At 43.9% G+C, this 230,000-nt stretch overlaps 6 protein-coding genes and 2 long non-coding RNA genes across 21 annotated transcripts; 6 read left to right on the top strand and 2 right to left on the bottom strand.

Annotated features, from left to right (window-relative positions):
* The first annotated feature begins 1,467 nt into the window (after nucleotides 1–1,467).
* Nucleotides 1,468–26,164, top strand: ssh2a (slingshot protein phosphatase 2a). Of its 4 annotated transcripts, XM_079271190.1 has the most exons (15): nucleotides 1,468–1,640; nucleotides 4,117–4,160; nucleotides 16,551–16,663; nucleotides 17,208–17,272; nucleotides 17,595–17,716; nucleotides 17,837–17,899; nucleotides 18,123–18,188; nucleotides 18,860–19,054; nucleotides 21,003–21,096; nucleotides 21,228–21,356; nucleotides 21,512–21,558; nucleotides 21,783–21,929; nucleotides 22,024–22,224; nucleotides 22,318–23,245; nucleotides 23,951–26,164. In XM_079271190.1, the coding sequence occupies exons 1-15, from the start codon at nucleotides 1,578–1,580 to the stop codon at nucleotides 25,604–25,606; spliced, it is 3,933 nt and encodes a 1,310-aa protein (XP_079127316.1). In that variant the 5' UTR covers nucleotides 1,468–1,577; the 3' UTR covers nucleotides 25,607–26,164. The 4 variants fall into 4 exon arrangements, with proteins under 4 accessions (XP_079127316.1, XP_079127315.1, XP_079127317.1 ...); XM_079271189.1 differs by lacking the exons at nucleotides 1,468–1,640; nucleotides 4,117–4,160 and adding an exon at nucleotides 9,837–10,287; XM_079271191.1 differs by lacking the exons at nucleotides 1,468–1,640; nucleotides 4,117–4,160 and adding an exon at nucleotides 10,275–10,355.
* A 2,129-nt stretch (nucleotides 26,165–28,293) lies between these two features.
* Nucleotides 28,294–55,385, bottom strand: ankrd13b (ankyrin repeat domain 13B; the record flags this gene model as incomplete). 2 transcript variants are annotated; one of them, XM_079271258.1, is made up of 15 exons in its annotated part: nucleotides 28,294–29,118; nucleotides 30,588–30,664; nucleotides 32,308–32,471; nucleotides 32,986–33,174; nucleotides 33,482–33,639; nucleotides 34,061–34,232; nucleotides 35,498–35,566; nucleotides 36,535–36,616; nucleotides 37,846–37,912; nucleotides 40,377–40,617; nucleotides 41,374–41,517; nucleotides 41,944–41,989; nucleotides 43,166–43,290; nucleotides 45,575–45,710; nucleotides 55,278–55,385. In XM_079271258.1, 15 exons carry the CDS (start codon nucleotides 55,383–55,385, stop codon nucleotides 28,917–28,919), a joined length of 1,980 nt encoding a protein of 659 aa, XP_079127384.1. In that variant the 3' UTR covers nucleotides 28,294–28,916. The 2 variants fall into 2 exon arrangements, with proteins under 2 accessions (XP_079127384.1, XP_079127385.1); XM_079271259.1 differs by having other exon boundaries at nucleotides 34,061–34,197; nucleotides 35,502–35,566.
* A 1,538-nt stretch (nucleotides 55,386–56,923) lies between these two features.
* Nucleotides 56,924–73,310, top strand: git1 (G protein-coupled receptor kinase interacting ArfGAP 1). 3 transcript variants are annotated; one of them, XM_079272484.1, is made up of 21 exons: nucleotides 56,924–57,152; nucleotides 60,093–60,226; nucleotides 60,565–60,677; nucleotides 61,682–61,787; nucleotides 62,127–62,213; nucleotides 62,333–62,463; nucleotides 62,605–62,699; nucleotides 62,834–62,876; nucleotides 63,589–63,615; nucleotides 64,394–64,442; nucleotides 65,245–65,317; nucleotides 65,940–66,037; nucleotides 66,959–67,070; nucleotides 67,581–67,705; nucleotides 68,843–68,995; nucleotides 70,155–70,511; nucleotides 71,734–71,805; nucleotides 72,081–72,157; nucleotides 72,315–72,488; nucleotides 72,860–72,923; nucleotides 73,052–73,310. In XM_079272484.1, the coding sequence occupies exons 1-21, from the start codon at nucleotides 57,101–57,103 to the stop codon at nucleotides 73,265–73,267; spliced, it is 2,358 nt and encodes a 785-aa protein (XP_079128610.1). In that variant the 5' UTR covers nucleotides 56,924–57,100; the 3' UTR covers nucleotides 73,268–73,310. The 3 variants fall into 3 exon arrangements, with proteins under 3 accessions (XP_079128610.1, XP_079128611.1, XP_079128612.1); XM_079272485.1 differs by lacking the exon at nucleotides 63,589–63,615; XM_079272486.1 differs by lacking the exon at nucleotides 70,155–70,511.
* A 3,959-nt stretch (nucleotides 73,311–77,269) lies between these two features.
* Nucleotides 77,270–83,081, bottom strand: tp53i13 (tumor protein p53 inducible protein 13). The gene is made up of 9 exons (XM_079272487.1): nucleotides 82,746–83,081; nucleotides 81,451–81,528; nucleotides 81,139–81,174; nucleotides 80,780–80,838; nucleotides 80,498–80,576; nucleotides 80,065–80,193; nucleotides 79,710–79,904; nucleotides 78,552–79,593; nucleotides 77,270–78,422 (listed from the first exon to the last, which is right to left on the bottom strand). Exons 1-9 carry the CDS (start codon nucleotides 82,839–82,841, stop codon nucleotides 78,316–78,318), a joined length of 1,821 nt encoding a protein of 606 aa, XP_079128613.1. The 5' UTR covers nucleotides 82,842–83,081; the 3' UTR covers nucleotides 77,270–78,315.
* Nucleotides 83,082–85,790: 2,709 nt separating this feature from the next.
* LOC306780206 (uncharacterized protein) lies at nucleotides 85,791–96,365 on the top strand. Of its 7 annotated transcripts, none has more exons than XM_079272478.1 (28): nucleotides 85,791–85,897; nucleotides 86,398–86,543; nucleotides 86,990–87,109; nucleotides 87,436–87,498; nucleotides 89,027–89,105; nucleotides 90,127–90,179; nucleotides 90,274–90,363; nucleotides 90,698–90,793; nucleotides 90,912–91,025; nucleotides 91,194–91,295; nucleotides 91,668–91,716; nucleotides 91,808–91,869; nucleotides 91,954–91,999; nucleotides 92,105–92,223; nucleotides 92,402–92,473; nucleotides 92,697–92,789; nucleotides 92,881–92,976; nucleotides 93,071–93,139; nucleotides 93,257–93,325; nucleotides 93,417–93,509; nucleotides 93,595–93,687; nucleotides 93,815–93,880; nucleotides 94,014–94,064; nucleotides 94,345–94,446; nucleotides 94,581–94,640; nucleotides 94,737–94,826; nucleotides 94,912–94,956; nucleotides 95,111–96,365. In XM_079272478.1, exons 1-28 carry the CDS (start codon nucleotides 85,876–85,878, stop codon nucleotides 96,026–96,028), a joined length of 3,078 nt encoding a protein of 1,025 aa, XP_079128604.1. In that variant the 5' UTR covers nucleotides 85,791–85,875; the 3' UTR covers nucleotides 96,029–96,365. The 7 variants fall into 7 exon arrangements, with proteins under 7 accessions (XP_079128604.1, XP_079128606.1, XP_079128603.1 ...); XM_079272480.1 differs by having other exon boundaries at nucleotides 92,102–92,223; nucleotides 94,017–94,064; XM_079272477.1 differs by having other exon boundaries at nucleotides 92,102–92,223.
* A 1,170-nt stretch (nucleotides 96,366–97,535) lies between these two features.
* LOC306780212 lies at nucleotides 97,536–99,793 on the top strand. Of its 2 annotated transcripts, XR_013772142.1 has the most exons (4): nucleotides 97,536–97,575; nucleotides 97,734–97,887; nucleotides 98,049–98,318; nucleotides 99,693–99,793. It is a non-coding gene; the product is annotated as an uncharacterized lncRNA (long non-coding RNA). The 2 variants fall into 2 exon arrangements; XR_013772143.1 differs by having other exon boundaries at nucleotides 97,734–98,318.
* Nucleotides 99,794–101,505: 1,712 nt separating this feature from the next.
* LOC306780211 lies at nucleotides 101,506–102,828 on the top strand. Its single transcript, XR_013772141.1, has 4 exons — nucleotides 101,506–101,557; nucleotides 101,834–101,850; nucleotides 102,058–102,213; nucleotides 102,648–102,828. It is a non-coding gene; the product is annotated as an uncharacterized lncRNA (long non-coding RNA).
* A 4,556-nt stretch (nucleotides 102,829–107,384) lies between these two features.
* Nucleotides 107,385–183,098, top strand: igsf11 (immunoglobulin superfamily member 11). Its single transcript, XM_079272488.1, has 8 exons — nucleotides 107,385–107,534; nucleotides 126,954–126,983; nucleotides 170,554–170,717; nucleotides 178,250–178,457; nucleotides 178,716–178,922; nucleotides 180,163–180,285; nucleotides 180,885–181,032; nucleotides 181,993–183,098. The coding sequence occupies exons 1-8, from the start codon at nucleotides 107,474–107,476 to the stop codon at nucleotides 182,549–182,551; spliced, it is 1,500 nt and encodes a 499-aa protein (XP_079128614.1). The 5' UTR covers nucleotides 107,385–107,473; the 3' UTR covers nucleotides 182,552–183,098.
* Nucleotides 183,099–230,000: the final 46,902 nt, after the last annotated feature.

Below are 230,000 nucleotides of genomic sequence, written 5' to 3'. Positions count from 1 at the left end.
GCAGGAGGCAGCACAACTCCACAGACCTCCTTCATTCTTTCCTCTCTCCTTTCCTCTCTCCTTCCCTCTCTCCTCTCTCCTCTCTCATCTCCTCCCTCCTTCCCTCTCTCCTCTCCTTTCCTCTCTCCTCCTCTGTCCTTCTGACTGTTAATCACTTAAATTATATATGTATGACATGTACAGTTAACCGGTTTATTTGTTTACATTGTTTGTTTGTTTTACACCTTTCTGATTATTTTTATTCTTTATATTTAGTTTTATTTTGACTCTTTCCTACTTTGTGTTTGTAATAACTGCACAACAGTTATTCCTGATGATTAAAATGAATATGATGTTGATATTTGTCCATGTTTCTCACTGATTTCCAGTGATTCTTTTTCTGAATATATATTGTGCCAATTGAAAAGGAATATGTATGTAAGAAGAAGAACTCCAGGTGGTTGGAGTTGGAGTAGAGGGGCCTTTGGGAATAGTGCAGTCATCTTGCTTTTTTCCTCTGAAAGTAGACAAAAACATTAGTAATGACAATATTATTGTAGTGTGAAACAACTGTTTTTGAATTCAGTCAATGTCTCAAAAGAAAACTGAACAGCAGCGTCTTAAATATAAATGTCCATGCACTTGCCAAAACAGTCATAATAATTTTTTTAAAAAGACCAAAAAAATGAAATGCCAGTTTTCAGTTATATTAGCTCGTTACCTCAGTATGTTGTGTTGGGATGCAGCTTCTTCTGGAGTCCTCTCAAAAGCTGCCGTTTCTTGGGTTCTCACTGATGATGCTCTTGTCCCTCACTGGAATTGCTGCTGTCCTCATTGCTGTCACCCTGTATTCTTCTGGTTTGTAAAAGACACAGAATGGCATAATCAACTTCCATTTTTCAATTATATGTGATGACATATGATGAAGATCAGTGATGATGATGAAGCTTCATTCTGACTCTGTTTCTTCCTCCAGGGTTGAACCTGCTGGAGATCAGAGGCTGAAACCTGGTCAGAGGAAGTGTGAGTGTTCTTTGATTCATGAAGTCTCAAATAAACCCATCAGCTGTGTTTGATGATGAACTGATGCTGTGAACTCACAATCGACACAAACACACTGCACAGAGACATCAAACTGTCTTGACAACAACAGGAAGGTGACAATCAGTTTATCACTTTGGACATGCCTGTGTTACGCTAACTGGCAATGAGAGCTATGAGACGTATCTGTCAAAATAAAGGCGTAGAGTCGTCTGCTTTAAAAGACAACGTGGATTATTCACTACACGGGCCCCAAAAAACAATTTCTGATTAATAATTCGAATATCACGTAAATACTGTATCTTCAAATACATTGTTTAACAAAACATTGGTTTGGTTAATTCAACACCTCCGGAATACACACTTTTATTTTGAAAAGACCGGATATGTTCACTGATTATATTCAGCTTGACAACGAAGGGTCAACTGAGCAAACGGCCAGAGGAATTGCATCGGGAGCTCGGCGCACTGCACGTTAGTTCCTGCCCCAAAAAGATGTCTGGTGTCCGGATGCTTCACTCTCCGAGGTGACCGAGGTCTGAGCAGCAGCAGCCGGGATGGCGCTGGTCACCGTCCAGCGGTCGCCGACACCGAGCACGACCTCCAGCCCCAGCGTGTCTGTAAGTGTCCGTGAACTGGTTTGACATCTTTGGCTCAGTTCCGTTTCATTGGTCCGCCAAAGGGAAGACTTACACTACAGTTACCCCGGTTTTCACTGCTTTGGGGTGTGTGCATGCTTGCATGTGTACATGGGTGGCTAACTTAGCCATTAGCATCATACTGTAAACCTGAAAGTAGCCCCAAACAGTCCTGCAGAGGGAAGTTGGTCTTGCAAGCTTTGCGCAAAGTTAACTGCCTCACTTTTATACTAAATGTGTTTTTTTTGTTGCAAACATTAGTTACTCTCACTTAGCTAGATGATGTAACTGTTTGCTAACTCACTTCCTCCCCGGGAAACCCAAAGCAATTTCAAAGACAAACTAAACCGCAGCTCTAATTAGCAGGAAAAGTAATTGGTTTATTCTATATGATCATGCACCTGGACTATGCTGCTTTCTGTCATGTCAGCACCACATCTACACATTGACATATGATCTCGGGTTAGTGGAGTGACAGTGAATGGGGAGGAGCTGCCTTTGAAAGAGGGTTAGTGGGACAGGCCTGTCAGACCCTCAGACACTTTGAGGCTTCCCACGCTTGGCTTCAGGGGCTCTTGACCCAGACCAATGGAGTGCGGTGGTGTGGCTGCCACAGACGAGACCCAATGCCATCACCCAGGAATATGATGTGTCTGTCAGAGATTGAAGATCCTGGCCTCTGGTTAATGCTACGTGACAGGAGTTCAGCCACATACAGCCCAGTTCACCCTCAGTGTTCCAGGTTTCAAGGCCAGTTTGATGGAGTATCACATTGGACAGCCATGCACAACTACGCAGAATGTATTCGGAAAATCCCTAGCATATAAAAAATCCTTTGAGGCGTTACTCAAATGGCTGCAGCACTCGTCACCTGGTGGCATGAAGCATGAAGAGCATTTTTATTATGGCTTTTGGAGACATTTGGACTCATGTCCATTACAACCTTGACCAGTCCCCGGCAGATCAAAGAAATCCCACACATGATTTATGATTTAATTTCTCACTGTGTAGCTGTAGTGTGGCGGTGAAAGGATCCCGGGCTGAGGTTACCAGCTGCTTGTCATGAGACCCGTTCCATCCTGATGGGGAGCAGCCATGTGAGTGCTCTTGTGAGATGCCTGATGCTGAGAGGGGGGGGGGGGGGGGCGGGGGGTAAAGGGACTGCAGAGCAGATACTTGTGTGGAGGAAAGAGCTGTGGATGAGCTCCAACAAGAGAGATGAACATCCATGAGAGGCACAGCTGGAATGTCATTGTCACTTCAGGGCCTTTTTTCTTGTACGCTTCCTCCCCATCATTTTATCAGCGCTTTGGCAAATTATACTCCGGTTTCTATTGACCCATCAATTAATAAAGACATCGTTTTGCCTTCAGCACAGTGGGGAGCAGCCACCCTACAGCGGTGGTGGTGTAATCTGCCTAGCAACACACCAAACCCCCTGTTCTCATTGGCTGTAAGGCCACTCCCTACACATCTGTGCAGTGGCATGGTTACCATGGAGATCAGCCTGTGCATCATATCCCAGCCATGGCTTATTATGGTATGTTGTTTTCATCGCATATTAGAGCTATACAGCCCCCTAAATTCATCGTGTGTGTGTGTGTGTGTGTGTGTGTGTGTGTGTGTGTGTGTGCTACGCAGAGGCGTAATGGTCTACTGGTATCACATTGCCTTTTGAAATCTGCTGAGCTAGGCAGTTTTGCAGGTGCGTGTGTGTGCAGGAAGCATTGGAGTACATGCATAGACTCCTATTTCTCCCGTGTCACCATATTTTGCCTTGAAGGCAGGCTGTTAGGCTGCTGATGCAGAGAGCATCATTCAGGCCCAGTCACGTCCTCCATCCTTCCCTCTCAAGCTTCTGCACCTCCTGACCTCTCCACACAATCTTCCTCATCCATCGTCACGCACCCTCATCATTCACCAGCATTAGCAGTCTTCGTTATTGTTCGCTGTCCCATGTCTGTGCGTGACCATCCATAATGTATGTATCTGGGTTTTTTTAGGGGGGGTTGACCTGTTTAGTAGCCGGGATTGACAGATTGATGCCAAAAGAGAAAGTTCCCTGAGTTTTAGGAAGGGATTACCAAAAGTGTGTGTGTGTGTGTGGCGAACTGTGCTGGTTGCAGTGGTGGGGGAGGAGGAGGATGATTGCATTTTGGAGAAAGATAAACAGAGAGGGGAGGGCATGGCCACTCGGTGTGTGTCAGCCTCATCCCTGGTCCCTGCTCTGAGCCTCGTCACTGAAGTCACAGATGAAAGGCCGGACGTAGCGCCGCCAGCCAATCTAGCCCTCTTTTATTAATGCAAGGTGAAGTGAGTCTGACTCAGCGTGTGATGCATATCGCCTCCCACGTCTCTTTGATCAATATGAGACAGTGTGTCACCAGCTGCTGGTACAGGACTGATGTGAAGTGATGCAGGTATTGAATATATTTATATTTTCTAATTCTCTCTTTAGGAGTCGGGCAGTGGCGAGGATGACCGCCGCTCCCAGCCCAGGAGGTGAGACCACTTCCTGTTTTGTCATACTCTGTCTCCAGTTTCCTGGAACAACTCTGTTCTTTCTCACACACACACACACACACACGCACACGCACACTCTGCCATTCAATAGCGTCACTAGAAACTAAGTTAAGAGTCGGACCACGAGGGGGAGACTGTGCATCAGATTTACAGTGTTTCCTCAATGACTGACCCACATTTTCTGTTCCAGTCCCTTAAAACATCAATGCATTAAAGCACAACTTCTTCATTTGACCTGCAAACGGCCCAAACCAAGACTGTAACAAATGGAAGTTGTGTCTGCTTAAAATGTTTCCGCCATTAGTGAGTAGTATCTGTAGAAACTCCTGTCATGAATTCACATTTTGTTCCTGTCCTACTAGTTACCCTGTTCAATAAGCACCTTATTACAATAGTTACTGTGAATAATACAATGTGGAAGCTATCATTTTTGTTGGTAAAGACAAATATCTCTACATGTAATATAAGAACCAATTTATACCTTTTTGTGTATTACCCTTAAAATACAAAGTACATTTCACCCAGCAGACCGAGCGTACTGCATATCATTTGAGGAGTGTACCCTGTGGCACCAGCCATTGTGTTAACAATGTTTATTTGAAGCTTTCCTTAATAGTTCTTCAACAAATGTCTTTGTGTGTGCTGTTGTCAATATTTAGCGACTCCACTGATGTCGCAGGCTGTGGTTGATTTGCGTGACTGGACTTTGTGGTTGCGGTGCCGCCGATGACTTGCTTTTGATGTCCGTGTCTGTGTGAGGACGTCGCCGCTGTCATTGTGTTCGGATGACTCGGGTGGATTTGTCTGTGTGCTGTATCCTGAGCCCTCTACAGAAGAAAATGGACTTTACACAGGACAAACCTTTACACGTGTGTCTGAGTGTTCCACTTAGTTTTTGCTTCCAACCAAGCAGCTACTGAACACGGGGACTTTGTCTTCGCTGTGCTGACGGCATCACTTTATATGTAATCCCAACTTTACAGTGTGTCCGTGGGGACGGGAGCACACGGTCATCACACAGGGAGTGGAACATCAAAGTCTTTACAGCCTTTCTGTCTTCAGTGGACTTTGTAAGGGACATGTGTGGACCAATCAAAGCTTTAAGAGCAATGTAAACAGCCTGTTGGATTTTGAATGTATCGTTATCAGTAATAACTCCTATTTTTAAGTTAACACTCACTAATGCTGTCTGTAGCTGAGACTAAGACAGAGTGTTCATATCTTGGTCTGTGAGGCCAGTACAGGACTGTCCTGAGTGAAGTGTAGACGTCCTCTCAGGAGACTCTGGACACCACATACAGGATAGAACTGAATGCTTGGAACAAACGATATGATGTTCGTCCAAACCCTGACATAATGACAGATTTCAACTCCAGAATCTTGCGTGTCTGTACCAGTGTTGTCTCGGCTTTGAACGTCGTTGCGTCATTTTCTTTTTCTCCACCCGTGGGCTTTTGCTGCTGCCCAGGATCACACTCCCATTTCATTCATTCATGCGTGTCTCGGACCCTGTCGCACTACATGAGCCCAGCGAGACCTCGCCCGGTGAAATCAAATGCATCTGGAAAAAAAAGCTGCTCAGGCTCCCGCAGGTCTGGAGCCGTTAGGAGGGTCAAAGTCTCCAGGCCTGAGTCCTGAGCTCATTCACACAGCAGGGGAATGTGCACCGACTAAAGGCTCAATTTAATTCTCAATACATGTATTTGCTCACACAGCCATGTCGTTAATGAGGCGATTATTGACAGCATCTTGACTTTTGGGAGTGTCTTCTGTCTTACGTATGTCACCGTTTGTGGACCTTCTGGTGGAACAAAAACGTTTCGGGGGGGTGGTAGCGATGTGCTCATGCTGAATCTACGCTAATACATATTTAAGGGACAGAAAAGTAGTGAACGCACGGATGTTTTACATCCTGTAATATGAACGTCCTGCATCACACATGTATGGATTTGCACCAAAAACGAATCGCTTGTTCCTCTGGCCTATGGAATAACCTGCCAAAAGTAAATCTTCCTCACTAAATATGTACAAACTGGTCTGAAAGCATGACCTCATTGGCAGCGGTAATAACATTGAATCCCCACACACACCATATGATAATAATTTCAGTTTGTGATTGCAACTGGCCCTCGATAAGCCAGGGGCCTCTTGTGGAGCACCTCTAGTGCAGGACACCTGGAACACAGTGGAGTTTAACCCAAAGTGAAACGTACTATAACAGACTTTATGCAATGTCACACGTATATGAAAATTGAAACGTGGTGAAATCACTCCTGCAAGCCTTTAACACACCCCAATAGTGCCAAGAAGGACATGTGGCCCCAATTATCTGTTAGGTAATACAACAAAGCAGCAGCAGCTGGTGAAGTCATACCCACGGATGTGCATAGCACGAACCCTAATGCATGTTACATAAGAGCCGAGGGCCAATTCACTCCCCACCCTACATATGGATCCAAGTAGCAGCAGGGTCCAATATATTGTATAGGAGCCACTGAGGGGGCGCTTTGGCATTTGCAGCGCAGTGATATTTTCACTCTTTCTTGAGTCTTTGTCTCTTTTCTCTTTCAGCTATTCAGTTGACTACTCGCAGCCTGTACCTCTCTGACACACACACACACACACACACACACACACACACACACACACACACACACACACACACACACAGCTGTCTGTACCCCCTGCACCACACCAATGAAGAGTAACGTCACTGCAGTGCAATAGTGAACCTCTGGCACACAATGTTGCCTCAGGACTGACGCCGACTGTCAAGGACGGTGTCAGAGGAACTTCTTCTTTTTTTTCCATCCAGAGTTACGAAACTAACATCTGAGGTTTTTTTGTTCTGTTCTAAATCAATATTGAAACGGTTGGAACAATGGTGAAAGCTGCTGATTGTTGTGCAGTGGCGGCCTCCTATCCTTCTCGGGACTATATGCAGGGGTGTGATGTCACACAACTGTCACAAGCTGCAGCATCACAAGATTGAAACCGCAGACTGACCGAGCTATCGGTCCCGACACTGATCAGAATACTTTGTGGCGCAAGTCTCTTCTTGCACAGTTAAGTTTGCGGGTTATTGACTCGTGCGTCAGCGCTGACCCAGATGCACACAAGCAGAGCAGGTTCACCCGGCCAAGACTTTAATGAGTGCTCTATTAGAAGAACTAGAAGAGCAGGGTTCTGTAAGGAACTCCAAGCCGGAGAACACCACCCGTGTTCATTGGTAGAGCTCCATCTCCTCATGTGGAGACATGCCTCTTTAAGTTTATAGGTGGTTAATTACACTCAACAGTGGATAGCACACCTGCCGCATGTCTTCCTACAGCTAAACATGGACAGAACATTCTCCCTGTCTTAGTTAGTGATTCGTATTTTTCCCCAGCATTGCTTCTTGGCTGCTGTACATGTTTGGTTCCTGTACACAGGCTGCTTCTGCTCACAGGTCCGTCTTTGTTTGTGTTATCTTCAGAGTCCCGCCTGCTTCTCCAAGGTTAAGTGCTCCGATTGCAACAGGAGGGGGCCGACTAGTCTGCAAACATTTGAACGGAAGGCGTTGCAGTCCAGCTGTTCTTTGCTTTGCTTTCAATCTAGCAACCTGTGTTGTTGTCTGTTTGGTGTTTTTAGCCACAGCTGCAACGCCATCACACTTCTTAACCGTCGGTGTGATGGGCGTTTTTTAAGATGACAGAGCGCCGATTTATTAGGATATTTTTCAAGGCAGTGTAAATCATTCTGCATGTTGTATAGCTTATTCTAACAGTAGCCCATCTCCAGCTCAGCATATGGCAAACAGCTGGCTTCCTGCACTGACCAAGGAGGTCCCAGGATAATATACTGTAGGGCTCTCTATAGGAAACACACACACACACACACACACACTTTGAAATATATACAACTTAATAACCACAGAACCTTTGACCTGCATGTTTCTGCCAATTCCAGTAAAAGTGAAAGAAGACGACGTTGTGCAACTTGTCCAGGTCTCAACTAAACAACCACAACAGACTCACGTTACCAGCCCACTGTTTCACCATGACTCGAACCACATGACTAGAGCTGCTGTGTGTGTGTGGGGATGTTGTGGTCAAAGTTGCTGGCAACCTGCCTTGTGATGCAAGAGTTGTTGATGGGAAGGTGAGCCATTACTGTAGTGTGAGGGCAGGTGCTGGTGTGTTCATATTGGGATGTTATCAGTTCAGCTGAGCAGAAGTCACATGTAGAGTCGTTAGCAGATACTCGTACACGATCCCTCGCCATGTGTTTATCTACTTGAAAATGTCCAATAAAATAGTTCAACCCCACTGGGACTGTGAATTTAAATAAAAAACACGAATAGATCTGATGCTCTGTGTAAAGGAAACCCGGCGTTTTACAAACAGTCCACCTTTGGCTGCTATTAAAACACAGGATGTAGGCTGATCTCATGGATGCATGGTTTGTTGCAGGACTGAACAAAACGATACAATTGATTTATTTTAAAATGTTTTATAAGATGCATAAACATCAGAAAACACTGAGAAGAGGAGACATTTCAGACAAGTCCCACCCACTAGCAATAACCATACATCTGACCAAAATCTGTTTCCATTGGCCACAAATGGAGCCGGTTCCTTGTCGAAATATGAGGCTTGTGTGCTACGCCACATTGGATCCTGTGCATGTGAATCGGTTAAGATGCATTCGCTACAAATTCTAAATCTCCATCTAGTCCAGGCTTCACGTGCTGTGGTCTTCCGTAAACATTACTTCAGAGTCAGATGTACGGTATTCGTTTAGTTCTCGGGCTCTTGGCACACGCGGGTGTGAATATGATGAGGGTGCTGCAGTTTTACAGTGTTTTCCAAATTGTTGTCAGCTTACATCCTCGCATGTCGGCACGCCAGCAGCATATAAAACCTTTTAATAGGCTGTAAAATGAACCAAAACATCGCGTCCATCTCCCAGCGTGCAGCGTGTCCGTTCAGACCGCCTGGATGTGAGGAGGGTCGTTTCTGCCCCCACACTTCCTTCACCATCTCCACGTTACCGAGACACCGCTCAGCCTCAGTCCGGATAACTTCAGCCTGCTTCTCATCTGTTCCTGCTCCTTATGTAGCTCAACAACGCCTGCGTGTTGGGAGGAAAAGGGGCGGAGACAAGTGAAGGCTCCTCAATGAGCTCACCGCCAAACCAAAAAATCCCATGTGGGTTCAATTGACTCCATTGTATTAGTTTAATGAGAACATCATCTGTTGATCCTGTGGTACCAGGACACCCTATTGTAACAATATAATTAAGATTATTACAAAGTATTAACAACTGTATGATATAATCCTTCATGGGCTGCTATGTAGTACCAAGAGTATGCAGCTTTTAAACAAACACTACATGCAGTGCGTTTTCTCATCAGCCCTCAGAGAGGAGGAATAAACTGCTGGATTAAATACCTGTACTGCTGCCAGCGGTTTCTCTACAAGTGTCTGTGCAGAGGGGGCTGGCGGTTGTGGGCGGTCCTACATCCCCGCTGTCCTCATTGGCTCCCCACTCTTCCAAAAAAGAAAAAAAAAAAACCCCACCACATGTCTCCAACTCCTCCCTCCTATGACTTCTGCAGCGAGAGTTTGACCCAAGTCATATGTGTCTGCACTGTACGCGGTGGAGGATGTTGCTGAATAAATAATGAATGTTTGGAAAAGGGTACGGACACTTTGTTCATTATTTGCAAATCTCGTCGCGAGCTGGATCACAGCGTGTAGGCGCAAACAGTTACGCGTAACTTATTGCGCGATTTGGAAGCACGCGCCTTACTTACGCGGCATCAATTTGTAATTTTCTACTATATTACGACCATCGACAACGGAGGAAGTTGAGAGACGTTTCGACATGACCGAGCACGTGACTGTGGGAACAGAGTGAAAGTTTTTCTCTCGCTCTCTCGGACCAAGAAAACACCTGACAGCCGTCCTCCGTCTGCGCTGCGCCCCGTCGCCGGCATGACGCTCTGCGCGGTGTCCGGATCCGACGGCGCGTCGGCGGTCAGCTTCTGCTCCTGCTGCGGGGCCAAGATGGTGCCCTACTTCAGCGACGACTCGGTGGTGTCCAAAAATCAGATCAACCAGCTGTGAGTTAAAAAACAACAACAAACAAAGTGGCACGTTTTGGACATCAGGTCGTATAATGGAATATAATGTAGGTTGAGAAGGTTTTATACAGTAATAGACATGGACACATGCTGAGACCGGTCAGACAGCACCTGATTACATATGAGCACAACCTCACCTCTAAAATATATAAACTGCGAGGGTACTGTCTCTGTTTGTGGATAGTCTGCCTGCTCATAATACATGTAAGTGTGTCCTAATTCAGTCTGTGTTTGGACATGGTAGTAACAATGTTCCGTTTTTTAACATTGTAACACTGTGAGTAAGCAGAGCGTGGGTAAAAGTTTTGCAACATCTGTGTTTCACGCGTTTCCTGGTGACGTAGAAGGTTCTGACTCATCTCGCTGCTGCCTTTTTGACCGTACGAAGACACAATGGCTCCGCGTGCGGTGTGACTCATCCTACCTGTTCCACAGGTCCAGGCACCGGCAATGGAGGGAAACCACAACGATTCACCTGATTTTCACATCAGGTGTGTTTGTCCAAGGCTGGACCTTTGTGGGGTTGCACCTGTGAGTGGTCGGTGTTATGAACATAGTTGTTATTAAGGGTTAAGTAAACATTCTGAAAAATAACTTGAACAAGCCTGAAGAAGACAAAAAAAGACAGCAATGTTGTTTAGAATTTATATATTTCTGTATAAAATGTGCTGTATAACTATAAACCTGGCGCTGATCAGAGACTGAACTCACGATCATGTTTCTGGCGTCATTGATACTAAAGCAGCGGTTGTGAAGGAGTTAACACGAATCAATCCCACACTGATCTCATCTGTGATCTTCGGTGTCTGCGGACATCAAGGCAAAGTGAGGTGACGGCTCCTTTCGGTTGTGAGATTTAGGATTTATTTGACTGGTACGTGCGGCGAAGACAAGTTTGCCCTTCAAGTCCGGATCAAAGGCTGGTCTCTTCATGTGGAGCCGGCTCAGCAAATTTGGGGCGGAAATCAATGTCGGAAAATGACTGCAACTGGATTAAAAGATGACGAAATCAACATCACCCAATTCAATCTGTTTCGTTCCAGCGTTTCTGATGTTGTGTAACATTTCCGTGCAGTCAGTAATCGGTTGTGCCCTGCATGAGCACTGTTCTTCTGTGAGGTCCGCCTGCCTCTCGATTGCATCGTTTCCCAGCACGCTTACGCATGATTGTGCAGTGAGGCTATTAAGCAAACTGAACATTTAGTGGTTATTGGGGCGCACCTATGTCTTTAAGGAAGTAAAGTGAGTTTGCACAAAGAAGGTTTGTGGGAAGACGTTACTGCCAGACGCATACAGGCGAGTGTGTGTGTGTGGTAAATAGCAGCAGATGTGGGAATCTTCTGACTTCCTGGATTGGTTGGCCACGTTGCATGATTTAAAAAAATTTTTTTTTATCACCACTCCCTTGTATTGCTCAGGATGGCCTTCATCACAACGCGGGGGGGATTTTGGCATCCTTTCATCCGTAGCACCGACAGTGTGTCTGCGTGTTTAACGTGTGTGCACATAATGTCTGTTTGTTGGCAGTGTGGACGCCTGCACGCGGCGGCGTGTTTTAACCGGGGGTTTTGAATGAGTAATTACAAGCCTTGAGGCCGTCGGTGGAGTTAAGTGTTACCTGTGGCTGAACGGCGTCTAAACCCTCATTGTTTTCCCAGCAATTTTAGAAGTGCCAGTAAACCCCTCTCTTCCTCTGTGTTTGTGTTGCCTGTTTTCCAAAAGGAAACGTAAGAGATCGAAACTCTCAGCAGCTGGATGTAGGTCACTACTTTATGCTTGTGTGCGTGTGAAGGTTCTACAATTAAATGAAGTTAAGTTTGTATCCTGAGCTTCAGTAAACGGCTCGAGATCAGACCAGCTGCGTAGCTACCTGATCGTGTCTGTTTGTTAATGGATGACAAAAAGTACAATTACACTTTTTCTTTTCTTTTTTTATTACCACGAGCTGTTGAAGTGGGAATGGAAGCACTTATTGAGCCAATGTTACTACCGACCGAGCTACAGATGTCCTCATTCAGTTTTATTTCACCGAGCTTCTTCAGCATATACGCTTTTACTGCCTGCAGTTTGTTTTAACTGTAAGTTAAAATGTAATCTGAGTCCTTCTCAGAATAGCACGGCACGGCGGGGCGGGTTATGTTTAGTCCACTAAGGTGGCGCTTGGACCACGGCCGGCACACTGGATTATTAACGAAACCGTAGCAGTAGTGGAGCCAAACATGTGGGTGTCACTCGCACACACACAGAGGACAGCGGGCGGTCGGTCGTCTGTGCTACCCGATGAAGGTCTATGTTTAGTATTCCTCTTTATCGGCTCTGACCCTCTTCTGCTCTGGCTGCCGCCAAATCTGCCGCCTGTCTAATGCTTTGCCCAATAATCTGTCTTCAACAGATTCTTGAACTTATTTCTCTTATAACTGGACAGTAACGTTGGAGAGCGAGGTGACGTTTTGGCCTCTACTTTCATGACGCCCCATGAAGTTCTCATCCTTCGGTCACTATCTTCTGCTTGTGACACATTTTCCGTGGCCGAACTTCCAAGCAGCAGGACCTGACGTGCACCTGTGGACATGCAGACATGTCACACACACACACACACCAGCTAACTCCCTGTCTTTCTCATGGGCTGTATCCGTCTCTGGTGTAAACTCATAAGACCTTAGGGGGGCTTGCCCTCCATAGAACCAGGCCCTATATTTATCCCTCTCTCCTCCTGAGAGTGACGAATATGGGCACAGGCAGGAGGGGGGTCTCCCACTTATCTGCCCACTATGTGGAGTGGTCCTTACATAGTGATGATTGTGTCTGTGACTGTTGCCCTAACAAGTACCTACCGCTTCACTTCAGCCCAAAGCCCGGGATGGCCGAAGGCCAAGAGATGAACCGCTCCGCTCTCTCCACACTCCGACTAGGCCTCCTCCTCATTTGCATGCTCTGTGAAGTCAAATGTAGTTGAGCTCGTTGCCCTTTTCTTTACATTCCTCCACTAACTTCATCCTTCTGTGTGTTTTTGCCCTTCAATGAGTCTGATTGAAATTGGCACCTTTGCAGTTGTCCTTTGCTGTTGGAGGCGTAACAATGAGCTCAACATGCAAGTATCGTACTTCATCTGGCTACATGCCAACGGACTGACTCGTGTTGTTATCGGTGTCTGATGGTTCAGTTCAGCATTACTAACGCAGCCCATCGGTTTCAATCACTTCAGTCTACAAGCAGCTGTATAAGTTGACATCGCTAACGTCACAGCAGTCCTTGATGCGGAGAGATTTGCAGAATGGGTTCATTGTCAGTCAGATTATAGTGTGTATGTGGCATTGGCTATTTTGATTAATTAATTTATCATTTTGTTTATGAACTAACAGAAAATAGTTCATATAATTTCCCACAGCCCAATGAGACGTGTTCAGAGTCCTTGTTTTATGCAACCAACAGTTCATAATTCTAAATATACAGTTTACACGTGCGTGTGCATTTTGTCTCTGCGTAGCTAAACCCGTCTACATGTTTCTGTACAAGTAGCCTCAGAGCAGTCCTGTAACAGAGCACATGCAGTGTTGAACCTCTGCAGAAGGCAGTCGTGTCACAGAAAGGCTTTTATGTACAGTAAGTCTTCCGAATGCAGTCTATCAACAGCTGAGCCGTTTTACAGGACGACAGTATTTTTAGAAACTGTAGTTGAAAGTCGTTCACAGCCCCCCCCCCCCTCACACCTCTCCAACCATCAGGCTTAGATTCCACGTCCTCACGGTGTCTGTGTGCAGGTGTGCAGTCGCCTTCCACGCGTGGTTTTCAGGGAGAGTGCAAGTGTTGTGTTACACATGACATTGTGCAGCAGCACTGTATACACACGCCCACTGCCCAGCACAGTACGCGAGTCTGCGTGTGAGCACAGTGGGAGACGTGATACAGCAGGAACTGAGAATGACGGACATGAAACGTAGGACGACGTTGTGAGAAATTCGGAAAAGAGGAAGTGACAGAGAGGAGAGGAAACAGCTGGGTCAAGGGTGAGTGGATTATGGGAAATTAGCTCGGCACAAAGCTGCGGTTCTGTTTTTCCCCCGCTCTGTCTCCGTTGTGTCCGTCTGATCCTGTACATTCACTGTCTCAGCAAAACTCAGGAAGGACAGTAGGAGGCAGAGATGGAGTTACAGAGAAAAAGGGCACGACAGGAAGGCTAAATAGCAGACAGCAGACAGTGTGAAACTGAAGAACCGCAGAACCTGATGAACTGTACAAGTTGGCTTCACTGAGTGTAGACTTGCAGCCTGCTGCAGAGGGACACGCTAGATCATCCTGTGCAGCGGTTAGCTGTCACAATAAGCATATCAACCAATCTGTTACGCAATTTCTAAATATGTTTTGGGCTCTGACGTCATCACCTTGACGTTGTCAAAGCGCTCACGTTAAAGTTTAGCAGAACAGGTCGCCCAACTCCCCGGATCAGTTTGCTCTAGTAACGCGACAGTATTTGTTCCGTGTTGTTACGGACAACAGAACACGGTTAGCTCAAACTTGACATTGACATCGTTTGACCCGTTGCGTTCCCTGATTAAGGCCCAGGGGATGAGGGGAGTACGAGTATAAATAAACCCAGAGACGGAGAGTCACAGGCAACGGATGAGTAAACTAAAGAAGGACTTTATTAACAGTTAAATGAAAAGCTCACAATACAAACAACTTTCTAAAAGAAAAGCAGTACCGATGATCAAAAGTAGCAAAAGAAAGACCACAGAGGTCAAGACTTGTAATTGGTTGCACTACCAAACCCGGCACAGCCAACACACACAGCTTGAACTCGCCACTCGGCCCACTGGGGCTGTCTATCTGCCTCTACCGGCCTCCTAACCACCATGTCCTAATCAGTGATTGAGCCCACACACTGCAGCTGCTGGGCTCGGAAAAGGGAGGCACCTGCATATGAGAGAGAGAGAGAGAGAGAGAATGTGGAATCTGCTTGTCATATAGCAGATAAATTAAAATACTTTCAAATGTTTTTGTTTCACTTTGAGGCCCACATTTGGCTGGTTGACCTGCTTGTGGCTGCACATGGTGCTGTTCCTAGATGGACTAAGTTCCTGCCAACTGCCCTCGTGGTCTCAGTTTTGGCAAAACCAGCAGAGCCACGACGCCCGTTGTGTGAATAATCATTTCACACGCACAGTTTTATTCAGCATTATTGCCTTTTTATGTGCTCTCTGCATCCAGAGGTATAAATGCAGGAGCACCATTGCCCCGAGTGCTCTCTCTCTCTCTCTCTCTCTCTCTCTCTCTCTCTCTCTCTCTCTCTCTCTCTCTCTCTCTCTCTCTCTCTCTCCAAGTGGCAGAGCTCTTGCTCAGCATCCTTAAGGTTATGGTTTACTGGTCCCATGGCTGTCATCTGACATCAGCGGCTGCAGAAGTGGGTCTTCCAACCTGTTCCGTCGGTATCTAGTGTGACACTTAAAGAAAGGCCTAGTTATTCACAAATGCAAGCAGGTGCTCACACAAAACAAACGCACTCAAAGTTTGGTGTCCAGTTGAAACACTGACCTCAGTTTATTACGAGTCCGCAGACCTACCGTACGCGTTCGTCACGTTCACTTCTGAGACTCGGGAGGCGGGGATGGAGTAGACGGAGGCGGGTGTCCCTGCTCCATAATGATCATCGTGCACTCGCATGAATGCAATCACGTGACATTTTTAACTCACTCACTGACCAAAAACAACCATGATTGCATACATCCTGTCCTGTGTGCTGGCCAGCTCTTATCTCCGCTCGAACACTGTGGAGGAGTGGACTCGCGCTGTCTTCCCTCTCAGACCCCCGGTCTCCTCACAATCCCTCCCTACTGGCAGCTGCGTGAGTGTGTGAGTAAGTCTGTGCGTGTGTGTGTGTGTGTAATCCAGCTGTGTGGAGGAGAACATTGTGTTCCCAGTTCAAATTGGGTCTTGTTTAACTTGCACTGGCTGAGCCCGTAGACCAGAGGCCAGCTGAGTGGATCGTCGTGACAATGCTAGTCTGTCCCCTGCTCGTCTGTCCCCTGCTCGTCTGTCCCCTGCTCGTCTGTCCCCCGCTCGTCTGTCCCCTGCTCCCATCTTCTGCTCATTATGTGAAGCCGGCGTTCAGCATGTGCGAGAAAGAAAGTGACACCAAATTACATACGTTACACAAAAATGCCACGTGTGATTGGATAAGTTTGAAGGAGCCCGTGTGTTTGAGGCTTCTATTCATGCGTTGTTCTTTTCTCGTCCCTCCCCAGTATCAGTGAGAGTTTCCTCACCGTGAAAGGCGCGGCCCTGTTCCTCCCCCGGGGAAACAGCCCCACGCCTAACTCCGCACCGCTCGTCAGCCAAAGCAGGAACAAGCACACAGGTAAAGACATCGCACACACACACACACACACACACGCCGATGACCGCCGGAGGATGGTTCCTCCGCAGCATCATCGGTAACAGCTGGCGGTATCTTCACCGACGCTGTTTCACAGCAAGTCGGTTCAGTGGTGCGTGCGATGTGGTGGCCAGACTGAGGAATAAACCCACACTTAAATATCTTCACACGTTAGGACGATGAAAACAAAGTTTAAACATTTTGGAAAACGAGAGAAGTAGAATGTGCTGCTGTCTGTGGATGAAGACGGCCTTTGTTGTTGGACCTTCTCTGATGTGAAATGGGGCTGACGACTTTAAAAAAGCATCAAAAGCTCTGTTTCAGAAATATCAGGCTTTTTTTTTTTCCCTCAGATGTGGAGATCAGGTTGAATGTAGGCTGTAGTGAAAGAGATGCTGGAAACCTGCCACAGGGATAAATGATACATTATCTTAGGTGTTGTGTTAACCTGCGAAATGCCAAGAATGCAAGCGGTGTCCAAAAGGAGCTGAAACTAAATGAGGATGCTGAAATCCTTTCTATGCAGGTGACCTCCAGAAACATCTTCAGACCATGTTCACTGTGCTGCGGCCGGAGGACACCATCCGACTGGTCAGTAACGCGCTCTCACACACACACACACACACACACACACACACAGGAGCGGGGGGGCCATTGTGTTCCGGGAGATTAAACTCCAGACGGAGGGGCCGGTTTCAGTTCTTTGTTCGTAAACATAAAGACCTGAAACTGGTTATGAAAACAACTTTCGTTGTACAGTGAAAGTCTTTCCTCTGACGTCTGATAACAAACATACTCTTACATAACAACATACAGCACATACAGGACTAGTATGTTGTTTTTTTAAGTAACATCTTTGAAACAGAGGTATTCCAGCAATGTCTTGCAATCTCCTCTCTGTCTTCACCCGCAGGCTGTGCGTCTGGAGAGCGCCTACCCTCAGGTCACCCGCTACATGGTGGTGGTCTCCACCAATGGCAGACAGGACACGGAGGAGAGCATCGTGCTCGGCGTGGACTTCGTCTCCTGTGACAGGTCGGTGGCACAGCAGCAGCGCTACAGTCTTGATGTTGTCCTGCACACATCCCCTGTGTCACGTCAAAACCCGGAGTTTTCTTGTTTGCTTGTGTAACGTGTTGATCTTCCTCCCTGCAGCTGTACCGTGGGTCTGGTTCTACCTCTCTGGAGTGACACTCTGATCCACTTGGATGGAGACGGGTAAGACACCACACCTACCCGCTTCCTCTTACTGCTGCCCTACTCTGCTCTACTCTGAGGACTGTTGTTTAGTCATTTCTATTGTAGGAAGATGTGTTGTAAGATGTCTATAAACTATTAAAGGGCACCCCTAATCTCTCTCTCTCTCTCTCTCTCTCTCTCTCTCTGTCGCTGTCTCTGTCTCTGTCTGTCTCTGTCTCTGTCTCTGTCTCTCTCGTCACAGAGGTTTTAGTGTTTCGACGGTGAACAGGGTTCATGTTTTCAAGCCAGTTTCTGTCCAGGCCATGTGGTAAGCAGCCTTTGTGTTGTTTCCAGCAAATAACAGCTCTGTGAAGTTGCATCAAGGTTAAGTTTGCAGGCTTAGAAAGAATCCATTGTACTCCCCCTTTGACTTGGACCTCCAGCCTTTTATCTTTGTTGCTGTTACTTATCTTCTTTCTCCGCTTCCTTGTTTTTTTTTTCACTATCTCTCTTCCTTCCAGTCTCTTCATTATCTTTCCCTGTCTCGCATGCCAGTGCTGCCTCTTCATTTCCTTACGGGTCTTCATGTCCTTTGTCCCTTTGTTCCCTTCCTCTCCCCCCAACGTCTCCTGATACCTCCATCTATCTGCAGTCATATCTCTATTATGTCTCTTCATCGCTGCTCTTCTCACCTCGTTTCTCTCACTAATTATTCAACCCGCCTCCCTTATTATTATTATTATTATTATTATTATATTATTATATTTCTCATTTGCTGTTATTCATTCCTCACACAATTTATTTTGCATTACGCATAATACCTCCCCTCCTTAGCCCGTTGTTATAGCCTCCTCCTGGTTTCACTTATTTTACTGAAGAACACTGTCACGTTCAGTCCAAATTTCACTCTGCAGCAGTTTTTGGTTTTTTGTCTTCGTGGCCTCGAGACAACCTCTCAAGTGTGAACACCTCCTCCTCCTCCTCCTCACTGTGCCTCAGGTCGGCCCTCCAGGCGCTCCACAAAGCAAGCGAGGTGGCCCGCTGCCACAACCACTACCCGGGCAGCCTGTTCCTGACCTGGGTCAGCTACTACCAGAGCCGGGTCTCATCGAACCAGTTCTGCATGAACGAGTGGAACGCCATGCAGGACGTCGAGTCGCACCGTGCCAATTCACCCGTTCTCTTCACAGACCTGTGAGTAGAGACCACGTGAACACACACACACACACACACACATTACGCAAATCCACAGTTCATACCGATGATGTAATATCTGGAATATTATTTGTTCTGTGGGGCATTCCAGTCCTTTTCACAAGTTTTCATCTTGTATGCCGTGGAGGCAGAGCCCCCTTTGATGTGCAAAATTCCTATTGCGTGAGTGAATGTTCAAATCAAAGGGTGTGTTGACTGGATACTCGCAACAAACACTGCGTTTCACTCAGCAGGTTATAATCCATCAACTAAACAATGTATAATGCACGAACTAAAAAAAGAGTATTTAGCGACTGAAATGAATAAAATTCACAAAACAGTTTGAATGCTATGCAGAGTGGCAAATACTGAACTATGTGCAAATAGACACTGATGAACACATGCACTGAATCTTTGAGACAGAGATGTCAAGCGAGCCACAAGGGAACATAGAAAGCGCAGACACAGGCTGCTGGATTTATGTCTTTGCTAATACCAGAGAAATCCCCCTCTCTGCTGCTTAGTCACGTGCCCCGCGACTCACACACACACACACACACACACACACACACTTCAGAGATCCTTCAGGGTCCGAAATAGCTGAGGCTTCGGCTGAGACTTCGATTGGAAAAGTGGGACCCAGACAGACGAATAGGTAGACCGACAGAAGCAGGTGGTAGGCAGAGGATGGGGGTCTTAGGGGGGGATTAATAAAAATGCTTCTGGATGGACAGGAGAGAGAAGCGGGGACAGAAAGAGAAATCAGGGTCCACTTAAAGCGTGACTAAACAGAAACACCCATCTTTACTGCCTGCCTGGAAACAGAAATGCTTTACTCTATCTTCGGAGGAGGTGTGTTGACACTCGAGTGCACTTGTTGTTAAGATTGCCACCTGAGCTCCAACACACACACACACCCAAACACAACAAAGTCCCTGTTTGTTGTCCCGCACAGGGAGACTGCCAAAACCGCATGACCTGCCGGTGTTTGTTGACATGGCTGCTCATGGCCTTGGGTGTGAAGTTCAGATAGCAGGAAGTGGCGTAATCTTGGCACCGTTATCGCGGTCGTTGATGAATGGGGATTACCGAGAATTCCCGTTAGCTGCTCCTCTATCAGCCGTTCAAGGAAGTGACGTATATTTTCCATTCCTCGGTTACTCACTCGTGCCCTTCCTTGTGTCGTCACACATGTGTACTGTAGTTTTTCCTTTGGCCGCCCCTCCTCCAGCTCCAGGCTGTCTGCGGGCGAGTCGAGGCTTGTTGTGGGGTTAAAGTTGTAGTGGGTGACCGTAACTAACCCGTATTTGTTTCTCTTACCCCCGTGGACTCAATCTCTCGGGGTCAAGACGTTCAGCGTTGAGGTAAACAAGCCGACTGTTTCCGATTCTTCATCACAGACGGATGCTTTATAAGCCTGCGGTTACACACTTTGTGGCCGTCACACTTGACCCTCTTTGTAGCTGCTGACCCACACTGCTCTCTGCTAGTACTGTGAGGATCCCGCTAGAAGCAAAACAAGAGAAATTTAGACAATGAAAGACAGAGAGAGTCTCGGAGACGAGCTCCAGAGAGGTAATTGGGCCACTTGTTGGTATCATCAGTGTGACGTTCCAAAAGCTAAATGCGTCCCCAGCAGAGTGGTTAGAAACAGAGCCAGGCACAACAACAGGCACAAGGGGACTTTGTTGTGGACCGCTGACGGGCCACGCTCTCGGGTTTTCTGTTCCCTCTCCAGTTTCTGAGAATCAGACAAAGTGGCAATTCTCTCCCGGAACAAGTAATCTCTTTGAGAGTAAAGTGAAAAAAACACTCAAAGAACAGAAGGAAAGTGGCGTTGCTGTGACTGTGAAGGTGGTTAATTGTGTCAAAGTGGAGAGGTTTTTTTTTTTACGCTTGGAGAAAATGTGTTTTTTTCATGACGGCGTTTGTGTCTCCATGTGCACAGGCCCACAGAGAGGGAGCGCACAGAGAGGCTGATCAAGATGCGCCTCAGGGAGATCATGATGCAGAAGGACCTGGAGAACGTCACCTGTAAGGAGGTAAGAGGCGCGCGCATGAATGCCGTGACGTTAGCAGCTGGGTTGGGCATGCGTCTTGGGTTTGGAAATGCAGCTTTACTTGTTGAGATACCCGAGTGCCGACTTTTTCGTTTTTTCCCCCGTCGTGCCAGATCCGAACAGAGCTGGAGATGCAGATGGTTTGTAACCTGAGGGAGTTTAAGGAGTTCATAGACAACGAGATGATCCTCATCCTGGGACAGATGGACAGCCCCACCGAAATCTTTGAACACGTCTATCTGGTAAGAACCTATGAGTAAAAAGTGTGGATGTTTGGAGTGAACAATGTACAGGAACCACACTCAAAATCTCCCTCTTTTGTAAGTTCTGACTCATTCTTACCCGTTTGTCATGCGTTCATGCACGTTGACATTAACTGTGCTTGTGATGTCTCCAGGGCTCTGAGTGGAATGCCTCTAATCTGGACGAGCTGCAGAACAGCGGGTAAGACATCAGTCAGCAACCAACCCTACAACTCACACCTACTCCAGGCACACTCACGAATATCATTTCAATGAATGGAGAGACTACGCTTCGTGAATTAAACCTGTTTACAAATTGAAGTTCATTGAAATGAGAGAATTCATCACACTGAATAACTACATATGGATTAATGTTTTATTGACACTAAGAGGTCATAAACCCGCCTTTCCCTGTCTCTTATGTAGAGTTCTCTACATCCTGAACGTGACCAGGGAGATAGACAACTTCTTCCCGGGGATGTTTCAGTACCACAACATCCGCGTGTACGACGAAGAGGCCACCAACCTGCTGGAGTACTGGAACGAGACCTTCAAGTTCATCACCAAAGCCAAGTAGGCTTCAACGCACGCGAGCTTTGTCAGGTCCTACTTGGGTTCTCAGTCTTGTAATCCAACACCAATTCCTCTCTCGTCTGCCTCTCTTTAGGAAAGCTGGTGCGAAGTGTCTGGTTCACTGTAAAATGGGCGTGAGTCGCTCCGCCTCCACAGTGATCGCCTACGCCATGAAGGAGTACGGCTGGGACCTGGACACTGCCTTTGACTATGTCAAAGAGAAACGGGCCGTCACCAAACCGAACCCTTCCTTCATGAAACAGCTGGAGGAGTATCAGGGAATTCTGCTGGCCAGGTGTGCTTTCATGTACAAGCAGCTCTGCAATGTGCACGTTCTTCAGGGAGCAAGTTGGCGCTAACGAACTATTGTTTCTCTTCGCTTCCACAGCAAACAAAGGCATAATAAGCTATGGCGCTCGCACTCTGACAGTGAGCTATCGGATCGGCCAGAGTCCATGTGCAAAGCCTCGTCTCACTCGCTGGGCCGCTCCGACTCGCACAACAACAACACTTCCTCCCCCTCCTTGCATCACTTCCTGGGCGTGGCCGTGCTGCAAGTGCTCGGCGCCGAGTCCGGAGGCTCTGCCAAGACAAACGGCTCCGACTCCCACGCAGACTCCAACGGTGTGTGTGACTCACCGGGTCAGGAGGAGGAGGAGGAGGAGGTCGGATCCGATTGCGGAGAGCCCCCCCTGCTCCCTCTCCCCAGACCCCGGGCAGCCACCGTCGTCCCGGAGGAAAGACTGGACAATTCCACCAGCGTGGCCGTCACTGTGCCTGTTGCTTTGCCCCACCCTCCGCCATCGCTCCACATCTTACCCCCTACTCCCGAACTCCAACGTGCTCACCGGGGCCCCCCCACACATCTGTCTATTTCAGTGCCCAAACACAGACCGGTGCAACTGTCCCTCAACCTGCCCGAGGGAAGCAGCTCGGAAGAAATCTCTCCTCTCACTCTGGGATCCGCTGACTCGGACGTAATCGACCAATCGCTATCAGACGTTGCGAGTGACGAGCAGAGCCCCCTCAGCCCTGCGAACGTCACTCTTCTTCCGCTCGCTGCCAGCGACGACAACAACAACAACCCCAGCGAGCTGCAGATAGGCAGCGGGCGCGGCGAGGCCGACGGCTCGTCCAACCACAGCGCGGACAGCATCGACTTCTTCAGCGCCAGGGAGAAGTTTCTGGGCCTGGCCCAAGATGGCAGATCCCGGACGCTTTCTGAGCAGGCGCAGCAGAGGACACCTCTGTCGTTAGAGGAGAACGAAGAAACTGAGGTTCAGGAGGAAGAGGAGCAAGGCTGTGGGAGTAGTCAGGTACACTGTCATTCAGCGTTATCCCTCGGTTAACATTGTGTCTGCTCGTACAACATGCTTCCCGTGTTACATTTGCAATGCAAACGTCACCCCGGCCTGCCCAGCCTACTGTCACAGCAGCATCTCATTTTGTATTCATATTCTGGACCGCATGTTTAATTCAAGAGGCCCACAGCCATGCAAAAAGAGTTGAATGTGAGGGAACGGTTTTATTTTCACTGTGGTATTATTTCAGCCAAACTTTGTAAGACGCCTACGGAGAGATGAGCAGCATGCGTGTGACCAAAACACGATGTGTAACAAGATGTGTGTCGTGTAGTCACTCCAATTTTAGCTTCATGCACGAGATTAAACCCCACCATTTTGAAAGGCCTCGCATCCTGATTACTTGTTGAAATTGAATCCGTCGGACCGGGCACACAACCCTGCTCATCGTCGTAGCGCTTGTGAATGCAGCCAAAGGACTTGAAGGTAGCAAATGAACTGAGCCAATGGCAGAGATTCCACACGAAATCTTTACGAATCACAGCGACACCTCCTGGAAGATGAGAGAATAGTCCAGATGATATCGGAACACGTGTCACTCGTTTGTCTCCTCTTGCTTCCTATTGCGATGTCCGATCGTTGGTGTTTTATGTGTAACAAGACAATAACTCATATTTTATGCACACGTCTCACTTGCTTGCTCTTTCTTTTGTCTCTCAGGCGTCTCCACAGTCTGATGACAGCGTTGACAAAGCCAGCCCTGACCGAACTCCCCCTGACAACGGAGTGTCAGTCCGCCATATCGTCACAGAGATTGAAGCCATATGCCACCCTGCCTCCTGCCTTCCCGCCCCCTCCTCTGCGTCCCTCCCTCCACCCTCCCACAGCCCTCAGCCCATCCGATCGGACCATCAGACGGAGGCGGAGGCTGCCGAGGTCACGCACGGCTCTCTGACTCCGCCCTCCCACCCGCAGTCTCCCTCCATGCTGCCGTGCGACTGGCCGGCGGGATCGGTGCGGCGAGCCGCCGAGCAGCTGGAGCAGAAGCTGAAGCAGGAAATGGAGATGGCCGCGTCGCAGCGATCTCCGCTGCATTCCCCCAGCGCCGAACAACCTCTGGTCAGACTGTCCCTGTGTCCCCTGAGCGCTGAACAGGCGCCCGTTAGCTCGCCTCAGGACTCCACAGAACAAAGCCTCACTCAGGGAGAGGTCGCTGCTGTGTCTGCCAAGTCCAAAGATGAAGAAAAGCACACGGGGTCACAAACGGAGCTCAACTCCTCAAGCACAGACGACCTCCCCGACTCGGATATCAGCCGAGTCTCTGGTGCTACACCGGTCATTGTGCCCACTTCCATAGACGGCCACATGTTGACCTCATCACTGGCCTCTGCTAGCCAGTTAGAAGAATCATCTCGAGATACCTCAGCCCAGTCCCAAAGACAAAGCCAGCTCCACAGCCAGCAACATCAGTCCCAGGCCAGTTCACACCAAATGACTCCGGATGGGGCGACAGCGCAGGAGTCGGACACGGACGAGAGGCCGGAATCCGGTTCTGAGGGCGGGCGAGGGGGCTGTGGCCCCGGCTGTGACGCCGAGAGCAGGCTGGCCCGTGGCAGCCAGGAGCTGGAGAGGATTCAGCAGACGCTGAGGGAGCTGCAGGCGTTCCTCCACGAGGGCGTCAGCCGGGAGATGACGGACAGCCAAGACCAGGAACCGGGGCAGCCTCAGGGGCCGAGAGACGTTATGGACACGGAGCCAGAACCTTGTAAAGGGTCGAGTTCTGAACGGACCCTTCCAGACATGGAAGTAGGCCAGCGGCGGCGAGAGAGACGAGAGGGGAAGAGTTTCCTGGAGCCGATCGTGTGGCACAGAGCCATGGAGCTCGAGGCTCGTATCCGGCAGGCGGGCCTCACGCCCCCCTCTCTGATGAAGAGGTCGGCCTCCTTGGCGAAACTGGACTGTCTGGAGCTGTCGGCCAACGACCTCAGCGACTTGGACATGAGGACACACGCCAGGGCGACGTCATCACATTCCCAGGACTCTTTCTCCGTGTCCACGTCTCACCCCGACGACACCTGGAAGAAGCAGAAAGTGTTGGCTCGCAGCGCTCGCGTTGAAAAGACGGGTCTGTCCCACGGCGGCGGGGAATTTGCGGAGTCATCCTCGTCGCCCTCCCTCTGCATCGCCTCCTCCTCCTCCTCCTCCGCCCCTCACTGCTGTCCAAAAGACGACACGGGTGAGCGGGAGGAGCCGGACGGGAGCGGCGCGATGGCGCCGACGCGTCAGCAGGGCAGGGGACACTCGTCGAGACGATCTCGCAAAGGCTCCGCTGAGAAGAAGCAGCGAGCCGTCACTGTGCTATACAACACCATGTGACCTCAGCGCGACGGACTGGAACGGACGCGACTGGAGCCACGCACATGCGTGAGAGAGGCCGCATGATGCGTACGAATGTGTAGCAGGTAAACTGGAGACCTCGTGTGACCTCCGACGTACGTTTAGTGTGAGAACTGAATTAAAAAAAACATGTTTGCATGTAAACCACTGGATGTGTTGTTTCAACTGGAGTTCAGGTTTGTATGTACAGTAATGAAATATGAAGATTGAACCCGTGCATACTTTATGCACTCCATTGTGTCTCGCGCCCATATTTTTTTAAAGACGCGTTTGTTTTCAGCGTTTGACCCTCACTGCCTGTTTCTACAACTATGAGGGCTTTTTCTCCAAACATGCACTTTACTGTTTCACGAGGGGAGGATTCTTTTGCACTGACCTCGGTCGACTTGTCTTTGGAGCGTGTTTTTTTGTTGTTTGTTTTCAAAGTGCACAGAGGTGTCAGATTGAGATAATTGAACCAGGACAAAGCGGACACCTTGTTTTTTTGTTTTTTTAATTCAATGCTTTGGCATTAAATAAATATGGTGAGTTTGTTTAGACTGCTGTGATGGTGTGCATTTGTTTTGTGTTAAGATGTGCTTCATCGGAAACGAACATATATTTGAAGAAGAGGAAAAAATGAAGGAGATTATGAGCTACAGATGCTGAATTTACTCAACGAATTGGCAACTTTACTGCCACCTGCCGGCCAAGCGGAGAACTACAGTGTTTAACCTGTCCTGCAGCAGCGGAGGAGTGAAAGGAGGTAATATGTGAAGAACGTGGGTAGTTACAGCAGTCTCCAGCGGGGGGGGGGGGGGGGGGAGAGAGACCTCCGTCGGCGCAGGTTATTTCAGGCTGACATTCTACCCACCGTTTCATGAGGGTAATTAAGTAGTGGGATGGAGGCCCCCGGGGCCCCTGCTGTCGCCCTCTGTGAAACCACAGCGGGAGGATATTGCTGCAGTAAGAGACGGAACTATTAGTGAGATTGAGATAAAAGGTTAACCTTCTCTTAGCTGTAGCCGCAGCCATAAGCCTTCTGTGAGGTTCGCAGAGGCTCAACGAGGAGACATTTCTTTATGACTGAGATACTTTTTAGGTTTTTTATCGGATGAATACTTTTAACATACTATAGTGTGAGTTAGTACATGATATACTATTGTGACTTTTATACTATGACTCAACTATGATGTTTTTAATGTCTTTGTGAAATATTCTTTTTATACCATTACTTTGGTTTAACATACTGTACCATGATGGTGGAGGAGAAGAGAGAGGGAGTTAGGTGAGAGTACCGTCCTTCCTCTTTGCATATTGATGCTCCAGCTTCCCTGTCTCTCACACACACACACACACACACCTTGTTTTGTCTGTGGCTCTTTACAAATTCACTTCACACACGCCTGCAGCCCAGTGCTTCCACCGTCCTGATGTTCATGAAGCCGAGCTGAGTCAGGTTAGTGGAGAACCTGCTGATTCACTGGGGAAATTGCTTCATTCTCTCAAATTGCTTCATTCTCTCCAGCATTTCCAGGATTTGAAGGATGTGAAAGCTGTAATTTAAAAATGGATTTTTTTTAAATAACCCACTCATGCAATGCTGTTCAAAAAGATGTTTCTTTATTTGAATCATTATCTCAACTCATTCACCATTCAAACATCTTGCTGCATTTCTTTTCTGCAATATTTTTTAAAAAGTAAAAAAAATGAATGTTATATTCTTATCAATTAGGCAAGCGTAAATGTGAATTGGAGAGGAGTAAGAGGTGGTTCTCCTCAGTTTGTGCTGATACTGGAGTGTGAAAGTTGTACATTTCTTTTGAAGAAATAATAATAATTAAACAAAAGAATGAGAAAAAAAACAAGCTGTGCCCGTCTGCCCTCGTCCCTTGCAACAAAACTGCAAATGCTCCTCAGTGCTTGGCTCGCCTTGAGCCCTGCAACATGATGCGACTTATCATAATGAGTGCAAGACTGACCAATATCTCCAATCCAAGAACAAAATGCTCCACAGTTGTTTTTGGGGCAATTTTAGATTTGCTTTCAACATCTTGTGTTGTTGAACCAGCTTGCTTGTCGAGTAAAATCTCAAATTGCTGTCGATCGCCTCTACAGTGATGCTTTCACTCAGAGAGCGTGCTCTGATGTTGCAGGACTCCAGGCCAGACTCAAGTGGGACAAAATGAACCTCACACGTGTGCAGACCATGCTGAAATATTGCACACATTGTACCGTGACTTTGAGGAAATCCTCCGCTCACGTGAGGTGAGAGGATGCAAATGTACACAAACAAGATTTCTATTCCACAGTCCACTTACAAACCACTATCAAGTCCCTTTTTTTGTTTGCATTACACACAGGCCAGCCACAAACTCATTCAGTCACATAGAATACAGTTAGTACACCAAGAGGTCATCTGGCAGCCTCATCAAATCTGCTCCTGCAGTCTAATGTCAGGCTAAACCTTCAGCTTGTGCTCGTACTCGTCATCTACGTCCAGTGACAGTCATATACTGTACGTGATCTGCCCACAAGCTAAATACAGTACATCTGGATTTTGTGCAAATAAAAAAACTAAAAGCTGAACTTAGTCACAAAAAAAAGAAGTGTTTATCATTAAATATCATGTTTATCAACATTCAACTCGACTTGATCGAGAAGGTTACAGTATTCTCCAACACCACTGCTCCTGCTCTGCAAACACAACCGTTCTTAAAATATCAGTTAAGACTGAAAACCACACAACTCTGTGTGTGTGTGTGTGTGTGTGTGTGTGTGTGTGTGTGTGTGTGTGTGTGTGTGTGTGTGTGTGTGTGTGTGTGTGTGTGTGTGTGTGTGTGTGTGTGTGTGTGTGTGTGTGTGTGTGTGTGTGTGTGTGTGTGTGTGTGTGTGTGCAGCGAGTCGGGCCTAACACGGTATGTTTTCAGGACAGAAGGTGACCTGTTGACAACTGTGCTGAGAGCTGGTTTTGAAAGACACACACAGATATACATACACATACTTGCAAACGGACAGAAATCACTCATCCAAAGAGGCATTCCACTGAACTTGTTGTATTGGATGTATTGTTGGTTGTAAACTGGCACTGGTCGAGAAATGACTGTACCACGTGGCACCAGAAAGAGGAAACTGACGGCTCGAGAACCAGATCACTGTATGGCTTCATGGGAAAGGTCTGGCGAGGGAGATGGGAGAGAAAGGAGGAGGCCGATTGAGTGTGCTTAATAAGTAGCCTATACTGCCCTTTTCTCCCATGTGTCCTCGGTCCAGACCCCTCCCCTCAGACCCCGGCTGGGCCACTCAGCTCTCATTTCTCCATGAGTGACAGCCGGATGATGCGCTGCAGCTCTGCCTCTTCCCGCCGCCGCCGAAGCTCCGCCTCTTCCTGCTCTCGAGCCGAGATCTCCATGGCAATGCGCAGCTGCTCGTCGTAGCTGCAGGTGGTCGGCTGCTTCTTGGAGGGGGTGGAGCAGAGGCTGGAGGGGGCTCGGGGCTTGTGCTGGGGGGTCCTGGGGTGAGGAACAGTGACGGGGGTAGAGGATGGAAGAACACAGGTTGAAGGACCCACTCTAGGACTAAAAGTATGTCACATCCTACTTAAACCTGCAGTTCGGAACTGTGAAGCAGCAACACAACAGCTCAGGACCGCAGGCTGCTGAGGACGAGCAGCAACCTTGCTTCGGCCTTCCCTTGATAGAAAACACTGGGGATGTTCTGTGACCTGTTTCACCAACGCCAGGTTCTGTGACCTGTTTCCCACTGTACCTCTGGAAGAAGGCCAAGGACTATCAGCAACTTAGCTCCTTTAGCAACTGCAGACTGGATTGTTGATTTATCAATGTCAAATGTAGATTCATTTAAAACGTTTGCTGTCGGCTTATCAGGCCTTTTGACCTTTCGTAATGACTTTATCGACATGCTCAGCTTTAGAATTGATGGCTTATTAGAAAGTTCGACCCAAATGCAGCCATACAAGACATTATGGTAACACCAGGGACCCTGTATCAGAAAAAGACAAAATGTCTCGATTATAAACCGGTAATAACCCATTACTACCATGTTCTCCATTCTAGTTTTCATCTCAAGTGTAGTTTAGACTCCCTGGGATAATTTAATTATTGTCATGAAGAGGACATGTTGAAATTACTTTTTTAAAGTTCATAACAGTCAGAAGTCTCTATAACGCATGAAGAATAATTTGTTTCAAGGTGTCACGATGATAAGATGTTCGACATCATATTCAATCAAAACAGCCAAGATTGCATTCGCCTTTTTACCCCTTACAGTCCGTGAATTAAAGAACGCCACAACAATTGCTTTCAACCCGTTTCCTCTGACATTTTAACACTGATGTAAGTAAACACTGCAACAGAAAGATTGTGTCAAATAAGGGAAAGTCTGTTTCTTTCCTCTCCTCTACAAACAGGGGGGAGAGAACACACCATCTAAAGAGAACACGCTTAAGTCAACGGCAGTACTGCCGACTAGGAAAGCAGGAAACTCCCCCTTTTCACACGCACACACACACACGCACACACACACACACACACACTCACACTATAGGAGATGAGAGGAGAATAGCAGGATGGATAAGAGAATAGAGTTGGGGAGGACAGGATGTGAGTCAGGGATGGCGTGAGAGAGCTGCAGGATGGAAAAAAATACAATGGAAGACTGTAAGACGAAGAATGACAATATGTAACAGAAGTGAGAAGAAGTCAGAGACAATATCGGTGAAGGGACAGCAGGAAGTATCGCTTTTGTCCTGGCAGTCATGGAAATGTATGTGTTTTTTTTCGGTTTCCAGCTCTTTTGAAGATACTGATGCGTTCTTTCAACTTTATCTGCAGCTCCTGGTTGTGTCCTGATAATAGAGGGGTTGGACTATCGGGTAATTTAAAAGGACAGAGAGCAAGCCTGAGGATAAGAGAAAAGGAAAAGACAGATGCGGGGGATTAAAGAAAGAGAGACGTCTGACCTCTCCAGACGACTTGGGTCAGGGGGCAGAGTGTGTGTTCCTGGCTTGCTGTTGGTCAGCGCCTCCCAGATGGTCACCTAGACACAAAGAGGACAGGAAGTCAGAGAGCGAACACAGGAAGTGGGTAGTGGACAAATAAAGAGATGGTGGTGCACGTAAAACAACAGCATGCTCTCTGCAGGCCTTTTCCTGTTAACGCACCTCTCACACACAGCAACAGCAGGCTGGCTTTATTATGAATTATGAAGTGACTGAATGTGAACTCGATCGATGCTGGCCTCGGTTCTTTTGTACACTCGGCCAACATTAATATTGACAAGCAGCTGTTAAAAACACTTCACAATGAATACACCTTGTACCATTTGTTATAAACAACGACTTTAAGGATCGGATGTTTGGTCTGATTTCAAAACAAAGTGTGCATGTGATTCATTTCAACAGCATGGTTCCTGTGTTTTTACTCAACCTTGAGGCCCTGTCTCATAACCTAGTTCAAATACCTTTAACGTTACTTGTATTATGTAACATGTATCTGGGGCGCTCAGTTGAAGCCCTTTATATCAGCCTCGGTTCCCCCTGGCTGGTGATTCCCTCCCTGTTCCTTCTATCGGGTCCCGAATTCCAGCTCAGTACACTGTGAAAATCTAATTTGAGAAACTCACATGAATTCATATGAATCTTGGTTTCTTTGACAAAAGTTCTGTGCTTATGCGGCGCGAGCTCTTCACAGTTGAATGATCAGGCAAACATCTGTGTTTGCAGACTCTCCGATTCTTTGTGTACTGCTTTTGTCCTGCACCAAACTAGGGTTGCACATGCAAACTACCCACATTCTTCCACGACCTATGACAAAAACAAACATCTCCCTGGCTGCGACTTTGAACAGACTTTCATGACGCTGCAAGTCAAGATTCAGACTGCAGTCAATTTAAAGTAAAATGTAAAGGAAAGATGGGAAATTACAACCTAATCGTGTTTTAGAAGAAGACAACAGTTAATGCTTTGTGTGTTTTACATGAAATGTCAGCAGTATGGTCCTTTAAAACTTGTCCTGCTTCCAAATTAGAGTTGTAATGAAAAAAACGGCATATTTTCCATCAGCAGCAGTACAAAAGCTCCGGACAGGAGGCTGCCGAGGATGATTGTACAAACGATGCACAGATCCTCAGCAGCAACCTTGATGCTGCCTCCCCTCCTGTATCCAAGCTGAGAAAGCACTGAGGATGTTCTCTGACCTCGAGACGATTTATACTTCCCTCTCTGTACCGCTGGAAGAAGGCCAAGTCCTATCAGGACCAGGATCTCTGGGATTTCAAACCAGCACCTGTCCTGGGGCAGTGCTGAGAGTATAATGGGTCTGGGCTCCACACATCACGGGTAAATTATTCTGCTTATTGATTGTTTATGTTTTGAAAATGGATGCTTTCCCCCCCCCTGCTGCACGGCGTCTATTTCTCTGGTATTGCTTGACTTATTGGTGAATTTACTGCTGTAATTTGTATTCTTTTTTTGTATCTCAAAGGGGGAGTATTGGGCACCTCTGTTGATATGGCAACATGGCTTTGTGAACCTTGAGAGCGTTGTGTAAAACATTTGCAATCTGTGCTAATTTAATACTTCACAAGGAGACAGAAGAGGAATATACGTGCAAGTGCAAAAGCCAAACATCTGCAACACAATGTGTTATAATCGACTGTTCGATTGACTGTGATCAGCTCACCTGATCATATTCGGAGCCGGCCTCCAGCAGACTCTGCTGTATGGCGAACTGCAGCAGGTCCTCCTCCTCATCCCTCATGCTGTCTCTCTGTTTGCCCCCGAGCATGGAGTATCCAGGCGGGGGCTCAAACACACATGGGGGAATCTCTCCGGCTCGACACGACACTGCAACACACAGGGGGACGGCAAAGGGCAACGTTATGTCAATGACTTGCAGACCGCAGCTTCAGTTCACACATTTAACTTTATTGTGCACTTCCCATAACTTCATTACATCTTTTCACAACAACAACAACCATGAATAAAAAAAGAAACGGTGAATGACAGAACTTTGCCTTAAACTTGCATTCGCTCTGCTGGAATTCAGAGGGCGACTCCTCTGACTGCAAAAATAAGTCAGATTGTATAGAAGTCCATGAGAAAATGACTCTACTTCTCACTTGATTCACTACTATACTGCTCAGAAGGTATCACGCAGCTGGAGAGTCCTTTGTGGACTGAAGTGTGGCCCCGGCTCTGCAGTGAATGTTAGTGGAGATTTAACAGCTTGTTGAAAAGGAATCTGCTGAATATAAAGTTGAGCTGAGACTCATCTGCGATTTAATCAGCCGAAGAAGAAGATTTCCAAAAAGACGTCACTGTGATACAACAGGTAGAGCGTGTGGGAGTGTGTTCCTACTGGTGGAGCTGGAGCTGGAGACGCTGGAGGAGTCACTGCCTGGAGATGGGGTGTCGGTCCTCGGGGTGTCCCTCTGGCCGTCCCCCTCCACCCCCACTTCGTTGTCGGCCCGGACGCCGGTCCCTTCCTCGCAGCCGTTCAGGTTGCTGAAGGTGATCCTGGCATTGAGGATGTGGTAGAGAGGGATCTCTGCAGGGAGGGGAGAGAACATGAGCAGAAGGTGACATTTTTATTGTTATTATTAAGTTATCTGTTTGCGTCTCATCATCCAGTTAATCATGCATATCAATTATTTTATTTTATGTGAGCATACTTGCAATTTCTTCTGTCCTCTTTACTCACTTTATCTGTCTGTCTTCATTTCTTTCCATCCATCTTTGTATCTATTTGAATTTCCCATCGTCCCCCTTTATTAAACCGGCCATCATTTCAACCCCCCCCCCCTCCCTCCCCCCCCTCCCAACCCTTCCATCCGCCTCACTCTCCCAGCACTCACCGATCTTGACAGGGAAGCCAGGCGGCAAACGCAGAGTGATGAAGTCTCGCAGCTTTGCGAACAGGGCGTTGGAGATTGCCATGAGATCGATGATCGGCACCACTTGTTCTGCCAGGGACAGAGGATGTGACTCGCACAACCACAGCTTGGCTTTAAACCTGGAAACAACAACACAAACACAATCTGAGGACACGGATGACGTGACCAAATGCAGAAGAAATTTATGTCTTCGTTCAAGTGATGAGCTCTTTGACCAGACGTACAAATAAATAACACAACATTCATACTGAGAGAAGCTGCAGGGTTCTTTGAAATATGTTTTAGTTTTGTTTCCTCAAGAAAAGACGACTTGTCATGAGCAGATTGAATATGTTTCTGTTATTTGTTCGTGTTTCCCCTCAGGATCTCGGTGGGCAGCTGCCATGAACGGCTGATTTGGCTGATTTGCCTGCATGTCTGCGTGAGCCTGTCTAATCTCTGTCCATCAGCTTGTCAGCTCTGGCACTTGGCGGTGAGTTTGGGGGGGGGGCTTCACTGTAAGCATGGCTGCCTGTCTGTTTTCCCGTCTGTCTGTGTCACCTCTGGGTCTTGGTGGTGAGCTGGCACGGGTGGCCGATGTCCCTCTGAGTCGGTGACGAGCTGGGGTTGAAGTATTCCTCAGCTGTCAGCGCTGCGGGGTTGGTCGTCACAGGACACGTCATCTGGGTCACCAGGGCCTGCGGAAAGTAAGTTAGGAATTTAAAAAAAAACCCTGATGTGGCCACATTTTGCCTTTTTGAAGCAAAGTTTTCACTGATCCATACTGCAAATATGTCTGGCATTTCTGTCGTGGAGAATGCACTCGGCACCCTCTGGGATGTCGAGACTATCCTCTCACCTGCTGCCATTTTCAACAGCTCAGTGGAAAAACAACATCGGCTCAGAAGCCGAAACTCGAGAACAAATGACAAAGCAGTTTTCTAATTCCAGTATTTTCCATCGCTGCAGTAAATTCTGCGTCTGTTGGTTCACTGCTCTCATTAGTTGCTCACTGTTTACTCTTAAGTAAGACCTCAGTGAACCTGTCAAAGGCACGGCACCCGTTAACCCTAACCCTGGAGGAGGTAGAGCCTGCTGAAGACTGGAGGAAAAGAAGAGCACAATTCTTTCCATGTTGTTGCGTTTTCCCTTTCAGTTGCAGTCAATTCTTCACGACCAATTTACTGTTTCGTCAAATTGAAACATTACAGCTTTACAGTGACACAGAGTATCTGCAGAGCACACGCCCTAAGCCCCAAAAATAACCACAGAGTCGTGTGTCTTTGTTTATAGAGAGGACAGAGAGGCATACAGCTGAGAAGAGCAGAAGTGACAGTGAGGGGGAACAACGCAAAAAGAAGGAGGGCGGTATGAGTCATCGAAGCGCTCCAGCAGAAACTAAATAAAAAAATATAATCAATATTTGGGAGCAGGTTGGCTCTGCAGGCACGCTCTCCTGTTGACACAGAGGACCAGGATTCATACACTAGCCACATCCTATGACGGAGTTCAACGGTGATGATGCCACGATTAAAAACCCAGAACCCATTAATCACATTAATCACATTAATCACACTAATCACATAAATCACATTAATCACATAAATCACATAAATCACACTAATCACATAAATCACATTAATCACACTAATCACATTAATCACACTAATCACATTAATCACATTAATCACACTAATCACACTAATCACATAAATCACATAAATCACACTAATCACACTAATCACACAAATCACATAAATCACATAAATCACATAAATCACATAAATCACATAAATCACACTAATCACACTAATCACATTCATCACTTTCCTTGTTCCCGACTCAACTACTGTGCGTTTTGAATTCATTAGATTGGGTTTGAATTGATTTGCCGACATTTCCTCAACTCACAGAGCAAAACAATGCAATCCTTCATTGAAACATAACACGGGAAAATCCCTAAAATTGCAAATTGTAGCATCTAAATAAACTGTCCACTTACGACGTTGTTCGGTCCCATGTGTTGCTCAGCAATCCCAAGGAAGTTCTGCAGTGGAGTCTTCCCACCTGCTCACAGACAAACAGCAGTGACGAGTTAGATTCAACTCAAACTGTTAGTCTGAGTTTTATAAACACTACACGACACTACAGAGCACCCACAGCTCGTTGGTCAGGAGATGAGGACGAATGGGCTCATTCATCTCCACTGTGGTGTCATTCCGCTCCACAATGTTTTGCTCAAGACAACTTATCGCATTTCGTGTTGTGGTCTTGTCATCGACTACGGGCCAGTATTAAATAAACAGAGCCACTCTGGACTGAAGTGAATTTAACTGAAGTAAATTGTGCTTTTAAGCCGCGACATAACAGTCGAGTCAATCCAACATATGTTTCTGAATACCAGTGGACCTGAAACTAGCAGCAATATGAAGTTCATGAAAAATGACACCTGAAAGTGAAAATGTATATATAGATATATATATATATATATATCTTTATATATATATATAACACTCATAAGTTTTTTCTACCGTGTTGACAAAATGATGATGATAAGTAGCACAAGGGAAGAAGGGCAGATGCAGTGAGTCACCCATTCAGGGGTCAGTGTAGCGCTTTCAAGAACCCTCCCCTGCTGTATATCAGCAGAGTGCAGATGGGGATTGTGACCTGGGAGAGTGGAGCCCTCAGAGGGGCATGTGACGGTTGATCCTCGCTGACAGCCACAGTCTGGGGAGAGAAGCCTGCTAATCCTGTTTGATTTATGATCTGAACCAGAAAACCAGACGGAGACACCGATCTAACGTCACAGGCTGCTAGCCGGAGCCTCGCGGGGCGATCTCATCGAGCTCAGGTGAGAGGGATTACTCATCAGTGGCTCTTTTATCAGATGTAACACTTGGGCTGAGGGTTACAACAGAGCACGGAGGGGATGATGGAGAAATTCAGCTGCTGCAGCTGTGATGCACCCGCACGCAAGGAACACCTTCATGGTGTAAAGAGGTCGTCTAAGGCACTGAAATAAAGTGACATACCTTTTGTCTTGTTCTTGTTCTGATCTGACAGATGGTCAGTTCTGGTCCTGGTGATCAGCTCCACATTGGATGCTGCGTACACCTGAAAGAGGAGGAGACAATTCACTTTTCTGTTCCGTTGACACCGGCATAACTTTAAATATGATTAATTATTGTGATAATGATCATTGCAAAATCAACCAATTTATTCCTCATATGACCCAATATGTATAAAAATATTGAAGTGGTACCTCTGCCATGAAATGCAGAAATGGGCATACAGTATTGTTGTTACATTGGTTCCTATTGTTTACCAAAAGGTCCTTCCCAGACAAGGAGATGTGTGTTTGTTATTCTACATCGTGATGTAACTTTAGTTTTATTAGACCCCAGAGAAGTCTTGATTCACTGTCTAACCTCTGATCCCCATAAAGATGGACGGTAGCAAATGAGAGGCAAAGCTGAATCTGAAGTAAAAAAGCAAAAGAAAAGGCTGACTCAGCCTTTTGTTTTCTTCATCATTTATTCATGTAAATGTTAGTGTCCTCATTTTTACAGCATGAATGGACAGTGAGCCACTGTTTACTTTTGCGAGAATAAGAGAAAACTATTTTCATCTTTTGTTTTTTCCACTGTATCTAAAACTTACAAAACCTATAAATCCACTTGTATTCCCAGTCTGCTTCACCGTACGGCTTCTCCAAGCTGCAGTCCGAAGCAGAACACTGGAATTCTTCACCAGTGACCACAAAAAGGAAACACTGATTAAAAATTGAGCCGGCAGCTGATTCTGAGTTTACACTGGACGACGGACACGTGGAGGCGAGAGCTAAAACGACGTCCAGTGGGAGAGCAGCTCAACAGGAGTTGTCTGTTTACGTTTGTAACTCTGAATCAATGATGCAGAAAATAGAAGCTTTCCAAGCAGCAGTGTTTTACTGTAGAGCCTGTCTGACGTGCTTTTAACCCACTAGTGACAGATGGTCCTGGGTGTCTGACTCCCATCTATCCCTCCAGGGGTTCACGAAAACAAACGGGATGGGGGATGGATAGACTTCTTGTTTTGAACTACATGTGATCGGCCCGCTGGTCTTTTAAGGGCTGATGAATTTTCCTCACTTTAAGGTAAAGAATTCCAGTTTCATGATTTGAAACTGTAGAAGGTTGCGTCCTCCACAGGTTTTAAAATAGCTTTGGGAGTGATTCTTTCTTGAAACGACTCTCTTCAAGAGAAGTGGACTTTTGGGCAATATAAAAATTGAGCTCTGGCAGCAGTGGTTTCTCTGGACAGAGCGAGAGATCGGTGAGCTGTCCGAGCAGCCTGCGTTCTACCTTGGCTTCATATCCATTCACTGTCTCAGTCTTCTCGCTCCTCCAGCCCAGTATGCCCGTCTTGTTCCTGCAACAGAGATTCAACACATGCCACATCAATGTGGACTCGACTTCAAGTCAACAACACAGTTTCTGTGGATTCTGTCCGTCCCAAGCAATCTGCACATATGTACCGGAGACAAAATCATGAACGCAGATACATTTGCAAGTCACAGGTTGTGTTTTTTCTGGATAATATGCAGCCAGAACACATTTCGGCCAATGTCCGTGTTTGTCGTCTGTGCTTCAACAGTTCAGTGTGCAATTAGGTCGTCTGCCCAGACGTTCGTGAGGCATATCTCATCCTCGTGATCTATTCACACCACTGACTTCCTTCAGGACCCCACCACAGACAGTGAGTTCTCAGGGACGATATTCGCTCTTATATTTGAAAGGTCATAGTGTCTTTGCGATTGCAAAAATGTGTATAAACATTCATGTTCCCCTCAGGATGAATTGCAGTTACTTTGGTTGTTCTCTGACTATTAATTGAACACTATAATCGGGTAAAATTTCTACTTTGTCCAATACTTTGGTTTATTACCAAATACCATCCGAGAGGAAACTGCTTGGACGACCATCTAGTCTCCCTGGGCAATGCAACAGTACTTTCATGTTGCCCTTGCAACGCTGTATATCACACTGTGACAGCACTATGATGTTACGTCAGCTTTGCACCTCAATGCAATGGCACGACCAAATACTTGCCAAACTAATTGCATTCCCATCAATCTCAGCTGTCATTGTGCTTTGTGCTAATAAGCAAATGGTAGCATGCTAACACGCTAAAACTAAGATGGTAATCATGGTAAAAATGACTTGCTAAACATCTGAGTTACATCATAGCTCAATTACTGGATGTGCAGTAAACGTTGTACTGCTTAGTTCCACCGTAAAACAGCAAAACTGCAGCGCTGTAGACTCTGTGCATGGCTGCGTGAAGACGTATTCACTCCAGAGGTGCACGTCCTGTCTCTGGTGCAGACAAAGTTATTGGCACTAAATCATCATAAATGGATTATTGGCATGCAGACAGGAGTGCTGACCAGGGAAAATGCACAGAGGTGACACTGAGTTACAAGCCTGACAGGGAGATGATTACCACGACCCCCCCCCCCCCACCTCCCCCAAACACCACCTCCTCCTGCTCACTTCTCTCTGTCGCTCCCCTCTCCATCTTCTTGCTTTTTATCTGTTAACATTCATTCTGCGGCTCTTTCCATGATCCCCTATCTATCACTGTGTCTCCCCACAGTCCACTTTCATTCTTTCCCTCCGCCTGCCTCCAAAACCATCGACTCCCTGTTTTGTCCCCCATAGTTTTGTGTCCCATTCATCTCTCCCTCCCCGTTTCTCTCTGCATGTCTTCTCTCATTTCTCTCTGTCCCATCCCTTATTCTCTCCCTCATCCCTTGTCCTCTCCTCCTCCAATCATCCTTCTCTTTACAATGATCTCCCCTCTATCCCTCAATGTCCACAACTGTCCCTGTTCTGTCATCCCCCTCTCTTTCTCTCTGTCACATCAGTCAATCTCTCCTCTACGTCCTCCCCCTTTCTCCTCCTTCCACTGCTTTCAATATTTTTGTTGATGTTATGTGAAACTGAGCCGTTAAACTGTATCGTTAGCGTAATAAAAAAGCACACACACTCCCTGCTCATCTAATTTTCTCTTCTACACCTCCTCTCCCCTCCTCTCCTCGTGAGCTGATGTCTTGTTTGCCTCTTCCATTGCTTTCTGTTCTGCTATCTGCCTCTCCATCTTTGTGTTCACTGGTGCAACTTAGGTGCAATACAGTGTTGAGCTGTTTTGAAGTGACCTGAGGCTCATTCACAGCCAGAAGGTCATTTGTGCCTCACTACCTCTTGACACATTCATACATGACATTTTAGCCATTTTTTTAAATGTCTTTTCATGTCTCCACTTCCCCCTTCACTGCTGCATTTCTTTTAGTGGTTTTGCTTTATTTTTTAAAATGCATTTTGACAGCCAACAGAGAATGTGCCTGAACTTGTTGCACTCGGCTGTGGGTTGTAGCGTAGGAGACAGCATCCGTAGAAGAGTCGACAAACATTCAACAACAAAAGAGAGATTTTCTCCACTCAGGAAAAAGAGAAAGCCAGCGCTCAGAGCAGAAAAGGTCTGACGCTGAATTACAATGTTTTGTAGTGAGGCTATCATCGGTGGAGAAAATGGCTATTGTGCCTGTTCAGATTTCTTCCAGTATGATTGTGGTTACATGGTTACAAAATGGTGAGGCTGATGCCCTTGCTGTTGGATTCTGAGAGGAGTTATATGAAATCCTGATTTCCTGCTGGATTTTCTGTTACAGCTGCACCACAAAATTACAAAAATGCGATGCAGAGTACATTAAGAATAGCTGAGTATTCGATGTCAAAGCTGGAATGTCTCATTTGGCTCACAGTCATGACAGCAGCTTAACTCTCTGAATACTTTCTTCTACTCATATTCCGTGTGTGTCGGTGTTGCTGACCTCTCGAAGGCGATGTTGCGGGTGTCCAGCTGAGTAGTCACCACGGCGGCAGACAGCCTGGCTGCTACCTGCTCATCGCTGGGCTGCGTCGCCCCCAGACGGTCCAAACCGGCGGGGTCGCTGCTGCAGGCGCCGCCCTTCCCCCCGCCAGGTGAGAGCGTCGCGAGAGACGAGACGCACAAGGTCTCGCAGAACACCAGCTGCCTGTCATGGTCGACCTCCATCACCTCTGCGCTGGACTCTGAGAGGGTGCCGGACAGGAAGAGCCGCATGTTAGTGAGCACGAGAGAGGCAGACGTTGACGGTGGGAAAGGACGACAACACGAGCGTGCCAAATGAGGCTGCAAGAACATAAACACACACATGTGCATGGAAGCAAAAGTCAAGGGAGATGATGACTGATGTCAAGAGGCTGCAGATGCTGCAGCTGCACAGAAACAAGAATATCCAGGCAGGCAGGTGCAGGGAAAAGGTTCGAAGAAGAGGAATGGTGAGAGGAAGAAAGACGGAAATAAAAAGAAGAACGAGGTGAAATCTTGCAGAGAGGAGCTGGTACAGAGTTGAATGAGGCTACAAAGAGTGTTGTCTTGCTGCACTTTACTGTAACAAACAACTGGGATTTTAATCTTTCTGCTCAATTGTTCTTCAATACCTTCATCAGAACAATGATATCACATACGTCCGTTTTCAGTGCCGACAGGAGGATAGGGAGTAGGAAAGGAGCTCAAGAGAGCCAGCGAAAGACAGAATGACAAACACATGCTTACTTTTTATTTGCAAGCCGATGCACAGTTTGGCATCTTATCTTAAAAAATGTTAAATTTTTTTCGGAACGATGCATATCCACTTTCTTGCCAAGAGTTGTAGGAGAAGATGAATACCTTCTCGTGTCTGTCCTTCTGTCAGCTACTGCCAGCTGCTGGTTAGCTTAGCACAGCACAGAGACTGGACTCAGCACACATTCACACACAGTGAAGTCAAGGGTTTGACCTCTGACCTTGTCCCCTGAAAATGAAGCTCCGGTTTCCTCTCTGCCAAGTCATCTGCTCGAAGCCCATCAGGGTGGTGTCAACGCGAAGACACTGACCACTCTTCCACACTCTGTAGGTGTCGCTGGGGCAGATACGAGACACCAGGGGCACTGAGGACGACACGCGGACCGGCTTTAAATGACACTGTGATCGTTCTATTGCTTTCATTTGATTCATGCTGACAGTTCTTAAACTCTGATGAATCCATGTTAACAGAGAAAGTTCAGTGGTTGTGTCTTGTAACAACAATTCACGCACAAAAACATACAATTAGTCAAAGTCCGCTATCGAGACTAATACTGAAATTACATGCACTTGTGGTTTTGTAAAGCACTTAAGACAAAAAGCACAAGCTGTTTCACTCTAAATCCAGAGTCACATGCATTCTGCTGTGCATTAAGTGTGTGAGCATCAGTGTGCAGTACAACAGGAAGAGGCAGGCCTCTTCAGCCCAAGAGGGAGATGATAACATGATTATTTCTGACTGGTCGGTACTGGACTGCTTTCCTGGCTGGAATGAAAGACTCTGCACTCACCCCAGCTGGTAAACTCCCATTTCATCTCCACGTAGAAGTCCTGGGCCTGGACAGAAAGATGGAGAGAGAGGAGGAAGAAACGGGGGGAGAGACAATTAAGATAGCAACGGGCATTAATAAAGAGGAAAATATAGTGAGCGACTCGGGGAGATAGAGAGTGATGAAGTTAAAGATGGAGAGACAGAGAGAGCGGGCAACAGTAAAGTAGAGGAAAAGAATTGCAGTAATGCTGCTTTATTGCCTGTCCCAAAGACTGGGGGGGTACTGGCACAGAGAAGCGGTTGTGAGTGTGTATGTGTGTGTGTGTGTGGCTTAATAATAGAAGTGATGGATGGAGGGGTGGATGAGAATGATGTGGATGGGAGCAGCAGCAGAAGAAGAACAGTGTGCGATGTTTGCGTGTGTGCTGGAGTGCGAGTACTCGTTGTCAAAGTGTGAGGGGGTTGTGTCAACAATGTGAGAATGCTAGAGTGTGTGATTATGTGTGTGTGTGTGTGTGTGTGTGTGTATCGGGGAGCCAGCTGGAGCAGATACACAGGGAGACAGACTGTGTGAAGGCAGTTCTCTGCATCTGTTCTCTGCAGCAGCTTCAACAAGATCAGCTGCGCCTCAATGCTCTCATGACCGCCAACCTTCGGGCTCTCCGCTCTCAGCTTGTCCGTCGCTGCTATTGTGCCTTTAAGTGACGCACTCCATACCCCTTTAGGGGAAAGCGATGACTCAAATTACCCAGCGACAGCGTGTTTTGCAACATTGAGACATATCACTTGAGTGTATTTCCCTTGTTGGGTAGTACACAAAGTTATTAATACCTTCAAACTAAACCAAGAATATTTTATCCTAAAACGAAGATCAAGGCGTTCATATTAAAATGATTCATCTACATTTCAAAAGACTGCATCTCTGCTCAGAAACTCCCTTCATGTGCCTTTGTAGTTGTATGTTTTGTTTCATCTCTATCTTTTTAGTGTGTTTGTGCTTCCAGGCTTGTTTGTGTCGATGCAGGTGTGTGTGGTCATGGAGAGGAGTTTTTTTCCCATGTGTGCATCAATGCGTGTGTGTGTGTGTGTGTGTGTGTGTGTGTGTGTGTGTGTGTGTGTGTGTGTGTGTGTGTGTGTGTGTGTGTGTGTGTGTGTGTGTGTGTGTGTGTGTGTGTGTGTGTGTGTGTGTGTGTGTGTGTGTGTGTGTGTGTGTGTGTGTGTGTGTGTGTGTGAAATCCCACTTGGCGCAGTCGCTCCAGGAGGACGGGGATGCCAGCAAGTCTCTTGGCAGTCCTCTGGTAATCACGGTAGCGAAGCACGAGACGCACCAACTCCGGATCTCTTGTACTCACTGCCTCCTGAAGAACTGAAAGAGAGAGAGAGAGAGGCAGAGAGTAAAACACAGCCAATCACTCAGACCTCATCTGAATGAATGTACATGAGCAATTTAAGGGGGGGGGGGGGGGGGGGGGGGGCAGCAAGGATTGCCGAAACTGAAGTAGGCCAAAGTAAAAAGTACGACCAATTACTGCAGCTCGCCCATCATTCAGCAGAACGTCACTCTGCTGTTGATCTCACACGCTGTTCTCCACTTCAACAATTGGGGAAGAATTTTCTCAAGAGATTGAGACAAAGATCTGCAAACCTCATTAGTGCCAATGTAAAATAGAGCCAGTGGGAGATGTTGTTGTGCACCATTTGGTGTGTAATAAATGATACGTTATATGTTATCATCGTCCTCTTATTGTGACCAAGGGGGCTACAACCACAACATTACAAATAAATTGATTGGAATTCGTCTTACTGAGCTCACTTAAACAAAGACACACAAATAATAAAGCAATCTATTCGCTCATAAAGCACATAATACATTAATCAAGGTATAAAACAGGTCATACCCATATTAATTAGTGGTTAGTTTGTGATTTATTTCTTGGTTACTAATGAATTATATAGAGATGAATAAATGCCTAAAATGACTCTGGGCCAAATTGTGTGAAATCTCTTTCAGTGTGCAGGATGGCACCTATTAACGAGTGCAATTACAGCGAGCTTTCAGGTTTATTTGCAATGACAGATACTGAAAGGAGTTGAAATCCATAACATTCTTATCCTCTAAAGCAGCGGTGCCAAACTCAAATACACAGTGGGCCGAAATTAAAAAATTGCTACAAGTCAAGGGCCAGACGGGTTCAACGTTTATTGAAAACTTATTGAAAGAACCTGAGTGCACATGTTGAACCTGCACATAGGGCAAGTCACCATATTCTGTACTTAACTCCTCCAGAAAAGACTTGAACTGGCGGTGATTTAAACCTTTGGCTCTGATAAAGTTTACCGCTAATGTTATGATGCTCATTTTCAAGGCTTTGCCACACAACGACTCCTGGCGGATGATGCAGTGATAAGCTGTCAACTCACTTGTGACGTTTTCCTCCTCCATCTTTTCTCGGATCCTCCCCACCAATCCACTCTTCTGACCGCACATCGCAGGCGCTCCATCTGTTGTCAGTCCCACATGTTTATCCCACGGCAGCCCCATTTCATCCACACATCTGGACACCTCTTCAAAGAGATCTTTCCCTGTAGTTCTGCCATGCATTGGGTGTAATCCCAAAAACTCTTCTGTTACGCAATAGGCTTGAGTCCACTCCACGGATGAAAATTGACAGCTGGGCAGTATCAGAAGTGTCTGTGCTCTCATCCGCAGCCAGGGAGTATGCGATGAAATCTTTTCCCTTTCCCACAAGCTGTTGCTGGAGATTGGCAGCAAGGTGACGCACACGGTCAGCAGCGGTGTTTCGGCTTAGGCTCACATTTAAAAATGCTTGCCTTTTTTCTGAGCACACGGCGTCGCAAACTTTAATCATGCAGTTTTTGACAAATTCCCCCTCGGTGAAGGGCCGGGTTGATTTCGCAACCTCTGCTGCCACAATAGAACTGGCCTTAACAGCAGCCTCGCTTTGTGATTTGGCTTCAGTGAACACAGCCTGCTGTGACACCAGACTTCTTTTTAACTCCTCTACCTTCTGTAGCCTTTGTGTCGTGTCCAGATGCTTGTATCTGTCTTGGTGCTTCGTTTCATAGTGTCTTCTTATGTTGTATTCTTTCATGAACAGCCACACTGACTCCGCACAGAAGACACACAGCTTTGCCCTTTACATCCGCGAACATATACTGTGCCTCCCACCTGTCTAGAAAACTCCTGTTTTCAAATTCCACCTTTCGTTTAGCCATTTTTTGGGGCGACGGATAGTTGAAAGTTGACACAAGTGGTATGTAATACAGACTGTGAATAGATTTTATCATGCGGGCCAAAGATAATTCATTCACGGGCCGGATGTGGCCCGCGGGCCTTGAGTTTGACACATGTGCTCTAAAGGAAGCAATTGAAAAGATAAATATGCTGTGGATTTAAATTCCTTTCAGTTCAGTTGATTCCTTTCATGGGAAATGTGGTGATAAGTTTTCACCACCGGTGTAAAATGTAAAGCACCAACTGTCTCCACTACGATCATATCATTATACTGTCTTTGACAATGATATATAACTCACTCTAACCCCCAACACACCACCCAATAATGCATTACGTATGCTGCACATTGCATATGCTAACAGAAGCATACGTCTCCACACACACACTCACTCACCGGTCCATCCATTGCGGTTCTCCTTGCTAACATCAGCTCCGTGCTGCAGCAGGACCCTGGCACAGTCCAGGTGGCCCAGCGTGACAGCCAGGTGCAGAGGAGTCCGCCCACGAGGGTCCAGAGACTCTAAATCAGTCTGGATGGAAGGAGGAGGAGGAGGAGGTGAAATAAAAGAAAAGGAAGAAAAATGAGAGAAAGAGAGAAAGGGGAAAGTGTAAGGGAGGAGAGTTAGCATAAAGGTAAGAGGAGCAGACAGAGAAGAATGAAGTAGGAGGAGAGGAAATTAGGGTTAATTGTGTATCATTGTAGTTCTCTTCTATCCCAGACAGGGAGAAACAGAAATAAACACAATAGGGACACAAGTGTGAAGATGATGATAGAGGGAAGGAAAGAGACACAGTGTCAGGTGCTAATTCATCTGTCACCGCTCCAACATGATGTGTTACACTCTATACTCTGCACTCAACACACTACATGTATCCCACTTATTTTCTGGGCTGGATGGATTGATTCCAGTAGAACTATCTGCTCAACACCCGGAGCGTTTTGAGCAGCCTCCTGTCATCCTGCAAAAAGGTTCAGAGAAGGTTTTCAGTTTGAATCCCAGGCAGGGAAATGTAAACAGGTGAAGTAAATAAGGAGCACGGTTTTCCATCTGCCATGCCTTCTTCTTTCTTCCTCTGAACATATGTAACTGTCTGACAACGACATTGATTGAGCGTTGATCAACAACTGAGAATAAACCAAACAACTCAATATGAGGAAGCTGCCCTGACTGTTTACTGCTCTCGGTGTATAATATCCGAATAAAAATGACTGGCAGCTACTGTCCAACACAGGTTTACTGCTGCGCTCTGAGAAACGGGTGAGCGGAGCAGGAAAGACCCGGCAGTTACGTTATCACTCAGTTACTGCGGCTTTCTGTTGCTGGGATTTGCAAGGGAAATGAGGAGAACCGCACGGGACACACACAAACATCAAGGAGCGTATGAATTCAAATACAGACACAAAAATAGAATATGTAGATACACATGTTTGCATAAAGGAGGACACTGAGGCGGCCCTGACTGTTTCAGTGTGTTAATGGGTGCGCTATCTCTGTATGATCCCCAACTATCCACTCTTTGGTGAACCGTTCTCTGCTCTCCACAGCTCTCTCAAAAGCAACCCCGACGAGAAAGAGTACGAGTGAACGAGGCAGACAGAAATAATGTGGCTACAGAAACTTCTATTGAAAGAAACTGTCAGCAACGACTGCAACGTGCGAGACAGACGAAGGTGGAGAAAAGGAGACAAAAAGAAAAGATTGCCGTGGCAAGCGATGACTCCGGCAAACAAAGATAATGGCAAGGGGTGAGGGAAGAGAACAGATGGAGAAAGAGAGTTAGGGTGGAGGATGAAGGCAGAGAGGGCAGCCGAAGGAGACAACAACACCAGGGAGTCCCTCTGGAGCCGGGGAGACTGGGGAATAGAGGGTGGAAGCGTAGCAACGCAGGGGAAGAATGAGAGCAGGCCACTTTGCTTGCTGGATAACGAACATGGTGTAACATGCAAATACAGCCACATTCGGTGCTGTGTGTGTGGCAGGAATATGAAGAACTGTCAGTGTCACAGGAAAGCGAAGTGTCCATCATTTAAACAACACAAGAGACCCCATACTGAATATCAATATTGAGTCTTTGAAAACATTTACCGCCCAAGTGGAACCTTTTTTTTTTTCAAGAAAGAAACCCCTCACATATGGTTGTCAGCACATGAAAGGGAGAAAGAAGAGAGGAACAGAGAGACAAGAAGAAAGCTGACGGTAAAATAAATAGATGAGGGAAAAAGGAAAAGGACGTGGCTCCTTTTTGTCTCTTTATGCCACTTGTCCTGTCTCACAGCAGTCCTTTCATCCATTGCTCCCCCTTTAAGTGGCTGCGTGTAATGTTGGTGATTATCAGTTTAAGCTTATTTTTCAGCTGCGCTTGATTTCAATGACTCCGGGTGCAACAGCTGAGGGGGAACGGCTGAAATGCCGCACAGAAACACAAGGGGAGCCGGAGAGGAGGGAGGAGAGGAGAGGAGGGAGGAGAGGAGAGGAGGGAGGAGAGGAGAGGAGGGAGGAGAGGAGGGAGGAGAGGAGAGAAAGAGGGACGCGAATAAGGCCGAGGCCAAACAGAAACATGTGGAGACATGGAAGGGAGGTAAAGTCAAGAAAGGGTTGCAGTGAGGTGATTACAAGGGAGGATGTAGAGGGAGGCGGATCGGAGAGGGCCGTATGTGAACTATATAACATGGGGTGACAGGGAAACAGCAGCGTAATCCACTGAAGGGCAGCTCCTCTGCTCTCACCTCTGCTCAACTGCACCTGATGCAGCTCCTGTCTCGAATGGTTGCTAAGTAAGGTTGTCAAATTAAAGCTTATAATATTGCTGAGCACATGTCAGCTTGTTGATGCCTCACAAAAGGCCTTATTCCTATTGTTTGAAATTTATTCAAAGTAAGAACGTCTTGACTAGGGGTGTAACGGGTCCACAAAACTCACGGTTGGGTTCGGTACGGTACAGTGGAGCCACGGTTCGGTACGGTTCGGTACAGTAGAAACGTACAGTACCGAACCGTGAGCCTCGTACCGAACGGTTCAATGCGAATACGCGTACCGTTACACCCCGAGTCTTGACTGAGCGCATCATAAATCTGCATCCCCAATCTGGATCACGGTCTTAATCTAGCAAGCTGTCCATCGTCCTTTATCATTGCATGTGTTGTGGTGACACCTTCGAGCACAGTCTCTGTGGACTCAACGATTATCTGGGCTTCATTTGGTCTAATTTGAATCAAAGGTAGCAGGGGAAAGATAGAACAGCGGTGAGAGACGGAGATCAGAGTTAACAGAGCTACGATTTACACCGCGAGTTCAAAATGAAAGTTCAAGACAGGAAGCTACTGCAACCGCTATTGATAGCGACAGCGACATGCTAAGCTACTGTATCTATTGAGCATTGCAATGCACTGAACAGCAACACACTAACATAAGTGGCACACACACACAAACTCAGGCATGCATGTACACACACACACACACACACACAGGAGCACCACTTAAACAACTCAGAGGTAATGTCCTCCCACCACTAAACACTGACCTGCAGACACACTGACATAATTACTGATTCACATGTGAACAATGTTCGGTTGAAAAACACAACACACACACACACACACACACACATACATACATCACACACACTTGAAACTAAAGCATGATGAAGAACATCGAGTTCCCTTCCCCCATTAACAGAACAGGAGCTCTCTGGAGGAAATCGTTGGTAACTTGTTATGTTATCTGCTGATGACAGATAGTGAGGAAGTGTTTCCTACTCAGAGAGAGTAAATCGAGCACTTGATCACTGACATTATAATGATGCGATGCATTTCAAAGGCTCTTTTGACAGCAGCCATTTTAACTGGCCATAGTAGGAATGTTGTAAACATTTAAGATGTCTCTGTTCTATTCAAGCGCCCCGATAAGCTACGACAGTGTGTTAGTGAGCCAGCATGCACAAGACCCGGAACCCAAAACCGAATCAGCTAAATGGAATCCAGCCATCAGTCATTTTGCTATTTACACCTGTGCTTTTCCTACTGTGACAAGACGCATGTCTTCAGTTAAAAACAACAGGCCTGTTAAGACAAAAATAAAAGCTTTTGTTAAAAGACGAAACAAACCCTTTTCACAATAAAAGTGTTCTCATACCAAGCGATAACCAAATGCATCTAAGAAATGTGAAACGGTCATGTTGTGGTTTTACAGGTGGTTATGTGCCGGACTATTTCTTGGCAGAAAAACGGTGCCTTAATGGAGTATTTGCAGAAGAAGCTGTGAGAAGTCTTTTTTCACCGTGGCGGCTCTGCATGTGTTGGATACAACAGTATCTTTCTTGCCTCCATTTATCTGCTTTCTTTCGATAAATCTTCTTTCACGCCTCCACCCCATTTGAAAACCTTTTTCTTAGATCTGTATCTCTGTTCTTGCTCTATTTTGGTTTTCAAAGTCCCCCTCACAATGTATCTCTTTGCGCCATTCCCTCTTTATTTTGTCTCTATTTTTCCATTCCCCTTTGTCTTTTCTCTCTCCTTAACCCAATATCTACATCTCTTCTTCACTAATTGTCCTCTCCCTCTGCTTTCCTCTCTCAGTTTCATGCGTTCCCATCTTGCCCTCCCTCAATACTGAGCTCAGTGGAGGTTGCATTATTGATAGGCATCTCTATCTGTGGCATCTGCTCCTTCTCTCACTTCCCCTCCCTCCTTCTTTCTCTCCCCCCCCCCCCCCCTCCCTCCCTCAATGTGTGCCTGGCCTGATGTAGCTTGGCAGGTACTTGGGCCGACATCAATCTTTCATACAAACACCACACACACACAACAAAACTGTGCATATACTGTACAGAAGCGTTCCCAAAATGTTAGTGCACGGGGCGCAGAGGGGCAGGGGGGGTGGCGATGGGAGGGAGGAGTATAAAAATAACTTTTCCTCCCCCCTGCCTCCCTTCTGGCTCCTCTGTGATTCTACATGCAGCGGAGACTCTGACAAACACCACACCGCCACGAAACCCTGGTCCATTTTCTTCGTGGCACTGCTTGAGATACAAAAGGACGGGACAATGATGACGAGCTCACAGAGGAGCAACAGAACATCAAGTCTCACGCTCATCTTAACACAGCCATCAGTTCCACTTGTGCAGGTGCACTAAAGCACCGTGAAATCAAGCGGTAGGAATAAGAAACATGTACCAAATCATTCATGAAAACGCCGGAATGGCTGATGTCTGTCTAAAAACGGTGACACCTATTTGTTGCAGTGAGCTGACAGACCTCACCGAAGCGCGAGGAAAGACCTGCACGGCGAGAGTGAGGACTGGTTCTCACTCCTCACACCCACAGATGGAGAAAGCGAATCTTTTTGCTTGAGGCAGACAGCGCATACAAAGCACTATAAAAGAGCATAATCACGTAGTGCAGCGGCTGTAGCCCATTGGAGTGAAACACCACAGCTGTCACTTTCTTTCCTGTGTTTATGTGTGTTTGCATGGGAGCATGTGAATTATGTAGCAATTTCAGGTAAACCCAGTGGATTGGCAAGAGTTGCACTTAGCCGGGGCTGGTGATGCAATCAGAGGGTCATTTAACGGACATTTAACTGGCAAGAAATATGCTGGACAAAGTAAAGGTCTAAAATGTGTTCCTTTATTGGTACTTGGTACGTGTAACAACATAGCATTTCTCCCTGAAAACAAAAAGAAAAGTCTGCATCACCAAGTGCTTTCTTTATTTAAATTTGGACAACCAGCCCCATCAGACAATGATCCCAAAGTCCGTAAGGCTCAGGGGCTGCTCAAAGTTTTTGAAAATGTTCCCTGTTGATGTCAGGATAGTTGAGCCCATGCAGAGCACGTCCTGGGTGATGATGACCTCTTACGAGTTGAGTTTGTTGCGCTGCAGTTAGGACTTGGGTTTCATTACACTGATGAAAGTAAGACGGGTGAAGCCGGGGGTGATAGCTGGATGGTTTAAGTTAAGAGGGAGGTCACCAGGGCATAGACGCTATGAAAAAAAGTGTTTGGATGCGATTAGAGGAAGCAGGGAGACGCAGGCTGAGAAGAGAAGAGGAGCTTGGAGGGGATAGGTGAAAGTAGATAGCAGATGGTTGGCGGATAGATTCGGGCCGAGAGTGAACACAACGAACCCGTGAGACTTAATTTATGGCTCCGTTCCCTCGCGCCAGCAACCCAGCATACGATGTTATAATGCTGATTTAACATCAGCACCTTGCTGAGGGGCACCATGATCAAACCACGCACTGTGAAAAAGAGAGCAGGGGTCAGACACAGAGTCACAGCGAGGACGAGAAACAGCAATGAGCAGATCTCTTTGTTATTTCCTGCCTTCCTCTTGAGATAGAACATCCCCGTCTGCGTGGCTCTGTTCTTTTTCAATCACACTCGCCTTCTACGTCTGCTGCAACCCAGATGGACTCTGTTCATGGTCAGAGTCTGTCATTATTTCCCTCCCACCTCCTCCCTTCTTCTTTACTCTCTTACTCTCACTCCCTTCTTCACCTTGGTTGCACCTCCACCCCTTGGTTCAGTCAGTCAATGTTACCTCCTTGCTTTCACTATTTCACTTCTCTTTACTGGCTGTTATTTCACTTCCTTTACCCCCCCCACTGCTTGTTATTCTGCCTATTTTACTACTCCTCATCTCTGTCTTTCCCTTCGTACGTCTCTCTGTGGTCAGCTGTGTGCCCCTGGCATTTACTCAACCACTCCTCCTGTTACTATGGCCAGTTTCCTCTCTGGCTTTGCGTCGTAACATCAATATCCGATGTGCCAATTATTCCACTGTAGCCTGCTGTGGCAGCATTTCGCTCCCCTCACTCACAATCTGCTACATGCTGCTCATAGAAGATTGGGCAAGCATAGACGTCTCTACATATAGTCGTACAGTCTCGTACCGCAAGTATTGGGGAAAAGGCATTTTTAAAAACTTCATCAACCAGCCATTCATTGCATTGTTGTGCTGGAAGCAAATAAGAGTGTGATCAGAAACAGTGGCGGATATTTGATGCCTGCACAGGGAAAAAATGAAATGACCCTCATCATTTCACCAAAGGTTGGGCAGGCTTTAAAAAAGCTGACATGCAGCCGGCTGTAGATTACCTTTATTTTACTGTGGCATAAGAGGTCAGAAACATTACACAGTTATTCTACAGCTGAGTGGGTCCTGAATTCATCAGAGACCAACCATTATCATGCAATATCTGCATTGCCATTATGTGATATCATAGGATCTATCACAATGCACTGTATTATACGACATGCATTACACGCATATGTATTTCCAATATTCTTCTTTGTCTATATGCTCCCCCAGTCTTTTTCTGTCACGGCTGATGCTCACAATAGAAATCTCTCTCTACAAGTGGATCATGAGGTCAGTTCAGTGTGCCAGGTGTACATGTGTATATCTCAAGTGCATGCAAGATCTCTCTGTCAGCTATCCAAAAGTGATCCAAAGAGAATATGTTCAATAAAACCAGTCAACGCATGGGACACAATGTCATAGTTATGCATAGGGTCTGTCTGTCTGTCTCTCTGTGTGTGTGTGTGTGTGTGTGTGTGTGCCGTCCTAGTATAAGCATCACCATGCATATAGATGAGGGGCTCAGGTTACCATATGAAGTTAATTTGACATCCACTTATGACATAAAGTGGATGTCAAATGAGTTTCGGGATGTGAAGTTGACATCAGACTAAATGAGTTGAGGATGTAAAGATGTTTAACAAAGCACTGCGTTGTACGACGCATGCAAAACCATGATGCATACTTACATGTGCATGAACTCACGCACAAAGAGAACACTCGCAATAGCAGGAGAGCAAGAGATAGAGAGGTCGTTTGAATAGTTTCAGTTTTAGACCGAGCAGGAATCCATTCACAATGAGAGGGGAACAGGAGAAATAAGAAGTGAAGCTCTGCTGTTCAGTTGTTTACTACCTGCCTCCTCACAACTTGCTCTGATCGACCTCCAAACACAGATAGCTGATAACTGAGGGTTCGGGTCTTGGAGAGTGCCTCTGGAGCTGGCATGAAAAGAGCAATGAATAAATGGTTGTTGTGCAAAATGGAAAAGAGAAAGTCCTATTCACTGCCTTTCTCCCTCTTTTCTATTTCGTTTGTGATTATTTTGAAAGCATTGAAAAGATTTAAAGCCATAAAAACTGTAGAACCTATAGAAATCCAACATAGTCAAGAAGCCATTGAAACATATGGTGTGTGTGTGTGTGTGTGTGTGTAGACATATAGCTTTACATTTCACATAGATTTAAGGTCTTACAGTGTTCAAGTTACATCAAGTTCCTACTGTGGTGAACAACATGACATAATATATCGGCATTTGTTTGCCATGATAGATGGATCTACACGGACAATTACAACAATCACGAGTCGTTATCCTAAACAAGCACAAAGAGGAGGGTGACTAAGCAAGCTTTCCAAAGGATTAGCATCTAAGCTTATTTGATTCTGAACACTTTGTTCTGTGAGACGTTCAACGTATTTGTGTTTGTTCTCACACGAGAAGCATAACTACAAGGCAGGCTGTTGGCTAAGATCAGATACGAGGTCCTGGTCACTTTTGGATTCTGACCAGTTGGTGGTAGTAGATGAAAAGTCAGGGGATCGCCGAAGTCATTCGAATTAATTCTGCTCTCGTGTCAAATTGTTCTGTTTCAAATTTCCTGGCAATCCAGCCAACAATTTTGACTTGTCGAGACATTTTAAACGCTGCACCGACCGACCGACTGACCTGACGTGATCATCCTTCGGGTCACTAGCGTAGCTACTGGCTAAAGATAGATCCTTGTGCGTTGAACCTATACATTTAATAAGGACTTTTAAAACCAATGAAACCTCATCTGTTCATTCCAATACAGTGTTGAGCCAGCAGGGGATGCAAATGTGCATTCAACAACTGCAAAGCTGCATAAGTTTGAAAGGGTTTCGGTTCATTTCCAGCTCCCCTTTCAAGGAAATACGTGCAGGCGTTACCTCAGACATTGACTTGACGGATAGAGGTCCCTCTTCACTGTGAGGTGTATTCAGTGTGCCCATTTATCTCCCAGTGGTTATAATTATGGTCAAGGATTACATGGCAACAGTCACTTGCATGCTCCCTGACTGTGAATGGAGGGGTTGTGGTAAACCAATTGATAGCTGCCTTTGGGGCACTAGCTGGCCATTTTGGTGTAAAGGAAAAGCTCACAGGGTTATGATTTTGTAACCACGAGAAGGTAAGAGTATGCATGAGCAGGGAAGTGTGTGTGCAAGCGTGACGTCTCGATGCATGATGCATGCACTCGGACTTCTGTTTGGTTGCTAACCTGCAGAGCATCTCTTATGTAATGGCAAAGCGCTTCAGTGCATTTACAAAAGAAATAAATGAATTTGTATGCATGCTCCTGCACAGTTACTCTCTCTCTCACACACACACACACACACTCAATAATGTGATTCTTATCATATTATCGAGTCCCTTACCCTAAACTGAAGTACTCTTACCAGTGGGTGAAAATAATTTGCCATTCTTTTGATTACGACAAACATCTTCTCTGGAAAACCAAACCCAATACCTCAATGATTCAATTCTTGTTTGTACTGTGGTGGTGGCTGGCAACTGTTCGCGCTCAGTATCTGCATTGTCTTACCCACTCAAATATGGTTTAGGTGCCAGGGGGGGGGGGGGGGGGGGGCACCTAAACACACACACGCACTGCAACACCATCAGGGTCAGCAATTACAGACATTTGCAGTTGGATTTTTTTCCAGTTACAACTTCCCATGCCTGTTAAAATGACTGGGAAGGTGAATATTTTAAGCCCTGATGCAGGAAACAACACAGACATATAAAGTATGTTGTGTCACTCTGTGAGTTTAATATGAATGACTAAAATAAATATTATGTGTGAATGCAAGTGTGGGGATATCACGTGTCCCCCCCCTGATAACAATTGACTGCGCTATTCCCAGTTACTGAGCAGTTTCTTGAATGAAGTGGATGGCATCTCCATGGACCCACACGCCCATACAAACGCTTACCATGAAGACACAGGCCCCTATGTCTGGAAGGAGAGAGGCGCTTGATCGCTAATCGCCGTCTCACCTGCTCGTTCGCTGCCAGCTCCTTCTCCAGCTGTCGGTGTTTGTTGTGCCACACCAAATAGTGGATAGGATAGCGACTCTTCTCCGGAGTTTTGTTAGCAGAAATCATCCTCGGATCATAGTTTGCCTCCTCCTCTTTCTTCACTGTGGATTGTAAGGATACTTTGTTATCAATTCACGCTAGATAATCAAACGGATCATCCTTTATCGGCGGTGATGCCCAACGGCGTACAAGGGCAGCCTTACGCGTCAGAAACAGTGAATGACTCCCTTCATGCTCTGCTTAGAATAACCTGCAAAGCCCTGTGAGAAGCATTTAGAGATATAAACCCTTCGTTTGACTGCCTCCGTGTCGGCTACACCTTTATTTCTTAACTACCCGTTCCTCCACCTCTTACCTCCCTCTCTCTCTCTCTCTCTCTCTCCTCTAACACATCTATACTCCTCCTCTCCTCCCATCCGGCGGTGACTGAGAAAGATGCATTGACAGGCTGCAATGAAATGTGCGCACACTCAGCCAATCCGCTGTCAAGTATGTTGTGATAAAGACGTATCGTGAAAAAAAGAACCGCAGAAATTGTACACAAATGTTTAGAAGGAAACTATCTAGCATAACCCCCCTACAGGACTCTTGAAGTAGTGCTATACTGTAGGGGGGGGGGGGGGGGGCATATATGGATTGTATGCATACACGTTGACTGCAAGATATAGGCCTACCAAGTAAACCGATTCAGAAATAAATGCATTAATGCATGAATTGAAAGTCTAAATCAAGTCAAATCCTCTCCCTCGTCAGTGTTTTTGTTGTGTCATGCTTCAGTTGTATGCACAACACTTTGCTTTGTTACATGCAAGTTAGTTTAATTTGAATGAAATCTATGTTTTGTCTCTACGTCCCATGTATGGTGAGTCTTTTTTATTTTTGCGTGTTGTGTTTGAATTTGTGTGTTGTTAACTGTATGATATAATGGAATCAAAATGATTATTAAAAAACAGTAATAACAGCAGGATTAATAATACTAAAAATAATAATAATAGCAACAGAAAGATATTCCACATATTTGTTGAATGTATTTTATTCATCTGATTGCTACCAAATCTATGAATGAGCCGAAAGCGTTTAAAAAAAAATTAAAACACAAGTTTGTCAAAGGTATGCCCCTTATTTTGCCAATAATGACAAGTTTAAAAGTTCAATACCTGCAGTAAATAGGCTACCAATGAACCACTCCTCATATTGATGTTTTAAGGAGATAAAGTAAGTCTTGGTCAATATCTTACATTTAAATTATGTTCGTAAATATCCAGCAACATGTAAACAAAATATGTTGGTGAGTGGACTCTTCTATGTTTTAGTCGAGTTTGATCTGTCTATGAAACCCACCTTCCCTAAATAATGACAGCATGATTGTTGTTGCCCTCTCACCCCTCCCTGCCGCTCCGTAGGTAGGCTGCAGGGATGTTGGGTGTGTGTGTGTGTGTCTGCGGAAACTGACAGGTAGAGAGCTGCCGTCTCCCGGTGAGTTGCAGGCAATGCAGCGAACAGATTTAGTAAATATTCCGTTATGAGGTTCATACAAACAGCCGGATTAACCATGTTCGCATAGCACTGGCTCCAGGCTTGACTTCGGCAGTGGACGTGGGCGAAGAGACCGCAGGAACAAACGGGAAATCCAACTGTCAGCTGGCCCCGGGAAAACCGATCACACCACCCGGCTTCCGGGGATTCAAGGGCCGCATCGGGAGACAGCAGACGTCGGTCGGTAGCTCCGGGGGAGTAAGGGCGAACCACCACATCATCACCGCCATCCACCGACTTTCGAGATGTCAAGAAAGCTACAAAGGACAGAAGTCTGCGCCGACTGCAGTGCGCCAGGTAGGGAGGAGGAAAAATAAATCCTAAATAGACCACTTTACTTGGAACAATACGTCGGGGGGCGATACGGTGGGACAATAAGGGCCGAAGCAGCTGTCACTGTCAGCGGGTTCGCAGAGCAGGAAAACGGCCAGGGCTCCCAAGCTTCGCTTAGGCCCAAAATAAACAGTGAAAAATAGGCGTGTTACCACAACGGGAAAATATGTGGCTAATAGCTGCTCAACGTTAATTAAGCGGCTTGATGTGCACATTTATTTGACCATATGCGAGGATAACCACGTAATATTCTGCATTGTGGATCAGTGTCAGATTTATGTCGCCTTCCTTGTTGAAGAGACGTTTGTTTTGATTTTTCGTAACCGGGACAGACTTCTCATCGCGTTAGCTTAGCCTCGCTAACGAGCAGGCGATTGTAACTCACTGCGTTGCTAGCGATTGTTAAACATTTAGCTTACACACACAATATACCAGCGTCATACTTATATTTCCTATAGGCTGTGTTAATGTTAGCTCTTTCCAGCGGCGTTTTGAGGCTGTATAGCTGGCTAGCTTAGCTTCAATGTTAGCTACTCCAGCTAACTTTTGCTAAACGGCAAGTTATTGCTAATCGGGTTCGGCTAACGCGCCTTCAGTTAGTCCTTTTAAAGGAATCTGACATTAGTTATTGGCAGTTTCCGTAGATTGTTGGAAAACCACGAAAGAGCTTACCTTATTGAGTTAAGGTTTCTATAAAATACTCATTTATTTCACTGTATTTTTAGGCTTCTCCGTAGTTTAGAAATTACATTTTTACAAACGCTGAGGGAATTCATTTGAAAGCCACCCTAAAGTGGAACATTTAACCTGATTCACAATGAAGTCGCAACGAATAAATATGTTGTGACTTCACCAGAGAAAAGCAACATGTTGCCCATATTGTATGACCACCACGATGAGTATCCGTGTTTGTAGATTTGTTTACCTCGTTTACCCCCATCTGTGTTTGTCAGAAAGTGAGGTAGTGCCAAATCAACCTTTGTATCCCTTCTCATGCCTTGTAGCCTCCCATGCCCTCATGCCTAGTTTAAAGCACTTGTTCATTGGTGTGTGTGTGTGTTGCTTACATTGATTCGTCTGTACATGCATTTCTACAGCTGCTCCCCCTGATAGCAGTGTCTCTGTGTGTGCAAAACTGTTGTAAAGCTCTACTGCTCAGTGTTCAAAAGCATGCCGACTGCACCTTGCTTCTGCTTTCTGACCTGAACCACATTCCTGCTGCTATTATATTTACTAACCCTCCTGCTGTCTGTCCTCTTGCATAAACTGGCCAGCACTAAACAACCCCAGTTTCCGTGAACGCCATAGCAATTTACAGTATGGTCAGTGTGTGTGTGAGACAGAGAATGTTGCAAGGTAATTGTTTCTTTACTTGGGTTTTCTCAGATTAATACACAGTTTTTCATAATGTTGGTGTACCTGTTAGGAGCTGTATATTTCTTCTACTACCATCGGCTCCTTTCACACACGCAGTGCGCTCTGCAAAGTGCTGACCTAGCCACTGGTGACAAGCCACCTCCCTACTACCCCGGCTTTGTGTCATGGGGACAACTCGATGGCATGGCTACAAAGGACCACTGATACTCCCAGTCCAAGCCTCAGGAGGCTTTAATGTCATGCCGTGGCAATCTGCACAGTTTACAGCAACAATGAATCACGTTGTCATGATAGTAAACTCTTTATTGAGCACAGATGCAATTGTATGCAAGCGTTTAGAGCAGTTTTGACAGTGGCGTCGAATTCCTTCATCGTGCTGTGTTGTCAAATGATTCTGTTGACGCTGTGACCGGTGTTTGGTCGGGTTTAAAAAGCAAAACTTAGAGAAGATAAAGCAAGCGAGACCTATACATGTTACTCCTGGATATTGAATTAAAGCTAAGCTTTAGTGTAGAAACAAATGATGTAATTATGTGCAAGCAAAAGTTACAGTGTTTATTTCAGCACTATGAATACTTATTGTAATACATGTTTTTATGCAGGCTTAAAAAACACATGTCTATGTTTTATTAATATATTGGACTAACTTTAGGTTAAATTATGTCATGCTACAGATTTGGCCAATACCCGCTGCCAATAATTTCAGGTCTAATAGCTTAATGGTGTATCCTCATATTGATCCAGCGAGCCCAGCGGATAGCGTAGCCTGTGGGAGTTTTTATATTTATTACGAAGATTAAGGAATTAAATTGCTGCAGTCCAGCCCTCAAAGCCCACGGGCTACTGTCCTAAACTAGGCTATAGCTCTTATCAAAGCCATTTTGCGTCGCTGCTACTTTTTCTGCGGGGCGAAAACACTTGCAAGCGTGTCAGTTCATCTGATGATGGACTATTTTAGCTCCATTAATGCCCTAAGCCCAGACAGTTTTATCCCTGCCTGAGAGTGACTAATGCAGACAGTAGATGTGTGTGTGTGTTTGTGAATGCATCATGTGCATCTACGTCTGCATATTATTCTTTTGATATTGCAGACCATATGAGTTGTGAGCTTTTCATCACATCAGGCTCCTGGGGGCATAAATGGGACCCAGACTCTATGACGCTATGGCCCATTCTGAGCTCATTCACACTGAAAGAAGTGACGTTCCCCCCCCCCCCCCCCCCCCCCAGCATTATGCTCGCCACTGTAATATCACACTGACCAGACTAAAACAAAAACCAAATGCTGTTATGGAAACCTCTGTTCTTGTCGTAAACTAGTAGATCTGACGTTTGGCGCAGCCAGTGAGGCGCTGGTCTCCTACCAAGCTGCTTATGACTGAAAGGTTCTAATGTGCCTGGTCTGTATGTCCTCGTAGAAGCATGCACATTCGTGATATTGCCTTCAACATTTCCCCTTTTCACATGCGTATAACCCGTAATATATAATATGGTAATAGCATTCATCTCTTTCTGTTTCCCTGTCAGACCCGGGCTGGACCAGCATCAACCGCGGGGTCCTGATCTGTGATGAATGCTGTTCAGTCCACCGCAGCTTGGGCCGCCATATCTCCATAGTCAAGCACCTGAGGCACAGCGGATGGCCTCCCGCACTGCTGCAGGTAAGGCTGAGAAAGGAAGGGTGGAGGAAGCTGAAGCAAATGCACCACCTGAGGTCCAGAAGGTGACGACTCGTACAGAAATCTGACTCAGCACTGGGGAAGCAAATCCATTCCCACAGGTTTTCCATCTGTTTTTTGTTGTTGTTGTGTATTCTTTATTTATGTTCAAATATATTCATATTCATCTGTTTGTACATCTTCTCTTTTTTTTAGCTTTTTGGTGATGAAAGCGAACAAACAATATAGCATTTGGGCTTTAAGGGGACACCAGGTTCTTCTTATAATGTACTTGCATTGCGGTGAACCGTCACTGAGGCCCTGCTGCATGTGCGTTTCAGATGGTCCAGACCTTGGCCAGTAACGGGGCCAACTCCATATGGGAACACAGTCTCCTGGACCCTGCTCAGGTACAGAGCGGTCGTAGGAAACCCAACCCCCAGGACAAAGTCCAGTAAGTATACTCCCTACAGGCTCAAAATACACGGAACAAAACTATCAAGCTTTTGCTGTGGGAAATGATTGTCCCTGCTGCACAGGAATGCTATATAACCTTTAACTGCTGTTTGCAGTGGCGAAGAGCTATTGCAGCCGATTGTTCCTTAATGCCCTCCAAACAGTCGTCTCGTGGTCATGTAACGCTGACCTAATGAATATTGTTCTGTTCTCAGGGTTTTTGTGTATCTAAACACAGGATAGGGTTTGTCGCTGTAGGTTTGTCGTGCTTCATTTGGGTTGAAATGTGAATATGGGAGTGTCGTGAGATCAGGAGTTGGACCTGCACAGCATCTTTTGTTCCCTGAACTTAATGTGTCATGTCAATAATGTGTGGAAGCACATTCTGCCTAATCCCTTAACATTTACAGTATTGTATTTTGTGTAACTGCCTTTGTAAAACAAGCAGTAAACCACTAGAAACCCATCAGTTGTGGCTCATTCAGTCAGATGTGAAGGAACTCAGGCTTTGCTGAGAAACCGCAGTCTTGTTTAGGCGTGTAGCGGAGTTCTTAAGGCTTTAAGGAACAAAGGAGAAGGAGATAAAGGGAACTCAAAGCTTGAGCTGCTTTTCACTCCAAAATACATTCAGTAAAAAAACTTGAAACTTAAACACAGATGAATGCACTTTTTCTGAGGTTTGAATGTCGTGGGGCGGCAGTAGTTAGTAGTGGCCGGTTCAAGTTTAGAGCGGTAGCTGGAGAGGTGCCGGTTCCCCTGCTGGGTACTGCCGAGGTGCCCTTTAGCAACCCCTAACTGCTCAGAGTGCCTGAGTGTGGCATCACTTTGACATCTCTGTACAGAAAATAATGCCTCTCTATACATCCTGTGTATGCATGTGACTTTATTTTGGGCCTCTGTGTGTAACGGAAAAATAACAACGGAGTGGAAAAATGAAATTTCCCCAAAGAGGGATTAATTAAGTATTTATTGATAACCATCTGATCTTCTACTCTGGTCCAGTCCCACTAAGTCCGAGTTCATCAGAGCCAAATACCAGATGCTGGCCTTTGTGCACAAGCTGCCCTGCCGTGATGATGACGGCGTCACTACCAAGGACCTCAGCAAGGTGAGGGCTCAGTACTTCACAGCAGGGTTTCCACATAATCAGCCCGTTCAAATGTTGCTGAACTGCATGTATGCAATTCTGTTTTATTTAAAGATATCAGTGGGAGACCTCACATTCGTACATGTGCACCTCTACACACACACACACACTCATACACACACTCATGCACGCTAACTGCCTGGCAGGAAGTGGTCTGAATGACACAGCAGGATGTAATGATGATCTCTAATGCTGCGGCGCTCCATCGGGCTAATAAGAGGATTCTGTCTGTTTCTGTCTCTTCACGACGTTTAATATTTCCACCCCCGACACTCTGTGTTTCTCTGCTTTCTTAATTAGCAACTGCACTCGAGTGTGCGGACGGGGAGTTTGGAGACGTGTCTTCGGCTGCTGTCCCTCGGCGCTCAGGCCAACTTCTTCCACCCGGTCAGGACAAAATCTACTCGCTGACTCACTTCGTCTAGAAATGAGCCGTGCTGTTCAGTTACTCTCTTTATGCCAGGTCTATGCTCTTGTCCTGACTCTGTTTGCGTGTCCAACTCCAGGAGAAAGGCACTACCCCGCTCCATGTGGCGGCCAAGGCAGGGCAGATCCTGCAGGCCGAGCTGCTCGTGGTGTACGGTGCTGACCCCGGAGCACCGGACATCAACGGACGCACGCCTATGGACTACGCGAGGTACGAAACAGTGGAAACGCACTTCGCTAATAACACTGTTTGCGTTTAAATCAAATCTCGAATGGAATCTGCTTTTGGAGAACGGTGAGAGGAAAAGCAAAAACCCAACAAGAAGGTGGAATTGTTTGTGTTGTGTTCCAGGCAGGCGGGCCATATCGAGCTAGCAGAGCGGCTGGTAGAGTGCCAGTACGAACTGACGGACAGACTAGCTTTCTACCTTTGTGGACGGCGTCCAGGTAACCCACTGCACCCGTTGGTGTGCGCCTCACATGCCCTCGTACGTTGCAGTTAACCTCAGTGACATGCGGCAGCTGTTATCCACTTGTTCAGTCTCCTCTCCTCTTTCCTCCCCCCCTCTCCCTCTCCTCAGATCACAAGAATGGCCATTATATCATTCCTCAAATGGCAGACAGGTATGCACCATGACGCTGTTGTTTTAGTCATACATTGGTCATGCTTCCCTTGCGTTTGCATGCATGGTGTGGTTTGATTGCATGAAGTGTCTTTGTTGGTATACTTGGACTTTGTAGCTACCTGACTATACTTCCATTCCTCTTTTCACTGCGTCTCCCTGGCGTGGGTCAATTGGTACTGATGCAGTTTAGTGTTGTGACCAGAGGGTGGCACCACAGTATATGTAACCCCACCCAAAAAAAAGGAGGTAATTAAAGGAGGTCTCTGTGAAAGGCGGCTGTTTATGGTGAATGCCGATCAAAGCTATGACCGGTACCTGCAGTGATTTAGATATTTGAGGTGTGCTTGGTTTATAACTCCTAAACTGCAGGTTTTGATTTGAGAGGTGCAGAAGTGCACAGTCAGGTTATGATAAATCAACTTCAGTGCCACTTGGCACAGCTTCTTTCAAAATGTTTGATGGTTGCTGGGGTTTTCTCAGCTGAGTCAGAGAAGCAGCCTAAAAATACACTCGCATATGTAAGTAAGTGTTTTACTTCTGAGCTGCAGTCTGACTCCACTTGCATCTGTTCTGTTCTGGTAAATGGTTCCTCTTGATAATAACAATTGAAGCGTTTTTGATGTGGCCTCTCTACCCCTCTTTCTGTCTCTTTCTTCCTTTTTCTCACTCGTCTTCTGTTCTCTCCATTTCGCTGCGCTTGGTGGAGCCAGAGCTCGTCCTAAGTGCCCGACACAGAGGTATCTTTACTTTCCTTGTTCCTCCCCCCCCCCCCCCCCAGAATCTCTTCCTTCATTTCAGTCCCCTCTGTCTGCTCCCCCATCTTTTATAGATGTTTCTTGTACACCACAATCTTCTTCTTCAGCGGTTTCACAGTGGGGAGATTGTTAGGCCTTAATCTGTTATCACTGGAAAATACAGCTGCACAGCTAGTTATGGGGGGGAGAAAGTCTCGGTGACTAAAAGCTGAAAGGAAATAGAGACAGAGGGCCTCCTGCAGTAAGTCAGGTGTTGCTGTGCTCCGGAGAATCACACCAGTCATATCCATATGTCCACCTTGCACACTAGCATGTGGCCACATAAACAATAGTTTGCCCAGAAATAAGATGACAGGTAATTGATTTCTAGCTCTTATATCTGTGAATTAAACTTAATTACAGTCTAACGCATTTGAGTCTAGAGCAACATATCGTAGGAAAGTTGACTGACATAAATATGTGCAGCTGTTTTACAGTTTCTAGCGCTCTAGCTTGCAAAATCACAGATGCACTTTGTCCCTGTGTCTGTACAGCTGCTGTCAGCTTTAGACCGCTCTATGTCAGTCACCATTACACCCCAGGCATCCCACCCTAAATGTATCCTCCCCGTTCCCTTCTTCGAACCAAACTCCCTTCCCATCCCCTCACCTCTTGCTACTCTCTCCATATCCATATGTTCCTCCTGAACCTCTCCCTCCGTCTCTTTCTTCCACTGCATCTTTGTGGCGACTGTCTGACTGTTGTTCTCTGTGTTTTCTAGTCTGGACCTCTCAGAATTGGCCAAGGCCGCCAAGAAGAAGCTCCAAGCGGTGAGTTGGATTGACTTGTGAGGTTTAAATGATGACTTGTTGTTCATTTCCATTACAGAAAATGGTAAGAATTGTCAAGTTAGTTTTTAGTCAATAAATTGAGCGAGTTTTCTTGTGTGCTTGAAATGAATGTAAACGGAGAGCAATTAAGAAACATTGGTTCAAAAGGTTGGTTGGTGTATCAGCCAGATTTTCTGTTCCTTTCCAAAGTTCTGTTTGTCCGTTCCAGGGCCATCTGTTCAGCTCCACAGTTCGGTAATCCAAAAAAAACTGAGAGCTGATGGTCGGTTATCAACAGTTAAAGTACTTAAAGTACTCGCAAGTCATCACGCAGGAGTTTCAGCAGTAATAAGATGAGACAGAACTTTATTCATCCTGAAGGAAATTCTTGAGCCAGAGTCTGATCAAAGATTATGACGGAAGAATAATAAAGATATAAACATGTATGAACAATAGAATAACAATTATTAAGTGTCAAAGGAGTAACACTGACACCAGTGCAAAATAGAATGTAATAGCAATAAGAGTAAGGTAACTAAATACAGTAAAACTTTGACAAAAATAGAAATGGTAAAATTACAACAAAGATAAATATCATGATTTTGAGAGTGATATTGTCAAACTGTCTCAAAATGAGGCAGTAAATGTAAAATCTAGTCATGTAAAATCTAACTTCAGCTGTTTTCTTCTGCTCTCTCCTGGTTCTCACACTGGCGTCTGCAGCGCTGATGTGTGTGCATGTACCAATACACCTGTTGATATATATCTGGGCTCAATTTGCTTGTGTGTGTGTGTGTGACAGCTCAACAACCGGCTGTTTGAGGAGCTGGCGATGGACGTCTATGACGAGGTCGATCGCAGAGAAAACGATGCGGGTGAGCCTAATCTCCTCCCTCGCCGCATCCTTCTATGAAGCAGACTTATCTGTTGTGTGTGCTGACTCTGTCCTTATATGGAAACTAGATGTTTAAAGTAATACAAAACACCCCCAACATGACATCATTGACATGAAGTTTAAGAAGGAAAGAGGAAGAGAACAGAGAGTGAATTTGAAGGACAGAGTGAGAAGGAAAGGAAAGGGACTGTTGAAGGAGAGAGAGGGAGGAGGAGAGACGGAGCGAGGGAGGAGGAGAGACGGAGCGAGGAAGGGCCTCCGAAATACTTGAGTCTCTCCTCCTCCTCGGCTCTTTCTCGCTCTGTCTCCTTCTTTTTTTCCATTTCTTCTCTCTCTTTTCCTTCAGTAGTCAAATTGTGCTTTCTGACAGAAGCACCGCAGGTAAGTGGCAAGGATACAAAGACACACACACACACACACACACACACACACACACACACAGGGGGAGGGCTCAAATCACAACGGTGGATTATAGGGGCCGGAATTCAGTTTTAGGATCGACTGTATGTTTTTTTTGGTTTGTATGCATGTGTGGGTGGATGGACTGGGTGTTCCTTGTTAAACACACAGACTTATTTTTTGCTTGATATTTGTGTCTCCAGTGTGGCTTACGACCCAGAACCACAGCACTCTGGTAACAGAGCGCAGCGCGGTGCCCTTCCTTCCAGTCAATCCTGAATACTCTGCCACACGCAACCAGGTAAACACACACACACACACACACACAAGCCTATAGTGCAGACAATCACAGGTGGCATGCATGCACTCGTATATGTTGGTGTTGTAGATATTTCTTACCTGTGCACAATCATGAAACTGAGAAAAAGAAGAAACTATGGTGAAAGAACTTGCGAGCAAAAAGCAAAAAAAGATCAGAGGGATATGTCAGACAGTTGGACCGCGTATGTGTTTTGGGGGGAGGCCGAGAATGAGTGTGAAATTGACGAGGGATATTCTTCGCCTGTGAAAGAGGCGGAAACGATGTAATCCATCTGTGCCCCCCCCTTTCCCTCACGCTCTCTGTGAGTGTGTGTGAGAGAGAATTCCCATATGTCCTCTCACATAGTTTCTCCTCATCCGTGTGGCTCATGAGTGTAAACATCGACTTCTAACACACACCGTAAAAAACACACCTGCGTCGCTCATGTTTGCTCTTCCCCTGATTGGGCACTTCACTGTGGTCAGTAAGTGTTGTCTATTTATGGTGTTAAACACACTCGCACGCATTTAGAGTTGAACTTTTTACCTGCCTTTTGTCTTCCAAAGAAGTATGCTTTGAATAACACATCGCTTTGTGCAGTATTTCCAGATCAGCACATCATTTGAAAGGGACTTTTTATTCTCTTATATGGATGCCAGCATATTCGCGTAATTGTTTCTTTCCGTGTGTGTGTGTGTGTGTGTGTGTGAGCACACTTCTGATAGTGTGTGTGATGAGTGTTAAAGTATGACTGTATTTTTCCGCAGCACATGGTCGTTGACCACAGCAGTCCCACAGGCAGCGAACCACTGACTGTGGACTGGATTGTATCTGTATTCCACACAACTGATGAGACAGCTTCAGGACCTTTTTCATGCCAGTAACCCCCCCGTTCTAACTCCTGACTCGTTCCGCTCTCAGGGCCGTCAGAAGCTGGCTCGTTTCAACGCGCGGGAGTTTGCCACGCTCATCATCGACATCCTGAGTGACGCCAAGAGGAGACAGCAGGGGAAAGGACTCAGCAGCCCTACTGGTGAGACACTGGGAGGAAGGGACAGGCACATTAGGACGCAGGGCTGAAGGCAATTATTAAGCTTTTTAAAGAAAAGGAAACAAGGGCATATAACGTAACCTAGTTACAAATATAGATGGATCTGTCAGTTCACATGACTTTTTGCAACACCGCTCTGTACAGCAATGTTGAGCTTTGAAGCAAACGTGATTATTGTTCCAAGCAGCAACATGTTGAACGGGCTCCAGTCCAGCAACTTAGTGACGAAGGGAAGAAGGGTGATGTCTTTGGGATTCGTTGTTAAAGAGTTACGTTTACATGTATATCTTCCTCTGAATATAAATCTAACAACTGGTTCTTATGTGAAACCAACATGGAAACCCCCGGTGAAATAAGAAAAGAAGCTGGCCCAACATCAGTGAGCAGTCTTATCAGTCTGAGCATTCCTGAAGGCAGAGATGAAAAGAAAGAGGAGGGCTGCTACACTTTATATTGAGTAGTGTAATAGATGTACGTGTTTTGCTTTGTCAGACCCATTAGATCTGGGCATTGACGATGACCAGCATGACTACGACAGCGTAGCGTCGGATGAAGACACAGACAGCGAGCTGACCACCCAGAACAACAACAACACGCAACGCAGCAACCGTGCAAAGGTATCATACCAAAACACACACACACACACTCACCGTTTAGTTTTGATCGTACACAACTCTGCACAGGCCGAGTTTGAAAATGTTGCTCTGCAATTCAGTCACGTTCCTCTCGAATGGGATGTTGGAAAAGCAGTCGCATTAGCTAGCAAAGGTATTCCATGGTTTCCTCTTCATGACTGCTTGTCCCAGCATGCTTTGCGGGGAGTGGCCACAGTCAGCGCTGCCACATAGCTCCTGAGTGACATCATCAGCTATTCTGAGTGCTTGTCAGAGAGGCATTGTTTCATACACGGAGAGAGAGAGAGAGAGAGTGTACTGAGAGGGGAGAAATGGTGCACAGTGGGAGTGGGAGTGGTAGAAATGACAAAGTAAACAGCTAAACCAGTAACTATCTCCTTTTCCTGTGGACTTGTTCAGCTCATTGGGCAGAACTCTGATAAACCGCAAGTGTGAGGTTCCACTCCCATCTGCACTCTAAAAATATGTGCATTCATTTGTTGCGCTCGTATCAAATGTCAGTGTGTTCAGTTATGCATTGTGTTGTCTCTGGGACTAAGTGGAGGCGTCACAGTAAAATAGAAATGGATCGGGTCGGAGGTGGATGACTTGTAAACAAAGAGCTCTTAGGAATAGTCAATGAAAGATGTTTTATGCAGCCTTTTAGGGAGTGGTAAAGACATGTGTTTGAGCATGCTCCCGGGGTCACAGGAAGTGGGCCCAGATGTTGCCTTGGGAGCAAGAACTGAGGCACCACTGTCTATATGTGTGTGTGAGATCAGCTGTAGTGCTGACCCTCCAGGCTGCATGCCAGCCCACGTCCTCTCACACTCACACAGTTATGTGTTGTATCCAGTTTAAAAGGCATAAATTCATACTTCCTAACCCCGAATCCTTCCTTATAGCACCTCCGCAGAAAGACTGCGTACATTACACACTGTATATAAGATAGAATGGTGGGTTAACGGCAGATTCATAGAGATGTGAGGTGGTCCACATTGGGTTTTTACCCTGGAATAGCCTCCCAAGTCTCCCAATGTCAGTTTCCTCACTTTGTCTGTGCCTTTCTGTCCACCCGTCTGTGTGTCTGTCTGTCTGTCTGTCCATCTGTCTGCCTGCCTGTATGTCCTATCCATCCAGAGTATGGACTCATCAGACCTGTCGGACGGCCCCATCACCCTGCAGGAGTACCTGGAGGTGAAGAAGGCTCTGGCCTCCTCAGAAGCCAAGGTGCAGCAGCTGATGAAGGTCAACAACAACCTGAGCGAGGAGCTCCGGCGGCTCCAGAAGGAGGTAGGGAGGATGGAGGGCGAGGGCGGAGGAAAGGACCGGCAGAGACATGAGGCCAGGGGGTCAGCTTGTGCAGAACCTTCACCACAGCAGAATGTTGAGAAGCAAAGGAGAAAGCAGAAAGTGGGAGTTTAGCTCACTTCTTCCGTTATTTGATAAGAGTAGAGAACAAACGGGGGCAGGAAAGATGGCAGGAAGCGAGAAAGGTCCGCATCAATTGTTTCTTAAAAAGGTCGACACAAGAACCTGAAATATAGAAGTTATATATTGTTCAATCAGATAGAGGATGCAGCCCAGACAAAGAGGGAGAGTATTGAAGACGAGACAGGGTGGCAAAATGAGAAGGAAGTGTTGATTCAGACAGGAGGAGGGCAGGATGATGGAGAGACAAGTGAATATTTTAATCTCTTTGTAAGCTGATGTATTATTCCTGACAGTCTTGTCGGTTTCCTACAATGGTGTCCCTGGAAGACGTGTGTGGTTACAGCGTTTCAGTGTGATCCAGTAACTAAAGCAGACGTCATTTTAATGCGGAGCGAGGGCTGCGACAGATACTCATTTTCAGCTCAGGCAGCTTTCACTTAACAACGTTCCTGGGTGGTCGCTTCATTTGGTTTTTATGCGAGTCGTCATCATCATTAGTTCGTCGTATTCATTAGTGGCTGCTAGTGTCAGCTTATGTGACTCATGATTCATTCATGTGTTTATTTTCGTAATGTGACTTGAGGATTTAGTGACGCGTTGAACTTGTAAGCACTCTCTTGTGTGCACAAACACCGCAGATAACAAATAATGTGGTTAAAGTACCTCAGTGCAGGTGAGCCCTCATTCACCATTGAAAACAATATCATTTTATATCTATATACACACACACATACACATATCTATGCTTTTCTTCCATCCCATTCCCAAAAACTAATCCCTACTTCGACATGTAACCTATTTAAGTGTCTTTACTACATATCCCCTCCCTCCCCGGTGCTGATGTGAGTTAACATGTATGAGCTTGTGTGAGCCTTTTACTGTACCTGTGATTTTGGATGCTTGTCTTTGACCATTCAGTTGACGCCCCCTCCCTTCCCTTCAACCTCCCCATGTCCCTCCCTCCATCCCTCCCTCCATCCTCTCATTCCCTCCCTGCTCCCTTCCTCCTCTCCTGTAGATCACGCGGATGCAGACAGAGAACAGTGCGCTGCGGGGGGGCCAGCAGGCTGGGGGGCCAGCTGGCCATGGGGTAGGGGGACCTGGCGGAGGAGGAGGGGGGGGCGGAGGAGGCCACTGGCATGGGGGCGGGATGAGAGGAGGAATAGGCGGAGGGGGCTTGAGTGGGTTCGGGACAGGAGGGGACCCCCCGGGGCTGTCGGCTCCCTCCTCGGTCGCCCCCAACTCCCATCCCCACCGAAGGGACCGCCAGGCCTTCTCAATGTACGAGCCGGGGGCGGCCCCCGGCCCCACGGCCCATGGTCCCCCAGTCCTGGACTCCCTGGCAGCCCGCCTGCAGCCCCTCAACACAGCCAACGTAAGTTAGAACTCCCCCGGCCCCCTTCTTCTTCCCACCTTCCTTTCGGTGGCCGTGATTGGCTCTCTCCGCCTGATTGACGGGTGACCGTCCAATCCTGATCTCTCTATTTCCCTTCGACTTTACCCCTCCCTGCATCTCAGTTCCCGATCCTTCTCTTTAACAGGCCCAGTTGCGCTTGAACCCCATTTAAATGTGAAGTTTATCAAATAACAATAACACCTCGGCTCTGATTTGCAGCACCATGAAGGGTGAAGTGCATAACTGTGGCGTGAAGGAGAAAGATGGGAAATAGGGGTTATGCTCTCTGATTGGTTGCCTGCGGACGCCTCTGATTCCTGCGCTCTCCGGCCTGCTCGTTACCCTCTGATCTTCACCTTCTCAACCCTTTTTCACCTCCCAGTTAGACAGCTGCTTAATTTATTCAGGCTTTGCTTTGTTCACACACATGTGAGTGCACACACACACACACACACAAAGGGAAGGACATTTGACCAGTTCTAGCATTCGGCAGCATTTAACGAACAGAAAGCTACAGGATGCAGACACTCAACCACATCTGTCAGCCATTCTAGGGAGACCTCCATGGAGTCGTGTCCGAGTCTCCATCTCCGTACACCAAGATTTACCCGTTTGTCTGTTTCCCTTCTGTCTGTCTGTCTGTCTCTTCACCTGTCTGTCCCTCTGCTCACTGCAGTGCAGCCGTGCATCCTCTGGATGTAAGCATCCTCTCTGTCATTGCATTGTTTGCCATTTCATCGAATAGTATAATAGGATTCTCTCACATGCAACTGTGCCCCACTGCTGCTCATTATGCATCATCATAATGGAGATCAACGTTAGTGTGTAGTCCATTTTAGACGTGATGTGTGCAGTCCTTCTTCACCAGCTCGTTGACAGAGTTCTTTGCATTTCAGTGTTAGATAACTATAGAGGCATGCGGTCTTGAGGGGATGATGGGTGAGCTGCCGAGTTGATCTGCCGCTGCTCTCACTGGCTCATTCATCTTGTTTTTTCTGCTGTTTATAAAAGCATCTCTTCTCTCTGTCCCCTCACTCTTTATTTCCCCCCCCCCCCCGTTTGTTTCTTCATCCATCTGTCTGCTGATCTTTCATTCCCTTCTCCGTCTCTTCGTCCACACATCTCTCTTTCTCCTCTCATCTTTATCCCTCCACCTCTCTCTTCCTCTCCTCGTCCGTGTGTGTTCCCCTCCTTTTCACAGGCACGGAAGGGTGGTACAGCGCCGTATGGAGGCCATCATCTGTCTGGATCTACAGAGATGGGCCGATACATGGTCAGTTCTACCGGCTTGGTTTCTCGACTGATTTTCTGACCTCCATGATCCTGCACTCCATTTACGTGGGAGGTTGAGATCATGGATTTTTGCGTCAAAATCTGTCTCCTAAAGACACTGGATTTTTTATGACAGGAAACTTCCAAATTGGGCTTCAAATATCAAATACTAAAACAAATACAAATTTGTGGGAGGAGTTATTTGTTCAGGAGGTTTGGTGTGGTGGGTGATGATTGCCCTGATGGAGCGTGTTGTTGCTCCGTTTCTTTCCTCAGGTGATGAAATCAGAGAAGCACGGCAGCGGCACTGACAGCGACTACGACAACACACAGACATACGAGCTCTCGCTAAGGTCAGACACACACTGCGCGTCATCGATGAGTGTGTGTTATTCTGTGATTCTTTTTGGGAAATGGTGTAATAAATTGCTAATAACAGTCAAAGTTGGGAATGTCCTCCTGTGACGGCTTTATCACAAGGTGTTGATTAAGGCGTGTTTGTGTGGTCAGTATGGGCCGCAGCAGTGAGGAGGAAGGCCGTGGGGACTCTGAGGAGGGAGGAGGGGACGCCTGGGAGCCGGACCCCACCTTGCCCTGCACAGAGGACGTGATACTGAAGACTGAGCAGGTGACCAAGAACATCCAGGAGCTGCTCAGGGCTGCTCAGGAGTTCAAACACGACAGGTAAGACTACCCAGAGAGGGGGAAAAACATGTTGTCTGCCTCAGAATAAACAATACTCATTATACCATCGCTGACAAGTGAGCCTCTTGATTGGATAACACATTGAGAAGTCACAGGGACATCTAGAGCCAGAATCATCTTTTCAGAAATTCTCTTGTCCACACTTACTAACAGCTGCACCAGGTGAATGCAGGTGTTCGTATTGCGATAGCCACTGTTGAGGGAGTTGTGCACTCATGCTGTGGTTGTACTTTGGACGTATATAAAAATGTCTGGTACTAAATGATGCTTTGAACTGTTACAGACAACCTTGTTGCCTCTTTCAGCTCATCAGCTACTAAGCTAAATAAAGTCCATTCTCTCCTCTTTAGCTTTGTTCCGTGCTCTGAGAAGATCCACTCAGCTGTCACTGAGATGGCCTCCCTCTTCCCCAAAGTAAGTTCCCCGTGTTTCTGTTCTTGGTGTGTCTCTATCCTCTCGTTGTCTCGGTGTGTCTCTTCTCATCTGTCTTGATCTGTTTGCACTATGCGAGTTGAGTTTTGATTCCCTTCATTCCTCCGTAGCGCCCGGCGTTGGATGCAGTGCACTGCTCCCTCCGCTTGCTGGCGTCCAGTGCCTCGCGGTTGCAGGTGGAGTGCCGCAAGGCGGCGCCCTCGGAGCCCGGGGGCCCCGCCGTGGACTACCAACTCCTCACTCAGCAGGTCATCCAGTGCGCCTACGACATCGCCAAGGCTGCCAAGCAACTGGTCACCATCACCACTCGAGAGAAGAAACAGTGACCCAACAAATGCATGGATGGAGAGGGGAGAGGGAACGCATTAATGCATGGGTGGGCCAAGAGGGATGGGAGGGGCTTCTACAGCAGGAAGAGGGGAGACGGAGGGAAGACCTGATCACACTGTAGATGTTAGAAAGAGGGAGGGGGAGTGATCGGGGGGGCGATGGGCGCAATGAGGAAAGAAGAAGTTTGTAACGTGCATGGGAAAGGAATCGGATGAAAGCAAAGAGAATTGATTGTTTAGTAGAAACACTACAGAGGACCGGAGGAGGAGAAAATCCACAAGTGTGGAAGAGGAAGTAGGGAAGGACAAGTAGAAGGGTCCCACAGCCTGCTGCAAGCGAAATAACCTGTTGGAATCAGATGTGTATAATTAACCGCTAAAAACTGTGACAAGCATACGTGAAAAACACAACGACGGCGATGTACAGTGAACTGGATCCGGAGATGTTACCGCTTTATTTATTCTTACCCGTCACTCGTCCCCCCCCCCCCGTTTACCTGAGCTAGAGAGTGAGGGAGTGTATGCTGCGAGAGAGGGAAGTAGGTATCGTCCTACCGTGAGCTACGCCACATCATCTCCATCCCTCTGTCAGGTGGAGTCGGGACATTCTCTCCTCCCCCCCCCCCTCTCTCTCTCGCTCTCACTCCAACCTGACACGAGGCTCCTCCGTCTCCTACCCCGTCCCAGACAGGATGCGCTTGCGGTGCAGACAAAAGACCCCCCGGGACCCATCCGGCTCCACCCTACTCATCACCCCACCCAGGCTCTCAAGATGCTTCCTCGGGTTAGCTTTTTGCTGGGGGGGGGGGGCTCCAGCATTTCTCCGACCCAGTGCCCCCCACTGTCGGTGGTACACAGCATGATCTGGCATGTTTTCATTTCTTTCCTCTCTTCTTTTTTTCTTTAATGTTTTTTAAAACGCAGATTGGTTTGGTCTGCACCTCTGAGGACAAAGATTACTGACACAAACAAAACACTTACACTGGAATAATTTAGAGTTATTGTTGTCGTTTATCATGCCTATTGTTTTTTTTTTTTTTTTTTTTGTATTGATATCTTTACCGTCATCTTGATTTAACTGTGTATGTATGTTTATTTTATTGTTTCAAATATGATTCTCATTTAGTGGTGGGAGTATGTGCTCGACTGGGATTCAAGAATACACACACACACACACACACACACACACACATGAAATAACCTGTGAAATGGTCCTCAACACTTCCCGAGCACTGCTTTGCTGGGAGACAGTTGAGGGTGTTTCTTCATGCGTTGAGGTGTCCTGTGGCCAAGGGGTTGAACGGTTGCCAAAAGGGGAGAGGGTGTTGGGGGGAGATTTGTTTTTGTTTTTCTGTCAGACCGAAAGCCCCTTGGTGCGTTATGACAGCCCCCGGATCAAAATGCTCTCCTCATGTGTCCTCAGCTGTCGTCGGGGCCTGACCTATCGTATCATTTGCCTCATGTAACAGAGCCAGTGGAATCATCTCAGAATCAATCCCATATTCATTTTTGCTCTGCCAAGCTGGATGATATTTGCCCCCCCCCCCCCCCCCCCAAACGTCGCACATCCTGGTATGTTTGCAGTTTAAGTAGTCCTGTGGAAAGCACCAGATCCAGCACCCTGAAAAGTAAAAGTGATGATAGATACTCTCGTCACATCGTTTCATCTGAGAAAATTCGCTCATGTGAACTGGATTTCACCACCTCGTGAGTGCTTGATGTAGCTTGCCGTGTATTACGTTCAGTTCTCAGACTGTCTGGCAAGCACAATCACGCCGCTCTGTTCTCCGTCACGGCCTGCTGATCTGGGCCACAGAAGTTGTCCCTTCTAGCTCACCATCTCTGAACTCTGCCAATGGGAGACGGCATTGGGAACAAAGATGTTTTTAAAGTTATTTATTTTTTGTTGTTGTACTGTGTCCTGAACAAATGGTCACATCTGGAACAAAGTACGCAGACGGGATCTAAAGATCCTCTCCTCGCTGGCAGGAGGACCGTCCTCTTCTAGTTTAGCGTCACCACTGACTGTTTCTCAAAGTCTTTGTGGCTTTAATAGTTGGTTGTTCTCTCGTTGGTGTATTCTATAATCCGGCTTGGCGCTCAGAAGGCCTCTGCACATAACATTGACCTCATCCTCCAAACAGCTGTTACATCTCAGTCTTTTTCTCTCGTCCTGCTGCCTTTCAGCAAGAAGCAATTACACCTTAATTAGCCCCGAACACTTTGAGAGACGGACGCTCGACCACCGGCAGCACATCCCTGTCCGCTCTGTTCATGTCTAGTTTAGCCACTCCGCCCTCTTATCATCACTCGGGGTCTGTGAGTGTCCGTGTTCGTCAGCCTCTCACACAGTCGCACGTGTCTCTGTAGTGGAGGATGGATTGTTTTTCTTCTGTACCCTGTCAAAACAAATCATGTCCAGAAGACTTGTGAAATGGATCATCGTTTGATGTCGGATGCCTTTCAGTCATCATCAGCTCCTGGCTGAGTTACAGCGATGTTGCACTGACTGCTGAAACAACAGAAATACTTCCACACACACAGATGCACACAAGGGGGGCCAGCAGCAGAGCTCGTCCCTTCAATCATGATTGCCCAAGTTTTAGACGAGAGCCATATCTATGAACATATATTTACATGCTATATTTTACATTGAGCTATATGTTAGGTATGTCTGCGAGATACTTATGTCTTATTTGTTGGCCCAAGTGGGCTTCAGGCTACGGGAGCTGTCCAAATTCTTCCTTCAGCGCGTCAGTCTTGACACCAATGTACTCGTAGGTATTTAGAGTCTCGTGAATACGGTCATGCTGTGGTATTAGCCCCTTATGTAGTTATAGTGTACATAGTAGCGATCCTACCGAAGAGCGGGAACAACAGTTCTATTGTCAAACACCAGCGGGGTGAAGTAGGATCTACATTATGTACCCCCCCTCCCCCCCCCCCCCCCTCCCTCCAAAGGTCTTCGTTCAAGTACATTGGGTGCAGGACGCAGGGTTTGATTCGGGACGGGGCAATAGGAAAGGTCTGAAGCGCACTTCGGCTGAGCACTATACGGTCATCTCATAAATGTCGGGAGGAGGGTCAACAATGCACATGGCCCAGTCCTTTCCCCGAGTTAGTGGACACTACGTAGGGTGCCTCTCATGTCCAACACACGTTCTACACCGTCATCATGTCCAGGACTCAGCACATACTCGCCAACGTCACAAACACACACTCAACTTCTCAGTTGGACCAAGCCTTCTACAAAGTACAAACATTAAGTCTGCAGCCAGTGAATCACACACACACACACACACACACACACACACACACTGGTGACACGCAGCCATTGGCAGTGCACTGTGGCCTGTACTGTTGCTGTCCCCGTGTTTCTTCACAGCTCTACACTTTGGGAGATGGGCGACGGGAGAGTTATCTTTCAGCAGAAGATGTTAAAAACTGTATAAAGTAGATGAAACAATGACTTAAAGAGGTCAAACGTAATGGAAACTCATAAGCTGTACATTTGTAATAAAACAGTTAAACAAGTCAATTGTCCTGGATCTATTTACACGTTTTCTTCTTTCTGTATGTGTGCGCCGTCTCAAGTGTGTATTTACATCCGTAATGTGTGGACAGTTTGAGTCAAGATGAGACCCCAAACCTTTCAGTATTAAGGGGTGAGAATGAACTGTTTTTTGTAGTATTAATCAAATCAGTAATAGATCAAAACAAGCAATGCTTTTATAAACTGGAAGCTTTGTTTGCATCGCTTTACTTCCTGATGCCTTTATTACAGGTTCTTTATTCTGTGCCATTAACCTACATTGTTTTTATGTTTATTTTTCACATTTCTACCATTAAAGTTAATTTATTCTTTTATTTTGTTGAGCTGGTTCTACACTGAGCTCTCTGTTTCCTAATGAAGACAATCCAGCCACTGTTGGTTCCACAGATTTTATTTCCATTAACGAGCTCCAGAGAAAGCAGCTGAAACCTCTCGGGGGGGGGAAAAGTATGTTGTTACAATATGACCACCACAACCCACCACAGCATCTAGAAACCGTATTACATGTTGGTCTTCAAACTAACGATGTTGTTATTGTATATGCGGTCCTGATCAGTGCATATCTTCGTCACAACTCCTTAAAATGACATTTAAGACGACACAAACTGCTATCAGAAGGCCTCCTGACATCCAACACAGCTGTTTCAAAGAAGTGCACACTCAGCATTTCAGCCGAGGAATTTAACGTCTAAAGTCTATCCGAAAACCGTCTTCAAAACACAGCTGTTCATGTGGTCGTACCATTTAACGACAACACTGCGCACAGCGTTGCTTACAACAGCAACTTACATATTCACTTAATGAACCTTCACAGGTAAAAGCAACATATTATTATTTAACTATGAATAAAAAACTAAATTCTAGCAAAATGTAGCACAAAATAAATGATCCTCTGATAGAAAAACTGTCACCAGAGCTGGAGACTAAATATTGTAGCAATACACGGAGTGAGCAAAATAAGGAGTGTGTACTATGTGATGTACAAATACACATTTCAAATGACTAAATAAAACCTAAAGGCTTCTTTGATGTAATGTTTAGAGTCCTGAGGGGTCAAAGGACTGATCCACAACCACATGACTGATGACGGTTGTGTAAGCTTACGCAGATATACACTAGCCTCTTTTCTTAATTAAAAGCTGAAATGACCAAAATACATGATATTCTGCTATCCCTCACCCATCATCATGAATCCAAACTTAACGTATTCGGGTATTCTCCCACGTCAGTTTTAGCACAATTAGATATAAAAATAGCTAGTTTTATGAATTACCTTTTTTCCCCAATGTCATCTAACCATTTCCCAGTACCTTCGCAGCCCACTAGAGGACGCTCTGAGGCCCACCAGTGGTTAAGAATAGCAGCTGTGTGCTATATACTGTACAGACAGAGTATTGGCAATGCTGCCCTACTAATGAGTTTCAGTGTTTGTCATTGACAGGGAGGCTGTTGCAGATATCGTCCTCTCTTCATGCTGTGATCCTTCATTGTTCTATGGATGTTCATCTGAGCTGGAGGAGCTGGGCAGAAGAACACACTCCCGTCTTCTGCTCCTTTTGTGCCTTTTGTTTGCAATTCGTAACCTCCGGCGGATCACGTCTAGAGGACACACACACACACACAGAGAGAACACAAAAACGTAATTAATAACGGATTGGGTAACCTACCATGATCAAACTGGGATTGGTCAGAGGATTAAAACAGCTCTCTGGTTATTGGTCCACCTACCTGCCACACTGTCGTAGTCCCACTGCGGGTCCCGCCAGTACAGACTGGCCGTGGTCGTCCAGTGGCGGTACAGGCGTGTGTGAAGCACTGACAGGGTCAGGAGGATCAGCAGGAAGCCCAGCGCTGCTGCGGCCCACACCGCCTCGTCTGTCCTCGGGGTCCTCAGCGACCCGGTATCTACAGCGTCCGAGGCCCCCGAGTCTTTGTTGCATTCACAGTGTTCGCCCGCTTTGCAGCCGGCACAGTCGAGGCTGTTGGGCGGGCGACTGGCCGGCTGTGGCTTCTGGGGCTGAGGCTCTGATTGGGGTTTGGAAACAGAATCAAAGCCCATTTTTTCACCTTTGTGCTGAGAGTGTGTGTCACTGTGTGTTTGCTTACGTTCCAACTCTCTCTCTTTCACGTCTACTACTTCATTACCCTTCCTGGTGCCGTCTGCTGTGTTGTGTTTGTCGTAGATGTTTGCATTAGAGACATTACCTTTCAGGCTGTGTTTACCAAAGTCTTTGTCTCTCTGTTTGACTGAGTCTGTACCTTCATCTTTGGAGCTGAGTGCCGGGGCTTCAGGCCTGGCAGTCTGGTTTTGTTCCCTGTTCACGACACCTGCGAGAGGGTCTCTGAGGTCAGTGTGTTTCGGCTGCTCTGCTGCTGTTTGTAGTGACCCCAAAGGAGTGGTGGGCCTGGGTGGAAGGCCCTGATTTGTGTTTTGGATCTGAGACTGAGAGGGAGCTTCCATGGAACCTGGAGGATCTGGCAGAGTCCTGGTCCCTGGAGGAGAATCTGTCGATGGCCCAACCGTGAAGTTGTTGTTCTGGATGGCCCCTGTCCTGCTGATGGTGGTTCTGTTGCTCTGGTGTGTTATCGTGTCTTCCCTCTCCTTCCCATTCTCCCGTAGTTCTGTAATGGCGGCTCTTAACCGCCTGCGTTTGCCGCCCTCTTTAATTAGTTGCCAGCTTCGACTCTTTATGTCGGACTGTAGCACTTTCTCCATCGCTCCATTCAGCTGAGAGGAGATGGTCCGCTCAAAGCATCGCCTCAAAGACTCCTGGGGATTTACAACAACAGCCACTTAAGAGACCACTACAAGACTGCTGTTATTGGAGCACATTCAACATGAATGATCATCCACACCGTGTAAATAAACACGCAGAGTCTGCAAACCTGTTCCTCTGGATTTGCACGTTGCTGCCGGTGCTGCTCAGCTGACCGGGTTAGCAGCAGGTTGAACTTCCTGCTCGGGTTCACACCAACAAACTTCTTCCTCGTGGATGCTGTGGTCTCCAGCCAATCATAGACGTCTGAAGACCACGTGGTGGACAGCTCCAAGGTGTGACCCCACGACACGAGGGCTATGGGCTGAACACAAAGCAAACAGTGAGGATCCACTCACTCTCTTTAACTCAATGGCCTAACAAATGTTAACAGGGACGAAAAAGTCGCTTCTGTTTGCTGCTGCTCCTCAAACGGCGGCGTTTAAGTGTCTCTCACGCACCGGTAGTGAGTTCTATCTTCTCACCATGTGTTCTTTGAGCTGTGGATGTGCGCTAACGATGTAGTCTGACAGACAGGAGCGGGCCAGGACAGACAGAAGCAGGCGCTCGTGGAGAGGAACACAGGGATGGTAGAGCAGCACAGTCGCTCCATGCTGGTAAACACACACAAACACAAACGCACACATGTGACGGCCTTTTGTCACCAGCCTTCACGGTCACCACGGGGTTTCCCCCGATTTGCTTTTCACCAACATTTATTTCCCCCGATTTGGTTTTCACCAACATTTATGTCACAATTACGACACAGTAACTTCTGCTCACAATAATGTCAATATTGTATTCCCTCCTTGTCTGCTAATTACGGTTTTTCAGCTGACAAATATTCGTCCGGGTTAAATGTTTCTATGGGTTAAAGAGCGGAGACAGAACAACCAAGTGTTTGATGTTGAGACTTACGTGCAAGTTATTGAGCCACCGTTGAGGAGGACAGTACAAGTATTCTCCACTCTCTGCCCTCACCGGTCTGTACGCTCCACTATAACACACAAATACAGACTCACAACAGGGTCACGACAACAACAACTTTAGTAATACAAAGCACAGCAACCAAGGGTAGGAAAGGACATTAAAAACACTGTCATGAGTCTTTCTGTGAGTAAAGGTGTCCATATTAAGATGTGTGTGTGCATGTGTCAGTGTCTCTTAATTTGCATCATGTGTCTGTCTGAACAGCCTTACCTGCTGGGAATGGTTTGGTTGTAGGAAATAGATGTATCCATGCAGAGCTGCCTGGCTGGCTGCAGTGAAAAGAAATTAGTCAAATTAGAGTCTCGGGTTCACTATGAACACTCACACAGACGAACACTGAGTTAGCGGCCGTTCAGTTTGTGCACGTTTGCTGTTGACAACAATAACAAGTTTAAGTTCTCTCAGTGAACACATTTCAATAAATCACTTTCTATTAAGTTGAAAACAGCTTTTGGAATTTGGATGTGTCACAAAGTGCTGTCCCATTGTGCGTTGATGTTTTTAGGAAATGTTACGTCGTGTTTTAAGGCCAAGGGTGAAACAAAGTGCTTGGCTAAGTGTTTACTCACCACTGGATCATACCATGTGTGAATACTGGGAAGTCTCTGTAGATAAGAGAAGGAACGGGTTAAACCGCTGACGGAGCAAACATGAACAACTTAAGCAGGTTTACACGACCGGCTGAGTGCCAGAGTACAGGATCTACCACAACAATTACTTCTCTCATGATTGTTAAAACTTCCTGGTACACAGTACGCAGAAGCAAACCACACCCGTGAGACAGTGATCCTTTGGGAGATAATGCTACTAGCACAGATGATGATGATGATGATGATGATGATGATGATGATGATGAGGAGGAGGGTTGTATCCATAATTACCTGAATAGATTCTGGCCATATAGTCCCTGGACAGTCCCAATAAAGAGCATTCGGAGGCATGTCCCTCTCCAAAGACAGCTATCACACACACACACACACACACACACACACAATTGATAAAGTACATGTTTAATGCCTACAATGACTGATATTTTGAAACCAGTGGGTGACCATGGCTCAAACACCAATAAACTCGGAGTGGTCTCGTGTGACGTCACAGTTTAGCTGTCGGCCATGTTGGAGTACACACAAAGCCAGTGGCATGCACGGCTGAGTCGCATAACCTATTGGTGGTGAACTTTTGTGCTGTCTTTGGTTGTGGCAGCAGAGCTGATAGAGACAAGAAATCATTATTTGGTTTGCCAGCGGTCATTACACATCAAGGAAATGACACGAAGGAGCTATCCAAGCGACGTCGCGAGAAATGGCTGTCACGCATCTCTCGAGATATAAAGGAATGGAATTTGGCGTACACTCGAGTATGTGCGGATCACTTTATAAGTGGTAAGTGACTTTATTTACTAATTAGTTTGTGAACAGTATTTAATAAAGGAAATATAAATTAAACTTGGACATGAGAAGGTTACCGAAGCTTCATCGGCCCGTGACAGCAGTCGGTACCAGAGACGTGTCGAGCGTGTACAACAGGCGAAACACAGGCTTGATGTGAGTTTAACGTCGGATCATGCATATGACAGCCCACCAGCAGCAGAGGATGAGGACGAGGATAAGAATAACCAAGCCAACCAGACAGACCTCGGTGGGGCCACGATTGCAGCAATGCAAGCTGAGATGCAGCGCCTACTCTCGGAAAATCTGAATTTGAAAAAGGAACTTTCCGATGAACGATCCATGTTTGATTCAGAATTTTTCGAAAATAATTATGAAAAAGTGAGATATTATACTGGACTGCCGGACTTCTCAACCCTGCAAATTCTATACCATTTTATAGAACCACACATCCCATATTCTACTTGTGTAAGGACTGGGGGTGTTCACGAGATACGTGTAGATGTTGGCGTAGTTTACCGATGGAAGATAAGTAGGATCGGCACTGAAACGATCTGCACTCATCGTATAGGGATCCAAGTTACCAATAACCTTCAATTTGGCCAGGTAGCGAACCTTTGATGCACTATCCAGTGATTCAAAGTATGGTATTTTCGCCGCACTTCCTTGTTTACTCGCCGCCATGTAGGATCTGTATGTACTCCAACATGGCCGACCGACCTCGTAACTAAGGAGATCGTGACGTCGGTGAGACCACTCCATAGGTATTAAAATTTGTAAGTTACCTTTCCATTGTCACATCCGGGTCCCGGAGACCCGGAGGAGACACCGTACCGAACCAAACTGACCCACAATGCGGCCAGCACCGTCACCGTCGACATGGTTCATTCAGGTGTGACCAGACGCATGTTTAGATATCTGTTCTTTTGGCAAAGTCCCATAACAGAGGAGCCGAACGTTGGATAAAAGGGTAACCGTCCCGCAGAGTCGCGTGTCCGTTGTCTTCTTTAAGTTAAGCTGACGTTAGCTCGTTATTATACGTTGCGTTAGAAAGTATAACACAATAAGATAACGCTCGGTCAGTTAACGCGAAAAGGGTAATAAAAAGTGCTGTGTACTTCCACAACTAGTTCGCCACTCGCCAGCCGTATTATGCACCGATGTCAAGTTGTTCACATCGTTGAACGACAGCGTTTCCTTGTACATTTCAAAATAAAACGCTAATCGCTGTGTCGTCTTGTGTCGACTTCACGAGCCCATCTTTGTATTTTATATTCATCTGATTCTACATGTAGTGAGTAAGTGTTTCATATGATGTATAATAGCCACGTGCGAGCCAGTGCTTGTTCTTAAATATATTTTTTTATTTAATTGCAATATCCTTGCTTTTATTTCGAAAACAAAATCACATTTCCGGAATTGCGCTGACTCTATTGCTACTGGATAACTTTACTCAATTGTTATACGACGGAAGCTTAAAATAATGCGGTTTAACTCTGAATATCCTCTGAGGGGTGACCGTTCTCTATATAACTGTTACATCCCGTGGGGGCCACACATCAGTAACATAATATTTAAATTAAATCAGTGTTCAATTTAATCAGTGTTCACTCTAACTCTTGTCGGTACATGGTCACTACAGGCCAAAGCAACAACGTTCCTGTCTGTGACCCACTTCAAACAACAGCTGACATTTGCCCTGGGGCCCCAAACCATGTGGGGGCCCAAAGGCTCCAGGCTTACCTGGTTGTGATCATTCAATTCATTGCAAGTTTGTTAATACTCTCTGCAGTAATAAAGCATTAAGGCAACAAATCCTCTGCATTAGAGACCCCATCTCTCTAGGAAACAGCAGATGTCACTGTAAGAGCTTTCACAGTCCTCCCTGAGTGCTGTGTCATGTTCTCCGGGGACGGCAGCAGAGCTTTCCTCCTGATTGTCACGCCAGTTGGATATTTGCTATTAATAATAATAATAATAATAAAAAGTCTTGATATTTGCTATTGTACTGAGATTTCGGCTTTCACCTGCTCGAGATTGTACTGAAAAAAGTCTTGGTTCTGTTTCTGGTCTAAGTTTACCCAGGTAACAACACCACTATGCATCAAATCCCGGGTCAGGCCACTTCTTTCTCGATCTTCTTCCAAGATGCTTGAGCCCCTGAAGTCTACCAGGTTGTGAGACCCCCCCTGAACCCGGAAGTGCTGGAAATGCCATGATGCAACCGGTTCATCTGTGCCAAATTCACTTGCAACGGGTGTCCAGCCCTCTGTCCCGATGAGGTAGCATTTACCTGTGGACGTACTGTAAGTATTGCTGTCGTTGTTTTTTAGATCATGCTGTGGTCACAATGTTCGCTTGTGAGGTGCAGTCTGAAATGTATAACGACGGTGACACGATACTCTTCCTGTGATCCGTATGAGAATATAAAATGTATTAATGACAAATAGTTTTTACATTAACCCCATGTAAAGTAAATAAGACAGTTACAATAATGCCATTACAGCCACCCCAATATATTTACATCAAAACACGTGACATACCGCCAATAAATGAATAAAACAATGAACTGTTAAACACAATAAATAATAGTCAATCTCAACTCATTTGCACATCAATAGTTATAATTTTAATATTTATATAAGACACACATTCTTACTATTCCATTAAAGGAACAGTGTGTAACTTTTAGGGGGATTAATTGGCTGAAATGAAATATGATATTCATAACCATGTTTTTATTAGTGTGCAATGACCTGAAACTAAGAACTGTTTGTCGTGAGCTTCGATAAAGAAATTTATTCAAGGATCATTAATTGTCATTATGTAACACAGGGATGCACAACAAAATTCTGTTGTAGCCCATTTATCACAACAAACATGACAAACCATCCATAAACATTAGAACATTGATGTAGCGCATTTTCTGAATTTGCATCAACAAAAACAATTCATGAAGAAATTCCTGGGAGCTACCGGCCGCAGCATGTACATACGCCGCCGTTGCCATAGCTAAATATTATATTATATCCGTGTTATATCTACATAGGGAGCAGGTCCTCTTCCATGGAGTCTTCCAAAATCTTACACACTCTTCCTTTCAACATGGAAACTTTAGCCTAAAATGTGTCAACAAGGCAGGTAACTCCAGATGTCACACTTACTATTCCACAAATTTTTAGCAAATTTAACTTTTAAAAAACACATAATTCATGTAACTTAATACATATGTTGTTGCTCTATATGAATATTGTAAATTAGTTCATGTATTGACTCCTAATTAGCAAAAATCGCAGTTCTGTCTCTCTGTACTGATTTCTACCAATATATACGCATTCAAATTGCGCGCCATGTACTTCCTGGAACTATCTGAAGTCGATGTGAATCGCGTGGCGATCGAGCATTTTGAACTTCCGTTGACGCGACTCTCTTCATGCAGCTTGAGGGAAACCAACCACCGGGCCAACAAGTCAGAGAGAGTATTTGTTGTCAAAGTAACTACAGTAGTACCTGCCAGAAGTGTAAGAGCAAAGAAGGACATTGAGAACACCAAGCAGGACCTGGGTGTAAAACGTTGTTGCTTTCAAAATAAAACCAGCTGCATAAAAAATAGCCTATCAAAATAAAAGCGTACAGTGTCAGCAGTTATGTCTCAGAGAACTGGATACTGACATTTGAGCTGGCCCATTCGATATAGCCTATACGGGGCACATATATGGTAATGTTAAACCTTGTATTCCAATGTGGGTTTTATTTTGAAACTTGTGAAGGGAAGTCTCTTTGATTTTTGGACATCTTGACACGTCCCCGCCCATAAAACTCTCAAGCGTCATGTACACACCTGCCATAAAAGTGCACAGGTAGGTCCGACAGACGAGACGTGGGTCCCTTGACAGAGGAGAGGTCTGGACCTGAATGGAGTCCCCCCTGCTCAAAGGTGTGCTGTCTTTTTATTATTAGTTGTTTCTTAGCAATCTACTTAGTTTGCAAAGTGTGTATTTCATTTGATTGTGGCCAGTCGCTTTCTTTAATCACCCGATGACAATCGTTTCAGCAAGAAAGTTAATGATCCATTTGTTGCTTTTTTATGATGAAGGTGTTTCCATGACAGATAAAGTCTATTTACACAAAAAAAAGAAGACCTTGTCGTCTTTCCTTTTACTGTTAAGGTGTGGCGCTTTCTGGATTGTGGTACTAGTCAGCCAATTGGTTGGATTTATGGAAAAATGAACTAAAAAGTAACCAATCTACAAGCGCTATTTCTTTAATTCATCACCTTTATGATTGATTTTTCAAATCTGACTGTCCGTTTAAGTAAGTTGGACAATAAGGAAGTGCAGGTTGCTACAACAGCTGATCCTCCATTATGATACTGGTGGCTCATCAGCTGAGCTTTTAGGATTCTAAATGTAAACACTGCCACCCTGTACTGTGTAGCAGGCGCTGCATGTGTGCAGCAGCCGGCGGCCGGCCCTCCTGGTGGTTTGCAGCCCCTTGTTGAGGTGGTGGAGCCTGAAGACCTGGACAAGGTGGAGGGAAACAAGAGCCAACCTGGACCGCCTGCAGGAGGAAAAGATGGAAGGGTGAGCAGGAGCGGCATTTTAAAAGCACAGAACAATCATTTGAATAAAAGGGCGTTACTTTTTCCACCAGATATTCAAGACACTTTACTATTCATTACTTGTAAGGCAAGGCAAGTTTATTTGTATAGCACATTTCAACAACAAGGCAATTGAAAGTGCTTCACATAAAACCATCAAAAACATCAAAACATAAGCCAAAAGAAAAGGAGATTTAAAAACATTGATTGAAACATCAAAAACAGTCATTACAACAGTCGTTATAGTTATGATTTCATGACACAATATAAAGATACATATGAATTGCACTGGCAACTGCAAAATGATGAATTGCATGAAATTAAAGATTAGCAATTGTAACGTAATGTTAATGTGTAATTATGCCCACGAGGCTGAATTCTAAAGATTGTGTGAGGGACATGGTAGATCATTCTTTTGTCTGTCACCAGGAGCTGCACACATGTGACAGCTCTCTGTCCTCCTCGGACAGCGAGGATGAGGGTATCTGCAAGAAAGACGAGGAGAAGAAGAAGAAAAAGAAGAAGCTGAAGAAGAAGACGAAGAAGAAAGTAAGTTATTGAGTATTTTCTTGAAAACTCTCCGTCATGTTCCACCAATGAAAGTTAACCAGACTATGTTGGGACGGTGCTGCTGACCAACCAACAGTCTCCTCATATCTAATAAGATTAAATCATGTCGGTCCCACGGCTTCCTGAGGGTGTTGCCTTGATTGTCGGCCACAAGTGTGTGAAGAGCCTCTCCCTGCTGCTGCCAGCTGTGTTTGTAGTGACTCATTGGTTTAGTTTCTCATTTATCACTTTCACCCACAGAGGAACGTGTACAGAAACCTGTTCAATTGAGTTGATCAACAACTTCCCTGCTTCTTTCTTAACAGGATTCCAGCTCATCATCATCCTCCTCCTCCTCCTCCAGTAGCTCTTCAGAGAGTGACAGCGAGGTGAGTTGCGGTTATGGGATAGGTGCTGCTCAAGGATCACATAGGTATATAGAATGACATTGCATCCATGCCACTCCTGTCTTGCTCTAACACGTCACGCACACATTGCTGTCATAACGTGCATTTCAAGAGGCTCTGGAATGCTCTGCCTGCAACTCTGCGCCTCGCAGATACTGTGGATACTTTTAAAAGCCAGCTCAAAACCCACCTGTTTAGGCTGGCGTTTGTGTAAAAGTAAACCCATGTCCTAGACCTGCTCTTAAAATATGTTTTACATTTATATTTCATATTTTATTTTATTTTTTATTTTATTCTTTAATTTTTAAATTTTCTCTGCAGATCATTTATTGACCCTAGGGTCACATTGTGTTTTTTATGCTTTTAAATGTCTGCTCTGTTAAGCACTTTGTGATATTATGTCTGTGAAAAGCGCGATATAAATAAAATTCATTCATTCATTCATTCATTCTCTCAGTTGAAACCAACGTGTTTCCTTTGAAAACGAGCTCAAGAGACTGTCGGAGTGACGTTGATTTTACGATGCAGTTTTGTTGATGTAAATCCTTCACAAATCTTTCCTGTACCATTGCTAAATTTAGTCCTTGGCCACAAGCACAAGCAATTTCCCATCAGCTCACAGGGGATTGCTAGTCCCTTCTAACTATGTCACTGCCTCAGGTGAGGATAGCGTCAAAGCTAACAATACACTCTGTTATGAGAATATTTAGGCGGGAATGGCTTTCGAATTGACCGTATTTAGAAACCTAAAAAAGGAGCTTTTATTATGTCTTTTGGCAAGTTAAGGGGATCAGCAAATCAACCTTCCCCAGGCGTGAATTGTCAACAGTTTCAGCTTTTGAATTAGCTCAGGGCGTGGGTGGAAAATCAGGTGATTCAGGAAAAGCCAGCGACGAGCTTTTAACACAAGAGACGCCAACTGAGTTTGCATTCCACAAATGGGCCACCGCCCATCGGTGTACCTCTGATCAGACTTACCGCTTAGCAATATAAAAAAAAAAGCGTTTAAACAAAGAAATAAATCACAAGAGTAGAAAATGGGAAAAGTAGGTGTACATGACATTGGAATGCATTTCACCCTGGGCTGTGGGCGGAGGCTCCAGGATCTGATAGCAGGTGGTAACTGACAGGACAGGAACACACCCATTGCCAATGTGTTGAACAACTTCTATATCTACCACAGCATGTCACATCATTTCAATTGCACACACTGTACGCTTATGCATCCAGTATGTGTGTAATGATAGCCACTTGTACAATCTGTCCATATCGACACTCGCGTATTGTTTTTTGCTGCATTCCCGAAGGTGTGAATGTTTGTTATCTACCCGTAGTGAAGGCAGAGAATACTTAATGGGTAACTAGTAGGTGACACCCAATCCTGATTCTGATATATATTTGCAAGTGCAACACTCACTTTGCAAACAAGCTTCATACACGAGGAGACATACAGGAGAAGTTTTCAAATATCCAAACGTACTGTTGTGAAAGAATCAACATGTCCTTGCAGGATGACAAGAAGAAGAAGAAGAAGAGGAGGAAGATCGAAGAAGGAGAGAACATCTGGTACGACACCGTCATCATATCGAGTAAGTGCAACACAACGTTTCTCATTTATTATGTGAAACTGGTTGATTATGCTCTCAAGAGGATAATGTCTTTCCTGGTTCTGTGCATTCTCCTTCATAAATACAAATACTGCTCATCATATTCCCCACCGCATGTACGTTTGCATGTACGCTTGTATTCCAAAATCTTTAAAAAAGCATTTCTCAGGTTCTTTGCAAGAAGTTGATTTCAGTTCATCTCTCGTTGTATTAGAGTATTGTAGGTTAGAGGTCAGCCTGGTGGGCATGTATTGTAGGTGGAGTCTTGCTTGTCTTATAAGTGAGTTTAAACTTCCAGCTTGTTCAGAGCCTTCAGTCATAACACGGCCTCTCAAGACACCCACATTCGCTCATTATTTGGTCATAATGGTCTGGACCAGATTTTTAATTTTTTTAAATTTTTTTAATAATTAGACTTGATAATAAAAATATCCCCATAGTCGAAATTATGAGATAGAAAGTCGAAGTTATGAGATAGAAAGTCGAAGTTATGAGATAGAAAGTCATAACTATGATAGAAAGTCATAATTCTGAGATAGAAAGTCAAAATGAGATTGAAAGTCAAAAGTATGAAATAGAAAGTCAAAATTATGAGATTTAATGTCAAAATTATGAGATTGACAATCAAAATTATGAAATACAAAATCAAAATTATGAGATTGAAAGTCAAAATTATGAAATAGACAGTTTAAGTGTACAATGACACAGAAGAGACTAAGCCACCAGTCAGTCAAACTCTGACATGCACAGTCTGATATTTATTATCGGCCATGTGGTCCTGTCCTACAGTAGTAAAACAAAAGTCTACAAAGCTCTGTGTTTACACATTTTAATTTATTTCGTAAAGAAAAGTTAGATGGCTGTAATTACATTGAACAATATTCACAATTGTGTTGATTGTCTATAAATATCCTTTTTTATTCTGCCGACCATTTGATTAAAGAAATGTCTCTCAGCTGACAAAGCATGGAACTGTTATTTTCAACTTATTGAATGTTCTCAGGTCCTGGTGGCCAAATGGAGCAGCAGTGTGCAGACGGTATGAAGATAAGCAAGGTGAGAGGGATGAGTTAAACCTTCTTCCATTTGACAACATGCTGTTTGCTGGTAGAGTTGTCATCATGGAATGTTTGTCCTCGTCTTGCTTCAGGATTTCAACTCGTCAGATGACGAGGATGACAAGAAGAAAGAGAAAAAGAAGAAGAAGGACAAGAAGACAAAGAAGAAGAAAATGAAGAAGGTCTGTACACATTTTCAACAATACATCAGATGATACAATAATAACTGTTTATTTCTTAAGCTTAGTTTTGTATTGTTTTCATGGAAATGAGAGGACTGTACAGAACTGAAAAGGGGAGTTCAGGGAGTTTGCTGGTACAGGATGCTGGGTATATGTGCTGCATATTTGGATGTATTTGGGTATATGTGATGCAATTTGGAAGGGCAAAAGTAACTGTTTTGTTGGACAAGCTCACGTCATTAAATATATTATATGTAATGAAAACAATGAAACATTAAAATATGAATTACATTTATTATGTTGTTGAATATCTACCGTACTTCCTCTGTCCCAGGATTCGTCCTCATCTGACAGTTCATCCTCCGACAGTGAGGATGAAAAGAAGAAGAAGAAAAAGAAGAAGACAAAAAAGAAGAAGAAGAAGAAGAAGGTATGATTTGTTTGACTCTTTGCAGTTGCAATATTGTTGGGTTTCAGCTGTCTGTTCTACGTGTGTAAATACAAATGATCAAAACGGATTCTTTAATTGTTTTGTTCTTCTGTCGAAGGACTCCAGCTCCTCTTCCTCAGATAGCTCTTCGTCATCCTCCTCCGACAGCGAGGATGACAAGAAGAAAAAGAAGAAAAAGGACAAGAAGAAGAAAAAGAAAGACAAGAAAAAGGTAATGGAAACCTCTTGCTTCTAAATACATAAAGTGCTGCCGTTCCTTACTGTGTCAATTAAGATTGGAAGGATTGTGCAGAAAGTATACAGTAATACATATACAACTATGATGACTGATTCTTTATCCGTAGAGATTAACAGGTGTTGTTGTTTTTCCTTGACACAGGATTCCAGCTCGTCATCCTCATCCTCATCTTCTGACAGTGACAAAGATGAGAAGAAGAAGAAGAAGGACAAGAAAAAGAAGAAGAAGAAGGGCACGAAAAAGGTGAACAGCCCTTATTGTATTCTTTTTTTAAAAAGCCTGACGCTTCTCAATGATTCCGTATGTTTTCAGGTCAGGGGTGAGGCTGCTCCTCTCGTGGACCTCGCGGGGCATTCTACTTATTGTAGGAATGCTGAGTCAGGATACTTTTTTCTTTTTTTTCTTTTCTGCACACATGAGGCTTAGTTTTCATTGTGTTAAGAACGAATGTAAAGCAGCGTGTGTTCACTTTGTAATCAATAAACAAACCAGATTCTCCAACAGTGCACACACTGTTGGAGAATCTGGTTTGTTGCCCTCTGAGAAACCTTTATGTGTGTGGAAGTGCAGTTTAAGCAGTAAAGCTGAGCGTGATTGTGTTTGTCATTTCCACAGGATGAAGAGCAGAATGAGCTCTGCAGTGTTACTGCTCTTTCAGCTGCCGGTGAGTGTTTCACTTTTAAAGAATGATCAGAGCAACAAATAGACATCTCGATCATCGCGTTCGTGAGGTTGATTGCTGGACTTTTCTGCAGATGGTGAGGCTGCAGCACCATGTGCTGATGGCGAGAAGAAGAAAGATGAATGCGCTGACAAGGTGAAATACTCACACGTAATGCGTACGTGCCAAACATGTATGCGCAGATGCACTAAAAGTCATCGCTTTCTTTTGTCATGACAGGCCAAGAAAGCAACAGAAGAAGGCAAACTGTCCTCTGCAATGGCTGGTATGTGTGCTGCCGAGGCTCTTAAACACACCACACATAGCGTATGTTGGAGGCGTCGTTAAAGTGTTGTTGGTTTTGGTGGTAATGCTGCTTCCTGTCCAGCAGGGGGAGCAAAGGCATTCCCCGACGGTATTGAGGAAGGCAACCTGAGTGATGACGAGGGCGAAGGAGGGGAGGAGAAGGATAAGAAGAAGAAGAAGTTGAAGAAGAAGAAGAAGGAAAAGGTGATTATACTATGTACATGCTGCACCTTTCAAACAGAACGAGAGGCATTTTTAAGAGGCATTGCAGCTGTTATAGTACGTTGTCACCACCGTGTGCTGATGCAACATTTACGGCAACATATAGTTATGCTATAGGGTAATCAACATCACCAAAAAAAACTTTTCTGTTTTGTTACAGGATTCCGGCTCATCCTCAGACAGTGATGATGACAAAAAAGACAAGAAGAAGAAGAAGAAGAAGAAGGAAAAGGTATACAGAGCCGTGATGATGGAGTTTTTTTTAATTATATCACACAAATAAATAGGGATGTACATTGTATGTTGCCTTTTGTATCGTGTCACAGGGTACATTTAGTTTATTTGTATAAAACAGATCCATGAGTATTTCTGTGTGCAGGCTTGGTGAATTAAAAAAGCTAAATTGTCTGCTTGTGGAAATCAATGTGAATATTTGTATTTGATCTGATCCATAGGACTCCTCCAGCTCCTCCTCTTCTTCATCTGATAGCTCCTCCTCAGACAGCGAAGATGACAAGAAGAAAAAGAAGAAGAAGAAGGAGGATAAGGTTTGTATAATATGCACTTCTGTATATTATATTTATGTATGTGTATTGTTTATTGTTGTTGTATCATCCTTGGCTCTCTCTGTCTTTACAGGATTCCGGCTCCTGCTCTTCTTCATCCTCTGATAGTGAAGAGGACAAGAAGAAGAAGAAGAAGAAAAAGAAGAAGACCAAGAAGAAGAAGGATAAGGTTTGTGTCTACAACATGTCTCTATATTACATTTTTTGTAATTGTGCTGTTATTACAGTGTTATTATATCATCCTCGGCTCTCTCTCTGAACAGGACTCCTCTTCATCATCATCTGATAGTGAAGAGGACAAGAAGAAGAAGAAAAAGAAGAAGAAGGATAAGGTTTGTGTCTACAACATGTCTATATATTACATTGTTTTGTACTTGTGCTGTTATTATAGTGTTATTATAGTGTTATTATAGTGTTATTATATCATCCTTGGCTCTCTCTCTGAACAGGACTCCTCTTCGTCATCATCTGATAGTGAAGAGGACAAGAAGAAGAAGAAAAAGAAGAAGAAGGATAAGGTTTGTCTACAACATGTCTATATATTACATTTTTGTACTTGTGCTGTTATTATAGTGTTATTATATCATCCTTGGCTCTCTCGCTTAACAGGACTCCTCTTCTTCATCATCTGATAGTGAAGAGGACAAGAAGAAGAAGAAGAAGAAAAAGAAGACAAATAAGACAAAGAAGAAGAAGGATAAGGTTTGTGTTTCCAACACATTGGAACATTCCTTTTTTTTAGGTGTGTTGTTCAATGTTAATACGTATTCATCTGCTCTCTTTATAGGATTCCAGCTCTTCCTCCTCTGGTAGTGAAGATGACAAGAAGAAGAAGAAGAAGAAGAAGAAGAAGAAGAAGAAGAAGAAAAAGAAGAAGAAGGTAAAACCATGTGATTAATGTCACGCTCCTGATGCTCATAAACAGTCTAATGAATGAATGGATGAGTCTTCATGAACCAGGATGCACTTCTGTGGCTGACTGACTCACTGATATCCTCCTTTTCTAGAAGGCCAGCTCTTCTGACGATGGCTCCTCTTCTTCCTCCTCTTCCTCTGATAGTGACGATGACAAGGTAAGATGAAACACACACACACAGATATTACGGTCCCTTTAGTGAATTATTCATCTGTAACCAAGTTTACGAAGTTAACAGAGATAAACGGCAACACAATTCATCATGAGTACATGTCTTTTTTTTACGTTAGAAGAAGAAGAAGAAAAAGAAAGATAAGAAGAAGAAGAAGGATAAGAAGAAGGTGAGAACATCTCATCCTTTGTTTTTGGTTGATTATATGAGTTACATTTGTTCATTAACAACTTGTTTTATGTGACATTTCCTGTAAAAAGTACGATTGATGATCTTTGGTCAGTCAAACAGCTGAATGACCATGTGAGCGTGCATGAGGTGGTGTGATGACTAAACCAACACGTTTCTGCTTGTTCCAACTCACAACAGAAGGATACATCGCCGCTGTCTCATGAATACTGTGTGAATGAAATGCCATGTGTTGCATCACCGTTTCTCCTTCTGTCCAGGATTCTTCTTCTGAATCGTCCAGCGATTCTTCTAGTGATGACGATAAGAAGAAAAAGAAGAAGAAGGATAAGAAGAAGAAGAAAAAGAAAGACAAGAAGAAGGTAAAACAATGTGAATGTGTTGTATGTGTCCAATGCAGCCTCCTGCTTAATATATTTGTACGTTCCCTGTGTATATCAAGATGGGATGTCTTTAATGATACAGTAACACAGTTACCATATTCTCATCCATCAAGGACTCTGATTCTTCTAGCAGTGATGATGACAAGAAGAAAAAGAAGAAGGACAAGAAGAAGGTGAACTATTGTAAAGTACGGAGAAACACATGTATGCTATTTTTTTGTTTTACAAAACATAGTTGATGGAGTGCTCCGTGCTTTATATTTGAGCAGGACTCGAGCTCCGGTCCATCGGGTTCATGTGATGGTTGCAGTGGCAGTGACAAGGAGAATAAAAAGGACAAGGACAAGAAGAAGAAAAAGGTGAAATACTCATGAAATGGGATTATCATCAGATGATGTCTGTGTGAAGTTAAAATGACTTCATTTTTTCCTGTTTGGCCTTCAGAGTTCTGGCTCATCAGGAAGTGAAGCTGACAAGAAGAAAAAGAGTGTAAGTTTTCTCTTAATATAAATGATGTGAAAAATATTTCCTCCAGCTAAGAAAACCGACGGCGTGATCTTCTCCTCACTGTCGTATTCACCTTCCGTAACTCTATTTTCCGTTGGCACGATCCTTAATGTGGTGGTTATTGATTTCATTGCAGGCAAGCCCTGATGGCGAGCAAAGCGGCGAGCCAAAAACAGAAGTTTCAGGATCAGGTGGCGGCGGACTTTCAGCTCCCAGTGGCAGCTGCTCTAAGCCTGGTGCTGCTCCGGGCACTGCTACTGTCGTCTCCTACGTGCCACTCCCCTCCAAACCTGTTGTGAAGCTGGATCCTACCGGTACTTCAGCTTTCTCCAAGCCCTCTGTCCCTGGCTCCTATGGTCCTGGTTCCTCTTTTACTAGTTCCTCTGTCTCCAAGCCCTCTGTCCCTGGCTCCTATGGCCCTGGTTCCTCTTTTACTAGTTCCTCTGTCTCCAAGCCCTCTGTTCCTGGTTCCTCTGCTCCTGGTTCCTCTGTCCCTGGCTCCTATGGTCCTGGTTCCTCTTTCACTAGTTCCTCTGTCTCCAAGCCCTCTGTTCCTGGTTCCTCTGCTCCTGGTTCCTCTGTCCCTGGCTCCTATGTTGCTGGTTCCTCTTTCACTAGTTCCTCTGTCTCCAAGCCCTCTGTCCATGGCTCCTATGTCCCTGGGTCCTCTATCCATGGCTCCTCTGTCCATGGATCCTCTGTCCATGGATCCTATGTCCCTGGCTCCTCTGTCCATGGCTCCTCTGTCCCTGGCTCCTATGTCCCTGGCTCCTCTGTCCCTGGCTCCTCTGTCCATGGCTCCTATGTCTCTGGCTCCTCTGTCCCTGGCTCCTCTGTCCATGGCTCCTATGTCCCTGGCTCCTCTGTCTATGGCCCTGGCTCCTATGTCCCTGGCTCCACACTGAATTTTGGAGATAGGGCCCCAAATCGCAGACCTCCCAGCCCCATGGAATCACTGATGGGGAGCCCACGGCGGTACGGAGAGGGAGGGACCCGTTCCACCTCCCATCTCACCTCTGGTGACTTATTGAAAGGCCCCAAGCCTCAGCAATAATGAGATGTCATAGATCAAAGTACATGTACAGATATTTTTTAAAAGCACAGCTTATATGACACTGGATGATGTTGAATGTTATGATGAGATAACCTAACGATGCCCTGATTTCATGCAAGAAAAATACGATGACTCATCTGGTGGAAAACAGAGGTTACTGTGTAAAGACGCATTGTGACACGATGGAAATGTTCAAGTTGAGGAATATAATTATACCATAAAAAAAAAAAGATTGTATTTTTTATTCATAAAAAGCACATTTGTGGCATTTTTTCACAATCACATGAATAATACAATGAAAAATCCTCACTTTGCAGAATAAATCAATATGATTCTATTTGCTTTGTTTCTTGTCTGCTGTTTATGCTGCCTTCAGGTACTCCTGCATCTCAGGTTCTTCAGGAACAGAACAAGAACGCTCTGGATTTAGACATTTATTGTTGGGGCTTTTGAATGAAGAAGGAAATGAGAATAAAGCTTCTAATGGCTGTTTTACAAAAACGGTTGGTAATGCTTTAGATTAGTCTGTCAATGACAGTGAAAATATTGAAGGTGTAAATATTTAGGAGCCTACATGCCAGTGGAATACCAACTGAAAACACTGTACTTCCGGTGTGAACGAGGGTTGCTTTATTTTATAGTCTGCACATTATATTAGAGGTGGTTTCTCCCATATGTTCATGACTTTGTCTTGGTGTTAGTGTACTATCACTTTGAAATAACATCAGCTGGGAATTATATGTGCTACATTGCACCTTTCTCCCCAGACGAAGCCTTGAATCCACCGCGAGGTCATTTCTTTAAAAATGACATTTAAATGTTCATTTAAAATATTAAAGACTCTGATAAGGGTTGCTCTGCATAATGCTATTGAATGCATTTGTTGTTGTTTTTTTTTACTTTTGTTTAACTTTATATGCAGGGATTTTACTTGCAACGGAGTATTGATGCTCCTACTTAAATGAATACAAATGAAGCATCTAGATAGCCACCACTGACCACAGGTGTCTCAGGTGTCTCAGGTAATCTCTGGTGTTGGTGTGTTTTCAGGAAATACCGGTAATAGAGGTGTGCTGCAAGTTTTTGGTAATATTGTTTTCTGTTTTTATTTCACTGAGGTTAGTATTTTTTTATTTGCTTAATTGTTAGCTTTGTTTTGTTGGAGTTAAGTCAAGATCCATTTCGTCTCACATTGTAAATAAACCCAACCGTCACTATATTGGCTGCTGGGGATTTAGAGGTGGATAGGCTCTCTCTCCAGGTGTGCCTCTGCCCCAGAGGGGATTCAGCAACCTACACAGCTTTAAACATTTCGCAGCTCTGTATTCTCAGCCTGCATTGGAAAACTTCTCCGGTGAATGTGAAGGCCATGTGACATGCAGGTGAATGTTGAACCCAGCGGCAGCGGTGGTTGGGGGGCGTGGTTTGGGTCACGTGTTTCAGGTGCGGTCGGCCCCAGGTCTCCTGTGTTATGTGAGTGAGTCTCATTTGCTTGGTGAAGCGCGCAGCACGAAAAGGAGTCCCGATGTCTTTCGACCTGTGTTCAGGTAGGCTCAACTTTATGTTGATTGTTTTAGGAGGAAGACTTTGAATGTTAGTCTAATGTCATTCTCGGTTGACCTCATTTTTCAAATTCTGTTGTGTGAAGAGTTTGCTTTTGTCACTCGGATTTTGTTTACCAACTGTCTCTTTTGAACGTGTGCAGCTTTAGGTGGGGAGGAAGAAGAGGTGAAGAAGGCAGAAGCTCAGCAGGATGAGATGAGTTGGCCCTGGAACAAGAACAAGGATAAGTGGTTTTGTATGTGTACATAACAAAGATGCGTATGCAGGCCAGGTGATACGCATAAGAGCTTCTCCAGGTACTGAGGAGTAATACTTTGCAACTACTTGTGATTTCAGCTGTTTGTTATTTTTTGTTGACAGCAAGTGCTTCTGTTAAATCTGCTTCATGTCCCTTCAACCTTAAGACGAACCCAACGCAATCAATGGTTTATTCAAAGTCAGCTTTTGTCATTTTTAGGAGGGCGGCAAGGGCAAGTGTGACAAAGGCGACAAGTCCGACAAAAAGCACAAGTCTGACAAAAAGCACAAGTCTGACAAATGCGGCAAGTCTGACGAAGACAAGTCCGACAAAGAGCACAAGGGACACGGCCGAAAACACAAGAAGAACAAGGAGAAGAAGAGAGGTAAACATTGTGAAGGAAAGAAATCAGGATCAGGATCAGGATCCGGATCAGGATCAGGATCCTCATCCTCATCGTCCTCAGGTGGATCCTCCAGCAGTGATGAGGTAGGCCGAACTCTGCAGTTCATTTTAAGAGATTTCTTGCTCATTCAATTTTTAACACAGACTTTAATCACCTCCCAGTGTTCAGTTTGTACAAGTGTTCCCACGATACACTTCCGTGTTGTCTTGTTGACCTCAAGACCTTTCAATCGCTCAAAAGCAATAAAATGCAGCTCAACAGGTAACATTCCCGTCACACCTCACGCCAAAGGTCTGTGTGCGTTGAACAAGGTCTAAAACAAGACTGGTGGAACAGGTCTCACCCTCGGTACCAGTTTGTGTGACACACCTCACCGGTTTGTGTGTGCTGTGTCATTTATACCTCATGTTGTTCATGCAGCCAAACTTCTGTCTTTGTTGCAGCGTAATTCAGAGGAAACACAACAGAGCATGTCGGTCGTATTTGTATGAATAGTAGGTTTACCACGCAAATGACAGAAGCAAAAGAGTGAAGAACCGAGCCTCGGGGTGGAGGAAAGGGTCAGATAGTGGAGTCATAAAAGAGCTGTTGTTGACTCATCGTCTCCATGACGGTGAACTGCTGTTATGTTGAATCTGACGATTCATACATTGATGGTACAGAAGGTGCTGTGGCATTTACGATGCTTTTTAACATGGAACAAGATGGAACAAGATGTGAAGGGAGGGAAAAGGGAGGAAGCAATCTGGGAATTTAAAAATGATTTATACTGTTGGTGCAACGGTAACTACAATCCTAAAAGGTTTTTAACTTGGAACAAACGGGTCGAATTGAAAAAGTATTGTCAGGAACATGTAGGCCGTTTAATATGTCACTAGGTTGTAAAGTAGGCCTTCTTGCAGTATTGGGATCAACTCTGTACTGCACGTTGGTACCAGGTGGTACCAGTTCATCAACTGAAACCCAGGAGAGTTCACGTAACAGCCAACGCAGGTGTACAAGATGATTTTTATGTTCTGTTCTATCATGAACAGTATAGGATACAAATACTACAGTTATTGTAAAAAGCACACCTAATGCCAAAACAACATGCAAATCATTTCCAAAGTGTCCCTCAACAACAACAACAGCAGCAGCTGTTGATGGTGAACCGTTGTGACCTGGACCTCTCAGGGATGATCATGCTGGCCGTGATATTAGAAGAAGTACCCGGTGCCTAAATGTATACTTTAAAAATACCTGCAGGATACATTTTTTATTCAGTTTCCACATTGTCACACCCTCATTACCTGACTTCACAAGTTGTTCCCTCGTACCTATACGTGTCGGCCTATGTATCGGTACATACTGTGCTGGTACACCTTAAGTACAAAGAGTTACACTGTGAATAGGGAAGGGTCTTAGCTGTACGTTTCCGGCCCTTTCTGAACATCATTCTCCTTTTTTTGTCATTACAGGAATGATGCTTCCCGGGAGAGTGGACCGCTCTGTTCGTCTCTTATCATCTTGTCTATTCAACAAAATGACGATATGCCCTTCCTGTCCTTGCATTTTGACAATGAATAAACAATGAATAAAGTATATTTCTATTCGATTCTGATGTGTAAACGAATCTGCCGATTCACAAAAATAAAAGTTTGAACACTTCTTTTTCCCATCAAGTTCTGTTTATTTCACCATAGTGCAGATTTATATTTGAAGAGTACAAAACACAAACACGATGTTGTTGTTTGTCGTTATAAGTGATTGTAATACATTTTGTTGAGATAACAAACCAGAAATTATTTCTCTCTCGAAAAATGAACACAATAACTAAAATAAACATAAATTAATTGTGGTTTTAATAAAAGTCACTTTGTTGGATAGATGTAGTGGAGTGAAAAATATAATATTTCTCACTGAGCTGCAATTTGGAGATGTCGCTTTTTGATCTCGGAAATTGTGATCGTTTATCATAAATAATTTAAATTATAATAAATTGTTAGTTGCGGCCCGGAACGGAACCTCGTAAGTAAAACACAAAATCAATCATGACGTACAATGTCCGAATAATGTGCAACCAAAAATGTAAAATAAAGGCCAAGACAGCGAGTGTGCATCAGCACTTCATAGCTTGGTACCTCACTGCGTCGGTCGATCAGTCGATCCACAAATGTGTCCCCACCTTTTGCATCAAACGGAACAGACATGTAGTGTCCCAGTTATCGTGCTGTCGATCAATTTCCGTCTCACACTACCTGTATGCTTTTGTTCTCTCTGAGGTAGTTTTCCATGAGCAATGTGTGACATTCAACAACTGTTTCCCATGCTGCTCTGCTTCTGTACAGCAACACCAACACCTGTTCGTTCACTGGAATAAAGTACAATCCTATTTCAAAAACCGGTTAGCCAATTGGTGACTAAGGTTACATTTGTTTGGTGTGTTTTGTTGCAGTAGTGGAGGAGATTTTAAAGGTTGGCAAATTAAAGTAAACCTGTGCCGTTGTATTTTATTCATGCCTTGTATGTGAGAAAGGACCCATTTCAGTCGGTGAATCTTGCTCAAAGGTGAAGCTTTTTGGTTTTCGTATCTAATACTCCTGTTTTTGATTGAGTGAATTCTCTTGTAAATACACTCCCTGTTTCTGAGAGAGCTCCTTCAGTTAACAAACACAGGTCATTATAAGACATGACATACAAGTTGTTCTACATTCTCTAACATGAGTTTTCATTGTTGAAAGGCGAGAGTACACCCTGTTTCCCTATTGTACACCCTGTTCCCCAATTATTTCATCAAACCATAACAATAGATACTATGTTCAGTCACAGCCTTCTCTCTAGGCGGAGCCCTTTATTCCCAGCAACAACAAGAACACCATATTATTATTAATCATAAAAGTACTACTTATTTGGAACTCTTAACATCGTAACTTCCCAAACAATATATTTTGTAAGTGTTTCAGAATATTTCTAATTAAATCTGCTGCAAATGCTTCCCCATCTTATGCAGAGGTGAATATTTCTGTAATAAAACTCAAAAAAAGGCCATTCTTGATCATGACTACGTGTTACTCTGGCTACTTTAATTATATTTACCTTGACTTAGTCACACCACACAATAATTCGCCCTGCTTAGACTTGCCGCTGTACAGGTTTCTAATGTGCGTCTATTTGTGTTTATATTTGTCCCCATCTGCACTTAACCCAGAGGGAGCGGTGGTTTGGGGGCGTGGTTAGGTTCAAAACGCGTGGTTTAGGTGCGCTAATCCAGCTACTTATATTTGAGTCTTTGTTGGAACTGCTGAGGTTTGTGAAAGTACACGAGCAGGAGACACAATGCCAGGTAAGCTCACATTTATGTTGACTTTATTTCGGAGGAAGGCTTTGAACGCTTGTCTTTTCTTAATTCCCGGTAACACTTGATGAGCCACGGACAACTTTAATCATTATCGAATATGCTTTAGAAAACATGTAAATGTGTAAGCAAAGTCTAAGCAAGTTGTATTTTATTTGTAGCTGTTCTCTTGATGTATAAAGAGTTTTATTTTGTCACAGGATAATTCTTTTTATTGTTACTTTTATTCTAACCTGATACACTTTTTCATTCTGACCTGAACAGATCCAAAGAAGGACAAGGTGAGAGCTTTGCATGTGTAGATCATAAGTGTGGTATGAATCTAGTGATTCTGTGACTTTATTGTCTGAAAAACTGCAATTAAAAAAAATTCCTTTTCCATTCAGTCTTTTTAATCTGCTTAATTATGATTCCTGGACTCAAACAATTCAGAAGACTAAAACAAACACAATCAGTTAGTCAACTGTCAAACTTGTTGCCATTTTTAGGGAGAATGCAAGGGGAAGCCTGACAAAAAGGAGAAGTCATGTCACAAAGGCGGCAAAGGAAAGAAGAAGGACAAGAAGGAGAAGGATGGAAAGTGTGAGGGGAAAGGTTCTGGCTCAGGCTCAGACTCCTCATCTTCAGACTCCTGCAGTGACAAGGTAGGCACAATGTTACAGCTCATTTTTAGAGATCTCTTGCCATTTACATTTATGATAGAAATTAACTTTACTCTTGGCATCGCTGGGTTTGCTTTTTTGTCAAAGTCTTCCCAAGTTACTGTCGAGTATTCTAAATATGCAGCTGAGCAGCATATTTAGCAGCAAGACGCCTGTTAAACCTAGTTTCAAAGGCTGGGGCCGGGTAAACATCAGGTGTGACCCACATTTCCAGTTTTAGCTGTGGATGTGACACACTATGCCCTCCTGTGTGTGTGTATGCTGGTTCCTTTTTTCTTTGTTTGTTTTGGCGCACGCTGCTGCCACAACGATTCATACCCTGCAGATACTGACGGAGCTGTGGCATTTAATAAGATGTTATGAATAATTCATGTCTCCTCTCTGAGTAACAGCGTTGTCCTTTTTTGTCATTTCAGGAGTAAAGCTGAGACCGGACTGCTGTCAGCCTTGCGACCCTGCCTAGGAACAACATGCCTGTCCTTTCGTTGATGTCAAAGAAACATGCTGGTCTTGTGTAAACAAGCCTGCTGATTCCTAGAAGTAAATGTTCTGTCAGCAAAATGCAAAAGTTCCTCTGTCAAAATAAAGTGCATTTTCTTCACCACAAGATGGCAGTGTTATTGTGTTCTTGTTTTTTTTTTAAGCTCAATCAAAGTTAAAAGTATTTTAATTAAAGCTGTTTTATTTTCGGGACTACAGATGGAAAAACAGCCTTTTGGCTAACTCTGGCACATTTGCAGAAATGTTTTTATTAATGTGCACTGTCCCGTTCAAATAAACCAATAAAACAATAAGGAGGTGAAGAAGGAGGATGCTCATGAAGATCACTTTCAATGGCCCTGGAACAGGGCTGAGGATGACGATAAGCATAAGGATAAAGTAAGAGTGTTTAGTGTTTACGGTCAATCGAAAAATTCTCATATTCATAAGTTTGATATGAATCAACATGTGATTTTGACAGTTTTTCGACAGCAAAGCCGAAACGTTGATCTACACTGATTAGTTATGATTACTGGATTCAAACACAATCCTTAAGACGAAACCAACACAATCAATGATTTAGTCAGAGTCAGCTTTTGCCATTTTGAAAGCAGCAACGGCAAGCATGGCAAATATGACAAGTCTGACACAGACTACAAGAAAAAGGACAAGAAAAAGGGAAATAAAGAGGGGAAAATCTGGCAACTCATCTTCATTTTCATCCTCATCCTCGTCCTCATCGTCATCCTCCAGCAGTGATGAGGTAGGCCAATGCTGCAGTTTATTTTTAGAGATATCTTGCTCATTTAATGTTTGATATGAAATAACTTTACTCTTTGAACTTGGCCTTATTGTGACCGACTGTTATTCCCCCTCAGTTCCCACGTTACACTTATTTATAGTTCTCCGGCAAGCTTTGAATGTGCTAAAATGCAGCTCAACAGGTAACCTTCTTGTCATGCGTCATGTCAAAGCTTGACAACATCCACACCATGTCTTCATGGCAGTGCCAGTTCTAATCAGACGTGACACATCACACCCTCCTGTGTGTGTGTGTGTGTGTGTGTGTGTGCTGTTTTTATTCAAGGCTCACACTGTTGTCAAGTGAAAAACTTCCAGATCTGCATTTTTAGCATATTATCCTGCTGCCAAGCTTCTACTATCTCGTCACCTTTAAGCTACCTTCCCCTCACTTTGTTGCAGCTTTATTCAGAGGAAACAGAACACGTTGTATGAATAAAAGGTTTACCACGCAAAGGACAACGCAAACGAGTAAAGAACCAAGCCCAGGGAGGTAGAGAAGGGAAACAGGTCAGACTGTGGAGTCATAAAAGACTTGTTGTGGACTCATCGCCTCAATAGAAGTGAACTGTTAAACCTGTCATGGGCTGACTGGACATTCCTGCTCCAAAATGGAAAGTTGTTTTGGTGTTATGGCTCATGCTGGTGCCACTACAATGTACATAACAATAACAATAACAGCATTGTCCCTTTTGTCATTTCAGAACTGATGCATCCTGGGAGAACGGACTGCTCTGTTCGTCTCTTATGATCTTCTCTGGTGACAGAATGAGGAGTGCGGACTAGTGCCACCTTGTCTTTGTGTCTTTTCATTGGTGTGACAGAAACATAAATGTTCCGACAACATTTTTTTTTACATTCTTCTGTCAAGTGAAATGTGTTTTCGTCGCCACAAGATGGCAGTGTTCTCTCTCTTTTTGCAGGTTAATAACAGTTTTGAAGTCCAAGTCGAAGATCAGAGCACTTTTATTTTGAAGATTTAAATTGACAGAACACACAAAAAAATAAATAGGCAAAGTTGTTTTGTTATTGTAATTGTAACACCACAGCATACAAATATTCTTCTTACATAAAAGTTCAACATTTACATTTTTGCTCAATTTGAAACACTGAAGTAAAATGTGGCTCTTAATATACTTATATTGCTATTACTGATTTTAAGGTTGTAGGAGTTGATGCAATTTTATTCTATAAAAAGAAGGAAAATCACAATATTTCCCTCTGACGTGGAATAGGAAAATAAGTATAAAGCAGTGTGAAATGGAAGTAAAGGACAAGTACTTCAAAATTGTACTCAAGTACAGTGCTTGAGTAAATATATAAAAAGTTGTGTTCCATCACTGCAGTGGACGCACTGTAGAGTAAGTGAAGCCTCTCATTAATGGCTGATACGACTCAAAAAACACACCGTGCAGCCCCAAACAAAGGGTGACCCGTCAAACCCGACAGCAGTATTCAAGTTGTCATGAACTCCGGCCAGGAGTGTCAGGAGGAGAGAAGAGAACTACAACATTTAGCACAGAGGATCATCTTTCTGGGGCTGCTGAGGAAACCCAATTCATCCATCATGCTGAAACCTTTATTGTATTTTAGGGAGACATCAGTGGATGATTTACAACATTTGCTTACATGAGGTTTCTTTTGTGCCAAAAGTGTGTGTATATTTTCAGAAGGGCATGTTTTTCAGCCTTCTTACATTCTGCCTTACAGACATCAGTGTACCGGCCCACGTGGCCCCGTCAGTAGCCCTCTCCAGCGCTCCAGACCCTGATGAGTGATTGATTGAAATCAGCTGCAGACAATCACTCACTGGAGCGGCGAGTCAGGGGAGGGAGAAGACACCAGACACGACACCACGGCACAAAACGCCACAGTATTTTGGCACGATGGGAACTCGAGCTGACATGATTAGCTGATTGACTGATAAGTAATCGTAACTGTTTTGACGTTTGATTCATCATTTTAGTATTTTTTTTAAACTATATCCTGGTTCCAGCTTATCAAGTGTGATTTGTAACTTTTGCCTTAGTGTGACATTGAAGAGATTGGGCTATTTTGGGGTTTTAGACTATTGGTCAAACATATTATAAAATAGTGACGTAAATTTTGGTGTTGAAAGTTATGATGGGCATTTTTTCAAATGTTTTTTTGACATTTTTATGAACCAAACGAGTAATCGGGACACTAATCAACAGCTAAAAAGCAGCATAAACGATGATGAAAACATTTACTACAGCCCTAAATAGAATGACAGCTAAACGTTTGTGAATTCCTGCCCACAGCTTCAGGGCAGAAGCACGAATGAAGCGTTTGATGCAGGCCACTGCCCCCATCATGTCTCTTGCCTTTCATTGTCCCTTTCCCAAAGTCTAAAAAAACAATTGGAGAAGAAAGAGACATTTTTTTTCAGCTAATAACCTGTGCAGCAACCAGTCCAGTCACAACTTTGCTCCGAACATGCAATGATTTGATTCATTAAGATAAAAAACACACAGAGAGATGCCACTTTAGTTTGTCTTGCTTGTCTTGTTTCTCTTATTGCCTCTGATGTGTGACATACTTGGATTGAACAATGACACAGCTTATAGGGCCTAATATAGCAACGATCATCAAAGAGGCTGATTAATTCCAGTATCGTTATGGCAGAAAATTGTCTTTTTATTCCCACAGCAGAACTACGCAGTCGTGTGTCTAACTATATTTTATTATTGATTCTCTATTCTAGCCTATTGTTTACTGTAAAATGTTAAAGATTCCACTTAACTGTGTAAACGGAGTCACGATATAAAGAATTCTATTCTGTCGTTCTGGGATCGCACCGCAGGAGGGCACGAACGTCTCTCTCTCTCACACACACACACACGCACGCGCACACGTCTGGCGTCAGCGGTCTCCTAGCAACAGCCGGGCTCGAGCTCGTCTTAATCGTCCGCTGGTGAGCGCAGTCACGCCGCACAGACACGCCGCCTAAAACAGGAACCCAGGTAGAGTTTAACTACAAAATAAAGGCACACTCAGTTCAGGTGTGTTTCTCACAGTCATTTACTGTAACCCTGTTTACTTAGAGTCTTAGACGAATCCTGGCTGACGATAATGGATCCCTCGGGTCTTCAGTGGAGTAAAGTAGTTTGTTTTCACCTTGGACTGGAGGAGACATTTTGCTAAATTGTTGGTTCGGAGAGTTTTTTTTTTTACAACTTGTAGTACACTGACTTCACAAAATGTAACATTTGTCTTGCGCAGTGGCCCAACACTTTGTTCGGCTCGGTAAAACGCCGTGGTGGCGGCGCGCACGGTTTCAGAGCGCAGTAACGCCGTTGCCGCCAATGACCCTCCTTTCCTTTATCCACCACATGACAAAACCTCCTCGGGTGTTTTATTTTGAAATAAAAATGAACAGGAAGTTGCATAGTTTCTAATGCCGTTTACTTTGCTCCCAGGTCTGCTCATCCGCAGCAGGACAGACGAGAAACCATGGAGCGCAACAAGACGCGGTGGAGAGACTCGCCTAGCGGACGGGATGAGTGCCAGTTTCTGATCTGTTTGTAAGTCACTTTCAGGGACTGTCAGCATATTGTTGTTCACCAGCAGGTGGATGTTGCGTTTCCCCCAAGCGTGCGCAAATTGACTGGAGAGGTCTGTGAAAGAAAATTCTTGGAGTGAGCAGCAGCTACCAAAGAACGGGAGGAAAGGAGGAGTGAAAAGCGCCCGAAGGACCGACGAGTGCCCGTTGGATAGAAATGCTCTCTGTGTTATTTCATCACTCATTCTGAACATTTCACGTTGTTTCGGGAAATGTCGCTGGTGTGCGCTGCGTAAACCCCAGGGACCGATTCCATGTCTCACGCCATCAGGAGGAACAGTTACTTATCTTCAAGCAAACTCTGAGCAGAGCTGAGATTTCATCAAGAAGGAGGCACTGGGTTCAGACTGAGAAGCAGTCGCTGAACAGTTCCGAACCATGGTGAAGTTTCATAACTCGGACCTATGGATAGCCTGGATGGTGATTTTCTGCATGGAGGGTAAGTTGTGTGACACTTGTAAACTTGTGTAGCTATCCTCAACTGCAAGCACAATGCACCCCGTTCACAGGCGTTCATACAAATAATAGTAATGATAGTACGAATATATATTATCACTAAAATAATCAGTTATATGGACAATATTCCAAAGGATTTACATATTTTCTGTCACGTGTACGAATCATGACTACAATGCACCCGCATCAGTACTGCAAAAACAGATGTATTTGGAATTAAATTGTGCCATGAGCTCAACCTCTCCATTCCGAGAGCGCGTGCCACGTCCATTTGATCCCCCGTCCTCCTTAATACTGTATGTTTGGATCAGGCTGACGAATCCCCGGCATTTCCACAAAAGCTAAAGTACCGATTTAGGATGACTTTTGCCCGGTAAGTCGTATCATCTCTCCCAAAAGCACTTTTGATCGTGCACGTCTTATCCGTAATGTGCCATGCCGCGCCTGATATCGCTTTGCGCGTCTTACACAACATAAGGAGTAAAATTACTGCTTTTCAAATAAAATAAAAAAATGAAATGAAAACGTGGCACAGTGAGAGAGTCTGTGCTTTGAAAAAGAAAGACGGTGGAGGGAACCCACCCGAGAAGTATGGAGACCTGGCAGCTTAGGAGGGGAAAAGCCCACAAAATCACAATATCCTCCTATCCTGTGGGAATTGTGTGTGTTGACATGTGGCACTTTACAGTTTGTTGACCTTATCTTCCTTCTTAGTCTAGTTGTGTTCTTTGTAATCCAACAATACAGGTATTGGAGGTGAAGGCAATTTTTTCACATGTTTGTGTTGGCTCTTTGTTGTCAGACTCTTAGAACTAAATAATTAGCATTAAAGAAACGGTTAATGGAACATACATTAGCATCATTTAAAAAATGTGTTAATGCAAATATGATCTATAGGCTAATGAGTAAATTGAGTAAACATTGTGTTCAAATCTTTATTCTTTTGAGAAAAGGCAAAGCACAGCAGAAAAATGCTAGACAATGCCAACCTAGTCCCCTTAGAGCCGCATGTCAGGACACACAAAGCATTTCCACTGAGCCACACACACACACACACACACACACACACACACACACACACACACACACACACACACACACGTCTGCCTGACATGTCAATTTGGACAGAACAACAGTGTGAGATTGCATTCAGTCCTGATTGCCCAGGTGTTTCACTCCGCTGCTCACTTGTTTAGCTGTATACCTCTGGAGTGAGTGGTTTTATGGTGTCTTGTCAGCTTCACTCAGGGTTACACACACACACACACGCACACGCACAGCTCTATTAACAAGCCTGCTTGTTCTGCATTCGCTGGGCAGTTTTTCTTCTGTACTTTTACGTCTCGGTGGACGGCTGCCAGTATTTCTATAAATACATTCTGATGCAGCAAAGTCAGTATTGATTGTGGGTGCTTGTTTTGGCTTTGTGTACTAACCTCCACTTTTTGCATGTCAGACATTGTCACTAGATTGATCTGATCTGTTCAATGTGTTAGCGGACACCGGATTGTTTTGGTTATTGCACAGTGAGACCGGAAAAGTTAAATTTTTCACAAAATCTCTATCTGTTTGACAAAAAAGCGTGTTTTTCGGCTTTAATGCAGACAGGATCAGAGGGCTTCTGCTCGTGGGGAGCTCTTTGGGGTTCTGCGTCTTGCTCAAGGACACTCTGACATGCGGACAGTAGAAGCTGGGGATCGAACCACGTCTCCTTGTCGTTAAAGTACGACCCGCTCTACCCGCTGAGCCACAGCCCTCAACTCAACTCAACATTTAAAAGGAGGTGAAAAGAGGAAAGTTTTGAAAAGTCGAAAACCGTGAGCAACTATGACAGGAAGAAGTCAAATAAATAAATGACTTGGACGTGCGTCAACCACGGCCAAGTTTGTACGTGTACTCATCATCAGTTGGAGGACATGCCATGACATTCTGCTGCCATCAAGCCTCCCCAGCCACACATAAATATTCTATCATTTAGAAATCTTACAGCCACTCAGTGAAGGGATATTGGGCCGTTCAGATGTGCAGTGCTGAAAACATTTGGAGGAAGGTTTTATATATATATAGAACATTTCAGATTTGCATTCAGTGAAATGTTTGGATTAGCCTCCCGACTTCAATCCCACTGTTCTGTATGTTTGAAATGAAGAGTCCAGGGAGGACGAGGAGCACTCAAGCATAAACAAAAAAGACAACATGGAATGTTTTTTTCTTTTTTCAGCTCATTGACATTCAGGGCATTCACGTCTGCATCAAAGCTGAACTTAGACCGGCTCCCTTCTCCACGTTCTGTGTGAGCTTCTTAACCTTTGTGGATCGGCTAAAAGTGCCGGCATGAAATGATGTAGCATGCCTGGTCTGATTGTTGTTGACGTGGTCTCCTTTGCTCAGTTTGCTGATTACATCTCAATCAATTTGTTCAAACACGATTGGTTCACAGTGTCAGTGAGGATGGTTTTGGTGAGTTGCAGCCCAAAATAACATCCAGCAGTTGAGGTAAAAGCTGGGCAAAATTTTTGGAAATTTGAAAAAAGTTATTTCAAAACCTATACATTCGATAACTAAATACAACAAACCCATAATAAATCTGCAAATCACCAACATTATGATTCTATTTTTCTTTTAATCAATTGAGAATGACAGATGAGAGAAACAGACAAGAGCTTTGAAGAGAGAAGAACAAGTGTTAAGGAGGTGGAGAGAGATACAGAGCTCAGCTTGTAACCTCCGGCGATCTTGCAGTTTTTTGTTGTTGTTGTTTTGATGTGATGCACCGCGCATCCAACTGAGAGCATGCCTCTCAGTCTAAAAACCCTGCTAATCCAGAATGCATATGATGGAAAATCCCGTCTGTGTCAGTTTTATCTGATAAGTAGCGTTTCCCCCCCCCCCCCCCCTCCTCTTTCCGCCTGCTGCTAAAAAGGAGCAGCTGGAACAAGAGTGTTGGACAGATGGAACTTTCCACCTCGATTATTTCTCGAACTAAAAATAGCTTCTCAAAAAATTAAAAGACCCCTGGGACCGCTTGCAAAGTGCGTGCGTATGTTTGAGCGACAGACGACTTCAGACGACGGGCTCCTCAGATATGATGGCGGCAGCGGCCATCCTGGGAGTGTGAATGAATAAATGATGGGCAGATATTTGGAGGAGGAGAGCGCAGCATTCGCCCGGTCCCACGGTCTCTTAAGCACACATTAAACTCGGCCCCAAAGAGTCCACAGGCTGCTGCACGGCAGTTGGCCAAGCATCTGAAGCAAACATCTGATGTGGTCAGTTCACAGAGGTTTGGGGGCTTTGAGGTTTTGGGGTTGGTTGTACGAGGGAAGCATGAGTGGATCATGAGTGCGTGGGGAGCAGGGTGATGCTTGTTGAAGCTGAAATGTTATCAGCTATGTTTGTAACTGCATTTTGGGTTAAATGATTTAAAAAGGAAGCAGGGGCTGCTTATCAAAACAGAAGCTGATCCATGGACAGGTAGTATGCGTGTCAAAGCTGTTTTAGATCCAGGTTAGTCATCTGTAACACGTACAGTGGCAAACACTTTGCTTTTCAGTGAAAATTCATTCATTTTAAATGAACAAAGTGTGCAGCACTCTGTGCAGAGGTTTTCACCTTGGAGGTGAAAGTGGAGGTGATAATAGCGCTATTATGAAACCTGATGTTAGTTAAGAACCTGGAAAAGGCAACACCTCCACTTTATAACTCAAGCAGGCGAAATGAATCTCTGCAGTCCTCCAACAATGCTTTGTATGTCTGGTGCAGGAGGGAAGTCCAGTGCAAGACGATGGACCGTGTAAAAGAAGTGGACGTGGCCACCTGTCCTGAAAAGTGAAACCAATGCTGAAGTGCCTTAAACTTGTATTCCTTCTAATGGCCATCAGGGGGCGACTCCTCTGCAAAAATAAATCTGTCTGTATAAAAAAGTTTTTTTTTTTTTTTGAAATACAAAAAATCAGCATTTCCCCCTGCGCCCCACCTGTAATACCACCCCACTAGTGGGGCGCGCCCCACAGTTTGAGAACCACTGCATTACAGTAAGATAATAGAGTAGAATAGAGCATAATAGAGTTTTGATGAGTGTCATATGGTAAAAAAAAGAAAATGTTCAACTCTCCAGCTATCAATGAGTTTTAGTTGTCTGCTTACATGCGTAACAAACTCACGTATAACAGTTACTTACTGTTAAGGGTGGTCTCAAAGGCTCAGAATGAACAAAGGGAGTGAAAAGAGTCTCTTTCATCCCATGAATCCGAGCAAAGTCATGAGTGTGAGTCAGACTTCCTGAGGGGAAATTGGCACCCAAGACAAATTTTGGACATTAAAGTTTACTCTATCTGTCGAGCACCATCAACTACAGTCACACATTGGGGTTTTCCACAGGCTACACTCCAACAGAATAATTATTGTTGAGACGCTCAAGACCCTTCGCAATATTACATCCATATCAGAAAAGTTATCAATTTAAACCTGTTTCCAAACAGTTTTCTAACATTAATGACATTCAACCCAAAATATGAATGTGCCAGCATCTAAAAGCTACACTTTGCACTTGACTAAAGGTTCGATTCATACTTTATTCATCCTTCACAAACGTGAGAGAAATAACGCTGCCACCTGCTCACTCTCACGTCGGCAACAATGACAGAGTTACGTTCATTGACTTGTGTTTTACAAAACCCCCAACATGAACCTCATAGTGTGCGTGATATACTGCTGCTCTCAATCAGTCTCTGCCACAGCGTCGTCAAGTTGATCTCTAGTATTAATAAGAATAGTCGCTGTGTGTATCATTGTAGGCCATTATGAGCTCAGATTGATGGTGAAGGAAATGCTCCTGTGCACACATTCTTCCCACAGGTGTGGGCTAACGGGCAGTGTGTGTGTGTGTGTGTGTGTGTGTGTGTGTGTGTGTCTGGGACCCCGTATTCCCCAGACAAATAGATTACTGTGGCTCCCAAAGGATCAAGGTTTCCTCCGGACTGTAATGACCTCATCAGTTTGATCAACCAATCAGGAATCATCAGGTTCTAGACACTCAGTTTGTCTTATGAGGCGGATTCATGCTCCCCAGTGAGCTTAATGTTAAGATGAAAGGAAACGTCAGGCTTCCTGTTCCTTTGTATGCATATAGAGGGAATAGCATTTTGACTTGGTCAGTCAAACCTTTTGGAAATAAATTGGAAATCTTTCAAAAACTTAAAAAATTGTTTAAAGCCAAGAAGGTATCGGCAACACGTTTTTTTGATTCATTATTATCCCAAATTTGTAATTCATACCCTCAAATCACTTCATCTGTTTCCTATAATTGCAAATTGATTCCCTGAAAATTATGAAATCATGTTCTCAGGTTACAGACATGTGCTCTTGTTTTTATTTTTTTATTGATCTATTTTTTTCAGAGTGAAACAATCTCACGAGAAAGCATGTGTAAGTAATGTTAACAATATCAACATTGCGTTTTTATCCCGAAATCAGAAAGTGGAAGACCACACAAGACTTAAAGAGATTTAAACGATATTTTATTTTAGACTAAGACAAAAACACGATCACGGAATCTGTAGTCTGCAGGTCAGGTGTGCTTGTAATCCAAAAGGGTAGATCATGATGGCGAGAGAGACAAACTGAATGAGAAGCCAGCCGAAATAACCAAGGCCCATCACACGTTAGATCTCTACCTGCAGGCAACCTGCACAAGTAAAAACACAAGACAGCGGGAGGAGCACTGCCAGGGTCAGGGTTACAGATCCACTAAAGTGTTATATATATATATAGATACAAAAACAAATATCTCACTGCTTCCAGAGGAGGCAAGCAGACAGACAGCTACAGGAAATATCGTAGTGGGAGCTGCATTTACAGCATGCCGAGAGGAAGGACGGGTGGTTTCAGTTTTCTGACACGAGCGAGCCCTTGTACCACTCATTTGAAATTGATTGTTAATTGATCCACACCGCGACTAAATGACCTTACAGCACTTGATGAACGCGGCAGCTGAACTCGCTTGTGTCGCATTGAGCGATGATGCAGATCCTGTGACCTGCTTTGTCTGCATGGCGGTCCATTGAGTTGTCTTGATAATTCTGCAGGCTCCAAAAATACACTGTAGATAATTTCATTCGAGGAATGTAATTTTGTAAATTGCGCACTGTCGCACAGAATGGGTTGTCTGCGCTCTTGTGTAATGGCTACCTTTAGCTGTTAGCTGGTTGAGAGCACCTACAGAAATGACTTCTCTCTGTTCAGTTTTTAAAAGCTTCTGAGGGTCAGAGGTCTCCGACATGACGTATCAAAAGAGATGGAGAACTAGTCGGCATTTGCTTCTGTATGTACATTCTTTACTTTGCGTTTGTGTACATTTCCTAAATCATGTTTGTACCCCTCTGGCAGCAACATGTGCAGCTTGGCGTATCCATGTGATCAGGGGGAGCAGATGAATTTAATTTGAAACCCTTTGCCTGTCGTCCTGACGCTCACGTCTGCTAATGGAGAGAAAATGCAGAATACTGAAGAGAACAGAGGGGGGACAGATTCTCCTGCATTAAATATGCCCAGGACCTTTCACAGCCATAGGTAATTCATAAACTGGCTGTTGGGGGATAAGGCAGTGCTTTTGCTCTTTTAATCTCGCTCAAAATCTATGAACAAGAAATACAAACGAAATACAAAGTCAAAAACAAGAGGTTTGTTATTTGGAAGACAAAAAAAAGTATATACACTTTTTCACATTAATTCCAACAAAGCCAACTATCGTGAGTGTACAGCTAATCCCACAGCCTATTGCTCTTAATATTGGGTCAGCACTCAGAAATGAGATCTCCCCGCAGGAGTGGAAGGCGAGCTCTTGGTGTGACACACTTTGGCTCTCAGTAAATGTGTGTTAACTGCCTGAGTCGCTCCCTTTAGGAAAGGTTGTGCATCAGTTCTCAGCAGTTTCATTATAAGTCCCTCTTTGGCACAGCGCCCCAGAGTGTGTGTCTCTCTCTCTCTCTCTCTCTCTCGCTCTCTCGCTCTCTCGCTCTCTCTCTCTCTCTCAATCCTTCAGAATGCAGGTCCAACTTCCCTTTCTCTCTTGTTCCCTTCTACATTTCGCTCCAACCTCACTCATCCCTCTATTTGTGTTTTGCTTCCCTTTACATCGCTCTGTTTTCCAATTTCACTCTTTCGCTGTGTCTCTTTTTCACCCTCTATGCCTCGTTCTCACACTCTCGCTCTCTCTGTCTCTCTCTGCCTCTTTTTCTCCGTCCTCCAACACACTCTGCCCACACACAAATGACTTTCCAGGGATGAGGGTGAGACTGAAAAGTGGTCCCCGCTTGTTCTGTTCTCGCAGACAACGAATGAGCATGTCAAATCTGATGCATGTGAACAGCCAGGAAGAATGGCGCGTTAAGGCGTACAGTGAGAGAGAAAGAGAGAGAGAGAGAGGCTAACACCTTAACATTGCTGCTTTTTATCTCCAATAGAACAGGAGGGGACAAACTGGGGAACGCACAGTTGCCCAGTTGCGTGCACACACACAGACATTCAGATGCTCTTGCAAACTGATCTCATAGACATACAGTACGTTTGCAATACATGCACATGCCTACGCCAACACAGACGCATCTCATTTGCCCATTTGTGTGCACAAGTGTGGGACATGCTCATGCACAAACGGAGACACCTGAGGCAATAACACCTTTCATTTTCAGACTTACTCACAGTTTGCATGCTAAGTTGTCTTTTTAAACTATTATTTATATACTTATGTTTCACATGCCGGTTTAACTTCGGCCACTAAGCCTTGTTGAGGGCACTCTTAAAGTTAATGGTTGGATAAAAATGATAAGATGAGCACTGTTTTCTTCCATCCCGTGAGACCTGCTTCTCGTGGCGACCACGTAGGCGGTGTTAGTCTAACAAGGAGAGCAGGGGCATTGATATCAGGGGGCACCATAGGCCCCTTCAACTCTTAATCCATGCCTCGACTGCCTTATCTGGTTGCCCTCCCTGATAGCCTGGAGACTTTCTCTCAGAAAGTCAAGAGAAATAGGCTACATGGCTGTCCTTGTGACTTCACTTGAAAGAGAAAGTGAGGCCATGTGAGGTTCATAATATATGCATTTAATATATATATTGTAATTCTCACCAAATGAAAACCTTGTTGCTGTATGACCGGGGAGGCTGTGACTTGCTCACTTGCCTCCTCTGATGAGCCGCGGCTGCTGATCCGTCGCCAGCTTGTCCACTAAGAGGTGATTTGTGAATATGGAACAACGTGTAAACTATTGAGCCAAGGCCCAAATCATCTGCTAAAACGGGCTTTGCTGCAGATTATGACTGTCATTTGGTCTGTGACCCTGGCTTATAGATAGCGTTGGCTTCATTTGATCAGTTCAGTGACACAAGAGCAATACCTCGCGTGCAAACGCATGCATAGTATACACATAAGCCACACTCATACACTGTATTCAACACCATTCAAACTACTGTATATATCAATGTAGTTTTCATTTTTACATTTTACACATTTCAGTTGTTCACCATTTTTGTCAGGACATTTCCTACATCAAAATCCACTTGGAGATGCCTGCTGTGTTTAAGTACTTGCATGTCTGTGCATTCTTAACACCTTAAGCATCTCTAAAAGGACTTTGCATCCACTGTGAGGTACTGTAAAACCACCGTCCATGATGGTGTCTGGACTAGCAGAGAGTCAAACACACTTGAAGCCTAACTCTGTGTACTCTATATTAAAGTAAAATAAGATGGTGTTTCTTTCCCAAGATAAACAGCGGTTTGGATTTGAAGATTCAAGTTTATCTTCCCGAGTGGATGGCGGTTCTAAAGATATGCAGCCTGGTAGGAAACGCTCCACTGCCTGCTAATTTCTTCTTGATTGTCGGTGACAGTGTGCCAGCCAGCGCCCTGTGATCGGAAGGCGTGACAGGGTACATATGGGATGGTGAGATCCGATAAATATGATTGTGTGAGCTTGTTTGCTATTCATAGGCTAGCAGAAGCTGCAGTATTTGAAATCACATTTATAGTGCAAACTGGGAGCCAGTGAAGGGAGGTCAGAATGTGTGCAGTGTGACCAAATTCTGATTTGATTTAATATTCTTGAAGCTGCTTTTTGTACGAGTTAAATGTTTTTGGTACTGTTGATTGGTAGTCTGGAAAACATGGCGTTGGATTATGTGACTGTTGCAGAGAATGCAATTTTGTTTCCTTGCAAAACTTGTAGCAGAGGCTGTTCTTCCAGTGCTCTAGAATGCAGATATGGGTATAATTGGCAAAGCTGTCAAAAATGAAGTCATGATTATGGATATAATTTAGTAACTTCCCCACCACATAACATGCAAATAGGAAATAGCAATGGGCCTAGGAATGAACCTTGCGGCACACCCGCGGTTTTCTTTTTTTTAAATCAGATTTGGAATCTTAACAAAGCTTTAAATCCTTCACTGCCTTTGTAAGATTGCTCTTAAGACATATTTTAGTGGTGGGGTAAATGGTTAGCATAGTTTACTCTTGAAATAATCAGTTAATTGAAAGTCTGTCCAAGAATTCTGAATGAAAGAGATTATATAGCTCATTAATTATTAATGCGCGAAGAACAAATTGAAAGTCATTAGGAGTGATTCTAAATCGATTCCTAAGGTGACATTAAGTGTGTGTGTGCTGTGCCAGAGATCAAGGTGGTTGAAAACGGTGATGGTATGCTTTCGTCCTGCTGTTCCTACAAATAGTCTCCTGCGGTTATTTTCTTATTGTCATCTGTTCCCATATACAACGTACACACACAACGTACAACGTACACACATGTGCACCCATGCAGGATGTACACACATCCATACAATGTCAAACAATCCAATTTGCTACCATCTAGTCAATTGGGGTAATTAGCCAGAGACTATTAAGTCGTTTTCTCCCTGTGCACTATCACAACTGTAATTATGGCAAAGCAACAATGATGTGCAATTACAGTTCACTGTAATTGCTCCAAAGTGATGTGGTGTCAGTAAAGATGGCGGAGGGGCGCTGAGATGATCAAACTGTACTTTATAATATTGACAAACATAGAAACCGCAGGGTGGGGAAAGGGTGAGCTCAGTCAGAGAGAGGAGGGCGGAGTATTCTCACGCAGAGTTGCATTCTAAGGCTTCATAAACATTTCTCATGATCAATGGCAGAATATCAAGTGATCCATCTTCTCTGGCCTGTAAACGGTTGACATTTTCCCGTAATTAAAGCTGTGAGATGAAACACGGGGTTTTAACGATGACATGAGCTGATCAGTGACTCTATTGTACTCGGCTTGAGGGTGCTTTGTCAACATTGGACAATGTTGGGGATGATTTTCTCCATTGGAATGTGGGTCTCCAATGGCCAGGTTTGAATGTGTGGCTGTCCCTCTATTGTACATTGTAATTAAGCAGAATAGGGCTATATTATGCTTTAAGAGTGGGTGTGAGACGGGCAGAGAGCGTGACTTTATTACTGTACCACTGGGTGACGAGGGAGACGTGGAGATATATGTTAGAGCACAATGGGGAAAAAATACTCTTTGTTAAAACGAGGAATAGGAGTGCTCATGGAGACTGCCATCAGATGCTGCATGAGACGCTATTCACCATTGTTATAATAAAACCCTGCTTAGATAAAAGATCATGAATACAGGTTGAACTGAAGAGAGGAAGCAGCCACTCTAATGGATTACACCAAAGCCACGCACAGCAGCGAGAACATTGTTTGAAATTCAAATTTTAATTAATCCTTGTTTGAATTACAATGAAAAATGAATATGGCCGTGCAGATGAGATGAGGCAGAGATGATACAGTGTTCAATAGCCGGTTATGAAAGCATCGCAGACACTGAGAATGAGAGCTACGCTATTACGGAACGTGAGTGTGAGAATAACTGGAGACCAGTTGACTGATAGACAGGTGAGCATGAAGCTGAGAGAACAAATCAGCCACACAGACCGATTTCACACCTGATCGGAGGATGACAGACCTGAGAACCGGAGAGTGAGTGAGGAGATGCAGGACTCAGGATGGGTGAAGAGGTCCCTCCGACAGTGCAGGGTGAGTGGACCTGCAGGTTCTAGATCTTTCCCTAACCTAAGTACTTGTATTGCAAGAGCACACTGTGGGAAAACAAACAAGATATGTTGTCAGTAGAAAGGCTGTTTTGACACTTTCAGTTATCTGTTCAATTTGCCAAACAATTAATTTGCTCTCTGCTTCTGTTTTATTGTGGCAGCTTTTATCCAGTTCTGAAGTATTAAGTCATCTGGCCTCTCCTCTCCAACTCCAAGACATCTGGAACTCACCATAGTCTAAATCCCTCTCTCTTAAACCATTTAACACTTGTTCTCTCCGTGCCATCCCTTGATCTTCCGCTTTTGGTTCAGAGGGCAGAGGGCTCTCGACAAGCCAAAGGCTTGATTTCCCCTCTTTTCGTTTCCTTTCTTAATTCCCAGCTTGGGGAGTTGTGAATGAACATGAAAGAAAGTTTATTTTTACCGTTCATTTGCGCTGCCTTTTCTCATTCTAGCCTGGTGGAGACTCAGGTGGGCACAAGTATTAATAGCTTCCTTCGTTCGTGACGTCAGCTGAAAGCACACATGCGCCTCTTAACGCTCAGAGGTGTTTTATGTTAATTAGAAACATCACTCTCAGCAGTTATTTAGTCAGCGCTGTACAGCACTCGTCAGAATATAACAGAAGAGAACATTTTTTCCCTCCACCTGCCTGCTTTTCCTCCTCGTAGCCACAGTCTTGTATTCTTTGTGTCTTCTATCTGCTGCTAGCCTGGTCTCTGCTCCCCAATCTCTCTCTTCATCATCCTGCTCTTTAATGTGACTGTCAAACAGTAGTTCATTCCCCCTCTTTTCTCCATTTCCCTGCATGACCACGTGACTAATCTCTCTCTCTTTGCCTCCCTCTCTTCATTGAAAAAGGCCTGTGTACTCTGTCTGAAAGCCTTGTGGGGTCCTAAATGCTAAATGCCAGTCTGTCTCTGCCAGGCGCCCGCTTAGTGCCGGTCTCCTTGGGGATGAGACCGGCGATCAGGCCTTTCCGCACCAGACACTGAGGGGTTTGTGATTGAGCGTGCATGTTTGTGTGACCACATGTGTGTGTTTTGCGTCAGCGTACAGGAGAAAAGTGTGTGTGTTTTGCTCCCTATCTGTGAAACGACGTGTCCTGTATTTAAGGGAGGGAGAGAAAGCAGGGCAGTACGAGGGACGTGTACTCGCTGGCTCATTATCATGTGAATGCATTATGTTTCCTGTCAACATGCCTCTGCCCAACAAGTGGGGCCCTGTTCTCTCTGCCAGGACTCAAGCGACACAGCGGCCAGGCCCCAACGTGGTGCGGTTCTGCGCTGGCACAATTCACCAGGAGTTTAGCGCCACAGACACCGCTGCTGGCCTCGTCCCGATTCAGTCCATCTGTACTGGCATCTCGGCAGCCGGCAAGAAATGAGATGGAAAGACACCGTTCAGAAACATCAAATGATTTGGCTTGTTATGGATTGGATTCAGATACTTATGAAATAATCTTGAATTCCACAATAGCAGTCTCATTTTAAGTACGATTCCAGAAATGTCTTACAGTACGGTCAAAAGCTCGACATTTATTACCAATTTTGTCCAGCCAGTCTCAACCCCCTGTTATGTGTGAGTTCACAGGTAGGACCCAAACGCAAGACCACAGGAGACAGAAGTTACTATTAACAGGTTTTATTCAGAATGTGTGAAGGTGTGGAGCCCGTGGTCCGACACCCGAGTGGCAGATCGACGGTGTGAGGGCCGTGGCTCGACACCGGAGGGCTGGCAGCTTGACGGCGAGAGTAGTCCGTGTCACACAAGGAGGGCAGAGCGGCGGAGTGTAATCCGTACACACAAGGAGGGCAGAGGACGCCACGGGGTTGACGCGGGTGAAAGGCGGTACGACCTGACAACCCCAGACTGCAGGACCAGAGCTTATGTAGTGCCAGCAGACTCATTAGTGGGCCCTGAGTCTGGTGTGTCAGGCTGCAGGAGGTGATCGGCTGGAGTGTCCTCAGCTGTGCACACTCAAGGGTGTGGCCATGGGAGGCATCTGGAGGCAGAGGACAAACACAGAGCACATGGCACACAATAACAAACGGGGGAATGACAGCACACATGAGGAGAGGAGATCAGGGGAAACAGAGGCAACACCGAACAGGTCAGACAGGGATCCTGGATCCTGACACATGTATTATGAATACGACCAGTCTGTGGTCCGAACTCAGGTGGAGAGGAACTGAGTGTCATGGAATGGGCTTCTGAAGGCTAAAGCCCTCTAGGATTAGCTACAAAATGAAAAGGAATAAAACACGGAATTAGCTTTGAGTCAGATCTTTTTTTTTGTAATTTTATTGAAAGTTATTTGACTTATCCAAAATTAAATCGAGAACCAGAAACCTTTCTGAAAGAGGAGACCTGGCCAATAAAGGAGAAGCAGACAAGTCCAACAGTAAATACATTTCAAAATGAATAACGGATAATTTCTCCGCTTCCAAATCATGTCATTTTAATTCAAAGGAATTGTTTGCCAATTTTAGAAATATGCTTATTGCGTTTCTTGCGGATGGTCCCCACAGAAAAGCTTAGGGAAGCGGTTGTGTGCTTCTTTTTATTGGAGGTTGTGAAATGAATCTGACATACATTTGCCAAACCAACCACTAAGGCCTTTACTTTTGTAAAACTGAAAAAATACGCTTTGAAAACACTTCTGATTAAGCATAATGTAAATCTGACCAAACGGGGATGAGGTTAGCACAAAGACTGGAGTGCCTGGTGATTGCCTGGCAACCTCACAGTAATGACTGGACTGCTGAAAGCAGCTGTGACAGGCCATGAAATAGTCAGGTACATACTATCACTGCATATAAAACCATAACATATCGTTCTGATGCTTTGGTTTTTGACATATAACATGTTCTTTTATGAGCTTTAGAAGTGCTGTTAGACTGTCAGGGGAGCCTGTGGCTCAGTAGAGCGGGTTGTACTCTAACCGCCAGGTTGGCGATTTGATCCCTGACGTCAACTGTTTGCATGTCATCAAAACATTTCCAGGCTAATTTAGGGATGAAAGAAGGTGAATCTAGCAGTTTACTGTCCTGTACATTTTGCTTATTTCAATTCAGTCCATGAGTCATAATACATCAAATTACTTTGCGGAAAAAAGCTTACCATGTTTTTTTGGCTTCTAACAAGTGATGGAGGCCTGATTGGGAGAGAATGTAAAAATAATCTTGCTACCTCCACCGACAAATTGCCTGTAAAATGACCTTTTGATAAAAGCATATGTGGATCCACTAAGTTGGCTCCAGCAGCCTCGCGCTCCAACGTATCTGTGCCAGACTGAGCCACTTGCGTCTTTTTTCTTTCCTTCACACCTTTTCCAATTAAAACATGACTTGTGATTAAAGGCCGGCAGCGTGCTTGGTGTATATGTACAGTATGTGTGAGTGTATGTGAGTTTAATAGAGAGGGAGATAAACAGGCCTTTGTGCGAGTGAGGCCATGTTGGCAAGTGTCTCTGTGGCATTGGCTCTATTATCTTGGCCTGTTGGCGTGCGTGTGAGATTACAGCATGCTTTGGTATATGTGCACGTGTGAGTGTGTGAGTGTGTCGTTATTATATTGGCTTATTAGACATCCGCGCCAAGACTTCTCAGTTCACACACCGGGTTAATTGACCTCTGGAGACGTTTCTCTCCTCAGTGATGAAGGTCTGGATGCGATTATTCCGCATTTGCTTTAGATATGAGATTTTTAAGGAGCCTTTGAGTTCTGAGATGGCTCATTACTTTTTAAACGAGACATTTTGAACGCACCACTTCTCGTATTTGAAACGTTTCTTTGATGCCTGTGTCAGAAATATTTCCATAATATTACTAGAAATATTTCTAAGATGTTGGGTACTTCGATCATTTGTTTCCTACCAGCATTCAAAGTGGTCAAATCACACCACATTTAAACAAATTAACAATTGACAAAACAGACTTGATCATTTTACCTCAAACTTGTGTCGCAGTACTTTTGGAACAGAGCTCGTCATGTGTTTTATCACGTGCAGATACATTTCATATGAGCAACATTAAAAGGTCTGATCATCAATGATTAATAGTCTTTGTGCTGTAATGTAGGTTAGGGCCCAGGAGGCTAGCTAGCTGGAACGCAAAACAAACAAATCATTCTCCATAAAAGAAAATGTCTTTTAACACCCTCTCCGTTGAATTGTAATGACCTGTATACCCAATAACAAAGAGAGCTGATGATGGGAAATGATCAATGTGATGAAGTCATGAGGGGGTTTTTGTTAATTGCATTTAAATGTGTTCACAATACTCTCAGGGACACACACGCTCACTCAGAGGCATTCACACCTACGCAATCAAAGAAAAGATGAAACTAACGCCTTTCTGAAACAAACAACTTGATTAAGACTCAGGAGGGGAGAGAATCAGGTGTGAACACCGTGGGTCATGAAATCATGTGTGAATGCATGCCGAGGATGTGTTTTTATAGATTTGTGGTTTTAAGGAAACACTGCGCCTCCTGAGGGAGTCTGTTTGGGCATGTTATCTCCATCATTGCCGCTCGCTACCTGGTGAGCATCTTCTGGCTGAACACACTGGCAGGAGAGAAGAGCGTAGGTTTGCCTCTGGGAGACGCATTTTTGTTTTCCTTGAAGCTGCATTCATTGAGCATTTCTCTTCCTTTACTTGTTCCCTTTCGCTAAGATGGAATAAAAACTGAGTAAGGCAGACGAACAAAAGACACATTTCTGACTCTACTTAAAGGATTCAGATTTAATCCCTTAGATTACAAGGAGCGAATCTTTACCTTGACACCAATGCAGGACGTCAACTTTCATTCACCGTGACTATTTAAAGGTATTTCACTTATTACAGTACTCATATATTTAGCAATAAAACTGCCAAACTCTTGTTTTCACAGCTCAAATAGTAACCTCAGGAATGCAGGCAAAACTAAAGAGAGATTTGTTTCCTTGCAATTATTACACTTGTGTTTGGTCAGTGTCTGAAAGAGTTGGCAATGCTGTTATACTGAAGAAGATTCAGTTGAGTTCCATCAGAGTGGAGCTAAGCTCTGGTGTGATTTTGCCCAATTTCATCCCCTGGACAACAGAAACAAGCTGTCAACACGGACATACTGTATTCCCTATTTCACATATGTCACAATGAAAGTTGATGGCAAACCGTTGCTCATTTACACATCCAGCAGCCGGAGTCACGCCTCTCACAAACGCAGTCATTCCATCCATTCTTAACGGTTAAATATTGATTACAGTAGTTTTAAACGGCCTACTACAACCACTGTCAAAAACACTTCTTATTTATTAGGTTCCATCTCCTCTTAACTCTGAGCGTTAATCCTCCTGACTTAGTTTATTGTTCTTTAATTTTCTTTAAATGTTATCCGTCTCTCTATTTCTTCCCACGAACGCCTCCAGAGTCCCAGGGAAACTGCCGGGGAAACTGCAAATGAGCAATTACTGACATGGACAAACACTTTCCTCAGTTCAAACATCTGCCTCAAAGACGTATAGATTAACACAAACATTGACGTCAGGCAGGGAAAGAAAGGGCGAGGCAGTACACAAGCGACAGTAAAAGAGGTTTGTGATATGTGCTCGTCAATGAACTTTTACTTGTGGTGTGGCTTGGTCTCCATGGAAACTGACATTCCCTTGAAGGTGCTTGGCAGCCACCACCAATTGTTGAGCTTGGGTAATGGTTTGAAATTCTTCTTAAAGTGCCTCAAAGGTTGAGATTAAATGTAAACTGCTCGAGGTAGACTCAGGCAGTGACTAATCACACCGTTTTAGAGCAAAGGAAAGACGGAGTGTGATGCCACTCAGACAGGGAGATATATCGTCTGTTACTCACAGCAGGTTGAATGTTTATTTGAGCTCTTTTTGTTCTTGGCTGCCAGTCAGTCACACAGATATTACTTGTCATTCTTTTAGTATAATTTCTTGTATCGATAGTCGCTGATTGCTCATGTTCCCGAGAGGCCTATCCAACTGTTCTTCCAACCAGCTCATTTGAAGCAGGGGCACCGTCTGTATATCCAATTCATCAGTTGTTAGAATAACAGCATGTGCAGCCCTTGTTTTCCCGTTATTTAGACACAACTTCCCTGTTTCCTTTGAGCCTTTGATCCACCTGAAAGCCCTATCTGAATGTAAGTGGTCAGGCACCACTGCTCAACAAATGATGACATGATCACTCCTCACCGTCTCCAACTCTTCAGCCGTATGGAGTGCTAAGCCCTGCTACTGATGGCCCGTGAACATCTGCAACTGAAAAGGATCAGCCAGCTCATGCTGAAAATATGGGCAATTATTTCTCTGTGCGTTTTTTTTTTTTTTTTTCACCACTGAATACATCATTGAGAACCTTTAGTTGAATTGGAATCAAATTTGTAACGGTAGGTTTCGCCTTAACAAGCACAAAGCATTTTTTCTCGGGAGTTTGGCCTGCTGCTGTTGGATTTGATGTTGTCACACATGAAGAGGGTGGAATAGGATTCTCCATTGAGCAAGATCATATATTTCCAAGATCATATGCACTCGGCTCTCTACGAAATCTCATTTGCATTGGTTACGCGAAACAGCAATACTGAGCTATTACATGTGTCAAATACCATACGGACATATACGCAGGGGTGTTTAGGGCTAAAGGAGATTTAATCCTGTGATTTGAGTCTTTTGTGCACATTTTTTCGGATGAAAACCTCAGAAATGAAGTTGCACATGAACAGCATTGGCATGTAAGTGCCTTTGTGTGTGTCAGAAGCTGATTGTAAAGCTTATTTGTATGCCGCAGCAGCTCCCGTTGCTTCCAGGCTCTCTGTTGTAGCTCTCTGTTCAGCCTGAGTGAGTTCAAGGTTTTCGGCACAGGATCGTAAAACAAAGAGTCCCTTCTTTTCACAAGTCTGTAAATGTAACAGTGCACGACAATGAAGCATGTGTTTTGCATGACATTAAAGAACAAAAACTAGAGTTTAAATAGTTGAAATAGTTTGTTTCCTGGTGTTACAAAGTCAGCTGGTATGGCTTAAGTCTGGTCTTGAGAACGTATTGTGATTTAGGGAAGCAAAGAGATGCAGCTAAATGTTTGTCTTTCCCAGGAGAATCCGTATGAAATGGTTTTATCCAGGCAAACTTGAGTACTGCAAGAAATTGGGGAGAATTATTTATTTTTGGGGATTTTCTGGCAATGTTGGTGGGCACAGTTTGGCACTGGGAGGCGTATAAAACATTCATCATAATTCCCAGTCAATCCATAATTTATTATCAAAATGAAGATGCAAACATAGCTACAAAGTATTTTCTGTGATGTCCTCTGTGGCCAATGAGCATTACCAAACCTCTTAGCGCAGAGCTGAAATAATGAATCATATTTTGCACTGTAACAATGTATGAAATGTGCCCTCGCACTGGCAGTAATCTCTGCAACCGACTTTATTCTTTGATACCTGTAAGAAGCATTGTTTGGAGCACCCAAGCAGAAGTCAAAAAAGGTTGACTGAGGCCAATTGCAATGAAGATGGCAGTAAGATGATTCTGCCGGCTTGTCAGATGCAAGTCAATTGGAGACACATCCGTCTTCCATCTGATTTTATTGAGGGAGAAATTTAGTTTGGGCACACATGCTCTTGTCAAGCAGCTGATGGTGATGGAAAGATGTCCGATGCTTTTGCACGAATGCTCACAAAACATGGTGACGATGAAACAATTTGGTGTCCGTTTGCAATCCAAGGTCCACGGGTGTATCGTAGTGTGTGCAGGCGTGTAAGAGAAATGCTTGTGGTGTGTCTGTCTCTGTTACAGAAGTGCATTCAGTGTGTGTGCGCACTCGTTATGTACTTAGCACATGTGGATGTTGACTTCTTTTGGTGGATATGCACCCCTGCACAATAATTACTTCATGCTCGGTGCCGGGAAAGGATTGAATTAACTGTCCCCAGTCAGCGTAGATAATTAGTCGATAAAACACACACGCATACGCGTCTCTCTCCTTCAAACACACATAGAATAAGTCAACATGTTTGCCAAGCTAATACTAATACTGAGACTACAATGTACCAACAATTACTTGCTGTTGCAGAAACATAAAGTACAAGTCTTGAGTGACACGGCTCAATAGGCAATTACAGAGTGTTGAGAAAAGCTGCTGACAGAAACCGAGCCTGGTGTGCGGGTTCTGCCTGCACACAACGCTACTGTTGTTGATTTTATGTTTAAATTGCTTCATCAGTGCGGCAGCTCCCTGTATGATCTGCTCAGCCCCACTCATGTGCGCTCAGAACACAACAGTAATTATCTTTTGTCCTTTTTTTTTTTGCAGGTTCAAGGTTCGATCTACACACAGGGAAAGGTAAGACAAACGTCTTCGGTTTACTTCTAGATCTCTTTCCTCTTTCTTTCTCTCTCTGCATGCGGCGGGAGACGGGATGATTTGATTGGCAGGCATTAGACTGTATCCGCAACTATGTGTGTTCAGGTTGTGTGCGGATGGATATAGAGGCATTACTCGGGGGATTTGTGGGCCAGTTTGTCGTTTTCTCTGCACACTCACACATGCGCACACTGTTAGCGCAGCCTGTTATTCTAATCATGGTGAACATCAAATGTGGATTAGGGGTGTCTTATGGTATCAGCCATAATCACACACAAACACATCGTGAAATACTCCAGCACACACATGCACCTGCTGCAAAAAAGAAGAATGCAACTAGTACCTGTTCGTGTTTTACGTTATGTCTCGACACAAATGCCATCCGAGAGATGGTAATGCTGGCTTAGCTACGTTTTTAGTTGATACAAATGTCTTGAAAGGTCCCCTGCTGTGTGTATTTTTGCATGTACTGTGTCTTTGGCTAATGACTCGACCGGATGTCTCTCCCAACTGATTTGACTTAAATAGAACATCAGCACTCTTTCTATCCTGAGATTTAAAAACGTATTTATGGTGTTGTCTAGGATGACGCTTTTTGGGGGTTTTGCCATCTAGGCAGCATTTGATCATTATGCCGATGGTGGGCTTACAGCTTTTTTTTGGTCTATTTCTGGCAGATGGAGTCTGCAACGGTTTATGTCTGCGGCCTTCCCTGTGTAGATCCCAGAGTATTTTAGTCCAGAATAATCCCCACCATCTGCTGTCTCCTCTACTACGTTTTAGTGCTCAGTATCTCTCCTCTATCTGTCGCTCTAGTTTATTTTCTGTAGCGTTTCCTCTTCTTGTTTTTCGCCATATTTTATGATCTCTCGCAGCTGCATCTTTTTTATCATGATGCCACGCCTCCTCTCATATTCAAGCTTTAACTCTCCATCACCTTCCTTCTCCTTCCTCCACTTAATCCCAATCAGACTGCTCCTTCTTTCTCATGGGTCTTGATTCATTTTTCAATGATGTCTTCCTCTTTCTCCTCCTAATATTTGCTTTTCGTCTGGCCTTCTTTTAAATCTCTGGATGTCTCTACACACTCTAGTTCACAACGTTTCTCTCTGACCCCACGCCAACCACCTTCCACAAGCTGTCAAATCCTAATCTGGGCTTCATGAGCACAGACTATACCCCCCGGTTTCCAATTTGAAAGTCCTTTAGATCAACTCCATTACGACTGTATGGAGCTATATTTTATGTGTATATTTTTTCAGCATAAGTGCTCATCAGGATTGGTTTGCACCAGCTGTTTGTAAATCCATCACTAAATTTGTGTGTTAAGTCCTTCCTAAATTCTTAGTAACCACTAGCTGGTTTCAAACTGGTGATTAACAAAATTGGGTCACCCCAATTCAAACTTAAGGAATGTCTTGGCAAAGTGTAAATCCGTTGCTAAAAAACATCTGTAGCACTGTCCAATCAAAAGCAATCAACTATGTAAACAGGAAGTCAATGTAGCATCATGAGCTTTAAAATGACATCCTGAAATACCAGTTTTAGAAAGACAAATGATGTACTTCCTGAAAAATATTCATCAAATCAATTCTTATTTATTTGATGTAATTGCAAACATGAAAGTATACAAAGCAACAAAAGCTGCATAAGGAGGACACCGGACTATCGTCAAGCAGACCACTGTTCGTGTCCTGAGTGAAACCAGAAGTCACAACGTCGATTTATTAGTCATGCAACTTCCACACTCGCGTAACGTCACTTCCCTTGTTGTTTTAACACAAACTACAGTCTTTACCTCAACTTAAGCAAGAAGTTGTGTTGCCTAAACCTAATGAAGTTGTTTCCTGTGAGAACGAAAGTTTATTTTGAAAATACTTTAGGTATGTAGCAAGTGACATTAGTGGGAAATGCACACACAATGAAAAATAACTTTGAACATATTATTTGAACTGCTGTATGAGGACACATTTTTTTGTGTAAATGTGTAAATCTACACTCTTATTTTGTAACTTGATTCACTTGGAAGTCACTAACAGCTGGTGCTGAAAACTAACAGACAAATTCACAACAAGGATGAAACATTGATTACCGGTACATTCATTTATTCCGTCATGCACTTCTTGATCCAAGCAAGTTATTTTGTGATATTTTGCGAAAATGCAGCTTGACAGTATAACAGTGGTTTAGATGTTATGCAAAGGGACTTGGGACTGAAATCACAACTGTAAAAAGCTCTATCTGCTCACATTTCAAATATGAATGGCTCTCATCTTCCTGTACAAGTACCAGGAAGGTGCCCTGGGAAAAGGCACTCGACTCTCAGCTGCTCCGCTGGAGTCGTTCTCTGGCAAATGGTACATGACGACTGCAGAAAGTGTGTGCGACTCCGTCACTTATTTCCTCTGCCCTCCTCTCTCAGACTGATGCTCTAAGTGAGGCTGAGCTCTTTGTCAAAAGAATACAACTGAGAACATGACGACAACACGTAGAGCATGCATTCACGCCATTGATGATATCCACAGAGAGACATCGTGCTGTAATGGGCAGGGTAGAGTACAACACACACACACACGGCCCTGAGCAGATCATATCCTCGTCATCTGACCCACATCTATTAGCACTCGGAGTCACAACCTCGTCCACCCGCTCTTCTCCCTCAATTTCCCCCTCTCCGGTTCTCCTCTGTCATTCTTTCCCAAACATCAGGGCCCCTACGTGGGACATTTCTGAAACGACATGAACAGAGCGAGTTGCACAGTGAGATTAAGCGTGTAGGTGTTCACAGCCCATGGGCAGTTAGGCTGCAGCTTTTTAAAGTGGCAGCTAAAGAGCCAGCTTCTCTTTACGCCGCTCAGAATGTCCATTTTACAGTCCTCTGAGAGCAGACAGGCTCAAGCTAATATAGACATAATCATGTTATAAATGGTAATGATGATGCTCCCTGAAATATTTTATTTGTCTTGTCGTTTTTCTTAAGAACGGTACAAACTCAATGTGTGTATGACAGTAGTATGATTGCCAGCTGGGCCATTTATGCCAAAACATACCTCCCTGCTGTTGTAAATTGCCTTGAATTTCTGTTGATAGCCATTCCCCCTGCGTGTCCAAAATTAAAATCCTCCACGATGTTATTCTTCTGTAGCTCTTTATCCTCACTGCTGCAATGCATTTCTTGGATTACTTGTATTCTAACACTGAGTAGCACTCTGAAAATGTCTGTAACGAATGTGAGTCATGCAATCTGCTTGACTATTCAAAACGCTCCTAATTGAAATGCTGAAAAGACGGCTTGGGCTAATCAGCTTAGAGATGTACTCCTCAGTTGACGGATAATAAAGAGGATCTTAGTGCTGAAGAGTCTATTACCACCCCTGTAATGAGAGTTCACGTAATGTGATCCGAGCACAATGGAGGGATAGGGAAGTGAAGAGGGAGACGGTGGCAGTAGGCATGGAGGAATAAAGGGCTGAGGAGATGCTCCCATTGTTCAAAAAGAGGAGAAATATCACATCAGATGGGTTGAACACAGACTGCAGAAACGCAAGTTTGTCAAAATAAATTGTAGCTTTAAATTTAGATTTAGATTGTAAGGTATATTGTAAGGAGGTGAACTGCTGCATAGAAGAGTGTGGGTACACTGTGGGTACAGTGCATAGTATGCCGGAGCCAAATCATGGATGTAAGTCAAGTAAATCTTTAGAATTACTTGTAAAATCGACTGGAATTTGGTGCAAGACTGTACAAAAACTGGAGCAACAAGTTCTTAAACCAGTGCCTTCCGAAATTGGCCATATGACTGTTTTCAAAACAACCGATATGACAGTTTTATGATCTACCAACTCCACGGGTTAAGCTTAGACAACTAAAAAATACTGTAAGAGATCAGACCTGAACCAGGTTCTCAAGTGTGTCTTCACTTAAAGGTTTTGAATGAGGATACAAATCTCACACCATGTCCTCACCAGCAGTCATTTAGATGACGAGAGGAGAGCAATTGACAGAGAATGCAAACACATGTCGTTTTCAGAAGTGGGACAATTATCCATTGCTGTGGGACGTTGTCGAGGAGGGAAATGTGATCAGTCTTCTTTGTCGTGCTCAGAAGTCTGGCTGCTCAGATAAAGATGTTAAAAACCGGCTTTTCCTCTGAGCAACGTAAACAGAATGAATAACGTTGCCCAATTCAGATAAACAGTCGTGATCTTATTTTTGAATCAATTCTAACTTCATTAAAACTTAAAGATAAGGCAACGGTTAAGTCGATAATTAACTCCTAAATGTGTCATTTTAAGGTGTCGAAAAAAGATTATCTGGAAAGACGAATACAGCAGAAGGTGGCAGCCCCAGTTTGACCTCCCACTCATGTCCAACATAAACTAAAGTAACAGGTGACAATAATACATGTACTGTATGTGTATACTGGTTATTGGATGAAGGTTTTGTTTTGGTGATGACAAATATTTGTTTGCATATCGCCAAACCAAATAATCACACAAGTTCAAGATCCTGTAAAAGTAACAGTTTCAAACCGCTGTGACCTGCAGTAAAACACATCAAAGATACTGCTTTATGAAAATGCACCTTGTCTCGCTGTCATGATGTGGGTGGGCGACTGCGGCGAAGTGGACAGCGGGGCCGTCCTTCAATCGGAAGATCCGATCCCCGCCTCAGGCGCCACTAGTCGCATGTCCATGTGTCCTTGAGCGAGACACTTAACCCCAAAAATTGCCCCTGTAGCTGCGCCTGCGGTGTAGAATTGTGATAGAATCTGAATTGTAAGTCGCTTTGGATAAAAGCGTCTGTAAGTGATTGTACGTAAATGACTGTAATGTAATGATGTATCTCGGGGGAATCGGTGCTGCAGTAGAGGACGGTAAACAGCAGTGTGCGTCATTGTGCGCTGATCGCTGCGGACCGGACGTCACTCATCTCGCGCTCACGTTCATACTCCCTCTGACCCTTTCCACACGCACACAGACACACAGAACGTTTCCAAGGCTTCTGTTTGTGCGACGGCCAGAGGTCAGGGCTGTGAAGCACGAGTGGAATGACACAGGGACACACTAGCACCTTTCCAAGCAGCTCACTGCTCTGCTGAAAGTGGGCTCTACCACCAGTGTGACATGAAATCAAACCTTAATGTACTCTAGGAACCCTGACTCTTCTTACCTCGCCGTAAAGATCATTTGGCAGTTCTGTAGAATGTATTTTACAATATCTTAATCCTATTAAAGCTGAAACAAACACAGTGCGTGCCACTGTTGTTGAAGGGTCTCAGCGCGATCAGATGTCCAGTTGAAATGCACCTGTCCTTGCACTCACTGTGCTCATAGTTGGCGCTGCAAAGGAACTATTTACACACACTGGAATGCTGGATATCGAATCTGTTGTTTATATTGTGAAATGTGAGGAAAAAATAATCCATGTCATAATCTCAATGTAACCACAGGCGCTGAAGTTAAAGGAACTCTTTGGTCCTTTGGAAAATATGCTTATTTGCTTTCTTGAGGAGAATTGGATCACAATATTGATTTAACTCTCATTTCCGTGGCACAAAGACTGGAGCTTGGGGAAACAGCGAGCCTGGCTGTGTCGGCACTTCTAAACACTGATTAACAACACTTCTAAAGCTCACTAATTGACATGCTATATCGCGTTTGAGCAGAAAGATGTTGTGGTTTTACAGAGAGATATGTGCTGGACTCTGGGGCCATGACTTTGTGGTATCTCAGCTGGTTAACACCTGCAAGACCTCAACTTTGCATTTGTACTCTTTGTTTTTTGGAATCTGCCTGTAGTGACACAGGCGAGCCTTGATCAATCAGTCGACACCTTTAATGTGTTCACATGCAGATTGGTTTATGTGATTTAAACAGCTGCCTATGCAGATTACGATTCACTCTCTGCAAGTGGCACAACAGAGAATCTAACAGAGTTCTAAATTCTGTTCTAATTCAAATCTCCCTTCCATTCTCTTCTCTTCTATTCCCGCATGACGTGCCAAGAATATAAAAGTGTGTTAGCTCTCTCTGCTCTGCCCTCCAGCCAGGGATAGGACTACTTTCTCTCTACATGTGTAAGGTGGGCAGATGCCAGCCACAGGAACGGAATATAAAGAGCACAGCTAATGTCCCATTGCTCATGACCGTGGACAATGCTATTAATCACCGCACCTTCAAGTATCTGAGACCTGCAGGATACAAACTTGAGTTAAGTTCAAAGCGGCAATCTGGTACCGTCTTACCATTATATAGGCCATGGCAACGTTTGTCAGTGGCTGTGCTGCTATCTTACTGTCTGACGAAACCTTAAATCTCTTCGCCTATATTGTTCCAACATATAGACATATATATTTTTGTACCAGGTCAGTCATGTTTTCACAGTTCGTCTGCGCAGTATAAAAGATATCAGCTGCAGATTTTCAACCCAAAACGACGTCACAGTGAGATTCGGATCATTTCGTCTGCCGAGGATGTGTTTCGGGGTTTTCCATTTTCAGGTTGAGATATCTTTTGAGCTCCAACCTGAGATGTGTGTGAAGTGAGGGTGACATGCTGGGTGAGGTCAGGCTCAGAGGCTCAGGCAGTGGTTAGTGTCAGGCGGCACATTTAGAAAGTGTTGTGTCAGAGTAATAGGAGCTACAGTGTGACACACACAAATACACAAAGGCTGTCTTCCTATCTGCCTGACTAACTACTGACATTAATCTCTTGACCCATTTGCTTCAATGGAACAAGTATTCATTGTAAGTAAATGAAAGAAAAGTGTGTGTGGAAGGAGAGGAGAGTGAGAGTGCTTTAGGACAGACAACAGATGGGGAGGAAATATGGTGAGTTCAAAAGTTTGTCTGTGGTTGACAGAGAGAGGAAGGCAAGGCGTGAAAGAGATCGAGGGGGGGGCGAGAGGGGAGGCAGCTGTCCTCAGATGTCTGCCTCTGAGGGCTCAACCCGGAAACATCTTTTAAGTTTCTCAACCGTGGCATTTGGGCACCAAGACAAGTGCAAACATAAGAAAACAGGGTCCCGAAATAAAGCCGTATGGACAGGATGGAGAATAGTGGACCTCAATTCAGAACATTTCTCTATTCTTATCTTTTTGTAACGTTCTCTTGATGAGTGCGTGAATTAACGGCCCGATGAAACCATGTCAGGCTCTGCGTCCTGTCCCATATTGAAGTCATGCTTTCAGAGATCCATGAAGGAAAGCATCATTTCCAACAGCATCAGCAGCAGAACTAACGGACTTGCCGAGTCACGGAATGGGCGAAGCTAACGAGTTCTGTTAATGCCGAGTCACCCGAGGGTCGTACCGTCACTGCAGGAAAGATAAAATGCTTCCACATGAAAAACGTCTCGCCACAGCAAGGTGATCGATGACTGCAAACAGAGGGGCTCATTAACTCATCGTGCACTTTGAGATGTTCAAATTTATATTGTAGTGTCAGGTTTGAAAAGGGTTTTTCAAAGTAATGAAATATATCCATTCAATCCATTAGTGAACAACTTTGGCTTGGATGACAGCAGACTAATTGCATAACTCTGGTCTGGACCCCTCGCAAATCGGGTTTGAAAATACGAAATACGAAAGAAATTGGTGAATGAAGTTCTCCTAAATCACTCGAACAAGCCACTTTACAACTAATCTCTTTGTATGAGTGGTTGCACGAGGCCCGTTGCGTGGCCATCTGTGTCAGTCTGACTAAAAATGACTTAATGTCTTTGAACAGCAGCTTTCTTTTACATAAAGGGAAGAAATAATTGCTTTTGGATCTGAGGTTATATGCAATTTGGGTTAAGTCTGATGTAAAATAACTGTAAGTGCTGTAACCTTTTTCGCCTTGCTGTTGAAATTAAAATTGCAGATGTGCATGGGCTGCTACTGCACACTGTGTGCTGAGGGAGTTTCACCATCCCATTACACCCATTCAAGAGCGATTATTGCTTCATTTCAGAAAGACGAGGGTGGCCAGAGGAAATGAGACAGTTTCCATATTGATTGGCCTTTTTGGAAATAAAACAAGTTTTTTGTGTGCCATGAAGCCAGCAGTGCAACACGATCCATGCTTCAACCACCTAGCGTGATTGTCATAATCATAGGCTGGAGCGCGTATTGATTTCTACTGATTGTAGTTTTGCACACGCGTCTGACGACTGCACCACGCTATCGTTCACACGGTAGCACCGTAGTGTATGAGCTGTGGCTTATTCATCTTCTCCTGACTGATTGCTGCTTTGATTTCTTGTCCATGTAAGCTTCCGTCTGCCAGCGTGGCAGTCCGTCGTGCATTTGAGGGGCTGATATCTTACACGCACACACGGCTCGCTGCCCCATTCGTTATGAGGCTATTTGTTTTGGGGATGATTTGGGCCGTGTCCTGGCGCTCATGCATTATGCAGAAAATATTGCACTCTTCAGTGCCGGAGAAAAGCAATAAACGCGCTGCCATCATCTGTTATTCCTGAAACAATCAAAGGACAGTAATGCGTCTGCCGAGCACCCGCAGCTGGATAACAATGTTTCCCAGTTATTGTTTGTTTTTTCGATAATAGCACTTTTGGACATCATTGCAATCACTGCTGTTATGATTTTCCTGCAGTTCGGGAGAGATGGCATGTTTTACTGTCATATAAAAAGGCAGCTATACAGATGAAATATTCTATTTTAAATCAAGCAACACAGCCCGCTCCTCGAATATCAATGTGAATAACTGAATTTTGAGGTACGGTCTTTTTTTAATATTACAGTACTCATCCACTTGCATGTCATTTCTGAACTCATTTGCGAGAGAAGAACTCATTACTCAGCATGGCAGCTCCCTTCTTTCACATTTTTTTTTTGAGGTGAAGGCCACTGGATATATTTTATTTACACCTCTGAATTATTCAGGGTAAGGTTCCGAGATGGAACTAGCTCACTGTCTCCCAAGCCTCTCATCTGGGTCTAGATATTTCAGAATGTTAATTTAGAAACATCCAGATGCGTCTTTCCAGGTGTGAGGTTGTGATGCGTGTGCGCGAGCATGAACATCTTGATGTGAACAACTTTTTTGTTCCTTTATCCTTGTGTGTCCCGCTACATTTCCCACGCAGATATTTTTTCCCTCTTTTGAATTTTATTTTTGCAGAGTAATCCCTCTCTGTGGTTCTTTCATCTGGCCCACGCTCCCCCCCCCCCCCGTTTCATTCTACCGCCTTTTGCTCCCATCTTTTTTATCCTGCCTCATGTCTCACTCCTCACTCCATCCTCCCCTTCTTTCTTTCCCCCCCTCCATCTCTTTGCTCCGTCTTTTATCCACTCCTTCATCTCTGCTTTGAAGTGACCACCAGGCGAACCTCATCAGACGGAGCTTCATAAGACCCCTCAGCATTTTCCCCTCAGTGTTGCTTGTGTGTGTGTGTGTGTGTGTGTGTGTGTGTGTGTGTGCCCGTTTGTGTCTCTATCTGATCTTTCTGCCAGAGAATCCAACCTGTCAGGATCTGACAGGACATTCAAACAATATCCACTTCAGAGATATCTGACTGCGGGCACCAGTGATGTTGTAGGTCGACAGGAAATTCAATTTTTCCAGCGCAGGATGAGAATCAGCGGAAATCTTTTAAAACTAAAATGTTAGATGTACAGTGTTACTTTTTTGTCTTGTGAACTATTCGGCTTGGACTTCGGCGAGCTGCAACTGGGACTCTAAAAACAGCAGTCATCAGTCACTCAGCGCAGGATCCCTCCTTCCTCCTCCCAACACACACACGCACACACACACACACACACACACACACACACACACACACACACACACACACACACACACACACACACACACTCCTTATTCTCCTCTCCGCAAGCCTCCAAGATTCCCTCCTTACTTCCTCTGATCTTTTGAACAACAATGCCTCGTTCCTCAAAGCACAAACGAGGGGAAGGTCGATGACAAAAATGAGATGACAGATTACCTGCTATATATAGAGCCAATCTTATGACGCCACTCTTATTCAAGACATTGGATACACCTTTTGGTTTGCAAACTGGTGATGCATTTCGACCCCCTCTCTCTCCAATCGGAGCACTCAGTGGCTCGCGTAAGAGGCTGATCATTTGTACTAAACCAAAGCAGATGACCTCCTCCTTCTTAACCTCTATTGTATCATTATACTCTCATGTATTGACGTATTACAGGGAAGCTTGACATAGGCTATTTCAAAACTATTTTTCACATTTTTAATACGGTGTTTCAGGTTTCCTGATTTCAAAAACACAACCGTTTGTCTTTATCATTGTATTTTCTTTAGAGTCCCCTCCACTCTAAAACATGTTTTGCTTTTTGTTCCCTCACGTGAACATTAGAATAATGTATCAGGAGAATTTCACGCTTAGGGGTTGTTTTCATATTCATCTGTTGAAGAGAGGATGTTTCTCGGTGCTCACCTAAATCTCAGTTTAATGCGTGTACACATTAGCAAGATTTTGTGACATCACAAGTGGGACGCAAGTGTGATGTGGAAACCTAAAACCTCCAGTGCTCAATGCACAGAGAATGCAACTTTTAGTAATTTAGGGACATATTGTTTCCAGTAGTTTACACTTCAAGAATTGTTAACTTGTTAATTTAACCTTAACCAAATCAGACAAAGATGATTATTCAAAGCAGAGTATATTATTCTCAAATATTTATGGCTTTAAAAATGCAAAGACTGATTTCCACAAATAAGCTACAGTAAATGCATCAAAATGACAGAAAACACCTCGTAACAAAATTGACCTGCAGTACATCACAATTCTGTGAAAACCAGAGGTGTTGATTGAACTTCAAAGTAAGGCTGTCTGTGGCAGCTCGTATTCGTGTGTGGCTCCTGTACCTGCGGTACCTTTTTCACACTTCACCAGAGCACATATTTTGGCAGTTTGCCAATGATGCACACACAACAGACTTGACAGCAAAAAAAACGAAATGCACAAAAAAACCACATTTAGTGTTTTTAAATGCAAGCCACCTGCGCACATGTATACACGCCTCACTGCACGTTTATTCATTCAAATACATTGCTCCTTCTTTCTCCGTCTTCTCCTCGTGCACTTTCATCTTCTGCCTTGCTCATCAGCACACATCATTGGCATATTGCTGTGTCGTTCTTTCTTGTCTCACTTTACAGTATCACTCTCCCTTCATATCACCCATGCGTACTTTAATCTTCACAGGGGAGAGGGAAAGAAAGAGAGAGGTGGAGGTGGAGGCCCTCCCTTGGGATATAATTTACATTATCGCATATATTTACATCAAACCCAAAGGTAAGGTCCCCCCCCCCTCTACACCAGTCCACTTCTCTACCTCTGACTGCAAACATGAACACGATTCTACATTTCCAATTGGATTGTCCGCTCTTCTACTCATCATGTCGTTGCCAGAAGCATCGTTTTTTTCAGATGAAACGCAAAAATATGTGCCAGTGAGGGCAGGCAGAGACAAAGTGAAGCCATGAAACTATTCCTTTTCATGCTGAGAGGAGAAGGAGAGCTCTGTTAGCCTATAGCTGACATTCCACTTCATTTGATTCATTACTGCGTGGTGACGCTATTGTCGCCCGTGCAGGGAACTGGGCCAGTTGCAGAGCTTTGAAATATCCTGATGGAGGACGGGACGGCCAGCACAGTCTGAAATAAATATATGAACTGATGCAGCTTTTTTCCCGGCCCTAGCCTGAACTGCAAATTGCCTTCATCACAATTTCTCACCATATTTGTGAACCAATTGTGAAAACAAATTGTTAGAAGAGATTCAGTCCAACCAGAACCAAGCCCATGTGGTTCATGGAAGGTGAACGCAGTGTGGACTGATGCTGTGCAGCACATTATGGGTTAGTGGAGTCTTACAGAGAAACAAAGATGGGCTCTACAGCCTCTATAAAACAGTATGGGTTATGCAGAAGCATTGTATACGTACCTATCTTTAAACAATAAGGCTGGTGTATTCTTTTACATTTTATTCTATAACTTATGTTCAATAAATCCCATGAAAAGACTTTCAATGCTTTCTAACTTTTCTAAACCCTTTATCCAAAGCGCACTTATCTTGAAAAATGGCTTTGAAAGATAAAAGTTAGAAGTTTCAAAAAGTTAGCTAAATGATTTCCTAATACAGCTGGGCACTGTAGTTTTTTAGCAAACGTTATTTAAACAGGTGCTTTTATTGAGGACTATCTGCATCAGTGGATTAATATACATTCTGATTCCACTGCTCTCTCGGGAGTATCTTCGGCAGCAGGATGGTGTATGTGGGATTTATTTAGAATAAACTGCATGTGAGTTCATGGTAATGATAGGATCATCTACACCAGCAATACTTTCACTTTTTCACGAGATTAGTTCAGAGTAGAAGATGTAGAATATCACGAGATGTATCCTTTAGAACAACAGCCTACTGGTTCGATGTTCCTGGTTGAATGTTTGGCAATGACTGAAGATCAATCAATAAATGTCCTTTTGGAACCTGGAACAACAGATTTCCAGTTTTGCACCACAAACAATATGTTCACTGGGGGATGACGGAGATAGCAGAACAACAATTTTTAGCTGTTCTATCACTGACATATGAACAGACTCAGATGGAGAGCAAAGCACAATCTGTCTGTGTGACTTGCTGTTGTATGACTCATACAATATGCGAACAGTACGGACAACTGGTCGCTGGGCGGTTTTGGCCGCTACAAGTTGCTCACGCATGCTGTTGTGACTTAAATCGTGATAAAGGACTCGTATTAAACCAAACAATTATCATCTGAGGCAATTTAAACTCATATTCACTATGCATATCCCATGAAAAAGACAATGTTTTCAAGAAATACCATATCAGGGAACATGTACAAAAATACATTAATCTAAAGAAAAAGAGAAAATGTGCTTCGTACCAGATTTAGCTACAAGCCAATTTCCATCTGTAGTCCCATAAGGTGTGTTCAGACTGATCATCTTGACATTGTAACAGAAATATTAAGATCTTCTTAACTGTCATTACTGTAAAAGTCCAGAACACACATGCTGTACTTTATGCTGCGTGCCACTCTGGTTATTCAGTGAGCCGTAGAGACACATCACATCACAGGCGTTCCCGATGCCGTTGATGTGTTTGATTTTATTCATAAAGAACACATGTATATTAGCATTCAAAACAATAACTTGCTCCTGGCTCTTCTTAATACATCAGGTAATCTATTTGAGGTAAAAGACCTTACTGTCCTGGTTCACCATTACTCACTACATCTCCAATGTAACCATCACACTGGTGTCTTTGTGCACCGATCCTGACCGTCAACTGTGTTAAGCAGAACAATAAAGAATGGGGCTTTTTTCTCACCATCAACATCCGCCAGACACAGATGGTTTCTTCTTTGAATGATTTTCTGCACAACGGGCTACATTTGTTCGATGACAAACTATATACAAAACAAATACCACTGCCTGGTTTTGTGAAGTTTTTAAATATAAGTTTCTAAAGGGCATCGTCAGGCTTTTTCCATCTTGCTGAGAGTGAGATGCCAACCTTCTTCCATGCATCTTCATTCTAATACACACGAGTGTAGAAAAGAGAAGAAAAAAAAGATCGTTAGAGGAAGACAAAGTGGCCCGGATCCTCTGGATGCATCTTAAGCCTACTGTACGCCGTAGAAGATCATTTTGAGTGGCGTGCAGAGGCTACATTCATTCATCATGGCTTTCATTCACCGCCACGAGTGATTTTTAAACCCAGCCATCCACCAACCTCATCTCCCAAACCCCTGCTTCCCTCAGCTATAAATCATCATCATCTAGCCACAGGCCACTGGGCGCAGAGCAAGGTGACACTCCACAGTGCTACCGACGCCGCTGGGGGTGGGAAAGGCAATAGGTTGAGAACAGGGTGGCAAGAAGGGGGGAGAGAGAGAGAGAGAGAGAGAGAGTATCTATCCACTCAAGCTGTCACAGTTGGAGGGAAATCTTTGATGTAAACTCGATTAGTGTTTGGCGTGTAGAGACACAGCTCAGACTTGAGTGAAACCCAGGGTGGTGGACGACACCTCAGAAAGACACAAATTCAAACACATGGAGACCATAGCGCTCAGAAATGTGCCGTTGCTAGGCTCCGTGCATGAGAGAGAACTGGTGTAACAACATGAAATATGTTGCCTTTACCCGCTGGAGATATTATTTGTGCGGTCTGCCCTGTCCTGGGAGAACTAGGTCAGCAATGAGCTTTTTAGTTTTTATTATATCTGTATTCAGTTTGACCTCGTGTTAAACAGTGAGTAGCCTGTTTTCGCTCAGTTAATGAATGCCTATGATATGAACTAGCAGCTCATCTCAATAAAGACCATGTCAGAAAATGGTTTGAATAACCACAAATTATATCTTTTTTTTTTTTCAATATCTGCTTACAATAATTGTCTTTCCCAAACTAAGAGTTAGCAACTAAAAAGCACTCAGGTACTCCTTTATTAGATCTTTCAAATGTAGTGGAGAGCAGAAACCAGGATGGCAGAGAGAAAAGGACTGACGTAGGCAGTCTCCACTAGAGTGAGGAGTGTGTGTGTGTGTGTGTGTGTGTGTCTGTGCCTGTACACTACTGTAAAGCAGGTCTCTCCTTTTTACTGTCGACTTCTACTGGACAAATACAACCTGTTGGTTTTTAATTCATTGAGCATCTCAAGGGATGTCTCATTTCGATCAGCAATGTCTTCTCTCCCGAGGAGCAGCTTCTCATCAGCCTGTAACACCAATGATTTACACTGGCTGCATGGATCCGCTCTCAAATGTAATGTGCTCATCAAAGTGGGAGCAGAAGGTTATGATGGCAGCTTAAAGGGGAGTTGGCTCACTTTGCCTGCGCTGCACGGAGCCGTATTTCAAGCAAGATGGTATAGACACAAAATCCAATTCCATTTAATGAATCACCGGCTGAAGTTTTCTGACCCTTGTGCATTAGAGTAGAGAAAGCAATGTTGCTGCCGTTACGGCACATTATTGCTTGCGTCACGTCGCCTCATTCAAACGGAGATTTACAATAGCGTATTAATCACTTCTTAACTGAAAAGAAGCAGACGGGCTGAATCTGTCATGGTGGGATGAGATCGACCCAGAAAGGCTCAGTGGGGAGGTTGCGGTACCACCACCATAGTTTTATTTCCTAGTTTACGAAAAGGGAAGCAGAGGAAGGTGAAGTCGGCCATTTATCAGCCCTCGGTGGTAACGAGGCTGCCCTTGAGCAGTGGTATGAAAGAAACACAGCGGGAGGGAGAAAAGAGCCAAAGCGGGCTGTTTCTCCACTGCCATCACTTTCTTCATGTACGGTGGAAATGGTGTCGTGGAGGTTGTCGCAGGTATTGATTAGATGTTGCCACAGGTTTTATGTCATGTAGCAGAGAGATACTAAAGCCACGACATGAGGATTATTAACTGCAGTAGTTTTATTCTTGCAAACACAAACAACATGACAAAAACACGAATGCTGTTATTTATTGATCTCATTTCATTGAGTATAAATGAAACGGATAGATGTGAGGTCCTTAATACAAAACACACTAGTTGACTGGGTACTCGTTTTTGTTTCAACTTTTGAACTCCGATAAGCTGAGCTGGCCAGATTTTAAATGTGGTCATATTCATGGCTGAAGCCGGTGCAATGATTGGCTCCCTAGCAGGGAATCAAACGACCTCCTCTGAGAGAGCTCGACCACATGCGTCTCTGGTTTGAATGCAAATGACTCGATGTTGATTTTCATCAAGGGAAGAGAGCCACTGCTATTTCTTCCAGAGGGATTGTTGTCACTGCTGCAAACAGTGTGTAAAGTGCTTCTTCGGGTTTATTCATGTTCGTGATTTTCTGCAGAAGTGTGCGTGTGTGTGTGTGTGTGAAATGTTGTGATGCAAGGGTCTGAAGATAACTAGGGATAAATAGCTGACAGGTGACATGACAGAGAAATAGATGGACGGATGGATTGATTGCTGCATGGAGGAATAGATGAGATTAGAAACCTTTTGTTTCAGTCAGGTCCAGCTCAGCATCGGCTCCTGCACCAGTTTCTCCTCACGCACCACTTGACAGGGGCGACCATGAACTGGATCACTTGTGGTGATAAAACACATTAGTGACACAGTGCTGTCTGAGTTCAAAGCGCGTTCGCTTATTCACAGAACCCTAGTCGGATACATAAAGAGAGCAGTGACGCGGTGTCAGTGGGCTACACAACACACACATTACGCACACACAGACAGAAACACACACACACACACACACATGCAGTTGTCTCTCTTGCTCCAGGCAGTTCTTCTGCTTGGCTTGCAGTGCTTGTCCTCTTGTTGGCTAAATGGCTGTGGGTATAGCCTCTCCGGCTCACACTATGATAGCAACACTTAACTCTCCCTCCAGCGAGACGGGCCATCGTCCATTGTTCAGCTGCGAGACCACTTACATTCTTTTTGATTCATTCAGACGCAGAACTGTGGCACCTACACACCCACAGATACACAATAATGCACACGTCCTGTGCACACACACACACACACACACACACTGGATGATTATTCTCACATCTATTGTAGCTTTTTGAGTTTGACAAATTCCACCAAAGGCAGTCACACTGATCCCTCACTTGATCACACCGACTGTACTGTTTCAGTGCATTCCAGCCCAAACTAATAACCAGGAGTTTATTTTTTTACCATATTTAATAGGAGTCCTGATGATACAGCTTAATCATTTCCTCAACTGCAGAGTCTGCATCTCGGGCTTATAGTGAATATTCTTATATTGGATCCATATATCCTGAACCAAGTTTGAAGGCTCTGTAATAACCAGAGGTAAAATCAGAAGTTAACACTTTAAACGGCGAGGTGTCATCACTTTGCATGTGTTTGTCCCACAGCTCGCAGACGCTGGAGTCTATTTGCAGCCCGCCCCTCGCTGGTCTCCCAACACAACAGAGATATGAAGGTGTGAATTATGCTTTCAACGAGTCTTCAGTGTAAAGCATTTTTGTGGGGTGTAACACCACGGTCGGAAATATACATATTTTTTTGGGGGCAATTTTTGCCCCCACTGACTGAATCCAGGGGCATTTTCAAAAAATTGGGGGCACTTTTTGAAACTTGTGAAACAACATTTAACCTTTGTTAAAAATAATAAATATACTTATTTAGGCTTACAATATATGAGCAATTGTCATCAAATGGCAATAATAAGTCTATTGGGCAGTAGTCTACAGATTCAGAGTGTTTTCTTAAATGTATTTGACAAAAAACAAACATAAATCAGAATCATATTCAATTTTATTCTTATATATTTGTGGTTATTTATTGTTATTATTAAATGTTTGAAACAACTATTAACAATTATTAAGTTAACGATGCCTTGATTACATATATATCAGTCATTGTATGGAATTATTCAGAAAAAATATTTTTGTAGCACCTCAAATATTGTGATATTACCCATTTTTGTGCTGAACTTCATTGTGTGGAATTTTTGAGAAAAACATTTTTATATCACCTTATTAAAAAATTTGCCATTTGAAGGTACAAATTCAGTTCGGAGTTTTTACTTCGTAAAATATCTTAATTGACTGTCAGTCAGGTATTATTAATTTCCAGCAACCCTCAAATCAAAGAATAAAGACATTACGCACAATTTAGGTGTATTTTCCCTTTAACTCACGAGATGCAGGTAGCATGTTTAATACTTAATGTGAACATAATTCATTTAATCTCATTTCCATTCTGCAATATGTACACTTTGTTGGCATCTTATTCTGAAAACCGGATGTTCGTCTGAAGAAAGCGGATGTTGTCTCACGTTAATCTTTCCGACAACTTTCAAAGTCCTTCGCTCGCTCCCGATCTGTGCCGTTTAAATGCGTTTACCTTGAATGTCAGCATATAGGTGCACTAACATGTAAGTGTCTGCTGAGTGGACCACAGTCTCGCAGTCACAGGTCTGATGAAGAAGCGCTCCATTTATTTATTCTTTTAGAAAGTTCGGGGGCATTTTTTTGCCCCCCTCCTAGTGATATCAGGGGCAAAATGATATTTCTGAGGGGCAGTGTTGCCCTTTGCCCTCGTGTATTTCCGACGCTGACACCACGCATTATACTAATAGAAAGCGGAGGTACGGTTTACATTATTATAAAGCACCAACGTCAAAGGTTAGGTTGGATAAACAACAAAGCGAAATAGGTTGAGAATGATCTTTTTTACACTGGTGCATGGGGAAGAAGCAGGAGGTTGAAGCTAACTGCACTCACTATCTCATGTGTCGTTGGAACGCCTCTGAGCAGCTCGTCTTGAGTAATTGGTTAACTAATCAAGCATGCCTGTAATAGAGTTTTGAATGGGGAAAAGCTTGTTTCCAAAATATTATGATCGTTTTTTCCTAATTTATTTTCGGGAACACCTGGAGCAGAAAGGGGCTTGAATTTGTTCCTCGATATTGAATGTAAAGTTTGGACTGGACGCTATGCAAAGAAGGATTTAGTCTTCTTTTTCCATCATGTATTTAGCTGTTGGACTGCCAAGCTTAGAGTCATTTTATAATCTTATAATCAATACTGTCCTGTAGTGGGTCACAGTGTCACCGTGTTTCATCCTGTCCTGCTGCATGCTCTGACGGTGTGACTTCACGGGTCGTGACCTAACCCAGCTGTTCACCGGCTCTGTGTGTCTGTGCAGACCTGGCAGCCTCCTGCTCTGCCTTCTGCCGTTCACAGCATGACGCCGTTCACAGCATGACGCCGTTCACAGCATGACGCCGGGCCTGTAGTGGGTCATTCGACCCATCGATCTGCTCACATCACCTGACTCCATCCCCGCAGCTATCTCCTGGTTTCCTCTACTGAGTCTTCATCATCACAGTAGAGCATCTCCTCTTCCTCCCCCCCTTCCTATTCCACTTGTATGTCCTGCAGTGTCCCAGCTGGCCATAAAATGTGTAAAATAAAACCAGGATTTGGTCTGATAAGTCTAGTCTCAAAGGTATTCGTACTCAAAATGAAAGCGCTACAAATGTATTACATTTTGCTGCATAAAAAATATACTGTTTCATAATTTATTTTAAAATGTTGTATTGAAAAGGGTTAATCATAGTTGCAAAAAGTGCTATTCAGCCTGTTAAAACATGAACAGTATAATGTCTTCTGTGGCTCTGGCAGGAGCTTTATAATGTAATAAAGCCAAAGTCCTTAAATATGAACTAAGCACAAGCAGCAGACAATACTTTTACTAAATACCATAAAATAAAATGGCAACATGTTGGTTTGAATCAGTAAACTATCTGATCTAAGAGTAAGTAAACAAAATGTTGATTCCGACCAGATGTTGAAACCAAAGTTTTCTATCTCATAGTTTGTTTTTAACGTTCTGTGCTTTGCTATCGCCACATTTCACTCCATATCAACAAAGAAAAAAAATATATTAAGTTTTGACACCCACACTTTCTTACATTAATCTTTTATTGGATTAGAATACTTTATTTACATAACTACAGTTCCACTTACCGGTACAAGTGTTTATAATTCCTAATGGATTCACTTATTTTATTGTTTTATTCAAGAGTTTATCTGAGTGATTGTGGCTTATTGGCGAAATGTGATTTCATTTAAATGTAAATTCAGAGGCGATCATCGTTCACACAGTGTCTGGAACAGTAACATTGGTTTCTTTTGTTTACTTTTCTTTTCTATTCATGATTAAGAGGAGTGCTTTATGTCTGCAGTCACATGAGAAGAATTCAGAACGCTTAGTCATCCAGGAGAGCATGTGACAGTGAAAGTGAATAATATTTCTATGAAACTACTCATACTAAACAATGTGAAAGATGGACAAATACATGACAAATACAGGTCTACTTGACAAATCCTACCAACTTATTTAAAATACAGCTAGCAACTAATGGAAGAAACAACCATCATAAAAAAAGTAAACGTATTTCTTCTCAAAACATTATTAGTTGTCTAATTAATGTCACGTTAAGAAAAAATAAAGCACAACGAGCAGGTCAGGAAGTCTGTGTCTGCTGCATCTGTGTCTGTCTGCTTCAAAATGACTGACAGTGTGTGATACTTTAAATTAGGACCCATGGAAACATGAACTCAACAAATAGTTCCATCGATTAAAACTGCATGTTGTTTTACACTGGGGTCACATTCTAACAGAAAACAATAATATGAAGTCATTGGGAACATATTGATTGAGAAAGTCATAAAGAATTGGAACGATAGAATAAAGTGCCTTTGTGATATGATAAAAAGTATACCTTTGGAGGTGGTTGCAATAAAAAGTATACCTCTGAAGTTGGGAGGAAAAAGGTTCAGTTGTGATTTCCCGTTCAGTTTTCAAAGCCACTGAGACTTATCACCTTTCAGCAGCTCACATCTGACTTAATGATTTCTTTTGAGACACCTCAAGACGACAGTACTATTTTTACACAACAGCAGCTGTGGCATTTGAATGGCGGTGAAAAGTTCTGTCAAAGGTTATTTTCAGAGTTGTGCGCACCAGGCCAGGCCAGGCCATATAAACCAACTCATCTGTGTACCGAGTGTGTGTTTGTGTGTGTGTGTGTGTGTGAGAGAGAGAAAATGAGAAGGTGCGAGAGGCTTCCCGACCCCAGTGAAAGTGAGGAGGGGATCAAGTTGCCGGTGCCGCTAAGTGAGGTGGCTATTCCAAGACCAGGTGTCCAGTTTCATCTTTGTCATGTTGAAATACCAAGCCAGGGCCCGGTCCGTCTGTCTGTCTGGCTTTCAAAGACGATGTGCTAATTCGGAACCGTTTCCCAGACGTCTCCACATAGCGCTGGATCCATGTGTCGAGAAGTCTCATTCTGAATCTCGGCCTCAGCCGAGGTGTGGAGGGACAGCGAGAGTGTGTGTGTGTGTGTGTGTGTGTGTGTGTGTGTTTGCTGTGAGATTGAGTGATCCCCTACCAGGAAATTGCACTTGTGTCAGCCATTATGTGTCAAGGTGATCTCTCCTCCTAATTTTGGAGTGCATTATGATCACTGCAGCTATATGTTATGTCTAGCTGCTCTGGTGTTCCGGCTGTAATTAGCCCCAAATATTATAAGTCGTGTCCATTACCTGATATCTGTAACGATTTACTGCACCACAGGCTCATTATCGTTCTCATCTTATCTCTCCCTGTAACAGCATTTCCACTGGCACACCTTTACTTCTGCATGGATTACTAATTGCATCCTTAAAGCTCATTTCACGAGACACATTATCAGTGTAAGCAGTTTTATAAGACATAGCCAACTGTAGATAATCAAATACAGTCAAATACAATTAAAGGCTATCCCAGTTTTTTTCAGTAATGAACTAAACATGTTTTGTAAATGTCCTATAATATGCAAAACACCAACACCGGAGGACACATTACTCGTGAGCACGCCTAACGAGCTGAAGGAGACAAACGGGCCAAAAATAATTAGTCTTCACCAGCGATCACCACGCTCGTTAATCAGCTTAGAGTGAACCGTGAACACATAAATAGCTTTGGTACTCGTCCTAAATCCACAGAACATTACAAGTATGCAATTACCAGCCGGATTATGCTGAATATATGTGTCGTTATTAACCGCACTGTAATTCCGAATCTATTTCCATTGCAATCATCCGGAGCCCATTCCCAAGCACGACATCACTTGAATGCAATCAAGTGTTAAAGTAGGAAATCAGCGGTATTCAAGCTTCAGACAGTTTAACGAGCAGCCGGGGTTACTGGCGATTGATGAGGGCGTTACCGCGTGAACATCTTGCAGGTTAAGCATCTGTGCATACATGTACACAACGTTCAGAGCCTCTCGCAATGATGAGGGGATGGTGGCCGTTGTCATTTATTCTTGTTGTGGGCCAAGCATGTTTTCTTTGTGCTACATATTCAATGTGATTTATGACAGAAGTTGTACTGCTCGGGTCACGCAAGCACAAGATCCCTCTCTCTCTCTCCCTCGCTCTCTCTCTCTCTCTCTCCCTCTCTCTCTCTCTCTCTCTCTCTCTCTCTCTCTCTCTCTCTCTCTCTCTCTCTCTCCCTCTCCCTCTCTCTCATGTTTCCTGTGATAGGTGTGAGTTAACTTCTTTGCATGATTTGCCGATGCCTCTTAACTGCTTTTCTCGCTGCATATATACATGCGTAGAGCAGATGTGATCTTCCCACATGTGTGGATACAGTAATTTTGTATAATCTGTGTGTGGTTGTGTGTGTGTGTGTGTGTGTGTGTGTGTGTGTGTGTTTGTGAATATATTGTGTGTGTGTTTGTGTGCTCTAGCGCTGCATGTTTTAAGGAAAGAGGTAGCTGACATTATGCACGTCACGTCACAACCAATTAAGCCCCTGCTTACTGGAGCCCCTTTAAGTGTGATTCTTCACAGGAGCGAGTGTGAAATCTCAAGGAATGGATGGAAATTACACCAACTCTATATTCAGAGGCTGAACCAGGCTCCTAACTCCTCATCTAAACCAGCCACTCTACGTTACCCGCCTAATGTGCTTTCATACTGGCAATTTTGGCTTACGTGCAATTAGTGTTTGAGTGATTATATTTAAGATGAAAGAAAACTGACAACATATATTTTTTGTTTTCTATTCAAGTCATGATCAATTGAGAAATTGGAACAATGATTGAAGTTCAAGGCCATAATGTAACGGCGTACAGTCACCATTTTCCCTTTACTATATTAACAGAATTTTAAAGAACCAACGCTCTGTTTTTACACCCACACGTTCCAATCGTCAGTATATAAAAGCCTGGAGACTAAAGCTCTCACTCTTACAGTGTGCAGTAAGTGCTTGTCTCTGGGCAGACCGCCTTCATGTCTCCATACTTGGCCTTGAATCTGACCCTGTGCTATGATAGCTAGGTGTTCATGGTTCTTCCTGGGAGCTATCGTGGGATGTGTTTGAAGCTGTGTATGATTAAACTTCCACTGTGTTGAAAAGCATCCTTGGACAAGCTTATGGCTGAATCGCAGCCTCTCCGGGATTCATGTGTGAAACTGAGAGTGTGATGGAGAGAGATAACTGCAAAGTGGGAACCGACTGTCACTTTTTATATTTAGATGGCAAGTTTGGTAACAATCTCCCCTCAGTGTCTCTCACTCCCCTATTTGGTTACTCTGTTTTGGAGTCGTAATGTCCCACCAGAGACATTAGATGACAAATAGATGAATGGACTTAACACTGTTTATATTACCAGCTTGAGTTTTGGTCCCAAATGACACGCCCTGCTCTTTTATTTCTTGAGAACATCTATTGTTAGAATAACTCAGAACAAGGACTGAGACCTTTCCGAACAGTTTGAATTAGAATGTGTTTTGTCTTTTTATAACACGGTGAAAATCTACCCGGCATATTTTGTTCTGCTTTTAAATTGTGGCATATTTGGCAGAAAACTGTTTTTGTAACATGGCGCTTTAAATTAGTTTGCTCGTCTGGAAGCTGTACATTTTCGTAGGCTGCAGAGTTGTTGTCTAGACGTGAACTATCACCCAGCTGTGTCTGCTAACCCAGAAGTATGTGTCTTTATATTTTTGTGCCAGCTTTTCCATCTGTGTGTGTGTGTGTGTGTGTTTCTGAGTTTATAAGTGGAACCTTGTCAAATGGGGCTGAATCATGTGCTGATCATCTCCCCATCTGTCCCCAGGACTCTCTCTCTAGCACTCTGTAAGGCCTCTCTGTCTTCACTGTTAATTGAGTTCGGGGGGTTTCTCTACTAAGAGTTTTCTTTGACTGCTGCAGTTTGAAATCAGTTCCCATTGATGCTATAGCTGCTGTAATGCAAAATCAATCACTTTAGGTCAGATTGTTTCATGAGAACACTCTCAAATACTGTAATAGGAGAGTCATATTATTTGGCTTCAATCGTCATTGCTTTTCTTGCACATTTCCAATGGCGCCTTACCGCGGCTTCTGACAGCGTAAGGGGTCTGGAGACTATTATATTATATTTGCTGCTATGATCCATGACATAATCCATAACATTTCGTTGGCTCCTCCAGGTGAGAACAGTCGGTGACTTAGTGTGAGGCCCAGACACACAATGCTGCCAGGCATGAGCGCACGACACAATGACATATATTTGTGTTTTGGTTTGAGTTTGAGGTTTGCGAATTAAGTTTCAAAATATTTCATGACGTTATCACCCTGTAAAAATATGATTATTATTATTTTTTTAAATTGTGGTTATATATAATGCTGTTAGCTTGCGAGACCACCCTGTTAATACAGTTGCTTGCTTCTTTTTGTTTGTGGAAAAAAGGAGTCTTTGCACTGAAAATGTTGGAAATGATTACATCTATCTCTTTACAATACATTTTGACATTTCGACTTAACTGTCTATTGATGAGGGGTGTTGGATTTATTGTGAATGCTGGGAAGCCCCAGGGCCTCAAGTAATATTCAGGCTCTTCTGCATATTCCTGTTTTTGTTACACAACAGCTTCCCCGTACACACAGTTTAGGAAAGGGACAGGCTTATTGTGTAGTATTGTCTTTTTTCAAACAACAGAAAAGTTCATGGCCAAGAGGATGCTGCCTAAACAAATGCACGTAAACATGGGTTGTAATAAGCTACTTTTAAATGAGTGAGTGAGGCTTGCTTTTTTGCTGTTCTTTTACTTTTCAATGGTAATGCATATATGAATAAGTTGAATGTGTTATTCTGCCTCGCTGTTCTATGTGAAAGACACAGAGGCGGAATGAGGGGAGTCTTTCCACCGCTGAGCCGTCAGCATGGGTGTAACGTTTTGATGACATGTTATTTGTGCGCCCCGACCATCAGCTGATTTAAAAAACAACAACAACAAAAAACGCTAGCAGCAGTTAGCTGCTAACCTACAGCAACAGAAAATTCCCAACCCCCATCTCCGTCCTTTATCTTTAGTGGAGCTTGTTCTTTGTATGAAGAAGAAGAAAAAAAACAGAATCACCCCGAGCAGAGTTTCAGAGAATTGGTAGATACTAATTGATATTCTAAACTTGCCTGTGCCCCCCTGAGGCAATCCCGTCTTTATTATACGATACAGGACAACCACAAAAAAAAACCTTCTTTTCTTGTCGATCTAAGCAAAAAAGTTGAGTGCACCACCAGGAAGACTGAGGAGTTCCTAGAGGACTAACTCCAGATGAGACTCGCATTAAAATAGCTACCGGTGCTTCAACTATGCTGATTACCTGAGTATGTGATTAACCAGCCTTGCGCCTTGCCAGCCATAGAAACTCTAATTGCCATTGAATAAACATATAACACACTGTGAGGGGGGGATACAATTACATTGTCTCTTGGAATTGTCCCCCCTCCTTCCTGCTCAGAACCCCCATCCCTTCCTTCATCTCCTTGGCCGGGCCCAAAGCTAACACAGTCTTTCTAGGCCTATTCCCAAGACGAGATGTGGGTATGCGTTTCATCCAAGGTCACCCATTCATTTTCCAGCCTGTGACAGTTCAGTGGTACAGATATGGGTCAAAACCCTCAGTGTATAGGCGCACTCCCCCTTTTTTCTCCCTGACCCTCCAAGTTATCGTACATACAGCATATAGTCACCATTCCTTCTCAGACGCCTCAGTGGAATACTAGTATATATTTAGACTCTCCGGCTCCCCACCACCAACATTAAGTGCCGAGAGAATCAGCAATGATCTTTCATTGATGCTGCAGCGCCATATGGAGGCCCATTAAATTGATCGTGGTGGCAGCAACAGGAGGTGGCACTGTCACAGGTCTGTATTTTACAGGTGAAAGAAGTCACATAGTACTGGTTGGGTTTCTCATTATTTGTTCTTTTAGCACTCATACAGCTATGTAGTCAAGCCAGGCATAGTCACCACGTGGGACCTGTAAAAAGGTTGGCTTTTGTGTATAACTTTCAGTCCAATGTCTTCGTTTGTTTCGTGCATTATCCTTTAAGCTGCATACATGACACCAGCTTGTTTTTTGTCTTAATTGTATGGGTTGTTCTAATTTGGATGTTGGGGTAGTTCGGCTGCTCAGCCGTTCATTCAAGGAGAATGATAACCGGTTTGCCTCATTATGTCCTCTTCGTAGAGAGGCTGGGCGCTGAGGCTGTGAAGGTAAAATCCCATTCACTGGGGTTAAAGGGGGGAGAGAAGATTTGGCATCTTGCTGTGAGGCTACACTGCCAAACTACTTTGTCTGCCCCTTATATTGGGTGGCAGCACTACAAGAACAATGTGAATAGAAATGAGAAAAACGGCGACGCAGAGAGCACTAGAGAGCACTTGTTATATAGTGCACAACAATTGGACAGACTCATGCAAATAGGAGCATCTCAGCCGAGATGTATTCTCTGGAGAAGGGTGAATGGTGATATTGTTGGCTCTAAAAACACATACCGTCCTGGTTTCATTCCCACTGTCTCTCCCACTGTATCATAGTACAGTAATAGCCAGCAAAGACAGTGCTGCGTCTGAGTCTTCCCTCAACAATGAGTCCTGTTCTTTGTTTTATTCCAGTATATCATCACTGCTATTAGTAGTCCTCACTGTCATTCTTCTTCAATCCCTTATAATCTCATATGATCATATCCAGCTGAGTATGCAAATACCCCATATGACATTTTCTTCATTATTCATTCCGAAGTGAGCTCTCAAATGAGCTTATAGGGCTGCCAATGCCCTGTGCAATATGTGTCGGAAAAATAGTGTTTGAATTAAATATGGATGTGACAAGACGGATAAACATTGCGCTCTTCCTTCATACAAATCAACCCAAGACATTTACATTTCTGGGGAAGTGTGTGTGTGTGTGTGTGCGTGTGTGTGCGCGCGTGTGTGTGTGTGTGAAGTGATCCATTTGAGGAATCGACGGGTTTTCAAATATTGTTAAAGATGAATACATTGCATCTTTCATCATTTGAGCCTCTCTGAGCATGATAGGTGCCGCTCCCTCTACTCTATCTTTCACTTTCTCTCTCTCTCTCTCTGCCATCTTTTTACTCATTCTTTTCACCTTCACATTTTTCGCTACCTTTATTTTTCTCAAGTCTGCATACACCGGATGGCAATCTTATTTTTCCTCCACCTTTTTTATGTTTTTTTTTTTTACAAATTTAGATTTCTGAGATGGTTAGCCTGGACATTTACATTCGCCAGTTTAAGGCAAGATTTGGCCCCCGACTGGGAACCCTTCGAGGTCATGTGTGAAAGAAAGTATAACTGATTGGACCCCCGGCTGAGTCATCAACACCTCTTTCAGGCGAGCAGGTCTTTTCAAAAGGAGACTAGAAGTTGTTCCAGTGTTTGTAAGGTGATTGTTGTTTGCTTGTTGAATTGCATGTACTGTGTGTGTGTGTGTGTGTGTGTGTGTGTGTGTGTGTGTGTGTGTGTGTGTGTGTGTGTGTGTGTGTGTGTAAGATGTGAGGAGAGATTGGTCGAGAAGACAAGCCAGTGAAGCAGACAGAAATCAAGGAAAAACAAGAAAATGACATCTCTCACTGCAATAGAGTCTGTAATGGTCATGTTGGGAAATCCTCTGGAGGTTTTTGGAGGAAAAGTGCAGAAAGCTCGAGATGGACTGCTATGTGATAGTTTTATGAGCGGCACTGACTGAGCAGAGGTATTGCTGCAAATGCACGTCAGTGTTTGACTTTTACTGACAACATCCCTCTTGCTTTCCCTCTGAGAGGAACTAATGGTGACCCAAGTATTTATGTTTTATTCTCTAGTCGTGAGTAGAAAAAGAATCCTCTGAGGATCATCGATGTGAAGTGCAATGAGATGTTCCAGGATGTTTTCTGCAACGTACAAAACGTATCCTGACGATTTGTCCCTTGCTCTCTGTATGAGATGTTCTCAGCGAACAGTGCACTGTGCCAAATCTGTGTTGCATGATAAACGTAATCCCTTTCATCCATATGTTGTAAGGCTGCATCATGCAACTATACATTCTCCTTTAAATCTTTCACCCCGGACGTCATCTGCAACCTGTCATTGACTGATATAAATGAGATCACCTACTAATATTTACATTAACATATCAATTTATATCTCATCAATAATCAAACAAACACATCAACAAGCTTTAAATCCGTCAATGTGAATGACACAATTCAGTTTGTGTGTTGCGCTTGCTGTGTTTGTGTGTGTGTGTTGCGCTTGCTGTGTGTGTGTGTGTGTGTGTGCGTGTGCCTCCTATATCACCAGAAGGCAGGAGGTTTATTAAAGCAGCTGGAGTCTGAACGCCCTCTGATGTGGCAATAAACTTTTAAATTACCGACTTTTCTGGCTAAATGGTCTCTCTCTTTCTGTGTGTGTGTGTGTGTGGGGGGGGGGGGGGTCTATGCATGATAAAGCACACATGTCCTTCCGCTGTAATTTATATCTGTGTTTCTGAAACGCTGGCCTGTGTATTCCTATGTGTGTGTGTGTGTGTGTGTGTTGCGCTTGCTGTGTTTGTGCGTGTGTGTGTGTGTGTGTGTGTGTGTTCTTCCTCCCACATGGTCCAGGTGGCACAAGGAGGCATCCCTTCCGGCTTCCACTTTTGAACACGCATACACAATGAGACACACAAGCTCACTCCGGTGGATGACTGCACGTTTCTAAGGATGATTAGATTACATAAGAAAACACTGCAGAGCCCTAATAGTTGGTAAACCCAGATTACGCAGGATTATCATCCCTTTTGCTCCGCCTCCATTCTCCCCCCGTGTGTATGGGTGTTTTCTGTTGAGAGTGGATGATGAGGGATGAAACAGGAAGAGAAGGATGGGGGCAAATGGGGCAATGTGTGTGGTGTGTGTGGTGTGTGTGTGTGTGTGTGTGCATGCATGTAGACGTGCGTCTGTGCATTCCTAGCGTATGTCATGCATTCAATTTGGGCTGCGCAGACGCATGATGCACAACCGCTGACATCAGAAAAAAGGTGGCGTTACTTTGTCCTCGTGCCAATGAGATATTACAGACACAAGGGAGTGAGACATTACACCGTGTGTCACGCTACACGGATATCGGCCTCGAGGGACCAGGAATCAATAACCCTCTGTCAATAACAATCAGCTTTGAATTTCTGTAAAAAAATTGATCACTTGGGGTCAAAAAAAGCAATTTAATATCCACTGATTGCCATGCAGTATGCAGAAGTCTGGGGGAAAACGTGACAACAAAGCAAGGCTTTGAAATATGCATATACGCTATACACTCATGGCTTTTCAAAGTATTTCTGTTGTGTTCTTTCCCGCACAGTGAGAGAGGAGATGGCTTTCAAACTATGAAAAAAGCAAACTGTAAAACCCAGGAGAGAAGCGTGCATGAATGTATTTACCTACATGAATATTCAATGATGGGGCTACAGCACTTCACAAAGGGAAGTAATCACTGATTTATTTATTAGTGTTTTTGACATGCTATGCAATTATGCTTCTGCAGGCAAGCTGTTGGGCTGCTCCTGCCCAACGCTGTTTGTCTGTGTGTGTGTGTGTGTGTGTGTGTGTGGTACTGGTTAGGTGAGATATTGATTTAAATGGATCAATAGTGATGATTGTTCTGGTGCAGGCCTAATAACAGCGTTCAATCAATGATGGATGAATGATATGCTGTTGGAAGTTAGTCACGTTGTTTCAATTGTCAGCACCAAACCTCTCCAAAGAAATGAGTCACAGTCAGTTTGTGAGCTTCTTTGTTCCTATGATCTCATTCAAATGCGGAAATCAGATGCTGCTCTCACTCTCTAACTCTCACATCACCTTACTATTTGTTCACCGCACCCCCCCCTCTTCGCTCTCGCCCCTCTCTCCAGAGAGGCGGGAGATGACAGCTAGCCCCACTCTCTGCTCATTGAACATTCAGCTTCGCTTTTGATGGAATTAATTTGAATGTAAATGATGCTGTGATGGAAAAGCTTTCATTGGCCCCAGCACAAAAAACATTCACACAGCGATACCACCCGCACTATACCCTCTGATGTCTGAGTGGTCCACAGAGAGGGAGAGAAGAACCGTAAAGCACTGCCACAATATGGAGCTATTACTTTCTGTGAAGCCATCAACAGCAGCGGAACATAATGAAATTACATTGTCAGTGGATTTAGTCAATGATTTGATCAATACATGTCTTAATTCTTAATTTCTAGTCCTTCCTCCACGGCAATCTGGTCATTTGTGTCGTTATGGCTCTTAAGGGAGGCGGGGGGGGGGGTCCAAGCAACCCAACTTTTTTTTGAAATGGCAGTTTAAACATTTAGATATGACTCTAAAGGGAAATGTACAATTCAACACAAATGAGACCTGAAAGTAACAAGACAAGGAATAAGATTGAAAAGGCAAAATGGAATAGCAGGACCGCAGTAATTATGAACTAATGCCCCTTTACTCAAGAAATTCCTTGTTTTATTTCGGGGCGGTTGACTTCTTGTCTGTATACAAGCTGAACTATTCAAAGAATTGTGGGGATCCGGCTAAAATGTAGGCAAACGAGTGCTTAATGCAGGACAGCGCTCTGAATAAATGATGGGGCAGATGGAGATACTTGCCCACAAGTGTGTTCTCAAATCCAAAATGCAGAAGCACCTGTCTGCTGGTACATAAAAAAAGGCATTTTTATGTGTTTGTATTGTTTCAACCATTCAAAAGAAATGACAAACGTAGCATGTGAAACAATCTCCGGCTGGGTGTAAATCAAGTCCGTGCACTTTACATGACGTGCACCTCACCAAGGTGAACTTTTAGTACAGCTCCTTGATTTTCTTCCCCTGCATTATGGAGTTCCTCTGTTTTTATTAATGTAGTGTAAGTGGGGAACCGTGTAGGTCTCGCTTTTGGAAAAGAGAAAGGTCAGCACAAAATACCTACATCCCACGATCCTTCCTCTCCTGTTCCTTTCCTTCACTCATCTTCATGTCATGTCATTGTATATCCTCCCACCCTCATCCAGCCGCCACCAACACCAATAAAACAAGTCATCAAATTTACATTACGTCACTTTCCAAATAAATTGAAGGATTCAACTCTTCCTTTGCGGGATGAGGAATTTCTCTCACTGAATAAATAACGCATCACGGTAAATAACGCATTTACCGAAATAATAAAAAATGTCAAACCAGAAGTGTGTCGACAGAAAGGTTGAGGGGAAAAAAACAGCTTGTATGCCACAAATAATACATCCCTACATTTATCCACTTCTCAGTCTGTGTTAGACCCATTAATGTCCTGGAGATCCACAGTTTATGTTCGCCAACATCAACACTTGACCCGTCTCCCACTAATCACTGTGTTTTATAGGCAACTGCAGCCTCCTTCAGAGGTCTGACGTGGCCACATTCACCATTCCACGTCTTCTTACTCCACCATTGATTTACAGTATCCTCCCAATGTGAGCATTCGGCCCGCTCAGCCCGAGCCTCGTACATCACTCGACATTAAGGCTTCGCCTTTTATACCTCTCCCTTTATATCACTACGTCCCTCACAGACACCTCTGCCTCCACGGCTTCCTCAGCCCCTCTGAATTGCCACTTATCTCCCCTTGTGAGGAAGACAGTTATATTTTTTGAAGATATTTCTTGGGAGAGGTTTTTAAAGGTTTATCAGCCTTTTCAATCATACGAGCATCCGCTCTCCTTGAATCCTCCTCTTTCAACCATACGGACGTGTGAATCAGTCAAGATGCCACTTTGATGCTGTGTGAATCCTGCTCCCCTCTTTTGACTCTCCTTATGGAGGTATAATAATCTGATAATATCTTTTGGAAATCATATGCGCTCACTGTTCTCCCCGGGGCTCTTTGAGACAGGAATAGACCGATGAAGTGTGTGACTGCCTCCACAGTAATTACATGATGAATGCGTTCATTCTGTGTGTAACCCCGAGCAGTGAATAGCTCAACTGATTATTGAAGGGTTTGTTCTTTGTGTCTGTGTGCTTATGAGAATAGATACGCTCTAACAAAGGATCTCAAAGAAAGAGGACAGCGTGCGCGTCATTAACTTGCCGCGCCTCTGCTGAACTTGTACCCTAATCTGATGTATCAATGAATGAATCACAGCAAGGTCTCGCATACTAAAATCGGAAATAACGTCCTGGCACTCCTCTCAGAAGTCTTGTCAGCCAAAAGGCGGGCGATTTAGTGTCTCTCCTTACATTCTGTGTCACTTTCAACCACACATTCAGAAATATTGAGCCAGCTGCCAGTCTGCTTTTCTCTCTGCTTTGAGTGAAACGTTAAGGCCAACACATGAAGCCTTTAAGCCCCCTGAGATGGATGTTAAGCTCCATTAATAATAATACCGCAGTCTTGCTGCTCATATGGATTTCCCTTCAAAGACGGGGTATAGCACGAGTGACAGAGCTATAGAGTCATGATGGCAATATGGATCATAGAAAGATAATGTACAATGGCTCCTATAGCCCCTGAATAGATCAATTTTATAGTAAGCGTCCAAGGGCTGGACTAAACATATGTGTTTTATTTGGTAGACCTGGCAGGTAGAAAGCACAAAGAATGCTGGGTAGTAGGTTTTTAGTCTCAGATCCATTATCCATAGCCTTTTTAAACATTTCAGTTCTTAACTGCGTTTTTGAGATACTTGTACTTTACTCAAATATATGTACAGTGTATATTATAGAGGGAATCGTTCACATTCTGAAGAATTGGCCCTTTGATCCCCGGCACCGTCTGTCCATGTGCTGTCCCGATGGTCCCGATGGTCCCGATGGTCAGGCCAGCACGACTCATTGGTGTGTGCTTTGCATAGAAGGGTTGTATGAATGAAAATGACCCAATTCTACTGTATTCACTCCCCTAAATGAACTGTATTTAACAGCTGTCGCTACTTATTATTTTTGGATTGAAATTATACCAACGAGTGATTCACTTATAAAATATGATTCATTGCAATCAGGGCCAATTCATTTCAATACCCAAAGCGCCGCTTGCTGAAATGATAATGAAAGGCCCCGTTGCCTCCAGAGAAGTTAACTCAAAGCCTTTCAGTAGCGTTTTAGTCTACAGGTGCTTCACTGTCAAAAGAATCACTATAAAAAGAAAAAACGCTTCTTTACAATCTCACAGCCGACCATGTGTCCCTTCTCCTTCAGGTCTTAACTTCTACCAATTGGTTTTGGATGATGTGTTTGTTTTAGTCTGCAATTTGTCCAGTGTGTTTCGGTTCATAAAGTGTTGTAATTCTCTCTGCGACTGTATCTCTTAAAGATGACTGACCCACCATCTCAAAATAATACTGTAACACCTTTTTCTCCTCCCTTTTAAGTCAGGTAAAGACTTTGCCTCAGAATGGCAGCAGTTTTCGGAGTGTTCCACCTGGGCCTGGTGGAGACAGAAGAATGTAGTCATGTTGGGGTGTTTAAAAAAAGAATGTGTTTGGAGGTGGACTGGATCTGTCTGCTGAGCCGAATGGGCAGCACGTGCTGCTCCTCACTCATCAGCTGTTACTCTCTTCTGCCTTCCTTCCCTCGCGCTGTCTCTCACACGCCTTTTTTTCTCCGTCATGCACGCACTTTAATTTTCACCCATTTTCTCTTTTCATTGCAAACTCTCTCTTTGTGGAGGAGGAATGGGAGGCGTGTTTGCCAGCCATATGGCAGTGCCAGGGGCGTCCGGAGCAGATGTGCTCGGCATTGGGGCTCTGCTCCGTCAAGCACATGCATAGACGCACACACACACACACACACGCACACACACACACTCACACACACAGATGCTTAAACAGCGGCTGTTACAGAGGAAGAGGTCACTGACGGCATTATCTAACTCCCAAAGTGGAGCCACGCTGGCTGTAGGAGCGACAAAAGACGACAATGAGCAACCTCTGAGTCCTCAACGGGACTTTAAACTCACTCCAATGAGTGCCTCCATCTAAATGTTATCCACCATATGTACTGTGTTTCTGGCTAAATGCTGTGAATAATACATTGGTTTTGCAACATAAATTGAAGATTATTGAACCACAGAAACAAACTCAAATGCCAGAGAATTAGAAACGTGTGTGTACTGACAGCTGGTTAATGACTCAAACAGTTATCTCTGACAGATCAGAGTGGAAGGAAACTTCTCTTGGGTGCTTTTGACTTCCTGCTTCCTTTGCTGTCTGGGAAAAGAGCCGTCGCCTTAAGAGCGCCGACTCAGCGTGTTTGTGTTGATTTTTTTTCTCGCGCTGTGTTTTTTGCTGAATGGTAGAACGATGGAGGTGCGTGTATGTGTGTGTGTGTCTTTGTGCATGCGTGTGTCTTTGTGCATGTGTGTGTGTGTGTGTGCGTGTGTTACAGTAAAGTAAAGTTTTCTCTGAATGAAATGGGATGTAAATTTGACCAGTGTGCAGAATGAGAATATAAGCTGGTTCCCAGTGTTTGCTGAGCCAGCGTTTGACCGACATCAAACATCCAAAAGCAGAATGAGTTAGAAAGCATCAACCATGCTGGTCAACACCTCCTGTAGGCACAGGCACACATCAAAGGGCTCGTGCACAAAAAGGCCAAAGAAACACTTTTTTTGAGTTTTCCCCAAATGACTGTTGAAATGTACCTTGGTTTTGTATTTACATCCGATTAATCAGAGTCGATCCGAGCAGGTTGAGACAGAAATCAAAGAAGAGAATACGGCAGTTATATTACAGTAATGACTGATGTTTGATGTTGATATGAACGTTTCCATTTGGGACTGGACACAACATTGTATCCTCAATTGATGTTTTATTTCCTGTAACAAAGAGTATATACTCATTTGGTGATGCAATAACTTGAACAGAAGGAGGCGGAGCTTTGCTATGACTGGAAAGGCTTGTATATTGCCAGTCATGTAATGAGATGACACTTCCCTCATGTGTGTATTTGTATGAACACATGATTCAAAAGTGCTCATTTCTGTCAGCCCATCCCCTCCTCTCTTCCTTGAGCCACTAAAAGAGAAAATCACAGACGACTGTTGATGAATATTTGTAAATGTTGTCGCTAAATGAGACAGGGGAGGAAACAAAACGATTTTTAAAATGAGATCAAAATGGGTTTCTTCAGGGAATCAATAGCTGTTGTTTCTTTTCTAAATAACAACATGCATCACTTGCTGGTCGTATGTCATGGCGGAGTCAGCTGAGAGCAGCTGTTTGCAAGGAGATCACTAACCTTTGTGACACTTGGGCGGAAAAGTTCAGGGCGTGTGTGTGTGTGTGTGTGTGTGTGTGCGCGAGACAACTGGTGAAGTGCAGTCAATGAGTTGTCAGTCCTTTCAAATATAGCTCAATTTTGACAAGACTGATCTAGAGTGTGTATTTGTGTACAGATTTCATGTCTTGGTTTGTTTTTACTTACAATATATAATGGAGGAAGGGGTCAAATAACATGACAACAGAAGAGGAAATAAAAGAGAAAATAAATGGAGAAAGGCAGGTCACGACGGACACTATCTTGACAAAATGAAGAAGGAAAAAAAGCATTTGGCTGTGAGAGCTGTTGAAGGAAGAAGAAGCTGTAACTCCTCTGGGGAAATGGTCTGGTCTGTCTGGTCCCTGCAGTCCTCTGACTAACTCCAGTCCTGTCTGACTGACTGACATCCTGCTGTCCTCATCAACCAAACTGATTCAGGACTGCTCAGACACACACAAAACATTCAAAGTCAGCCTTTTTCAAAAGGAAAACATGCTTTTTTTTAATAACTTAACACCACCGCATTGATGTCCTGATAAATAGTTTACAGCTAAACTCGTTTGTTGACAATGGCTCAGGCAAGATGTGTATTGGTGCACCCTTCCTGTCCTTTTTCTCATTTGTTTAAGTCTTTGTGTGTATTTCCTCTCCCCTCCTGGTCTTTGGTTAAACAGGCTGCCATCATCACCTCATCACTGTACCTACCTTGACTTTACATGAATTCATTTCCACCTGTATTTGCTGCTCCATGTTATTTCGTCGCCCCACAAATGAAAACACATTTACTGAAAGCATTTAATATAAAACGCAGGTCCTGTTCACTCGGGCCCACAGTCCCATGATGCAATCAGCTTGGTCACAGTATGCAGGCTGACAACACCACCATGTGACAGTGAAGCAGGGTGTTGAGTCAAACAGACAGAATCACACTCAGCCAAACTTACCAAGCTACACTTAATATGTATCATCAAATAGATTTACATCACATTTTAAGCAGTAAAACTAATTATTCTCAACCATTCATATCTGAAATCAGATTGCGCAGGACTTTGCCCCTCCACGACCTCAGCTGTACCTTCGAGCCGCGCTCTCTGCTTTCCTCTGATAAAACACACAATTGGCACCGAGTTGAGCGGGAGTTCATCGTGAAGGTGAACCACACGGGGACTCAAACGGACGGCAAATCACTCAGGGCCCTTATTGCTGGAGAACCGTGCTGACCAAATCACCCGCCGAAGCGCTGCTGCTCCCCGGAGGCCCCGGCCAGTGTTGGCGGGCTTAAAACCACCGTCTTCATTCGGAGAGCGACTGCGGTGAAGGAGAGGAAGAAAGAACGAGAGCAACAGAGAGGGGCAGCTTAAACCATGGCAGAATGAGGGGGGAAAGAAAGAAAAGAACAAAGAACAGTACGACAATTAAGTAAGAGAGCAATCTCTGCCTACAAGCCAATTACCAACTGAGGACCAGCAGACAAGGTTACCTGAGGCTAAGTGCTGCTTCCAGGAATAGTCCTCTAGTATTATCTGGCTGGCTGACTGAAGAGCTTAGACAGTGTTTGCGTTGACCTGTGTCGTGCAGACAGTGGAGAGAGTGCCAGCAGACTGGCCTCACCTGCTGCCGTGTAGCACAGAGAGGGAAACAACACAACAGTTTCAGGATCCAGCGGTTTCACTGAAACATCTGCAGAACGCTTTAAGATACTTTTGTTCAAGTTTTTTGGGACATTTCCATTTCCAAACCAGTCTACATGGTGGTTTCTTTGATCAATTTATGCAATTATTTAAAACAAGAAGATTGTGTAACAATCTATTGCTCTTATCCAATTAAAATAATGGAATGCTGAAGTTTCTTTTCTCTAACTTTACGATCTGTACCTATCAGACGGGAGACACACTTCGTTCCCCCCATTCGGACATCTTTGGCAGAACCAGGCTGCTGTAAAAGGGACTTGAGGATGGCAGCAGCCAGAAAGCAAAACAGGACCGCTTGCCAATCATGTCATCTTACTGGCAGATCAGTATGCGTGCCAGGATTTTAGATTTACGTGCAGACACTGTGACAGGTTTGCCAAACATGCAAGTCTGACAGGGAATGAAGTTACGACACACAGAGGCGATGTGGGTACATCCCAAGTCTCTTAATTGCGTCCATGTTTCCCTCCCTTGCGTGATTTCCTTGCGCTTTAGTCCCGCCCACCAGGGACGCACGGAGAGACGCACGGAGAGACGCATGGAGAGGAACCATGCGGGGAGAGATTAGTGTACTCCACTGAAGTTGGTACTTGATGTTTTTTGGACTGTGTGTGTGTGTGTGTGTGTGTGTGTAGCTGTGTCCAGGGCTGCATGTACAGAGCCATCTGCTTGCTGCTTCAGCAGTAGTCTTCCAATGCCCAGGCTTATCTGTGCACGAGGGCAGTGGCCTACTTCAACCTTCTGCTCGCTCAGTGCACACAGCCGAGCACACTAGTTTGGTTGATCACCCGTTAGCTTGTTCACAGTAACATATTTGACAGTAACATATTTCATTGGCATTCGCAGTCACCCTTCAGATTGTTATTTTACAAAAGGGAAACATTTCTTATTGAAAAAAATAATATTTGCCTCTATTTTAGAAGTATGTAACTATGTTACACTAGCAAATATATATGAAGTGTATAGAATGTTACATCCCTCATGTGCATTTTTTTGTTTTGAACAGATATATTTTTCTACAGATTATTTTTAAAAACTTGTACAACTTTTTGTTGTGGTAAACTGATCATGTATGCTGATACTATAGAGAAACACACACACACACACACACACCTAGAGTAGTCAGCCGCATCGTCTCAAACAGGCCGTGTCACGAGGAGTGAGTGGGGATGTTCTGCTCCTCATGTGATGTCGTGCTTGTCTGTGCACAGCATGGGACCAGACGAAGAAGTGTGTCGCGCTTGTCATGCGGAGTTTTACAAACATCTCGTGAGTTATCGTCACAACTCATAATACCGCAAATATTCTTTGACTTACAACTTGTTAGAAACATCTCTTTTGCTTCTACACTGTCAATATCTTCATCCCTTCAAATACAAATGTGACAGACTCTCCTTTGATGTGACAGCGAGGCTGAGAGCACATGGTGAGACCAGTGCTACACGCTGTTGTTTGCATGCGGGCTATGAGGCCTTGTGTTTACAGTAGTAATGCATTGGGAGCCCAGTAAGCCGGGCTAGTGAGACTCGGGACAGTTTAGAGGAGAGTATTATGTAGGCTATTCAGTGGGCCCTGTTAGGGAGTTGGCTGTTGTGGCTAACAGGTCAGCTAGGAGGGGCGGGGGCAGGGGATGAGGGGAAGGATGAGCAAGAGGTTTTTAAGGCTCTTTCATTGGGTGAGGGTTTGGCCGGATGGACAGAGGAGGGAAAAATGGAGGCGAGGAGAGGAATTGAAGGAAAGGAGGGATTAAACGGGCAAAGTCATGTGAACAAAACCTCTGACAGACGTTAAGCTGACATCATCTGAGTTCCCTGTGACCCATCAAAATCCCTCATCCAATGAATGCACCATCATTTTGTGTTTTTTTTGGAATCAGTAGATATTATAATAAAATATGCACAGCCTTTGAACTGACATGAAGCGATCTTTTCAGCTTTAGGTCATACGGTTTTATTGCAAGCACAGTTTTGATGTGCACAGTAGACGGGACCAACGTTTACTTCTTTGTGAAATATGAATGCGGACCTTTTATAATGTGGTCTCTATGGACTACGGTTAGAAAACAGGCCTTTTCTAAAGGCTTAGGTTGTTTGCTGACGTGTAACATCCTCTTACGGTCTTATCTAAATCCAATGTTAGTAATATAGTTATTACTATCAAATGTAGTTTGAGTGGTTATTCAAAAGATTATACGAGATGTAGAATCAAGAACTTGGCAAGTAGAGGGGCAGCATAGTCTGCATCAGAAGCTCAAGGGACTTGATTGACTTTCTGGAGAATACACTTCCTCTCTTTCTTGTCGAAAATGAGTTGGAGGAGATTGATGCCACTCACATGTCCGTACATTTACTATGAAGTCACGACGAGCTGCCTGTTAAGCCTAGTTTAGCACAAAGACTATAAACGGGGAAACAACTGCCCAAAGCTAACACAGTCCACCCACACTTCTGGAACTCACAAATTAACATTTTTTTCTTGTTTATTTCATTTGCACAACAACTGAAGTGTAAAACTGAGATTGCTACACTGCCTTTTATGAAACCTGAGTGAGTTTGTGACTTTATTTTCACCTCAGCAGTGCTTTGAGCGTGGTGCTTGATGAGTTGCCACAGAGCAGCTGGGTACACCAACGTACCACCTGAGTTTCAGGCGTGTGTGTTTGCTCGCTTGTTGGTTCGCCCTGGAGCCTCACGGGCAGCGGCAACATCACAACACAGCTCCTCATGAAGCTCCTGGGTCTATAAGAGAAAGGGACACAGGGCACAGGTGTCGTTGCACGTGAATCCACGTGTGGATGTGGTCATGCTTGTGTTTGATTTCATGCTTTTGCTATTTTTTATTTATTTTTTGTCCTTGCACTTGATTCACTTCTACTGTGGCGGTTAAAAGCATTAAGGCGACCGCAAATGGCGTTTGAGTCCAAAGAGAAATTGCAAGAGGATGCAGATTAAACATGAAATGTGATCAGAGCGGCCAACTGTCACGCCTGGAGCAGGAGATGCATGATTTTATGCTCGATCTCTTACTCTTCTCCTCTGACTCTTCAAGAGGTCTCACGCTCTGAGAAAACACAGCTGACAAAAGGCTGCTGTCACGCACAAAGCCGGCCAACTGCGACGTTAATGTTGCTTTCTGGGTTCAAAATGTGAATACTATTGGTATGTTACAAAAACTGGGAGAAGTATTTAACATTCACTTTTGCATATATGTCACTTTTACATGTGCATTGATGTGTGCTGTGTTGCCTTTCTTTAGTCTGACTTTGAACAATATCATCAATCATCTCACTTAAACACGTGTATGTGTCGGTGTGTCTCTGTGTGTGTGTGTGTATGTGTGTGTGTGTAGGTGTGTGTGTGTTTGTGTGTTTGTGAGCCCACCCACTGAAGCCGTGCCAGCGGCTCATCACATCACAGCATCAGGGGCATCTGTTTGAAACTGAAATAAAAGTAAAGGCTATGAATAAAAGAGCCACATGAATAAAAACGCAGGATGCAAATGACTTGCCGAGCTTGTGTGCGTGTGTGTGTGTGTGTGTGTGTGTGTGTGTGTGTGTGTGTGTGTGTGTGTAAGAGAGTGAGACAATGAGTGTTTTAGTGAGTGAGAGAGTGGAAGGGTTGTATTCACCCTGCATTTGTCCTCCATCCCATCATGGCTGCACCTTAGCTTGACTGAGTTAGAGCACACACACACACACACACACACACACACACACACACACACACACACTCACACATGCACACATATGTCCATGCTCTCTAAGGTGTGTGGTTTTCTCTTGCATTAATCAACAGCAGTTTTGACGCTCCTGAATGAGGAGAGAGAGAGCTCTTGGTTCTCTCCTTCACTCCGCTAGCGCTGCCTGGGGTGACTTCATCAATTAGGCCTCTCTGGAAACAGCAGCATCCTCCCTCCTTCCTTCTATCTTCCCTTTCTCTCTTTTATTTATTCCTCCTCTCTGTACCTCTCTGTCTAACTTGTGTCCCTACCTCCCCATATTGCATCTTCCCCTTGTGCTCTTCCCCTCCTCCCTGTCCACTACCGCTCAAACTTTCTGCTCACCCGTCAAACCACTTTGTTCCTCACTTGTCTCTTATGCCCCACTAATGTATCCTTTGTTAGCAGTATATATATAATATACTATTATTATTGGCAAAAAGGTGAAGAATGAAAAACACAATGGGAGATATTTATTATCACAAACAGGCAATCTCATCTTGCCAGTGTTCCCAAAAACACCCAGAAGTTACTGCATGTGAACGCTTGCTGCTTACAGATAAACTGATAATTTGCCAAATGTCTACATTTTGCAAACAACAGTGAATCTATCTTTAAAAAGCTGCTGGAGTCAACATATATTTGTAGATTTAAATCATGTCATTCTAGTCAGTCATTGACTAAATTGAGTCAAAACGACTTGACCGAATCATCTGTTTTCTTGTTGTCAGTCTTTGATTGGGCCCTAATAAAGGGGTCAATGCCGTGATTATCTGTTACAGGTGTACTTTCCCTATTTCCTGTCAGTCAGGCTGGTCTGGCTCCTGCTGAGCACTGGGGAAAAAGAGAGCAGTAAAGGATCAATACGTTTGTCGACATAAAAATGTCTTGGATGGTAAACCCATTGAGATGGACAGCTCATTTACGTCACGGACCTCGGCCTGGAGACGAGAAGATGTCTCCAGAACGCTGCGCTGCACTCAGCCCCGGGCAAGAATGGCAAATAAATGTTTAAAAATGAAAGAAAAAAAAGGAAAAGCATGAAGAACCAGCGACTGTATCAATCCCTGGCTTGTCTTTGAGTGTTTCCTTAAATCACTCTAGTTTGCATCTGACTAGAATAGTCATTTAAACAGCAGAGCTATATTCTTTGTAATAGCACAAAACACAGCCTATTGTAGTGAATACATTTTGTAGCTGCCACTTTTGACAATGAGCTGCTCCCCATTCATCCCTCACATATCAAGCCCTTTAAAGTATTCATTCTGGAAGAGCAGTTGTCTACCGGACATGCTCCAAGAGTAGCGCTGAAGAGCTGGCATACAGCTTTGGCAGAAGTTTGTGCAACAATGAGGCAACTGCGCAGTGTGCTCGTGGAGCTGTCGAGCCGTTCCCGTCTCTCAGATGTGTCCCTGAAGGGCAACCGTACGTATGTCACCGATGACATCCACTGATGAGTTTGAACATGCGTGCGTGGCAGTGGGTGGGATGTCACGTGTGTGTCTGTGTTGGAGGGCAGTGTGCATGTGTGCACGCTGTATGTACAGTATGTTTCTGGACTTGTCTGTGATGTTGAGTGTGTGTCTTCTTTGGTCGTGGAGGCTTACGGGCTCTGTGCGCAGAGGTTCCCCAATCCAGTGTTTTGAAACACTGTGCTGCTGCTGAGTTACAGTGTGCAACCGTACTGCAGTAAGTGACACACATGGACATTCCAAGTTAAATTTCCACGGATATGTCTCTTGTGTACCGTGACTACGAAGAGCAGTTCGAGCGCTGCCTATCGCCGCCATGCCAGCAGTGAGCCTGCAGGGCGTGTTGTGAGTGCCGGCAGAAGGAAAGCGTAGGAAGTCCGCAGGTTCCGGGCACACCGAGAGGGAGCAACAGGCAGTCTGTCAGCTAGAATATGATGTGATAGTCAAAACCCAAATTCAGCAAAAATGACACTTACAGCCTGAAATTCATAGCAGATGCCATATAGTCTGTGACTTAGAAATAATACAAATGTCTGGATGTATGGTTGGTTGTGAGATTTCTATTTTGTTGTGCCAGGCGATCATTATTTGCACTTGACATCTGGCTTGACTCCTACGTACCACACAGATGACATGCTGGTGGTTTCTACTATCATCATCTTACATTATCACTAACAAGGATGATTCACAGGACATGATCAATTATCTGTAATCATATCAGTGCCATCATCTTCCTCACCATGTTTAGATAAGAGTACTTCCCATGCGGGGTTTTTGGACATGGATACATGCTTGCGGGGGAAGAACTAACTTAATTTCGGCTGTAATGTCTTTAGCTGGTCTAGAAATAGGATGCTGTACGTACATATTTGTCTCTGGCGGTCTGTTATGGCCGACAGCTGAATCCAGTTGAGGAGAGCCGCTTCTCGGTACCTCAGTTTTGAGTTTGTTGCACAAGACAACAAGCTATCATGGCTGTTTGTATGCCGCATGTGCTCGAGAAGCGGCGAATAGTATCCCAAATAATCATCACCCTCCCCACTTGTCATGTTCATTTAGCATGTATTGATACAGACCTTGTTCCCACGAAGGCAGCAAGAAGCAAGATGTTTTAGAAAAATGAATAGCTCAAGAGACTATCGTGTTTCCCTGTTTAACGGTTGCATATTTCATGTGATCCTTCACAGTGTGGTCTAGTTTGTTTTGCTGCTGGGAGCGTTTCAAAAGTGGAGCTTGGTTCAGAAATCATGTTTGTTCTGCTGTTCAGATTAAAAGGCTGCGGAGAAGGCAAAGAAATGAAACATTGCTTTATTTTGTACACAGCAGAGGTTTTTCTCCTTCGTGTGTCTGTCTTTCCAATAATGGAAGTCAATAGCCTGCAGAAAAGGCAATATTGCAAATATATTGTAAGAAAGATCGTGCAATATGCATCTGTTTGGAATTGTGATGGCTCCATTTGGATATCTGCTTCGCTCTGTCTGTTCCCTCGCTGTTCTGTGCTCATCTACCGTGCATCAAGGCGCTGATCGCTGCCTCTCTCCTCCTTGCAGTGTGTGTGCGGGCGCTGGATGTGACGGTGTCCCAGAGCAGCATCCAGGTGGCCCGCGGCCAAGCAGCCGTCCTGCCCTGCTCCTTCACCACCAGCGCTGCCCTCAACAACCTCAACATCATCTGGATGGTGATACCACTGTCCAATGCCAACCAGCCAGAGCAGGTACCCACTAAATCAACCCACTAAATCACAGTGACAGAGCATTCCTCATGAGAGTCTTCAGCAAAGAAGCAGAGTCAGTGCTGGAGGATGATAGGCGTGTTGCAAAATATACTCTTGGTATTTGGAACCCAGCGGAGAGAGTTCCTCAAATTAATTTGGGTCTTAACTGTGATGACAGATGTATGTAGATGTTGCCGTAAACAGCCAGAGCTGCAGTGCACTGTTTACTGAGTTGTATACTGTACTACTGAGATGCATGTAACTCATTTTCCAATGAAACGTTGCTGCTTCCGCATCATGTGGATGACCGTGCTGCTTCCCAACGCCAACCTTAAAGTCAAAGCAGGTACACATGACTTGATCTGTACTAAGGTGTGCTCAGATACAGCGCAAAGAGAACTGAAAAAAAACCCTTCAGAATTGAGAAATTAGAGAGAGAACATGTTCGGTGCTTGTGGGACATCCAGCGCAGTTAGAATGTAGCAATTGCTCTCGCGCATGGTCATTAAAGCAAACCCAAGCTGACGTTATGTATTTGCACTTGTTTGCCAAATGTGCAGTGGCCTTTTGTGAAAAATACAGAGCGCTACAACGCAGTTTTTTTTTTTTGCACACAACACAAACAGACAAAATCTCTCTTTCCGGTGCATCTGAACGCACCTTTAAGAAGACATGAGTTATGCAAGACGACTGTATTAGTAACATAGATGTAGTTGTAAGCTTCAGGTGTGTCCATAGATTAGATGACTTTGTGAGTGTAGCCTGCAGGGCAGCAATGTCATGTTCTTCTCTACCTTATAAACAATGTTATGTACGGCAAAGAGCATCCAGAAGCTAATTTACAGATTTTTGACTGATTGATGTGAATTTTGACCCACTGGCTTCTCGCCATTGTCGCTTCCTGGTTCGCTACTCTCGCCACTCTTTTTTTCTTTTTTTACTCACCTTCCCTTCCTTCCTCCCTCTCTCGCTCTTTCACTCTTCCTCCCTCTCTCGCTCTTTCACTCTTCCTCCCTCTCTCGCTCTTTCACTCTTCCTCGCCCCCTTGCGGGACTTCTGTGCTTCCCTTTGAGCTGTTTAACATGCAGCTGCAGGCCGTACAAGCTCACCTGCCTCCCTTCACTTTGAACCCCGGCGCTGGTCGGCCGTCCAAATAATACAATCATCTTCTGCACTAATTACCTCACACCCACGGCAGGCTCTATATCGCAGCTGTTCTCACCACACACACAAACACCGGCACACACACACACACACACACACAAACGGGCGGACAGACTGCTGGTACAAATGCAGTGCAGATCCACATGGAGGGCTGATATACATTTACTGGCTTCGCACATATACTCGCATGTAGACTGCACAAAAGTGTGAAAACTGTCGCGCATGCTTCCATACATCCATAAATGCACACATCACAGAGTAATGCTCCATAGTGCACACCTGTGGATAAGGGCTTATGCAACTCAAATCAACAGCAACATAAACATTTTTTTTAGCATTTTTTTTGCATAACTCATAACTCAACTTTTTAAGCGTGCATTGTTGCAAGTTGCACAGTACATGCTTACATGCATACAGTGACACACACACACTCCATGCAGTCACACACAAATACTTTGCGAACGGCAGTTCTGCTATCAGGTTGTGAATGTGAAGTTGGTGAGCAGTCTAAAAAGTGAGTGATGAAACAAAGTGCTGCGTTGGGCGACAGTACAAGCGCGAGGTCATTTCAGAGGAAGAGAATTGTCATGAGTGATTACAGTTGATGCTAAAAGCCATTAAGAATTACTGAGCAGATGTCTGTGCACTTGCACACCCTCACAACCTGCGTTAGCACTTTAGCGAGTGCACTCGGACCACTCGGATCTCTCGCTGCTGTAAATCTGGACACCATGTTCAGACAACAAGAGACGATGCATCTTATTTCGCACTGCTGGAGGGCAGCAGCACGGGATGTGCTGGCTCCTCTGACTTTGCCAACTTGGCTGTTTGTTGCGGCTCAGTTTCATCATGTTGTATATTTGATTGACGCTTTCACTTGTCATGTGGTTAACGACTTCACCTTGTGGTTTACAGCCTCAATGGTTGATTCCACATTATAGGCTACTCTGTATATCAATTAATAAGTCAAGAGTGACCTTCATATCATGTGCTTATGATAGGAGAGAGTGTGCCAGTGTGGTGCAGCAGGAGTCTTAATACAAAGAACAGATGATAATTAAACAAAGACAAGCAATGTGTCCCCCACAACAAGGAGGCCGGTGTTCCAAAATGTTGCTGAATTATTGTGAAGTTACACTAGTGACGTGTTTACGCATTTTACTTCGTGTTAAGTACTTATTTATATGAGCTATAACCATGATGTTTTCCATCAACCTAACTACGTGGTTGTTGCCTAAACCTAAGCCTAAACCTAAGCCTACACGTTACATGCTACCGCCACGTAATGCACGAGTAAAATGTCTTGGTCAATTCTGTGAGATCACGAATCTGTTGGGGGTCTGTATGAATGGGTCAACACACATTAGCTCTCCCATCTGAATGACCCTGATCACGGCCCGGTCTGGACAAAGGCAGCCCAAGGAAACAATCAATTCAATTATTGAATTAAAATATCGTTGAACCAGCTCAACAAAAGAGAAAGACAGTGAGAGGACGAGAGAGAGGAGTCACACATGGGCAAGGCAAGTTCATTTAGCACATTTCAACCACAAGGCAATTCAAAGTGCTTCACATAAAACCATCAAAAGCATCAAAACAAGAGGGCGACCAAGAGAGGAGAGCGTGCGTGTGAAACTGAATCTTGACTTTTATCTCGTAATTAATCAATGCTTTGAGTGTATTTCTGAGGTTCAGTGAAGTGTGTGGCGCCTCTTCTAGAATCTCTGTCTAAACTTCACTTGTTGAGGTCCCAGTCCTGTTTGTCTACTCTGAGCGTCGGATGAACTGAGCTCCAGATTACAGCATGTAGGCATGCAGCTCAGAGGAGTGTGTGTGTGTGTGTGTGTGTGGGTGTGTGTGTGTGTTTGGGTGCGTAATGTTCATGCGTTGTTTCCTGTGGTGTAATCTGTCTGTCATGCCGTCGCTGTGATCAAGCCCTGACCTCGTCCCTCTGGGCTGCTAGGTGTGAGATAATCCAGATAAACACACACACACACACACACACACACACACACACACACACACACACACACACACACACACACACACACACAAACAGTAGACAATGGTTTCATGTTGTTTATCCTCTCTAAACTGTTTTCTATTTTATGCTCTAATAAAAGCTCCAGGTTCACTCTCCTCTCGCACCACCTGTGAGACTCATTCTTCAAACTGATTTTGTCGTTGAAATCATTAAAATAGTTGTTGCATCACTCTGGAGAGACTGCCAGGCTCTGTGGTGAGCCTGGCAGTTTTATCTGGTCAGCACCTGAAATGTTTTAAAATCCAATTTTCATACATATTCACTCTTTGCTTCTCTCGAGGTAAAGCGGGAACGTTTCGTCCAGAACTCCATTACTGATGACAACTTTGTGTCATTCAAAATCATTTACAAATGATGCAGCCTGGGGGAAAAAAATGGATGAACGGTGTCTTCATCAATTCCTGGAAAGGGAGCTGTGTTTTTATTTTCTGACTCATCGGGTAAGCAATTGTGTATGCCTGGTGAAATTAGGCTCTGGTGAAATTAGGCTCTGGTGAAATTGAGGTCGTCGAGACTCTGTGGTGCAGAAATGATGTTAATCTGTAATTGAGAACAGCTGTATTTTAGATGATCAGATTCTGATCCTCAGCTGAAACTAACAACCTGCGAGAGGATAGATCACGTAGTAGACGATGCTTTCACATACCCTCAAGTGTGACCCTTTGCTGCCTCCCTTCCACCCTAAGGCATTTTTTGCAGGACACCTCAAACAAACCGAACATTTCAGACAAAGCCGACAACGACGTGTTTGTCTGAGGCTGTAACTCCTCCCCGTGGAGAGGCTGAGGAGAGGTCATGTAACAACTCAAACACTTAGCTTCAACACACTGTCTCATGTACTCTAATGTGATATCTTTTATTGATTTGTGCGGGGGACATTCTTTTTTTTTTCCCTCCAGGGACATCAGTATGCAGAGTCAGCAGTATGCAGTCATTTCCACCAGAAGGGTTATAAGTGTCTTTCTTAAGACACTTGAGCATTTGAATTCCCGCTGATATGAGGACGTAGTTGAAGGACACAGATCACTTACCCACCCTGATACCAAATCCACATCACTCACACCCTAACGCCAAGATCAAATGTGGCTATTCTCCCGTTGACTCTGTGCTGTAAGCATACAGTACGTGGGTTGATTATCAGGTTCAGGTGCTTGGAGCTTGACTCAAGCAATGTTTCTGGACAGCTGACCCATGTAGCATTCCCCCGAACCGAACCTCTACCTCCGTGGTCCATTGAACAAGATAATGTCTGACTTTTTCATAGACTGTATCACACTGTAGGCTGCTGTATTGGTTGTTGCTGCAGTATCAATGGATCAATTGAAATCCTATTGTTTGATTTTACCCCCATTGCTGTATTCAGGTTTTACGGTTTTCTTCATTTTTTGTAGATTTCTTTTCGAACCTACAGCTCCTTTTTGATCCCCGGCTGTCTCAGGAGATAGAATTTGTCTTTGAATTTCCTCTCCTAAACGGGGTCTTCTTTCATAGCTTGCGTTGGGTTGGAAACTGTTGCTAATTGAGACATGATGCTGGCCGACACAAACTTGGCTTTACTTGACCAACAGTGAGACATTTTTTAATTCAACACTCCCAATCAATGATAAGTTGAACTGAAACGTAACCTTAAAAACAAAACACACCCTTGTTGTATTGTTCTTGAAAAACATCAGATAGGAGGTAACCAGAACTGGTACGAAGCAGCATCTTCAGAAGATGACCAAGTAGGCCATCTTTTCTTGTCCTGTACTTGAATGATGAGTAAGACACTAACAGCTCTTTGCTCTTTGCAGAGACATAAAATATATTGACTGAGAAGTAACACGTAAGGCTTCTTTTCATTTCGCCTTGGTCACTGTGATAAAGGACGAGGTATATGGGGGTCAGGGAAAGTATAATTAACCAGTGTGGGCTTGTGGTATTAAAGAATACATGGGGTCTGGTTACAACATTACAACACTCAGTATATGCTTTGGAAAATGTTGATTACAAAGTATATTTTTTGATGCAGTGGCAGTGGCCCTCATCTCTGGGGCCAATAGGCTCCTCGGGGTCGGGCTATGGTTGTGGGACTGACACAGTGCCAGATAATATATGAAGGTTCACTGAGTGCATCCACCTGTGGCTCAGGCTGGATTGCAGAGCAAGATAAATAGGCGTCGTTAGAATGTGAGTCAATGCTTGCAGTGCATGTGTGTGTGTGTGTGTGTGTGTGTGTGTGTGTTGGGTTTTAGGAGGAAAAAGGATGGAGCAGAGGTTTTCCACTGGGCCAGCGGTAGGACGTCCAGCTAGTCCAGCAAGAGTTCTTAGGGCCGTCGGCCATCTGAGTGTCAGCCATGACCTCTTTTCTTCCTGCGCACAGCTACAACGCCAACCAGGTCATGTGAGGGGATGAGTGTGTGGGCACACACATAGATATGGATGGATCAGCACAGTGGAAAGAGATGTAAATCCAAGAAAATGGATGGAATGTGACGTCTGTGTCTGTCCATTGAATCATTTTTTGACGGACAGTATTGCTTCCTTGAGTGATTCCTTTTTGTTGCTTTTTTGAATTTTTGGAAAACACTAAAACTCACAGGCACCCACAGAAAAAAAAAAAAAAAAAAAAGCAGGGACAGGTGTAAGATGCAACACAGTTTAGGGCCTGCTTTAATCCTCTGCTCACTCATGCACACACGCACAAACACGCTCAGTGCAGCGTGTGAGGCCGATCGATTGGATCACTGTCACCGAGCATGCAGATTATATTGTTAGGTCACCAGGAGTGTCGAGCCAGGTCATACCGGTGCCGTCTGTTCGAGATGGAAACAGAGAGGTCGGCAGAGACAGACGGACAGAACGGCAGACAGAAAATGGACAAAAAGAAAAACATATTTGAGAGTAAGAAAGTGGACGGAGGAAATCAAAGTGAAACGGTTATTACACTGAAAATCAGTCTGAGGCAGAATAATCATCACACTTGCACACACACACAGAAGATGCAGTTGCAGGCTCTCATCACAGCTGAGGAGCTGCCTATTCATCTGCACATGAGAGGACAAAGCGAGCGTACTGCACTCAGGAAATTGCAGCCGCGCAATTTACAACCGTTAAGCAGCGGTGGAGGACACAGTCACATACACACCCCTGCACTTTCATCAGAACTCTCACTCTCACTCACACACACATGCATACACACTGGTGCCGGTTGTTTCCCTGCCTGGGTCTTTGAACAGTTCAATGAGGGCTCTTTTCACCAAACTGAATAGTCCCTCTGATTCCCCACCATGCTATGTGTGTACGTGTGTGCACGTGTCTTGTGTGTGTGTGTGAGCTGGTGCGCGTGTGTGAGTGTCAGACTTGTGTGCACATGCCATGTGTTTGCGTGTGTCCTCTTCATCTTTTGTGCGGGCCCAGCTGAGGGGTGAGAGCTGTTTTGCATCTGCAGCTCGGCCTCACAAACGAGCTGCTCAGCCAGAGTTGGAGGCCGGAGGGAAGCTTTTGAACAAAACGATCCATCTATTGCTCTTTAATCTGGACCTGAGACAAGCTTACCTGAATCCAAAGGTGGTAATTCATTCTTACAAGTGTGTTCTCATGGTGATCATTCTGAAAGATCGCAGATGTAGGCCTCGACCTTTGGTTTAATTTCTCGCTGGATTGGATCCCTTGTGTAGAAATCGTCCCGCCTTGCTGCTGTTTGATTCATCAGATCGGAGTTTATATGTTTCCAAGTTAAAATGCTTTCAATTATGCATATCCATTTGGTGGAAGCTTTTATCTGAAGAGCCTTATAGTACCATGAAAGCATACTTTTAGCATGTACCCTGCAATCTACCCAGTGAGCTAGAAACAACCACTTACAAATAAAATATATTTTTTCTCTTTCTGTTTGTTTGTAAAAGTCTGCCCACTCCTTAACTTTCACTTTTCACTGTCAAGCTGTATTTCACCCTCTTAGTGGAAGTAGGTCTCCCTCTAGTGAGCGATATCTGGAACAGGCAACTCGAGTAAATGTCCAGGAGTCACATTCATAAAGTATCCAGCCCCTCAGAGTGAAAGAAGAAGAAAAACTCAGACACCATCTGCTACAGTTCTGTTGCAGATTTTTTTTGAATGGAATTATAAATGTCTTAATTGCTAATTTTCAACATTTATTTCTTTTTTCTTTTCCCACACATTTTTTCTCTCTGACCTCCTTGCCACCAATGTCTCTTTCTGCCTTCCACCTTTTCCCATTTACTTTATCTACTTACCAATTCACCTCATTCCTCTGTCCTTTCGTACGTCCATAACCTTCTGTGTGTTTCTTCGATCCCCTCCCCGTGGCGTCCCAATCCAGGTGATCATTTACCAGGGCGGCCAGGTGTTCAGCCTCGCCAACCACCTCAATGGCCGTGTGGGCTTCGTGGCCACCATGCCAAGTACAAGTGCCTCCATCTTCATCAACAACACCCAGCTGTCCGACACTGGGACCTACCAGTGCCTGGTCAACAACCTCCCAGACAGAGGGGGGCGCAACATTGGCGTCATTGGGCTCACCGTGTTGGGTAACTCACCACACGTCACCGCAGAATATTTATTTATTTGATTTTTGAAAGAGTAAGACAAGAGCTGTTTCTTATATAAGAAGACAGCAGGGTTAGAATCCTATTGAGACAATTTGCAGTAAAGCAGTGTGCAAGCACTGTTGGATTAATGAGTCTTCAGCTTTTTGTGAATATGAAACTCCCCCTGTAATTAGGAAAACATACGATTTGCATTTTAAAGTGGTTAACATGACGCCACCCACTCTCTCCATCTGGCAGTGCCCCCCTCGGTGCCAGCATGTCGAATCCAGGGCGCGCTGGATGTCGGCAGCGACACCATGCTGATCTGCAGCTCAGAGGAAGGTATTCCCACGCCGTCCTACTCCTGGGAGAAGCTGGACGCGCTGCCCAAGCTGCCGCACAACGCCATGCAAGGTATTACAAACAAGCTGGCCGTCGGAGTTCCCTTTTGCCCCACCTTCGCTGGTAAATCTCACACACATAGCCTCAGCAACAATCCCACCATCACCGCCACCTGTCATGTGCCAGGCCCAAACTACTGCCCCCCCCCCCCCCCCCACTGATCCTACTGTGGGGTGATGATGGATGGATGGAGTGTTCCAAACCCTGTGAATTTGTGAATGAGTGCGTCAGAAATGTTGTTGTTTCTATTTTTGTGCTAACTCTGTGATGCTGAATACCGACTCTGACACAGTTTTTGTGCTGGAACCGGTGCGAATAATCTCTGTTGCCATGCTGCTTCAAATTTAGCTCAGCGTTGATCAGACACCCATTCATCGACTCAGAATAACAGGAGCAGGTTCATCTGAGTTGTGTTTGGCTTTCAGCATCAGAGAGCACTGGCGTCGTGGACTCCCCTTTCCGACTGTGCACACAGCACAGTCAAATGATCTTCATCACCAATCACAGTCTTTGTCTGTACACTACTGGTCAATAAAAGGCTAATATACAAAATGTAACATCAATTTCAAATGGCAGAAATGGCAATATTTTTACAAAATTAAACGAACATGTAAGTTTCTTATAGTTGCATGACACTTGTCGTATGCTGTTTACATTATTTTAAACCTTGTAAATTAAATATGTAAATTAAATGTCAACTATTTGAGAGATTTATTGAGATTGACATTTTTTTTACATTAAGACCAAATGATTCATATTGTATTGTAAAAAAAAACATTAAAGTAAGCTCATTAAATCAGTTTACTCTCCATTTAGGATGCATCTCCTCCTCTTGATCGTAGTTGGAAAGCCCTCCTGGTTTGACAAGTTTAACCTTTTACATTGGTGGAACAAATGGTGTCAGTGTTTTGAGTTTTTAGTCGGCCCCTTTTTTGCTTTTTGCATGAGATTCACACTGAAATGAGATCCGGGATTCGTCAATGTCACTCTTGTCTCTGTGTGAGTTTAGTTTGACACAGACAGCTGTGATATTTTCGCGTCACTGTCAAGAGAACAGGTGAACATCTGGCCTACTTCCTACAACTGCTGAGGCCTTTTTAATGGATCCAGTAGTGTACAGCTCTACGATTCCAAACTCACGACTCAACCCATTCATCATTTGTGAAAGAAAGGAAAATGTTTTTGCTGTACAATATACTGACACGTGCACACCTTGTATTGAAGTCATATAGCACCCTCTATTGGTAGATATAAGTAGTTCAGTTATAGTCACTTTAACGATGTGGCTCTGTGTGTCCATCAGACCAGATGCAGGGCACTGTAACACTGAGAAACATCAGCACCAGCACCTCAGGACTCTACCAGTGTACCTCCAGCAATGTTATTGGCAAGAGCACCTGTCTGCTCAACCTGCAGGTCGTAGCACGTGAGTACACTCGAGCACCCTGCTCCTTTTCTGCTGCTGGATCCATGTGACGCTGTTGTTGTCGTGTATGTATATATATATATATATATAAGTTAAAAGTCTTCTCCCCTTGAGTGAGTCTTGTCTGACAGATAAACAGAAACACAAAGAAGCCAACACTACAACCAAACAAATGACAGGAGCAGAACATCTTGCAGACAGCAGCAGGACTAAGAACAAAACGACAGAGTTGGTTTTGGGTCATACAGGGTCAGACGGTTTTGATAGCTTGACAGGAAGGAATGTCACATGGTGACCTCGTGTTTTATTTTGACAGTGTGTGACAGGATAACGCTCAGTGTCAGGAATACAAGCAGACAGACAGCAGAGTGCTGAGTCCGTCTGTCATTGCCAACACGGTGCAGATGTAAATGCTGGGAAAGAATAGGTGTTCCTCAAAACTGTTCCGTTCCACACATGATCTTGAAAACAAGTTAATCGACTTATGTCCTGTCGTTTAGTCTTTCATCCAGCTGTCTCTTCAAGCTGAGGCTGGTCCTGGATGATTTAAGACTGAATGCACTGTTACTCATTACTCCTCCTGTCTCTCCGTCCTGCAGCCCAGCCTCAGAGCGTGGGTCTGATAGCGGGCAGCATCGCCACTGGAGTGTTAGCTGTCATCATCTGTTCCCTGTTAGTGGTGGTCACGCTCTTCTACTGGAAGAACAAGAACAAATACGACGAGGAGGAGATCCCCAATGAGATCAGGTTTGGCTTTGATTTGTGGTTTTGGTCAATTGCAACCAAATGCTCTTTAGTCTCCAGTGCACAAAGACAACAGAAAACATGATATTATGGGATATGGCTTCTCAATAAGGGATTGTTTATTTGCACGTGTTCCAGACTGGAAGGGTGCAGGAACTACATTTTCTACATCTCAAAAGGCAATAAGACGCAGCAGCAGCTTTGTATTTCCTGCTGTAGAACGATTAGTGTGTCAGCAAGGCAATCACAAAGAATCAGTTAAAAAAAAGAAAAGTTAATTGGATTTAAAAGTTTGGATAGTTGAGCTTAATCTTATCTCCTGACAGCAAGTGTTTCCGTCATCACAGGCTAATTTGTCTGTTCAAACAGTCTGTGAAGCTGTCAGTTGATTAAATGGGCTGCAAGTTCTCCCCTCAATCACTCCATGAATCATTTGGAAGATAAATCGTAGTTCAGATATCTGAGGCTTTGGCTGATTGATAACTGATAACATATGCCTCATTTTGGGCTTAATCCCCTATTAACTTTCCACCCTGGCGGCTCTGATTTCCCCTCACGAACAGAAAATCACAACGAATATATTTTATGTCAGATTTATCAGGAGCCAAACTCATTTACCCAAAATGACTGCATGCAAAAAATTAAATAATAATATGAGAATAAACTGCAGCTTAAAAGCAGTGATTTTGTCAGTTCAAAGCATTTTTTTTTAATGTTTGAATCATTTTTTTAAATATTAGATGTTGGTATTTGTCTTGCTGTTGTACTATTACTGTGATCCACTGTATATCTCACATGGTCCAGAAAGATATAAGGGCAAACATGAATAAATGAGTAGCACTAGGCTCTCACTATTGACTGCATAGAAGATCTCTTTTATCGTTTTATAAATATTTGAAGACTGCCATCATTCCTTATTCCACTGATATCCTCACAACGTCCTCTTATTTATCTTCTGAACAGAGAAGATGACCTCCCTCCCAAGAGGTCTTCGTCGGCGAAGGCTTTCCACGCAGACGCCTCATCCTCAGAGAACGACACGCTGACGTCTACCAACACCTACAACAGCCGCTACTGGCACAACCCCAAACCCAACTACGACACCAACTCCTACACGCGCTACAACGGAGACACTCGCCAGACCTTCTCCGCCGCTGCTCACGGTGCACACGGTCACGGACAGGCCCAGAACGCGGGACACGGCCACAGTACAGTGTCCACAGCACCCGGCTCAGCTCCGCTGTCCCGTCACGCGCAGCCAACGACGGCGACGATGACGACATCGTTCGCCAATGGCAGCCACACGCTGCCGCCACCCAAAACTCTGGTGGTCACCACAAACTCTGCCCCGTCCCCTCCCGCCATGGTGCGCAGCAACGGCTCCGTGAGCCTGAAACCGGTGGTGACGTCCACACACGGGCAGCACACGCACTCCTACGCGGTGAGCCAGGCCACGCTGGAGCGGATGGGGGCGGTGCCTGTCATGGTGCCCGCCCAGAGCAGAGCGGGCTCGCTGGTGTGAAAGCTCATCTGGTAAACTCTTAGCTTTGACAACAAGACGAAATGAGTGTTTGGTTTTTGACGTTTGAAACGCACTGATGAAAAAACAGACCGAATACGGGCGGATGCAGCCCGCTGCCCTTTACACCTGTGTCTTGTCTTGACCTCTTTATCTCAAAACAAACTGGGATATAACAGTACAGAGTTCATTTCATGCCAATTCCTTGATGAGGGGTTTTACTGGGTGCAATACATTGCATAATATACTTTATTGACAGCAAACATTTTAACTGCGTTTTCGCACTTTTCAGAGCAATTTGTTTTTGATCAAAACTGCTGGCTTATGAACAATAACTTAACAATGACAGGCTTTTACCCATACTTCATATATCAACCCTTTCATGCACTCACAAAATATTAGTGATATTTGAAGACAGCACAAACACTGAATTATCACAGCAGAAAGCTCCTGTCCCTCTGATTTAAACTTGAACCTGCAGAAGGATATTGTCGTCGTCTTTGCGGTGTTCATCCTTGCCGTTGTCCTAATTTGGTTCATGTCACATCAGTGCTGCTTTGAGAAGACGTGGATGAGAGGATGTCTTATTTCATAAATGCTTAATAATGGATATATATATAGATATATATATATCTATATATATAGCATATATTAGTGCTGGGCAAGTTAACGCGTTCATTTCGCGTTAACGCATTCATTAATTAACGCCGACAATTATTTTATCGCGCATTTTTTTTTTTTTATAATTCTTTTATTAATTTTTATTTAAATTGAAAGACAAGAGACAATACATATACATAACAACAAGAGGATGACAAGAACAGTGGGATAAAAGCCAGCAAACATCCTATCGTCAGTTGGACACCGCTGCAGTAAAGTCAGCAGACACTCAGATCTCCGTGGTCCACTCAGCAGACACTTACATGTTAGTGCACCTATCTGCTGAGATTCACGGTAAACGCATTTAAACGACACAGATCGGGAGCGAGCGAAGGACTTTGAAAGTTAGCGGAAACATTAACCTCAGACAACATCCGGTTTCTTCAGACGAACATCCGGTTTTCAGAATAAGATGCCAACAAAGTATGAATTATATTCACATTAAGTATGAAACATGCTACCTGCATCTCGTGAACCAAATGTTATTGCCCTTTTGTTCATACAGCAGTGCTTTTAAAATAAAAGTGCGCAATATACTTTTGAATTCATTGTTGAACTTTGCCATAACAATGCGATTAATCGCAAAAAATCCATGCGATTAATCGCGATTAAATATTTTAATCATTGCCCAGCACTAATATATATATATATATACACATGTATGTATATATATAAGGTGATTTTCTTCCCCTTGACAAAGGCGTATTCCTATCGGTTTCTGCTGTACATATTTCTACTGTACAAAAGTAGGCTAGATTGTGAATCAAAGAAAATACATGACGTCTGACTGATACATATTCTACAACTCATGTGTCTTAATTTTAAAATGGTTCTTGTTAGACAACAAGCTGGTTTTGATAGTCAATGTTATTGTTTTCAATGAAGGGATTTTTTTTTTTTTTTAGTTTTCATTACAAGGTCTGAGGTACATACAGTATGGTTGAACAAAAAGATGGCCATACGTTTGGCTATAAATAGTAGACGCCTCTGCTGTATATGGTAGAAAGTTTCACTGTGGTTCTGACCGACTGCATTTATATTTTAACCAAATCTTACCAGCCTGTTAAAGAACTGTTAGTGTTCCCACATTTCTCAATCCTCATTTCCTATTGTGCATTACCTCAATGCCCGATACCAATAATTTGTTGTAGCTATGATGCAATATTTAATGCAGCAAATAGTTTTGTGTTTGACATGCAATATTGGAAAGCGTGTTTTATTCTTCAAAAGCAATTCCTCTTTGCGTTTGACATCTGAGATGAAATTGAATGTGCTTTTTTTGGCATTTAAATATATACTGAGACAAATTGATGTGCTAACAGTATAAATTGTGCTCCAGCTTTAACACATATAATCTCATGATTTATGGTGTGAACACTTTTTTCATATTATATTATTTAGTCCAGTTGACTTCACTGATTTTTATAAACACCTTTTTATGTGGGGACTGTTACATTTATTTAAGTTTTCATGTAGTCTCATAGTAGGTGCTCTATAACTCTCAAATACTTAATTAATTAATACATTTAAAAAAAAATAACCGGGAGGGCTGGCAGCTACTTCGGAGTGGTATTTGCGCATTATTTTAGACTGGAGTCATAAATATACAAATGCTCTTTAATCCCAACAAATATTTGGAAAATGTGAGGAATAAATACTAGCCACGGTAAGGTAGCTTTGTTTTATTCCTGTCATCCCTTACTGGAGTCACAAAAACGACCTGCCGAGTACCAGTCAACACTGATTTTCCAACACTTGATGTATCTGCATTTTTTATTTATTTTGTATCAATTACTACAACATATATCAGTCCAGTTCAATCACAAATATGTTTGTCCATCTATGTACATTTGACCCCGGTCTGCTATACACCTGTATCAGTATTATTACACATTTATCCAACGGTTTTTTTCCTTGTCTCAAGGTTGCCTACCGTGTAACAGAGCTACAGTTCTTTGGTGAATCCCACCTGCAACTCACACACACACACACACACACACACACACACACACACACACACACACACACACACACACACACACACACACACACACACACACACACACACACACACACACACATATTGATTCATAAATACAGTAAGGCTTAAAAGAGTTTAAATGATCAAAGCTGCATTCATACCTCCCAGCCTTTTTGTCTGACAGTGTTTTCATAATAAATTAGATTACACTCACCATCTCTCCTGGTGTCCCTGCCCTGAGCACTGGCCGACACAATTGAAGGAGAGCTTTTCTTCCAGCATCTCTGCCTCTGTTCTTCCCAGAGAAAAGTTCAGGCTGGAAAAGCAAAACTGAGATTATTTTACTAACTCTGCCCTCTGTTTGCAGGAACAATGGAGGAAAGAGAGCACAATCAGTAGAACACTACTGAGACTTTAACCCAGATTGAATACAAATCTCTCATCGTCTACCCCGGCCATAGGTCGGCGTGTGGTACACGCGGTGATATATGGGTTGTGTATATAGATAAATAATGACTTGTGAAATATTGCCAATAGTTAAGCCAATCTGTAAATATGTAAAGAAAATACATCTTGTTCTTACTGTTGGGTCGAAATGAAATAGGAAAAATAACACTGGAACTTGTAGTGAATAAATATTGTTAATACATTCTAATCTGCTTCCCATTCGCTTGTTTGTGTGTTGCATGTTTTATTCGGCACGGTACGATTTCCCAGCCTGCTTGGTGTTTTGAAGATGGAAGTAAGATTGCTCAATAACGAATAACATAATCAAAGAAAGAAAGAAGAGAAAACAAGAAAATAACCTTTTACCTTTGCTTCATAAGTCTTCAAGTGGATCATTATTAATAGAAACATTGTGCTGTATTGTACGTGCAATGTGTAGCTCTTCTGCATATAATGTCCCATGCACAATGGTTATTGTCTAAAGGAGGAGCTCCCGGTGTGATATAAGTAACTTTCATATTTCACGCTTTGCTCAGCAAGCTTTCTATGAAACGTATTCATCCAGCCTTTGGTGCTCCTGCAGACAATCATAAAGACGGGAGCTGTACAGAATAATAATTGGAGAATATGCAAGATTGCTAGTTTCTTCTCGGTCTTGTGGTTTCTATTCCCAAGACATTGTGCAATGCTGCAAAAATGAAAAAGGAAAGATCCGTGAACGGCCACTTTAAGATATACATGTTCAACAATTCTATTTTGACTTTGTAATGCTTATGTTTTACTTGCTCTGTGTGGTTTGTTCTGACTCGCACAGTTTACTTGATTACATTCAGAACCAAAGACTGAGTTCATGCATGTGGACTCTTTCTGCTCGTTACTGCACATTACCCAAGTCTACTTTGCCATATTATAATGATCATTTATGAATTTGGGGGTAACAGGCCTCTTCTCTTTCACAGCATGAAAGATGTGCTGGTTTTAGGTTGTATTTTTGTGAGAGCATGGTATTGCTTTCTCAGTGGATGCATGGTGTATTTGTCTTATTTATTCATGGCTGTATGATCATTTTAACCTTCTGGTAATGGATAGTAGTAATCTGAAACATCTTGGTTGGAATTATCAAAACTGTTGTTCTTCTTTTTACCACTTGGGGGCAGTGTTTATACACCCAATGCACACAGGACAGAAATCTGTTATCATTTCAGTCTCAAATCTCATCATAAGAGTTCAAGACAGTTAATTTTGAGCAATTATTATAAAAGACAAATGCATCTAATGGTGTTGGATTAAGTGTCAATGGACTTATTTCAATTAATTTGAAGAGAGAGAAAATCACTTGCATTTGACAGAACGCGTACGTCTTAATGCAACCTCAGACCTGCAGGTTTCACTTCTCATCAGTATTCCATTATTCTTCCTGGAACTCATTTCCACTTTAAGAATCAACAGGAGTGAACTTTCGAAAGGCAGGAAGAAAAACCCTGAGGATTGTGATCATCATTTGCACATGAGGTCACCAGCATGGTGTGTGTGTGTGTGTGTCTGTGTTTAAGCAAGCATACTATGTGTGTGTCACCCCTCAGTAGAGTTTTGGGGTTTATTATATCTGAGATTCACGATGAATCAAAAAGATCACCCCTCCAATAATCTCTTTTGTATTTGTCGTGGCACCATATCTGCATTTTATTCATTTAATAATATATGGTCTCGCTCTTCCCCACTCTTTAATGTATATTGTGTGACATCCATGTCATGTGAGTGGCCACTTGATAGCTGGCTGAATTTAAAGAGGCGGATCGCATAGGCCAAAATGCAATCTCGGCTATCGTGTGTTTGCTCAAAAGTAGTTTGTTAAAAAATGCAACATCGGAATGTCCTAGTTCTATCTGAATGGCACCTTGAGGAGGTCTGCTATTAACCTGTTGTGAAATGATTGTGTAACTGTGCACCATTTCCTCCAAAGTCTAATCTGAAATTAGACAAATCGTCTCATGAATGTGATTTGAAGCGAGCTCATTAATGAGATTTTGAAGGGCTTTAACAGGCTACATGTGTCGTAGACGTCATTTTGCAATGGCAACTCCATCCCCGCATCTAATCGGAGTGTGAACAATGTCTTGGCTCGGATTTTTGCTGTCCACCAGATATCCACTACTACAGAGACATTGCCCCCAGAGGCTAAATCGTGGTCTGATCAACAGCCAGTGGTTTCCGAGATTGGGTCTTCTGTTGCTCTGATCGATGTTTTTTTACAAATGGCCGTGCCAGTATAGACAATATATTTTTACCTCCTGCCAAGGCTGACTGCAGCAGAAAGCTTTTAACTTTGTTGAAGTGTCAAAATGCCACCATGAGCTTAATGATGGCCGCACTACTTTTGTGAGTTGTAAATATCTTTAACAGTATATGAAGCTTCAGCCCTCCAACCACCGTGGTTCGTGGTTTTCAAAATAAGTGCACAGCCTAATAAGCAGGAAATCCCACATCTTGGGATTAGGCATTTGAACAAGAGAGAGAGAGAGAGAGAGAGCGAGAGAGAGAGCGCAAATACAGAAACCCATTCAGGGCAGAGAGGTAGCCAACTATGGAGCTGAATACGGCCAATCAAGCCTCTCTGGTTTACAGGCTGAATGCACAATGCTGTTTCCCTTTGAACATCCATTACATGGCCCAACATCTAAAATGTTCCCTCCTTTCTAGTGTTGGATATAGAGCAGCCATCCCATAATAGCCCCGACCTGTGACTTCCCGTCTCTGTCAGGCCTTTGTGCCTCCGCTGAAACCACAACACTGTGAAGGTTCATTTTTTGCCAGACATAATCACACTTAATGTGTTGATGCACCTCAACATAGCGACTTCCTTTCACCAAAGTAGCCTGACGAAATGAACAATATTGCAGGAAATGTATGAGAAAACATGAGTGAAGCAAGGATGGGGTATCACATGTGCAGTAATTTGCAGAGGATTCCTATGAATATGCAGGTCAGTATTTCAGCCCGTTCTCTTTCCCAGGGTATCAAACACAGACACTTTGTCAAGCCCCTCGGCACCAACACAAGCCATCTGTTAGCATCTGTACGAGATGCACTCGGCGTTCAAGTAACTACAGTGTAAACTCATCCGCATCATTATCTCTGGGAGTGTGAGCAGATAGTACAAAGACCAGAAAAAGAAACCAACACACTGTGGGTGGGCCAAACAAACACAGGACTTTCACCCTGGAGACCAGTTTGACAAACAAAACACTGAGCTCACGCTGTTTTGTTTTTTTTGCTTCACCATGATGTCAAAGCTCCTCAACAGTCTCCTGCCTCCGACTGCACCTGGGTTCTCACTGCACTCCTCTTGTGTAGGAGTTGTTAAAGGCACCATAACGGCATCTCAACATGTTTGGGTCATCACCACACATTTGAGAATTGAAAGGCACTTTCCAAAGTGCCCCCAGTGTTTTTGGATTTGTGATGCATTCTATGACTTCCACATAGTTACTAAAAAAAAGCAACGTTGGACAAAGTAATCAACTTCAACATTACTCTCAGCTTCAGCGATGCGAATGCAAGTTATGATCTATAGGCCATACACACTTTCATAACGTTTTGAACAAGTTCAAACTGATCAAAGGAAGTAAGAAAGGGGAAAGAAAAAAAAGATGAACTTTTATTAAAATGATTCAATTCATCGGAGCCAAAAGCAGAAGGAATTGTATTAACACGATGAATGCAAGCACATGTACAAGCCACGGATGAGGACAGAAAGGAGCAGCAGAAGGGAGAAGAGAAACCTCAGTCTGTTCAACAGCAATGTTGTTTTTCACTCTGATGGAGTTGCAGGAGTTCTATAGATGTTGTTAACCCCCCGAGTCGGAGGTCAAAGCAGTCCACCCGGGAGAGAATCTATGGAGAATGGAAAAGAGAAAGAATGGGGTGATGAAAAGAGATACAGCACAGTGATGGACAGGTTTATAGGATGACAATGGCTCAGAAAAACAATTTAAACTTTGATCAAAAGTTTAGCGGGGGATGGATAAAAATTCTAAACTTGAATTATTTTTAGAACTTGGAAATATATAGAAGGGCAACATCACCTTCAAAGCAAAACAGGACTTTGGGTTTTCTGACTTCTCAAGGGGGTCTAATGGGCAGGACAAGAACATTGCTAAAGGAACGATGGCTGCTTTGAATGTCGAGGTGAAAGACTAAAACATCATGGTCGTGGTCATCAAGCCTGGACCGTTGAATCTGTAATTCCACCTTTTCAGCAACTCTCTGATTGTCACATTCTGCCTCTCTGTCACCATTTCCCCTCCAGCAACATTCCCACTTCGACCGATCTCTTCCGGTCCACCAGAGCCCCTCTGACGTTTTGTCCTGAGCTCACACGCAGTCACTCCTTCCTGCCCGACAGTAACCCCTACGCCCTACCCCCTCCAGTCCCAGACACATGACCTCCTCCGCCCACCGCCTCACCTTGTTTCCACTTTCCTCATCAGCCGTGCAGCTTTCGACTCACTCATTGCCAGTTTGTTAAAGTTGCTGTGCTTTTCTAGCCATCTGAACCCAAACCCTACGTTCATACATTATTTAATGTGGGATTAGTTGCGAGATATTGTGACAGCTCATTCTCCATTTCTGAATCAGATAAAACCTTAACAGTTTACTCTGTTAAAAAATGAATTTTAGATCATAAATGTGTATCGACTTCTGTGATGCATTTTCCTTGGTAAAACCAAATTTGTTTTGCAAAAGTGTGCAGGGAATAAATACGTTTTCTGTCATTGAATCACTGTTTCTATCCCTCTGCCACTTTGGGAGACAAATTTATTTATATGCATGCACACCGGCATTGACACGCCCTAATTCTTAAGATGTGTCGTGCTTTGCTTCTGCCTTGTTTGGCTTGAGGCACCATGTAAAAAAATGTATGTGTGTGTGTGTGTGTGTGTGTGTGTGTGTGTGTGTGTGTGTGTGTGTGTGTGTGTGTGTGTGCTATTCAGCAAAACATTCTCAGGAGAAGGAGAGTGGGAACTGAAGTCTCATTGGAAACAAAACACCAGCTCCACTGTTATGTTTACAGAGTTTAGTATTTGCATAATTCCGTGAATCGTGAGATGTAGAATGGATACAAACTTCCTGTTTAGAAAATGAACTCCTTATGAACCTGCGGAAGCAAAGCTATCGGTAAATATCAGCATCTGAAATGGCAGAGAGGAGAGGGATTTGATGAAATGACTTCTGTCAGGGGAATAGAAATATGGGATTTGATATCAGATTGGGTATGACATGCAGGTTGGCTCAGAGGTATGTTGGAAAGTGCATGCAATGTAGTCAACGCTGAGAAATAATTTACCTTAAATGCTCTGTCAAGTGATTCTTCTCAAAGCTTTCGTGCAACATGGCAGCAAAGAAGATGAGATTGGGAATGGGAGCCTTTTAATATAATGATCCAAGATGACTTTTCCGTGCAGAGCTTCTTTGTGTTTCAGCTCCTTTGATCTTTTTCTTTGTATTCAAAGTCGAGATGCAATGATCGCACGGTGACGTTTCAGGCGTGTTCATTTTCATTCGATGATTTGGTAATTAGGTTGAATCTGGCTCGTTTGAAACCTCTCTGCTTGTTGAATCCTTTGTGATGTTTTTCGCGTTGGACTTGTTTGTGCATGTGAGGTGCCCAGTGTTGCTCCCTCTCCAGAGCTCAACAGTAAGACTGATTGATTATAAAAAAAGTAAACACACCTCAATATGACCTGCTGGTAGCACTGTGTCGGTGGCTACTACTTTATTTTTTACTTTTCCTGTGTAAGACACATTTACATCTCTATGAAGTGAGTGGGTGCAGTAACACCCTTTTTAATGAAATGCTTTTGGGGAGACAATTGCAAGGGGTGGGGGGGGGGGGGGTAATCACTGAATCACTGAATCACTGCCTCCATCTCGTCCCCTGTATAAGAGTTGAAGTGGCGGAGCTTCAGTCTTTTATTTCACTTCATGTTACCTCTCTGCAAAGGCCTCTATTCACTCTGAGAAGAACGAGGAAATGATGATTTCATTGCAGGGGAGAGAGGAGATTGCGACAGCATGATGGACTCAAATTCAAGTCCCGTGTCAGGGCCTTGCCACCTCTCACATAATCGTTTTTTCTAGCTGCTGGCAAGGACTGTTCAGCTTCCCCCTCTGTGTCCGTTCTCAATCTATTTCCACCTTTGTTCTGTCAATGTTTGTCTCGTCTTCCTCCTCCCTTTGTCACCTTATCATTTCACTTGAGGCCATATTATATTTGTCCAGAGTAGTAGGGAAAGAAAGAGGTGTGGTGGACATCTAACACTTTAACACTTAATATGTATGACAGTCAGACTAGACTGCTGTTTGTCTGCCTGGTACATAGAATAGACAACACATCCTCACTAAACAACAGAATAGGTAGTTTGCAAATGATTCCCAAAACAACAACATCTATAACCACCAGCAGCAATCTTGTGTTACCATCTTGTGCCCCCCTCCGCTTTATGGAGCTCTACAGCTGGTTAACACGTTTTGCAATTGTGCCGTTTTGCTTTCTTTGTCTTGGACCAAAGTCTGCAAATCCCTTTTGTGAGAGCCATCAGTTCATTCTCGAAGCTAACGATCAGCTGTTTGCTTCACCTGTTCACCACTTTCAGCTGCAACATCTTTCTTGCCTTTGCTTCAGCTCAGTAGTATCCCCCCCCCCCCCCCCCCCCCCCCCCCTAAAACTCCATCAGCTGTCCCAATCTGCCTTGATTTCCCTCAAGCTTTTCTCATCTGGTCAAAAAGCAGCTGTGATTCTTTCATTCACCTCCTTCCAGGCAGCTCCAATCTTGTTGTTTCGTTCCAGAAAGCTCAAAATCTCTCTGACTTCATGTGAATATCTTTTTCTTCATCTTCCTTTGACATTCCCTTCATTGTTCTACACGTATTGCCAACCTGTTATTGTTTGGATTCAATATTAAGTTCTCCTCAAAACATCTGTGGATAAAAATCATGGCTTTATGAATAGGTTTTCCAAAAAATAACTTTTAAATTCATGTTCAGTGCAATTTTATAACATTTAAATGAAATGCAAAAAATATTGTTTTTCATCAATCAGACAGAGATACTGGGAAAGCTCTACTTCCTAAGTTGTCTTTCTTTGTTCTTCAAAATAACTCCCAATGTCAACCCGACTTAATCTTTCAGCATGATTCCTTGGAGTGAATCTGAGATGCTTTATAAATCTAGTCCCGGACCGTTAATAGAACAATGGGCATAGAAGAATGGGCTTTGCAACGTGGACAACTCTGGCATCTTAGACAATCTACGTGTCCCAAAAGCCTCTCCGTGTACTGAGAGCGATGACAAACAAAATGTAAAACAGCTCTGCTGGCAGGTGGCTGGTGACAAAGTCCATCACGTAATGAGGAGAGGAGAAAAGATCTCTGCAACTCCAGCTAGCCTGTTAAACAAACACTGAACACAGAGAGACAAGAGAAACAGAGAGCCAGAGTGTGAGAAGGCAGCTGGTGCGGGCATCAGCGTGACATTAATGCAGTGATTCCATATCCCAGAGGGAGGTTTTGGTTGCCTGAGCGAGCGGGTTCTACCTCGGCTTTCCTTCCTTTTGATGTACTTTTTGAAGTGTAGCGGACAGCCAATCAACTGCACAGCACACTGACGAATACTTTGGGGCTGTACGCCTTAGGGAAAAATGAGGATGTGGTAGAAAGCCAGCAATAACGGTTGAAGCTATTAACCAGCAGAATTTTCATGCGGTCAATTTCTGCAGGTCAATTTCTCCACCTGTATATTGTTGGACTGGAACCAGAAGAACACTATCATCTCATTACTGATAATGAAAAAGAGAGAAGCACACTTTCACCAATTACCCAGTCCTCTGGGATCTCCAGAACATCAGACTTCATGCTCTGTATTTGAGTTATTGTATCCATGAATTGTTTTTGGCCACTTGAGGATTGCAAAAACAACATTCACATATTCACCTGTTAAGTTGTGATGATGAACTTGCAAACATTGGCGTTCATTTGGAGTTGCGTTTGAGTACACCTGAGGGAAATATCTGTCACTTTAGCTGCTCAATGTTCTACTGTGTTCACCAGCTAGTTGCTAACTGTGTCTGTCTGCTGTTTGATGCTGAGCAGGTAGTCTGCAGTGGCTTTTTAAAAGAAAATGTTGTCCACAACTAATGTGAAAACAACCAAAGATTGTAATCATTTCTAAGGCAAATTATACTGTTCATCACGATTAACAACCATTTTCAAAACTGTAATTTTAATATTTTGATAAAAATGATCACAATTATTATCACAAAGTTCTGTAGGGAATGCTCTGCTGTGCAACATGAGTTTGTTATAGTGGACCAAATGAAGAGTTCGGCATGGCTGAAGAACTCTCTCAGTGATCTACTCGTTGAATTTGGGACTCTTTCTCCCTTTTCGAGGAGTAGACAATCAAATTCCACAAGAAATTCAAGGGAACTGCATGAGAAAGCTCTTAGAAATCACATTTCATTTTAAATATGAAGACATGTCCTGGGGGCTATTATATATGAGCATGAGTGAATATATCGGTGCATAGATGAATTGCTGATAGTGGCTGCAAACATATAGGTGTACAGCATTCATTACAGCTGAGAGCCGAGCTCCGTGCTGTGCCACTGCTCTGTCTCTGTCCGTGGTGCTGAACTGGTCTCAACAGACATATTACAGCACTGGGTATGTGGCACACACAACAGTACACACAGTAGTAGCTCTCTATTCACTCTCCAAGGACTTTGGTGGTGAATGAGCAGCAAGATGAATCCATTACTGTGGTTCAACTCAGTTCAGCATCCCCGGATTGTAATGCTCTCCCGGACAGAGCCTTCACACCACCCTTGCTAAACAGCAAAAAGACATCTCAATGGAGTTCACCTCTGTGGAAAATACCAAAGATTATGACTTTGTGTCTTTAGGTTGACACAAAATTCTTATGCAAACAACTGTGTTTGTTTTATTACTTTCTACAATGTTGACTGAATGCAAATGTGTCGTGGGTTTGTGTATAATCTGTTTCCATGCTTTATTTTGAAAGTTTACCCTCCTCATGTGTCATGTCTGGTTTTACTTCACGTCTTTGTGATTGTATGCCCTCATTTGTTCCACCTGTGTCGAATCACCGCGCTCTCCTTGTGTATATGCGCTTTCCCCTCATTCAGTGTCAGGTCGTCTGTGTTTGTTGCTGGTGTTTGTTCCTGGGTTTGGTATTTTTGCCCTTGTCTTGGATTCATTCAGCCTGCCCCCTCAGTTTTGCTCTCCGGAACCAGATTTGTTACATCAAAGTGTACCTCTTGTTCCATTTAACCTGCCTGCCTGGTGTCCCGTATTCGGGCCCTCTTTGAACTCTGAAACCTTAATAAATAAGGCAATTTCATCTCAAGCAATAAAACGTCTCAGAATGTTGACTTGCAGGCCGACATGAAATTAAATAGACCGGTCCATTCATCATGTTCACTGCGTAATAACCACTTTTCTTAATCGCTAATAGGTTTGCGAAAAGTAATTTCACACCACAAAATGATTAATTCTATTCTGCAATTTCTTGAGGTTACCACGAGGTTCCAAATGATTGATATTTATTGTGGACGAAGGAGGCATGTTAAAAGCAAGAGTTAGGATCCAGGCTGGATGAGATCATATGATAGTTTGCCAAATAACCCCTGCTTGGAGACAAGACAGTTCCTCTTTCTCTTTATTGCTGCGCTTTAGGTGCTCGACATTTGCAAAGACACCATGCGCATACAGACACACACACACACACACACACACACACACACAGAAACATAGAATAGTGGTAGTGCCATTAATAATGTATAAATACGTGCAGTTCGTGTGCTACAGACACTCTTGAGATGTCATCTGTCTGGTCTGTGGTTGTTGCAGGTTTGGACTCCAACCTAAAATAAGACTTCACCCGTCAGTGGGAGTTATCGTTCTCATATCACCTTATATGTTTATTGATTTATTTATTCAGGGCTTTGTTTTGTTTCTCCCGAGTGCTCTGTTTGAAGTCATACACATATACATTCAGTATATACTTACATGGATGTTTATTTATGTATGTGTGCGTGTATATGTATATACACACCTGATTTGTTGTTGTTGCGGTTTGCTGCAAAGTGCAAAGTGCGTCTATTGATGACTTCTGTGATTGTGTTCTATGAGTGCTCTCTTCCGTACTACCCTAACGACAGACAGAGTAAAGTACTGTTTTGATGGGCTGCCATTGTTCTAAATGAGGACCTCTTTAGCACAATTGCCACTGAGACTGGGTAGAAAAAGGTAAAATCAAGCAATTCTTCATGCAATCGCTGCAAAAAAAAGCAGGAAAGAAAAAAACCTGCAACATTTATGCCTAAACATTCACTAAAACATCTGCAAAGCAGAACAGTTGCTGCTATTAAAGCTGGTTGTATGTACTTACCCACGCAGCTCTTATATGTGCTGAATAATTCATGGCTCGCCAACATTTACAAACTGAGTGATGGCAAATGTTTAGCGCCATGTTCACTGTGTTCTTACGCTCTCTGAATTATTGAGTGTTTGTCATTTGGAGAACACATTTCACTGCTGTGTTCTGACATCTCGTAACCACAAAGCATTCCAGTAAAGGGACCTAAAAAGCTCAAGAAAAAGACTCCCCCATCGCAAAAAATGTCCACTTTTGGATGTTGAGGAAGATTTTGACAAACATGAAATGAATGTTATGTACAAACGCGTGTTGTGCTTCTCCAAGTGCTGCAAATGCAGAGCGCGTACAGCAAAGCACTGACACACAGCCTGCCAAATTTGTGAAATACCAAATCCATGCATCCATCTCCATGTCCTCACCCTGTCATTGAAAGTGAGGACATGTTATCCTGCAGGGAAATCTTGCATCGCATCCAAACAGAGTTAAACTGCAGCGCAAGTGGGTCCATGAGGCCACGACGGTCTCTGAGCAAGGTCAGCAGAACTCACTCATTTTAATTCATTAACCTGAGAAAGATGCTGTATGTGTACAGTTGATAAACTTGCTGATGATCAGAATCTGAGACCAAACCAAGACACACAGCTGTCCCCAGACTCCACAGAGGCAGTGATATTTAATAAATTGCATGGTTGCAAAAGGCTCACTCCCCTGAACAGTCTATGAGCTATAGTCAGCTTAAGTACTAAACTTCATTCATAAAGCACTTTTAAAAACTAATTTACAAACATGTTGAAGATGTCAGAGCTCACAATTACACAAAAACTCCCTGGTCGCTGGTAGAGTGTCAAGTGTGTTGTTCCAGGGCCCCAGCATGGATAATGACATGGCAACTGGACATCATTGTACATGAATTGGTTCAGGAGGCTTCACATCACCCAGAAGATGATTATACAAGCTGATGCTCCAACGACACATAGTGTGTCATTAATGTTAAAAATGTGTCCATGTCTGATTCCTGTAATTACTTTTCATCATTTCTACTTGGTAAAAGCGAGGGCACATTCTTCTGCCTGACAAGCTTGCAGGAAAAAATAATATTCATGCAGACTTGTTGAACTGTTGTCATATAAAATAAAAAAATATATATATAGCAACGAATGACAAAATAAGAGACAACAGAAACATATACATGCAGATAGATAAAAAAAATTGATCGACAGTCCCTGAACAAGACTTCACAACGACCTTATTTTCCAGACTGAGCGAGTGAATGATCTCTGACCTACATTACAAGACAGGTCAAGTGAGCACCAGGAGTGTCCTGGATGCAGGAGACCACCAATGTCTGTCCACCTGGTTGTGATGAAATATGTGCTGCATGGACGCTTTTCAATGGCAGAGCTGCGACTCATAGCTTCCAGGTTGCTGCTGACTGTAACCATGATGCCTTCTGTGATGCATTAAAGCCCAAGAGATCAGCGAGAAGCAGAGGAAGCTGTCTTGGTGCCCAACAACCCACCAAAGTCCCTCACACAGTCATAACAACAAGGGCCCACTTTAATTATTCATGCTTCACAAATCTTTTGGTTGTGATGAATGGATATTTCATTACGGATGACTTGTTGAACTCGGTTATGCAACATATTGCAAAAATGTTCAGAATAAGCCAAGACAAATGCTTTGATTTGCAAACATATTTGAATATGTACAAAATAAATGCGAATGTAAATGATGAATTGTATGAATCGTGTCCTCAATATGTCTGTCATCATCATATGGACAGCATGTCCTTGTTCCAAACAAATGAAGTAGCCCTGCCTGGTTGTCCCATATCAAATTAACCAAGCTAATGAATATATTCTGGTTTTTATTCATGGTAATTTATCAGACCTGCCGGGGGACTTTTGTTATCAACTTTATGCAACACATTAACAATATTAGTCAGCATAGGCTCTCCTTGACAGATATCTCCATGGCTACCTCAATTAACCTTGATTTATTCAAGACACGCTCTTCAAAGCCCCGAGCGAGACGGCGGTCTGTGTGTGCAGTGGCCCATTGAGCTCAGCTAATAATGTTGAACGGCAGCTTGAGTTCTGCCTCTGCACACAGTCTCCGTTTCTCCCACAACGCTAGATGGCAGGGCACGCCAAGCAGTGAGCGCGCAGCCCCGCAGCCCACGGAGTGAGAGAGTCCAGTGTTTTTGGCTCTCCAGCACTTCACTTCGGCTGCTGCTCCCACGCGGTGCCACTTTGAGGCTCCATTCCCTGAGGATAGCTCTCCACCGTCGCGGTTAAGGCGCTACCTGTGTGTGGACACCGACCCTCGTCAGGAGACCCAAGTTCGTGCGGAGGACCTGATTAAAGGACGCCATGTACTACTTCTGGATATACAGCGTTTGGATCCCCAGCGTCGCTCTCCTCTTCGGATTTCAAGGCAAGAATCTGCTGTTTCATTCATTTCTTTTTTCAATTACCAGGTCGATTGTAATATAGATTGCAGTGTGGTTTGGCGCAGTTTGCAGGCTTTGTTGATTGTTTGGGACAGAGTTGATTGCATGTTCAGTGGACGCGGTGGTTCACCAGGCTCAGGCTAATAATGCCTGGCTCTTTCAGTTCTGTCTGTTGCGCATCTCGGATATTGTATCATTGTTTTGTGCGTGCTTGACATGTTAAACTGAGCTGTGTGGGGGGGGAAAGAAGAAAAATACCGCCGGCGCATTTGCAAACTTAATATATGTAAGTGCTGGAGGAGTGGCACTGGGGCACAGAGGCCTTCATCTGCATGGTGACTGATGATGAAGTCTGCCTTTGTTTTGCAGAGCGACCCTGACTTATTATGAATGAATTGAAGCACTTTCCAAGTGGTATAGCAAATCTATGATGAGCACGTACCCGTGACAGCCAGACAATTATTCTGTTGCATTTTGTAGGATCCAGCAGCAGCAGCCTCTCACCATGTGAAGAAGAGAGCTGTAGAGCCTGCTGGCTCTTTTGGAAACTGGCTTCTTGTCATTTAATGGACTACTTTATGCTGCGACTTTATAGTCATTTGCTGCTGGTCTGCTTTTTGATGCTGAGGAATAGCTCGCCGAAGTTGGCCAGAGGCCCAATCCTCACCTGGCCATGCCCTCTGCACCAGGCTGATGTTCAATGGCTGTATTTGCGAGTAAACGCTGGTGACCAACAGCAAACATGTATCTTGTCAGCCGGCATTGGACCATCTCTTTACATCCATTTACATCATCTGGCCTCGCATCTCTTTTCAGTCCAACGCGACTGTACTGATCGAGCTGATTTGGCCCATCTCAGGGAGCTGAGCGTCGAATCAATTCGATGATGTTGAAGAAAATCACCATATAACTTGTGAACCCAACTGTTGTTACAATCTTAATTTCCATGATTGCAGTAAACGCGAGTGTTCCTATTATGTCAAAGTATCCAGAATCATTTGAGACGTAAAACCTCATATCACAAGTAAACAGTTAATATAACGTGTTATGTAACACATATTCTGGTACAAAACAACATTCTTAAGAAGTGATCAGGAGCAGACACACGGGAATCAAAGTCTCTCCTAAGAGCATCAACACATTTCTGTATATGGAGCTATGTCCTGCCATTAGGGCAAGTGACCAGAACATGCCCTAATTAGGAGTCCAGAAGTGCTCTGCTTTTCGCTTCAACAGACTGGTTTGACTGATGGAACACAGCTAAAGAGGCGTGCATTTAGACTATAAACGTGATCTGAGGACAGTACGATTTGGAATCTGTTTCGATATGACAAGTTCGTGTGATGTTGACGAATATGCATTAAAACAATTCCCGCTGGTTGCAACTCCAGTTCGCCGCCTCTTCTCGTCATTTTGCCACAACACTTCTTCTCTCTCCCACAGGAACACACCACCTAGAACAATGTACAGCCTGACCAAGCATATTGGATTCACTTTGACACTGTTCTGATGCTGGCAGGCAGCCTGGATGGTGTGAAGTGCCAGATGGGAAGGAGGGGAGAGAGAGAGAGAGAGAGAGAGGGAGGGAGACAGTAGTAAGAAAGAAAACTGTGATGATTGAGATGAAATGTGTTTGAATTCGGTATACACATAGGGAATACTGTGTTTCTTTCCTTTATCGTTGCTCTCCTGCGTTCTTCTATTGTTCTGTACGTTCATCTCTGTGTTTCACTGTCTTGTGCCAAACATGTGTTTCACTTCACAGTCCTGAATATGAATAATGGATCAAAGACAATGACTGAATGTATCATTGTGAAATTAACTGACACCACTATTGTTTTGTCACGGATCAAATGGTGTGAAATTGTCTCACCAGAGTCTCCCTTCACTACTACTTACAGTACTAACTCTTTATTCTGTTCAGTCTTCTTCCCTCACCCACACCTCTCGTTTTTGTATTCAGCTCATAGAGTTTGCTGCTTGTCCTGAATTTGAAGGTGGTACTGGAACATTTCTTCTCAGAACAGATACTTTTTGATGTTGAACTTGGGAATACTTTTTATTCTGGATGGTTGCTGGAGATTCTGTCACTCAGAGCCTCATCACCTCAGAGATTCAACAGCCGTTTCTGCTTCCTCCCTCTAGCTGTTTCAGTCTTCTCCACCTTCCACAGCTCAGCAGCTCGTCCACACACAGTTTGTAACACTGTGAGCTCTATGGAAAGAGGATTACCTCCAGTTTTCTAGGAATAAACCAGTCGGATGGAGACCTTTTGACTCTTTGTTTCTCCTCTGATGCATATTTTATAGCCTAGACCCTGGCAGGCTGGTGTGTTTGTACACACACACACACGAACCAACAACATGCAGAGAAAGTAAAGTAGCATCAGTGTGTCAGAGATCAGATTCAGCATGTGTTTTAACCACTAAGGTCCTCTGAGATGAGGAGCAAAGTGATATTAATGACAGCTTTTAGTTTTTACTTCCCAAGGTGGAGGATCAAAGTGTCCTTGTCTTCCTCTCTCTGGCTGCAGCTTTAAACAGCTGAAGTGCTGTAAAGGTTGTGCTTCAGTGAGTCTGACATCTTTTGCTGTCAGGATTCAACCTCAGCATCTCAGGGCCTTTGACACTGTAAAGATCTTAGTGAGGCACGACTGGTTTCTTACAGTAAACATAAGATATATGTGGATGTTGTGCTTTATCATTAAACACCACCTCTCCAGAGATTATCATCTCCAATTCTGAAGACGAATAGGATCCTCGTATGATTCACTGTTTTTAATGCTCCCTGTGTTTTTATATCAAATATTTACCCTCTGTTCTTCAGAATCTTCTCGGTGCATACTCTTGTTTTCTATCTCAACGATTTTCTAAGAACAACGATTTGTCTGCAAAACAATATACATATATTTTACCTTTGCGCTGGAAACCAATGTGTCAAATCCAACTGATTTAAAGCACATTTGACACAGCAGCGTCTCAACACACGAAGCAACAGAGAATAACTATTTGTGCTTTTCATTTCGTTTTATTTTTTTTACGCCAAAGTTTGTTCACTGGCAACAATGTTGGTTGTTTGATGTCTTGCACTGAAAGTAAGGTTTTATGGGAACGATGCTTTCTCTCCACTCTTCATCCGAACACACATTTCCATCACTTTTTTTTTTGCACCAGCCACCATCAAAGCTACTGTAAATGCAGTCCAATCAGAAGGAGGGTTGAGGGCTCTCCTGGTTTTACTGATTCTTCTGGCAGTGGAGGCTGATGTGAGGTGTCTCTCCTGCTACATGTCCCTGTAGCCGGTTCTCCTGGCTTTGTAATCAGCACCATGATGGTGATTGTTCTCCTCCACACAAAATGTGTGTGTGACGTGTAACGAGTCGATGTGTTCAGGGATCTGACAGTAGCTGCTTGTGTTGTGTGTGATCGTCTGTGGGAATCTCTCCGTCTCCTCATTAGGTTCTCCTCTATGCAACTGGGATTACAGGTAAAACCTTATGTAAGACTTTGATCCATCACTACTTCATGGCTTTTGAAATAATCACATCGAGATTCATTGTGTAGGAGGACAGGAGCCCAGCAGTCGAGATGTGTTGCGTAATGATTTGGATGTTTTCATGAAACACTTCATTAGAATCTCTGAACATCCGACATTATTAAAGTGTCATCGTCAAATCGACCTTTAAAAGGTTTAATGGCTTTTTGTACAGCAGCAGCATCAATTATCTCCCACAATACCCTCAGTGCATATACACAGTTAATGTACAGTAAGTACACACACACACACACACACACATTGGCTGGAAGCACTTTTCCTAGCAGCGCTTATTATTTCTGAAGTCACAGTTTATCATTTCAATAGAAAGGTGTGAAGAATAAAACTGACTCTCGTATTAAAACATTTCAGAAACTGAAAATAAAAGCTTGAAATTACCTCTGCCACACCTGTGGACAGCAAGTGAAAGACATCAGTGTGACAGAGGAAGGGAAGAAGAAAGAGAGAATCTAGGAAGTCGAGAGCTGATAAGCTGATTCCTCTGGGATCAGAGTGCTCCTGTGCAGAAAGCAAAGATTCTCACTGCCACTCGTTTCTCTTCAGTGACACCTGGAGACTATTAGTTCTGTTTGACACAAAGGACAACAAGGAAATACATTTAGTTTCATCTATTTTCATTTTAGAGTTTGTATAACTTCATATGTTTCTAAAGACTTTTCTCTGTGTTGACAATAGAATCTAATTTGATCGATTAGAACAGACTGAGCTGAGAACAAGCTCTAAGTGACGAATTCCTGCTGAACTACTGTTCAGCTGCTTCACTGTTACAGCTTGGATTGCATTTCAGGCGAAGCAGACGGATGTTACAGCACCAGGCTCTCCTGTGAGTTTCAGCAAAGCTGCACAGAGAGGAGCAGAATCGAACCTGAAGTCCGTTCATTCAGTCTGTAACAGGAAGAGCTTGTTATTTCACTCGTGCACTGGAAGTGACACACGTCTATCAGTTTGGTTTTGAGGATTCTGAAGACTCCATGATTAAGAACCGATAAGTAGCCTTTTAGTTATATTTCTAAATCGTAAACATGTATATATTTATTCAAGTGCAGGTATTTATTTCCTGTCATACAGCTGAGTAACTTTCTGGTGTTTACGGAGTCGTTGTGTCCATCTGCTCAAAGCAAACTTCCAGACTGAACTCTGCTGTCGTCTTCATCAATTAATGATTTCACAAATGTGACTTGTTAGTGCGCCGTAGAATACAGACGGTCATATGAAAGGATCACTGAGACTGAAGCATATTTGCGGACAGAAGTTGTGATGTTGTAGAGATGAGGCTTCATGTGCTTCAGGTGCATGACATCATCCGCTGCCACAGGATGAAGGAAACTCTTCCTCCTCCTCCTCCTCCTCATCCTCTCTCCTCTGCTCAATCCCTTTTCACCCAAACTCTGTTTGGAAATGCGAGCACACCCAAATCAATCTCTTTTTATATACTGTAGCACATTTCACGAAATACTCTGCAAGACACTTCAAAATATATATATTCGGAGAGTAAAGAAGATTAAGTGGTATATGGAATCTCTTCGCACATAAATCACCTCGTGTCAGCTGGCTGAGCCCCAATGATCCACTCCACTGGGTGGCACAAACCACATATATTCAGCAACATGAGCCTCCATTTATTTATTGGAACATGTTATGATATATTTTATATTGTATGAGAAAACACTTGGTAGGCTTTTCTTTATATTTCTTTATGGCCATGTTGTATCAATATTCTGACATTCATGTGAAGTTTAGCGATTTATAATCCAGACATTTATTGAATATTGTCCCCGTTAATAACAGTTGCATCTCAGGAGGGAAGAACATTTTGACAGACCGCTTCTTTCATCGTCTCTCTTGTATTCAGGCTCCTACTGAACCAACGGCTCACACAACTCTCCATTATTTTATTACTCGTACGAGTGTGGCGTCATTCCTCCACCAGCTGATACCATGTCGCATCCCTGTGTGAGATGAAGACCTTTCGGTCTCAGCACTGAGGATACATCGCATAAATATCTTGAGTTTGTGTGAACGAGCAGCATCGGACCAGAGGGATGTGGAGGCTGATAAGCAATAAAATACTCTGGCAGCTGTTCTGTAGCTGTGAAGAGAGAAGCGTGAGTGGAGCAGTTCCATCTCGCAGAGCAGTGGAGACATTTGTATTCTGATACATTATTAAAAACAGGATGTGATTTTTTTTATGTGTGTATATAAAGATAAAGTTCATGCTTGTTCACATTTCAAATTCATTAAAAAAGGTCTGTTGTGAGTTTCCTGCAGTGCCACAGAAGATGAAATCATACAACACATAGCTTCCATGCTTCCTTGTAGTTTGTAGTTTGCAGATACACATATATCCTTTTTCACAACGGCAACATATTGCACAACCTCCATGGCCAACATCCTACACCAGAGGACAACATTCACTCTCTAAATGTCTATTTAGATACTATTGAGAAACCTATTTCAATGCCTCCCTCTAACAAGAGCAGGTATACTCTCGTTCTCACCTTATCGCTCTCACTCTCACCACAGGCTTTTTAAAATGAGCCCTGATAAGCAGTGGCAGTTATTTATATGGTAATTCACCAAAGAGACTCATCACACAGAGGAACCACAGTTGTATATAATCAACGTTGCGTAAGTGGTTCCTCTACTTTGGCCTTGAAGTAGTATTATACGGCGTGCAACTTTAAATATCTCTTTCTTTGTGGCGTCGTCCCCGCTCATTTAATCCCGGTGTCCGACGACTGAGAGTGACTCATCTTAAAACCCTGATTTAGTCCCGACTCACCTCTCCTTTGTGCCACACCAACAACATTCATTCATTCTCATAACGTGGGTGAGTTTTATGATGCAATATATTGTAAGATGACCACAGGTGAAAGATGTTTCCATTATTAAAATAATAAATCGCATAAAAGGGATTGTGATGTCAACAGACGTGTGGATGAGATTACACTGTGAGGAATCTGTGGGACCATTTGTCAGACATCACCGTTTCTGAACTGCAGCTGTTTCATCTACACGTTACAGGGCCGAGTGTGTGCATGTGAGTTCATCCCTGAGATCATCAAACGTGCACGTGAGCTGTGTAACGTCTCTAGAAGACTCTGTGGTAAACCAGTAGAGGCCTAGAGACACTCCTACACTATCCTTATCTACATTTATGCTTTGCTCTAGCTACTTGTGTAAATCAATGTGCTCTAAACCGCCAATTGATTTCTACAGCAGCTAATCAGGAAGCTGATGAGCAGCTCTAAACGCTCCACTCAGCAGTTTTAAAGACTCAACTGGTTCAGCTAAGTTATACTTTAGAGTAGATGTGAAAATTGCTCATGACAAGTTCACCTGCACCATACATGAGGTTTAACTTCTGTCCTCATCATGGAATAGATGATATTAGGAAAGCTCCCTCACAACAACACTGGAAGAGAACGCGTCTGATTGATTGGGAGTTTAACAGTGGACATTAACCGGCCTGAAGACTCAGTTTCCTCCTTTGCTCTTCTGGTTTTGGGGTCCAGTCTCGTTGAGTTTTTGGGCAGCATTGTGACATCGGTGTGAATCTACATTCGTCACCTCTTCTGGACGTTATCTCTGTTCGGATGGCCTTCAAACGGAGCATCCTACCAGAGATGATGTCAGAGGGCTGGCCAGGCTCACTTATCTTCTCTACTCGATGCTTATCTAAGGCAGTGCACCGTGACCGCCCATGAGGCCCAAAAAAACGCCATCAGCTTCCAGCCGTTTGATTAAATGCAGCGATCGATACCCACTGGAAATGAGTTGAGGGCAGCATCATCAGAGCAGAGCTGCTGATTATCGAAGGCTGAGCAAAGGATTGTGGGAGGAAGACGTATACATTATCAACTGAGAAATGGAAGGTGGGAGGAGATGAAACATCTTAATGTCAACCCTGAACCCTCAGCTGTTCCTGGGTCACTGTAGCCTAGTGTGTGTTGTTTAAAGATGTTGTTCTCTCCAGGGACTTTACTTTCGAATTGTGACAAATCACATTACATTGATTCCTATAATATGTGTCATGATTTACCCAAAATGAAAATATTTCGGTGTGGTACGAGTGAATGTTTTCCTCTCAGTCTGTCAGCAGCTGTGTGAGTTGACACAGAGTGAAACAGTGGCAGGTCAGTAGACACACTGACACGAGGTTCACTCTCATCAGGGTCTGCTGTGTTAACGTCATGTGTCATGCCGACAGAGTCAGGAGAGGCTCCAGCAGTGGGTGTGACCCACAAAGAGGGTCAGAGAGACACAGGAGGCCATGGAGGGAGAAACGCAACACAATCCACTGCCAAGGCTTCACACCTATACACAGATGCACATTACCAGAGGTTACTCAGCTGGCTGACATGCAGATTCCCACCAGTGAACCAACCCACTGGCATTAACAGCCTCTAGCCATGGCAAAGGACAAGGAGCAGCCTGTCGCAGCCGGAGAGGCCAGGATGGGAAGAGTGAGGGAGCAAAGGGCCACAATCTGTCCCAAAGGTAAAACACAAGACTGACGCGGTCAGTGATGGAGGTGTACCATGACAACCTGTTACTGTGGGTCTGACTCAGTCCCACAGGAGAGAGACTGGCAAGATGAGCTGGTGCAGCTGATGTTTTATTCAGCACTTTTGCAGTGGTTTTGTCCAGTTAACCCTTTAGTGTGCTGTGACTACTGTCATCCATTTTGCCCTCTGGCTTCCTGCCTGGAAGCACAACATGCAGACCAGACAGCTGTTAGACAAATACTGACCGTCTCACTGACGTCACCTCTGATTGCGGTCTGATGTTTGTCGAAGCAGTTTCATCTAAGTTTGTCGAAACGTGGCACTGACTTCTGGGATTCACTATTGTTAGATCCCGGGGTTCTCTGGCCCGATACGGGGCTACTTACTGACTCAGCTCTCTGTTAAAAGATTGGCGAGCTGGTGTTCTTGCGAGGGAACTCGCCTGGCTCTGCTAACTGCCGTTACTCCCGACGTCTACCCTGCTTCCTCCGGTCTGAGTGCACTCGGTCGAGGGGCCACCCTGACCCCGGGCGCTCCTACCTGTCGCGTCAGTTATGGCAGCATCCCTCTTCTGGATCCGGGCTCTTGGTAAATTGCCAGGTTAGGTTTTAACGGCTAGGATTACATATAAAGCCGTAAGGGATTGTTAAGTGGATTCGGTCTCTAGGATAACCTTACAGAACTCAGACATACAATAGATTTAACTTTTTACTGCCACGAGGAACTTTTACTACTTAAGCAAATGAATGCACTTGAGTAATTTCATCCCCTGATCGTGTATGCTTTTATTCAAGGCAGCTTCCCTGTGATCTCAACTCTTCTTGACACTGTACAACTGTGATACTCACAACACTAACTCATAACGGTTTTAAGTATGACTTTTTACATTTACGTTTATATATTAGCAGGTTCTGACCTTAACATTTCCAGCTACGTGACACGTTTGATCAAATCACTGTTCTCTGGTTGGAGCTGATTTAGAAATTCGATTTTTGTTATACAATTTTTGACTGTTTGAATAATGAGGACGGTGGGAATGTAAATATCTAAACAGTAAAAAGTCAAACCTCTAGCAGGGTTCATCTTATTTGGCACATTTGTACCCCCGTTGGTGTCTTCTATCCCACTGAGAGACTCGGACTGAACAGATTGATTTCTACAGAAGCAGATTCATCTGAATCAGGACATCAAGCAGTTTCTGTTTACGCACGCGAGTGTATTCCTCTCAGTCAGAACTTCATTTCCCTCTCTGAGCCTTCCAGGAGGTAACGCGGGTAAATGGACTGATTCACTGACTCCACTCTTAATAATGACATGCTGGCATGCTGCATTTCATTTTAGGGGAAAAGAAACATCTTTGGTAAATAGACGAAAAGCAGAAGATGTTCTGTGTGTTGTTTGACATTCTCAAAGCATTAGTGTCTTGCAGTAGAGCACCAGGTACAACAGCAACATTTCTCATCTTAGATACTCATCATCTCAGTTTGTAACAGACTCTCTGGTCTCACTCAAACTATGTAAAGTGCTGAATCTACGTTCCTCATCATTTTTTTGCAGACATAGTGGAGTGTGAGATGGATTTAAACGGATGATAAGGGACACAAAGAGATGGAGAGAGATGCTGGGAGGAGGGAGGAATGAGAGGAAGAGAGCAGTTAAAGGACAGAGACATTTTATTTCACTAATTCTAAAAAAACGTTTTATGGCAGAACCAGTTTCCACAGCAACTGGTCAGATGATTTGCGGAATTGGTCTTTGTCTGAATAATAAAAGTTCCAATAACACCCGAACTCCACTTTCATGCATTTCATTAAAGTGCAATAGAAGACTTTGGCATAGATCATAATGAACACTGATGTTGCCACAGTGACAGAAACCAATAAAAGTTGGTGAGCGGGAAAGCTTTGGAGAATGTGTTTGCTCAGGGTTTTGGTTTATTGGGGCTCGTGAATTCATTTCTTCTTCGTTTTATTCTCCTTGAAGGTCTCTGCCTGCCAGTTGTTCCTGTTACGCAAGCCTTGCACTTTTTGTGCAATAATACAGTATGCATAATTTCTGTCATGAAGAGAGCAGTTTGGTAGATAGTGTTATCACGGGGGAAAAGCACAAACACTGAATAATTAGAACGATTAGAATTGGTAATGTGACCGGATAACGTTCAGACTCTGTCGTCCGTCACATCCACTCATTGAAATCGTCCAGAGACCAAATGCGGTTTGACTAATTCAAAGAGATGATCAGCTTGTAGGAGGGAAGCTGTTCAGACACGTATTTAAAGAAGGCCCTGCAGTGTTTGTTAAAATGCTCCCAACCAGCTATCATGTCACAGATGTAACATTTCCATGCAGTGTGAAACGCTGCTCCGCTTGGCGCCATCTCTTCAGGTTTGATGGTCCTTTATAATCAGCAGCTCCTCAGATATGAGCCGGGCTGTGAGCCACATGATGATGAATGAGGCCAGCTGTGTGTGAGAGAGAGAGGAGGGACCAGCAGTGTGCGTGCATCGTCGTGTTTTTGAGGTACGTTCCGCACGAAAGGCCTGGACCACATGTGAACTTTGGTTACGCATGCATCTTGTGCATGGTATCCTTTTTTTAGACTTTAATCATCCACAGGTTGGACTTTGAAGAAAGCTTCATGTTTGTGCACAGCCACAGCTAGTGGCAATACGATGTAAAATACCTTTTTAATGTTTGTTAGTTGAATGTCTGTTGTAGCAGCGTGTGTTGTACAATGTGTTCACTAACACTGATCGGCTTCTGGCCGACTCTTTACCCCAGAAGATCCTGTTCTCCTTTTGTTTCGAACACTCTTCCAGGTCTGTGAGCCTGTTTGATGAATAACATTCATGTCTCCATTTATTTCTCTTTGTGCAGAATGTATGTGGAGGTGTTTACGTGTCAGCAAATATACAACTACACTGTTCTGCTGACATTGTTTTAGCTGTGTTACTTCTCATGAACCAGAACACAAACATAACTCACATTTGAATGATACTCTTTGGACTATGATGATGTAATGATGCTTCTCCACTGTCTGTCTTCCTGTGTGTGTGTGTGTGTGTGTGTCAGTAACATGAGGTCCAGCAGCTGTTTATTCCTAATCAGCATCATCCTGAGCTGCTGAATATCTGAGTGTGTGTGTGTGTGAAGACGTGTTATCCGCCCTCATCAGATCAACCTCTCTCACTGTAAATGGTAATCGTTAGTAGCTCCTAGCTCTGGCTGCTGTCAGCAGGGCAGATCTGCTGGTGTGACTGTGATCAGTGACTCAGTGTGCTGCACGATAACCTCCTGCTGGGAGATCTGTGAGGTTACAAGGCAGACTAACAGCTGCATCAGCCAGTGCGCAGGATGCATGTAGAGGACGGAGATTAAATGTAACCGGCTTACGGTTCATGATAATAAAACCTCAGAGAGAATCTGAAAGGGACAATCCCGGAGAGGGAGGCACACAAAGAGGAAGAGCTTGTGTCGTGTGTCTGTAATGAAGGAAGTCTTCTGTTTCCCCTTGTTTGTAAAGTGGACGTGACAGGAGGTAATTGCCACACTGCATCGTGACATCAGTGGTGACATTAAACAAGAGGTTTTATTGCTCTATACAGCAACATATTGTTATCATCCACACTGCAATGAGATTGTTTCCATTAAACAAGCACAGAGTCGTGTTGAGTCAATCATCAGGATGACATTTGCTGAAAGAGCTGCAGGGACTAATGAGGTAGACTTTAATGATGACGAGTCTAAAGACGTTCATTTCATTTTCAAGTCTTTAAAATCATCACAACAAGCGGACGGTCAGTAAGAGGCCTCATCTCTCAAATCATTAGGATCGCAGACGTTTGTCTCTGCTGCCTGATGTGTCAGTAGAAATATGACAAAACATGATTTCAAACGTATTGAATCAGTGCCTGTTCTCCTTTCGAACACTCTTCCAGGTCTGTGAGCCTGTATGATGCTGATCATGCAGTCTGAGATGAAAGGACTCTCTCTCCTTTGTCTTTTGTCATTCCCTCTCTCTCGTTACTTCATTCTATTTTTACTTTTATATATTGTATTAAAAGCTACGTTCAATAAGTGACTGTATTTTAGAGGTGTCATTGAGCTATAGCATGATTCATCTTGATTTAGTAACCTGATAATAATATGTTTGCTACTGGCACCTCAGAAGAGTCACAAAGTGAAGTTATGTTTCTGGTTTCTCTTCTTCTCACGAATTGTGTGTGCGCTGATGTGAACTGAAACTAAAGTCAATTTAGTTTACGTTCGGAAAAAGTAAAGTCCACAATTATAGTTCATCAGCTGGAAAATGAAACGATGCATAAAGTGTGAAAGCTACAGGAAAGAGCTGATGCTGCTTTTAAATGTTCCTGCAGCTTGTCATTTGTCAGTTTAAGTGTTGAATCAGTCAAAACCGCTGACTCGCTGTATCATTATCCCCACAGTAACACACTGTTCACCTCCATAATGTCTCTCTCGAACAGGTTTGTTTGCTAATTCATCATCACTGCTGCTGTTTGGCTGAGAGGTTTTAATGAGGAAAACATTTCAAGTCACTTGTTCCCTCTAACAAACACAGCGCTGAAATGCAGTTCATTTATATCCATGTTTAGCAAGAGGTGCTGCTGTTGTACATGTTCATCATGTTTTTTTGGAGATGTTTTACTGTAGATTTAACGAATAAACTGACATTCATCAAATAGTTTTACAGATTTACCGACTGTCAGGTGAGCGGTTAAAAAGCTGACACTTCAAGGTACAAAAGATAAACAAAGGAAATAAGATGTTGTAGTTATTTGTTGATCCCTGCAGTTATAGAAATTCATAATCCCAGTGGGAGCTCTGCCCAGGAAATAAAAAGGAGAAACTCATTTCACTGTGAAAAGAGTAAACGGCAATAAATATTGCTTAACCTGTAAATGCTGAACTCGGGCTGTTTGGACCGATTGTACGGTTCTGTTGAAAGGACAGCAGGACTGTGATGAGGCTGAACAGGTACACCTAGAACCTGCAGGAGGAATCAAAGCAGGCAAGAGACGACCGACTGTGCAGCGCTGAGGAGCGTTCTCCTGCAGAGCCGTGTGTCCATGAAGCCAGTTACAGATCATGTGAACACGACCGCTGCAGTGGGAGACGTGATGCGGTCCTCTCCACCTCTCACCGAAAAACATCAGAGCTTCATTTAAAATGGTTTATCATTCCAATGACATGCTCAGAGGGGGAGTGAATATGTGGGAGTCGCAGTGTTGTTATGGTGAAGTGGTGTGTTGATCACGGTGATGGAGAGGCTCGGCTGCTCTCTGCCAGCTGTGTGTGTGTGCTTGACAAATGTATTGCAAACAAATGAGTCATTTTTTATCTCTCTCTCTCTTTAAAATCATTCCATGCCAAGTTAACCAACACAGAGTTTGCATTGTTCACATTATCACGGCCACTTACAGTACGCCACAGGTCCAGTATTTACATAAGGAGGGTTAATGCTCCTGTTATAGAATGAGAACAGCAGCGATACACTGGGGGCTGGTCTGTCACGATGATCTACTGGGGTTTAGTAAACCAACATGTCCTCCGGTCTGATCCCAGCTGGTCTACTTCCTGTCCACTTCTCTGTGATCTGTGTGTGATGTAGGAAAGCAGCAAGTGAGTTGTTGATTTATTTTATGTTCATCTGCAGTTAAGAGTTCACACGCACTTTAGCGTAGCGCTGATTTCTCTGAAGTCATCACAGATGTTAATCTGCAGTCTATTTAATATCTTAGTCAGATGATATAAACCCTTCATACTGTGAATCACATTAATGAAACGGCTGCATCAACTGTTTACTACAAAACGCTCACTTCATCTTTAATGCTGTGGTAATGAGGCTTTTAATATATATATATATATATACGATAAAGTATGTTATACATTATTAAGGGATGAAGCGGCTCTGCTGCTCTTAAATAGTAAACGGTACATTCTAGGCTCCTTCACAGTCCCACTTCCCTCCTGTGAGGATCAGTGTTGTGACATTTATTCGGACAGTAAAATGTTTGCGCTGCCGCCGTGATGTCTTCCCATTTAAGCTCTTCTATCTTCAGGACTGAAGGCGTCCTAATGAAATATGGATTGGACTGCATGTTGAAGAAGTTGTAACAAAGCGTGGAGTGCTGTTTCCTGGTCCTCTCAGTGGACATTGAGCTGTTATCGTCGGTGTGTCACTCTGACAGGGTAACGGCTTCTTTTGGAGAATCCTCGTGACTCAGCTGTTTGTACCCAGTCTGTCTTCTTGGTCGCGTCCGCAGGAGCAGAGAGTTGAAACAGCGGGTTTTGCCATTTTTTTTCTTGACTATCAATATTATGCTCCATAATTGTTTTTGTCTATTCAGTGTTGTCCGGGTCAATGTATGCAAACTGACATATATTTTTTTTCATGGAGGATTAGGTTCTCTCTTCAGCGAAAGAGATTGGATATCCAGGACTCTGCAGATAATAGAGTTTGCATTACTAGGGTGTGATGATGTATTGATTCCTCCAAAACACAAGATTGTTGACAATCGATTTGTTTTGGGGGAAATGCTTTTACTGCAATTGTTTTATTGTGCTTCAGTGAATGTGATTATACGATGATTATATCAGGGAGAGGAAGCTGCAGAAGGCAGTCATCAGCTCCTCTTACATTCAGATTAAAGTTGAACGACCATGAAATCCTCCTGCAACTCTTTAAGTGATCAGCAAGGCTCAGATGACTGTGTGAGAAGTCTTGAAGCGTTACAGTTTCTAAATATTTTGTACAGATCACGACTTCTGACCAAAGCCTCAGCTGTATATCTCCTGTATTCTGAGCCCAGACCAAGCTGACAGCATCATGTTGAGGCCTGATTATAATACACTGGAGGATGAAACAACAACAACAACAAAGAAGCAAGTGAAAAAGCTGAGCTTTCAGAACCAGTACAGAAGCTTTTCTAGCAGCACACAAGAAGCTGTCTGTTGTTTGGTCTTCCCTTCTCTCCTGTCACTTCACGAGTGCTGCTCACTGTTTATGCACCTACATGTTGGATCGCACTGTAGCACTCTACACTAAAAGAAACAGAAACGCAGCCACCGCATCAGGTGCTGAGCCACAGATGTGGACAGGCTCTGCTGTTGTGATGATAAGAGTCATGCTGGCTGTGTTGTGTGTTTTGGCCTCAGTGTCAGGAGAAGCTTCAGGAGTGGATGTGAAGCAGAGAGGAGAGCAGAGAGCAGAGAGAGAGCAGCAGGCAGGAGGCCAGGAGAGAGAAGCACACCATCACTGACTGCAGACAGAACACACACACGCACACACACACACACACACACGCACACGCACGCACACACATGGTCTGTGTTTGTTCTGTGGATTAGAGAATCATGTCACTGGAACAGTTGTGGATTCATAGTTAGTGTTCTGGTGAAGTTCCTGGTCAAGTTGAATGTGTTGATGAGACAGACAGAGAGAGGTACAGAGCTTCCGTTTCTGGTTTCATCCCAGTTGTCAAATGGGAAGCAGAAACATGACTTTTGAAATGAAAAAATAATAACAGTATGATGATGTCTTTTATGTTTCACACATAAGGAAAAATAAAGTATTCATAGAGGGAAGTGGGAACAAGTAATAATGATGATTTAGCTGCTTTGTTCTCTGGCTCACTCGCAGCAGAACAGAGGCATTGTTAACAGTATTAGTAACAGCTTTTCTTTTCCTGCTGTGACAGTCAATATGTCTGCTGTGAAAAAGTCCCATTGTCTGTAGTGTGTGTGTGTGTGTGAGGTTCACACTGATGATGTGATTATTCTTTGTTTTTGTTTGCTTACATTTAGATAAAAGGCAATTTGCATCATTGTTTTTGGGTAACTGGGAAACAGCTCGGCTTATTCAACATCAAACCATATTTTGAAAAACAATGAAAACATTTATTTTCCCTTCGATAACATTTAGTGTGTGTGTGTGTGTGTGTGTGTGTGTGTGTGTGTGTGTGTGTGTGTGTGTGTGTGTGTGTGTGTGTGTGTGTGTGTGTGTGTGTGTGTGTGTGTGTGTGTGTGTGTGTTACTTCTGGAAGGAATAGGTACCTTATGTGATGGAAATACGTTCTTCTTCTGTGCTTTCATCAAGTATGAAAAGGAAACTGTGGCAAACAGAGAAACCAACTGACTTTTCCAAAACACCTCACAGCCCAAAGTCAGCTGTCTGTTAACTCTCATCTGATCCACTTCATGCACGTGGCTCAATTATTCGTCATGCTTGGGGTTTTTCCAATTTCCCCATGAACCAAAACAATAATTTTGTAAACGGTAACCACAGCCTTTTGTTTCGTAAACAATAGACGGTAGCAGCTTGTGTGCTGTTGTCCTGATACTGGAACATCACTGCACTGCATTCAGTTCAAGACACACAATCCAGTGATGAGACCAAAACGTTTCCATCCATGTTGTCCTGAAAATACCAAAACCAGTGAGAAATCAAAATCAAATACTCGCCACTGAAGGAGAAGAAAACGATGTGTTGGATATGACAGTTCCAGTCTTTGAGCCACAATGAAGCAGTTAGCCTCCGGTAACAAACAACATCTCCTGATCAGAGCTGTCAGCGCTCTGATGGAGTGATTGAGGGTGGAGAGGGATTGTGGGAGAGACAGGTGTAGTCCAACAGAGCGATAAGAGACGGGAGGAGATGAAACCGCTTTAATTCAAACAAACAGTGACAGAAACTAAACTCTGTGTTGTTCATGGTTCAGTTCCAGTCCCCAGTAGCCTCAGGGCTTCATTGTCTTATTGTTTCAGCAACACGCACTGAAGGATAAAGGATTCTTGATTTTCTGTCTGTCACTTTACGGCAAGCTGACGTTTTAGCTCGCATTCTATCGGGACCTGTGAGATTGAAATGGCACATTTCATCTTCGTCAAGTCAGATTCAGCAGCAGGTTTGGCTGGACTGTGTTTTGGCTTTTCGGACGTGTAGACACTCTGTGAGTACCACCCACGGTTCATCCTCCACAGGTTGTATGACATCATGTTGTCAGAGTCAGGAGTGGATGTGACCCACAAAGAGTTAAAGAGAGACACGGCAGGCAGGAGGCCAGGAGAGAGAAACACGGTCCACTGCCACACACACACACACACACACACACACACACACACACACACACACACACACACACACACACACACACACACACACACACACACACACACACACACACAATGCTTAGTAAAGTTTGCTGGTAGAAACATTTATTTTTTCAACTTTTGAACCAACCAACTGGCATTAACAGCCTCTAGCCAATGATAATGAGCCGCAGGAGAGGCCAGGATGGGAACAATTGGGGAGCAATGAGCACAATGTGTCCCAAAGGTGATGATACAGGACTGACACAAGTAGTGCTGGAGCTTTAGAATGACAACCTGTCAGTGTGGCTGTGACTCAGTCCCAGAGGAGAGACGAGCTGGACAGGAGAGAGAGATGAAGAGGAGACTGATGATGGAGCTGGTGGGACAGATGTACAGGTGGTGTTTTTACAGATGACCCTCGGCTGTGCTGTGATCACTGTCGTCCTTTTTTGCTCCGACATCCTTCTGGCTTCCTGCGTCGGGTTTGAACACACAAACCAGTCATCGATTGGAGGAATTCTTATCTCAGCTGCTCCTGCCCTGAGATCTGAGCTCAGATCTGACGTTTCGTGCTTCAGAAGTTATGATCAGCTGCGATCTATAAGTGTAAGAAAACATTCTTACAGAATCACTTCGTAAGAAAAAAAGATTCCATACGAGGAGTGAAAAGAGAAATGATATTAGGTGATGGCGTTCAAATGAGTGTTTCTCCTCTCGGGGAGAAGAGACATGAGGAAGATGAAGATGAAATGAGGGAGGAAGATGAGAGCAGCTGGAAGAGGAGACATGTGAGAGAAGTGTGTCGTCTGCTGTCTCTGCCAGACAAGATGAGTCTCCTCTAGTTGTGAGGGTGACGGGGCTCAGTGAGCCCAGCTACCAGCAAGAAGACCTTTTAGCTGTGATAATGGCTCCACACTTCTAGACCCATGTCTCATCCTTCAGTTCCTCGTTCATCTTCAAGGTGTAACTGTTACTTACAGTGTAGAGGTGGCTGTTGTGGACCAGCAGGAAGCCATTTTTAAGTAATCAGCACTAACCACTGATCTGCCTCCGCTGCTGATTGACATGGTGAATTAAAATCAGTGAGAGAAAAAAAAGAGTCACTCCTCTGTTTTAGTTCTCGTCATCCATTTAGCTTTCACCTTGGGAGTCTTGACACCTTGATTTCATGATTTTTAATGTCAGCTATTACTTCCTATTGTGTCATATTTGACCTGCTGTCAATCAAATATTCAACATGTAATAATCAGGATGCTGCCATGATGCAAATTTGATCTGTGAGACTGCCAGTGGCAATTTTATTTAAACAGCACATTTCATTGCGTAAACTCAAAGCGCTTTACATTGAAGGACAACATATAAAAATATAGAATTAAACATATCAGCACAATCAACATACATCTAATTAAGAATACAGTACACAGGCATACGCCCAAAACATCAACATCAAGAAACCATCCACACACTGCAGCCATTGTTCTTCTCTTTGTTCTGTTCATGTTATGAATTCTGTTTAAAGTGCTTCAGTCTATTTAAGGTCTGACTGTAATAACCTGCATACATAGAGGGAGGTTATGTATGGCTCTAATACGTTTTGATGACGATGCCTCTATCACTCTCATGTCTCTGTGTGGGTCTGATGTCTCTTTGTGTCTGACTCTGTCCTTTTGCCTCAAAGAGGAAAAAGGATATTTGGAGTCTGAACTGTGAAATGAATACAGAGTCATTTTCTCTGTGCGCTGGGCAGAAACATCTTCCGCAATGACTCAACGAGCAGCCTGAGCTCACATCACTGCAGTCTGTAGTCAGACATTATTGAAAATGTTCAAATCTTCCTCTCGGATAAGTTTTTGTTCTTATTAAAATCAGTGTCTCTGTGTTAATGAAAGGTCAGTCTGATTAAAACATCCTGCATGGCTACGTCACTAATAACGTCACTAATACTCACCAATAACTATTCCTACCAAGAACCAATGAAGCTCTTTGTCAGAGGTGAAGACATTGACATGTTTAAGAAGAATTCATATGCATTTGATTACGTGAAGAGGACTTGTATGACAGCTGATGTATTTTTTTAAAGATACAGTACGTGTTAACTGAACCTACGCTTTCTGTTTGTCTCTTCTCTTACAGGTAAGCTCTGCCAATGACCTCCTGCAAAGATTCTCTGATATCTTCAGCACCATTCATACCTCAGTGGGTTTGTTATTCTTTCATTTTCTGAAGAGAAGAAAAGTGTATCCAGAGGGCTGCTTAGTTCACTTCCTTTGCTGATCCGTTTCTTCTCCTCCGCACAAACACACGAGGAGATTCCCAACAAGCAGAAAGAGGAGCTCGGCTCGGGTCTCACTGTCGGCTTTTATGTGTTTTAAGAAACGGGCTGAAGTCTAAAGAAGGAACAAGAAAGCTACAGAAAGACTTTGATTATGATTCAGGTGTTTGCTGGAGTGTGTTTTCTTCCCTTATTTAATAGTTTGTTTGGTTCCGGTTCCCCATAGAGCTGAACCAAGCAGATACCTTTAGCCTTGTTACCGTCAGAGTGCTGGCCTTGTGTTGGAGCTGACAGCTGAGGCTTTGTGTTGTCAGACGAGAGTTTCTACGGGATGGTCCTATTTCATACAGAAACCCTCAGGCTGAACGTTGGAGAGAGATACGTGTGTCTGTTCCGAGCCAGTGGAACTTTTCTCTCGTGTGCATGTGTGGGTGTTGACCCTGCGTGATGCACTGTGTGTATAGTGTGATGTAAAGTGTCATGGCTGACGAACAGAGAGCAGCGACTGGCCTTTTCTCCACCCCAGAGGATCCTGCTCATCTTCTGTTTGAAACTCTTCGTTTACGATTCCCTCCTCCTCCATCTGCTTTCAGTGAAACACCAAAACACAGCGCTCACTTCTCACTCAATGCATGTAGGCAGATGGATTGAAGGTATTTATTTTAAATGTCACGCCATTCATTTTAGAGCGATCAGTCACATTAACGAAGGGTAAATAAAGTTCAAACAATTCAATTCCATTTTATTGCTATAACCCGATATCATGAATCACAACATTACCTCAGAGGGCTTTACAATCTGTACAACACATGACATCCTCTGTCCTTGGACCCTTTAACGGGAGAAAACGGCAGAAACTTGTGAATGGAGGCCGTGGGCTGTTTGAAAGCTTCCACGCAGACTGTTGACGTCACGCTGCTGATGGAGCTCTGACTTTCCTCTGATTGACTCCGGTCCGGTCAGACATTCAGGATCCTGTGACAGTGGATGGCCTCGTCTTGTTTTACCGGCAGTGTAGACATTCTGTCACAAGACAGTGAAGCTGTTGTTTCTCAGTGTGCCTCCCTTCAGTTATATCTGTCAAGCAGAATGAGCTCGCATCATTGCTGCTGGATGACTAGAATGGAGGACACAGCAACTTGAAACAAGTGAGTGACAGCGCTGGTATTACTCTGCCAGTCAATCACACATTTCACACTTTCATTGGTTCAGTCATCCACGAGAAACCTGTCCTGTGTTGATTCATACTGACAGGGGATCAGATCAAACCGAGACAAGAAGAAGTTATGCAAACACCATCAAATAGAAACGCTGTTGTCTTGGATTAATGTCTTTTTAGAGAGATTGACAACAGAGTGAAATAAGTGAATACAGATAAGATGGAGGAGACAGTCAAGATGGTGTTCAGCTGTGGAATTATCAGGCTCTTAAATCAGATAACCAGGTGAAGTGTGAAGGCACACTGTTCATTACTTTCCCCGACATGCAGTATTTGTACACTGCACTTGCATGAACTTTTACCAGTGTTGTTGCTGTAAAATGTCTCTTTTCAGCATCTAATTCTCACCTTTGGCATGCTGGAAGGTGGCTGGTGCAGTCTGCTTGTTTGAGCTTCATGGAGAGCGGAGGCTGTGACTCTGAGGTCGGCTCAGAGATTACATACAGTGTCTATGTCACATGTCGAACCATCAGTATTCTGTGAGAGGACCTGCAGACCTCATTCACCCACACACTTTGTCCTTCCCAGTATTTGACTCAAGACTTCACCCTGTGCCTTTCTACCATTTATTCTAGTCACAGTTCTTTACTTGACAACACACATTCTGTCCTTCTCTGCTGCTCTAAAGACATTGAATGAGCTGTCTGGATGAACTTTGGCATTACCTGGACAAACCAATACTGACACACTGAACACCAATCCAATTTACAGCTGGTTTAGTGCCGAGACGTCCGTGACTCCATCAACAACAGCGTTTTCCTGCTCAGTTGAACACACAACAACACTTTCTGCTCCACTGAGACAGCAGATGGATACACTTTGAAAGAGCGTCTCTTGAATGCCGGACAAAATGTTTTTCATCACTTCCTCTTTTATTTATTTGCATTCATAAGCACGGACTGATCTTCCCACAGATTGTCTGACAATTGGAGTTTATTACAGCTCAAAGCCGTGCTTTCAGTCTATTCTTATACGTTTTATGACGGTTAATATTCTACTATGCTCCTCACAACCGAATATTCACAATAACGATCAGATATGATTATGAACGCTGACATTCAAATGGCATTTAATACGTTTTGACAAAATGGGAGCAGTTCAAATTTCTGACAGCAGTAAATTAAGATTGAAGGATGAAAGCTTTTACAAAGTGTCACCGTCTTGTTGGGACTTGTGACATTGAGGCAGTGTTTTCATTTCAAGACGTGTGTGTGTGTGTGCGTGTCTGACAAATAATGATGAACAGACACAATCAGCAGTGAATCCTAAAACCATGAAGACTCCACACAGTTTATATGATCGTTATGACAGCAGCCTGTCATGTCAATCATGAATTCAATTAGAATCAGTCAAATGTTACAAATAACTCGGCCAGCAGAACCGTCTGTTAAAATCAATGCTTTCTGTCTTTAACTCTATTTTATTTCTAGCTTTCTATCAAAACCTTTACATTTTAGTCTCGTCACCTGACCCTCACTGTTTTTGACAAAGTGTGTAGTTTGTGCTGTTGGCATAGTCGCATTCAATGAGCAGACATTTATATTCTTAAAACTTAATCCTAATCCCAAATTTACGTTCTGCTCGTGGCTGTACAAAGATCTGCATGATTCATTGGCATTCCTACTAATTGAGCACCGTTGCTGCTATTGTAGACTGTTCTAGTTTTATTAATGCTGAAAATAGAGGCTGCAGAGTTCACAGCTGATTGGTGAGACTTCTGGGTGTGCTGCGTTCTCGTAGAGAGGGAAATATTTAAGGCTCGGTTAAAAATATGAGATATTTTCATGTCGGCCTTTATGGCTGCTCACACTGATGATCTGAGACCTCGAGTGTTGGTTATTACAAAGCTCCAATGGTCCATGAAGAAGATATAATGTGGTGAGGGAATGAGAGGAACATCCCAATACAATATTCCTCACAAGCTAATTCACCTCATCTGCAAATATCATTAGTTGGGAATATGTGTACCAGAATGAAAGTTGTGTTGAATAACAGTGTGTGACGGTGGCTGGCAGTTGTTTCCACTCAGTGTCTCTAATTTGCTGAAAACATCAACTGTCTCCATGACCAGTGAACTGTTTATAAAAATAATGTAGCAGGAGAATCTGAATCGTGAATTAGATTGGTTGTGGATTTACCACATGGTAATGTATCTTTATATATATATATATATATATATATATATATATATCTGTACATATATAGCATAGAGTAGACCATGTGAATGCAATGTAGTATGGAAATTCACATATTTAAAGGCATTAAATAACAAAATACAACCTACAGTAAATCACAATAAACATCAAAGGACCTTTTTTTCTAATTATGAGTAATATAAAAACACAGACATTCAACTGTTAACCATTAAAAAGAAACTTTACATCACGTGTTTCATATAAATGTGTATAATGTGTATAAATCAGCTGCCTTCCCGTTCTCCTTTATCTGAGATACTGTGTGTGTGTGTGTGTGTGTGTGTGTGTGTGTGTGTGTGTGTGTGTGTGTGTGTGTGTGTGTGTGTGTGTGTGTGTGTGTGTGTGTGTGTGTGTGTGTGTGTGTGTGTGTGTGTGTGTGTGTGTGTGTGTGTGTGTGTGTGTGCGCGTGTGTGTGTGTGGCTTTCCTGGGATTCAACAAAACTGCAACATTTTAAATATATTACTGTGTTGAAGAAGAAGTTCAGTGTTGACACTTATTGTATATGTCTTTAAAAAGTTATGCGGTTCAATTTGACAGCTCATGAAATGAAGTTAAACCTCCTACACACCCCGTACTCTGCTTCTTGTGTTTGTGCAGTACAGCTGGAGGCTTTGCATGTCATTGGAGGTGTAGTTTCATCATTTGCAACTTTGCTTGTGTTTTGGCCTTTTTCTTGGCTGACTGCCGATTCCGAGTCAATTCAGTTTCTGTGAAATATCTACTCTTATTAACTCCGCTGATTTGATTGTTATTCAGTGCAGCTGAAGTGATAATCGCATTCGTCTACGGGAGGGTAACGCTGTGCCTCGGCAGCGGGGTGCCGCTCTCACTCGCTGCAGGGTTATGTCTGTCTCAGAAGACGCCTGCTGAGCTCCAGCTGTACGACTCTTCACTTCACATTGAACTCGGAGGTGTGAGCCTCACAATCAGCACTCCTAGATGTCTAGAACATCACAGCGCTGCACTGGAAGTGTGTTTATGAATGGCATTAGAATTATTATGATGATTCCACTCGACTGGAGAAATGAAATGGATGGAAATTTACCTTTGCTGATCTGAAAATCTGCTTCAATGTCAGATCCATTTAAATGTACACGTAGCCCTCTGTGAGCATTATCTTGTCTTTAAATAAGATCATAGAATATTTATTACTGCCGTTTTATTTCTGTTCTTGGAAAATAGCCGTCTCCTCGGGGCCAAATGAAGTATTCACTTCATGCTTCTGTTTTATTGCCTCATGCACAGACCCACTGCCCCTTAAGCACTCTATTATTGATATAAATATTGCAGAAGTCCCCCACAAAGTGAGATAATGGCTCAAACATTTGCCAGAACACACACACACCCACACTGATGCCATTTTAAAGGATTACAGTATAGTGAGATTCAATAGCGAGGATATTACTTCCTGCTAAATGTCAACCCATCCAGCCTTAGAGAGAGATATCAGTCTCAGCTCCGAGCCTCGTCACTTCTCTTTATTCAGTGTCTTTGGATGAGGAGCGACAGATCGGAGAGCCGTGCTGCGACTCCTGCTGAAGGGGAGGAGGCTGATTAGAACCAATAAGCAGCTGCTCTGTTGCTTTAAGAGAGAAGAATGAGTTTGACTGGAGTCCAGTCACATCACAGAGCAGTGGAGGGAAACAGCAGCAGGTTTACACCAACACTCATGTAAATAAACTCAGCTGATATATATATATTTAAAAAAAAATAAAATAAAAAAAAAATGTAATAGTATAGTGTCATTATTCTTACTAATTACATTATCAGAGAGCTCTCTGGTCTCTATTGCTGTTTTGAGTAAAATACAGTGATGACACACGAACAACATTATCCTGCAGCTTAAGTCTCTCCGAGCTCATTATTCAGGTTTTCCAGCGGCCATGTTTGGTCAAGTCTCAACGCCCTCAATGATCCTCCGCAGTATCAAGCTGGATCTGTTTCCAGCAGACAGATGCGTATCGCTACCTGCTCTGCTGTGTTGGTGAGTCAAGACTAGAAAAGGGAATTTCACGGCAAAAATAAACATTGACGAAAGATTCAATTTACCAAAGCAAAACAACTTCATGTCCCCAGACTGATTATAATAAAACACTGACCTTATGAATGTGACGGAGCCCATCTATTCCACATGCACAGATTCTCCAAAACAACACATGAGAACAACACTGACTTTGGTGAACCCAGTAGTGATAGATGAGCTGACCTTTCAAACTACTGACCTGGTATCTGAGTATTATACCTCCAGCTTATGGAACAATATACTAACTCATACATTTAAACGCAATAATTACTGGGAACTGTCAGTATGCCCATTTTTATAAACCAATATTTAACCAGCACCGTAATACGCTGGCAGAGTCCTCCAGACTGTCGTGCCTGAACATATCAACTCTTTCTGGCTGCTGTAGTCAGTCGGCTTTTAGCAGACTGAACACAAAATGTGGCCTTTATCTGGAACCTTTCAAAACAAAGAGTAACCCATCGCTGGGATCATTTTCATAGAGCATCTAAACACAAGACCTCCACGAGAGGAGAGAAAGAAAAGCCAGTCAACAGACTCCAGGAAGTAAAGGGGTTCACGGCCCATTCAAACTTTTGGAGACGGTTTCTAAAATATACCGACCCATTTATTGACCTCGGAGCTCCCCTTAGGTGCTGAGAGGAGCTTCTGTAGACTTCTCGGTTCAACTATTGTTCTACAAGAAAACAACAATCCAAATCATAAGTTTTGGGTTGAAAAAAACCCTTAATCTCCATCGCAGCATTATGACTCCTGATGATCTACGATCTGCTTCGGCATGTTAGAGCCAAAGCAGTCTTTGTGAAGTGTAGTCAGAGATGTAGAAGACCAATGATCTCTGATGGGAACTGTACAAGTTCCAGATGTAATCAGTTGTATATGTGTCATCTTTCCCAAACCTTTACCAAACAGTGTCAGTTTTCCAAACATAACGTCAATTTTTTTATAAGAACTGACAAACAACCTGAGGTGTTCGTGGAATATTAAGCATCATTTTTTTTCTTCAACACGTGAGCTCCACCGTATCTTTTCTAAAATCTCTGTTGGCATTAAATCTCTCCTCACATTTCAATGACGGTGGTTGTGTGGTCTCCATGTTGTATCCAGCTGTGGTGCTCATCTCTAGTGGTCATTCTGAGCTGGTGAACATCTGGAGTGTCTCAGCTCTGATCACTGTCCGCTTTCTCTCTCTGTCTGAGTCCCTCCTACCATAAGTGCAAAATCCTCTCTCTCTTCTAGCGCTGGTTGTTTCCAGCAGGGCAGATCTGGAGGTCTGAGTGTGGATTGAGCGCTGCATGAAGACCTCCTGCTGAGACAGTTTCACTGTGCTGCATGAGTGGCTGTGAAGGAGATTAAGTCAAGGCTTTAGCCGTCCAAACATACAAGAGCAGACATTTGATCATGTGAAATGATTATGTGGGAAAATGACTTCTATGTCTCCAGACAATGTGACGTCCTGACAGTAATGCCTTTGTGTGGTAATAATTGCATAAATATTACGATAAATTACACGTAATTTCAACTATAAGGTTATAACTGCCAGATGAAGTGTGTATTTTAAAGGTTACGTTGCATTAATTCTTCTGGTTTAACTTATTGTGACTGAGGAGATGCTGAACTGGAAACATGAACAGTAGATTTCGAGGGAGCTCCTCTCCTCTCTGAATAACATCTGCACAGAGAAAGCAGACGTTCAGACTCTTGTGAGTAATGGTCTCTGCTTGTCTGCTCTACAGCCGCTACAGCAGTACAGACAGTTGCTGTGTGAGACATTGTCTCTGCGTCACAAAAGAAGAATGTCGTCTTCACTTGAGTCTTATTAGTCAGAATGAGCTGAACTCAGATCAGTGCTGAGGGATAGTTTGGAGGAAGAGCATTAAAATAGCAGGGAGAGTGACATCATTGGTATTATTCTGAGAGTCATAAGCTGTTGGTGCTCTCATTTGTCTGTCTTTAATGAGATTGCCTAATAATTATGAAAATTCATGTTTTACCTGGACCACAAACGTTTGCTTTGCTGAGCTTTTGTTGCTTTTCGTCCTCATCTTCTTCCATTTGATATTTATTTTGGTCTGTTCTCTGATTTCCACTGAGCATTAAGCATCAATCTATTCAGACTCCATCTGCTAATATGACCGAGCTCCAGTCACCTCATCTCAGACCTGACCTCAGGCCAGCCTCTCTCTTGCTGCCATGCCAGGGAGAGCTGGCACACACACACACACACACACACACACACACACACACACAGTGTCAGCTTGGCATAGACCAGATCCCACCAGCCTCTGTTCCTACAGGAGACATCAGATAATTAGGCAAAGACACAGAGAGAGAGATGAGTTTTCAGCAGCTGGATTGACTGAGCTGAAGCAGAAGCTCTGATGATTTCATAGATATCTAATGTGCAGCTAAATGCTCATTTGACAGATAACTCTTCCTGAAAGTTCCTCTTCTCTCTAAGTCCTTATCTCTGATCACTTCTCTAACTTATTTTCCTTGCTGATACTTGTACCATCAGATATACCGCTCTGGGGAATTACAAAAAACAACAACTAAATATTCAGCCTTGATGAGCACTGCATCACTCCACATCTCTGCTGCGCTACATGGTGTTGCTGCCTCACTTTACGATACGCTCAGAGTCTCTGTTGAAGCTGTTGTTGCCAGTTTACATATGAGCTGCTAAAGCACACCTTCAGATAACTCTCACACCTGTCGTCTGGAAAGACAGAGTGCTGATGGAGAACGTTAAAACTGACACATCATCTAATTATCATCTAATATCATCTAATTCAGAGAGTGGAAGTTGTGACAGAAAACCAGGCAATATGCAAGGAGTGTGATTATCTATAAAACAGTCTGACAACAGTTTAGTTTATTCATGTTAATGCATTCAGTTGCAAAACTTAGTTTACTGCAATGACTTGAATCTGATTCTGTATGAGTGTCTGTGTTTATCTTTTAATTGTACTCTTTCTCCCTCTTCTGTTTTTTGTCTCCTGAACTCCTTCATCCTGGATCTTCTTCTGTGAATTCAGGTAAATCATGACTTCTTCTTGTACTCATGAGTTGCGCAGGTTTACACGCAGCGTGTTTGAGTGCTCAGTGTCATTGCGGTTATTAAAGCGATTGTGTTTGTATGCTGTATAGATTGATCACAGATTGTGTTTGGGGGGGGGGGGGATCTCCTACATCTGTCTGTGGATACAGATGGAGGCGAACAGGTTGTTACATTGTGTGATGTTCTCGTCTCATGAAGTCAAACCTGTTCAAAGCAGCTCTGAACTTCTACCATCTGTGTGCATGTTGACAGTGTGAAGTGTCATGAATTCACAAAGCGTCAGTATAACTCAGTAAACACAAGCTGTCAGTTCACCACTGAAGTCTGGTTTTACATCAGCTTTGAAGATTCCTATTACACATGAAGTGACTCGTTCTAAGCTCATCACACAGAGGGAGACTGGCTATAGACCGACACCGACTGACAGATATCTTCAGGTGTATTTACTGTCATTTTATTCATCTACATACCATTTTTAAAATATAAGATCAGGGTCTGATTGTTGTTACGTCTGTCACAGATGCTGGCAGTGCAGCATTGTTAAGTATTGTGTTGTAGTTAGTGGTGGTGTTTGAGTGTGTGTGTGTGTGTGTGTGTGTGTGTGTGTGTGTGTGTGTAAATTGAATGCAGCATGTTTTTACTGCCCTTGAAAATAACAAGCTTATTGGGCTGCTGTAAAAATGTCAATATCAAAATATTGCACTGCTACAAATACACAAACACAGTTCAGTGAGACGTTCACAGTCGCTGCAAAATCTCTGTTTGTCATTCAGTCGGTGTCTTATCCCAATAGGCACTCTGCAGCATATCAGGAAATGTCAAAGCACAACACACACACACGCGCACACACACACACCTCTGCATCCTCTACTCTCAAGTAAACCAAAGGCTCTGTCTCTTTGTTCTCTTTATCTTTCATTGGTGTGACTGTTGAATGAATCTCAGCTGAGCTCAAACACAGTCTGTTGTTCCAACATGTTGGTGTGCAAGAAGATATTTATACACTTGAGTGACGCGATAATATATTGTCTGATACTGTACGATTTTGAATTCATCGTTTGTATTTAAAGTTTTTCTTTTAACAGTCACTGGCTCAGAGATAACTCTACATCTTGAAGTGGAGAGCCAATGAGTTTGTCTGTTTTAAACGTGTAATTATCCATCCAACCGTTATCTGTCACCACTTATCCGATTCATGTCGCTGGGGGGGGGGGGGGGGGGGGGGGAGGAATCATGACAGCTTCTCTGTTCTCTCTCCAAGTGAAATACTGCAGACACAGTATTGACTTCAGCCTCATCCAGCTCTGTATTGTCAGCAAACCCAAAAGCACTGCAGAGAAGCCACCTGTTGTGTTCGGATCCCAGATACACTGAAGAACTCCGAGTGTTGTGTGATGAATCCAAACTAATTAAGAGCAAATCTTTGACTGAGCACATTGTTTCTCCTGAATATTATCCTTTACTCCAACAACCCAAATCCTGAACTTCTCACAGTATCTCATCAGACAGGAGCTCCAAAACTTTTACAGTCAAAACATCCAAAGTTTTGCTGGATGAAATAATGTGAGCTGGACATTAATTATGAATCAAGACACCAAGAGGTCAGGAGCTTTCAGCTTAGTGTTCAGTAGAAGACATGAGTGGCCTGCACTTCCCTCTAATGAGGGAATATAATGAGGAGGACTTGTTTTCAGTCGGCGATAAAACTCTGACTGCAGAATGTGAAACCCTGAAGAATTGTCTCTAATCAGAGAGTTGCTGTAAAATTGTGTTAACTGTCTACTTTTGAGGTTGGGGAGAACCTTCATCTTGTGCAGACATGATTCTCACTGTGGGTCCTTTGAAACTCGTCGATGTTTTAAAGCTGATTGTGAAAATACCCACTGTTCAGTCTGTACCTTTTAAGAACATGGGTTTAACATAAATAATGTCCATTTGGAAACAACGTACAGTAGATATGTCATAGATCTATGTCAACATAAATATCTAAAATCGTTATGCTATTAACAGTAGTGATACAATAACAGTATTGACATGTTTCACGCCTCTGGGCACAAACATATAAGTGATTTTTTTCCAAAACAAATCAACTGGACTCTCTTTAACGTGCAGCAGACACTCCAGCCAGAGGAGCTCTATGAACCCTGTCTCAGCTCAGTGGTGCTGAGGGGAGATCTATGTGGAATACAAACCTTCAATCACAATTACTTTGTGCCCTCAACTACTGTATGCCCACCACACATGCTCTCACCTGAGGCTGATCGCCACAGCCATAAGCCATAAAGTTATGAATTGGATGTTTAACTAAAACTATAAACTTTGGTGCCTTGCTTGAGGCGATAGTTGTCCTTGTTTTGTCTCTGGGACAGTTCCTTTTGGTTTGAGTTTGAAATAAGAAACAAACAGAGGCCCCGCCCAGAGCCAGCTGAACATGACTTATTATCTAGAAATGAGGCCAACACAAACAACTCATCATTCAACATTTCACTGATCCATTTATCACAGCTTGATGGGTCTCATTTGTCTCTGCCTGACAATGCTCCACAGGGGTCCTCAAACAGTGACAGCAATGCTCGCTTTGATACCATCAACTCTTTTATTTCAGTTTTGGCTGTAAGCCGGAGCAGCATGGAAAAAGCAGTTGGCCATTTGAACCTCCTACAGAGAGAGAGAGAAGCACATTCGTGTGAGCAGCTAGTGGAATAAATCATGTTGGGAGGACTCCCACTGGTCTACACTGGAAGACTGGATGCTAAATAATGAGTGTAATAAAGGGAGAAATGGGAGCAGTAAAAGAAGAATGGGTGCTCTGCAGGGAGAGAGGCTGTTGTACAGCATGTGATGCTGAGGGTGTTTCCAGTAGTACAGCACTGGTGCACGCTGTGGTGCTCCAGTCTGTCGTCATGGGCAGGAAGTATTCCTTTCTAAAAAAAAAGTCAAATAATGTCTTTCTTTCTTCTTGTGCAGTGTAAGCTTGCGTGTGTTTCAAGCAGCAGACACTACTCTTGTATTCAGTGTGCTGCAGTAATGTCTGGCTCAGCCCATCACCCTCTAGAACAGGAAATGCTGAATGAGACGCATCTCAAGATCAACTCGTGTGTGTGTACACTCATACACAATCGATCTACATTTTACAATTGCAAAATAGTTTTCTTCACAGTTACATTAGGTAGTTTTAGTGCTACAGCTCATATCATACATGTGCATTGCAATTCATAGTCTGGATATTTGCATTATAAAGTGATAAATACATTAAACATGGTGCTTTCTGTGGTGAAGAATGATTCTTTTGGGTTCATTTTACATTCATAACACCCCATGCATCGCCTCTATCACTGCTCTACATGAAATACCACTGAGACATCTAGAATGCAGCAATATTACAATGTAATAAGTTGTTCATCGAATCAGCAGATGATAATCACTGAGGTCAACTGTTCAGGAAACGCATAGCACCGGTAATCACAGGGGCTGTGATTACACGGACTTCCTTGTATGCCTTCACACGTA

The sequence above is a fragment of the Melanostigma gelatinosum genome (genome assembly GCF_949748355.1).
Source record: "Melanostigma gelatinosum genome assembly, chromosome: 7".
Lineage (NCBI taxonomy): Eukaryota > Metazoa > Chordata > Actinopteri > Perciformes > Zoarcidae > Melanostigma > Melanostigma gelatinosum.
The sequence above is the reverse complement of the archived record's forward strand: the minus strand, read 5'-3'. Positions and strand labels throughout refer to the sequence as shown.

Bases quoted from the DNA above. Each gene is read 5' to 3' on its own strand.
- ssh2a (XM_079271189.1), top strand. From the start codon at position 10,160: ATGACGCTCTGCGCGGTGTCCGGATCCGACGGCGCGTCGGCGGTCAGC. The intron at 10,288-16,550 runs GTGAGTTAAAAA...GTCCCTCCCCAG, and splicing joins AAAAATCAGATCAACCAGCT to TATCAGTGAGAGTTTCCTCA. The intron at 19,055-21,002 runs GTGAGTAGAGAC...CCATGTGCACAG, and splicing joins CCCGTTCTCTTCACAGACCT to GCCCACAGAGAGGGAGCGCA.
- git1 (XM_079272484.1), top strand. From the start codon at position 57,101: ATGTCAAGAAAGCTACAAAGGACAGAAGTCTGCGCCGACTGCAGTGCG. The intron at 72,158-72,314 runs GTCAGACACACA...TTGTGTGGTCAG, and splicing joins ACATACGAGCTCTCGCTAAG to TATGGGCCGCAGCAGTGAGG. The intron at 72,924-73,051 runs GTAAGTTCCCCG...ATTCCTCCGTAG, and splicing joins TGGCCTCCCTCTTCCCCAAA to CGCCCGGCGTTGGATGCAGT.
- tp53i13 (XM_079272487.1), bottom strand. From the start codon at position 82,841: ATGTCGACGGTGACGGTGCTGGCCGCATTGTGGGTCAGTTTGGTTCGG. The intron at 79,905-80,064 runs GTGAGAAGATAG...CTTTGTGTTCAG, and splicing joins CACAGCTCAAAGAACACATG to CCCATAGCCCTCGTGTCGTG. The intron at 78,423-78,551 runs GTAGGTGGACCA...TGTGTCCTCTAG, and splicing joins GGACTACGACAGTGTGGCAG to ACGTGATCCGCCGGAGGTTA.
- LOC306780206 (XM_079272477.1), top strand. From the start codon at position 85,876: ATGGAGTCCCCCCTGCTCAAAG. The intron at 90,180-90,273 runs GTGAGAGGGATG...GTCTTGCTTCAG, and splicing joins ACGGTATGAAGATAAGCAAG to GATTTCAACTCGTCAGATGA. The intron at 93,510-93,594 runs GTTTGTGTTTCC...CTCTCTTTATAG, and splicing joins CAAAGAAGAAGAAGGATAAG to GATTCCAGCTCTTCCTCCTC.
- igsf11 (XM_079272488.1), top strand. From the start codon at position 107,474: ATGGTGAAGTTTCATAACTCGGACCTATGGATAGCCTGGATGGTGATT. The intron at 107,535-126,953 runs GTAAGTTGTGTG...TTTTTTTTGCAG, and splicing joins GGTGATTTTCTGCATGGAGG to GTTCAAGGTTCGATCTACAC. The intron at 178,458-178,715 runs GTAACTCACCAC...TCCATCTGGCAG, and splicing joins CATTGGGCTCACCGTGTTGG to TGCCCCCCTCGGTGCCAGCA.